Source organism: Dysidea avara, chromosome 3, assembly GCF_963678975.1.
Source record: "Dysidea avara chromosome 3, odDysAvar1.4, whole genome shotgun sequence".
Lineage (NCBI taxonomy): Eukaryota > Metazoa > Porifera > Demospongiae > Dictyoceratida > Dysideidae > Dysidea > Dysidea avara.
In genome coordinates this window covers 3,322,511-3,610,868 of record NC_089274.1, presented here as the reverse complement: position 1 = coordinate 3,610,868, position 288,358 = coordinate 3,322,511, and the positions used below count along the sequence as shown (strand labels likewise).

At 37.5% G+C, this 288,358-nt stretch overlaps 16 protein-coding genes and 4 long non-coding RNA genes across 79 annotated transcripts; 17 read left to right on the top strand and 3 right to left on the bottom strand.

Moving 5' to 3' along the window:
* The first annotated feature begins 5,619 nt into the window (after positions 1–5,619).
* On the top strand, positions 5,620–10,574 carry LOC136251659 (uncharacterized). The gene is made up of 5 exons (XM_066044109.1): positions 5,620–7,736; positions 7,794–7,925; positions 7,983–8,030; positions 10,071–10,145; positions 10,196–10,574. Exons 1-5 carry the CDS (start codon positions 5,967–5,969, stop codon positions 10,385–10,387), a joined length of 2,217 nt encoding a protein of 738 aa, XP_065900181.1. The 5' UTR covers positions 5,620–5,966; the 3' UTR covers positions 10,388–10,574.
* Positions 10,575–30,133: 19,559 nt separating this feature from the next.
* On the top strand, positions 30,134–54,310 carry LOC136251679 (protocadherin Fat 4-like). The gene is made up of 6 exons (XM_066044125.1): positions 30,134–30,338; positions 34,321–51,958; positions 52,312–52,668; positions 52,720–52,832; positions 53,777–53,844; positions 54,034–54,310. Exons 1-6 carry the CDS (start codon positions 30,134–30,136, stop codon positions 54,175–54,177), a joined length of 18,525 nt encoding a protein of 6,174 aa, XP_065900197.1. The 3' UTR covers positions 54,178–54,310.
* A 6,428-nt stretch (positions 54,311–60,738) lies between these two features.
* Positions 60,739–69,081, top strand: LOC136248931 (uncharacterized). 6 transcript variants are annotated; one of them, XR_010697931.1, is made up of 6 exons: positions 60,739–60,912; positions 63,250–63,334; positions 64,807–65,060; positions 68,036–68,129; positions 68,759–68,817; positions 68,864–69,081. It is a non-coding gene; the product is annotated as an uncharacterized lncRNA (long non-coding RNA). The 6 variants fall into 6 exon arrangements; XR_010697927.1 differs by having other exon boundaries at positions 68,036–68,124; positions 68,759–69,080; XR_010697926.1 differs by having other exon boundaries at positions 68,759–69,080.
* Positions 69,082–77,520: 8,439 nt separating this feature from the next.
* Positions 77,521–120,896, bottom strand: LOC136248929 (uncharacterized). 12 transcript variants are annotated; one of them, XM_066040801.1, is made up of 6 exons: positions 120,746–120,896; positions 120,650–120,684; positions 120,489–120,586; positions 113,996–114,032; positions 113,843–113,921; positions 113,432–113,787 (listed from the first exon to the last, which is right to left on the bottom strand). In XM_066040801.1, the coding sequence occupies exons 3-6, from the start codon at positions 120,545–120,547 to the stop codon at positions 113,603–113,605; spliced, it is 360 nt and encodes a 119-aa protein (XP_065896873.1). In that variant the 5' UTR covers positions 120,548–120,586; positions 120,650–120,684; positions 120,746–120,896; the 3' UTR covers positions 113,432–113,602. The 12 variants fall into 12 exon arrangements, 1 of the variants encoding a protein (XP_065896873.1); XR_010697923.1 differs by lacking the exons at positions 113,432–113,787; positions 113,843–113,921; positions 113,996–114,032 and adding exons at positions 77,521–77,793; positions 81,643–81,780 and having other exon boundaries at positions 120,650–120,896; XR_010697919.1 differs by lacking the exons at positions 113,432–113,787; positions 113,843–113,921; positions 113,996–114,032 and adding exons at positions 77,521–77,793; positions 81,658–81,780 and having other exon boundaries at positions 120,650–120,896.
* Positions 86,834–90,487, top strand: LOC136251658 (uncharacterized). The gene is made up of 6 exons (XM_066044108.1): positions 86,834–89,521; positions 89,568–89,815; positions 89,875–90,006; positions 90,059–90,100; positions 90,157–90,192; positions 90,238–90,487. Exons 1-6 carry the CDS (start codon positions 87,622–87,624, stop codon positions 90,298–90,300), a joined length of 2,421 nt encoding a protein of 806 aa, XP_065900180.1. The 5' UTR covers positions 86,834–87,621; the 3' UTR covers positions 90,301–90,487.
* Positions 94,487–102,897, top strand: LOC136248926 (uncharacterized). Of its 8 annotated transcripts, none has more exons than XM_066040790.1 (8): positions 94,488–94,937; positions 95,137–95,567; positions 96,724–96,829; positions 96,994–97,031; positions 98,245–98,772; positions 98,833–98,860; positions 100,863–101,101; positions 102,103–102,897. In XM_066040790.1, the coding sequence occupies exons 5-8, from the start codon at positions 98,248–98,250 to the stop codon at positions 102,538–102,540; spliced, it is 1,230 nt and encodes a 409-aa protein (XP_065896862.1). In that variant the 5' UTR covers positions 94,488–94,937; positions 95,137–95,567; positions 96,724–96,829; positions 96,994–97,031; positions 98,245–98,247; the 3' UTR covers positions 102,541–102,897. The 8 variants fall into 8 exon arrangements, with proteins under 8 accessions (XP_065896864.1, XP_065896863.1, XP_065896862.1 ...); XM_066040789.1 differs by having other exon boundaries at positions 96,712–96,829; XM_066040792.1 differs by lacking the exon at positions 96,994–97,031 and having other exon boundaries at positions 94,487–94,937.
* Positions 102,883–111,969, top strand: LOC136248923 (dentin sialophosphoprotein-like). 2 transcript variants are annotated; one of them, XM_066040783.1, is made up of 10 exons: positions 102,883–103,008; positions 104,979–105,036; positions 107,064–109,057; positions 109,168–109,468; positions 109,522–109,700; positions 109,749–109,841; positions 110,918–110,995; positions 111,541–111,645; positions 111,704–111,730; positions 111,783–111,969. In XM_066040783.1, the coding sequence occupies exons 2-10, from the start codon at positions 104,982–104,984 to the stop codon at positions 111,819–111,821; spliced, it is 2,871 nt and encodes a 956-aa protein (XP_065896855.1). In that variant the 5' UTR covers positions 102,883–103,008; positions 104,979–104,981; the 3' UTR covers positions 111,822–111,969. The 2 variants fall into 2 exon arrangements, with proteins under 2 accessions (XP_065896855.1, XP_065896856.1); XM_066040784.1 differs by lacking the exon at positions 110,918–110,995.
* Positions 120,897–125,061: 4,165 nt separating the features above from the next.
* On the top strand, positions 125,062–134,899 carry LOC136248922 (uncharacterized). The gene is made up of 9 exons (XM_066040782.1): positions 125,062–128,695; positions 129,680–130,177; positions 131,563–131,655; positions 131,715–131,750; positions 131,867–132,313; positions 133,312–133,494; positions 133,943–134,035; positions 134,094–134,129; positions 134,254–134,899. Exons 1-9 carry the CDS (start codon positions 125,459–125,461, stop codon positions 134,623–134,625), a joined length of 4,995 nt encoding a protein of 1,664 aa, XP_065896854.1. The 5' UTR covers positions 125,062–125,458; the 3' UTR covers positions 134,626–134,899.
* Positions 129,421–141,367, bottom strand: LOC136248933 (uncharacterized). 5 transcript variants are annotated; one of them, XR_010697944.1, is made up of 4 exons: positions 139,145–141,342; positions 138,966–139,062; positions 133,331–133,488; positions 129,421–130,164 (listed from the first exon to the last, which is right to left on the bottom strand). It is a non-coding gene; the product is annotated as an uncharacterized lncRNA (long non-coding RNA). The 5 variants fall into 5 exon arrangements; XR_010697943.1 differs by having other exon boundaries at positions 133,331–133,465; positions 139,145–141,340; XR_010697941.1 differs by lacking the exons at positions 129,421–130,164; positions 133,331–133,488 and adding an exon at positions 137,652–137,752 and having other exon boundaries at positions 139,145–140,712; positions 140,827–141,367.
* On the top strand, positions 141,001–151,674 carry LOC136248932 (uncharacterized). 8 transcript variants are annotated; one of them, XR_010697933.1, is made up of 10 exons: positions 141,002–141,065; positions 141,143–141,362; positions 144,349–144,539; positions 144,892–144,935; positions 148,073–148,165; positions 148,221–148,380; positions 149,514–149,700; positions 150,385–150,470; positions 151,390–151,440; positions 151,491–151,674. It is a non-coding gene; the product is annotated as an uncharacterized lncRNA (long non-coding RNA). The 8 variants fall into 8 exon arrangements; XR_010697938.1 differs by having other exon boundaries at positions 150,385–150,477; XR_010697935.1 differs by having other exon boundaries at positions 141,001–141,065; positions 141,237–141,362; positions 149,514–150,470.
* On the bottom strand, positions 151,074–173,340 carry LOC136248935 (uncharacterized). 3 transcript variants are annotated; one of them, XR_010697947.1, is made up of 6 exons: positions 172,672–173,340; positions 172,255–172,579; positions 159,097–159,360; positions 158,854–159,052; positions 153,321–158,807; positions 151,074–151,562 (listed from the first exon to the last, which is right to left on the bottom strand). It is a non-coding gene; the product is annotated as an uncharacterized lncRNA (long non-coding RNA). The 3 variants fall into 3 exon arrangements; XR_010697946.1 differs by having other exon boundaries at positions 172,255–173,339; XR_010697945.1 differs by lacking the exon at positions 172,255–172,579 and having other exon boundaries at positions 172,672–173,339.
* On the top strand, positions 159,680–168,699 carry LOC136251566 (uncharacterized). Its single transcript, XM_066044035.1, has 5 exons — positions 159,680–166,078; positions 166,139–166,273; positions 166,328–166,378; positions 168,114–168,185; positions 168,236–168,699. The coding sequence occupies exons 1-5, from the start codon at positions 159,680–159,682 to the stop codon at positions 168,440–168,442; spliced, it is 6,864 nt and encodes a 2,287-aa protein (XP_065900107.1). The 3' UTR covers positions 168,443–168,699.
* On the top strand, positions 172,754–181,731 carry LOC136248924 (uncharacterized). Of its 4 annotated transcripts, XM_066040785.1 has the most exons (7): positions 172,754–174,084; positions 174,457–174,627; positions 175,717–175,990; positions 179,034–179,558; positions 179,610–179,634; positions 179,994–180,268; positions 181,035–181,731. In XM_066040785.1, the coding sequence occupies exons 4-7, from the start codon at positions 179,037–179,039 to the stop codon at positions 181,452–181,454; spliced, it is 1,242 nt and encodes a 413-aa protein (XP_065896857.1). In that variant the 5' UTR covers positions 172,754–174,084; positions 174,457–174,627; positions 175,717–175,990; positions 179,034–179,036; the 3' UTR covers positions 181,455–181,731. The 4 variants fall into 4 exon arrangements, with proteins under 4 accessions (XP_065896857.1, XP_065896859.1, XP_065896858.1 ...); XM_066040787.1 differs by lacking the exon at positions 174,457–174,627 and having other exon boundaries at positions 172,754–173,193; XM_066040786.1 differs by lacking the exon at positions 174,457–174,627.
* A 4,606-nt stretch (positions 181,732–186,337) lies between these two features.
* On the top strand, positions 186,338–191,967 carry LOC136248927 (uncharacterized). 3 transcript variants are annotated; one of them, XM_066040798.1, is made up of 8 exons: positions 186,338–187,304; positions 187,430–187,721; positions 187,775–187,954; positions 188,004–188,096; positions 190,636–190,713; positions 191,522–191,626; positions 191,685–191,711; positions 191,762–191,967. In XM_066040798.1, the coding sequence occupies exons 3-8, from the start codon at positions 187,952–187,954 to the stop codon at positions 191,798–191,800; spliced, it is 345 nt and encodes a 114-aa protein (XP_065896870.1). In that variant the 5' UTR covers positions 186,338–187,304; positions 187,430–187,721; positions 187,775–187,951; the 3' UTR covers positions 191,801–191,967. The 3 variants fall into 2 exon arrangements, 2 of the variants coding, with proteins under 2 accessions (XP_065896870.1, XP_065896871.1); XM_066040799.1 differs by lacking the exon at positions 190,636–190,713.
* Positions 191,968–194,154: 2,187 nt separating this feature from the next.
* Positions 194,155–215,240, top strand: LOC136248919 (uncharacterized). 10 transcript variants are annotated; one of them, XM_066040774.1, is made up of 10 exons: positions 198,573–201,490; positions 201,544–203,306; positions 203,358–204,318; positions 207,313–207,659; positions 207,719–207,837; positions 207,889–207,977; positions 208,035–208,100; positions 208,509–208,576; positions 209,482–209,600; positions 215,111–215,240. In XM_066040774.1, the coding sequence occupies exons 1-3, from the start codon at positions 201,423–201,425 to the stop codon at positions 203,630–203,632; spliced, it is 2,106 nt and encodes a 701-aa protein (XP_065896846.1). In that variant the 5' UTR covers positions 198,573–201,422; the 3' UTR covers positions 203,633–204,318; positions 207,313–207,659; positions 207,719–207,837; positions 207,889–207,977; positions 208,035–208,100; positions 208,509–208,576; positions 209,482–209,600; positions 215,111–215,240. The 10 variants fall into 10 exon arrangements, 8 of the variants coding, with proteins under 8 accessions (XP_065896846.1, XP_065896850.1, XP_065896848.1 ...); XM_066040778.1 differs by having other exon boundaries at positions 207,313–207,837; positions 208,509–208,556; positions 209,525–209,600; XM_066040776.1 differs by having other exon boundaries at positions 207,313–207,837; positions 209,525–209,600.
* Positions 215,241–230,106: 14,866 nt separating this feature from the next.
* Positions 230,107–231,783, top strand: LOC136251678 (protein starmaker-like). Its single transcript, XM_066044124.1, has 6 exons — positions 230,107–230,155; positions 230,638–230,669; positions 230,707–231,174; positions 231,471–231,563; positions 231,618–231,656; positions 231,745–231,783. The coding sequence occupies exons 1-6, from the start codon at positions 230,107–230,109 to the stop codon at positions 231,781–231,783; spliced, it is 720 nt and encodes a 239-aa protein (XP_065900196.1).
* LOC136248753 (uncharacterized) lies at positions 231,774–232,855 on the top strand. The gene is made up of 2 exons (XM_066040547.1): positions 231,774–232,096; positions 232,571–232,855. The coding sequence occupies exons 1-2, from the start codon at positions 231,845–231,847 to the stop codon at positions 232,688–232,690; spliced, it is 372 nt and encodes a 123-aa protein (XP_065896619.1). The 5' UTR covers positions 231,774–231,844; the 3' UTR covers positions 232,691–232,855.
* Positions 232,856–237,010: 4,155 nt separating this feature from the next.
* On the top strand, positions 237,011–248,455 carry LOC136248918 (TNF receptor-associated factor 2-like). Of its 3 annotated transcripts, none has more exons than XM_066040769.1 (6): positions 237,011–237,734; positions 239,444–239,599; positions 246,298–246,590; positions 246,880–247,131; positions 247,381–247,698; positions 247,845–248,455. In XM_066040769.1, the coding sequence occupies exons 3-6, from the start codon at positions 246,390–246,392 to the stop codon at positions 247,956–247,958; spliced, it is 885 nt and encodes a 294-aa protein (XP_065896841.1). In that variant the 5' UTR covers positions 237,011–237,734; positions 239,444–239,599; positions 246,298–246,389; the 3' UTR covers positions 247,959–248,455. The 3 variants fall into 3 exon arrangements, with proteins under 3 accessions (XP_065896841.1, XP_065896842.1, XP_065896843.1); XM_066040770.1 differs by having other exon boundaries at positions 239,444–239,608; XM_066040771.1 differs by lacking the exons at positions 237,011–237,734; positions 239,444–239,599 and adding an exon at positions 241,870–244,781.
* Positions 248,456–250,416: 1,961 nt separating this feature from the next.
* On the top strand, positions 250,417–257,456 carry LOC136248916 (uncharacterized). Of its 7 annotated transcripts, XM_066040764.1 has the most exons (8): positions 250,431–250,799; positions 250,846–251,011; positions 251,074–251,104; positions 252,477–252,574; positions 254,721–255,210; positions 255,267–255,285; positions 255,961–256,166; positions 256,704–257,453. In XM_066040764.1, the coding sequence occupies exons 5-8, from the start codon at positions 254,722–254,724 to the stop codon at positions 256,989–256,991; spliced, it is 1,002 nt and encodes a 333-aa protein (XP_065896836.1). In that variant the 5' UTR covers positions 250,431–250,799; positions 250,846–251,011; positions 251,074–251,104; positions 252,477–252,574; position 254,721; the 3' UTR covers positions 256,992–257,453. The 7 variants fall into 7 exon arrangements, with proteins under 7 accessions (XP_065896840.1, XP_065896836.1, XP_065896834.1 ...); XM_066040768.1 differs by lacking the exon at positions 251,074–251,104 and having other exon boundaries at positions 250,417–250,799; positions 255,961–256,162; positions 256,704–256,844; XM_066040762.1 differs by lacking the exon at positions 251,074–251,104 and having other exon boundaries at positions 250,432–250,799.
* A 966-nt stretch (positions 257,457–258,422) lies between these two features.
* Positions 258,423–267,677, top strand: LOC136248915 (uncharacterized). Its single transcript, XM_066040761.1, has 9 exons — positions 258,423–258,564; positions 263,980–265,561; positions 265,617–265,709; positions 265,821–266,261; positions 266,430–266,531; positions 266,625–266,720; positions 266,775–266,867; positions 266,924–266,977; positions 267,036–267,677. Exons 2-9 carry the CDS (start codon positions 264,002–264,004, stop codon positions 267,099–267,101), a joined length of 2,505 nt encoding a protein of 834 aa, XP_065896833.1. The 5' UTR covers positions 258,423–258,564; positions 263,980–264,001; the 3' UTR covers positions 267,102–267,677.
* Positions 267,678–288,358: the final 20,681 nt, after the last annotated feature.

Genomic DNA, 288,358 nt, shown 5'->3' with positions numbered 1-288,358 from the left:
TTGATGATGACAATCACAATCGCAATCAAGTTGACGATGATGATCACAATCAAGTTGATGATGATGAAGATCACAACCGCAATCAAGTTGATGATGATGAAGACCATAACCGCAATCAAGTTGATCATGAAGAAGATCACAACCACAATCAAGTTGATGATGATGAAGATCATAACCGCAATCAAGTTGATCATGAAGATCATAACCGCAATCAAGTTGATCATGAAGATCACAACCACAATCAAGTTGATGATGAAGATCATAACCGCAATCAAGTTGATCATGAAGATCACAACCACAATCAAGTTGATCATGATGAAGATCACAACCTCAATCAAGTTGATGTTGATCATAACCACAATCAAGTTGATAATGATGGTGATCACAACCACAATCAAGTCAATGACAACCGCAATCATCACAATGGAGATAACTATGATGATGGCCACAATCTTCATGACAATCATGACCATGGTGATGATGATAACAATCAAAATGATCATGATGAAGATGATAATGCTGGTAACCAAAATCATCATGATGGCTATCACCATGAAGATAATGAAGGCGATCTTGATCATGATGATGACAAACCATATAACAGACATCTTGTTAAACTTCTACTGTACGGCATGTACCTTATAGGTTTTACACTGACGTTACTGTTACTTTCTATCATCATTTGTTTCCTCCTGCTACAAAACACTGGCTGTTACTGTCAAGTATCAACACCTGAATCAGGTATGTTACAAAATGCTGGATGCCACTGTCAAGTATCAATATTTTCTTTTGGATCCATGCATAAAGATGACTATTCTGCCACTTTTGAATTAATGTATGGTTTAACCAACTTCAGAAACAGTACCAACAACAGCAATAATGTGCCCTCAACCAACCACACAGCCTTGACTAACTATAGTGATGGTGCACCCTCAACCAACTACAGCAATGTCATGCCTTCTGCCAATTACGGTGACAATGTAGCTTTAACCAACTATAATGGTGCTGGCACACTGGTACCCTTAACAAATGTGACAAAACCATTACTAAAAGGTGATTACCAAAACAACACTAACCAAACAAAGGATTTTGCAAATGCTGAAACTCTGAATAACGTTGAGGCTTTAAGTAGCACTTATGAATATGTTCAGTTACAATTGAATATCATTTCTGAAACCCGCTATTTTACTTCAGGCCACCAATACCATCCTGTAATCATGAAGAGATCACTTTTGAGACACCCTCAAGTATCTGATACAGCCAATGACATTTGTCAAAAGCATGTGAATACATCAGAAAGGAAACTGAATAATGGCCCATTACTACTGTTCTGTGTGCAAACTATAGTATTGTATGATGGCTGGTATATACACACATTGCAGTGTACTGTGTTGGTCAAGTCACTTGAACACAAGTCCACAATTGCTGTCACAGTGCCATGTGTATCACAAGCATATCAACTAGTGGAGAGTCAGACATATGGCATGTTAGGTAACATCTCTTGTCAGAAAATATTTTCAGAAGTGCCATTCAACTACAGCACAAAGGAGTTAAGTACCAATGACGGTGATTTCAACGATACCAGTTTGGTATTAGTTGACACAGTAACTGCTATTACACGAGGTACACTTGCATATAGCAATATGTCACAATGCAGCAAGAGATATGGAGCACCATCTAGTGGTAAAGATGTAAAAGCGATTGGTACTAAATTGAAGTCAAAAAATGTCATAAAATACTGGAAATTAGAAGGTGGTTGTGTAACTGCTATTATTCTTTTAGTAAACAATGAAGAATGGCTTAATACAAGCTTTCGGAATATGCACATGTTATATTATACAGAGTTTGAACTAATGACATCACAAATTCCAAGTTTTGCTCAGCTGCAATACAATGTCTCTATAACAACAGATATCTCCTCTGGTTTATGGGAAAACAATAGCAATGTTTGTCTTGAAGATGCCACTATAACTCTATCTACCTGTGAAAATGTGAATACATCCATAGAGATGTCTCAGCCGTTTCTCAATATGAGTGCATCTTTACAGGTAAATCCATCACCTCATACCCATTCAATACTTTATATAAAAGAGAAATGTATTTGGGTTGATGCTCAGCAAAATGTTCCTGTCATTTACACAAGATTAGTAAGTTTACAGAATTTAGTCAAGATAGTTTCGATCACAGAAGTTAATCCACAAGATTATCAAACCGTTATCATTTTGATATGTCACTACAGCAAGCTTCCACAGTCCTCACCAATAATGAATTATAGCGAGTCTGGAAGTACAATGACCAGTAATATAATTATTTCTGGTTTCAATTCTTCTTGGTGTTATGGCAAGGCAGAGAATGTAATGGAGATTGTCCTTCCTATTTTCAATAATTGTGATCCTGACATAATCTTCAGTCTTCAGGTTAACATCACACAAAGGAATACACAAGACAAGTTGCAAGTAACGCTACCACAAACATTCGGAGTACACAACAATGATAACTGGTCCAAACTTGAGCATGCACCAACTATAAATATTCTGTGGTGCATCCATATCAATGACAGTGCATACTACAACTTAAGTCGAGTAAATGTATCAATCGTAACTATCTACTGTGGTAAACTCAGGGTGTGTAACAACACATGGCAATCTAGTATACAATTACATAGTCAGTTTAGTGGCAGCCTATCAAAACAGAAGTGGAGCACAGTGAAACAGAAGACTACATGTTCTGAAGTAGCACCTTTCACTTGGAAAAAGGAGCAGAGAGAGTTGTTAACAGATTATTGTGTTATTCGCAGTGAACCAGAAGGGTACAATAGTAGTGCATTTAATTTGTCTACTCAGATTACAGTAAGTCTTGAATGTCAGTTTTTGCAGAGCTGTTTTCAGTGTGTTACTTTTCTTAGTACCACTGCAACTGTTACAACAGTTTTACCTTGTCGTCCAATGTCACATCATTTGGATTGCAAAGTACCGCATTATCAAGAACAAAACTGTAGTGTAATTGTTGATTTCAATGGTAGTTCTTGGACAGAAATGATGACAGATGACATGCATTATCAGAAAGATATACTAGACTACAAGTTAGGTGTTTGCTTGATTTTAATAGTAGAGAGTTATGATGTAAACTGGAAGAACAACAGTATGTTACAGTCACACCATTATTCTCTGCAGCATTCAGTTATAACTATACCCATTAACAACTACAATATGTCAATATTGGATAGTGTGATTACTAACAGTACAGCAATACTGCAGTGCTGGTTATGTACATCATTAAGGCTGCAACCTCAGGATCAATTCTTACAAAATATTTCACTGTTAGTATTCCAATACGATGACAGGTTTGGCATGTTTCTTGATAACTGCATATTCAACAAGTCACTGTCATCTTGTGTGGAGTTGGCCATAGATCACATAGTTTGGTGTGAACGTTTTCACAACTGCAAATTAAATTTTACTTTTGTAGTTTTTAGTTATGACAGCCATACAAATAAGATAAGAGAAATCACAAGACGTTTTAGTATAATGGAAATGCTACCAGACAATTCTGCTACAACAATGTGTAGCCAATACTGTTTAGTTGTCACCAAGTCTAAGGAAAAGAGAAATACACAAGAGAGTTTTCAGTCGCAACCAACGATTAGTTCTTCCTTAGCACTTGCATGTTGGAATAGTTTGGATGAAGATTCAATGTTTTGTATGACATATAATACTACAATCATGATCAGTTGCAAAGCAACATTGGATTGCTACATATGGACATCATCAAAACTGCAATGGCAAACAATCATCTACCCTATCTACTGTGATAACCTCAGCATGTGTAACAGCACATGGCAATCTAGTATACAATTACATAATTATCAGTTTAGTGGCAGTCTATCAAAACACAAGTGCAACACAGTGAAACAGAAGACTACATGTTCTGAAGTAACACCCTTCACTGGGCAAGAGAAACGAAGAGAGTTGTTATTATTTCTAACAAATTATTATGTTATTAGCAGTGAACCAGAAGGTAGTACATTTAATTTGTCTACTCAGATTATGGTAAATCTTGAATGTCACTTTTTGAAAAGCTGTTTTCAGCGTGTTACTTTTTTAAACACCACTGCAACAGTTTTACCTTGTTATGCGATGTCACATCATTTGGATTGTAAAGTGCCATGTTATCAAGAACAAAACTGTAGCATAATTGTTGATTTCAATGGCAGTTCTTGGACAGAAACGACAATAGAAGATTATTGGAAAGATATATTATACTACAAGTTAAATGACAGTTCAGGTGTTTGTTTGATTATAATAATAGAGAGCTACAATGTAAACTGGAAGAACAACAGTGTGTTACAGTCACATCATAATCCTCCACAGCAGTCAGTTACAACTAGACCCATTAACAACAACAATACATCAATATTGGATAGTGTGATTACTAGCAGTATAGCAATACTGCAGCACTGGTTATGTACATCATTAAGGCCCCAACCTCAGGATCAATTCTCACAAAATATCTCATTGTTAGTATTCCATTATGATGATAGACTTGGCATGTTTCTTGATAACTGCATATTCAACAAATCACTAGACCACATCATTTGGTGTGGATGTTTTCACAACTGCAGATTAGTTTTAAGCTATGACAGCCAAACAAACAATTTTTCTATTTCACAATCAATTTGCGAGATAAAAGAAATCACAAGACATTTTAGTAATACGGAAATGCTACCAGACAATTCTGCTACAATATGTAATCAATACTGTTTAGTTGTCACCGAGTCTAAGGAAAAGAGAAATGCACAAGAGAGTTTTCAGTCACAACTAATGATTAGTTATTCCTTAGCACTTGTATGTTGGAATAGTTTGGATGAAGATTTAATGCTTTGTATGACATCTAATAGTACAGTTATGATCATTTGCAAAGCAACATTGGATTGCTACCCATGGACATCATCAAAACTGCAATGGAAAACAATCGTCTACCCTATCTACTGTGGTGGTAACCTCTGCACATGTAACAACACAAGACAATCTAGTTTACAATTATACAATGATCAGTTTAGTGGCAGTCTATCAAAACACAAGTGCAGCACAGTGAAACTGACTACATGTTCTGAAGTAACACCCTTCACTGGGCAAAAGAAGCAAAGAGAGTTGTTATTTCTAACAAATTATTGTGTTATTAGCAGTGAACCAGAAGGGTACAATAGTAGTGCATTTAATTTGTCTACTCAGATTATGGTAAGTCTTGAATGCCACAATTTACAAAGTTATTTTCAGCGTGTTATTTTTCTTAACACTGCTGTAACAGTTTTACCCTGTCGTCCAATGTCACATCATTTGGATTGTATTGTACTGTACTATCAAGAACAAAGCTATAGTGTAATTGTTGATTTCAACGGGAGTTCTTGGACAGAAATGATGACAGATCATATGCATTATTGCAAAGATATACTATATTACAAGTTAAATGATAGTTCAGGTGTTTGCTTGATTTTAATAATAGAGAGTTATAATGTAAGTTGGACTCACAGTATGTTACAGTCACACCAACATTGTCACCAGGATCCTCCACAGCATTTGGTCACAACTAGACCCATTAACAACTACAATATGTCATTGGATAGTGTGACTACTAACAGTATAGCAATACTGCAGTGCTGGTTATGTACATCATTAAGGCTGCAACTTCAGGATAAGCTCTCACAAAATATTTCACTGTTAGTATTCCAATATGATGACAGGCTTGGCAGGTTTCTTAACAACTGCAGATTCAACCACCTACTACCATCTGATGTCTTAGACCATAGTATTTGGTATAAATGCTTTTACAGCTGGAAATTTATTTTTGTAGATTATAGTTATGACAGCATTTCTGACAGTGCATTGAAGTTAACATGTTCAAAAGCAGCATTGCAAACCAGGCAGTTCCTATCTGATGAGGTCAGTGGTTGTGTTATACCAGTAGAGATGTACACAGACAACATATCTGAATTATCTTTGCAATGTAGGAAGAATTTCGTTGCCTTTCCTAAACGGATAACAATATTTGTGATGATTCAGAAAATCATACACTTTAATATTAGTCTTAAATGGCAAGATGCTTTAGTAGATTACGTCACATCACCAGCACAGATATTCACCTTCAGTTACACACATTTCACAGACAGTACAGTAATATCAGCTGCATGTAAAGAAGCATTTCAATCATGCATCTTATTACTTAGTCCAAAGAGTATAATCCTTTGCACATTGTTGAAGGACCATGTTAGGATACCGTCAAGTAATATAAGTGCTCGAACTCTGTGTTATCACTGCTATAGTAATGGATTGTATTTTGATAATGTAAGAGAATGTGTCCATGATAGGGACAATTGTTGCTCTATACAAGATAATTTTTGGTGTGTTATTTTTGAAAACAGCTTTTGGCCTGCAATAATATTGCAACAATTGGATTGCAGGTTGACATATTATCAACATCACATAGTTAGTAAGGAATACAAAATCAAGATCAATTTCAATGGTAATTCTCAGACAGAACCAACAATAGACACGCTGCTGCAGTGCTGCATCACAATTTTGAGCAATGGACATAATTTAGCCAAACACTTTATACTATTAATTTTTCATTATCATGACTCTCCTCGTATGTGGATACTCAATGAGTTTAATTGTGTGAATACAGCGTCTTATTTTGACGAGATGTTTAATTCTAAGCTCATTGATAACCAAGACAAGACTTTGTTAGGAGATTATGTACACGTTGAAGGAATGTACTCTGAAGTAAGGATACATATTACTGCAAACAATCTATTGCAAACCTGGGCCAAGCTACAGTTCATTTGCTTACTTATTATCGTACTAGGAAGACAGCTCAGCTTCCACACTAGCCACTTGAAAGAATTTTTCAGGGTAAGATCTCAATGCATTTGTAGAGATCCATACAGAATTTGTGTGATACTTACATACACCATCATTGAAGACCGTCTCATTGCTGAGATGCACTCCAACATTAACATATTTGATTTACACTCCATTCTTATAAACTATGCATTTCACTGTATGACAGATATTTTCAATCAAAACTATAGCAAATTTGAAGTCTTTTCTGAACAGTCCTCTATTCTATATCACAAGCATTACTTCATAGTAAGAAATAAATCAAGATGGTTAATGGATAGTTCGTTTGTTCCACCACTTGACATGTACAGACACCACATATTATATACTCCTATCAAAATGACATTGTATCATCAAGTAACAATAGATGGAAATATCAATGGGTCATTAGACTCATTACATGCAATGGTGTGTAAGAACTTTTGTTTGCAAGAGTTCAGCATACTACTCAGCGGCCAGGGCAGGAGTTATACTATTTTGAATGATAACACAAGTGACAACAACAGAACCAAGGTAGCAAGAGATCAAGAAGGTTGCAACTATTGGTGCTTATTACAGAGTTTCTGTTCACTGTCTATGGGTGTGATACACTTATGGGAAGATGAGGATTTTGGTTTTCAGCATAGCTTATGCATGAAGATGCTTCTTCATGTAGAAGTTATAAAGCAATGTAGATTATCTACTAGATCACAACCAGTTTACCACCATCCATCAGAAGAAAACAATGTTGTTGAACGAGGGATTCGTTTAAGGGTCTTAGAATTTGCATATGAAAATTCACCATCATCGTCAAATTCACCAGCACTATCAGTTCATCCAACACATTATGCAGTGAATGTGGTGAGTATCAATAAACTAAGTGTACCTTATTGCATTATATCCTGTTGTTATTTGCAGCTATCAGTTCAAGAAGTAAATACAGAAGAGGATGGTGCCAGTTTTGTATCACTGCCTACTAACTGTTACTATTTGATTTCACCAGTACCTTTTGTTGCCTTGTATGGACCAGGTGGTAGTTACAATGATGAAGTAAGCAATTAACACATAGTCACACAGTTATTACATTTAATGTTTTTGGCATTGCAGTATCAAAATAACGAATCAGTGGATACGAGTTACCCTTTTCCAGAACAGGTATGGTGAAATATCTTGTTGATCACTCCATAATTTTCTAATCCGGGCACATGCCCACTACCAGCTAGCTGTAGGAGGGGCTAAAAGCAAGTATTATTATTATTATGAAAAAATAATACGTAGTGTGGAATGTCTGTCCATTGCCAAATGAACATGATTTTATTTTCTTCAAACTTTGTCATAACTACTTTTTGGCCAAGTAGTCAGACTATAACATGCTTACATTGTTACATTGTTAGGGTCCGCAATCTTAAAATCAACTTTTTACAAATTGATCCCCCTGGGTGGCATCCTATTGCCAGATCTACCATAAAACCCAAGGCATGATTGTTGTCTTCACAGAAATATCACTTTTAGTATCTCACAAGAAACAAGATTTATCATTTTAAATTTTGTGCTCCACACAAAGGACTGGCTACTTAGACAGATCATACAGAGTTATTGTAGTTAAAAAGTACAAACAGTAATAAGCAAATGATTTGCTGGGTGCCTGGCATGGACAGAGGGTTGCTTTAAAAAAACAAAACAAACCAAAAAAAAACAGACAAAGAAATACGAATTTTTGATTTCAAACTGTTCTACCACCCAGGGTAAGAGAAACCAACTCTTCCTCATTGTGTTTTGATATGATTGGATGCATATGCTGTTAGTTTGGGGTTTATCACCATCTGGGTGATGAACATCAAAATTTTCTGCGACATTAAAGAATCATATCACATTTTCTAGCCTTTCCAGTACTTCTGCAGTCACTACAGTCATAAATTATTGACTACAGCTATAGAACTATGGTAAAAGATGTCCCTGGATGTTTGGTACTACCAGCAGTTGTCAATTATTATTTCATCCACAGCTTCTATGCATTGTTCTAAACTCTGCACCACACAGCAGGCAGCTAAATTGTCCAAATTTGACTTCAACCCTCATGCTCCACACCAGCTTTACTAGATCAGTGTGGCAGGAAAGGACCATTGAGAGAATCCCATGGAGTGACGCACAAAAATTTTGATGCTCTTCACACAAATTGTTAGAAGTCTCAGATCTTTCCAGGCTAACAGAATAGATAGACTATGCATCCAACCTTATCACATCACTATGAGGAAGACTTGGCTTTTCTTATCTTGGCTGGTAAGGCAGCTTGAATTTGAAAATCGTGTTTTATTTACTGATTTTTACATCAATATAACATATCAATCTCTGGTTTCATGGTAGATCTAGCAATGGGATACTATACAATGAACATCCCACAGTGGTAGGGTATGTATATGTGACTGAATTTGACAAAACAAGGCTTCGACGCACAAAGCTTTGTTAGGAGATATGGCGATTTTAAGGAATCATTGTGTAATAACTTCCCAGTGTCTACAGCTGTGCAAACAAAATTTGCACCAATTGTTCATCTGTTCACTAGCTATCACTGAGTGGGTGTATACATTTCTGATACCCAAAATTTGCCCTGTTTTGAGCAGCTTTTTTCGAGCGGGTAATAATATCACAGATGGTAGTAATTGGGTGGGAGGGTGGGGGTGGACGGTGGTCTTAATATACGGGTATAAAATGGAGTAAGAAGACGATTGGAATCCAGAGGCCAAGTTTGGGCTCTCCATGGCCCTCCATGGCCCTCCATGGCCCTCAAATTACTCCAAATTGACTGAGAACACTATTGGCGAGCCCTCTGTGAAGTCCCAGCTCACTACACACCATTATCACAAAGCCATGGCCATTTAATGGTGCCAATCTCACACTCGTGGCTTTGACAGGGTCGGAAGAAAGCTGCTACAGAAACCAGACTTGTCAGTGCTGAAGGAAGTACAGTGTGAAATATGATAGTGTATTAGACCAGCAATCCATTTCTGGTAAAATCGTAAGTTTGATTTTGTGTGTGTGGAAGCCTTGTTATGTGAAATCCGGTCACATATGTTGATTTTTTGGATTGCAGAACCTAACAATGTACAGACACAAAATTATCTATGAGCAGCTACTTAAAACACATTTTTTTACCCATACATAGCATCAATCAAATTAATCATTTGAACATTACAGGTGGTGGATTCATGTACTAGCAGCTTAGCAACACACAATGAATGTAACATGTACACTACGGAGCAGCAGCAACTGGTTAGTAGTGTTATACGTTGTAGTAATGTGATCAGTACTGACAATCACAGGATGAAATGGAGTCTGATGAGGGAGAGGAACAGTTTGTGTTATCTACACCTGTGCAAGAATCTACGCCTGATGAAATGGAGTCTGATGGGGGAGAGGAACAGTTTGTGTTATCTACACCTGTGCAAGAATCTACGCCTGTGCAGGAATCTACGCCTGTGCAGGAATCTACGCCTGTGCAGGAATCTAAATAAGTAGTTATTTTTGTATAAGGATTTTATATATATTTTTAATTTACTTATTAACCTAAAATTCTACAAGACCCCAGCCCTTTTCTATATAGTTTATATCTTATATTTATGGGACAATCCTTTGTATGTACATTTTGTATGGAATATGTTAGTTGTATTGTAATTAGATGCATTTATTTCCACATGTAATTTCAGCACTAATATGTGACCAACTAATCACAGGTTTGTACAATCCACACAAAAACAGCCAAGCTGTGAAAAAAGGTGTGGCCTTTAAAAGCTTGGGTGAAAAAAGTTGTGAAATCAAAGGTGGCGGCCAACAAATGGCTGCAATGATGTTAATACTAATAAATTTTAATAATGGCTGTGCATTGTTAAAATTTATTAGTATTAACATCATTGCAGCCATATGATGGCCGCCACCTTTGATTTCACAACTTTTTTCACCCAGGCTTTTAAAGGCCACACATTTTTTCACAGCTTGGCTGTTTTTGTGTAGATATCACTTCCTTTTGTAATTGTAAGTTCCAAAGCCAGCCTATGGCTGACCTTGATAATTCATTTTAACTTTTTTTCCCTTTTCTACAGGAATCACTGAAGACTGCGTGGCTGAAATTAGATGAATTTTGAAGGTGCATATACCCAATGATGGCTGGGTAGATCCAACTCAAACTAAGAATGGGAGATTCCCTACCCTGAGGAAGCTTCTGCTGCAGAAATGGTTAATTATACCATTCAAGCACTTTAAAGCTACGGATACATGTTATTTAGATTTTTTATTATTCCCAGGGTTACCAGCACCTCTTGCTAACATCACAGAACTATATGACACTATGACACTACTCCTTCTGAAGAGAGACAAGGAGAGCAAGTCTTCTGTAAAATACAGCACTGAGCAGCATAACCCATACCACCCCTTAATATTGAGAATACAAGTGGCGTAACATAACCCATCTCAATTTCGTTGTTCATACTTCTGTTGCTTCTCACGTTCAAAAGTCGATAAACTATGGTGAGGATACTTGGGTAGCTACCACGATATGAAGATGCAATAGCCTAACTTTGACATTAAAAAACGCCTTCAGATGTTTGCTTACCTCCCCAGAATCCTGAAGCATAAATGTCTAAACAAGCTCCATCCTCATTATTAGCTGTTGCGTATCGAAACTGGGTGTCACCTGTAAAGGATGCATGAAAACGGTGTTTTCTGGTCCCGTAAAATGAGCCGCCCACACTGGCTGTACTTGGCCGCACAACACGGCTGCTTTCATAAGTTTTGTAGAATGTTCTAGATTTTCCATTGGTAGATCTATGAAAGATCTATGAAATTATGAACTTGATTATTGAGTAGATTTTACCTACAATTTTCATTTATAAACTAGAAATAAAGTGAGGTGATCAGCCATGATAGCAGTGGCTCAATGGTTAAGGATTTGGGTGTTCAGTATGGAGGTCCCTGGTTCGAATGCTGGTAAGTAACTTTTTTCCCGACATTTTTAATGCATTTTTTTTACCCCACGGTGACTGCTCTATAGAGTATTTCGACTCCTCAACTTAAAGTTGTTTGGTTTTTGCCTTGTAACTCTGTAGCTGTCAATGTGATTTCTTTTACAGTTATTTGGTTTTGCCTTGTAACTCTGTAGCTGTCAATGCGATTTCTTTTAAACCACAAAAGGTTTGAGCTATGATGGTTAACCTACATGCACACTGATTTTTAAGTTATTCCCATAAGTGGTTTATCTTGTAGGCGTGACAACAAGTTGTCTTTTTTAAATGCAAATAATCATCCATAGCTCTATGAATTTTAATCAGATTTGCGCCAAACTTGGTACGTGATTTTGCCGCAATACGTTCTTAAAGTGCACCAAAGCTCAAGACAATTGAGCTACACATTTTTGTTTTATAATGGTTTTTGTAAAGTGTGCGAAAAGAAAAATCTAAGCCCCCCAAGCCCCCTAAACAAAGAAAAAAAAACCAAGAAATTAAGCCAAATTTTGAAGGCTCATATTTCACGATTGCGTTATGCAATCTTGCTCAAATGTGGTATGTAGGGTCCTGAAGGTGGAGGGTATTTGCAGTATAAAAATGGTTCCAATTCGAGAAGGGAGCATGGAGCTACGTATGCGTGAAAACTGCATTTTGTTTCTTCCTGTAAATATACTCACAGTGTGGCGCGCCAGCTTTCTTGGCTGCACGACACATTACCATGTGTCTTGATTCTAGGTTTCCAATAAAACACATTGAAGATACAATGGGTAAATGCATAATGCCAAGAGTTCATATTATTAATACCTAGAAGACAATATTGCTTCTCAATTCACTGCTGTGTAGTTAAAGTTAGGGTTTTCCTGCCCAAACTATATCACGCAAAAAACAAGATTCACTTTTCCTTCTTGACAACTTGGCAGTATTGGTTAGGCATAATTAAACCTAAACATGCCTCATGGGAGCAACCAGAAAAAGCTTCTAGAAGGTTTCTATGGAATTACTGTAAACGGGGAAAGTTCCATGGTTTTCGTGGTTTCAAAACAAACTGCCGAGGGGTAGGTAACAAGCCAAATCGTCTATGAAATTTCAAAATTTGAAATATGAGTGTCCATATTTCATCTTTCAAGAACATTTTAATTCATGTCTCTCCATAAAATTCAGTAATTCCAAAATAAAAATCCATAAATTCAAATTACAAAATCCGTAACTTTAGATTTTCATAAAATTCTGTAAACTCTTGTTACATCTGTTCAATCGTCTACACCTGTGGTTTTGCTTGACGAGAATGGCCTACTAAGTAAAGAGATACTGTCTTCTTCTATTTAACCCACTACATGCTATCTTCCACTCCATCAGTGCTGCAACTAGCTGTGGCAGAAAGGTCCACTACTAATTCTGGCTGGAAGATGTACACTCAATGGCTTCAAGTTATACAACAGGACAGCCCTTTGAGTCTTCACTGGCAGAGGCATTACACCTTTTGGATTGGAATAAACCAGACAGCTTTCTTTTCCAACTTTCTTCTCCAATGAAGCAGAGTGCAGGGAATCTCCATCCCACCTTGTTCTATATCCGCGCAGCTGCAATGTCTACGATTTCCGGTTACAGTGCACTTAATCACTCCACCATTTTGAATGAATACTGAACATGGTCTTGATATGGTTCGAGGTACGTGGCCAACAATTTGTCTTTGTTTCACAACACTTATGGTATATCTGTCATGTATGTTTTCAGGCTCCCTCTCACATTGCAGCTCCTCTCCTATTACTGGCTCCCATATCAAGCAATATACATAGTAACCATGCACAGAGATATCAATTGTCAGTGAGAAAGAACTTGATGCAGCCATCACTGTTAGGAGTAAGAGCAGTTTATACACAAGAAACAGCTAGTCTGGCAGTGCCCAACTTTTTGTGGCAATAGCATGTGTGCTGGAGCATGCGTTTTATTCTAATCTAGTGTTGTAGCAGTTTTGATACCATATAAACACCTATGAAATTTATTCCAGTTGATAACAGCGAATAGTCTTCGCAAACCGCAACCGCAAAACTTTCCCTATTTCAAGTAAATTTAATTGTTAACACTATGGGCTTAATTTTTTCACTGTTATGTCCAAGATGTGCCTTTTCACCTACTACAACAGCTGCAAGGCGTGCATCATGAACTAAACTATGTCCTCCACTACTGTATAAATAGCCATAGTGGGTGACCAGTCACCCAAGCCAACACAAGTTTATCCACACCATTCATTTTATAAGGAGGCCTGAAAGAATTTGATTATGGGAGGTAGGGTCTAATAGTGTAAATACATTTTTACAATAACACAAAAGTCTGAGATATTCTGTTTAGCACCCGTCTGTTTTCTAGAGTAGTGTTGCACCGATATTGGGATCAGTTATCAGAAAAACCATATATTGGCTGTATTACCAGCATCATAATGGCAAACAGCAGCAGATACAGATATATGGATTTATTTAGAACTATAGCTCATGTGCACCAAATGATGCATTGAGTTGCAATCTCCAGTAGTACAATGTTTTCACTGCTTAAATCTACTGTCAGTTAATTTATAGCATAAACAAACTAACTTGGTCTTTTATAATCACGTTGCTAGTAAATTAAGTATTATATCAGATTGGCTATGTTTATCAGCTTGGAAATAATATTATCTAATACTGGTTATCGGAATATCCGCAAAATCTCATACACTATGAGTGATTTCAACTTATTTCGTCTTATACTAAACTATAGATGGACTTTACCAAATACCTTAATGGGTAGGCTTCCTTGTACAATGTAGTATCTGTAATGTGGGTGTGGTCCACCAGCCATTACTTGAAACTCATATTCTTCATCTTTATACTACTTTGGCACCATAAGCAATAACTTGTTGCCATCATATTCCATTCAAGCTGCACCTTTGAATTGTTTTCATAAACTTGTTCTTCACTGACACTGTTGCAATGCCATAGCAATAGACACTGGCAACAACTTGTCAATTTTCTTGTCAACACTTCACTACCTAGCTATCACTGCTTTCCACTGTGATCCAAGTCTACTAGGAAGCAGCAATAAGGTATGAGCTTCAACTTCTTCAGCTCTTCAACAAAAACAAGTTCTACATTTATTTTAACAATATAATCCAATTCCACAATGACTCCACCTATTCAGCCATATAAAACACCCCCATTATATCTAAGTTGGTTAGAGACCACACTGGCAGATTTTCATTTTACAAATCTTGGCTTCGCCTCAGTTTTTAAAATACGCAAAGATCCTAATGCTAGGTCTTAAATGTATGTACAAGGAATTATATCAATAGGGATTAAAAGTCCACTAGTATATCTGCAGCTTCCTCACCATTTCACTATTTTTTATATGTATATGTCAAAAATACATAATCATTTTCTTGTACTTGTTTGTTTCTATTTTGTAATATAATTATGACTGGTGAACCAGTGCATGGTGCCAGACATAATGTTTTGCTTTCATCTGAACACATGTCCCAACTATCGATTACGTGAAGTCGCCATTAGCTTATTACACAGAGTTACAAATAAAGAAGCATTTCTACAATCAATCCAGTTACTACATAAAATACGGACATTTTTCACTACAAATGCAGGGAAGCCATCATGTATCAACACCTCGGGCTGTCAGAAAACACAAAGGAGGACCATTGTACATACTGTGGTATGCCAAAAGGTACCTATCATGCTAAAGTGAAGTTTAACAGCGAAAAAATCAAGCCTGTATCCTTAGCTGTTATAGAGTTATGCTTGTTGCTTCGGCCCAACAGGTGTCGTGTATATAGCATGTATCATGGACTTACCTTTGTCCTCCATTTCTTTTCACTGATAGTGGAAGGTCTTGATTCACATTAGTGTGTAATGACTTCCCTTTGCTGGCTAGCAGAATGTGAATCATCCGTATTTTCCATAGTGATTGCAGAGGCACTTCTCATACTATTCTTCATTTGTAACACTTGTGTACTGGGCTGAATATACAGGAAGCTGAAAATGAAGTGTACTGGCCACTTCACTTTTCAGTACCGAAGGTTGGGAAATACTAACTTAATTTTATGATACACTAGCATTGGTACCTGCCCTATGTGCAGGACCATTTCACATTTTCACCAACATGGAGTTAACTAAACAGCAGAATTTCATGTAAGCTAAACCAATAATTATCAAGACATGTACAACTTATGCGGTGCTATCCAACGTTGTAAGTGGGTCAGTACTGTTGACCCATTTGACCCACTGACCCAAATAGTAATCCGGATGGGACCCGGTTTAATTAAAATAGAGGCGTGCCCCAAGACTAGATTAAAAGTCCACAAGTTCCACTAGTCAGCCCTACATTTTTTTACACTATAGAAAGGAGATTGTCTGCAAGAAGTGGGTAGCTATGTATTCTCAAGTAGGTGTGGCTCCACGTACGTATTATCATGTGGGTGTGGCTCCACGTAAGTTTACATGCCAAGTAGTAACACAGATCTGGTGATGCCATGCATGCCCACAGAGCACAGCTGATACAATTCCGATAAGTGGGCATGGCTCTACATGCCCACACAAACAGCAAAACATATTCTTGAATGGTGGGTGTGGCTCCATGTAAGTTTCTTGAGTGTTTACAACTGCATTTCCACCAATACAATCGAGCTTGTTAACTTATCATCACATGTGATCTCATCCGGGTCAGACCCAGATATTCAGTGAAGTGGATAAGACCCACTTGACCTGGACAAAATGTGACCCAAATGACTTGGATAATCCGGATGACCCGGCCCACTTACAATGCTGGTGCTATCCTATCATGCAGGCACTGTAATACATGGTCAACAGTGTTTAAAGCACTTGTAGCTATACTGCAAGCAAAGGTTTGAGCAAAATTAACTTAATACACAGGTACACACGTCCTGGCTATAATTTAGGCATTAACATCACAAAGAATTGGAGTTACAAAGAGAAGGCACTTAGTGTGCACGGGACAAACAAATAGACAAACCGATTGGCTTGCCCATGCCTGCATATTCATGGTACCTGCCCTATGTGCACATTTTCACATTAACCACAATAACATGAACCAGTGCTTTAGGAATGAAGCATTAAAGATCATGTCCTAAGCTGAGTAGCATGCATGGTGATATCATGAACCTTATTTCATCATCATGTAAGCCTGATGGTTAAAGTGATGTGAACATGGAGTTAACTAAACAGCAGAATTGCATGTAAGCTAAACCAATAATTATCAAGATATGTGCAAATTATGTGGTGCTATCCTATCATGTAGGTACTGTACTAACATGGTCAACAGTATTTACAGCAGTTGTAGCTATACTGCAAGCAGTAAAATTAACTTAATACACAGGTACACACTTCATCACATCACAAAGAATTGGAGTTACAAAGAGAAGGCACTCGTACATGCACCTAATTGGCCTGCTCTATGCCTATCAAATGTGCTACTGTATAGAGTAACTCACCTAAAATCGGACGGGCTCCAAAATCGGACGTAATTACTCGAGCTACAACAGGAATTTTTGAACAACTCATATGTCTTTAGATAGTTCAAGGCTGTGGGACTTTGGGCACCAAGTATCAGCTTTCTTGACTTCTTTGTTTGGTGGCAGCAGCCCTGCAAAGTCATTTCCGATTAATACGTATAATCGGAAAAAACAGTCGATTCACGGACACTCACCGTCTACATATCAGACTAGCATTCAATCAACAGTTTTCTACCTTAAAGTAGTAGAGTAACTCATCTACTTTCTAAATATCCCTGGTTTATTAAATCAAATCCTTTAAATCACGAATTACAAATCAAATAAAATGAGACGTCACTGGAGTAATAATCGCACCATAAATTTAAGTATACGGAAACTTGATTAAGTATACGTTGTTTGAGATACGTATACGGAAAATGTTCACCGTATACTTTTACAAACACCGTGTACTTCCGTATACTTAAATTCATAGTGCGATTATTACTCCAGTGACGTCTCATTTTATTTGATTTGTAATTCGTGATTAAAAGGATTTGATTTAATAAACCAGAGATATTTAGAAAGTAGATGAGTTACTCTACTACTTTAAGGTAGAAAACTGTTGATTGAATGCAAGTCTGATATGTAGACGGTGAGTGTCCGTGAATCGACTGTTTTTTCCGATTATACGTATTAATCGGAAATGACTTTGCAGGGCTGCTGCCACCAGACAAAGAAGCCGAGAAAGCTGATACTTGGTGCCCAAAGTCCCACAGCCTTGAACTATCTAAAGACATATGAGTTGTTCAAAAATTCCTGTTGTAGCTCGAGTAATTGCGTCCGATTTTGGAGTCCATCCGATATTAGGTGAGTTCCTCTACTTTACCAACAGTCCATATGCAGTGTAGCAATACCTGTATGCCATGAACTTATATGAGAAAAAAAAGTGAGTTAGAAAAGGTATGCACTAAAAAGGTATACAAAACGAAAAAAAAGTTTTGTCACTGGCGGGATTTGAACCCACACCCTACATAGCAGTAGCCGCAACAACTTCAGGGAGGTGCTTTACCAGCTGAGCTGTTTATAGTGTGGTTAGCAATGGAATGCAGCTGAAGTTTTCTCTACAACATGCGTGTTGTAGCGGACGAAGGAACGCACGTAGAAGCTTGCAATAAACTTTGAGATGTAGCCAGATGGTGAGCGTTTCATTTTGTGTGCAAATCGTGTCAATACGTGCACAGAATTCCAAGTAATTGTCGTCAATAGCTGGTCAATAGCTGACATATGAAAAAGTATGTCACGAAAAGGTGGCACTGAGAAGAAAAAAAAAGTTGACATGGGCTGGAATCGAACCCTGGATCTTTGGGGTTAACAGTTCCATGCGCTAACACTTTGGCTGTTTGTTCGTGGTTTGACAGGAATATAGCTCAAGTTTTCCTCTACACCAATGCCTTCAATGCTCTGTAGAGAGCGAACAAAAGCATGTAGCAATTTGTAACAACAAACTTGGAGTTGCTAGATAATGAGCGCTTAATTTCGTTAAAGTCCTGTGTCGATATGTACTTTGGTTGCTGAGTTAGCGGTGTTACAAGGAAAGAATGCAGACAGACAGACAGCTTTATATATATAGATCTGACACCATTCTTTCTTTTGATGCAGCATGTGCAGGTTACTTTATTGCTAGCTATATATATATAGGCACAGAAAAAAAATAGTTCCAACCAATGGCTTGGTACACCTTGATTGCAAGGCTATGCTAATTGTCTTTCATCCCCACTTTCTACCATACCAACTCAGATTCATTATTGCTGTCATTCATCACATGCATTCATATTTTGATACAAATAAGGCCACATAAACTTAATTATTAGTTTCTCATCCTCCTGTACTCTAAATACCAGTGTGGGAGGGCGGATGTTTATTTCAAAGGTCCACTGAAATGGAAAATTTCACTTGCCATTTTATTGAATAAATAGGTTGTTTGTATCATGCAATGCATAAAAGCACCGTTTTAATGATTCAATTATGTTGTTGTACCGAGATAATAAGCCACAAAGTCTAGTTACGTCACGTTGTGACGCAAGACAAAGAACTGGAAGCACTGTTATTACACACTTTGCAATGGGAAAGGTAGATAAAAAATGAAAGTCTAACGTGCAGGTGGCAATACCAAGCTCTCCTTTTCAACTCCGTAGTGTTCCAAGATTACTTGAATGTTCTGCTGGAAAACAATAGCGGAGTTGTCCTGTAGTTGCTCGCCGGGCAGTTGCCTGTAGCAGCTCAGCCTGTGTGTTTTCGCACTATCGAAGCTCACGCTTCATTATGCTTCACTGAAGTAAGATTTGTTTACAAAGCTGGGTTAGCAGTACCATGAAACAAACAATGGTATTAATTATATTACACTTTCCTGAGTCGCTTCTCTGCCTGGCTGGTTGCAGTACAAGTTCTTACCATGTTTTGAGTTGTTACGTTCGATACGACGTGAAACTAAATCGAATCTAGCTGTACATGGACGCTTCTGTAGCTTCAATGGTACCTCACGCATACTAAAGTTTCTTTGTCTGATGCGTTATGATTGACAAACCACAATACACTAAAATGTGTTGTATCTACTAAATCACATGCACCAACCTATCCCACTAGTAGCAAGGATTGATACTAGCCAAAGTGTAATTTACCATTTCTGTGGACCTTTAACTAACTTATATAGCTGAATTAGCTAGCTAAAAATGACTCAGAATGCAGTTTTCTTAGACTGCTCTATCAGGTACCAACTTTAAAGGTGCTGGATGGATGCACTAAGCCACCATGGTGCAAAAAAATCCTAAGATAAATGGCAATGTGGGCAGGGATGAGAAGCTAATAATTAAGTTTATGTGGCCTAAGGGTGGCTATTATTTTGTAGCATAGGAAACATTTCTAGAAACTCAACATCACCAAATGTACATGTACTAGCTTTTGGGAGACTTTAACTAACTGTATGCTTGTGTTTAGAGTATATTCATCAATGAAAAACAACTGCATGCAAACTCCAAATTTTGTGGATCAGAAACAAGTAATCAAGTTTGCCTGGCCTTTGTGCAATACTGTACGGCTTAAGTGCAATGTTGTATATGTAATATCTTAGAGTAACTAATCTTACACGTGTTCACACAATGAAAATACACAAGAAGTACAATCACATGATACAATATAATTACGTATTAATGCTTACAGAGTTGTATGCATGAGTCTAGTATGTTATGTACTATTACACTTGCCCCTCTCAGATAAAGCTTGTCCACAAGCGATTACATCATGGGCGGTATCTGTCTGGTGGTCAGTGATATCTTTGGGGGTAGCGCGGTGTTGACTCCAGAGAAACTTCGGCTGGTGGTAAAATCAAATGTTCAATTGCTGGTGGAGACCAGTCATTCTTAACACCATCATCCCTCTGAGTGGTGGTGTCCAATGTGCCTGGATCACAACGGTGTCGCAGTATATTAGTGTGTACAACCTTAGTTCGCTTGGCATCACAAATCTCTACATTAACAGGACTTTTTAATGACTTGATAACCCATCCCCCCTCCCATCGAGGCTCCAACTTGCCAGCTGTTGGTACCGGTAGCCATACAGGTTCCCCTTGTTTAAATGATGATGAACTAGTGTACTGGTCATATGAGGACTTTTGGTTAGCAGCTGCTTAATTGTGCTATGTTGGCATGAACAAAATCCTGTAATTCGGCTAATTTAGCCTGGATTACAGCAGGGTAAGAAAGAGAATTATAGGCAAGCTGGGTAGCCCCTTGCAGTGCTGGCAGATCTCTACCATACAAGAGCAAGTATAGAGAAACTCCTGTACTGCTGTGACATGCTGTCCAGTAGGCATAGACCTGGGGTAAGTAGGTTTCCCAGTCACTTTGTGAAGTAACATAAGCCCTTAATAGTTGTAGTAACGTCCTATTGAAGCATTCTACCATACCATCGCCCTGTGGGTGGTATGGGGTGGTACGGGACTTATGGATACCAAATGCCTGGAGGACCTGTGTGAGAATAGTGTTCTTGAAATTGTGCCCTTGGTCAGAATGAATTATTTGTGGTGGACCATACGTGCAGAAAAACTTTATTAGTGCTGTTACAATGCGGTTTGCTGTTGGGTCAGGTAGAGGAACAGCATCAACCCACTTTGTAAAATAATTCTGCAGCACAAGTAAATATTGGTAGAAAGGGGAACTTGCAATATGTCTACAGCAACCATTTGCCAAGGTTGACCAATTGGGATGTTTTGAAGTGGGGCGCGTGGTGGCATGCTAAGTTTAGACTGCTGACAAGTAGTGCAGCTTCTACAGTATTGCTCAACATCCCGTGCCATGTTGACCCAGTAGGCATTCTTGTGCAACTTCTCTAAGGTTTTGTCCACCCCTTGATGGCCTGCCGTAGGCACATCATGACTCAACCTTAATGCTTCTTGCTGGAGGGAAGGAGGAAGGACAGGTACAGTGACAACTGGCTCCAGTGGTCCAGGTGAGTATTTGCAGCACAAGGTATCACTATCTGCAACAAGCAATTGCTTCCAGAGTTGCTTGAATCTGCGTAGTGGAGGCTGGCTCCATCTCTTGTCAGATGGTACATTGGGAGACTGCAAAATAGTATGGCGTACATGGGATATGGTGGGATCCTGCAATTGAGCCTGTAGCAACTCTGGGAATGGTAAGAAAACAGTTAAAGCACATGGAATTGATGGCAATCGTGACAGTGCATCAGCATTGGTATTAGCAGAGCCCTTACGATACACAATCTTAAAAGTATATTCTTGCATGGCCAAGGCCCAACGAAATAACATGCCCTCCATCTTTTGCTCAGCTAACCATTGTAGGGGAGCATGGTCTGTGTAAAGCCGAAACGACTTACCCAGAAGATAGTGGTGGAATTGTTTCAGGCCAAAAACAATGGCAAGGCATTCCCGCTGTATCACGCTGTAATTACGTTCGGACGATGTAAGAGAACGGCTAACATAAGCTATAACATGACCATTTTGCTCTAATATTGCACCTAGTCCCACTGCAGTGGCATCAGTTTGTAGGACAAATTCATCAGCAGTAGAGTCAAAACAAGGATATGCAAGAACAGAGGCCTGTACTAAATGAGCTTTCAAAGCTTAATTGGAAGGCCTCATCACATTTGGAATCCCATGAAAATGGCACGTTTTTTGAATTAGGAAGTGAAGTGGTGCAGCAATATTAGAAAAATTAAGGATGTATCGTCTGTAGTACAATGCCAGGCCTAGAAACTGACGAACCTCGGTTGTATTAGTTGGAACTGGCCAATCAGTGACGTCTTGGATCTTGCTGGGGTCAGCAGACATACCCTGAGCTGAAAACACATGTCCCAAATAGCGTACACTGGACAACTCAATGTGGCATTTAGTACCCCTAAGTGTTAGCCCTGCATCTCTAATACGTTGAAACACCACCCTTAGATGTTGTGCATGTGACTCTACACTGTCTGAATGCACTAAAATGTCATCCAAGTAAATAGTAACGAATGGCAAACCTTGTAAAGTCTTGTCCATTAGGCGCTGGAAGGAGCTTGGAGCTCCGGTTAACCCAAAGGGCATCCTGCAAAATTCATACAATCCCATAACGGGACCAGGACAAAAAGCAGTTCTGTTGGATTTTCTGGCAATTGCCAGAATCCACTGTGCAAGTCAAGTGTAGAGAATATAATGGACTCAGCAAGCCTGTCTTGCACTTCGTCTGGCAGTGGTAGTGGATACGAATCTTTGGTAGTACGCTTGTTGAGTTCTCTGTAGTTGACGCATATTCTAAGCTGGCTGGTCTTTTTGGGTACAAAAACTGCAGGGGCCATCCAAGGGCTTTTTATGTGTAATAACACCCTGGTCAAGCATTGTCTCCAGCTGTTGCATTACCTCTGTCTGGTAGTGTGCAGGAACACGTCTAGGTGGAACTCTTACTGGGTTACCTGATGTATGAATGTAGTGATATGCATCATTGGTTTTGCCAGGGGTAGTGCAAAATACAGCCTTGAACTCTTTTACGATAGTTGTGGGTTGCCACATTCAGGCGTGTCAAATTCTGCTGGACCCTTATAGTCAGGAATAGCACACTCATCTACCACATCAGTCTCCAGTTCACCTTGGGATTGAATCATGCACAAATGGGCCTGGTTTAAATGTACATCCTCAAAAATAGGAATAACTTAAGCCAGAGCAACAAGTAAAATCTATGCAAGTAAAATCCAGAACCAGCCCATTTTGTTGCAGGAAGTCAATCCCTAGGATCACTGGTGTAACTAGGCTATCTACAACCACAAAATCATGCATAACATTAAACTCACCCAGCTTAACGTGTGTTCTTATATGCCTAAGAATAGGCAGCTGGTCTCCAGAAGCTGTGACAAGCCGCAATGATCTGGCACATTGGACACCAACTACATCTTTCATACCAGTTAGGGTACTAGATTGCACTAGTGACACAGAAGATGCAGAATCCAGCATGACATCTACTGCTTTACCGCCGAGTTCTCCCTTTACTGTTGTAGCTTGACTCCTTACTACTGCTACAGTTACAGTCATTACATTAGTTAAATCCGTGATAGGGCTTAAGGACGGGGGCGACTGTTGCCCTGAGCAGGTGTCCCCTGTTCGTTTCCCTGGTACCAACAATTTCTTGCCAAGTGGCCTGGCTGACCACGAGAGAAACATAAATGACTTTGAACTGGATGACTACTTTGAGCTAGACAATTACGTTGCACATGACCAATTTGGCCACAGATGAAACAACGTAGCCTCCTTTGTTGCTGATAGCCACTCTGCCATGTTGATAGGGAAGTCACTTGCTCTGTCAGCAGGGCAACTTGGTCTCTCAGCTCCTGTATTCCTGTGTGCTCCTTGGACTCCTCTTTAACTGCCGAGACTGACTGTGAATCAATAGTCATCGCGTAACTGCCGCTTCAATCGTCTTCACTTCTCCAGAAGCCCTCAGCTGCTTCATTATAGGTTCCGGCAAACCAGCAACAAACTGGCAGAGCAGTAAGGGATCCTTCGCTTCCTTATTCATTCCTGGGATTGCCATGTCTAGAAGTTTCTTCAGGTCGTGGACGAACACAGAAATCGCTTCGCCTGATCGCAGTTTACTTCGATGAAACTCTTCTAACGATGCAAAACCCATCGGCATTATAGTGTTCTGCATTTCCTTCTTGGTAGTCTCGTAATCCTTCTGCTGCTCTGTAGTGAGCTCAAGCCAAATAGCGAGTGCTTCCACTTCCAGCAATGTTGGTAGCTTAATCGCCTGGTCTTCCGCCTTCCATCCATTTGCTGCAGAACATATTTCAAATCTCTGGAACCAATCCTTGGCGTCTTCACTCGAAAAGGGCTTCGGTAAACTGATGTGCCATTCAGCCATCCTCTGCTACCAGTGTAATATCTTAGAGCAACTAATCTTACACGTGTTCACACAATAAAAATACACAAGAATTACAATCACGTGATACAATATAATTACGTATTAATGTTTACAGAATTGCATACATGAGTCTAGTGTGCTATGTACTATTACATATATTATAGATGAGGCTGTTCCATAGACTCTGCTAAGTTATTTATAGCACTATGACTGTATGGCTTCTCGTGTGGAAGATTTTTCTGCGCATGCAGCTAAATAGGATGTTAGAGATACTTGGCCAAAAAGTACGGGAGGCAAAACTTATTTCTGAAAATAGTGTCCCTAATTCTGATGCCCTGCTAGAAATATGACATAACTAACTTCATGCAGCAAAGTGTATACACCCTGAGAATTAATGTATCAGATAATAGTGGCATTAATGCAAGATCTATACTTGTTACAATTGTTGTGCTTGTCATCCCCAGCAATACTAACCCTCCTGCATTTCAAAACCTCCCCACTAGGGACCTGTTAGAAGACTTAAAGCCTATGAATGCAGGGAGTCAGAAACATGTACCGTACGCAAGGAAATTTTGACGTCAGAAAAAATTGACGAATCAATTTAATTCGTCAAATGTTTATAAGTGCCTTTAAAAGTACAGGTTTTGTCTACAATTTCTTGATTTTCATCAACATTTTATTCGTCAAATCTGCTGAAGTGTGAATTCGTCAAATTTTTCTTACGTCAAAATTTCCTTGTATACAGTAGCTGAAACGTGAAGAATGCAGAAAATAATCCCAGACCTAGTGGTGTGACTTGTACCAGTAAACACCATGGGAATAACTATATAATCTATGTAAGCACGTACTCCAATAATAATAATTAATCCTCTGGATAGTGCCAACATCCATAGATAATATATACCTTACAGGTATAGCTATATATTATCTGTGCAACATCACACATCTGATCATGCACATGATATAAAAGCACGTGTATTAAAGTTGAAGACACAATAAACACAGTCCACTCACATTATTGGCTATCCATCAGTAGAGTGGTCCCCGTGAGATACTGTTTAGAAACGTATTGACACTGGCCTTGCCTCACCGGCACCTTGCAGAACTCATGATCAATTCTCCGCCGGCAGTTGAGTGAGTTAACTGAGTCGTAACAACGAGTGACTGTGACGGTGTCAGATGATCATTGCTTTTCATATTTGGAAATGCCATTAGCAAGCTGGAACAGCTTTGATTTAAGAAAGCGTTCCGTTTCGTGGTTAGACTTCCATAGTTTAGACCCCACCCGCTTTTGTCCTCATGGTGATCACGTGATTTTCCGAGCCCACGCCTTCTCGTTAGACCCGTGCTGAGCTGCAGATCGTTATAGTGTACACAAATGAAAAGAGCTCGAATCCAGTCAGAATGTGGCGAATAACTATTCTAGCGACATGTTGGATCTTGAGTGAGTAGCTATATAATTTTACAATTGCTTTTTGGTGGCGCTCTTTGTTGAAGTGTTGATTGTTAATTAATTAATTGATTGATATGGTTGATTGGTAATTACACTCGCAGCATTCAGACTAGCCGTTCTTCAATGCTGGAGTGTTACACATACAACATACAAAAATACAACAATGACCACAAGTACATATACACATAAGGCCACTCCAAGTCATACCTTAGTTTCTGCATGGTCACTCCCAAGCCTACAAATGGATGCGGGCGGGCGGATGATCAGGACTTCAGGACTATAGACTCTACTGTGACAATATACTGTATGGTATTATTATTTGCTCAATTTAGCAAATTCATGTTGATTTTGTTTTTAGTCAAACTTAACCAACAACGTAAGTAGTTGTGCTTCGGCAAAAAATGCACTAGGAAAGTTGTTGATGGATCATGGCTAGCTATACACTGATGTATAGCATTTAAGTATATTTATTTATTTATTTAGAATATACTATAGGAAATGTTTTGCTCATGTAGCTACTTATGCTTTCCAAGTGAAATAAATGTCTCATTAGCTATGTCAGGAAAGTATTACTATGACTTATAGCTAAGTTGTTCAAATGATCATGATCCAAAATGAAATTTAACTTTCTATTTTCACATCAGAAATTCTTCATTCAAATGTGAAGTCTTAGCCCACTAGCTATGTGTTTCTAGCCTTCTATTCAGTAACCTTGAGAAAAGTAACTGTCAAAGTTTTGAGTCATTGAGTGCTCCAGACTAGTGTTTTTTAGTGATCATCTGGGAATGTTTAAACTATAAGGGTTTCTACTTGCCAATCTAATTTTAGTTATGGAAAAGTTTAAGTTTAAGCTCACCGAATATTGCCGGCTTTCCATACCCCTGTAGTGTTCAGTGATAAGGAATTTGAAGTTACTAGACTAATCATTAGAGGGCTACATTTGAATTATAAAGTTAAAGTTATGGCCCATCTGCATGGACTAGTAGTTAATGCTACTGAAATTACTTTGGTTACAGAAGCATTAGTAACAGTTATAATCTGAACAGCTATATAATCAAGGACAAAACTAGCTATAGTTAGAAACATTTTATTAGTGTGGCATATATACCTAATATTAGAGTTAAGAGTAGTGTGACTGCTCTATTGGAATCCCTGACTGCTCTATTAGAGTATATCGATCTTTTGCAGTAAAAAATAAGTGTCTTGCTGGGTCACGTGCACTTAAGCACCTGTAATATTAATAATAGTCCTCATAAACTAGGGTTCCAGGTTTACCATGCGGGCGGGTGACCAGAAACTAAGGTTTGACTTGGTGTGGCCTAATATAACACATGATATAGAAGAAACAAATAAAAAATAATAATCAGCAAAAAAATAAAGCATCTATAGAAGGAAGAAATTATACAAAAATTAAATCAAATTTTGTGGTAATTTACAGTTTTGGGGTATTGTTTTCTTTGTGTATTTGTTCTACTGTTATATGCATTAATGTGATAGTACAGCAAAACAAAACCACAAATGAAGAAAACAATACACAAAACTGCAAATTGTCATAAACACTTCAAAAAAGTTCCACCAAAAGCTATTGACACCGATTGTCAGTGTCAGTAAGTATCACTAAAAGCTATAAGTTGACACTGACCAAGACTCAAGCTGTGTGACGGGAAGTTTTTGGTAAGTTTGAGGTGAGCTAGGGTTGGAGGAAGCAAAGCGACCATCCCAGTGAAACCAGGCCTACCTTAGCTCACCTCGACCTTACTTACCTTCATACAGACAGTGAAAGACATTTTATGCTTAACAGGCAAACTTCAGTGTTAGGGTTAGGGTTGGGTTTAGCTTAGTTTCATCTTAAATATAGCATTCTTTTCAAGTCACTAGAGAAAAGAAGAGAAGTTGGTAGCTGGTACCGGTAGTTGAAACAGTTAGCATGGTAGACTAGAGCATATGTAGTGGGTCAGGGGTCTGCTTTTGGTGCAAATCACATTTTTATCTAAGTTTTTGCTGGTCAATGTCAATAGTAGGCTCAATAGTCTTAGAAAAGTGCATACTGACACTGACGATTGGTGTCAATATCCTCAGTCGAGAAACATAGCTGAAACAGCAAAAGTTATCCTACTAGCTACAACTATAATACAAGTAAAACTAGGGCTTGGGAAAGGGGAATCAGTGTTTTCATACTGCAAAGCCCATGGCCAGTATGCTAATCATTAGTATAATTTGGGCATTGTCAATCACTTCTCACCAACAATTAGCACCTGATGCAGACCACCCTGATAGTTATACCTAATCTTGTAATTCTATTTTTTTCCTGGGCATACCAGCAGTGCTGACTGCCCAGTAATCAAATTAAAATAATACATGCTATTGTTTGGAACAGTGTCATGAACCCCTCCAGTAATAGTATTTTAAAAAGATTGTTAATTTAAAAATGAAGTAGGGATCTATGCAATAAAAAGTAGTAAAACAAGAGATGAATGATGGTATTACAGCATAGCTCGATGGGAAAGTCGCTACTTTAGCACTGAACAAAATAATTGTTATAGTTAATGTGCCAAAGTAGGGACTTTCCCATCGAACATGCATCATTCATCTCTTGTTTCACTACTTTTTATTGCATAGATTCCTACTTCATTTTTATACTAGTTTGTGTTGTAGCATAGCTAGCTACAATGTAACTTGTGACACTTCAATTAGAATATCTTACATGACTGTTGTATTAGAGAATATCTCAAGTCAGCCAAAGGGTGTGCAGCTAACTAGACCAATAAGAGCTGGGGTGAGGTCATCTTGTTTACTGATAAGTAAATAGCTAGATTGTTAAGAGGTAGACTACAAGTGGTCTCTGTACTCTATCGCTATTAGTCCACCTATATAGATCTTTATTTGATGGGTGTGGTCACGAACCTATCGCAAACGGGATCCCAATAGAGGAGTTACAGGCAGATATCTAGCTATTATCTCTTCTATAGTAGCACCAGGACTGAAGCGCTTCTGAAATGCAGTGTTGAAATAATTCTGTGGCGCCTAAATATGATGCTGAAGAAAGTGTTGATACGATTAACGCCTCGATATGGATTCGTTGGATGAAGAAAGACAAGCAGCCTGATTGAAGATAAAAGAAAAGACAAGGTGCAGAGGGCCTGCACTCGTTGGAATGCCAAAAGGCACATCCCACTGGTGAGTTTGTTATTGTGGCGTAAAATGGTGGCTGTGCGCTGCTTCGTTTGGCCTCTAGCCTTGCGAATGTGGTCATGCAGGCAGGCATGTAGTGATCGAGGCAGACTAAAATTCGAGTTTTGGCAATTTAAAATTTTTTTCTATATCTGGCCTCCTGTAAGTGTTTTGTTGCTGTATTGTATATTATATGGACTAGTACTATTCCGTAAAGGTGATTTTCGTGGCGTAAAATGTCAATTTTTAAAGGCAGAATTTTTGGCGGAGCATGAAATTTTCAAGAGGATCCTATCTTAAACAGTACTATTGTACCATTTGATACCACTCAGTGTCTTGCTGGGTTCAAGACCTTGACCAGTGCGAAATGCATAATACTTGTAAGGTCGCTCCAACTAACAACACTAATCATCCTGAATAGTAGAATACAAGTAATACAAAGGACAAAGGAACAGTAAAAAGACCGCTATGGTTACGACTTCTTGAATGGCTAAATGAATTACTAAAGGTTTACTATACAAGTGTTATGTTGACTGATAACAAAGTAGATAATGTATGGTCACAAAAATGTACAGTTATGTACAGCTGAAATATAGCCATCGTGACAATTACTCTACAACATAATTTTGTACAACTGGAGGATAATTACAATGTACTATTATTCATGCATGTAACTACAGGAAATTACTAGTATATGTCAACACATCATTACCCCCTTCCCTCCAAGCCCTGAAATGCTTAGGAGGATGTCTGTCCCTAGGAGGGCTTCAACAGGAGGTCAACCTAAGCGCCTTATGTGCAGAACAGGAGGTTGTGATGGCAGAGTGTCAACATTGTTGTGCTGTGCTGTTGGTTTTATCTCTTCAATTCTCTGTACTGACTCTGTTTATGATGTGAATGGGATAAAAGGAGACCCTGAGTCAGTTGACTGGAAACTGTCTGTCAAAGAAGGTACTTGAGTGTTATAAGTCTGTTCCGAATGTGGTCAGCGTGTCTTTTCCACAAGGACATGTCATCTAATTGAGTCTGAATCATGTAAGTAAGAAGTCCAAATTCAAGTGGTAGTGAGTGTTTGTCAGAAGTGCTTGAAGTTTCTCAGATTAGTGTCCTACCTGTGTCTGTAGTTCAAGTGTACACTCATGCTGATCCTGCACTCAGTTGTTCATTACATTAGTAGTTGGCCTCTGAAAGTTCTTGAAGTTTAAGAAAGTTGCATTTTATGGAGTGAACAGTACATCACTTTTAACACAAATGATACATTTGGTGATTTACAAGTAACAGGTGAACTCGAGACCAGGTTTCACTGTACATAAATTCAGCCATTTAGACAAGTATCCAGCGTGAATGAGTACTTTTTTCCACCTGCAGCCAAAGTTACTCAGACTTCTGATGATGTAAGCTGCAAGTGACAAGGGAGTTATTTGGTTTATACACTTTGTCAACGATCCTGCCATATATACTTGGGCTACACAACACACTACCGTGTGTCTTGATATGCATGAGATAATGTGGTAGTTACCTTACACAGCTGCTACTTAATAACAACAGAAAATCTAGTTTGGTCTCAGTGAATTGACTGCATAGGTCTAAAACCAGTTGGTTAATCAGTGTGTGGTGGATCTGGAACTATACATACTGACTTGATCTTATTCATTTCATTAACTTCCACAGTATATATCATTAGTATTCTAGACTCTTATCAACTTCATCAGCAGTGTATCAGGGTTTTTGATGAGTATTTCAACTCTGAGCCAAACTGGCCCATCCCAGACATCTATTGCTCCACCAGTAGTATACCACTGGGCCAATCAGCTTATGTTTGATGTGTATTAGTCACAAAGCTGAACTAGTGCTGAGAAAATTGGAGCAGAAGTCACGAAGTACGTAGGCCATTTTGTGTTTCACACTGGGCCAATGTAGCATCATATTGCCGTATCAAATACCTAGCAGCATATGGTATTTTAGTCCCACATAACAGTACACCTCAGCGCTAATATATATCATCCACTTAGAATAAGACAAACGCTAGTTACTCATATTACAGCTTTAGACTTGTACTCCATTTTACCAGTTAATTTAAACTGCTTATCACATGTGTTCATTTGAGGAGAGATTTCCCTAAAATGCAGCACGTAATAATTGTCAGCCTGGTCGCACTTGCTCTTAAAAGCCAAAGACTTCAAGTCATGGTTCAACCATAGATATTAGAGACTATATATATATGTGCACTTTTGTAGCATAGACAGTCAATAATTGTTTATGTGTTGCCATGAATGTTTTTGTGTGTCACCATATTTTTTTGTGTGGGTTGGCAACTGGCTAGAGAGGCAAAAAACTGTGATGGTAGGGCAAATGTCCAACCCTTGCCATTAACTAGCTTTATCTATATGGCTACTCACAGCCTACTGTACAATGGCGGATCCCCCACCCCCTCAGTGGAAGAGCTGTACCTCCTTTGATAGAAATACTATACACCTTGTCAGACCAAAATCAATTTATATAACTCATGACAGCTGTGTATTATCATCATTTATTGCAAACTCACTTGAACCAAAGTGAAAATAGCTGTCAAACTGTTATCCAGCACCTCCAAACATACTAAGCGCCTCTAAAAATAATTATCATGTTGGTTGTTAAGACTTTTAAACAGCTTTTAAGACTTCACAACCATCTGCAAAGGACATAATGACAAATATCAACGTACTAAAGGAGTGATTATTGCTGCTAAAAATACAGCAACTAACAAGAGAATCCCAACCACATACAACTTAAGCTATTTGTGCCCCTCCCCTTGCCAGCTCCTGGATCCACCCCTGCTGCATATGCTGCTGATTGCTCCATTAGGGGAATCAGAGTAAGACAACTAATGGTACTTATAATATTGTCCTGCCCCAGCCCCCCTGTAGACTATAGTTGCATTAGGATTGAGCCTTAGCTAACCACCACTTTCACTGTAAATAAATTTTCTGTTTCCCATCCTATACCTGCATGCGGGTGGTCCATCCATTTCATTATGAGATTAGCAGCTTTTAAAGCCTGCACGTTGACTACTTTTAGTTTTGGCTTCATCAAGTTTGAAATTTTATTTGTTTGATTTCAGCCAAAAAAGTGGTGATTGAGGCTCTTGTCTCATGCATGCATTGCTGTACTCTGACACCCTTTGTGATCTGATTGTCCAGAAATGGTTAATGACTATGTATTTAGATTGTGTATCCAAGGTATTACTACAACTGCTTTATATGCACTATGAGGCCTGGGAAATGTGAGACTCTAGCACCATACTAATATCTCGATGGTAAGATAATTGTCAGAGCATAGTTCAGGGTGAAAATAATCAGCATAGTTATATCAGTAAAGAGTTTGGAGGTTCTATTGAAGCCTGTTCTAAAAGAAATTAGACTCTTGATTTTTGTCATCCAGCTTGATTGTTTAATCATCTGATGTCTTGCTGTTTACCTCCATCTCCCTTCAATTCTGATTACCTTTTCTTTTTTCTATAGAAAATCTGCACACCTTATTATCCAGTTACAACAGTTGATCTAAATGTGACATAAATAAGAACACCTGCATAATTAAGGAAACTGATGAGGATGGTATTTCCTTGCAGTGACATAACACACAACACTTGCTAAATTATATGTAGTATGACACTTACATGTAGCAGTTGACTAAGTGAGATGTTAATTTAGTAAGATCACTGCTGGTAAGCATTGCATCCCAATCAGTGCTTGTACAATGAATCTAAACAATTGCTTAAAATATTACAAATACTGTATAAATGAATGCTGGTGTCATGCACAGGTATACCTTTTCAAAAGTCACTGTAGAGCAAAAAACATCACCAACCAATTGGAGTTAATTTTGAATGCATCAAGGGTGAATGTAGAACACAGCTGAATGATTAAGGTTCAAATTAAAACTGTGATTACTTGTATCAGCATTCATTCTTGGCTGCTTCAGATATTAGCTGTTTCGGTTTCCAGTTACATTTAATTTTCCTGTTTTACAGCCAAGGTATGGTGTTCTTTCAACTTTGGTAATTATAGTTGGTTGTATTAACATTGATTCTTGCCGCTCCATGCAGATATCAGCTCTTTATGTTACCACAGTTTTTTTTTTTACTTTCATGAAGTCTTTTCTACAGCTAAATTGTTTTTACATTTATACTTGTAGTTTCCTGGACATCCATTTTTACAGTGAATGGTGTTTCAAGTTTTCTCTAATAGAACACATATTTTGAGAAATTCCAATCGAATGCACATAGAATGTTCTAGAGCAATCTCCATTGGTAGATATATGAAATTATAAACCTTTACTAGATAAGTCGATTTTAGCTATATTAAAATAGAAATAAAGTGAGGTGAGCAGCTATGATTGCAATGGCTCAGTGGTTACTTTTTGTTCTCATCCCTGGTTCGAACTCTGGCAGGTATTTTTCATGCATTTTGTTACCCAGCAGTGACTGTTCTATTAGAGTATTTCAGCCCCACAATTTACTGTTATTTGGTTTTACTTTGTACATAACTCGTATAGCTGTTACTTCTTTGTTTTTTGATTCACAAAAGGTACTGCTATGATGGCTAGCCTGTTATACTCCAAATTTCCATAAGTTGTTTACCCCAAAAGTTCAATCTTTTTGTGCAAATAAATGATCATGGCGCCATGGATATTTAATATGAAATGGATGAAATAATAGTCAATCTCAATCCTGCTTCCATGGTAATGATAAATAGTATCAAAAAGTTTTTGCATAATAAATCAGATGTGTTTATACTGTGTTGTCAAGCAGTTCACTATGAAGTTGCTGTATTATTAGCATTGCATGTGTGTGCATGCCTATTACCTGCTAATCATGTCATTATAGACTTAAGCACTATCAGCTATTAGTATTTGTATGTATATTTGGTTGTGTAAAAGGCAATATTCCTTACAGGTAACATTGCATCAGGGCAATCACCACCTAGCTTTTCTGAAAATTTTTACTCCATAAGGCTCCCACAGTTTGGTGAGCCAAGTCAGTATAATATGATAACATGTACTGATCCTGACAATGCTGGTGCTGTTAGCTATCGTTTCATGGGAATGACACCTACTGGAATGTTTACTATTAATGAGAACACTGGTGTTATATCACGTACTCAAAACATTTCGTCTACAAATACATTCGTTTATGATATTCAATGTTCAGATTTTGAAAACTTGATTACTACTAGTGTAGTAGCAATAACCATTTATATGCCTAATCTAAATCCACCTAGCTTCTCTATGTCCACATACGAGTTTTCTATCAATGAAGGTCTATCAGCATCTCCTGTGGGTATGGTAAGTGCCATTGATCCTGATGGAAATAATGTGACCTATATGTTAGAAGGAGTAGACGCAGCTTTCTTTAGAATTTCCTCCTCTAGTGGTCTAATCTTGTCTATAATACCATTTGATAGAGAGACAAGAGACAGCTACACACTTACTGTATTAGCCTATGACACTGTAGTAGAGATGGATAGGAGGTCATCAACTGCCACCGTAAATGTGGTAATAGGTGATGTAAATGACAATCGACCTGTGTTTAGCAGTAGTAGTGTGTCAACAGTTATAATCAATCAAAATTTACCACCAAATGGTATTGTTACAGTAGTGTCTTGTAATGATGCAGATATTGGTGCCAATGCTCATGTGACATATGCTTTATTGGTAGACAGCAATGGAATGTTTTCAATAAGTGCAACAACAGGCAACATAACATTCACAAATGGTTTGTTATCACCAGGTGCAGAATTCCTCATAGTAGTTCAATGCACAGATGGAGTAGGTAGAGAGGTCCGATCTCTGACCATTGCAGTTGAAGAAGAAAACCAACATGACCCTATGCTTGAACATAGCACATTCCTCATGGTGAGCATTGATGAAACAGTACCTACAGGGTACAGGGTGATTGACATTAATGCAACAGATGAGGATGAAGGAGAACCCGGAAGAATAATTTATAGATTGGAAAGAAATTTTAATGTGTTTGGTATCAACTCAATGAATGGTGTAGTGGAAGTTAGTGCTCCATTAGATTATGAGAGTGATGGTGGTATGATGTATATACTACAAGTAGTTGCTGCTAATCCTCAACTCCCTGGAAGTGTAAACCGATCAGTTTCTGCAATTGTACAAGTGACTGTAAATAATATTAACGATCATCCACCACAGTTTCCAGGAGATTACATGATGTCAGTACAAGAAACTTATGTCAGTGAAGAGAACAATATGACTATTATACCACCACCACACAACTTTATGAATATCAGTTGCACTGACAGAGATATTGGGACACAAGCCATTACATATTCCTTAGACAGTAATGTGTTTGTAATTGATCCAATTCTTGGAAACATTTCTGCAATTCAAAATCTAGACTTTGAAACTACCACATCATATTCACTACAGGCTTACTGTTATGATAACAGCTTACCAAATGGGAACAACTTGACTGGAACAACACTAATTGAGATAACCATTCTGCCAGTAAATGAACACAGACCTGAGGTAGAACTTCAAGTAACTTTTGTGAGCATTGATGAAACTACACCAATTTCTACAATTATTGTATCATTTGATCCTAACACTCAAGGACTTTTGAATTACATGGCAACAGATGCAGATAGTGGTGCTGATGGAGATATATTTTATTTTATAGGTGAAGACACTGAACCCGGTTTGTTTTCAGTTGATCAAGAGAGGGGAATCTATCGACTTGCATCGTCTTTGGATGCTGACAATGCAGAGACTGCAATCAGCTTCACTAGGCTTCATGTAGTAGTATGTGACTCTCAAGCTGTTCAGAGGGACTGTGACATAGTAGTAGTGAGGATAATCATTAGTGTGGTAAATGAACATGTCCCAATGTTTACTGAGGACCCATATACCTTTTTGGTAAATGAGAGTGTGTCTACTTCCACTATTGTACCAGTGTTCAACACACTTTGCATTGATGGGGATGAAATGGTAAGACATGGTAGAACTACAGTCACAGTTAGATCTGGAGGAAACAATGTATTTAGTGTGGATGAAAATGGCAACTTCTTCTTACTGTTTCCACTAGATTATGAGAATAATATTAATTATGGTTATGAGCTGGAGTGCACAGATGGAGAATTCACTAACACTACAATGGTGAACATTACAGTATTACCTGTAAATGATAATGTTCCACGGTTTATAGGTAGTCCATTTGCTTTTAACGTATCTGTATCCACTCCAGTACTCAGTCGCATAGGCCAAGTTACTGCTTTTGATGGTGATATTGGTGAGGGCAGTCTGCTGACATACACTTTACAGACAAATGGATATTTTAGTATTGCTCAAGATGGGTACATCACTCTTTTAACAGAACTTGATAATCCTGTTTCCCCTACACCTCCACCTAATTTCTTACTGAGGACTGACTTGACAGATGGAGTGACAAATCTTATGACAAATGTAAGCATAATTCTTACTGATGGCAACTACATAACACCAGTGTTTGGTCAATATCTGTTTATCAATACTGTTGATGAATTGGCAGAAATGGGAACACCTATTCAAGTACTTACTTGTCATGATAATGAAACTGGTGTAAATGGTAAAATTAAGTACCGGATATCTCTAGGCAATACTGAAAGGCTGTTTGACATTGATGCTGACAGTGGTTCTTTGACTGTGGCTGGTAGCCTGGTATTGCCTGAAAATGAGGACACCATTGATCATATTATAACAATACAATGTCGTGATTGTGGTGTCCCTGTTTTATCTGCAACTACGCAACTAATAGTACGTGTTGAAGCTAACATGCAACTGCCAAATGTCTCTAACCAAACTGCATTTGTACTAGAAAATGCAGAGCTAAATGACGAAGTTGTTTGTATTAATACAGATAGTAATAATAACCAGCTGACATTTGAAATAACAAGTGGGAATGATGAGATGAAATTTGTAGTTACTTCCGCTGGTTGTATTATTGTTAGTGACCTACTTGACAGAGAAACTACAAGTGAGTATCATTTACAAGTTCAACTATCAGATGTTTCTAATACTGGTAGTGTGTTTTCAAATATAAGAATATTTGTCAGGGATGTTAATGACAATGATCCTCAGTGTTCATTTATATCTGAAATATTAAGAGTTGAAGAGCAACAACCAGTAAATAGTGAACTAATCACTCTCAATTGCTCTGACATTGATTCTCAAAATAATGCGATACTAAGATACACACTGGACGAGAGCACATTCAACGTAACATCTAGTGGTCAGCTAATTCTCAATGAACCTCTAAACTTCATGCAGCAGAGTGTATACAGCCTGAGAATTAACGTATCAGATAATGGTGGCATTAATGCAAGATCCATACTTGTTACAATCGTTGTGCTTGTCATCCCCAGCAATACTAACCCTCCAATATTTCAAAACCTCCCAGCTTCAATTGATATCAATGAAACAACACCTGCACAAGAAGTCATATATACAGTGCAGGCTACTGATCTTGAAGGTGGTCGGGTGACCTTCAGAATAACAGATGGAGACAATGGTCTGTTCTTGATGGTTCCCAACACTGGTGCCATTATATTGCTCAGGAGATTAGATTTCCATACAGCTCCGTCTCATGTGATAACCATTATTGCATCAGATACAGAACTAGAAAGTGACCCAGCTAATTTGACCATCAATGTTCTTGACATCAATGGATTTTCCCCTTCATGTAGTCAGCAAAGGTACTTCGTAAATGTAGCTGAGAGCATATCACCTGGCACTCTTCTTGATGTACTGTCATGCTCTGGCAATAATCAGGAAGAGAATGGGGAACTGACGTACTCTATCTCAACAAACAATTTTTTTGCAGTAACAAGTGATGGATTTCTATCAGTACTTACTAGCCTTGACTATGAGACTCAACAGCAATATGAACTGACAGTAAATATTTCAGATAATGGAACCTCACCAAAATCAGTATCAGCAATCTTGATCATCTCTGTTTTACCTGTAAATGAGTATGATCCAGTGTTTAGCCAAACAGAGTATCAAGTGTGTATAAATGAGAGCTTAACTATTGGCAGTGTTGTAATACAGGTGTTTGCCACTGATATGGACCTTTCAAGTCACAGAGATGGACAAATCAGGTATACTCTTACTGATGGTGATAACATTCCATTTAGAATTGATAGTAATGGGGTGATTAGGTTAACTGGTACTTTAGACAGTGAGTCTGAGCAAAATTCCACATTTATCATTTCTGTTGTAGCAACTGATGGTGGAACTCCACCACGTTCCATTAGTGGAACAGCGAACATTACAGTAAAAGATGTTAATGACAATACCCCATCATTTGCTCAAGGACTTTACATTGCTAGTATCAGCAGTTCTCTGGCTACTGGTGAAGTGGTTTTACCACCACTAAACTGCACTGACCAAGACAGTGGATTGAATGGAAATGTATCATATCGCCTCTTCGATGACACCATTGCTTTGTTTTCTATCAACAAATCCTCTGGTATTGTTAGAGTAAGGGAGATGTTGCCTGAAGTCTCTCAAGTGTTTGGATTTGATGTAGTATGTGCAGACATGGGATCACCACTGTTATCAGCCACAGTCAATATTTCTATTGTAGTCACAATTCCAGGAAGTGTAGTAGTGTTTTCACCACCAATCTACCATGTAAGCATTCTAGAAAATGCAATATTTACTGAAGTGGAAAGAGTCAGTGCATCATCTAGTGCTGGTAACGTTACTTACAGCCTACTAAACTATCAGGATACATTTGCAATTGATGTTAACACTGGAACCATCACACTATTATCATCGTTAGACTTTGAAATGGTTGAGAGATATACAATCAGCGTACGAGCCACTTCTGGTACTCAACTTGCTGATGCCTTAGTTCAAGTAGATGTAGTAAACATAAATGATGAAACACCAGTTTTTGTTGAAAGGATGTTCACTGTTCAAATCTTAGAGAATACAATTAATCTTAGTAATCCTGTCACAGTGAATTGCACTGACAATGACTCAGGAGCATTTGGAGAAGTACGGTACTCTGTGAACAACAATAACTTCGCAGTTACTGACAATGGGAATTTAAGAGCTCTGAATTCTTTAGATTATGAAATGGTTGAAGCTCTAATATTAACTGTGACTTGTATGGATGGTGGTAACCCAGCAAAAAGTGATAGCATAGCCATTGTTGTAACTGTCTTACCAGTAAATGAGCACCCACCAGAATTCTCTCCAGCTACAGCATCTGTTAGTATAAATGAGAATGTTGGGATTGCTACATTAATATACACTGCCAATGCTACTGATAGAGACTCCCAACCACATAAGAATGTGCGCTATTCAATAGTTGGTGGAAATGAGGCTAATATTTTCTCCATTGATAGTGAAACTGGATTGGTGTTCACAATTGGTCAACTTGATTATGAACAGCAGATTTTTGACAACAGCATTGTACTCACCATACAAGCAAGTGATGAAGATGTTAATGTCATGCCTTCATTTACACCAATGTCCTCTACACTAATTCTAACCATTATAGTGTTGGATGTTAATGATAATGAACCAAGGTTTACAGAAAGTATTTATTCTAATTCCTTCACATCACCAGTAGCTGCTAACACACCATTATTAATGGTCAGTTGTAGTGATGCTGACAGTGACAGCAATGGGGCAGTAACATACTTAATTAACCCAGAAAATGGCTTATTTCAAATTTCTGATCTAGGAACTATTATGAATACAGCAGAAATTAATTTGTTGTCAGGAATGGCATACATGTTAAATGTACAGTGCAGTGATGGTATCTTTATGGATACCAGTCGAACAATTATTACAGTCTTGGTTGACATGGTTGGTCCTGTGTTCAATGACAGTAACTACATGTTCAGACTGTCAGAGAGTTCCAGTATAGGATATCAAGTTGGAAGGGTATTTGCTTACAACTTTGATCCCCTTAATCAAGATTCAATTGAATACTCTAGCAACAACACTAACTTTGTCGTAGATAGAACTACTGGTGTAATCACACTTGTTACTACACTAGATTATGAAACACTCAGTCCACAGACTGATTTTACTATTACAGTATATGCAACTGACAGTGCAGGACTGACCACCTCTGAAATTGTGATAATAATATTAGATAACTTGAATGAACATGGCCCAGTAATTGATGCTTCCAACCGTGTAGTAGCAATTTTAGAAAATGAGCAGATAGGAACTATGATATCTAGTGTAACTTGCCAAGATTCAGATGATGCTGCTGACAATTTATTACCAACTTTGTCTGTGGTGACTGATCTAGCTAACACACCAATTGGTTTCACATTTCAATACCCAGCAAACCTTGAGCTAGTCACCAATACCCAACTAGACTATGAAATGGAAACACAGTATTTAATTATGTTACAATGTCAAGACTCTGGAGGGCTTATTTCGATGGCTACTATAAGAGTAGTGATAGAACCATTTAATGATAATCCTCCAATATTTAGCCAGGCACAATATACTACCAGTTTGTTTGAAAACCCTAGTATTGGATCTCCAGTATTTACAATTACTGCTAGCGATAGTGATCTTGGCAATTACAATCAAATTCAATACAGCATCACTGGTGGAAATACAGGGGATGTGTTCTCTATTGATTCCACCTCTGGTTCGATCACAGTATCTGGACTGATTGATTTTGAGACTTTAGCAAGTTATGAATTACTTATTCAAGCAACCAACATAATTCCTGCAGGAGATCAGTCAGGATCACAGCCTCTCTCTGCCACAGCACAACTTCGCATTGAAATATATGATTTAAATGACAATCGTCCATCACTAGATCCTTTACTTGTGATCAGGAGCATAGTTGAAAACACCCCAATCCCAATAACAGTTCAGCACTTTCAGTGTACAGATAGAGATTCTGGTCAAAATAGTGAAGTTGCTCTCTTGGTCACAACTGGTAATGCTGTATTCTACTTTAATGATGATGGAAATTTGTTATTCAATGGAACTTCAACCATTGGTACTTATTCTGCTTTGGTAACATGTTCAGACATGGGAATGCCTCAGCAATCAAGTATAGCACAAGTGAGACTAATAATTCTTTCTGAAAATCAACACCCTCCTATACTGCCTGTTTCACAATATAATATCACCATTTCAGAAGACCAACCCATTGGAGAATGTTTCTACTACATAGTAGCTACTGATGCAGATGGAAATGAGACTGCAGATGGTCAAATACGATACACAATAACTCCACAAAATATTTTAATGGATGTAATCTCCATTGATCCTATCACAGGTTGCCTATTTTTAGTCACTACTGTGGACATTCAAACGGTAACAATATATTCTTATACAGTCACTGCCACTGATGGTGGTTCTCCTTCACAAAGTAATTCAGCAGCTCTTCATTTAACTATCAACACAGCAGGTAATTCTCTACCTCAGTTCACGCAAGATCACTATGTGACAGCAGTCTCAGAAACATTTGGATTTGACCAAGTAATATTTACAGAAATCTCATGTACTGATCCTGACCCATTTGATACCATACAGTATATTATTCTACCTAGTGGAAGCCATGAATTGTTCTTTATACACCCTACCACTGGTTACCTATCTATTGCTAATGGAAGGACACTTGACTTTGAGGTAACTGATACACACACACTACTGGTAGCCTGTATGGACACTCAAAATGCTTCAGCAACTGCTGACCTTACTGTCCGTGTTAATCCGGTTAATGAAGACACTCCTGGGTTGTCAACTACAATAACTACAGTACCAGAGACTGCTTATATTGGTTTCTTAGTGACTATTCTTTCTGCAAGAGATCACGACTCTGGTCCAGATGGTGAAGTTCGCTATGATATTGCTGATAATACTAATGTATTTGCACTAGATCCAATGACAGGAAGAGTTATACTGTCATCATCACTTGATTATGAAAGTGGTCCTAGGAGTTACAACTTAACAGTGACTGCAGCTGATTTATCAGAAACAGCTCCTAGAACAGGAACAGCTTTACTAATAGTTTCTGTTGAAGACATAAATGACAATGCTCCTAGTTTTGCTAATGACATGTATAAACGAAACCTCTCAGCAAGTTCATTTTTAAATGCTGTGGTCATATCCATTAACTGTACAGACAATGATGCTGATCAAAATGGAGGAATAACTTATCACATTCTTCCCAACCCACCTTCTACTGATCTATTCTCAATTGACACTAATAATGGAATGATAACAGTTTCTGCAAACTTGGAAAATAGACAAGTTGATAATGCAACATTCTTTATTACTTGTCGTGATAATGTCCACCCTGTTCTGTCAGACACAACACTAGTTGCTATTTGTATTCAAGAACAAAATCAACATTCTCCAGTGTTTGCTAATAATAGCTATACAATGAGTATTCCAGAGACTCGCCAACTGCTACAACCATTGCTAACAGTTACAGCAACTGATAATGACACCGGTCCATTTGGACGAATAACTTACTCAATAGAATCAGATCCTGACCAAATATTTTTCATAAACTCTACAACTGGAACAATCATGCTACTAAAGCAACTGAACTATGAAAGTCAAGTAAGACATAGTTTTACTGTTGTTGCTACTGATGGTTTACCAGATAGCATAAACCGTAGGTCGGCCTCTGCTATGGTCACAATTAATGTAGGTAGTGTCAATGAATATACACCCAGGTGTCCTAGGCCAATATATATTGGTATAATAGCCAACCAGTTCAATGGCGAAATTTTGAATTTTTCATGTGTGGACAGAGATATTGGCTTAGATGGTACACTGACTTATACCATTACTGGAGGAAGCCACTCAAGCAATTTTAGCATTCAAGGATCAACTCTTACCCTGGAAGCACCAATAGCACCTGATGATGCAGAAGAGAGGTATAGTCTAAATATTACCATTTCAGACATGGGAGATCCTCCACTACAAGTAGTTGTGGATGTGGAAATATTGTACTCATTCGAGAATTTAGTGCCACCGATATTTGTTGGTACCCCCTACATGTGTAACATATTAGAATGTGCTAATATTGGTACTGTGGTATGTAATGTTATGGCTACAGATACAGATCGTGGCATACAAAGAGAAGTCACCTATTCACTCACTGGAACAAGCAGTTCATTTTTCAGAATCAATCCAACCAATGGGATTATTTATCTAGCATCAACATTAGATAGAGAAACATTAGAGACACTATCATTTCAAGTAATAGCAAGTGACCAAGATCCTAACAACCCAATGAATACATCAACCCTAGTTATTATTGAGGTTTTGGATTGCAATGATAACTGTCCTATTTGTTCACTAGACTTTTATGAATTTCTCATCTATAGCAACTCATTAGATAACTCTCCAGTTGGCCATATTACCTGTTCTGATGTTGATGTAGGAAACAATGGCATTCTACAATACACTATCACAGAACCACCCAGCACATTTAGTATCACAAACAATGGTGGTTTGATTCTACAAAGAAGAAGTGACCTTAACCCATCAAATTCCATCTTGATAGAGATTCTTGTTAGTGACAGAGGTAATCCAAATTGTTTTGTTTCAATATTAGCAAGTGTTCGTGTTGTGTTTGGCAATGCAATGAGCCCTCGGTTCAATAATTTGCCATATACTGCTAGTGTTCATGAAGATACTCAGTTGTTAGATGCCATATTTCAGCTTCAAGCATCTGATGGAGATAGCAGTGATCTGACATACGAATTGGTCTGTGATATTTCAAATACATTCTATGTTAATCCTAACACAGGAGAAGTTGTACTGGTAAGGCCATTAGACTATGAGACTCGACAGTTATATGCAATTGATGTTGCAGTGATGGACAGTGGTAGTTATGATGGTACCAATATTCTCACTGCAAATACTACAGTACAAGTTAATATCCAAAATTTAAATGATAACACTCCGACCTTTGACTCTGGTGTATATGGTACCATTATACCACGATCACAACCAGTCAGTAGCAGAATCATTAATGGTACATGTAATGACAATGATCTTGGAACATTTGGTGATGTCACTGTGACATGGGATGGTGGTAGTTCTCCATTTGAACTAGTAGTTGCTAGCGGTAACTTTTCAATTAGAGTAATGCGCTCACTTGCTCCTGGAAGTCACACAATTAACTTGACATGTACTGATTGTGGCAATGTAAGTTCCTCAGCTATGCTATTTATTTCAGTGCGTGCTCCACCAGATCCTCAGTTTACAAACACTAGGTATGAATGGCTATTACAAGAAAGTGCAAACATTTCGGCAGCTTATACTAACATTATGGCTACATCTCCTGATAACAAATATCCAATGGTTTACTGCTTTGTTGATGATTCAGAACACTTTTCTATAAATTCAGCCACTGGCGTGGTGTCTCTAACACAAACATTGGATTATGAGACACAAGCTCAGTTTGGCTTGATTGTGAGAGCAACTGATGCAGTAAATCGATTTACTGATGTTCTGCTACTAGTACGAGTACTGGATGTTAATGATCAACTCCCACTAGTTCCACCATCAGCTATTCTGTCCATCAACCACAGCCACCCTGTAGGTGCCCCATTTGCCTTTTTAACATGCTCTGACAGAGATGTTATAGATGCTGATGCACACTTTAATTTTACCTTTGGTCCACCTAGTCAAATTTTCTTTGTAGATGATGTTGGTGTAGTGTATTTGGTTGGGCAACTTGACTTAACACCAGTTTATACCTTGCCAGTGATATGCTTTGATGTCAACTCTCCAGAGATGAGATCACTTGGTGTTGTCACTATGAATGTGATATTCAACAACCTCTATCAACCTTCGTTTGAGTTTCAAAATTATCATACCAGTATCTCTGACAGGGCATCCATTGGGGATGTAGTAATACAGGTGACAGCAACTGATAGAGATGTTGGCATGTTTGGTCAAGTTTCGTACTCAATACTTGATGGAAACTACAACAATCACTTCTTTATAAATAGTTCATCTGGAGAAATTAAAATACTGCTTGATTTAGACCACGAGCAAACAAGCACGTTTAATCTGACTATAGCTGCTATTGATGGTGGCCTCACAACCTCAGATAATTTACGTCAAACTGGCACAGCTCTTGTACAAGTGTTTGTTTCAGACTACAACGACAATCCACCCACATTTGATCAATCCCTCTATCACCTTAATATAACCACAGCAACACTCAGGAACACATTAATAGGAAATGTAGTTTGCAGTAACTATGATGAAGGGAGAAATATGGAAATATCTTATTCCCTTAGGCCAGAGGATATCTACTATTTCTCTATCAGTGGTACAGGGGGAGTATTTCTAGTAGATGAACATTCCTTCCCAGCCCCATACACTTTGACTGTAGTGTGTACTGACAACGGCTCACCTCAGTTATCGTCCACTACAATTTTGTCAATTATTGTAAGACTGGAAGACCCTACAGCACCAGTTTTTAATCAAAGTGTTGTGGAAATCGCAGTGAATGAAAACATTACATTGTTCACCTTAATGACATCATTATCAGCCACTTCAATTGACTCTACACTTAAAGTAAGATACCACATTTCATCAGGAAACACTGATAACACATTTGGCATTGATGGAGTAACTGGAGAGCTGTATAATATTCGGCTACTTGATGCAGAATTGGTCAGTGAGTACAGCATCACAGTGGAAGCTAGTTATACTGAATATCTGACAGCTGTGTCATATGCATTGGTAACTGTAAGGGTGACAGATATCAATGACAATGCTCCTTACTTTGTTCCCAGTCCATTATACAGTACAATGATTTCCGAAGCTATTGGCATGCAAGAAGTGCTGATAGTTAGTTGCACAGACTACGACACCATTACTGACATTACATATTCAATTGCTGATGGAAACTCTGACCAGACATTTGAAATTAATACTTCAGGAGTAGTATTTTCCACTGGTGGCTTTGACTATGAATTAACATCTTTATACACATTTACAATAACTTGCAATGATGGAGGTATAACACCTCGAACTGCTATAGCACAAGCAATCATTGCCATCATACCAGAGAATGAGCATGTTCCTAATTTCTCTGTAACCAAATATAACCTGACTGTATCTGAGAATGCTGAGTTAGGTACATCAGTGGGTGATGTGTCTGCAACTGATAGTGATCAAGGCCCACATGGTCATGTCACATATCAGCTTGTAACAACTCCTCCATTTATTGCATTTTTTATTCATCCAATTACTGGGATTGTTCAAGTGTCTGGCACTCTGGACTATGAGAGTATTCGCATTTATGAAATGAGTGCAATTGCAACAGATAGTTATGTAGAGAGTTCAGTACCTCTCTGTGTGACCATACTGGATGTCAATGACAATGCTCCTGAAATATCACCGCAAATTTCCATCAGAGAAATTGAGCACAATACAACAGCTAACACTGTTGTAAGCCATTTTGATTGTTCAGATGCTGACACTGCTAGCTCACAAGATATGCTTACCATGAACATAACAAGTGGTAATAACATGGGATGGTTTACGTTAACAGGTGATGGTGACATAGTTTGGATAAATACTGTGAACATTGCTTCTGTTATCATAACCACAATAGAAATTCACTGTTATGATGGAAGTAGGATAAGTGAACCAGCACACTTCACTTCTGTTGTCTACCCTGCTGGGAGGTCCATACCTCGATTTATGCCCTCTCATACTTATTTGTTTGCAATTGATGAACACTCCACAATTGACACTAGCGTAGGCACAATCATGACAGACTCCACTGTGCATTTTTCAATACTAAATCCAATCAACAACCTTCAATTTGATATAGATTCAGCCACAGGTGAAATACAAGTAAGATTAGACATTGATTATGAGTCTCAACAGTCATACAATTTTGTGGTTATTGCTAATAACACTGCAGACTCCAGTTCTAATGCAGCTGCTGTGAGGGTAGTTGTTAATGATGTCAATGACAATCCACCCATGTTTTCACAAGACATATATTCCATTTCTCTGCCAGAAAATTTACCAATTCCATCATATGTGTCAACTATTGTTTGTACTGACAGCGATGCAGATGATGATATTGAAATTACAGCAATAGTTCAGGGAAACACTAATAATCCATTTACAATTTCTGGAGATGGTATTTTGTCAGTAGTATTACCTCTGGATTTTGAAACCATGGCAACATATAATCTACAACTACTTTGTTCTGATGGCACAAGAAATGATATAGCTACAGTGAGTGTCACTGTTACATCTGTCAATGAGCATCCTCCAGTGTTCATCAATACACCATACATGAGCACAGTAATGGAAAGTAACATGACTGGAAGGCACATCATCACAGTAACAGCTAATGATGCTGACAGAGGTAATGGTGCTAATGTTATGTATAGCATAGTCAACAGTGTTGCTGCTGGTAAGTTTGAAATTGATACAATCAGTGGAGCAATAAGAAATAGCCAACCATTACTAGTAGCTGATCTGACTCACTATGCTTTAGAGGTGCTGGCTACAGATGGGGGATCACCCAATACATTTACTTCTACTACATTAGTTGTAGTAGAAGTGACTGACACTAATGAACGTCCAATGTTAATACTTGGAACAACTGAAATAATTGCTTCCACTGCAACTCCACCACAAACTGTCCTGCTAACCTTCCAGTGTATTGATAATGATATTGGTCAAAATTCTCGTCTACAATTAAGTCATCGAATTACTCCTACTCTTGGAATTGATGTGCGTACACTTACATCAGATGCTGGAATAGTTATTGGCCAACTGTATGTGAACATGACCCTACAGTTTGGTGACTACATGTTGACTATTACCTGTTCTGATGGTGGTAACCCACCATTACCTCAATCAAATAATGTCAATTTGAGAGTTCTTAATGCAAATACTGAAGGGCCCAAGTTTCTAAATAGCTCCTACGTTGTATTTATATATGAAAATGTAACCATCAATACATTTCTGATAAATGTTTATGCCACTGATCTTAATGGAGTGCAATATGAACTTGTGGATGGAAATGATGAAGATATTTTTTACATTATTCCAACTAATGGAAGTATTTTTATTCAGAGAGCTGTTGATGCAGACTCTGGTCCATCATCTTATAATTTAACCATTCTGGTTACTGACCTGGCCCCTGCACTACCACTAACTGCTACCACTATAGTTAATGTACTAGTATTAAACATCAATGACCACAATCCTGAAATTAATCCATCTGAATCTGCACTTATACATGTTCCAGAAACGATTTCAGTTGGCACATGGATCAAACAATATTCCTGCAGTGACATAGATGGTCATATGACCAGCTTAGGAATAGCACAGGATGGTAACATTGGTATGGCATTCAATATTATTGCTGATTCAGAAAGTGACATATTTTCTGTTACACAGCGAACAACTTTAGATTATGAGAGGGAGACTGCATATACACTAACTATCTTGTGCACTGATGAAGCTAGTGCTATTTCTCCCAGTCGTACAGCATCAGCAACATTAATTATTGTTGTATATCCTATTAACATTTATGCACCTGAATTCACTAATGAGACATACAAATTTTATATTTCAGAAAGAAGCCTCCCAGGTACGTCTGTTGGAACTGTTTCAGCAACTGACACTGACAATAGGACAATGTCTGCAATCAGATATTCCCTCATCTCATCTTTACCAATCCTAGATGCATTTACTATTAGCTCTTCAACAGGAAACATCATCACCACAGCAGCCTTTAATGACAGTGTATCAAACTATAATGTCACAGTAGAGGCATCTGATGGAGACTTAGTGGCAGTGACAGGACCTCGTTCAACCAGAATTTTAGCAATGGTGTGTGTATCTGGTATAAATGATAACAGGCCAGTATGTTTAGACCAAACTATTAGGGTAATACTAAATCAAACTACATTTTCAGTAAATACTGGTGTAACAAATATCACTTGTAGTGACCAAGACAGTGGCCAAGATGGCTTGCTAACATACTCATTCATCTCCACCTACATTAATGGATTTGCCATCAGAACAGTCAATGACATGATTGGTGAAGTGTTAGTATTTGGAACAGTAGAGCCTCGTGTATACATTCTAGTGGTGAATGTGTCAGATAGGGGAACCCCCACACAGAGTGAAGTTGTCCATGTCATCATTAACATTCAAAGAGCTCCGGATAATAGGTTACGGTTTTCTGACCCATTCTTTAGTATGAATGTCAGTGAGAAAACTGTAACATCAACAGTCATATTCTGTGGATCTAACTTTATGAGTAGGCTAGTGAACGTAGATGGCACGATAGAGTACTCTATGGTGGTTAGCCCAGAAATTCAGTCTTTGTTTAGTATTAACATATTTACTGGTGACATAACTCTTCTTCAACCATTAGATTATGAGACAACTAGTGTTTATGTGATCAGCATAGATGCAGAAGATGACAGTGGAACACAAGCACATGCCAGTCTCACCATTATGGTTATCAACTATAATGATGAGATTCCAGAGTTCAATATGAATGAGTATTATGTCAATGTCACCGAAAACCAAAACAGTGGCACATTAGTGTTGCAAATTGTAGCAACAGATGTTGACTTTGGTCCGGTATCATACCACTTGTCAACTGATTCCACTGAGTTCACCATTGACCAAAGTACTGGTCGTATAACAACACTAAGGCCACTGGATAAAGAACTCACACCATTTACTCTAACCATACAGATCAATGCTACTGACAATGGCAACCCACAACTATTTTCCATTGCCAATGTATTTATTACAGTCCTTGACTTAAATGACAATGCTCCTGTCTTCAACCAAACAGAATACCTGGTCAATATCACAAATTTATCTTCAGCTGGTCGCCTTGTTGCACTCAGTGCCTACGATCTTGACTCCAGTTCTGAATTAAGATATTCTATAGATGATGACAGTGGTTTGTTTTTAATAGATCCAGTCTCTGGTGTTCTCCAGTTGAGAGCAGCTGTGCCGCCAAGCCATCAGCAGTTTTATGCTTTTACAGCATTTGTGACTGATGGTTTGAATGCAACAAATACAAGTGTTCTAGTCCAAGTGTTTAGTGTTACAGCAATAGAACTTAACTTTCCAGAAATGCTCACTGCAGAAAGATATTCATACAACATAACTGAGTTCCTAGTTAACAATGGATTTAGTGTTTCAATGGATGCACGGTACACAATTCTGTCTGGTAACACAGGTGATAATTTCCAAATTACAGCTGGAATTGTAACTAATAGAAATGAACTAGATCGTGAAACAGTTGATAGGTATGAAATAATAGTAGTGGTTAATTCCACCGAAAGTCAATTCAATGTAGCATTAATCGTCACCATCAGTGACATCAATGACAATGAACCAATATTCAGTCAGTTACTATATGAATTTAGCATTGTAGAAAGTCATTATATCTCACCAAATACACTTGGACAAATCCAAGCCACAGATAGAGATGCAGGAATCAACAGCAGAATATCATTTCAGATTGTAAGTGATGAAGAAGTGCCATTCATTATAAGAGCTACAATAGCTGGAAATGAGGTAGACTTTAGTGCCATTGGTGGCATTGACAGAGAAAATATTGCAGACTACAATCTGACCATTATAGCCAAAGACTTTGCTCCTATAAATACTTTAACAAGCACAGCATTCATCCTAGTAGATGTAGTAGATGTGAATGACAATGCACCCAAATTTTCCCCCATTGCTCCACCGACTGCAGTTGCAGAGACACCTCCTGGTAGTACAATTTTAATCGTAACTGCCACTGACAGTGATGAAGGAAGAAATGGAGAGATTGCTTTCCTTATAAATGCTACAAATAATGGAAATGATGTCACTGATAATTACCACCTGGAAAATGTTACAAATGGAGTAGTTCGTCTGATAACAAACAGGACAGTTGGCCTGAACAGTGATGGGACTGAGTTTAAAATCACAGCTGTAGATGGTGGTCCGGTTGGTCACTACCCCACCAGTGTAACTGTTCAAACTATCACATTTTCTCTTACAGTGGGAAACTCTAATCCTCAATTTACATCTCCAGTTTATACTGGACAAGTATTACAGTGGAGTGAGCCTGATCCTGATGGTGTGGTATTGCAGATAGTTGCATTTGACAATGACTTTGGCAACAGGGGACAAATTAAATATCAACTCTTGGGAGAAGCAAGTCAAGTCTCATCTGCAAACCATCCATTTATCATAGACCCAGACACAGGATACATTTATCGTGGTAGAAGAATTTCAGATCCACTATCAACAAGATATGAGTTCTATGTTGAAGCATTGGACAATGCCCCAGGACAACCAGGAAGGGATACTGCATTTGTCATTATTGATGTGTTCAGTAGCAGCAATGTCCTGAATGTGTACACCTGCAAAACAGCTGAATTTGTACAAAACAACAATGAACAATTTAGACAAGGAGTAGAATTTTTGATCAAGAAGCAAAGTGACAGAGGTTCATTGTTTGTACAAGATATATTTGATGTATTCAGTGAGCAACAAGAAGATGACATGTAAGTTATACCAGACAGTAAGTCTATTACACAATAATTAACCTGGACAACAAATTTCATTTGGATTATATACACACCTTAAACTGAGACCCTGCAGGTATTTGTTTCCCATGTAGGCTATAGTTGTGCTCAGAATTATATTTGTGCATGATGCTTAAACTATTCAGTGCAGTTTGTTACAACAATGAGTTACCTATCCATGCATCCTTTATATTGGTACTAAACCTATAGTTCTTGAGGCATTGTAACCATTGACAACAATAACATGATCAATATATGTACAAGGTGATTAAATGTAGTAACATACATGAAAAGACGTACCAACTGTTAATTTTTTTAAATTTTGCTTGCAGGATAATGGCAGTGGTAAGAGTTTACATGATAAGGCAAAACAATTTCTATCCAAACTGGACTAGTGAACTCTATACATCAGACACAGTAGCAAGAACATTACCAAAAATGTTTTATAAAGGAGAAGTTTTGAAAAATTTCTTGAATACATCAAAATTTGATAATACAAATACAAGGCTAGTTGAAGAGCTGTGTATTGTAGATGTCAGACTAATGAGTGTATCTGATGAAAATCCCACTACATGGCCAGAATCAACAATTGGAATAGCTGTAATTACTGTGTGTGCATTTTTACTACTTTTATTCTTGATATGCTGGATCTGTGTGTGCTGTTTGAGAAAGGCGGAGAATAAAGAAGAGTAGGTTGCTCCACATATTTTGTCTTGTATTTATGTATTAATTACATGTAGCCCTAACATACTCAGAGTAACAGATGACACATTCTTCCCACAAGAATTTCCATTTGGACAAAGAACAGTTTGGCTTAACCCCACTATGGATGATGGTGATGAATACACTGACGGTTGGGTGACACTTATGGGTAGCCACCTACCCTACTGTTTTCATAGCTTATTTTATACATATAATAGAAATATTAATTATGCTTAAATAAATTGTGGGTGGGGCTACATAGTATACTGATCCACTCAGCTGAAAATTGCATTTCTACTACGTACCTTTGGTTGTTATTTGTCACCATGATGAATCATTACCTGCTAGCAGTTTTTTCTTCAAAGTCACAGGTATAAATGAAAGATCCTGTATTATGCATTGAAAGTCAGTAAAATTTTTTGCAATATACTTTATCATTATATGGTATCTAATTCAGTCATTTATTGGTTGTATCAAGAGTTCATGAACTCTTGGTTGTATGATTTAGTTAAGTTTGTTTTTTTGATGCACAAGATCTTTCATTGTACTTGTGGCTAATAAATAAAAGGCAGCCTACAGTTGTTATTGTGACACAAATTATAGACAAAGATTGTCGAAAATTGACTACTTTTGAGCACAATTTGTGCCATAATAGTAAATTGTAAGCTGCCTTTTATTTGCTTTATTTATCAGCAACAAGTACAATGAAAGGTCCTGTGCATCAAAAAAAGCCAGCTTAACTAAATCATATAACCAATAAATAACTGAATTAGATACCATATAATATGACATGATAAAGTATATTGCAAAAACCTTTTATTGACTTTAATGCATGGGATCTTTCATTATACCTGTGACTTTGAAGAAAAAAGTACTGATTTATTATTGTGACACAAATAACAACCAAAGGTAGTAGAAATGCAGTTTTTGGTTTAGTGGATCAGTACTATGTAGCCCCACCTACAATTCATTTATGTGTAATTAACATTTCTACTATATTTCCTTACAATATCTACATATAAAATAATTCAAGTATAGTAGGGTAGGTGGCTACCTTAATGCATATTGTTTTTTATCATTTTTACATTTGTATAGATGATCCAGAGAGTAGAATGCCATATAAACATTATGATGAAAATGAAATGACAACCAGTTTTATGAATGTAAGAAACTTACCATAGAGTCTATTGGTTCATGTAAAGTATGTTCCTTTGCTGCTGCTGCTGCTGCTGCTGCTGCTGCTGCTGCTGCTGCTGCTGCTGCTGTTGCTATGTGCATATAAGTGTGGAAATAACCTAAAATACATGTTGGAAGTGTGTACAAAATTACAAGATGTATATATTGCCATACAGGATAAACAATCAGATTACAACAATGAAAATGTTTCATATCCATCTAATTCTGATGTATCCGTGGTTACCTCAGAGGAAAGGCAATCTCAAATAAAATGGAACATGGAGACTATGCAAGAAGGTGAAAATATTTTGAAGAAATAAGAGGAAGAGGAATGAGTCAAACAGAATACACATGCACAATAAAATTATATACTCGTTACACATAATTTTAATAACCGTAGTGTAAGAACACGTATAGTTGTATTTGCCAGTATGTTGCACTATTGTACAATCATCCTTGACATGGTAATGAATGTACGTTCACCATTACTTGTGTATTGGCCTCAGTCATAGTGCCTAGAAGTTTATTAAGCTACTGCAAACATGGCTGCAGTTACTAACTTTGTCCACATAAACTTAATTACATAGTCTCTCACCCCTGCCAGCATCGTAATTTTTCTTACAACATCATGGATTTTGTGTACTTCAGCCATTCATTACCCTTTAAAGTGGCTATAGCTATCTAGTTCAGCTATGTAATGAAATGAAACTCTTCTTTCCCACATTGAGTATAGGAGGATGAGAAACTAATACAGAATTAAGCTCATGTGACCTTAAGTAATACAGCTATGCAATTATATTAAATACTTTAAATATAAAGCATGCAGTGCTGGCTGCTGGCTGTAAAAAGCTGTTATATGGTGTAAACTGTGTTGATTTGACTTAAATAACATCAGGAGTTATACATATATGACAAACTGACATTGTAAAACTTGCCAATTCTATTTTCTGATTAGCAGACTTCTGGACAAAACAGCAACATAAAAATTATTGTTAGTTTTGTGGTACTTCATGCAGGGAAATCAAGGAATACAACCTTAACGATCATATAATTTGATAAAGGTTCACAAGACCATTCAAAATCACTTCAGTTCCTTGGTCTCCAGCTTTCAAGTAGTAGTTTGAAGACTACAATTTTGCATGCATGCATTTGTATATTGAAATTTTCAGCCAGGGGCTTATTAAAGGGAGTTCCAGAAACCTCCTTTGAAATAATTAGCTTTTGGACTTGCAGCAAGAACACCAGACTATCTTTGTTTGGCAGCACAAATAAACAGAATCAATGGGAACAGAGAAAAGCAGTATAGTTACTATATAGTAGGAAATTTACATTGATTCCTCAAATGTAGTAAGGAAGAACAAGGATATGTGCATTGAAAAATTTCAGCAAAAGATCAAGATACTCTAATAAAACAGTTAGATGTAGAGCAGTCAAAACTATGCTAATAGAACATTCATAATGGAACGCAATTTTCAAAAATGGTATTTATAAATTTACTGCAAAACTACAGTAACTTGAAAGTAAGTTAAAGAATAGTTTAGCGGCTATATCTTGAGGTTTTCATTTCAACTGGAGAATCAGAAATGTAATTGAATCACTACCATACCTGGCCAGCTGTTCAAGACAAATCCCAGGTGGTCTCCAGATTTGGTAGTAGCTATGCGGGTCTGGGGCACAGCTCCCACATTAATGATTTTGTGGATAAACTAATTTCAATACATTATGCATGCACATGCTTGGTTCCATTTAAGTCCTAAACGTCTATATTCACACATCTCCACTAATTTATTCACATGCATATCACTGGGTTTAGTATATAGTAATATGCCCTTGTGCAAGGAAGTGATCCTTGAGAGAAACATACATACACTAACAACAGACATAGGATTGAGTGAAATTTTATTTGGTCCCTATAAATATGCACCATTGATAGTTCTGTTTTATACTAGAAGCAGACCGTGAAACAAAGTGATTTCTGTTAAACCACATATAGATTACCAAAAATGATATTCCATTGAGAGTAGTCAAATTCTAGTAGACTATTCAGCTTATTAGTTGATTTATTATTGTTTAAGTGCCAATCTGTCATATGATAGTATAAAACTAGTTCAACAAGTTGTTGCATGATGACACCTGCAGACAACTGAAGTCAGACTAGTTAAGGTACACTGTACTTATTTGGTCAATAGTTACAGATTAATCATCATCACATGTGCATACTGTACAATTTTGTTAATGTATTTTGTGAACTTTTGGGAGCTTTAAATCAGTGCTTCAATTATATTCTAAAAATGCATGATGAAATAGTTACCATGAAGATCTATTATCCAAGCTTTTCAGTGACCAGCACTGAAGGCCTGACAGCAACTTGTGCTGCAGCCTTTGGAAATACCCAACTTAACTAAATTGGAGACTTACAGACATGTACACTTATAATTAGATTTAGCTGAAACAGAAAATGGACCAAAGACAGGAAAATATCCCTAACCCCAGGATTTTAACTGCAAGGCCACCCAATGAACACATAGTGTACTCACATGTATATTCACCCATCTATCTCACCATAGGATTTTATGCAACCAACAACATGGATTTTGTCAATCAAGATCGTGTGAGTCCCAGCTCATACTGACAGTTAACGACTTTGCTGAAACACTTAATAGAGGAGAACAGTCTGATGTGGTATTTTTGTATTTCTCTAAAGCATTTGATAGAATGTCCCATCACCACCTATTTCACAAGCTTCATCACTATGGTATTCATGGAGATGTACTAGACTGGATAAAGAACTTTACTTTGAATAGATCTCAACATGTAATAATTGATGGTCAAAAAGGTGATGTCTCTAGCGTCTCATCTGGCATTCCTCAGGGGACGGTACTTGCTCCACTACTGTCTTTGTTTTATTAATGACTTGCCTAATAGAATCACATCCAAAATAAAATAATATGCAGATGATGTACTGTTGTATACAACTATTCACTCACAAGATGACTGCCACAGACTACAGCAAGACTTCGACTAGGCACCGGCCTATTATGCCCGAAATTTTACCTATTATGCTTTTGAGCATTGCTCAAAAATTAAGCCTATTATGCTCAAAATTATGCTTTCAAAATCAAAATTATGCTCTAGAACTGACTGTTTTATTAGAATATATCAGCCTTTCCTGACTGCTCTATTATAGTAAGTGACTGTTCTATTAGAGTATCTCGATCTTATTTCTGCAAAGTGTGAATAACCAACAAAGAAACGGTTTAATAAGTTGTATTACGTGTTTTTGATTATAAAATGCACTAATAATACTATTGGCAGTGAATATTTACTTTCTTTCAGGCGCGCGTATTGCGCATTTAATTAATTTTTCAAACATCGTCCCTATTATGCTGGCATTATGCTTGATGCTTTTGGCCACCTATTATGCTTTAAATTATGCCGGCATAATCGGCCGGTGCCTAACTTCGACACTTTAGAACAGTGGGCACTAGATTGGAAAATGTCATTTAATCTACAAAAATGCGAATTTCTCAGTAATAGCTCAATACACTCTGCAAAACCAAACTATAAAGGAAGTAACTCATGCCAAATATTTAGGGGTGACTATTGATAAGAATTTATCCTGGTTAGAGCATATCAAACAAATAACTAAGAAAGCCAATAATGTAAAATGCTTTTTACAACGTAATATAAACAGGTGTCCCCCCCAAACCAAAAGTAATTGTTACAAGGCTCTTGTTAAACCTATATTAGAATACGCAAGCACTGTCTGGTCATCCCACATGCAGAGAGATATTGATACCATCGAAAATGTTCAAAGGCGTGCAGCAAAATTTGTAACTAACAATTATTCCTGGTATGCAAGTGTGACTGAAATGTTATCCAACCTGAGCTGGCCCACGTTAACCAGATGTAGAAATGAACAAAAGGCTATAATGTTATATAAGATCATAAACTGCCAAGTTGACATAAATGCTGACAATCTTCTTATTCCTAACCCTGCATGACATCTACCACACCAGAGGACACAATAAAAGATTTATGATACCGATGACAAGGATTGACTCATACAAATTTTCTTTTTTTCTGTCCGCTATTAAAATTTGGAATTCCTTACCCCAAAATGTGATTAATTTGACCAATTCAAGCACAACCTAGCTGGTCTAGACACTATTTAAGTAATTAATTAGTAATTATTTATGATTGTAATTGTACTATTGTTTCTTTTGTGCACCACACTCTTCTTATAATAATAATAATGTCTAATCAAGTGCCACACTCAGTCTCCTCTGGATCTCCTATGCATCTATATATAGGCCTGTATGAGTGTTTGTAAAGTGTCAAATATGTGTGAAGTAGTAGATACAAGTTAAATTTACATGTCATTTAAGTGCATGCAATGAGACAAGAGTGATATAAAACCTTTGTAGCCACCAGATGACCATGTAGTCTTTTTTAAAAATGTATATAGCCACCTGCTTGAAATGGCAAAAACTTTTGGTCCAAAAAAAAAACAAAAAATAACCACCTGCAGAATAGACAGTTTTTGTGCTTTATATGTTCTTCAGGGAAGACAACATCTGTTTTATTTAGCTGTACCCTATCAAGTGATACAAAATGTCTCCTGTTGTTGTATACAGTTGAAATAGGCTGGATCCAGGGTTTGGCAAAAGGGGAGGGTGAGGGTAGTAGGTACAGCTCCTCAGGAGCTGAAGCTATTTCATATGTTTCAGGACTGAAATTTTTATGTAGAGCAGCTTTAATCATACTGCTTTCTAAGTGAGCTTCATTGATCAAGAGTTGTATAGGGATGAGTGACAGTTATGAACAGTTCAGCTATATAGGCTGGAACAATGAATCTCAACCACCCTCCAGCTGCTAGTGGTTTCATGCAGTAGATACCAATTCTGCAAATCTTCAAGGATGAGCATATAGCTGCTGTTCTGCTTAGTTATCATGTTCTCAGATTTCAAGACTAAGCTGAATAATTCTAATAGCAGATCATTACTATCAAGAAGGCAGCACATATTTCTGTCACATAGAATTGTAAAACCATTGATATATATACAGGAAGAATTCACCAAGAATAAGCCAGATAAATTTGAGGGTAGTACTGGGGAGTATTTCAATTGATAATGAAATAGGAAGAGACTCCATTCAGTGTCAGCAAAAATTAAAATTTTCCAAAAATAATGTTTTCTAAGTTTGGCCTAAAGATTACTAGGGAAGTCTGCTTCATTTTTTATAAACAAATATTCAGTAATAATGATCGATCTTGTGTTTGATTTTGTTTATGCAATTGGTCAGACACTTATTCTTTGCAACTGCACTTTTATTTCAACTAGGTGCAAGTGATGTATACGCTAGAATATTATGTGCCATTCTAATCTACTGGATACTGACTGTCTAATTAACCTCTAGCTATATATGTCCAGAAAACAAAAGTAATGTGCACATGCAATCATTATTTGTTTATAACTATATAAAGTTGATTTGTTATGCAAATAATTATTATAGTCTTTGCCCAGGCTTTTTAATGCTGCACCATTTTTTCACAGCTTGGCTGTTTTTGTGTGGATTATTATAGTCTGTATCATTGTACTCTTCTTGCAGCTAATCTTATCAATGTTGTGTAAAAAAAACAACAACATGTTACTGACATCAAGTGTATAATTATAATGGCCTCCCCAATGCTGATGTTGTTAAATGAAAATTAAACTCCTTAGTTGATTATTAAAAACTATGATTAATATACTCTAATAGAGCAGTCAATTTCCTATTTTGACAGTTAGGAAGTACCACACTGATAAAGCAGTCATATAACTTTAATTTGGAGGAGTACACATGACGGTTTGATTTTCACTGCTCAAAAGTATAAAATATCAAAGTACGAATAATGCATGCATGGGCTTATTATTATTAACACTTTACAGTGACCAGCACTGAAGGTCTGACAGCAACATTTGCTGCAGCCTTAGTTTCAAGGCCTTAACATGACTTGACTTAGTGACTGATTTAATATTATAAGTACATGATGCCTTCAAGTGCAGAGTACAATCAATTTTAGCATAGATCCTTTAACACCTGACTGTTATGATGACTGCTTTATTAGAGTACCTTGATCTTTATCAGGAGCTAAAGCCATTCTGAAATGAAAGAGAGAGAGGAATCATTATGCTAAAATAGAAAAAAAGATATAAACATGCAAGTCCTTGGGAAACGTGCAACCAAAACAGGTCCAGGTATAGAAATATTGTGGGCATGGCATAAAGACAAAAAAAACAACAACAACCAAAACATCACATAAGCGACCACTTTTTATCATTACTAAAGCTTTGCAGTGGCCAGCACTGCAACATGTGCTGCAGCCTTTGGATTACCAAACAAACTGGAACTGTAGACTTAAGGAGGATTAAGACTTGATCTAGCTAACAATAAGGTGAAACAGAAAAGGGCCACTGAAAGAAAGGAAAAAACCCCTCCTACTCCGGCCAGGATTGGTTCAAACTGCAGGCCACCCAATGTCTATATATTTATTGGACAACCATCCCTCTAGGGACTTGCAAGGAGGCTAACAGTAAGCCTGTGAAGCAGGGAGTCAGAAACCTGTAACTGATGTGTAGTCGCCGGAGTGCCACACTCAGTCTGCTCCAGGAGGGATGGATTTTCTCAGCTACACATTTTAAAATTATGCTGACATCAAATGCTACAAACAATCCTTAGCACTTGTTTGCTTTTAAGCTTGAGTTCCATCCAGGAGAATTAATCTTAGAACCGACGATTTTGACTCGAGCGATTTTTTAAAAAAAAGAAAAATTGAGCGATCTCGTGAGCGATCTACTGATCTATGAGTATCCGTATATGCTCCCGTACATGTACGTATAGTAGCGTGTTTCTGCGTAGGATGTGGTAACAATATGTCGCCCGGCCGATTCTGGCGCAAGCTAATCCGTCTGAAGTTTTGTCATCTTAGACCTGGCGAAGATCCTTAACAATCTTCAGAAGTTTCATTTTGTACTCGAAATTCTACAGACAGGACTGCGCCGTCCGGCATACAGGTAAATAATTACTAGCTGATGATAGCTACTGATCTAGAACGCATTGAGACACGATTATGTTGTTAGTTATCAAGCAACTTTGTTTTTTTGCCAATTGATGTCTGGTATTCTCATGTGTCGTGATTTGCCAAAATGATATTGGGCGTGTCCTCGATTTCATTGTGGTTTTCAGTTTGGTGGCAGAATCATTTCAATATGGAAGTTGATCAGGATGTAATATTACCAGACACATCTAGGAATCGGATATTTATTACTCCTGCCCTCACAGTACAGTACTGGATTCCAGGGGTATGTCACTCAGTGAAATGTTGTCCATCAAAGTGCTGAAATTTGAAATATGACATTTGTGCCTAATATTTTGGATATTTTCTGCATAATGTAGTACAGCAGTTTTCGTGGCTTCTAAATTATGGACGTGTCACTGATTAAGTGGCCAAACAAAAATGCATGCTTGTTTAAACAACAATCGTTTTGGCAACACAGTAAAGCAGTTAATACTGTTTCTCTACTTGTGTTGTTTCATGGTCTTCTTGCCTGAGTACATTCAGTTGAAAATCTGTCCTTGACCTTGATTGGCCAGTAGCTTACTTGAAGGCTCCCCTTGTGAAGATGATAACTTGGCAACTGATTTTGAGTGACTTGTGAAAGTGACATTGTTTGAACAATGCCACAGTGATCTGTATCATGATCAGGTTGTAGATTGATGAATAAACTTTCCACATGACAAGAATCTACAGAGTTCACAAACTTCAAGGATATCTTTTCCTTAAAACATTACACAAGTTACACCCCTGTGTTTAAACCATAGTGTGGTGAGGGAATGTTGCAATTGGTGATAGTTGTAAACCATTTTGTATTTGTGATGTCAGCATTCTGAAAATCTAGGCATGAAGATTTTATCTGTGGAGCTACAGTTGAGCTAGTGGGACATTGTCCTCTTGCTAACATTTAGGCATTGCCATGAGAACTGCATGTGAATATCGAGAGCAACTTAGCTAGTTTATTGCATTGGCATGCATGCATGTGCAATGGTGTAAGTGAATTGTTACTGAAAATTGTACTCCTGTTTAAAGTTTGTGTGCTGCTAATTGCTTTTTGAAACTTGCCGATAATGGATAACTATAGTTGCAAGTCTCCTTGAGTGTCATCACAAATAGTTACTTTTGGTCTGTAATGGTAATGGAACCTTGTGCACTGTATGCATGATTATAGCTAGTAACTAGGCAATGAAAATCTGCTCAATAATACCATCTTTTTCCCAGATCCTACAGGCCACTGCAGAAAATCAACATCATGGTGTAAATGGATCTGCAAAAAGGGGTCTTGTAGCCTTTCTTTATCATACTAGTCAATCTGTTTTTTTTTTTGTTTTTTTTGTATCTATGTATTTTTCTTTCGTTATTTGGTTGTGGCCAAAGGACAATGAAAAAATACAGGCTGGACTGTAATTGTACTATCTCCTCATGTTTTCATCCTATCATGGTATCTAGCTTCAAGTTACACCAATTAAGCAATACGTGATTTGCTAGGAGTATATTTCAAGCTGGTCCTATGCACAAGTCAAGTCATGGGTTGCCAAGTATGGAGTCACATGTAATTCCAGTATGCCATTGTACTGTAATAATGGGGTAATGTTGACAGTCATGTGGTGTGCATTAAATAGACACCCTACTGTGCATATGCACTGTATGGTATGCAAGTTTTGACAGAAAGTGTGTTTAGAGATTACATAGAAAATGAGGCAAAACCAAGTACTCCATGTATATGGTCAGATTTAGGAATGATTTTAGTATCACAAGTGTCACCATTGTTTCACTCATGGTGATTATTAAATTTAACTGTGATAAGTGTAAATGAAAATTTTGCATGCAACACTGCAAGGGATTCTCTAAAATTCGGAGATGTGATGTCATGACATCATGATGTTTACAAAATTGGTTACATATAGGGAACCAATTTTCACTTCTAAAGTTAGGGTTTGAGTTCAGTAAATCAGTAAATCAGTAAATCCAATTAGGTTTTTTTTTTAAGTTAAAGGCATCAGATCTCTGTCACTACAATTACTGTAGTGGAATTTGTGATGTAGGAAATACTGTAGAGTGACAATATGGAAATGATCATGATTGCCCACATCTAAGACAACTGACTTGGTCCATGCTCTAAGTATAACTTTTGCATGTTACAATAGATAATAGTGAACACTTGGGAACTAAATTTTTAGACCATTCTGAAGTAAAACTGTGGAGCTTTGTGTACACTGTAGCTTTGTGTACACTGTAGCTTTGTGTCTGCTTTATTTATGTGTGCTGTGTGCTAAGATGTGAATTCTCTTGTTAGATCTTTGAAGTTTCTTTTTGGAGAGTTCAGGATTGTAGATTTCAGGAGCTGCTACTAAATCATTCTGGGTGTTTTCACAATACCAGTAAGTGCTTCTTATCTAGCAATGTATAAATAGTGTAATACAGTGATTTGCATAATGCAATTTTGATATTAAAGATCTATGGTGTGGCTTCTAAGACGTACTTTATTAACAGTGGGTGTTGTTTGTCTGCCAAATGTATTAATGTGAGTAAAACACAGAACAAAGATTGGGAAAACTTACCTTTAAATTTTACCATAATTAGCTGCTCAAAGCTGTATCAAACACAATCATGGCAGTGAATAAGCACAAAATGTACTCGAGCCATTATAAGCTCTGTGTTTAAAACAATACTTGAATCTAGTACTTTTTGTGCTTAACTAACCCTTAAACCCACATAGGCCAGAAAACTAGCCCAAATACGCGTGCCTTGCACAAAGTACTGTAACTTTTGAGGCATCCATTCCATGGCTACGTAATTTATGTCATTCTACTTGTGATGTAACAAGGATTAAAATGATATCAAGGGTTTTTCTGTAACACTAAACAGTGAGGCCAAAACTAGCCATGTAAATAACTTTTTGGTAAGAAAACACACAAACCCTTTACATACCTTTTATAAAACGATCCATAACTCTGGTGGTTGTTCCTATCAACTTGCAACAAGTTCTGTTCATTTTGCTATAAAATGTTCTGTCATGACTCACATGAGTAAACCCATAATCAAAATTAAAGACATAGCAAAAATTTTGAAACATGGAGATGTGACTTGATGTTGTTCATCGCTTCATAACAAGTGGACTGCTGTAGTTAACCTTCTCCAAGTATCCCAGCAAACACTTGAACAATGTTGTTTTAGGCTATAGGAATAAAGTTACCCCACCTAACGTCACCACGCATGCCCATATTTTGTAAACACGTATTTCCCAAAAATTCCTTGCAGGTTTAAGGGTAAAAAGTGTTTGTTACAATTGTGAACATTCCAGGATACAAGCTTCTAGACGTTGTGAGGAGAACTCCGTTACTTGGCATTTGTATTAAGATTAATTGGTGGGATAATTTTCACGTCTGCACCTCAGTGCAACAGGTAGTGACGGGTGGTGATGGGTAGGCTTGAGGTCATCGTATACTGCATATCATCACATATAGCTAGCATGGCTGGTTGCTGCAAAGAGAATTTGAGTAGCATTGTTTATTATTGTAGGGGTTGGGATTATGGTTACCCTTGTTTGCAACACTAATAACAAAACTTTGTTATCACTCTGTGTTTTATTAAAGAATGCTTTTTAAGTACACTCTTTATAATCATGTTCAGAGGCTTGTGCAAGACCTTTGTTGTGCTCAACCGTGACCTACATTGGTTTAAGGTTTGTATGTGTCAGTTCATGTGCAAGTCAGTTTTCTATTCCATTCCATTAGTCTTTATAAATCACTCTGATATAAACATGATTCATGTCTTGGTGTGGTAGGGATGTAGTTTACATCCTTTGCTTTGTCCTTATGTGTTTCTTCAATCTGTTGTTGTTTTTTACCAGTAACTGGAACACTGAAGATACTTCATGTAAACCAATACCAGTGACAACACAGTGTTGGAATGCCTGCCAAGTCATTTTGTTTTGGTTTCCTTAACTGGAGAGCTTTATGAGTAGCCACAATCTACTTAGTGCTAAAATGTGCTGTGTCATGGTTTGCTTTTGGAGGGACATGGTTGACTAGTTTACTAGGAAATTCATTCATTTATTAACTGCTGTTCCAGGAATTTGAAGCCATATTTGTCACCTTGTGATCAGTGAGTGTGCGTTGTGTTGTGTGCGTTGTGGTGTGTGTGTGTGTGTGTGTGTGTGTGTGTGTGTGTGTGCGTGCGTGCGTGCGTGCGTGCGTGCGTGCGTGCGTGCGTGCGTGCGTGCGTGCGTGCGTGTGGTGTTTTGCGTCATGTGGCCAGATCCACTGCTTTACATCAATTCTCATGGTAATAAAACATGTCTAACTTGCCTGAAGCACATCAGTTATGAGCTGGTATACATATCACAAGGACTATGTAGCAGTCTAAAAAAAGCAATTTCTTACCAACTGCTTTGTAGCTTGTACTTGTTCTGTTTTTCTACAGAATTGATCCATTATGAATAGACTGTATGTACAAATTGTTTTACAACAAAAGTATGCGTAGATAAACACATGACTTTTCAGCTATACAGCCATGTAACTAATCACTCTGGGACTACTTGACAAGGTAAGGTAGTCTTACAAAAAGGTTGCTGCTAAAGAAGAAGAGAAGTCCACTGTAATAGTTTCTATTGCTATTAGTTTTCTCTGTTATATGTTGAACATGTCTCTGTCTGTGGACTAGCCATATTGTAATGGTCCCATCATCAAATATGATGTCTGTTAAGTACTTCATGTTATTTGTGTTGTATAACAATCTAGTGATACCTAGTATTAGCAGTATATGTTACACCCTACTATTTTCTGGGTACAGTACTAGGCCAGGTATATTAATGGTATACACTATATATTGCTGCATGAGAAAGATAACCAATTGTTTGTAGCAATAGACATCTTTTGCTGGCGGTTTTCTGATTTAGGGCTGGGATGAAGTTTCGAATGTTTTGTGGGTTTGAAGGTTAAGTAAACTTCGAATTTTAAAACTATCCTTTGAAGCTTTGTAATGCACTCATGAATTATAAATAAATATCATTATCTTTATTGCAGCTGCTTATTCATCTTGCGTGATCGATGTTTGTCTCTGCCATTGATCTTCTTGTACCACAACCACTTTTAAACTATTGCAATTTAGCTTGCTACCGTAGTTGTAGCCTTAAAACACCTTATAAAGTGATAGCAAGAGTTAATAATAAGAGAGGAGAGTGTCTAACGCTGTATAGGCCTGTAATAGATGATTGCGCAGAAGTTAAATGGCTTCCTTTCCACGTAACGTACAGGCTTCTAGTATTTGTTCGTTTCCTTACCGCAATTAGTTTAGCCGCACCGTGATGAATCCTCGAGAATATTCGAAGACTGAACTAAAGACTGAGCTGTATGTACAGGGAACAGTGCTCCTTCAATTGAAGAATGCTCAAAGGTAGGGTAACATGGCGACGCAGTGAAAATTCGAAGCGATACTCCGCCTTTGGTTCAGTGTTTATTGGTTTCTCAGACGTTCTCCCCCAGAGTTATCTTCGAGGACACTTCTTTACGCAACAGAGTGATGCTCTTCGTGGTGAACTTAAACATCGAGTTGAACGCACGCCCTTGTGTCTGAAATAGCCTTTGTGGTTAAATGTGAAAATATACTAGCCAGTCTGTCGTTATGCGGAAAAGAAGCCGTTTAACTTCTGCGCAATTTGTTGCAGGACTATACGGCGTTAGACACTCTCCTCTCTTATTATTAACTCTTGGTGATAGATAATACATGGAAAACATCAGTAGTTGGTGTTTGCCTATGCATGATTGCAGTATAGCAGACACGACCATTTGCAATCGTGTCATTCAGCATTGCTGTTATGCATTTTCCAAATGCTTACAAACTTATTTAGACTACAACTCGTTATTGTACCTTGAGTTGACAGCTGCTTGTAAATAGGAAATGTATGGCTAATTACTAGAAACAAGCCCTCTACACCTCCCTACATGGCGGGACCTCAGCGTGGCCCATGCGTTGCCAATGTTACAGGCGCTGCTATGTATCGTGCTATGTATCGTGCTATGTATCGAAGTACCGAGTGGACTACAACTCATTGTTGCTGTTGTTGTGCCTCGACAGCTGCTTGTAAGCAAGTAATGTAGTGTTGATTAGTACAAACAAGCCCATTACACCTCCCTCTAATTCAGTACGGCTGTTACTAGCCATTTAAATGCCCATGCGTTGCCAATGTTACAGGCGCGTAATTATCGTGTTTCGTATCGCCTCAGAGTGTGGTCTCTATTGGACATGACCGTGGCTCTACGAGATTTAGAGGCCACGTTTTCAGCCAATCAAATTTCAGTATCAAACTTGTTGTAGTCTAAATAAGATTAGAAAGATAAAACTTAAGAAGGATATGCATAAATGCAAGAAAACCTGTAACTTGAAAGCTAACATCGAAGCTTTGAATGTTCAAACATTTTATTAGCGAATGTTCGAAGGTAAAGTTCACTATTAGTCCCAGGATTTATGCATTTGGTCAAAATCTCCTTTTTGTCATAATATAGTATCCAAAGAGATGTAGAATTATGTAGTTGTTCATGTCTTGCAAATCAGCAGTAAATATATGCTGGAGGCTATTTAATTGTTTTGTAGAAATTTGGATCTCACACAGTACATAATTTTGTAAGGGACTCTATCTTCAATATTGTCTGACCCTTTTTTCCCAAGGTACTTCACTATTGTTTATACTTACTTTACTGTCTGTAATGAGCAGTGTTTTCAACAAGTATGTGTGTAGAATTCTCATAACAACTTTATTCCTTAGATTATAAAGTCATAAACTTTACTTGTGGGTTTTAATTATTAAAATATTCATATTAGAAACATTCTAATCCTCAATTCTAGTGTTCATTTATGGCATCGAACCATATCTGGTGTACTGTGAATCAATTTTATTATTTGGGAATCGTTTTGTCAATCACAACCACCGTGACTCTTGAGTTGTCCTACTTTACTCTTTGGACTGTGTGTAGTGTCATGTGTGCTTACATGTAGTGTACTGTGTGTACATGTGTAATATAATGTGGTGATGGTCTTGTATTACTATCTCTACATATAACTTACTATTTGTATTCCTATAGTAGTGTCACATTCATGCTGGCTACCAATGATGATGATCTGATGAAATGATATGAGAGGATCATCTATGTTGAGGAGCAAGGTGTCATAGGTGAGGTATGTTTTCTGTGTCAACTTTACTGTAAAAGTTGTACTCTAGTGTCATTATAAGATGCTGTGCTAATGGTAAGGGAAACATTTTGTCAACAAACTTAACTACAGAAAAAAAGGAATATGGTGTGATAAAAGTATTTTATCAGTTTTGCCTTTCGTATTCTGTCTCATTATAATTGTTACATATCATCTGATGCTATATTGTATCCCTTTTCCATGGGGTGCGCTAATGGCTTCAAAATACATGCCACTGACAGTCTTATCATGTATTACCAAGCTGTAGCTACTGTATATGAAATTAGTGCACTGCACCAGTACAGAAAAACATGCATACATCCAAAGAAATGATCCCATGAAATAATATTGTTGTAACCAGGACATTTTAACGTCTGAAAGAGAAAAACGTTTTGGCAAAGTCTTGTGGTACCAAATAAAAGGGGTTTCACCATATACTTGGAAGTTCCCATCAAGAATTTAAGGTGACCTAAAAAATTACTTTAAGATGCAGCAGTGTTGTGTGTCAATTGAGTGCCATCCACAATGTTTGCAGTGATGATGACTGAGTGTACTGTGTGTGCAGTGTATTGTGTCGTGCATTGTCTACTATTACACTGCTGTGTCATTTTGTACAGGTTTCCAGTGTTGATTGTTTACTACTTGTATGGCTGCCTACTGTGTTAATGTACTGTTGGTATGATATGGTTTTGTCCACAATTAATGTACATGTTATTTTGTAGTTCAAAGTAGTGGAGGAATATCAGACATGTTTTCAACAAAGTGATGAGTGCCAGGTATTCACAGCGTAGCAGTGGAGAGGAGCATCAACATGACTGTGTTACTATTTAGCATTTTTGTTGTTGTTTTGTATGATATTTTATGCGTTTGGACTACACATGTTATATAATAACACAAAACTCAGGGAGCGTTATTTAAGGAAGCCATAAATTTTTTTCGAATCCGTACAAGTTTTGTGTGGTAAAAAACTGGTCAACTTTTCTAAACGAAGACTACCAGGTAGAAAGAACGTCGTAAGTGACATGGATTCAAAAGGTGAGTTCTGTACTAAGTGTTGCGAAAAGGTCGTGGGAAGAATCTCACTTTGTTTTTGGCTATTGAATTTCATCCACTTATTTGTACAGACACGTATTCTAAATGGTAATTGCAACGGAGATTGTGTATGTCATGTATTTTACCATGTGGTTACATACGGGCGTACGATCATATTTTTTGGCGTCGACCAATTATAACATAAGTTGGATTTATTTCATTGGGCAGGTAGCCCAGTTTTTGAACGCAAGTACAAGCTGCATGGCTGGAGGTACCATGTGCGCTTATAGGAGGGTATACACAGTACGGGGGATTTTCCCTCATGTATTCCCTCTGGAAGCCGTGTAAAGGCCATAATCAAAATCATATCACGCGAAGTAGTCTCGTGCCCAGCCGGGCTCGCACAAATGCGCAGTGTTTGCACATTAGCGCGAGCCGGCTGGGCACGAGGCGCTCCCGGACTGTGGGCGCGCGCCTGATTTGTGCCAAGTGAACGAAATGGCTATATGTTAAATTTAAAAAGCAGCCTGTATGTGAGAAATGAAGGCTGTTAGTTGTGAGGTGGTTTATTCGTGCCAGCTTGATAAACGGGTTACCATAGATAGCTTGTTCACAAACTTGAAAGGGGCGTGTCCCGTACGCGAACGAACGTATTAAAAATATAAAAAAACTGCCTAGAGTCCCGGCACAGTGACCGGAAATTTTGCTGCTAGTCACGGCGCAGTCACCCAGAATTCACACACTAGTTGTATGAAGGTAAGTTTTTGTTGAGTTCGAGGCGAGCTATTACAGGGTTAGTCTCGCGTGGCCAGACCGCTTTTCCCCGTATATTGGGTGGGGACCGCTTTTTCCTTCCCCACCCAATATACGGGAAAAAGCGGTAGGCCACGCGAGAAGGATTGGCACGAGTCTAGTATTCCCCGAGTATTCGACTTTAGGGCACGCACCTAGTATGCCCCGAGCTGCCGAGCATTCAACTTTGGGGGACTTTGTTTTTGAAAGTATAAAATTGTAATAACAACACACAAGTAGCGACAGTAAACAAAACTAAGTAAAATCAGTTCTAAATGTAACTCCACCCTAACTAGATCCATTGGAGTGACCGGATGATGACCAGGCACCACGGATACATGCAATATCAGAACGTAGCAAAGAAAAGGAAAGACAGCCACGGAACCAGCCTAGAGTAAGCGAGTAATTATCCCCCCACTTATCAGTTGGACGAAAGAGAAGCCAGACATTTGTAAAAGATAGTGGCTTCATGAGCCAGACCTCCAGTAGCAGAAAAAACCAAGGGAGAGAATGAGGCGTGTTCAACTTCTCGGATATGTTGGCCATAAGCATGCTGCTTGATGTTCTCATGCTTTTTATAGGCAGCAGACAATGATGAGCACTTATTTGAGGCAGCATAAGGATTGAAAACTCTGACATCGACAAAGCATTTCTCTGATTGACCACCCCAAAAACCATTCATCGCAACATCCAGACGAGCGCCATCTTGAGTATTTGAAATAGCGAGGGGGTACTCATCTGGATTTGAGACAGGTTGTAGTTCAGGTTCAACCATGACCTGAGAGCAAACGTCAGTCAATAGAGAAGCTGTAAGGTCCCTGATATCATTGTGTCTCAAAGTAGGAAGTCCACCCTAGCACGTGCTCTACGGAGAAGGAGGAACCACAAGCACAAAGGGAAGGAGCCATAAGAGGAGACCAATTATAATGCAATGCAAGGGCATCTTGAAAGGCAGATTTGTGCAACGAAAATCCGTACTCTAGCAGAGGAAGGGCAATTAACCAACTAGAGGCCCCCTTAACTGAAGCAAAGTCAATAGCAGACTGCAATGATGGCTCAAAATTCTCACACAAAGACAAAGCAGAATATCCCTCAGCCTTTGACTTGTGAATCAAAGATTTCCTGTTCAATTGGGAGGAAGAAACCTCAGCAAAGGAAAGAGATAGAGTACAAATAAAGTCGCAAAGGGGCTCACAAATGTTGCGGGAGGCAGCAAACTCACTGTCACAGATAGAGGATGGTTCGGGTAAGCCAAGCACCCCATAGAGCAGAAAGGCAGAAAAGCTTACATATTGAGTCAGATGGAGGTGAGCGATCAGTGATCGTAGGAATGAAAACCTGGCAGATGATGTTGTCAAGTGGTTGAAGACAGGAGGAATTGCCAGGGACAGTACGATAAAGAAATAGCCACCAACTAGAAAGTCCATGTGTGAAGGCACAATAGGCAGCATGTGGTTGAGCTTCAGTAATCTTAGACAACAGTTTTACTTCTTCAGTCCAAATTTGAACCTTCTCAGAGACAGAATTTTGAATGTAGGATGAAGTGCCTATCGCAGCACCAAGGTAAGGACGTCTATCACTGGTCACATTTACCCCAGAACCAGCAAAAAGTTGTTTGGCATCAGGAAGCAGATTCTCCTTAGTAACTAGCCAGGTCTTTAAAGCATTGACAAAATAGCCATAAAATGGACCAACTGAGCAAAGATGTTGCCACCACTGATACAACTTCCAAGCTTACCACAAATGCAAGCATCATCGGCATACCAGATTCGTTTAATGTCCCCTGGAAATCGCTTTAAGAGTGGGATTGTAGCAAGAGCATTATACATAGGCATGGCCAAAGGGTCACCCTGGGTGGTACCTTCTTCTGACATTAAAACATGACCAGAAATAAACAAACAAGCAGGAGAACGGTGAGTATTGATAAGGAGTGTGGCAAAAGGTGGGCATAACTGACGAATGTTGTGAAGGGCCACAACTTTAGGGGACACGTCTAGTAGTATGCCCCAAGCATTCGACTTTAGGGGATGCGTCTTGTACTTTAGAGTTAGGGTAAGGGTTAGATTTGGTTTCTTCTTTACTGGTGTTATTTATATAGGCTTCTTCGTGAATGACATATATAAGGTACAAACTAAGGGAGTAGGGTAGTTGGCACTGCAGTGATACAGTGCTGGGCTAGAGTATGGGACGTCCTGGGTTCGAGCCTCGCCTTAGCCTATCTTTATTTTTTCAATTTTCTTAGGTTTTTTTTTTCATGTGATTGCCGTGACTGTAAGCACAGCCAAACAAAAAACTGGTGTAGGTAATTATTAATCTGACCTACTGAGCTATTTTAAGAAATATGGTTTTTGTGGCCAGAAATGATAAACATACCTAAAACTAGCTAGTTGTTTTCCTTTTTTTGCCTAGCTAATTGTTTTGCTTTGTTAAAAATAGGTGTGATAAGCACCTTCGGCACTTAGGTGCTTCTGGCAGCGCATATCACAATTAATTAATTATTCATGGATGACGAAATGTGCTAAATTATAGTATTTATCACTTATCTAGCTGAATTAATAGTCTTAGCATCTAAATTGATCAACTGTCTATTTAGTTGCATGGGTGCCTGCTGCCAGGTTTTTGAAGCAGCACATCAACTTGTTTCAATTGTGTGGGGCATTCTCTGCCCTTACACAAAAGAAAAGAAGGGGGTCTGGGCACAAAACTGGTGTTAAAATGTGTTGTAAGAAGAAATTTGTTGCCATTTATAATAGGGAAGGCATTAACAAAGTAAATATAACCAGGGGCGTATCTAGCCCAAACGTGATGCCCGGGCAAGCCCATTTACCTGTACACCTAGTCCAGTGAACAACCTGTGTGGGTTCATACGTGCATTCATCAAATTCCTGTTTTCAAGTGCATGGCATGGCTAACTACAGTTATTAACTCTTATCCGTATGCATATTGAATAGCTCATCAGTCTACAATCACACCGTACTAATCTCTAGCTACGATGCATGTATCGATTGTGAGACTGCAGCACGAGTCACATGCCACACAAAAGGATACTTCCAACTCATAATGAACAATACTACTGAACTGATAGATTTCTTGTACTTGTGTGGATCACAAAACCATCATGACACAGATTCATCTACATACTCAGTGGGGGCATCCATTCCCTGCAACCACCCGCCAATTCAACCACACACCCTGCTGGGTGGTCCAACAAAGTATCGTCAACAGTTCTCTCACGTTATTCCCTTGACATTCCTTCCTCATAGTTGTATCACACTAAATCCGGGCACTGATTATTCAGCATTAGACCTCTACCTGTTGAAATCAAGTAGCCAAACAGCTAGTCGTCTTGAGTATTTTTCACTTCATGCAGTCTATATACAGGCAATCTCCAAACTATCATCACTTCGATAAGACTACAAATTGGCACTACTTATTTTGGGCAGCACGTCTCTGTTTTTTCAGATTTAAATATAGTAACCCGTAATCTATGGAGCTATTATCAGAAGTCAGACTCTTAATTAAACACTCTGTGCTTATTTTCCATGCAAGAATTGGCTGCAAGCGTTCACTACAGTCAATGGTACCCTAGTGGGTAGAATTGTAATTAATAAATGGTGAACAGTGTATTTTCATGCATAGCTGCCATGCCAGAAAATTTTCTGATGCCCAGGCAAGGTGAGCTGATGCTCAGGCAAATGCCAGGGTATGCTTGGGTGTAGATACATCACTGAGTATACCTAGGAACTTAGGCATTCACTTCCTTTTCGTGGCAAGGATAATTATTATTTTTGTGGTTTCAGCATAGATTATAGAGGGCTGTGAGACCTTCTATAATTTATTGACTATCATACAGCCATAGATATTATATACTACAAAATATAATTATCTATGGTGTTCCTTCATCACAATTTGATGCCAAGTCGGCCCAAATGGTTAGCTATTTTGAAGGCACATCTGTATTGTCACATAAAATTTTTTGAGAAGGTCTCTGTATACAGTTGGCTTTAAAAGGGCACTAATTTCGTGATGCCTGTTTGTGACTTTAACTCAATTAAAACTTGTAAAACACAAAAATATTCAGAGATTCCTGAGCTTGATCTCGTCACATTTCATAGTACATCAGAGCCCTAACCACTTTTAGACATAGTTAAATGCAAGAGTGTAGGAACAATTTCCAGAGTGTTGGGGTCAATAACCAATCAACTGCAAACTGATCAACACCCACTACGCTACATAACTCCCTTCACTCTCTGTTTAAACTTCTGACTGCATTTCTGTGTATATAGCTTTGGCTGATTTTTCAACCTACTGGAGTAACTTGGCCCCAAAAGTGTGGGGGCCATGCCCCCCTGGTAACTTAAATACAAGGGCTGAACAACTATAGGTTTACTAGCTAAAGCTGAACCTTTGGAATCATGAGAATTGGTTCCTTAGGTAGTAGAGGGCACATTAGTGCCCTCTATTAGCTATCTATGGAACTATAATAATAAATATATAGTGCATGGGCATGACTAAAGCATAATGAAATTAGTGTAAACCACTGGGTCAGACTATCAGTACATTTTTTACATTGTGTTCAAGTAAACTATATCTGCACAAAAACAGCCAAGCTGTGAAAAAAGATGCAGCCTTAAAAGCCTGGGTGAAAAAAGTTGTGAAATCAAAGGTGGCGGCCAACAAATGGCTGCATGATGTTAATACCTTAAGGTGACTAAATTTAATGAATTTGTATATTGGCGAAATTAGCGCATACAAAATTTAGCGATTTTATGAATTTGTGAATTGATGTAATTAATTAACCATACAGTTTGCAGGTTTAGCACATGTACTAAATTTAGTGAAAAAACCACCAAATTTGCTAAATCTAGTATATCACTAAATCTAGTCACCTTAAGGTAACTAATAAATTTTAACAATGCACACTGCCATTAGTATAATTTATTAGCATTAACATCATTGCATTAAAATTTATTAGCATTAACATCATTGCAGCCATTTGTTGGCTGCCACCTTTGATTTCACAACTTTTTTCACCCAGGCTTTTTAAGGCCATGTCTTTTTTCATAGCTTGGCTGTTTTTGTGTGGATATCACTTCTTTTTGTAATTGCAAGTTCCAAAGCCAGCCTATGTGGTAGGCCTTGATGTAGTTTACAGAAGTATCCAGAAATTTCCTATGATCATGATAATGAAAATTTTCTCAATAACAACAATGACTTTTCAGGATAATCGATTATTCATGATTATCGCACATCACTACACAGAACTACATGACAACTCCTCCTGAAGAGACAAGGAAAGCAAGTCTTCTGTAAAATACAGCAGCAGCATGACCCATACCACCCCTTAATGTTGAAAATACAAGTGGAGTAAAAGAACTCCCTAATAAGTTGTTCATACGTCGTTGTTTCTCACATTCAAAGTGTTGCAGATAAAGTGAGGATTAGACTTGTGTACCATGATACGAAGGTGCATTTGGATTAAACACTTTGACATCAAAAAATGCCTTCTGATGTTTACCTTCCCTGAATCCTGAAGCAGAAACGTCTACATGAGCTCCATCCTCACCTGTAAGAGGCTGCAATGGATACATGAAACGGTGTTTTCTGGTTCCATAAAACGAGTATGTTGGCCCGCCTGTACTTGGCTGTACAACAGGCAATTTTTGCAGTACTCTAATAGAACATAATTTTTTTCTGAGCACTTCAATATAACGCATGTAGAATGTTCTAGAATAGTTATCATTCTAGTGTACTAAACTAGAACTTTCATTCAAAAAGGTAGAAATTGAGTGAGGTGAGCAACTGACAGCAGTGGCAGAGTGGTAAGGGCTTGGGTATATAGGTGTGGAGGTCTCTGGTTCAAACCCTGGAGAAATTTTTTTTGTGCATCTTTTTTTTACTTCTCAGTGACTGTTCTATTAGAGTATCTCGATCGCACTTTTTTCACATGCTTGGTTTTACTTTATGTCTCCTTAGCTAATACTCTCAGTACTTTCAAACCACAAAAGGTTTGCACTACGATAGTAGCTTCATGTACAGACTGATTTTCAAGTTATTCCATCAAGTGGATTAACAACAAATTGCTTTGAAAGTTTCTAAATCGTGCATAATCCCATTATTCTTAGTTTGATCTGTATGAAAATTGGACTGTAAAAGTGCTGCATTGTGCTCTTACTGCCCTCCAAATTTGAAGTCAATCGACTACAGCATGCACTATTTATTACAATTTTTCTAAAGTGTGCGAAAAGAAAATTTGGCCACATGACACACCATCGTGTATCCTGATGATGTAATATTACTAAACTGGTGATGTAACAAAAAAAATGGTGGGCAAAGTTTCTTAAACCCTATATATCACTGCGAAAGGATCACAACCAGGTTCATCAATATAGGCCAGGGAAATGAGGATGGGATTGTTATGCAGTGGCTATTGACACTGTCTGTTAGTGTCAGTAAGTGCCACCACAAGCTACACTAATTGGAACATTAGGTGAGTTCCAGCCAAGCTAGGGTTGGAGGGTGCAAAGGCCAACCTAGGATTTGGAGCTAGGCATTCACAAAGTATAACAAAAAGGAGATTCTTCAGCATGGCTGCCTCCACCAAAGGCACAAATCTTGATCACTGCCACAACACAGACATCATCAGTGTACCACAACCTAGAAGAACAATTACTACAGCATACATATACAGCACAGAGGGATCTCTGGCTTTGCCCTCCTTGGGTTGGATAACTTCTCTAGACATGAGAAGTAAGGTTGGAGATCTATAAGTGTTGATCATTGTAGCAAGGGGAAGGCATACTTGTCTGATATTAGCAAAGCAACCAAACACTAATTTCAAACCATAGGCAATATACCCCTGTGGAATAGAAATTTCCCCATATTTCAGACTTGTACAAGAACAGTGACCCTAGGCTGGATTTGCACCTCAACAAAAGTTACTGCTACTACAACTTTACCTAATTGTGTTGTGCATGACGTGTAATAAAGTACACCTGCCCACAACTTCTTTGGCAGACTTTAGTGACAAAGTTGTCTGGCCAAACTAGAAGCACATACACTCAGCAGTAGCACTGCACAATTCATACCATGAAATTGTGTAGTTTGGCATACAGGGGGTCAGTTTTTCAACTCATTTTTGTACCATTTATGCAAAAAGAGCCTCAAAACTTGCTGTAAAAATACATTTCTCTTGAAGGCTGTTTTGTCGAAACAACTGTGTGAAGTTTTGAAGGGGCATATGAAGTGTGAAACAACCTATAACTAGTAGTTTCCATTCCATGGTGGCATATTATTATTATATGCTTGAGATTTGTTCTCGAACGCTTTTTATGAGTGCCAAATTTCAAGGCAGTTGGGTAATGCATTTGTGTTTCCAGCAGTTTTAAAAGTTAGCAAAACAGAAGAAAACAGAAAATGAGTCAATATTTCAGAGCTCATATTTTGGGATGATTAGGTTCAAATTTAGATGTGAACTTACTGTTTGAATAAATTTTAAAAGAGCTAAAGGGTATTAGCTATACGTTTAGCCGTTCACTAAGACTATTATCTTACTTGTATTAATTAGTGCTGAATATCCATCAATTGCATAGTTACACCAGTAGTTATCAAGACATTGGAGTACACACCCATATACAACATGTATATTTGAAGGTTCTTATTCCTTTGTTTCATTGCAGTTAAGAAAACTTCCTTACTCAGGTATCTAGTGAACCTTAGTTTCTGTTGTTTTTATGAGACTTCCTCATCACATAAATGATCAGATGGTATTCCCAATTGATCTAGCAAACAATTCCAGTGTCAAACTGTAGCCTGTCCTTCACCAGACCTAAAGAATTTATTAACACACAATTGTGCTAACAACTTATATGTAACATCCTAGTACACGGAAAAATTAGGAATTTCAAGTTCAATTAGTGATCAAAGAAATAAAAGTAGTGAAACAAGGAAGGTCACTTACACCCGAAAATATACTAGTGGACATTTTCCCTACACTATATATCTGAAAAATGTCCACTAGTACATCTTCAAGTGTGGCAACCTCCCTTGGTTCACTACTTTTTATTTCTATGATCCATAATTGAACTATTAGAATTCCTAATTTTTCCTTGTACTTGTAGTAACACTATTACGACTGGTGACCTGCAAATGAAAGAAACTGTTTTGTCTGAGCCAACTACGTATAAAGTACTGAAATACTGAAGTACCTATTTTCAGCTGTGTTCAGCCTGTTACACAGCATTACAAACAAAGAACAGTAAGAGAAGGCACCTCTGCAATCAATCCAGTCACTTTGAATCAACACCTTGAGCTGTCAATGAAGAGAAGTGGTAAGATAATGATCCATGCATTGTACGTACTGCGGCATGCCAAAGGCATCCGTCAGGCTGAATTGACATCAAACAGTGAAGTCTGTAGCTTTAGCCATCATTGAATTACATTTATCTGAAGGTATTTGTCAGTTAATCAGTAGAAAACAAGTACACAAAAAATTAGGAATTTTCAACTAGAGTAGGGACCATAGTACATCAATAAAAAGTACTGAAACAAGCTGGAGTAGTGCCTGATATTCAATCACAGTGAAACAATAAGATGTGTTATATCCCTAGCTACTGTGCATTTCCATTATGGTATCTTGAGCACAGTAGGGATATAACACTTCTTATTGTTTTACTGTGATTTAATATCGTGCAGTATTCCAGCTTGTTTCAGTACTTTTTTATTGACATGCTATGGTCCCTACTCTAGTTGAAAATTCCTATTTTTTTTGTGTACTTGTTTGTTAACTTTTTTGTAAAATAGAATTATTGTGACTGGTGAATCCACGCATACCGCATCAAAAGAATGAAATGGCGCTGCGTGTCCCAGCAATCAATTATCGTCTGAATAGTGAAGTATCCTTTACGCTTCGTTTTCAGCTATGTTCAACCCGTTACAAAGTATTATGAATCAAGAACTGTTCGAAAAACACCTCTGCAATCAAAGTAGCCACTATGAAAAATACAGACAATTTCCATTATGAAGGGAAGCCATCACATACCACTGCCAAATGTACACCTCTCGCTGTCTGCTAGACCTGTGTCAAATATGCCAGCATAATAAAAAGCATAATGGGTTGGAGTGCTATACCAGAATAATGCTGGCATATTAGGTGGATATTTCAAACTATAGAGCTTAATTTCATGAAAATAGATCGATATTTCCTAATAGAGCAGTCAGTGGAAACTGCAATAGAACACTCAAATGCAGCATTGTACTTAGATCGATACTCTCTAATAGAACAGTAACTTTGTAGTAACATGCTCTAATAGAGCATTCACTGATTACAATGTTCCAATATAATTTTAAGAAATGTTGCTAACCTAGCAGCATAATGCAAGCATAATGGGAACACTGGAGAGCATAATAGGTGAAAATTTTGTTGAAAACATTTTGGAGCATATTGACTCAGGCCTACTGTCAGCAAAGATGAATGGGACACAAAGGAGGACACTGGTAAGTTCATGAAGAATGCATTGTACGTACTGCAGTATGCCAAAAGGCACGTGTCTGGCTGAAGCAACATCGAGCAGTGAAAAAAATCAAGCCTGTAGCCTTAGCCCAAAATTACGTTTAATAATTAAAAAAAAAATTTCATAGCAACTTGTGAAAACGTTTCGGATTGATCTGAAGGCTTGTTTGGGCTTAGTTTAACCTAACCATTAACTGATACTGCTTTATCATCATCAGGGAAAAGTGAGGCTGGATTTTGGGTGATGGTTTTTCATGGGCCACGCCCAAACCTTTGTGGTCCCCACTATACAGTACAATAGTACTGTATGATTCCATTAAAATTAAAATTTCGTAGCAACCTATTGGAAGCATTTTATGTCATACTGAAGGCACTTGGTTATACCTCACCAATACTACCAAGGTACCATGAAGGTATTGTGTGGCTGGTTTATGGCCAATATGTTTATTTGTGAGAAAGTGCAAACCTTTATTATACAGTGCTACTGTACTGTATCATCAGAACGAAAATTTTTTGTCTAGTCAAAAGTTCATGGTACTAATCACAAGTGGACTCCACCACAAATCTGACCACATAGTAATAAAATTTACACTTTTTTGTATAATAGTTTAACTGTGGTAAGGTTGTGAAAAGTTAATCATATGTTTCTGGTCTCACCAACACCCCAAAATTGACCAGGTGACTTTTTAATTTCTATTTTTGTTACGTTTGATATACATGGAATATGGAATTACAGCGACAAACATGGTTGAGTTAAAAAGTTAGCACATCGTTATACAAGAAAAGAGTGTCTATAAGACATAAACTTTTCACAACCATTGTATGGTAATTATTCATTCAGTAAACAAAAAATGACCAGACAAACATATAATTAACTTTTTATGGCCTAAGCAGGTGTATTACTACAACCAGTGGTCATTAAGACAATCATTGTATAGTTTAGTTGTGTATTTGAGACTTGGCATGATTACTTCACATACAACTAAAACGATAGTTTAATGCAAAAGTGTGAAATAAAATGAAAATTACATATTAATGATAGTGAAGAAAACAAACCCATTTTCCTCATCCTTTTCTATTTTATTTGTGTAATGTAGCCCAACTACAAGAAGTAAGCATGCTACACTGTATAGCAATAGGAGCCATAGTAAGGTGATTTTAATGCACATAGCTCTGTGCTGTCTACCAAATAAGACAAATTTTATAGTGGAATTCTGCAATTTGAGAGTTCACATACCAAACTGGAGTGAATTCACTTCAGGAATGCCTGATAGGCAACGCATACAAATTTGAGTGTAACTGCTCCATGTAGAAACTGTACAGCGCTCACTACAAAACCATTTGGCAAAGGAATTTGAGTATTAATTTTTGTATCAGGTATTCTAACAAAGAAGTCACGTACTCTATAAAAAAGTACAATCAACTGTTTTCTATTGGAGACAATTGCATAGTCAGTAGTGAAGATTTAACATTTTAAACAGACCCAATAACCATTTGGCTTGCAGCTGTATTCATCCTTTTTTGTTGTAAACACTGTCCAATTCTTTGTCTACTCCAATGATCATTCAGCTATAGGATTTCTTAATTTCAATTGTGAGCACTACACTTAATCATGAGAAAAAGCCATTAACTACTTTAACTATAGAATGAACCTTAAATCACACTCTGGACATGGAGACAGAGAATTTGTAATAAGTAGTAGCACTGTGGTCTGTTTGAGACAAGTCTTCTTCATAATTATTCCATTTCACAAAAACTATAGAATGTTACCACACCATTGTTATAGACAATACCATAATATGGATATTAACCTTGATGATTGTGGAATCTAATAGTATGCATTACTAGTCTACTCTGTTAATGTAGTTACTATTGGCAAAGGGAAAAACTGCGGGTGGTCGACATGAAGTTATTAATTAATCTATCGTTGTTGAGTTAAAATACACATGGTCCACTTTGGATACAGATGGAATGAAACAAGTCATTTTACCATGCATTAAGGTATAGGCACAGATTCTACTTGTACTTGAAGTGTCATTAAAATAATAAGCTTTGGTGTGCATTGAATGCTTCATGGAATATAGTTGCATAGTGGTTGACAATTGATCACTAAAGTCATTATAGTTTAAAGAATTGTGAGGAAAATTCAACATATACAACAAATACCTTAATCCCCACTACCTTTTACTAGTATTCCATTAATGATGGTAGTGAAAACAAGCCTGTTTTCCGTATCCTTTTCTGTTGTCAGTAGCTTTTTTTATTTGCATGGTTAGAGGATACTTCATTGAATATTCCTTTACACTATAAGCAAATACAATGTGATGAAAATAATTATGGTAGTACAACATACTGATGTGGCATATCAAGACACACGGTAACTGGTGTATAATGCATCCCAATTGTAAGAAGCATGTTACACACTCTGGCCAATGTGTGTTACTATCAGGAGCCACTGTAAGGTAATTTTAATGCATACATATAGCTCTGTTTGGCAATTCAAAATAGGACAAGTTTAATAGCAGAATTCTGCACCAGTTTGAATGTTCACATGTTAAATTTTAGAGACTTTATCCCAAGTTAACATTGACTTCCATTTTTGGCTGCCACCTTTGATTCCCCAACCATTTTAATCCTGGCCTTTTAAGACTGCACTTGTTTGGGGTGGATCTCTTATATTTCAAGCTCTATATCTGGTAGCTTTGTTCATTTGGTTGTTTCGTCACCTTTTTTTTGTTTTTTTACAAACCTAACTCAAGTCTCTTGCATTCCTCTCCCCCTACAGTGTACTCACATCCACTTATGTATGTAATTTATACTCAAGATTTTAAAGGCAAGGATTTTTGTGGTTGTTACTTGAAGACAACTTGTTTTCTACATAAATTGCCCTTAATTTCATCTTTGTTTCCAAGCATGAAATTTTTATAGCAACTAGGGTTTTTTTTAGAGACCAGCGATGTATTTTGAGTGACATCTGGTGCTTAATAGAATACAAATTGTGGCAGAGTGTAATCAGTGTAACAGACTGAAGTACGCATGGAAAACCATTATGCATGTATTGTTACTGAAGTTATGCTAAGAGTGTTCTGCTATATGGTGGTTATGGTGATGAGTGCATGGATTAATGCTAATAAGTTTGAAGATACATACAGCAGCACCAAGGGAAAGAATAAAAATAACTATCAATAAGAACTTCAATTATAGTCTGGGGAATATATAAATTTGTATTGTGTATCAAATAGCTTCTTTTGGGGTGTCAATAAGTTTACACATGGAGCAAAGAAATTGGTTGAAACCATTTGCATTTTATTGCTCTGACTGTCTTTATATAAGTGATTTTTGTGCATATGACATGTAACATAGTGACACCTCACTTACATGGTATGTATTCTGTAATCTAAAGATGTCAAAGATGAAACCAAGTTGGGTAAGGATAACAAAGCTGATGATGAGGTGCCTGCATTAAGAAAACACCAACGTAGAAGTGTCTCTTCTTTCAATGGCGTTGAGGAGTATTATAATAGCATTATCACTAACAATGTATTAATCTACAATAAGATTGAGGAAAAGGCTCCCGTCTTGAATGATCACATCAAATTCTACACTCTGGATATAGTCCAGAAAGATGTCCAAAAAAGCACAGAAAGCTACTTTGAGACATACAAAGGACCAATGGAAGTAAAAGCTGCTGGCAAGCTTGCTTTAATGTCGCAACAAAAGGATAAAACCAGTGCCAGTCCAACTCGTAAGAGTGGTTTTGCAGGAAGAGGTAATCCTGGAGATGGAAATAGCAGTGATGACAGTGATGATAATGATCATAACAACAGTGGTGACAGCAGTGGCGGTGGTGGTGACGGCGACAGAGGTGGTGGTGGTGATGGTGACAGAGGTGGTGGTGGTGACGGCGACAGAGGTGGTGGTGGTGATGGTGACAGAGGTGGTCACCGACATGGTGACATCAACAACAAAGGGGATAATCACTGTGCTTTAATTACATTCTTCAGTTTGCTTACTGTCATGGTGGTTGAAAGTGTAGTAATTGGATGGGTCTTGCTACAGATTGGCAGCAACATCAACAGTGGCTACCATGGCAGGTTGAACTCTGTACTTTGTAATAGAACAGGAACAATGTGGAATCTTGAAAGCAGCTTCAATGATACGTTGATTATTTTCCCAGAGTTGTTTCACCAGTATGCTACTACTAGTACAACATTCGGTATTTGGCAACATGAGGCTTATGTAGCTATAGATGGACACGCTGATTCATGCAAGGCATGCAGCCTTACAGTGAACAAAAATATTTTGTTCAGTACGACAGATTTGCCTGAAATGGACATCACATTTAAAAACATCACCACAAGCGCTTTAGTTGAATGCCTTCCGAAATATCAGATTTTGCACAACCATAGCAGTTCACTAAGAATACTACAGGAGACACAACGGTCTTATATTATGGTCAAGTTGCACATGCAACAGTTACATGTACTAGTATTTAACTGTCAAGAAGCTCGAATTCTGAAGACTGCAATACATATTCAGCTCATCAAAATTGAATATGTACCTTGTATACCTCAGAAACACATGTCAACACAACACTTCCAATTAATGCTACCACAGCTTACCACCACTGTATCATGGAACATGACCAGCAACTGCCAAGCACAGGATAGGGATAGCAGTATGATTTACAAGTGCCAAGCAAAACATCATGCATCTGCTAATTTTACATCAGACCTGTTGTATTTATATAGCCTGACTACAGAACAGAACTACAGAAATGCTAGCTTTGACTACAGTAGTACACTGGAGGTGTACACAAATAATGCAACTGGGGAATCCCCACATGAAGGTGACAGGAGCAATTTCACCCAATTAGAAGTTCGTGCAGAAATTCAACAGAGTGAAATGTCGTCAAACATATCTAATTCATGTTGGTTGCTGCAATCAAACAATTATAGTACGGATTACAACACGCAGAATAATAACACTAAGCTAAGCATGTATTCAGCAAATTTACAACATCATACAGCAAGTTTTACTGGCGCAAATACAACAACCTGGAGATCCAGTCAAATGTCGCATACAACTGGTGGCATTACTAAGAAACAAATTTATGCAGTAATATCAAAAAGGAGGTTGAACAATAGTACACTAGTTTCTATTTGTCAACTAATTGTAGTATTTACTGACAACTGGTATGCCTATAGACCGCGATGCATTGTTAGGATAAAGCCACTTGAACTGTCTACCACTACCTGTAAGCTATCAACTCTGAATGGATACCAGCAGGAAACATTAAAGATAGATTATGAACAACCCTTGCAGCCTCATAGCAGGTTGCATCAGACAATGTTGCCAATACAGTTATTGTACAACAGCACAAAGAAGTCAAAATTCAGCTGCTGTGATACGATAGTCAATGCAGTTTCTACCAACCACAATGATGTATCTGTTGCCAACTACACAATTACTAACAATATTTCTCAAAGTACATGGATGCATGGGAACACAGAAAGAACCACTCAAAGATCTGCTGAACACGAGGTACAACATGATCAGAAGACAACGACAACCAATGTCACTGCAGAGTCTGCACATGAAAGAGTTATAAATCAGAACTTAACCTATGTAGAGAGTTTTACAGCTGAATTGGTAGAGTTCCATTACCTGCAGCCTGAAGGATTATCTGAAATACTTAACTACCAGGAGTTCTGTAAATTACATTACTTAATGCCTTCAACACTGTTTAAATGCAATTGTGATATGAATTTATCAACTTGGCAACTGGAAAGCTTACCTCACCCAGAGCTACCAGTTTATTCAACAAAAGCACTTGCAAACTTGATGCTGTGGCACAGCCTAGATTTCCACACTAAGTTAGAATATAACAACAATAGTATTGATTGCATGCTGGAAGATGATGGTGCAATCACCCTGCTAGCTACTGAGTCCACTTTAACAAACACAACTATATGTTTACAGTCAATATCTCACAGACAATTGCGTAAACGAACAGCATTTGAAACAAGCAAAGTACTCTGTTGGTTTAATGTCCAGTTTAATTACATGAGGTTGGTAGTATGTTTGCAGCATATGGACAAGGTGTCACTGGTCAGAGAAGATACTGTTTGGCATTTCTGTAAGGTTAACATGCTGTATTGCTACCAGTATTTTGTTCCACCACTACCCACACAAAGTTACAATGAATATTCCTGCATCATAACGTTATGTCAGAATGCTACACCAGGTGACTTACACATGCTTCAGTGTATTTGCGTTAATGGTGCTGCTTATCAAAATCTTGTCTTTAATACGACAGCTTCTACCAACTATAAAGACGTATCTGTTGCCAACTGCACAATTACTAACAATATTTCTCAAAGTACATGGCTGCATGGGAACAAAGAAAGAACCACTCAGAGATATGCTAAACATGAGGCACAACATGCAATGAAAGCCATTGTCAATGCAGAGTCTGCACATGAAAGTGTTACAAATATGAACTTAAATTGCAAAGATGGTTTTACAAATGAATTAGTAGACTCCCATAGCTTACAAGTACAGCTTTTCGCAATTCCTAATTATTGGGGTTTTTCTGAGTTACATTACCTAATGCCTTCAACACTGTTTGAATGCAATAGTGATATGAATTTGTCGACTTTACAAATGGAAAGCCCACCTCACCTGGAGCTATTAGCATATTTGACAAAAGTAATTGTAAACTTGACACTGTGGCACAACATAGATAACCCAACTGAACTAGAACATCACAACAGGGTTTATTTTGTGCTGGAAGATAATGGTGCAGTTGATAACATCACTGTGCTAGCTACAGATATACCTGAATCCACTTTAACAAACACAACTATATGTTTACAGTCAATATCTCACAGAAAATTGTATGAGCGAACAACATTAGAAACAAGCGAATCGTTCTGGTGGTTTAATGTCCAGGTTAATTATACGAGGTTGATATGTTTGCAGTATTCATCACCAGCCAGAGAAAAAATTGTTTGGAATTTCTGTAATGTTAACATCTGGTATTGCTACCAGTGTTGTGTCTCACTACCCACACAGAGTTACAATGAACATTTGTGTACCATAACATTTTTTCATCAGAATACAACACGAGGTGAGATCCCTGACCCCAACCTGTTCTTCATTAATGGTGCTACTTATCAACTTGTCTGTAAATATAGAGAGATGGATGCAATTGGAGGTTTGATTAATGCTAGCTGTTACAGAGAATGTTCTGATAATTTTGATCCAATTTGCAGTCACTATTGCAAAGCTGCTTTGAAAACTAATGCTAAAATTGACATACATGAAAAGTTGCAGATAAGAAATATATCATGGGGATTATACAACTGTATTCCAGTACTTGTACACTCAATTCAGTTCAGTTCAGTTGGAGTGAGATGCAACAATACGACAATCAATTGTTGCTGTAAATATTGTTTATGTCACACTATGCTTAGTGACTGCAGAGGATTAGTAGTTGAATGGAATTTGTGTATTGAGACACCAAACACTGTCATGCTACAAGTAATTTTGACCCACTGCTGTAAGCATTCAGCCATCAACACATCTTTCTTAAGCAGTTTAGTAAATTTACCAGTGCTACAATGTGATTTAACGCATTATCAGTATTGTGCAACTATCAATGGTGACTACTCAATGACAATACTACAAACTCAGGACCATGCCAACTATAGCAAACCAGTTGAAAAACTGAAGACTCCAATCACACATTGTATATTCAATAATGCAATGTTGTCTAGGATGGCTTCACAGTCATGGTTAGTCCAACACCAGTCTAACAGATTTGTGGTGAATAGCTTATATTCTTGTAATACCAGAGTATTAAGATGTGGTGATCTATGCGAATGCAAGCTGCAAACTCAATCTTGGAAAAGCATCTGCTTTATTAACTGTGATGAAGCACCTGTTAAACTTAACTTTACTACAACAGTCCTTAACTACTGTAGCACAGTATTTCAACTTAACAAGACTGCATTATTATGAATAAGGTTTGTGTTGCAGTTACCATCTCTCCAGTCATTTAATGGGAAGCAACTTATCTTGAATAAATTATGCTGTTGTATTTGGAACAAAGAATTTATCACTGAAGTCTCCAACTATTTCATGCCACCGGATAATAAGTGTATAATAGTGCAGAAGTCAACATGTTTAGTAAGCAAGGAAGAAGAATCACTTATGAGACCAAATCAAGACCAGTCATTCCCGTGTAACCATTCCAAAGAGCTAATTATGTGGTCAGGTGGTACAGATAGTGTACTTGCTTCACTACTGCTGCAAAGGAATAACAGCATTATCATTATGTCTTCTGTACTACCTTCAGATAATATTTGGATAAAACCTCTAAATCATAACTTTTGCTTAATGGTTATGTCAATTGATAAATGTTTTGATTACAGTACGTCTTCATTTTACAATTATGACCCTTTGAGGTGTGTGTGTAGCCTAGTTTATCCTTGTTTCGTAGTGACTGATGGATACCCTACAGTTAAAACTGACTCTGCTGCATTTCTTTATGTTGTACTATATTCAATTGTTGATCACATCATCCTTGAAGAGCAAGATGCTTTATTAATACACAAGAGTACCTACACATTTGCACCAGTACAGCATCACGCTATTTGCTATCAACATTTGGTGAAGATAAAGAGAACAGTGACAGGTCTTAATGCCACTGAACTTGAGATTTCATCACCATGCAATACAAAGAACACAGTTGTGTACGTCATTGCTGATAATGCCTATTGTTCTGTGAATTCATTGATGAAGATGGTAGTAAGTGTTACGGATTACGTTAAGATGTTATCAATGAGGGAACACGTCACAAACAAACTTTACACATGTCTGTTACATCATGACTGTCCTTGGTATGTATTGTGTATGACTAGACTTGACACCACAGCCATCTATAGCACAACTGATACTGTAGCATACAAGGAGTATACTAATATTCCAAACACCACTGAAGTAGTTAGACAGACCGTGAGTAGTCCAGTAGACCATCAACATCATGGAGTAACTAGTGAATGTGGCTATGTTTATATAATAGCTGATGACAAAATGATTTTGTGGATAAGACTATTGCGAGTCAATAAGAGATATTGTACTACTAGTACACTTTTATTAAAAGGAGATTGTGGGTTAAATGGACAGCACATATTGCCACACTACAGTAATCCCCCACATGATTTAGTACTTATACTGATATTCAGTGAGATATGTATCAGTTTAACACCAGTATGTAACATGATTACTGACTTTGTAGTACAAGAATTTGTTGGTTGTCAAAATGAGACTTGGTTAAAAGATGAGACACATATTGTGAAAAAAGAACAAATTAAACCTTTTTCTGAAGTGTTTTTTTCGTGGGCGAAGATATATAGTATTGATGCAAAACATCAATCAAAACACTGTGACAAGTTACAATATTGGGGTTTGTTTAATGGGAAAAGCAGTAGACAGACATTGGAAGATGCACATAGATGTTGTTTATTCAGATGTATTCCTGGTCACTATCATAAAGATGCCAATACATCATTCAACATTCCTGTAGTGACATATACCATTGCACCACCATCAGTAGATACATCACCAAACTGCCATACTTTCATTGTTCTTCCTTTGACAAACATATTATTTCCACTTTGGTCCAACTGGAACAACAGTAGCAGCAGTTCGGAATTCTTTTTTACAGCATTCAGAAATCAACTTAACAAGGTTGAATGTACTGATGCAGTAAGAAAGAAGAATGGAGAATCAGTATTTATGACTGAAAATCAAAAATGTTTTGCACCCAACAAAACAGTTGCAGATGATCAAGCACTTTTAAAGATAACCAATTGCTCAGTGCATTCAACAGTAAGCATACCAGCTACTTTGCTGCAAGTGTTTGGCATACGAGTTGGCTGGTCCCCTAAAGTAGACAATACTACACAGCTGCTACTATGTTTGCTACTGATTGTCAGTGTAGTAGTGATTGGTGGGATGTACATGTTAAGGACTAAAGGTAAGACTGTTCAATAAAATAGGTTATTATGTATAATAATATACAGTAGCTACTACCAAAGTGGTACAAAGAGATGGATTTGAAATATCAAGTGAGCGTCAGCCAGTCGCAAGGGGAATTCAGAAAAAACTCTATCCATTTGAAGATAGTGGTGTTATTTATGATATTGAACGAGGTCCTGGTAAAGGTAATCCTTCATCACTAGACTTTGCTCAAGAAAGTCCACCATCATTATCCAACTCAACCTCTTCATCTAATAGTACAGTCAGCAGTTCAGACTCTGGAATCGTAGTGGTAAGTATTGATCAATATCATTATAGCTCAGTATAGCATATTCTTTTACAATTCCCCAGGATGCAGTTGAGGAACATGATAGTAAAAAAGATTGGACTGGTCCTTCATCACCACCTCCTGTCCGTCGCAGTACAGATTCAGTGATAGCATTCATGCACTTTAATGGAACAGGTGGCAGTTGTGATACTGAAGTAAGCAACTAACCCAATATTTACATATTGTCATCATTAATAATTTGTGTAGAGAATAATTGAAGAAGAAGTGAATGATTGCCCAGTGCAGCAGGTACAGTCATATACAGTCCATAGCTAAATGTATGTGAATAACTCCTTCCTGTGAAGGTGATGGGATCACACAGTAGCACATGTACATCAGTGGTTAGTAACAATGTCATTTGTTTTAGTTATGCTATTCATATACAGGATAGTAGAGATGGGACACATGAAGAGGACAATGAATACATTCCTGTACAATCCACTCGTTAACTTTTACTTCATGACACACGAACATTTGCACATGAAATAAGTAGAGCACATTACAAAGCCATTTTGGAGCTGCAGTTGCATTATTTCTATTACTACTAGTAGTTTGAGCATTGTAGTGTATAGTTGTTTTAGCACATGATCTAGGTTATGTAATTCTTGTAAAATCCACGCGTCCGCCATATTGGTGCACATACGTAATACCAATGCGAGCGAATCAATAGAATCATCAAGATGTTGAAGTAAGATATCTAAGCAATCTTTGTACGCTGAAAGGAAGCAAAGGATCTATAGAGAAATTCTCGAGTGGGATTGACTCGTTTTCCAAGCCTAGTGAAGGGGAACCTGATTTAATTTTGCCAGTCCGTGCCAGTCAATGGAAGCTATCATATCTTGTTCTTCAGACTAGTTTTATTACTATGGCACAGTTTAAAGCCAGGAAAGGCTACAACCAATTAGAAATAATCACAAAGAAACACCAGCAATAATGTATATATAAGTTCTCCTAATAGTTATCTGCAGTCCGGGCAATACCACTTGAATCTTAAGGTTCGATCATTTGATATGGAACCATTCAGGACAACTCAAATCATTGCATAGTTCCTGCCTCAATCAGCATGCAACATGGGTACAATGGTTGATTTACTGTAACTCACTCGACCACAAGTAAAAGCAATTCATTTATCATCTACAATTCTCCTTGTGCTCACTACTTCGACCTATCCAACCACACACAAATTGATTGTAGCCTTTCCTGGCTTTAAACTGTGTCATAGTAATAAAATTAGTCTGAAGAACAAGATATGACAGCTTCCATTGACTGGTGCAGACTGGCAAAATTTAATCTCGCTTCCCTTCACTAGGATTGGCAAACTGCAATCTTCTCCAAACCTACAGCGTACGAAGATTGCTCAGGTATCTTGCTTCAACACCGCACGTCTTCTACTGATTCTATTGATTTGTTCACATTGGCATTACGTATGTGTGCCAATATGGCGGATGCATGGGTTTTACAAGAATTACGTAACCTAGATCATGTGCTGAAACAACTCTATATATACAGCATTTTTTTTTGTTTATAACTGATACAATGAATTAGAGAGTTCATAACATATTTTTGGAGAAAGTTCCAATACTATTCCGATACAATACAATAAATGTAGTGTGATTAATAGATGTTGGCTACTATATTCTTGGCAATACCAAAAACAAGGAACTTGGAAGTACAAGTGTTCTTAGCATGTAAAACAGCAGTTTTTAGATTACATGTGCAGATTACGATCCATAGTTACATCACGATAATATAAGTACAGTGGAACCTCAATTATTCGAACTAATTGGGGGGGAAGGGTGTTCGGATAATCAAAAGTATGTAAGATTAAACATCCATACATTTATATACTGAGCTTTGCTCAACTACTCTAATAAAGCATACACTTTTTGACAAAAATACCCTATTTGAGCTGATTTGGTGTTTGGATAATTGAGAGTTCGGTTAATCGGTGTTTGGATAATCGAGGTTCCACTGTAATGCATGTATCATATCACCATGATGATATATAACATATTGTAATTATTTTGGCATCACTAGAATAAAGTATAGCAAAGGTCCACAAATTTCTTCATATGTATGAGATTTAGCTAGTTGTACTTATCAAACAGTACGGTAGTACTGTTTAAGTAGGGATCACCCAAAAGTGACATGCACCGCCAATATTTCTGCCTTTAAAAATCATCCTAGAGAAATATTACAAGACAAAAATCACCTTTGCAGAATAATACAGCATTGAAAACAAGAAAACACTTACCGGTGACCGGATAAAGATTTTTTTTAATTTTCCAAAACTCAAAATTCACTGCCTGACCACATTCACAAGCCTAGAGGCCAAATAAAGCAGCGCATGGCCACCATTGTATGCCACAATAACAAACTCACCGGTGGGATGTGCCTTTTGGAGTTCCGACGAGTGTAGACCCTCTGCGCCTTGTCTTTTCTTTTATCTTCAATCAGGCTGCTTGTCTTCTTCATCCACAAAACCATACCGAGGTGTTAGTTTTCCGTATCAACACTTTCTTTCAGCAGCATATATAAATGCCACATAATTATTTCAGAGCTGGATTTTGGAAGCGCTTCAATCCCAGCGCTACTATAAGAGATATACTAGTTAGATATCTGCAACTTTGCGATTGGTATCCTGTTCGCAATAGGTTTGCAACCATGCGCCAATCAATTAAAGATCTAGATGGACTAATATCGATAGAGTATGGAGACCACACCTTCTTAACAATCCAGCTGTTTACTTAACAGTAAACAATCACTCCTTATTCATAGATTATTGAGAGAATCTATGTCTTATTGGCCTAGCTAGCTGCACACCCCTTGGCTGAATCGAGATATATACTCTAATACAACAGTCACAAGTTACATTGTAGCTAGTGGTGCTACAACAAAAACTAAACAAACCAGTATTTTAAATTAAATTAAAAGTGAAGTTAGGATCTGTGCAATAAAATGTAGTGAAACAAGTTATGAATGATATTATAGCATAGCTCAGTGGTAAAGTCCCTTCTTTGCATGCACATTATCTATAACAAGTATTTTGCTCAATGCCAAAGTAGGGACTTCCCACTGAGCTATGCTATCATCTTTCATCTCTTGATCCACTGCTTTGTATTGCACAGATCCCTACTTCATTTTTAAACTAATAATTTTTTTTTTAAATGCTATATGTAACACTATAGCCTTTACGTAGCAGTGACTTTTCACTTTCATCATCAGGTAGGAAAAAGGATCTGTATTGCCTTTTTGTAATAGTGTCCAGAGGTAGATCTAGGATTTGGCTTCTGAAAAGTAATCTAGTGACTAGATACAAACAAGGCATCCTAGGGCATGGCCTGAGAATGTAGAAGCACTGAGGTTGGATTTTAGACTAATTTTAGTTAACAATCACAAATAAATCCATTGCTTTTAAATCCATGAAATAAAAACTAACTGTAGGAAAGTTATGACTAAGCCATAGCTGTAATTGCTCTATTAAAGTAGTTACTTGACTGCTCTATTAGAGTATCTCGATCATTTTAATGTAGTGGTAGGTGGAAAGTAGAGTTTTTATTATTCTTTTATTAAATGCTATCCCACTAGGGACCTGTGAGAAGGCTAAAGCCTGTGAATACAGGGAGTCAGAAACATGTAACTGAAATGTTGAAGAATGCAGAAAATGTCCCAGACGGTCCAGACCCAGTGGTGACTTGATCCCCTGCAACACGCAGTCTAGGCATGCGCCAGAGGAGCCACAACAGCCGGGATCTGAGATCTCTGCATTTGTTGCTGAAGGTTTAATAGTTACATATGGATGCTAGTTCAATGCACTTGCATGCATGCATGCTCTTGAAACACAGTGGTAGTTATAATAGTGATGCATGTCATTAATAAATGAAGTTAACCTGCCAGAGCTGAATTCTCTATTGAAACCTCAGAAACCCACCTGAATCTGCCACTTGAGTCCTCCAGATTTTGGTGATTCTACTGCTCCTGATTGGTGCTAAATTGCAAGAAAGGCCGGCTCATTCTGTGCTCAACAAGCCTTTCTTACAGCATACCTAATGCCAACCTGAAACTGCAGAGTATATAACAAAATCGCTATACTGCGTTATAGCACAATCATGCAGTACAGGCAAGGCTGAAGATGTTTCAAGTAGAAGTGATAAAGATCTAGAGCCTGGCAGTTTTCAGGGTTTATTAATAAGCATTATTAATATAACTTACATGAGTAGCTCTTCATGGGTCATCATCAGTCGGCGACCATCATTCGTTTGTTGCTGCATAGTGGTAGTACTGTGCTGTGTAGACACCTGCTATGACCAGCATTTCTGTCTGTCTGTTTCATGTGTGAGGGTACGGTTCAGTCACTTTAACAACCTGGCTCACGTGTATACTGTAACCGAGACTGTAACTCTCCCGTCACGCAAGTACGCCAACCGATCATCCTCCCAGACGCGGGCCCAGACGACTGCTAACTCCTCCACTAAGATGCTGAGTATGCACTGATTGGCATCCACGTGATGCATGAAGTTGCATAAATCAGATTGTTGCAATCGATGCACCACATGACCACAACAAGGCTTTGTGCTACTATGGTATGTTTCCGTTTCAATTTTAAGAAAAGGATGTAGCATTTAGATATTTGAGTATGGATGTAGACTCAGTTCCTAGCTCTGTTCTAGACTCGGTTCTAGATGGCATCTACTGGCACAAAGTGGCGTGAGATAATAAGCTACGTACTAGACTGTATGGTATCTATGGCTGCACCAGACTAACACATAATATTTTTTAATATCTATGACCATAGGGGGCGTATATAATCATCTATGCTAAACGAACCCAGAGGCGTTTTCATCTCCTTGACGACCAACAACAGGCACATAATCTTCAATCACGTGCGATAGATACGTGCTAATTCTTGCCAAACCGCTCGTCCCGTCAGCTCCAATTTCAAATTTTGATTTTGTGGCGCTGTGAAGCAGGTGACCAGTTATTGAGTCAGAAGCCGATACTTTAGCCATAGATAGTAGAAGGCGCGATCCATGCTTCAGCACTCTGTGGCAAGAGCAGTCAGTAGTCTACAATGCTTGACGTTATGGTACGTGTTCTACCCCGCTTTGTTCTGTCTCCTTGTTGAATTGTCGCTCTGTATGGCGGACCTTGCGAGCGACTAAATTACTGGTAGATATTATTACTGAGAAATTGTGACTTTGTGTATAGCATCATAGATAATAGACACCGGTAGGGGTGTCTATTATCTATGATAACATAGATCCTTTATACCCCTATGTTTATAGGATGCCGAATGACAGAGGATCCTGTTACGATTGATACTAGCTATAATGGAGGGGAGACCATGAGGCGCTAGTGGCAGTTGTGGTGACAGTAACCTCTAAACTTTGAAGTGTCAGGATTTATTTCAGTAAACAGATTTGTTTTGGGGAATTTCCCAGCCATGAAAGTGACGATTGAATTACTATTACGTAATGATGACGAGTCATATGACTGAAGCGATGACACGTGTTCTACATTTGCAGGGGTATGCCTGCTTTATCAGCCCTCGTCCTTGCAATCATGGTGTTAAGAAAATATCTATGCTGTGCTGCAAACTGCAGAGAAGTTTTCTTGGATGTTTTTGTGTACAACCCAGGCAACAAGTCTGTATTTTTCTTCTACTGGTATCAACACACTGAGAGTACAGTAGCTACTTTGTGGCATATGAAAGGAGGTACAGAAACTTGTGTGTTTGCATGGTTATGTACCTATCGATATTACACCCCACCTTGAGTAGTAAGTAGATAAGAATTTGCAGAAGATTTGTCTCATGCAACAAGCATAGGCATATTGTGAGATATGGTGGTTTGTGCATGAAGTTGTCTCCTAGGATTTGGGAATTTGTGCAAATGCCCACCTCTGCTCCAAGTGTGGTGAGATGTAAGATAGGTATATTCAGTGTGACCTGCATTTCTGTACAAGCGATTCCCTTGTTGAGTGTATTGCTGCTTATGGTATTACTTGTACGTTAATATACCACATAATTTTATTAACGTACGAGTAATACCAAAAGTGGTGATACAGTCAACAAGGGAAGCACTTGTACAGAAATGCAGACACTAAACAGTGAAACTATTGATTGCTATTCATCAAAAACCAGGTTTCATGGGAAGCCACATTGTGATATTTAGCATTAAGAAGCTATTACTTAGTGATTTCTAGGTCCTCAGGAACGAATTGAGTTGTTATCCGATTGTAACAGCACTGCAGTGGGCTCGCAGTATTTCCGTAGCAAAACTAATCGCCATTATCCTTGAAAGATATGATAACTAACCAGCCTCTAGTCAGTTTTCCCACAAAGTCTCCATGACAGGACCTAGATAATATAACCACTTGTTGATACTGCCCTAAAAAATTAGTACTAATTGGCTGACAGCTGCTATTTTTGATGAATAATAACATTAAGCAGTAGCACTAAACGCATATTGCAGGGACTTAATTTTGCATATTGCAGGGACTTAATTTTGCATATTGCAGGGACTTAATTTTACGCTTGACTATCTTCCACAGTAAATTATTAACACTCACTTTGTATGATTCCTCCGCTATTATCACGTGGCTATACAACGCTTTGAAGTTAACAACCTTCTCACTAATACCTGCTCAAGTTTCGTGCTAATATTGCACTAATATTGCACCATCCATTATCGCGAATCGAAAAATAATAACCTATTATTAAGCGCCTAACCCGTAACCTTAAGTTACCTGAAGAATATCTTGAAACAAACAGGGAAACAGTACTAACTTGATGTCTACATATATATATATATATTTTTTATTTTATTTTTGTCAAAACTGTCCATAAAATCTACCACAAGAATCACCATTAGGACTCTGCTCATGAAGATGACCACAAGGTGACTGATCTTGGGTAATTTGCTGAAAGGGATGATGTTTAACAGCTAGTGCCACTGTGTAGATCGACGACATAAGAAGGTACCATGCATATAATATAGTGTTGGTGTTCATTAATTAGAGTGGTATTATAACGGGTGTGCGAATCAAGTTTGTGGGTGTTTGGATCTGTTTGTGTGGCGCTGTAAAGTTTGTTGTGACTATATTCATAAACAGTTTTCCTTATACTGATTAACCATATATAGGTGAGCGAGTTTTCCTTATACTGATTAACCAAATATAGGTGAGCGACGTCTTGTGCTTAATTTTATTATAATTCCTTTAATATGATGTCTATCTCTGTGATATAATATTTAAACAAGGTAAGACATGTAACAAACCATCTGTCTCTTTGTTTGGTAACATTAGCATCATTAAGGACATAAACTGGCTTCTTGTATGCAATTGTGGTGAAAATTTGGCCATTAATGCCTGACCTTACCAATATCTTCATGTCAACAATGGCTTGTATTTTATCTGTGTAGCCCAGTACTGTCAATGATGTGTCCCAAAAAATTGATGTTTGTTTTGACATTTTTGTTTGTTCATGGTAGCTCCTGAGGCTTGAAGGGCTATTATAAGGTGACTATCATGCTCTTCTTGTGTACTACCGTAAACTAGAACATCACCCATTATACACACAACTATCTCCATTCCTTCTAGTGTCTGGGACATTTTCTGCTGAAAATGTTTGAGGGCAGAAGTAATGCCCAGGGTAGGCATAGATGACCTAAAGAGGTTGTAAAAATGGCAGTTACCTCACAATATCTAGTTTAAAGGATATTTTTTAATATTCAGTTGAGCTACGCTAAAGCAAACACCGTTACATTGTAGACCAGCACTTACTCTATCCACATTCTGATTTGTATGGCCATTAGATGTTAAACAGTGACGCTGTAGAGCTGATTGTAAGAGCATGCGAAAATACTTTTTACGTCAATTTACGTAAAGCTTGTTGCACACTTTGGCAAAGTAAAATGTATAATCTATTCTTTAGCAGCATAAGTAGGGTGCAATCAACACAACTTCAGGCTGAATGGGATTTTGAAGTCCTTTTGGTCACCCCGAAGGGACCTAAAACCTACTGTAACTTTGACAGGCAGTACAAAAAAATTTTTTTTTCTCTCAACATGTATATGCAGCCCTGCTACAAATACCAATCGCTATTTACACTAGAGGTCTCCCTCACTAGTATACAAAAAAAACTGACACGGAAACACTTTAGCATACCATACTAAAACCACAAATGACGTATACCACCAAAGTTTCGTGCGAAGCACCCGAATCTCCATGAACAAAGGTTAAAACTACTCTACTTACTTTAGTGAATGTCTTCTTTAATGGTACTCACATAACAGAAACAAATTTCTAGTTACAAGGAAATGGGCCTTAGTATGTGCAACTGCCATATGGTATTATATGAATGGTTTATTGACATGAAATTGTGTTGCTTGTAGAGTATGGCATCTAAAAAGAAGACACATTTGGACCCTAATCAGATAATAGAGTCAAGCCCTCATTTTCTTCAATATATGATTCAGTTGGTTGAACACATGCTTCAAGACAGTGAAATTCTAAAGCGTACAGACTGCAAAAACATCAGAAGCTACCGACACTTAAAAAGCAGTTTGCAGAGGCTACTAAACTTACTTTACAAAGCAGAGTCAGTGTCCTTGATTACATGTTCAGATACAGAGCGATACTTGGCACAGTTGAAGTCTCTACAAGCTGAATTCTTTGCCATCGGTGGTGATACTAGTGGGGTGTGTGCAGAAGCTATATCTATTCTTGATGTACTAAAAGCTTATGTTGTATCCAAGAAGGATGGGACAAAACCTGGAACTGCACAAAGGAAACTTATTGAGACATCAGCGGATGAAAAATATAAGCAATTTCATGACTTCAGTCATGCTCAGTTTCCTCAGTCTGAATTGTTGGCTTACCCTCTAGGAGGTGGACACAGCAAAATACCTAACGATGATCAGGTAAATGTGGCCACTTCTGTATATCCAAAAGTTAAGTTCATGTCTCTTTTATATATGTAGAACAATGATGCCAGTATTAATCCTACCGGTTAGTAAACATTTTAATCAACATACGGTGAAACCTTACCTTAGTATGTCACTAGGGCTGTGTGATAATGAAGGTACCTATTCATAACTGTGCTGTTTCAGTACGTTGGTACTGTGTAGTAGGGATCATGCAAGTTTGGGCTTTCTTTCCCTTCAATATCACCCAAAAACAACGCCAGTTGTAGTAGCTACAGTGTATGTATCTTGGACTTACATATGCCTTTGTCTTCTTTTGTGTCCCATTTCTTTTTCCGTTACCTCAAAGGTGTTGATTAGTGGTAACATGCAGAGGCTTCATTGCAGTACAAGCTGGTTGCTACAAGAATCATCCATTTTCCATAGTGATTGGATTGATCGCATAGGCACTACTCGTACTGTTCTTTGTAATGCTGTATAGAGGTTATCTATACCTGAAAACAAAGCAGAAAACTATTCACAATTAACAGTTGGGGTGCGTGTCAAATAGCAATTTCAGTAGTGACTAGATTGATTGCAGAGGCACTTCTTGCACTGTTCTTTATTTATAATGGGTGCTATATTTGTCTCTCACCCACTTGTTTATGTGCTGTATTTTTTTCATATAGTACTCACAGCAGTGCTTTAACTAATTACTATTTAAGTAGACTTGCCAGCAGCCCATGTTACTTTTTAGCTTTCTACTCAGTCCAAGCAGGCCAATTTTATTTCCTATATGTAAAAGGCGGCTGACACAAATGATGCAATGATGGCAAGCACAGCACACTGGCAATTTAGTCTTCCCAAGTAAGATAGCGAATAAAGTGGACTGTTATTGCCATTCTTGCCAAGTTGTATTTTAGTGACCTTCAATTACTAAAATTTGTGTCACTTATTGTCTTGCATTAAATTTCAGTCACTTACTACAGTGGAACCCGTGTTACGGTCACCTGGATTAAGCGGTCACCTTTGCATAACGGCCATGGTCACGAGGTCCCAAATATTTTCCCATACAAAATTTTGTATGCATTGTGGTCTGCATTAAACGGTCACCTGTCTAATGTGTATAACGGCCAACCACGAATTCTCCTATGAATCACTGTATACATAACTCCATCCTTCCTATAGCAGTCGCTTCCTTTTATGGTGGCTTGTTCACCACGGCACCGTTTCAATTAATGCGCAATTATCACACTTCTGCCTTTCAATGAATGCTATACAGACTATCAGGCTTCATTGCTTAAACGTATTCAATAGCTATAACCAACATTCATAACAAACTCACCTTGCCCTTTCTGTATAAAGACTAGTAAAATAATACTCTATTGCGGTTGGCGCGAGCCTCTTAGTAATAATTACTCATTTATAACAGTCATAGCCACTAAAATGCTGCAGACCACCTTATGCAGGTTTTCTCTATAACAGCCACCTGTATATAAAGGCCAGATATATCTGGTCCCAAGGTGACCATTATAGACAGGTTCCACTGTATATGGTATTCATAACTGTATTACATCTTCTGCATTACTGTTCTGTGTTTTGCAGCACTGTTGTTACTGTACAGAAAATACAGCACGCTTTGGTAGATCAATTATCACACAGCCATAGGCATCACTGTAAACTGTGGCATATCTTTTAGACCATTCTTGTACTTTTTGTATACAATTTCCTTCCAAGTGAAGCCCCTTGTTAGAGAAATGTTTGACCCAAGAGTGACTAGGTAGGTTTCACTGTTCATGTGCCTGTTATTCTGTAGAATTGTAAAACTCTCGTGAGGACATATAGTAGTAAGTCATATCAATGCTGTGCTATGTATTGGACGAATGTTGAGTTGACCATACTGTTCCAATATGACATAATGAATCGCTATAAAAAATTATTTGCAATGCCAGTATATTATTGAATTTAGAAATACATGGAATACAGTATAATACCTGATTCTGTGTTTAACTGTTTTTGTGAAGCATATACAGTGATAGAATGTGAACTAGGGGACTGCATTTATTGTGTAACATGTACATGTTTCCATAAGATCATTTTATTTCCAGGCAATGAACCACTGGCAGAGAATCTTGCCAAGAGCGACCAGCCACCTGATGACGGTGATGTCCCCCCAAGTGGTGAAGCTGCCATACAGGAGAGTAATAATAGTCCAGTTAACCCTCCCCATTATCAAGGTGTTCTTGATGGGTTTGCTAGTGGTGGAAATACACGGTTCACCAGTCTGCAGCTTTCCCCATATTTGTATGGTGAAGGGACCAAGGAACAGCTTCTACCTGTCAAACAGGTAATGGGTAGTAATTGATTAGGTTTATGATCAGAATACCTTACTATCATACAGTACGCTAGTGCTGTATAGTAGTTTGGGTTTTCTTGCCCTTCAATGCCGCTCAAAAAACAACCTCACTTTTCCTTTTTTTTTAATTAACGGTATTGGCTAAATGTAACCAAGCCCAATATAATACTTTCAGTGAGGCCCCAAATCTTTCCAGCAAGTTTGGAATTTTAAAATTTTTCTATTTAACTGAATTTTCTACTGACTAACTGATGCTTTCAGCCAAGCATAACTCAACTATGCTTAATATTACGGGCTTCGCTGTTTGACATTGCTTTGGTCCGAGATGTGCCTTTTTGTCGACTGCAACTGCTACAGTGCATGCATCATGGACTTACCTTTGTTCTCCTTTTGTCGTATTTCTTTCTGCACTGCCTCATTTGTGGTAGTCAAATATAAGGGGAAACAAAAAGCAAGGAAATAAGTGCAGCTATATACTAGAGGACATTTAATCTCTACTTATACTTGTAATACATGACTATACAGTGGCAGTGTAATGCTTTTGTGGCATATGGTATTTCTATAATTTTAATAGCAGCATTTATGCAGGCACCATTCATTTTAAGACAGAGCCCTACTAAACAAGTATAAGTGATTATATACATAAATAAAAGATGAAACAACGGAGGTCATCTATACTTGTAGTGGACATTTAAATATATAATTTTCCATGTGCTGCTAGTGCACACTTGCTGTGGATGATGTTGCCAGATGGCCTTTGCGTGATCAAGTGCAAAGACGGCTGGGACAAGACTAGCACTTTGGGTCCCCACACCATCACTGTGTAGCTTTCTGTGGGGTGCTGGTTTCCCCTCTTCCAGAAGAGCTTGCCTGTGTGTGTATCAAGCTGGTGTGTATGCATGTACGTAGTGTGTACGCATATGTGCTTATGCTCAAGTTGTATATGGTATGTTTAGGACATAATGAAATTATTAATTATTGTGTACTTTTAGCAATGTAACTTTGAAGAAACGGTGGCTGATCCAGTGGTTGATCCAGTGGAAGCAATAGATCATCCAACAGCTCAGAACTCTGCGCAGTTGTGTTCTCAAACTAATAGTAATGGCGGACTTGCTACCTGTGAAATAGTTTCCCCAACTACTACAACTTATACGACCACCATCACAGTACATGCAAAGGACAGTATCAAGGATGTGAAAAAAGAAACAGAATTGGATTCTTTCACTAGTGAATGTGGGGGCCTTGCTGAGGCTCGAAGAAAGTCACCAGTTCCAATTGGGCCATTGCATTCTCCAGTTGGTACAATTACTGTTTGCCCAATACCAGTGTCTGGTGGTCCTCAGAATGTGGTTACTGCTAGCACACAGCAGGCAGCCACTGTTTGGAATTATGAAGAACTGTCACTAGATCCTAGAAATACCAGGTTGTAATGTGCAACAATTTGCACAAATGGTAGGCACCATAAAATAGCAACCCAGGACTGTTTTAACACAGAAGTTGTGGGATCAGCAAAATATATCTGGAAGCATCAAGGGATGTCAACCAGGCTTGTTTTTTAACTTGAATTGCTGACATTTTGTACATGTATGCATGTTTTACATACTAGCTACTGTGTGTGTGTCAAACGTGTTCTCTTTATATACAGTAGAATAAAAATGTTGCTATGCTGGTAGTGAAAATCTGATGTGTAATTTCTTGCATGACTGTTCTGTATTTTAATTCCAAAGTCTTATTGATTTAACAAATTATGTAAATATTCTCAATTGATTTAACAATATTGTTTTAGAGTTGGGTGTGTCCTCAGTAGTGTTTGTAAGGGAGACTGCTTCAGTATAAAAATACTGCTTTTCTGTAGTGGGGTTCTGTCGGATGATCTGGTCACTTTTGTGCTCACAGCGGTAAGTTGTATGGTGTAACTCGTAAACAATAGTGGGGAAACGACATTTCTGTCGAGTCATAGCCCACAGGGCGTGGGCCATACCACCGCATACCGAGTGTTTGAAAGCCTGGGTAATACCCGACACAGTATGCCACGTTGCATCACATGTTATAGTTATTACTGTAAATGTGGATTATACTAAGCTTCTGGGTCGCACTATTGGTGTTTCTCCAACTATTGCTCGATTGGTAGCTTCTGCTAACATGAAGCAACAAATTTTACAATTCATCGATAAGTGTTCTGTTTGGGGAGAATATAAGATATGGATCTTTAAAAAACTTTGTGTCTTCTGTTCTACATTTTCATTTAGCTGTTGAGAGGCTTACTGTGTCTATTACTTCAGCACAGTCATCAATATTGAAATTCGTGAAAAGTTGGTTGAACCTCCCCAGAAATTGCACTCCTGGAACTGTTTTCCACCCGGATGTGTTGGATCTCCCTTTTTTACCACACCTGAAGCAATCAGCTAAGCTTTCATACATTCTGGCTATTGAACGGTCAGTTGATCCACTGATTATAGAGCTGTGACATTCTATTTTAGCTAACAGATCCGATGTCTCTTCCACTGTCCTTGACTGTTTATCTGCTGCTAAGGCTTCAGTTTCCAACATTCACTCTGCAACTTTCAAGAACTATGCACACCACAACTTACGTTCTGCTCACGTTAGATATTGGAAATCAAAACTGGAACCATTAACTGTTCAAAATAATTTTTGAGATATTGTAACTCTGGAGCAAGCTTGCCCTCTGTGGAAGAGATTGACGTATGGCCTCCCTGAAAAACAGCTGTCCTTCCTGCTACGTGCTGGTTGTGACACTCTACCGACCCCTATGAACCTGGCCAGATGGAACATCATTATGTCAAGCTCCTCAACCCACAACAAACCATAATTATTTTGACTGGCTGTCCTGCTGCTCTAGATCAAGGCAGGTATACCTGGAGACATGATTCAGTTTTACAGGTCCTTGTTTATGGGCTCCAATAGCATTTACCTGAAACATTCAAACTTTACGCTTACCTTCCAGGTTATCTTGCTAGTTCCAGCCCCCCTAGTACCATCCCAACCAATCTTTCCTCTACCCTCAGCAGGCTTGACTTGGTATTGGTTTCTAATGATTCCATTTGTTTGTTTGAATTGACAGTACCAACTAATACCCAGCAACATCTTCTTGCTGCTAGAGATAGAAAAGAAGATCGATATAGCTCCTTGCAATATGACCTTCAGCTTTCTGGGTTAACTGTCAACTTTGTTCCCATTGAAATTGGTTGTTTAGGTCACCTTTTGTCAGAAACAATTGCTCAAGTGGCTACTGCTTGTGAAGTGCCAAAGAAAACTGTAAGATCCTTGTTTGAGCAGGCAGCTCGCATTGCTGTGTCCTGCTCTTACAGAATTTTTAATTCTAGAGCCTCCCCGGACTGGGATCTTTTAGACCACCTTAGGTAAACTTTAAGTATTGGTGTATTGTAATTTAATTTTAGTTAATGTAAGTCTTGCCAGGGCTCCTGTACTGATCCATCAGCACATGGTACCCCTGTGTCTAGGCCCCTGTATGCTTGTAATGTATATTTTGTCTTAATCATTAAGACCTTTATTCTCTCCGGGGTAGTGTAGCCGGCCGCCAGCTCCTTCGCAAATTTTTTTTGAAGGAGCGGGTGGTGCCAGACTAGTTGTTATTTATTTACTAGCACTGGTACCTGCAGGATTTTATTGCCCTGATTACACATATTTCAGTATAGTTAGCTATACATGTAGCCACATTCTTCAAACCACTTTTATCTGCATATGTGGGGGGATTAAGTAACATTGCATTGTTGTGTCAAAAAGTATTAGCGTTGGTCAATTTTAGTGATATTGTATTGTTCTGAGCATGACAAATTGATATTAAACATAAATACTATTTATGATGTGTGTACTTAATATTTTACAGAGGATGAGTATCACAGAGGCATCAAATATAGAAGATACTGTTAAGGATGCTGTCTGCAGTGAGTTACTGAGGATAATGATGAGGGGTGTAAATTTCAAGGGCTAGAAAATGATTCAAAAGCTTACTGTATAGCTGGAAATTTTTGAGGGATGAAACTTTTGTGAATTTTGTGAGTAAGGCCATGCCAAGTCAAACCTTAGTTTCTGGTCACCCGCCCACATGAAAAACCTGGAATCCTATAGTATGTACACATTAAGCTGAATCCTCAAAAACATTTAATAACTCATGGATGCAATTGCACACAATCTTGAAGTTTGGTTCATTTGTAGTACTGCTTGACTTGTTAAAAATATTTCATTTTGTTCAAATGTTTGACATAATATTTACGGCCAATAAAAATTTTCACAATACATTTCCTATGGAGAAGCCACATAAGTACAGTGTCCATTACAGCCCTTTCCCAAACTTGTAATGGAGTCAAACTATACGTGTCTGTTGTTGACACCTTTGCTGTCACCACTAATTATCTAGTTGGCTGAAATGTTAACTCTGTTGAGAAAAAATCCACTTTTAATTTTTAGCTGTTTTGCTCAACTTGTACATACTATAGTTTATGAGGACTATTATTACTATTATAGGCACTTAAGTGCATGTCATGACCCAGTAAAAACCAAGGACACCGCAAAAGATCAAGGTACTCTAATAGAACAGTTAGGTATTCTAATAGAGCACTCACACTAACCTTAACTCTATTACTGAGAGCAGTCAGGTATAAATGCTTCACTACTAAAATGTTTCTGACTTTAGTTTTGTCTTTGATTTTATAGCTATTATCTGTTACCATTAATCAAAGAGGCTTCAGTAAACACTACCCTAATAGCATCGGATAGGCCATAACTTTAACTTTCCTAACAATTAAAATGTGGCCTTCTAATGATTAATCTTCAGTGGATCTAAACTTTGACTTCCTTATCACTGAACACTGGTAACACTGACTGGAAAACCAGTAACAATCGGTGAGTTCAAACTTCAACTTTTCCACGACTACATAGTTGTGTGGTCATATAGATTGGCAAGTGGCAAAACCCTTAGGTAAAGCATCAACATGATCACTGAAAAACACAATAGCCTGGAGCACTGCAATGACTCAGAACTTTGACAGTTACTTTTCTCAAGGTTTACTAAATAGAAGGCTGGAAACATGTAGTGGGCTAAGACTTCACATTTAAATGAAGTGTTTCTGGTGTGTAAATAGTTTCATTTCATTTTGGTTCATTTGAACAACTTAGCTAATAAATAATACTTTCCTGACATAGCTAATCAGACATTTCACTTGGAAAGCAAAAGTAGCTACATGAGCAGACCTTTCCTGTAGTGCTTAGCTATACATTGTTGTGCTCGGTTGTTTAAAAGCAGTGTAGTCAGCCATCAACAATTTTTATAGTGCATTTAAACATAAGCATAATTACTTATGCTAAGAATGTTGGTTTTAATACACAAAGATCAACATGAATCAGCTAAATTGAGTAAGTAATCTTACTGAATATTACTAAACAGTGTGTCATTATAGTATACAGGAGTCATGATAGTCTTGAAGTCTTGATCATCCGCCCACCCACATCTTTCTGTTGGCTAGGGAGTGACCAGGTATGACTTGGAGTGGCCTAATAATAGCTTCGTCAAAATATAATTGTGAAATGTTTCAGGTTTACACATAGCTATTACCTTATTAAATCCGTTTTCTAGACTTTCATGAATAAAAAATGCTAAATCGGATTTTGCACAGTTTCGCAAAAGTTTCAACCCTCAAAAATTTCCCGCTACACGGTATTTATCGTTCTAATTTTTTTGTGTTTGTATTGTATGTGTGAATTTATTCAGTTGTGAGTCAAATCTATGAAACATTTTTGGCATAACTGAATTAAAATTCTAACATAAATTATACCACCACCAAATAAACAGTCCCTATAGTATGTAGTTTGTAATGGTCATATAATTATTGTTGTGCTTGTGTCCAATAATACTTACATGGGTTGGGAGCTAAGAGTTGTATTTCATTAGCCATGTATATTCCTGTTACTTCAGAATCCAAAAACGTTAATGAGAGGGAAAGAGTACCATTTACTGAAAAAAAGAGCATTGACGTCACATATAGTAATGACATCATTTCATATTCAAGCAGTCCAGACTTGGATCCAAACTACACTACACTGAAAGTAGTATCACACACCATAACAAAGGGTACTCCTGTGAATAATTATGATGGTCTTCCACTGGTAGAAAATCAATCAGTATGTAGAAGAACATATGGAGATCACCACCATGTGAAAAGTTCTTCCATGGGAACATCTTCAGATGAAAATAACGGCACAGATATGAAAGATTTTTCCATGGAAACATATTCAGATGAAAGTAACGACATAGGTGCGAAAGTTTCTACTTCCATGGGAACAACTTCAAATGAAAGTAACGGCACAGGTATGAAAAGATATTCCATGAAAACATTTTCAGATGAAAGTAATGACACAGGTGCGAAAGGTTCTTCCATACAAATGTCTTCAGATGAAAATAACGATGCAGGTGTGAAAGGTTCTACTTCCATGGAAACATCTTCAGATAAATGTAGTGACACAAGTGTGAAAAGTTCCTTTTCCATGCAAACATCTTCAGATGAAAGTAGTGACGCAGGTGCGAAAGGTTCTTCCATGCAAACATCTTCAGATGACGGTAGTGACACAGGTGCGAAAAGTTCTTCTTCCATGCAAACATCTTCAGATGAAAGTAGTGACACAGGTGCGAAATGTTCTTCCATGCAGACATCTTCAGATGAAAGTAGTGACACAGGTGCGAAAAGTTCCTCATCCATGCAAACATCTTCAGATGAAAGTAGTGACACAGGTGCGAAAAGTTCATCTTCTATGCAAATATCTTCAGATGAAAGTAGTGACACAGGTGCGAATAGTTCATCTTTCATGGAAACATCTTCAGATGAAAGTAGTGACACAGGTGCGAAAAGTTCTTCTTCCATGCAGACATCTTCAGCTGAAAGTAATGACACAGGTGAGAAAGGTTCTACTTGCATGCAAACATCTTCAGATGAAAGTAGTGACACAGGTGGGAAATGTTTTTCTTTCATGCAAACATCTTCTGATGACACAGGTATGAAAGGTTCTACTTCCATGGGAACATCTTCAGATGAAAGTAACGGCACAGGTATGAAAGGTTTTTCCATGCAAACATCTTCAGATGAAAGTAATAACACATGCGCAAAAGGTTCTACTTCCTTGCAAACATCTTCAGATGAAAGTAGCAACACAGGTGGGAAATGTTCTTCTTTCATGCAAACATCTTCAGATGAAAATAGTGCAAAAAGTTCTTCCATGGAATGGCCACCACCAGCATTGCATACAAAAAAAATTCCAAAAACAAAACATATTAGATCTTTAAAGACACCATTTTTAAGCAGGAATTTCCCTGCTAAGCATGTACCAGCAAATGAGACTATGGATAAATCAGTAGAGTGGCCGCCACCTATGAACAGTAATAGCACATTACCAAAAAAGCTTTTGCCATCATATTCTGAAGCAACTACACGAAAGTCATGTAAACTTAAAGCACCTAAAAAAGTACCAAAGAATACAACTGGTAAAGGACGTGCTGGAAAAGGAATAACTCTTTCAGTAAAATGGCTGTCATGCACAAGCAGAGGAGTATTTACTGATGGGAAACCTCTGACAAGCAGCCACAGTCCACGTCAAAACTTGAAAGGGGATATTCAGCAACTGCCACCTAAGTCTAGACCAAAACGAAAGAATTCATTAGGCGGGAAGCAGCAGTTTAAAAGACGAAAGAGTTCATTAAGCAACAAGCAACGGTTTAAACTCTGGAAAGATATAATAAAATGGAAAGATATAGCTTCTTGCAGGAAAAGACCACTACCTTTGAAATACAAAAAATCAAAGCCACCATTCAAGAAAAGGAAAAAGAGGAGTCTTTCTTTCTTGGCCTATAAGCAACCTTCACACAGGGCACACACTACCACAAGGCCACCACATTATGGCAGCACTGTAACTATTGCAGTAAGTCTTTAAAGTGTTTGTAGCTAGCTATGTGATATGACATTGTGTACTATGCAATGTGTAATGTTATTTGTTATAATCATTATCATATATGGATTTTCTTACTTCAGGGTCAAGCCAATAGTTGTAGTGACAGTGCTCAGGACAGTGGGTCTAAGAGTGATAGTGATGATGAAGACAGTGACAGTCAAGAGAGCAATGATGAAAACACCAGTGATCACCATAGTGGTGGCCAAAGTGCAGCTGCAAGTAGTGGGGGAGATGATGATGGCAACAACAACAGAGATGACAATAATAGATGTCCAAGTGGGGGCAGTGGAGGTGATGGGGGTGGCAATGGTGATGACGACGACGATGATGATGATGGCAATGATAAAGATGATGATGATGGCAAGGCAGAAAAAGATAATGGTAAATGATAGCAATTCAGAGATCCATGTGCACTACAAATTTGTGATATATAGAAACAAGCAGTGATGGAGATGATTCTGTAATCCCCATATGTGCCTGTGATTTGTGTTCTGATTCTGCGTCTGTTGTGGTCACCAGTTTACCATCATCAGTGAATGCTTCACTACATCCTACTGCTCTAAATACAGTATTCACTGAGGAGGATTTAAGGAGGACTTTTAGACCTATAATGGTATTTTATACTGTATTGGTTCAGTGCTGTCACTGTTGTGTTATGCAGGTTGTACCGTTGCATCTTGTGATGGACTCTCCAGTGATGACAAATTATGTTAGGTGTGGTGAAATGTCATCTATGGTTACTGGCACACAGCAGGTATGTATGTACTTTTTAAATTTGTAATTTTGAACATTATCTAAATCGTGTTTCATAATTGGTTGTGTGTGCATGCATCAAGAGTACATAACTCATATACTGGTGTGGCAGTTGTGTAGTGTATGTATGTAGAGTGGCTATATGTTGGAAGGCAGTGTTATCGCTCTTTATACAGAAGATATTCGTATATTTCAAAAGCAGTTTATAGGGCCTGTTTTCCTGGGTTTGTATATTTCTATTTTACTACCAAACTTAATTCTTTTGGTTCCATCTTGTGTTACTGGTAATGTGAAATAATATTTCCTAGGTGTTTTAAAACCCAAAAGCAACCTCTTTGGAAAAACAATCCAAATCACACATTAGAAGTTTCGAGACAAACGGTTTTAAAGAATTCAAGTCAGCATAACTTGCCAAGTATAGCAAGCACACGTATGAAATTTACACAAGAGATGCATAAATTTGTTCCCTTTCAGACCACTTCCAGTACTTGTAGTTGCTTGTAGAGTTTCATGCCAAATAACATAGAAAATCTGAGCAGTTGGATGAGCGAAGTAGTATCATGAGTGCTCACAAAGGGGTGGGGGTGGCAGGGTGGGCAAGAGATAAACTTCAAAATGGAGGCAAACCACGACTGAAGTCCAGACACAAGATTACAGGGCTGCGTTGGCTACTTAGTGGCTGATATGCAGCAAAATCAACAGAAAAATGTTTGGCCAACAATATCAGCCATCCACCAGTAACCACTGATTCTTGCAAAGCTAGCCCTTCACAAGGCCAGAAACCACAAATTGAGCTCTCCACACCACCCAGAAAAGATTTCTGTTAAAACTAGCTTCAAGTAGTTTGAGTAGTACTGAGGGTCAAAACTAGTAATACAATGGTGTAGCTAACTAGCTATCCACTGGTGGTGTTAGTTTGATTTTGTCTGATGTGCAATTTGGATCAGTTAGTAGTAAAATCTGGTCACGTATTTATGATAGTTGAGTCACATTTAAAGCTACACTATTCCTTATTTAGACATTCAGTACACTACGGCTGTGCCTTATTACAAGTTATGATGTAACTGTGTGCAATAGGTGATGTGTACTCCATCACAACCATGCCATCAAGGTTGTAGAGGAGAGTCGGCTGTCTCAGAAATTATATTTAACCAGGTGAGTTGATTTTCCATTAGTGAAAGGGCTTGGAAACCACTACAAAACATGTGACCAAACAATTGATTTAATTTATTTAGTGACACTTGCTTAACATAATGTACAACGCATATGTCTTGTCAGTGGACCTGAACTGTCCATATCCAATTATCTTTCATGTATGTGACACATGAGCTCAATCTCCATTGAAGATGGAATTAGGATACATGGCAAAGACATGTCAAAGACTCTATGAGATAATACAAAATTATTTATCAAAAAGATTTCACATTGAAGAATTACTTTAATAGTCTTTTTTACAAACATTTACCCTTGCATTTCAATATTCAATGTTTTACATGGGAATGACTCTATCTTTATATGACTTATGACTTGAGAATAAATACTGAGAATACCTGTGTGGCTAAAAAAATTTTGTAGGGAATATTTTTGGAGGGTACATAAATCCAGAATTTCTATCCTCAGTAACAGTGGGCTCAATGAATAATTTCTTTGTTCCTATAAACTTCACAAAATTTAAAATTAATGTCTATGAAACCCTGTAGAACCTTCCAGGTGATAACTGTTCATCAACTCTACCACAAGATTTAAATTCAAGTGGAGGTGGACAATACATCGAGCAATTTTATGTGGAAGATGGTCCTCTGCAGGTATGTATGTATGTAGTAGCGGTACAATAAATGAGAATTTAAATGTGTCATATTTCAGGAACAAGAAAGTGTAGAAGCTCTGCAGGTAATATGTGATATATTATGCATGCTAGCTTGTAAATGTGAATTCCACGCAGGGTCTCACCTACTGGGACAGATGGTCAAGCCAGATATAACTTTCTTACAGAATTGTATTTGCTAGCAGTAACTGTGCGTGTGTAATTACCCAACTTTATTGTACAATGCAAATATATTAAGATGCAATATTTGTTGTTTACTAACATAACATAATCTCTTACCACAGTCATACTGACTGTAGCCTTACCAAACAACCTGATTAAGGATAATACACTTCAAGGCGTGCATAAGTACACTTATAGCGTGTGACTTAAAGTTTTCTTGTGAGATTTTTTAACCTGGCTGATTTTAGATGTGACAGAAGTGTGGGGGGTGTAGAAGGTGGGATGTATATAAATTTTACTATCGTGATACTAATATATTAATATAATATAATATTCATATTGTGATAGCTGTACATGTTAGATTACATGCATGATATTAATGCAAAAATGGCTGGCACAAAGTTTGTCAACAGTAGTCTTACCTCTTCTGCACTGGATGTCACCCACCAATACAGCTAAGCACACATCCTTCAGATGTAATACTGTAAACGTGCAATCAGCTTATACACACTAAAATGTGTGTACTAACTGACTAACTAACTTGTAATTCAATCTTAACACATCTATCTGACACAATATTGTGATATATATTGTATCATGATATCATTTTAATGTGACAGTTGGTTTTACTTGGTGATTTACACCCCTAGTAGGAGCAAGAATTCATTTTTTATATATTATGAACTCTTGGTAGGAGGGAATATGGATCTAACACAATTATTTACTGCCCACAATGGCCGGCAATGGTTCAGAGCAACCAGTACCTAAAATCCAACACGTACCTTCTTAAATCTGACAAGTACAATTCTTACATATATCACTGATACACATGCAATATACTCTAATATAACATGCAAACACATGGCATATCAGTTCATGTTAACTTTAGGCCACCAGAGTGTGATACAATAAACAACAGTAAGATTAGGATGAGAACTAACAAGAGATGAGCATGACAGATGAAATGTGTATCCCTAGTGTGATAAACAACAACCTTGTGAAGTTCAACAAGCCTTGGTTGAATGCAGAAGGAAAATCACAAACCAAATCACACCAAAATTTACCAATATAATTATTTACTGAATTGTAACTACATACACATAGAACATCAGTGCACTATTTAGTATTATTCAGTTATCATGTATCAGTGGAGTCCGTTATCCACTACACTACTCCATCAGTTCAAAATTGGGGTGCTGTTCATTTCTATGCCACTTGATAGTCAATCCAACGTGACACTCCATTTCACTACTGGTACTGTCTTGTCCTTAGGCACTAGTTGAAACTTGGGGAATCACGGTATGCTGCTGCTGTTGCTGATTCATCAGTGCAGGTAGGAGTTACAGCACCATTTCTACGAGAGAATGCACTTTGCCATCTAGTAGCATCATTCTCTCTCTTCTAAGCCTATTTTTTTAAAAACATTACCGAATAGCAACAGTTTTCCCAACTTGTACATAACTACGTACTTTGTAACTTCATCAAACTGGCCTCCATCATCATTTCTTCTAATTGTAACTTCCCTTCCTGCTGGCAACTGCTCTTGTTTTTGCAATATTTAAATGTTACAAATCTATTTAACTCATATAGTAAGCTATGCGGGGTACTATTATTAATTATTGAATTGTAACTACACACATATAGAACATCAGTACACTATTTAGTATCATTCAGTTATCATGTGTCACTGGAGTCTGTTATCCGCTACACTACTGCTGAGTGTCCATCAGTTCAAAATTGGGGTGCTGTTAATTACTATGCCACTTGATGGTCAATCAAACATGATACTCCATTTCACTACCGATACTGCCTTGTCCTTGGGCACTAGTTGAAACTTGGGGTATCATGGTGTACTGCTGCTGATTTGCTGGTGCAGGTAGGAGTTGCAGCACCATTTCTACAAGGGAATTCACTTTACCATCTAGTAGCATCATTCTTTCTTCCAGCCTCTCTTCTAAGCCTATCACAAAAACATTACTGAATGGCAACAGTGTACTCAACTTGTACGTAGCTACTTTTTAATTTCCGAATCAACCTTGCCTCCGTCGTTTTCATCTCAGTCCTTCTCAACGATGCTAGTCTTGATGACATCAGCTAGCACACAAGCACATCCTGTCAACACATGCTTGGTTGTGGTGGTACAAAAATGCCATCAATGTTATCCACACCTCTCTGATGGTGCTTGTGTAAACAGGCGTGAAGAAACTGGCAAGTAGGAAACACCACTAACATTTAAAGATCAAAGCTTGCTATGCATGCCATGTTCTAAGAGTGATTCAACACCTTAGCTGAATTTCATTGAAGAGGTTTGCAAGTAAATTTACAACAGACCTCCTCTCCCCCATCAAAGGGTGTGGGTGCACCTGAACTTTACCAGTTACTGACCAATGAATCTGGGACCCTTCTAGATCGTAGCTCTAATACCTTAGCTCTAATACCTTAGCATGTACACAAAATGCAATGTTCAAATCCACACACCATCTGCTATATACCAACATCACACTAATCACTCCCATACCAATATTCCTGCTAACAAGGAAATATTGGAACTTGTCAAGTACAGAGGTAGGATCAGACTAAAGCACTCCAGCGAGGACAAATACAGAATAACTTTATGAATACACTATGGTAACATAAACAGCAACACCACAGGAATCCCAGACACACTGTAACATGTATAATGTTAAAAGGATTACTGCTGTACATCTGGTAGTGGACATGTTTCAACACTTCTCAGTAACACTTGGATGGCATTTAATCTACACAGGCTAGCAATGTGAAGAAATCCTCTTCACTCATTTTACAGCAAAAATAATAAGAGTTGTGAGATGAAATATAGCACTCACATTTGTATATTTGCCTATGGCCCATGTTCTCATAGAAATCTCACAGCAGTGCTGACAGACAACCAGTCAACCACCTTTTAGTATGTGTTGTTAAAATTCTGCAGTCAACCAAGCTCACTTTCAAGGTGAAATGATGCAAAGGCTTTCATAAACAGATACCAAGCCACAGCCGGGAGTCTACACGATTGGGTCCAGACAACATAAGGCAATATCAGTATCTAATTTAGACCCCAGCAGTTGTTGTACCATCCAAACTGAAACCCTCATTCAATCAGGTACATAATATTTAAGAATATTTTAAAACCCACAATTAAAACAAGAAGCCTACTGTTCTTCTAAATTATACATTTTCTTGCTAAAATAATCCTTCAATGCAAAAAATAGTAATCTTGCTCTGAAAGTTTCTGCTATAGAAAGGCTCCACTAATCAAAATAGAAATACACTTGTAACATGAGACACATCTCAAATACACTAGTACAAACAGGTATGTATGAAAACTTGTATATTTACTCTCAATGAAATACAATACATTACCATAGATGGCAGCCTCACAATGCTGGATGTTAACAGGAAGTGACTTAACTGATGATGGTGAAGGAGAGGAGACATATAGGGTCCGCAGGTCAGAGGAAACTAATATCATAGTTTACTAGAAATAATTGTCTATTTATTTTACTGAAGTGTTTTAGTGTGTGTGTGCACGTGCGTATGTGTGCGTGCGTACACGTGTGTGTGTTTGTGTGCATGCTATGTCAATTACAGTGTCTACACACACTACACTCTAACATGGTATCACTACTAACATGGTATCACTACTAACACGGTATCACTACTAACACGGTATCACTACTAACACAGGAGACAGATGTCACAACCTATTCATCCACCTAACTAGCCACAAAGTTAACAATATTAACTTCACTGAACAGCAAATAAACACACTTGCCCAAAATTTAATCATCAACATAATTATTCCAAGCATAATGTCACCAAATAACAATCAATTCACTAAATATTTCTTTGAACCCACTACAAGCATGATAGGGAATTACAATTAACAAATTCCAATAATCTCTAACGCATATGTGTTCTATTAATCAATACTAACAAGTTGGTAACATGAGATATAATGTTGCCACGACAATTCGTAAACACTGCTTATAAAGAGACGGCTCAACTATTCAGGAAAAGTCTGGAGCAGCAAATCACATAAAGACATTGCCACAATAACTCATTATAGGCTACAGACACATGGCAAAGTTTATGTAATTCTTCCTCAGGATGAGGCCATGAACGCGAGTACTCAACAGTACAGTGGAATTTACTTGCAGATTTGGGGCCATACTGAAGTCTCGAGTGTCCTCATTTCAGGGAATATCTGTATACCAATACAAATGGAACCATGGACAAGTGTCCTGATTATCAAGGTGTCCATGTTTCATGGTGTGGTTCCACTGTGCTAAGTAACTGAATTCTACTCATTGAGACCAAATACATATACCTAAAGTAGCCTATGAATGTACTTGCCTCATGCCTGTGTCAAGAACAGAATTGAGTTAGCCAATTCCAGTGAAATACATTTCAAGTTGACATTGTATATAACACCTTATCAAAACAGCACAAATCTATAGGGAATTACGATATTCACACTACATGTAAAGCTATACAAGAGGTTTAAAGTGTGTAAACTTTAGCTGCACTAACCACACAAAGTTGGGACTACAACTTGTGTCCTTAAATGCCAGTTAAAGGGTACAGAACTTACATCACAAGTACACCTGTTTATTAAAATAAAAAACTGCACAACTTTTTTTTATAGTGCACAGGAGGCTTCGATTTAAGGATGTAGCTAACACACAAATAAACAAAGTAAAAATTATTTACCACACAAAATGTGTTCCTACAACTTGACTTGACACACTTGGGCAGTGATAGCTACTTAGATAATTCAGTGGCGGCAGATCCTGGCTTTACTATAAATTATCACATAAATATTATGTTAATATTGAAGGCATTTTCTGAAGAAAATCACAAGCTAATGTGGAAGCTACAATGCTACCTACTTACTAACCCATGGCCAGTCATCTCTCTCTAACTGTGTAAATGGTTTGTACAAGATGATATGATAATTTATGGTTGGCCAATGAAATTAAAACAAACTGTATCTCAACTTTTATGGAATAATGTACAGTTAGTCCATAATGGTACAGTACCTAAACACAACCTGAAATCATAAAATGAACACATCTTCAGCAGAGATATAATATTAGCACTCCAGTGAGTTGTATAACGCAACCAAGGATACCTTTAAAAATTTGTTGGGATATATATATATATATATATATAACACGCCCTGAAAATAACCCCCTGAAAATAACCCAATACTTAAAGACATATCCTGGAGAGCGTTGGACTGTGAAATCACCCATAACAATTGTGGGGTTTCACGTAACAAAAGACCCCCAATTTGATGCTAAACTTTGCATTACATTCCACAAAACACTCCATACGAATTATTCCAGGTGTAAAAGTGCTCAGCTATCATAAATGCACTGATTTGGTAGTGCTTATAAAATTCGAATTTTAGTAATCCTAACTTATTCAAGCACTTTGAAAATGAAGAATGTGGTCAAGACTCCTATATAACTAGCAATAGACTCTTTCCAAAAGTACGTCATTGCTATGGCAACACCTTTCCGCCATTTTGAATGAGGCCACGGTAAATAATCTCGATTGCGCTCCATTGAAATCTGGTGTTAGCAGCAGCTTGAACAGAGCCGTATTGTTGAGGAACAACCCATCAATACCTTTGGGGTGGCAAAATTAGTGTTTCTGGTTAAAGGCAGCTGGTTATCATGGCTGAACAAGGCACGAGACATCAACAGCAGTCAACAACAGTAATGGCTTTGTCAGAGGTGTTGTCAGCCCATACAATCAAGTTTGCATGATCAGCTGCCACTACAGTCACTATCATCAGTACAAGAGTCAGTGAGGAGTATTAATGGTTAATATAATTCACTTGGGTCTTCAGCTTATACTGTTTCAGCTAGTTACTGATATACAAGTAGCTACCATAGCATAGATAGTCTATGGTATACTATCTATGACCATAGTAATGTGGTTATTGAACATATAGTCAAAATGCAAAATTTTAATTAACACTCATTTCAGAAGTATTATAAGGGGTGTGCAACAACAGTTTCAGAATCAACAAACTTTGGTTTCTTATTATACAGTACTTTTAACAATTGTTTTTTTTTGTTTTTTTATTATTATTATTGATTAGCTAATCACATAGTGGTTTAATTTGCCATACATTAGTCCCAATAGTAGGAGTGCAATTAATCCCAAATCGCACGGCCTTGTTTCTGTAATTGCACTGTAAAGTAGCCAATAAAATAGCAGAATAACAGAAGCCTTTTAAGTGCAACAAGAAAGTGATATAATGAATAGCCAATCAAATAAGCTGACAATAGAAGCCTTTTAAGTGCAACATATGTAGACATTTTGAGTAGCCAATCAGAATTGCTGACACGTGAAGCCTTTTAAGTGCAACAACAAATGATGTAATACAAAGAAGGATGATGCAATCACCTGGTAGAAGTTAATGGCCACATAGAACTGGATAGATGTGTACTACAAACCACGAAGCGTGGTCACTATGTGATTAGTAGGCAATCACACGCATTTTCGTGCAATTATGGAATAATTGTACTCGTAACAGCCAAAATTGCACTCGGCTTCGCCTCGTGCAATTTTGACTGTTACTCGTACAATTATTCCCTAATTGCACTCAAATGTGTGTGATTACCTATACAAAACCCATTGGGTAAATCGCTAATGTACAAAAACAAAATTTTAGTGTCTGCATTTTGCAAACGGTTCTTGAAAGTAAGTAAGTCTATATTGTCAAGATCTTCCATATCTAAATTGTTCCAGTCTGGTATTGATCTTGGTAAGAAAGAGTTACTATATCGATTTGTTCTGGCATACAACTGTAATAGCTTTTTATCTGCTTTACCAGTTAGGCACTGGAGCCAAAGCCTGTACGGGGTGTTTACCATGAGACGGGAACCTAGATGAAAATTGTTGACTAATGTGAAACGGGACAAATACTTAGAAGGGGTTTTAAAAAATCTATCCCTAGCCTGACTTTGATCTGCAGGCCACTCGGATACTGGCCAAGCACCACACTCCACTGGACAATTGTTGAAGCGGAAGTACAACCTATTACAATGGTACCAATCACCTAAAAAATGTTTGCCAGTACTCCCATTTGTATATACACACATTTAAACTCTCAACAAATTAGGATACCCCTCTACTAAGGATACCTTTCCATGGTCCCATTTGTATTCTATTCAGTTCATTCCAAGGTGTTCATGCGATCACACCTAGTGCTTCATATGAAAAGAATTGCGGCCAATGAGATCCAAGTATTCTCACTGCATAGTACAACATTCACATGTGACTGCTAGATACATGTCCGATTAAAATGTGTGCTATACAACTATCAAATACTACACTTTACAAATCTGCTATAAGTATATAACGCTGGTCATACTGACTCATGCAAGCTCCCTGATTATCAACAGTATGTCATATTATCAAAGAATATAATACCAGTGGAGTGTATTCTCATCAAAATGTTTTTAAGGTCTATATGGTACTGTATCAAGGATGACATCACTGGATATCTCTTTGGATTAAACTTAACGTTGAGTAACATAATTATATGGTTAGAATTTGTGCAATGCAGGTATCCATTCTGAGAGAGAAAAGATATCTAAACTGTTCAGTCTAATCGGACTTTATGTCTGTAGCACTAGTAACTGAGTCTAGTTAGTCAGCCACCACTGTACTGGAAGATACATACTAACGTATGAAACTTTCACAAATATACATTACTGTATGTATAACGATGTCACATAAGGTGATCATGCCACATTATATAAGCTACGTACATGGAAAAGTGATTACCAGTTCTGTATGTGTTCTTACAAATGCACAGTTAACCACTGCACACTAGTTACAATGCCTTAGTTACTCAGTTAACAAGCCATATTATCTGAAATGATGTACCCACTATACTGTTTGCTGAGGCAGCAGTTTCACCTCAAATGATGTTGTCTTTGTCTCAGAAATTCAGTTTACAGCACAACTCAGCATCTGTCTTATCAGGAGCTCCGGACTTTGTGAGCTCCCGGTCTCCGTCCCTATCCTTTAATAGCCGGGTGCACTGAATTGATCTGCCAGATTGGAACTTCACAAAATGTAGTATCTACGGTCTGTACATTCCACTCCTTGTCCTTACTCACAATGATTGTCACGAGTAACAACTTATGCTCACAACAAAGCCATGGAGAGTGGAAATTTGACTGAAATTATACTTGCGAGAATCATGGCCATCGTCTTAAATTTCGTCAGAAGCATCTGTGGTTTCCTTTTCCTACTTCTTTTCTTTAAAATACACGAAACAACTTCACTGCAAAGACTGAATACGCCGGAGAATACGCCATGCGCATGGCATAGTAGCCCCATTCAAAATGGCGGCCGAAAAGTGGGCGTGGTTTTGGAAAGAGTCTATTACGGAGCATTTAAAATAACTACAACCACGCGTGAGTTTATTCTGTCTCACAAGGCGCTGTCACGCACTCAGAGGAAGCACTTGTAACCCAAAGCGGACATAGTGCCGAAATCTTCTAAAATACAATTTTACAAACACGTAAACACAGAGAACAATATGAGCAAAGATTCGCAGCATACACACACTATGTGACAAATCAAATGCGCTGAAACAAAAGGGATACTAACCCGTCAAAATCGCCTTCTTCTGCCATACTTCTAGTCTGGCGGCGTCCGCCCCTTCGCATAGAGTAAGGGTCTGGTACACTTAGTATCACCGGATTGTCCTGGGAGGAATATGATTTGAATGTAATGACGTAACGAAAATGGTCATAACGGAAGTGCCTCACCCAAAACTGTGGCAGTGATATTGAACTTTCTTTGCCTTTTAATACACAGGCGAAAGTGGATTGGTCTACTTTTATAGAGTACACATGTCTCCCTACCTAGGAAATCAGAGCGTAACCCAGGTTTTTCGCGTATCAAACAAGGCGAAAAGCCCTTCCCGAAATAACTCGTTGTTCTTTATTAGCTAACTCCTTCTGTTTCTTTCAGTACTGTTAGGGCATTGGTTGCACCACTTTTTGGTAATCCGGTACAGACCCTTACTCTATGCGAAGGGGCGGGCGCCGCCAGACTACCATACTTCCGTGTCACCATAGGTCACCCACAGGTTTCTTGTACTGCGGCGTGCGCTATGTAAACTAACCGGATGCAGTAATCAGTATAAAAGACGGTGAATAGCGCGAACAGACAAAATCTTCAGTCGAAGTATAGCTAATACAGTTACTCCACGTTTCATCATCGAGATGACTGCTGTTCTCAGACCGAGTGCCGTGTCTATGCCTGAGCTGGGCAGTCAGCTGAAAAGCACCTCCCTTGCTCCTGCAAGAAGAGCTGTCAGCAAGCGTAAAATGCCAGTCGGTAAGGGACTTATCGACTGGATACGCCTTTGCAGGAGCAAGGGTACAGACCTTACTGGCGTTGGTGGTGTACGAATCACCGTGACCCCAGAGCAGTTGGCCCAGCACAACAAAGAAGAAGATTGCATGGTGAGTGGGTCACCCTTCCCTGCAGGTACAGTGCTACTAAGGAAGACACTTCCACCTGCTGCAAATGCAGAGCAGCTTTCCACAATGGGTGGTTCTTTTGTAAGTGCAGAATGGGCTCTCTCAATGAAGCAAACAATCTCAGTATATCAAAGAATGCTATTTATCTGCAGAGGGTATACATCTAATGATGACTGTCAAAATCTACTTCACAATAATAGGCAGTGTGAAACCAAACTGTGTTATTCTTGTAGAAGAAAACAGCAGTCCTTGTTATTCAGGGAAAACTTGGAATTGATGCAATGTATATTAAGGAAATGGCTTAGCAATTTAGGAAGTTCTGCATTAATAAATACAAATAGGAGCCCTATTAGTATGCATTTTTACTCACAGAATAGATATGAATTGAAACGTGCAATTGACAGAATGCCTCACACTATCAACACAACACAATGGGTATTATTTCATGGCATAAAAATGACTTCTAACATACAGTTCTCAGATAAGTGCTGTTTTCTTCCTACCGGATGCATCAAGGCCTTAGTACCCCCAGAAAATGATGATAAATTTGATGGTGATGTTGGTGTGCAAGATGGATTTAAAGTCGTAAGTTTGACAAGTACTATAGACAGGAGAGAAATGTACTATCCAAGTTCTTTGTGTACATATAACACAAGAGAATATGTTACAGATTTGAACCCTCCATCTGTCAAAGCACAACAGGAGTTACTGCTTGTAAAATTGATAAATGTGTTCTCAATAGATTGTAATGCTGGCAATGATGTGGCCGAACAAATACTGTCACAGAAGAAGGAACAAGAAATGTTCTTTATTTGTGAAGAATATCCACTAAAAGAGAAATTGCTTTACTTGATATTTACTAGTAGATGGAAGTCTACAACACAACCACCTTCTTTGATTGCCGCATGGGTGTGTTGTCCATTATCTATTAAAGTTTTAATTTCAGTGGAATGGTCATTGTGCATTAGCAAGGAAAGAATAACATGCATTGTGATATGTGATTGGATGCCACTGATCAAAGGCAAACCACCATATAGAAAACTTTGCTCAGCAATGATTGCAGAGATGCTACAGTCTACTGCTAGTAGCTTCATGAACTTACTATTCAAGTGCCAAATAACTTTTCTCTCCAACAGGGAACATATGTTGTTTCTCCTTTCTCACAATTGGAATTGTGATTTTACAGATTTGCCAGTGTTTACTATGATAGAGAAAATATGGTTTCTCAGCCTGTCAAGTCTGCCACAAAATAACGTAGCACTATGGAAAGTTTTTTTAGTGCAACATGAACAACAAATACTAATGAGAAAATCAACCTTAGTACGGAATGAAGATCAAATATTATTTTTCAGCAAGGAACATGCAGCAAACTTGAAGCTTCCTTCTCTATACAGGAATTGTACAACAACAGTAGGAAATTTTCTTTTTGTGCAGGGCAACCAAGCCCTCTCGCTATTTCTCAAAAACCAAAATGATACAAACAAAAAATGCTCATTAGTGAGCACTTCACTGTTGTTAGTTAGGACAACATCCACAGCAAACAAGAGATATCCATTAGAGAATGGACAACAAAAATTGTTACTTACCATTATGCCTTGTAGTAACATCTGCACAATGGAAACCACCAAAAGAAAAGAACAGCATTTTGGTAATGCGAATATCGCAATGGAGTCTATTTCAAAGCAGTGGTCACAAACTACACTAGAAAGAAGGAATACAAATTTCAGGGCAGAAAGCAGATGCTTTTCCACATTTAAGAATTTCACATGTGAACAAGAATTGTCATTAAATAAAGGAAGACCAGGTTTTGATAAGAAATTGCAAAAGCCATCACTAATCATTAGAGTACCTGCAGCAAAACATGAGTCACTTTCAGGTAATAAACGACAACTTCAGCAAGGTAAAACTATAGTGAAATGGAAAGATAAGAACAGTGCAAAAACACATGTGTGTTTGTATTTATTAAACAAGTGGCACAAGCTTACGTTTTTCAGTCAGGAGAACAATATTGAGAACATTCCATTGTTACAAAGGAGAAAACAATCCCTTCACAGTGTCTCAAAAGCATGTTTTAATTATAAATATATTAACAAAGACAAGAGGTCAGAGCTTGGAAATTTTTGCAAGCATAATCAATGGCACCATGGGTGGAATTGTACAAGTGTTTGTGGTAGACTAACTGTCATTGTTGATTTGTGGGAAAGGAATGCGTACCAGTTGTGTAGCAGGGATTATGCAGCAAGCTTCAAGTGCCTTTTCATAGTAGAACGATTCGGACAAAGTTTAGTAATGAGGACACTACTTTTTGCACTGTGCAGCATTAGAAATGCTTCATTGTTTTTCTGTGATACAGAAAAACAATATCGTTTGTTAAACAAATCCCTGTTGGCAGAGAGTGATAAACAGCAACCCACATGTAATTGCAGGATATGTGTGCAAACAACAAAGCCCATTTCAATAGAAATATTACTTTTGTCACTGAGTAGAAGCAAACAGAGTGGAATAATGATATCTCAAATGGAGTGGCGAAACAAGGAATGCAGAAGAAGAGAAATAATAGAGAGAAAGACTCATCACTTTAGAAAAATTTCAACAGATAGCAAATGGTTACCTAAAAAGGGAAACCTGACAAGTAAACAAGAATTGTTAACATATGAAGGAAGACTGAGTTTAGCAAGTAAAACACAAGCATTTGCACCAATCTTTGCACAGTCAGCAGCAAATCAAGTGCACCGTTTTTGTAGTAAACAGCAGCTTTGCCAGTGGAAATGTTTGGTGAAATGGACAGATAAGACCAATGTGAACAGAGGACCATTGAAAATACCATTTACCAGCTGGAAGAAACAAAAGGTTAGAGTTATTTTGTTGAAAATCAGTGAACAATCCTATAAGCCACACTTTTTTTATAAAAGCATTGTCGTATCAAAGTTTCTATACAGGTACATTTATGGGTATAATCAATGGAACAAGTGCTTGATTTGGCATTCCAGTGAACAGTTTGTCCTTGCTGAAATAAGGTTATCGTTAAAGCAAGTTGCACTGTGTAGTCGAGAACCTACAGTTAACGTGATGCCCCCTTTTATGATAGAATCAATCAGTCAGTGTGCAATAGCTGGAAACCAACTTATCACACAGATCAAGCAATATCTTTCACTGCTCCTTAAATTTGGAAATGATACACAGAGACTGTGTTCTTTGTTGAACAGAATACTTTTGTCAAACAGAACAGAATCTACAGAAATGGGAAAAGATCAACCAGAAAATAGACAACTAGAGCTGTCACCTACCAGCATGCTTACAAGTGAGGACAACACAGATGGAATTGTACATCTTGAACAGCAGTATATGCATAAAACAGACTGTTTAATGAACCAATTACATCTACTATCTCAATGGCCTAGCAAGGAAAAGACAACCAAAGGAATGCAAAATAAAAGGCCTTCTAAGCACAAAATTCTGACAGGTAACAGATTCCTGCTTAAAAAGAAAAATCTTGCAAGTAAACAAGAATTGTCATTACCTAAACAGGGGTCAGGTTTGGAGAAGAACTTACAATATGTATCACCAAACATTGCAGTCCCTACAACAATGCACAAGTTTCATTCAGGAATTAAATGTTTTCAAAAATTGAAAATTATAGTGAAATGGAAGGATAAGAATGGTAACAAGAAATTCATTCATAGTATTTTAAAGTCACTTTTAAATTGTATTGATGACTATAATCAATGGAATTTTTGTTGGAATTGCAAATTTGGCAAACAAACTATCCTTGTTGAAACCAGGTTGCTGGTAGAAAAGTACCAAATTATACAGTGTAGCATAGAAGGCTTGAGTCCTCTTTTTGCAAAAGAAGTATTAAGACAATTTAAAGTAACAAAAACAGCAGAACCTATACACGGCAGCCAAAAAAATTTCCCTATAGAAAGACAGTGTTGTATATTCTGCAAACTCTACTTTCCCAATGGTACAATATCCAGAGCAATCGAAAGACATTTTTTACAGAATGGGCAAGCAAAGTTGCCTCTTAATAATATACTTCTTAGTGAAGGCCATAAACGAAAGCATGCTGAAGGCAAGAAACAGCAGTTCATGTGTAAGTGCAGAAAATGTACACAGGTAATACCTTACAAACTACATTCAAAGAAGAATAGACCAACTAAAGAAAGACTAACTTTTAGTTTCAAAGAAATTTCAACAGGTAGCAAACCTTTAGCTGAAAGTAAAAATCTTGAGAGTGTACAAGAACTGTCAGGTTTGTTGGAGAAATTACAAATGTCATCACTATCTAATGCAGTCCCTGCAGTAAGGTATGAGTGTCACTCACGTAGTAAGCGACAGCTACAACAAGGTAAGACTGTAGTGAAATGGAGAGATAAGAATTGCAATAAGCAATCCCTTCGTAAGTCAATTTTTTGTTACACTGACAGATATAATCAATGGTGTTTTGATTGGAATTGCACTTATGAATGTGGCAAACAAATTGTCCTTTTTGAAATGAGGGTAGATGAGTACCAAAGTGTACTGTGTAGCAGAGACCATGAGGTGGACTTGAGGCCTCCTTTTATGAAAGAAACTCTCAAACAGTTTATGGCAGCAGCAAGGATGCTTCTTTTTGTGCAGATCAGTACAAAGCTTTTCTTCAATGGTACAAAGCAGCAAAGTTCTTTGCTGTGTAAACTTCACTTGTCCGATGGTATAGTGCTCATAACAATGAAAATATGTTTATTGAATGAGCAATCAAAGTTGCCACTTCCCAGTTTAGCTCTTAGTGAGGGCTGCAAAGAAGAACATGCTGAGGACAAGAAACAGCAGCCTATGTGTAATTGCACAGGAAAAAAGCCAGCTTTAGTGGATAAGTTACATATAGTATTCATCAAAAGAAAAGAGAATATAACAATGAAGTCTGATTTAATGCAGTGGTCAAGTAAGGAAGGCACAAGGATACGAATACCAAATCATCAGTCTGGAGGAATTTCAACAGATCACAGATCATTACCCAAAAAGGGAAATCTTGCAAGCAACAAAAAAATGTTGCCACATGAAGAAAGACTGAGTTCAGCAAGTGTAACACAAGTACCAGTACCAGTCATTACATATCCAACAGCAAATCAAAGTTGTTACTGTAATAGTGAACAACAGCTTTACCTGAAGATAAGTATAGTCAAATGGAAAGATAAAGGGATTAGATTAAATTTATTGAAGAAGTGGTTAATGTTGCCATTGAAGAACAAGGTTTTATTTTTTAGTAACAGTAAGCAATCTTTACATAGAAATTCAAAGTCACACTTCTATTATGGTGAAAGCATGGAGTCTAAGTTGTTTAGTAGGTGTATTTACTGGTGTAATTACCAGTGCTTTTGCTGGAATTTCACATGTAAAACTGACAAACAAACTGTTTTTGCTGAGATGGAGTTGTGGGTAGAGAGAGAGTCCCAAATTATGCTGTGTACTAGAGTACTTGCAAAAAATTGGAGAAGTCTTTCCATAAAAGAAGTATTTATACAATGTATAAAGTTGTCCACTGAGGACAGACAAAAGTTGCCACTTATTAAAGTAAAGGTACTTCCGAATGAAGACTGTACAGAAGATGCCATGGGTCAGAAACAACAGCCTTTGATAAGCAGACTGTATCCATTATCTTTTTTCATGCAATGGTCAAGGAAGAAAAACAGAATTAGTGAAAGAAAAACTAGAAGGACTTTTAATTCTAGGGGAATTTCACCAGAAAACAGTTATTTCTTACTCAAAGAGAAAAATATTGTAATTGAAGAAGAGTCATCACCATATGCACACATAAAAGAGCTAGGTTTACAGAAGGAATTACAGTGCTTTTTACTAACCATTGTAATCCCTACAATGATCAGCAAGCTTAGTTCAGAGTGGGGTAAACAACAGGTAAAATGGGAAGACAAGAATAGTACAGAAGATCATTTGCATTTATTAAGCAAGCTGGGGTTACTCTATGTGAGTCAAAAGAACAAGATTCTATTGTTGGATATAATCAGGAAATTCCCATACAGTGCCTCAAAGTCGTTCTTTAATAACAATGGTAACATTAACAAAATTTGGAAATCCCAGCCACTCATTTACAGTTGCATCCAAAGGTGTTTTGATTGGAGGCATGCAAATAACTTCAGCAGAAAAATTACCATTATAGAACTATGGTTATTCAAATACCAAATTATGCTGTCTAGCATGAAACATGAAACAAGTTTTAGACATCTTGGCATGAATACAATATATGCAGCAGTGAGAAAAACCCTATTAGTACTCTTTAGAAGTTGCACGAGTAAGGAGTTTAGAAGTGGCACTTCTATGGAAAAATCATACAGAAAAACTGCAACCAGAGGAACGCTTCCTTGTGGCAACCAATTGTCTTTACTATTAAATAGAGAACCAAATTTCACAGTAGATAGCCCTGCTTCACTGCGATTCAACAGAACAGAAAATGTACCAGAAGAACATCACACAAAAAACAAACAAAAATATTCCATGGCTATTACCATATCTACCAATGAAAACTGCAAAACCAACAGTAAGAAAAAGCGACGACAGCTTATACGCCATTATAATAAGAAGCATGCAATAGCAGAAGTCAATTTCTCTTTGATGAATGAGCAAGCAAGTAAGAACAAACCAGAAAAAAAAATTTCACTGAAACGTTTAAGGAAAGGAAAAGTAACAAAAAGAAGGGATGCTGCATTGATTAAAGGAGATACTCTTCAAATTTCAAAACACAGCAAATGTATAACCAAAGAGAATATATCAACAGGCAATCAAGGATTACCACCAGGACAAGGTTCCAGATTTAGAACAGAAAAGCTACCACCTCCCAGTACAGACACTGATAAGCATCTGTCTGATAAACTACAGTTTAAGCTATGGGAAAGTATTGTGAAATGGAAAGATAAATATAGTACCGGGAAAAGGCTGTCTTCTGTCTGTGATCTACTTACTGCACTGTTCACTGAAGTTTCTTCAGCAAGTGGTGACCAATCATCACCACACCGTGCTGCAAACCCACTTAATAGGTGTGCTTGGTGTAGACAGTGGCACGTTAGTTGCTACAGAAATAACCATGCAAAATGTGACATTGTTATTGTTGAAAGGAGTTCATGGATATGTGCAAAAAGAACTCTCCTTAAATTGCAGTCTAATTCACATGTCAACAGCTTCTTTTATTTATTACTACAGCCAATTGTAACCACCCTTTGTAATGGGACTAGAGGGTATATCAGAATATACATGCATCTTCCTTCAAATTTCATTTTCCACATTCTGTTGCAACTTACACAATATGGTGATTTCACTGAAATCAATATGATGGTGAGTTGATTCATTATAATGCTGTATGCTTTGTTGTTTAAATGATAAAATTAAAATGCACAACCTTAAGCATTACATTATACCTATATACTTCATCCATTGATATTGTAAATATTTCACCTCTATTTTTAGTAACTAATTTGGCTGTTTGGGCCAACGTTCCTATCACCTACCCACATACCATTTCATCCTACTACATTGGTTGGTTGGTAATCATTACTAAATAATAAATATTTCAGTAATAAAGATCAATAGAACAGTCAGCCACTTGAATATAACACCCAGTTTTTTAATAATACAACAATCAAAACTATTATTTATTTGAATGGGAAATAGAGCTGAGCGATAGTACAACTATCACTATTCACGATTGATAGTATCTTTTATATCACGATAGCGATAGTATCATGATATTACTACTAGTTATCAAAGAAACACCTTGTATCTGCTTTTCTAACACTATATTGGTAAAAATTGTTATGTAAACAGTTGTTGTGCATGCTTTCACAATTACCTTAACTTTAACAATATCATGTTTACTTCTTTTTTGACTAAACACAGATATGTGTAATTTATCACAATAGTATGATAGCATACTATCATAATCACAATTGTTACTCACTATCACGATAATCGATAGATCACAACTATCGCCCAGCTCTAATGGAAAGTCTTTTTTTAAGTTCAAAGCCATCCTAATTGGTTATTTGTACCTTTATTTCTTGAAAAGTGCTTAGTTGTTATGCTACACTTATGTTAAGCTGACTATTTTTGAAACATGCATTGCAGCTACATGTAGTTATGGTGAACACTGAATAGTACATTGTTAATGTTGAAGGCTTACTGAAATAATGAAATTTTAATAATAATATCTGCCCACCTTTACTAGCTGATTGCTTTTAGGTGATGGGAAACAAGCAACCAATAAATGTTCATTTCAGTAGCGAAAACCTAACAATTCCTTTTATAAATATTACTGTATAGGGTCAAGCTAATAGTGTTTGTGAAGGTGATAGTGACAGTGAAAGTGAAGATAGTGCCAAACACATGAGCAAAGATCAAGACAACACTGATGATGATTATGATAGTGGCAGTCACTGTGTGATGGGTGCAAGCAGTGGAGGCAATGGACGTCGTGATGATGATGATGATGACCATTATGATGGACGTCGTGATGATGATGATGAGAAGAAGAAGAAAAGAGAGGAGGAGGAAGAAGAGGAGGAGGAGGAAGAAGAAGAGGGGGAGGAAGAAGAAGAGGGGGAGGAAGAAGTTGAGGAGGAGGAGAACAACAGTGATATTCATAATATTTACAACCAAATTAATTCTGATATCTTTAGTGAAGATGACAGTAATGAGTTTGAAGTTCCAATCAGTGCTACCAGTTCATCCCATTCTTCTTCTCTACTACACTTAAGCCATGAATCATCTGTGTTTAGTGTTGCATTATCGTCAATGGTTACTGGTATCTGTGAACACAGGGTAAGTGTAAAGTCAAAAAGCCAAAGTAGTAGTAAATGTACAGCATAAACTTATTGCCATCCACTAAGACAACACCCAATTTTCCTAGATACATATAACATAATAGATAGAGTGATTAAAGCATTTTGTAAGATCCTTTTAAACACAGAGTATCATAAGATGATTCAAAGTGGTGTATATAGTATAGCAGCACAATGTAAAAATCGTGCACTTTTTCATAAAAGCATGTAACTTTCCACGTAAGTAGTACTCCTCATGACATAAATTTTTTGATATAGTGTCATTGCAGGTTTGACCTTTGCCGACTTTTATGGCCATTTTTGCCCAGAAATTTGATCACTTTTGTCTTTATCTCCCTGAGGCATTAATTAACGTGCTAAAACATGGTACCAATATAAAGATCTTTTTGAACGAAACAACTTGGTTTTTATTTGAAGTTAATAGGTTATTTTATTTTAAAGTTATGATCATATACATTACCCATGAAGTTTGAGACAATTTACCTATCCACAGGTAATTTACACCCCAAGGGCAGGTAAAGTCAGAGAATTTCGGAGATGATAAAAAAATCATAACTTCAAAACAGAATTACCTATTAACTTCAAATAAAAACCAAGTTGTTTCATTCAACAAGACCTTTACTTTACATGTTTTAGCATGTCAATAATGCCTCAGGGAGATAAAGACAAAAACGATCAAATTTCTGGACAAAAATGGCCATAAAGGTCACCAAAGGTCAAATCTGCGATGGCACTATATCAAAAAATATATGTCATGAGGAATACTATTTATGTGGAAAGTTTCATGGTTTTATGAAAAAGTGCACGATTTGGCTAATTTTGGGGGCTATGCCGCTATACTAATATGTGTGTTCAACATTAAAAATTACAAAGGTCAGTGGTATATTTATATGTAGCACATCACCACAGATTCTTTTTAAATGTGTTACTTGACCTTTTGCTGCCTTTAGCAACAAAAATCATTGACATGATTACTCTAGTAATCTTGCAGCACTGGTAGCTGCAGTGGTACAAAAGATTTAGCCACATTCTTGATACTTATTGTGTCTTAACTGAAAGCTAGCCAATAGCTACAGCATTAGCTAATAGCAATAAGCCATACAGTTAATACTTGGAAACTTTGCTAGCTGTGTAACAAAATTTGTTCAAGAAATTTTCACATAATTTTGCATATAAATACTATGTATTTTACAGTGAAAAAAGCATATTACAGTAGATTCTTGAGAAAGTTCATAAATGCTAGTGTTTAAATAGCTTTTAAAGATACTTGTTTGCACTAATCTTTGTTCAAAGCTAAATGGTACAAATATACATAGTAGTAAATAACTGTGTATCGTTTCATTTAAAGTTTGTAATATCATGCAGAGTCTTCCACATGAATTAAGTAAATCAACTGAATTACAACTGTCAAGTACTGAACTTGGAAGTGAACAATTTCTTGTTGATGCACCTTTGCAGGTATGGTAGAAAATAATTAAGTAGCAGCTGGGTAATTCATGTTGTATTACATATTTCAGGAACAAGAGCAGTTTAGTGTTTATGAGTCAGAGCAGGTAACAAAATGAGATCAATAGCTACATATAATCTGTAGTACTGTACTGCATTGGTGTTACCGTTCTACTGTGTCTGTATCACTAACAGGTTGTGTTTTGTTTTATATCTACTGCAGAACCAGGTTAATGAAAATTGTCAAGATTGCAACAATACTGGCTATAGAAATGGTGAAACTTCCAGAGAAGATCTTGACAATAATGATGATGAGGACACTGGTAATAACAACTGTGTGATGGAAGAAGTCATTGTGCATAATAACAATGGACACCACAATGACAGTGATGACGATGATGATAATAATAATGAAAATAACGAAGATAATTATGATAATGAGGAGGAGAACAATAGTAACATTCACCATATTTACAACTGCCCACAGCAAATTACTGCAAGCAATTCTGATATATTTAGTGAAAATGACAGCTATGAGTCTGAAGTTCCAATAAGTGCTGTCAGTTCATCCCATTATTCTTCTCTATTACACTTAAGCCATGTATCATCTGTGATTAGTGTTGTATGTGGAGAATCATCGTCAATGGTTACTGGTATTTGTGAATATGGGGTAAGTGTAAAAGTGAAATAGCCAAAGTAGCAGTAAATGCACAACATTAACTTATTGCCATCCTCTATGAAATAGTATGCCAATTTCCTAGATTAAAATTTTTCCTTCATAATATCATTTTAAAGTACAAAATATAAGATGTTTCAAAGGGGTGTTCAGTATTTTTAGAATTATGAAGGTTGGTGCTATGTTTCTAGTACATCACCACAGATTCATTTAAGGCCAAAGCTATTGACACTGATCATCAGTACCATCTAAAGCTATTGACACCGACCCGGCAACAAAAATTAGACAAAAAATGTAGGAAAAAAAAGAAAAGCCAAAATTGCTCTAAAGCAGATCCCTGACCCTTGGCCGCTAGTCCACTGTGCTAACCATTCAAATACCAGTGCTAGCTAGCTATATACCAATCTCTTTTCTTTTCTACCTTGTTGAAAAGGATGCTATATTTCAGAAGACTGGTGAAGAAGAAATCAAGGCTGAGCCTAACCCTAACCCTAAAGTTTGCTTGTTATGCATAATGATGTGTTTCACTGTCTGTATAAAGGTAAGTTTTGGTGAGTTCAAGGCAAACTACGGTTGGCCCGGCTTTGCCAGGATGGTCACTTCACTCCCTCCAACCCTAGCTCATCTCTAACGTGATGACTAGGTAATGTTATGGTGATGTGCAATTGAGGTCACTGTTAGCACGAGGTGATATTTTGGAGATGTTGATGTGAGGTCACCGTGAGGACAAGGTGATGTTTCAGAGATGTACATGTTAGGTATACAGCGATGACAAACTCACCAAAACTTACTTTCATACAACTAGTGTGTTTGATGCTAAAGTTGCTTGGTTGGTGTCAGTAGCTTTTGGTGGCACTTATTGACACCAACAATTGGTGTTAATAACCATGCACTGCATTCATTAAAAGTGATGCTGTGTTACTTGACCCTTTGCAATGTAAATTTGCAGATGCATTAAAAGTTTTATAATATTAAATGATTATGCATTACAGATTGTACACACTCACTCACGGCAATGCTGTGGAATTACAGAGCTTTGTAGAGGACAACCAGTTGTTCCAGGAATGCTATTTATACGCATAATTTTAGCAGAGATGTCATTCAATCAACTGGTTGTGTCAAGAATTTCACTCCCTCGAAGCAATCCTAGAGGGATTTTGTTTATTGAGCTGCAGGTGAGTCAATACATTAATGATATAATACATGCATGCCTCAGTTATGCACTTTGAAATATTGTGAATCTGTGCGTACACTGTGTCTGCTGCATGGCAAGAAATGTTTAAGAACTTTTTAATATCTGAAAATATTTTAGAAAAAAACTTTTTGAGGATTACTGAAGAATATAAGGGTAACAACAGAATATGGTGTGCTTGTTGTAAAAGTGCACTTAATTATACTCATAATTAAAAGCATCTGGGATTCATAACTTCTATACTTGTCACTTGTCAGTATAAACTAGATCCTTTGTACTTAGCATGCCTAAGGGATATCATAAATGCTAGTATTTAAATAGTTTTTAGGTCCTTTTACTGTTGATAGATGAGTGTCTGTACTAACCTTGTATTCAAAGCTAAAATGTGTACTGTTGTGTATCATTTTATAAGAGTTTGTAATACCATGCAGAATCTTCTTCATGAATGGAGTCAATCAACTGAATTACAGCTGTCAAGTACTGAACTTGGAAATGAACAATTTTTGGTTGATGCACCTTTGCAGGTATGGTAGAAAGTAATTAATAGCAGCTGAATAATTCATGTTGTATTACATACTTCAGGAACAAGAGCAGTTTAGTGTTTATGAGTCAGAGCAGGTAACAAAACAAGATCAATAGCTGCATATAATGTGTAGTATTGTATTGTATTGGCGTTACTTAAACTGTTGTACTGTATCTGTATATTGCTAACAGGTTGTGTTTTGTTTTATATGTACTGCAGAACCAGAATTGTCAAGTTTGCAATACTGGCTGTAGAGATAGCAGAGATCACACTAGTTTCAATAACTGTGTGATGGAAGAAAGCAGTGAGGGTAACAACAGACACCATGATAATGATGATGACAATGAAGATAATGGTGATGATGATGACAATGAAAATAACGAAAACAGTGATGATGAGGAGGAGGAAGGAGAAGAGGGGGAAAGCAACAGTGGCAATTCTGGCTACTTTGGTGAAGATGACACCTATGAGTCAGTAGTCCCAATTAGTGCTACTAGCTCATCTAATTCTTCATATGCCACAAATGTTGTACTAGGAGAAACCTCATCCATGGTTACTGGTGTGCATCCCATACAAGTGGATGAAGATTAAGCATAGAACTTTGTTTACTTCAATATAAATTGTTAGATAATATGTTAAACTACATGGAACCTTTGAGTAAGCTTATATATGTTTTGTATACTTTTATCCCTTATTTCTAGCTACACATATATATTTTGAACATAATTTGCACAACTAGAAGCTTCTTTGCACATTATTATGCTATTTGCATTAATTTGTATAATGTTAAGTAAGCTATCCTGGACATTTCTTTGTTGTACGCCCATATGCTTGTTCAATAAATAAATAAAACTGGTGTTTGCATAGCTGAGGCATGAAAAGGTAACAAGTATGCAATGTACTTGTTCTGACTGTCAAATAAGGTAGATTTTTGTATGCAACAGTATATACCAGAATTGGGGCTGAAACAGATATCTGGATAGTATTTCAATATCCAGATAGTAATTTGAAACTATCAGGATAGTTGCTAATAATTTAAAGCAATTTTATGATGATTTTCTTTGATACAAAGCCTTTACACTGATTTATTATACCAGAATCCCAACCAGTGTACAAATACTATGCTTGCTTCTTGTACAAATAATGTACAAACCAGTGTACAAATAATGTAGGATATCTGGAAAGATTTAGTTCAGGATATCCAGATAGTAAAAATTGCTATCCGTTTCAGCTCTAACCAGTATAAACACTGTAAGGTTAATTCAGGTCCTTCATGAAGGCATAGTTTATAAATAAAAGGTCATGCAGTAGGCTACAACAGCAGTTCATAATGCGTGTTAAATGGCTATAGCAGCTATATATATATATATATAATACAGCTAGTTGATAATATTATTGATGACTGTGCTCTATAATAGTACCTTATAATGTGTGATTTCCACATTGAGTCTATTATTTACCTATACTGTACAATTTACAAGCATATATATATATAGACAAATATTAATATTAAGAATTACTATAGGATTTATATATATATATTGATTTAAATACTTGATATGAATTAGATCATAGATAATACACGTAATAAAGGATTGGCAATGCGCATAGTAACTGTTAGACAATCCTCATTACGGTCACGTGTTTGGTTACATAAACTGTGTACGCCTATTGTCAGATACCCCATATTGCTAAGCAGATGGCATGGTTCGTCTTTCTAGGTGCCATTGTTTCATTGGAAAATAGAGCAGAATTACAGATTAACAGTATTAGAATTGCTACTGTAAAGCAGTACCGCAGCAAACTACTTGTTGCCTGCGAAAAGGTAAAATTTACGTCATTTGTTAAGCAGTTTTCTTCCAACTTGTTGACAGCACTGCAAACCGTACTATGCATTCTAATACCAGCAACTGTTACTAAAATTAAGGAGCGAATTTGGACGAATTATGTTGGTGCCAGGGCTAAACGTTTGCCACCATTATGGAATGACTTTCTAATGAAGATACATTGTGAACATTTCAACAATGAGTCACTGTTTATGGAACTTGTTAATGAATGCATATTTCAGCATCTTTTATGTACAACTTTCAAGGATAGAGGAGAGCCAAGTATCTAAGAGCCTGATGTTACCTTCAATGAAGAAGAAGAAAATACTATCCGGTATGAATGTGGGTACATAGGCATGAAGTTACACCAAAAGTATAGTATATGAAGATTGAGGGAGAAAAAGCAGCCAGATTTGTGGATGTTTGGACAGAATGCAAGTAGATGACCAGACTCCAGAACTGCCATCATTTTAAAATTACACTACCCAATGGATCAAACAAGTTAATAGAGGAGGACTATTCGAAGTCAATGATGATACTTATCACTTGTTTCGTGAGATAGAAATTGCTATGCAATACAAGCTAACGCAGCATATTAAGGAATCCAGCATCATGTCATTTGCAGAATCAGCTGAAGGGAAGGCCAAAATAATTGACTTGGTGTGTCAAAACATCAAGGTGCAATGTGCATGGGACATCATAAGCTGTACTATAATAAATGATGACAACAACAGTTAGGTGATAGTGTTGATAATTGTGGGGAAGTTGATTGAACTGGTGATGTTGGCACAGTTATTGGTGATGGAATTAGAGGAAGAGGAGATAACAATGATGAAATAGATGTAACAGATATTGATCCTGGTGATGAGAATGGTGACTGAATTGATGTTTTTGCCTCAGATGTTGGTGGTGAAATAGGAGACATAGGCAGTATTAGTGCATGGTAAAGAAGGAGTCAGAAGGGGTGTCGAATTAGATGTTGGCATAGATATCTGCATGGGACAGAGCTGTTGGTGCCTGCAGAGTCATTGAATTTAATGAAATTACTGTAGCTAACTAAACATCAGGATTATAGTTGATACGTATATACATCAACACAATAGTGTACATGCATTATTATATACTGTATATATTGTTGCTTAATTATTATAATTATATTGAAATGTTGCATCATTGTATATACTATTATGCTGTAAGTATAACTGCACGATGCATATAGGCCATACACATTAGCTAATATTCTTGAACAGCCATGCATGCAGATTCATCATTTAAAGCATATATGCAAACATAATTGCCTCAATGGAACATTTTATGCATGTAATGTTATAACGACAAAAGGACGTATAACAAATTTTTGGATGAGAGGGCTGGCTAAGAAGGTAATTAGTTGATAGAATTTGCACAGTGCATGCAGCATTTGCAAAGACTTTGCATGCTGTACCTGTGGGGAGGATATATAGCTACACCATAGAAAATTTTAAAAAACACATTGAAATGCTTTGTTTGAACTTTGAACAAATGACTACTCTATTAGAGTGTTACAATTTTACAAAGTGGAAGCCCCTCTGCATGAATGAGGGAGCTCTAGCAGCACAGTTAGCCCCACGCCTATAATACAAAATAGCTAGCATACCAATTTGTATATAATATAGCTATAGTTATACATGCATGCATGTAGCTATGTACAATGTATACACTCAGTATACACTATAGCTGTATCTGCAGCTATATATATATATGGCTATATTAATATACATGTACATTTTTCTTTTTGCTTGGATGCCCTGGTGCTCTGTGCTTTCCTTCTAGCCGCTTCTTTTCACTGTTCTTGTACCTCCTTCCAATGCATACCTTCCTGTATCCCATTATTACGCCAGTGTCTATAGTATCTAGCGGATTGTGTGCATGTGCATAACATTATGGTAACAATAAACTCTCTTTTACTGGATGCCACCATTATGTCACTATATGCATGGCCACGTCAAACTCCAAAACCCAGCACAGTGAAACAGGCTAAAACTGAGCTATAGAAAATAATTCCATCTACAAAAAATAAAGCACAACACCTAATAGGTGATTACAAGTACTGTATCTACATAAATATTATTTTCGGCAACCAACTTTTGTTTGGTTGTGAAAACTCCAAAACTGAGAATACTCACTAGCTACCTAAAGAACTTTCCTATCGGACTGGGTCGAAAATATCCGTGCGTTTAGCCATTTACTGCTGTAGACTAAACTACTCTAATAGTATAAGCAAATAGCAAGGGTATTTTAAAGGACTCTTCTGAATTTTGTGAGCTGAACATATACATAGAAGTAACAAATTCAATTCCTACTATAGTTAGTATTGAATTAATTTACACTTCAGATCACCTTGATTAATTATGTGCTTTTCATTGCAATGGTTTCTACTAGCTTGTAAAACTCCTAATTTTGCCTTATAGTAATGTCATCTTGGTAATGTACATAGGTAACTATGACCTAATTGTGTAGCTTTACAGATTACTAGTTTGTAAAGAAATTGAAAATTTACTGTAATGGCTTGTTAATACAGATCTGAGCTATCACAATAGGCTAATAGTAATACCACTATACTATCACTATCATGATTGATTTGATATTGCACTATCAATGCTATCGCCCAATCCTACAGTTATCAGAGCTTGAAAAATAATGGAATAAGAATCACAAGAGTTTAAACAAGCTTTTAGTGTATGCTGAACAAGCCAGGGAAAGGAACCCTTGGTAAATTCAGCACTACAAAAGATTAAAGCATCTTACCCTAGATCTCTTCAGGTTATGGGGGCTAGAGTACCTCCACTATTATTTTAGCTCATAGATATTAAAGTCCTCCAATTTGTAAGATCAAAATACTCTAATAGAGCAGTCATTTACTCCAATAAAACTTCAAATGTATTTTCAAAAAGCTCCTTAGGGTTATGCCCCAAAAACTACAGCAAGGTTTGCATGCTGAGTGTCTTTCTGCTCACTGTATAAATTGTATCAACTAGTTACCACTCTTCCCAACTCCATCATTTGAAATTTTAATTTTTTGCTTACAAAACAGTTCATTCAACTTATGCATCATATATGACTCACACAGAACTCATCTCCATGCAGTATCAGGATGCATCATACCAATATACTCCATGGCTAGGATATTAATGCAATCTCTTCAGGTTCATATACCAAGTAACTGTAAGGGGATATGGCCCATAGTGGTAAAACATACAATTTCATTACTCACGTCACAAACCACACATACTTAATATACTTACCTGGACATCTTCTGATTTCTGGTTTTAATGATCAGCAAGCTTTCTTAATACCGTGGACATAGCTGCAGTCACTTCTCTAATCCTTCAATATTGTTCTTGTGAAGTTCCTTTCCAGTGATGTGGAAGCTTGACCAATGTACAAAGTGTGAATACTTGTGCAAGTATCTCATACACTACATTGACCTCTGTATAGGGCTTGTCTGGTACTCTCCATAAAGACAATACTCTTGCCATTCCTATTAATTCTTTAGCCTTCACTTGACCTCATCCTGAATCACGTGAACTCAAAACTATAAGGCCACTCCAAATAAATTCTGTTTCCTGTCATCTGCTTACTGTCAGCTCTATTACATTATTCCATTATTTTCTGGTTGTCCTTGCACAACGTACAAGCTCAGTAAAAGCCATCTTGTAACAGTGTCAGCTCACATGTCAGCAGTGCATGCTATCAAGTTGGCACAGATTCATGTTTGTGTTATCATTGCAACTAAAAAAAGGAAGGTACAAGCTTAAGCATGCTTTTATGCAGCTTTTTATGGTTGTGTCAGGCAAATAATGGCTTGAAAAGCTGCCAATCTTATAATGGAAACGGAACACCCACCTGCTTGCAAATATTCCTGAGACAGAGAATTTATTTGGAATGGCCTAATGCTGGTGATACTCAACTTCACTTGTCTCTGCTTAGTCTGCTTACCTGATTATGATATTGGGAATTATGATCAAGGCAAAATACTGGGAACTCTGCAGATGCAAATTCAAGTGTAGCTTACTTTTGCTGATAATCCCTGATCATAATTTTTGCTTAGTGGAGTGCTCTGCAAATGTTGGTCTACCCAAAATTCCACTAACCTTGTGCAATCAGGTCAGTTTTATTAATAGAGTTGGGCACAAAATGGATCCAGTAAAGCTAGCACTTTTGTTTAGCGTTATCCCCATGCAGATTTTGGGCCGGATTCTCAGTACTGCACAGCAGCTGTAGAAAAGCTTGTTGATTGGCAATCATCTTAGGCCACTGTTCGGCAATTTTCTGTTTCTCATCAGAAATTTCCAAATATAGAGAGCAGGCAGGTGGGTTGTTACCAATATCCCCACTACTTGCCACAATAATATAGACTTAATTTCATACCTTTATACTCCCAGGGTCTCTGCATAATGGGCAATTTGCTAACTTATAGCTAACTCAACATACGTAGTTAGTTTGGCAACTATCCTCTTTAGATGTAGCTACATAATAGTTGTCCTTCATCACATGATCAGTTCCACTCAAGGATCAACTTCTTACTTGCAAACTGCATTGCACCAATCTTTCACATTCTTCTTGCTACAATGCACAAGGTAGCTACTGTATGAGTGGTATAGCAATCTTGACAACAGAACGGCACATCCTCAATATTTTGGTTAATCAGATGAAATAATGGTTAAATCTTTTGTAATGGGGAAATACAGTAAAAATATATGTGGGTGCTGATGAAAAACAGAAAATCATTAAATAGTGGCCTTGCGTGGTTCTTGCCAATCAACAGGTCTTTAATTCAGAACTGAAGTGCAGAGCATATAGCTATACAATCCTGGAGGAATGCAGAACAAATCACAGACCGTGAGACACAATGGATTAAAGGTGGTAGCTAGCTACCCACCAAGAGTCTATCCACAGGTGTGGCTACGGGTTCATTAATACTTACACGATGCATGTAGTTCTTCATCAACCATGGATTGCTGGTATAACTAAATCGATAAGGTATCAAGTGTAGCCGGACTGTAGCTCTCCCCTATCTGAAGTACGCCAAGTGGTCCACTGCTGACTGTGCACCAGTAATATGAGATCGGCATTTATTATTATTTTATAAGATCGGCATTCACGTGATGAGCTGTTCGAAGTGTGAGTCATGTCTCCACAAGTGCTGTGTCACGAATCTCGAAGGTATGCGCGTTTAAGCATAGATAATATGTCTTTATTTACTCGGTAAACTATCTGGCTGCATATCTCTCTGTTTCCAGCTTAGGTGTGTGATAAACAAAGGAATTTCTGATCTCAACTGCGCGTGCGGGGGTGATGTAATTGCCCTCTCTTTTTTTTTTTTTGTCTCTTCAGCTCTTTTAACAATGAATACTGGATCACATGTGAATTGATGTTGACAAATGCTCATCGATCAGTCGGTTTCTTGAGCACTTTGACGTGGATTTTACCCGCTAGGAATAATTAACAAGTTGCAGACAGGTACGTAAATAGAGGGCATTGATATATTTTGTGAGTTGAGTGTGGTCACAACAAAATGATAATGCCAATATACGTTAAAAACGTTCTATAATATCGCACCACTGGTATTCCATTAGTCTAATGTGTGTTAATTAGAACAGTCAATGCCGGAAAATTGCCTATATGTAGGAGAAATACCATAAATATAGTGTTTTGCCCATGTCACAGAATTTGTATCAGTCTATGGTTACTAGATGGTAAAAAAATGTCCGTGATGTTAATATGCTGTGCATTGTAATGTGTTGAAACTGAAACGTTGGGAGGTGGTAGGTAGTTAAATGGCCACATCATGTCATTGAGATAAGGTTTGCATGTTTGTTAGTTGCAAGTGAATTCTTTATTTTGGGTGTGGCTTCTTTGTGTGGTTGGATATAGTTTACATTGTAAGTCCCTAAAGTATTGTGGTTTGTTGACTTAAGTGTGTACATCTAGGCAGACTTCTTGCTTGTTATGAAATAATCTAACTAAAATTAATCAGCTTGTATATCACTTTTAAATGGGGTCCAGTCAGAATACTATGGGGGATTCAAAGTTGTTTTGGAATGTTGGGGGGTGTTTTGTCTTGGTGGTTTATAGGATTATGAGAAAGGATCACTGTGAGCATGCGAAACATGAGGTTTCTACTGGCAAATAGACTGGCCTGTACATGGATTTTCCAGTATAGCTCACAGTACAGTATCCCAAAAGCAATACTAAGTACAACAAAGATCTTGTAGAAGCCTTTGAACGTAATTATGAAGCATGCTTGAGCTGATATCAAGCCCTGCACTTAAATTAGTCTGCGAACTTGTCACTACCTCCGGACAGATGGCTGGTGTTACCTACAGAACAGCTCAGTATCAAGAGAGAGAAACATTACTCTATCATTATGGGCTGGTTAAGGTGTCGCTTGTCATTTGCACTGCTATTTGTATTCAGGGCAGCTGTTCTTCCAGAGCAGTTAATGGGGAAGATGTCTCCCTTGCAAATTGAGGCTGGTTTTAGGGTGATATTTTTGGCTAGAAAAGCCCCAGTTCTTTATGATCCCTAATATACCGTACTGTATGTTAGGACGATTTTAACTTTGTTTACAGCACTAACATATGCAGAAAATCAGGGGAGTGGGATCACTTCTCGGATCCTTTCAGCATACTCACATTTCTTACTTGCTTCATGCTTTTGATAAACAGCAGACAGGGAACAGGTTCTATTGCTGGATGCATTGGGATAAAACAGCCTGACATCAAAAAAGGCATCGTCCTGCTGTTGAGCCCAAAACCATGTGCCTTCAAATCAGCCCTAACACAATCCTCATCATTAGTACAACGATAAACAATAAGTAGAGATCTCCCCACTCAAAGGCTGCAAAAGTGGCTCCACACAGACACTGGGGCATACTTCAGCGTGGAGCCGAGCAGTGAGATCACATACCTCATTATATTGAACCACCTGTAGAACAAATCATATAATGATCTACCAAAAAGCATTTTCCTTAATGACACATGGTATATTGGGCAAAGCCCACCATACCTGAGACAAAGAGCATCTCTAAATTCTCCTGTATTTTAATAAAAACCATGAGAGTTAACTGGAAAAGCAAGGAGAGTGAGCCCTTCTTCTTGGCAGTTTCTACACAATGATGTAAATTTGAAGAGTAAAGAAGTTTAACAGCCTGTAACTGTTGGGAACAGTTGAGTTGATGAATCTGTCTATGAAAATTAGTTGTAATTAAACAATCGAATGTAGCATTCAGATACTGAGGGACAATGCCAATTTCAAGAAACCTTGGAAGGCACTATCACTAGCCGAAGACCCATTCGCCTCAGACAAATAGGGCAGGCCTGTACTGGTGGTTTACCTGTCAAAAATGTTGAACAATTGCATCCTCCAACAGCTGGTGTAGGCATTAGATGTTTGGTACTGTTTGGAGAATGTAATTCCAGTGACCATGGTTTAAGGCAGCATAAGCAGAGTGGAGATAGGTACTTGTGATAGATCACAAACTTACCAATTCATCAGCCCATAACTGGACTTTGCTCACAATATACTGTTCAGCAAAAGTTTCTGTGCCCAAAACAGCCCCATGATGATGTTTTCCTTCTCCACATACTCATATATGCTCATGGCAAGCAGATCCCCCTGAATGTTATGACACTTACCCTTCTGTAGAAATAGTCATACGAAAGTTAGTATGGTACATGTTAGCAGTATAAACTGGACGCAATATACGAACATTATGGAGAGTGCCTTATGGTTAACTATGTTGAAAGCATTAGTTGCATCCACTAAAAGTACTCCATCCACTAAAAGTACTCCATCTGTCTCCTGTTCATGAAAAATACCTCTCATGGCATGAATGGCAGTTTCACAGTTTGAAAAGTCAGTGTTTAGTGGCATAGAATAATGCATTGAATCACAGAGTAATAAGCTGAAAGGCAAAAGGAATGAATTTCTCCAACTATAAATCACAAGAGTTCCACTCAAGTATTCAACACTATTGAAAGTTGAACGGAATTTGATAGGAAGGATTAAATGAGTCTTTACTAAACTTGTGCCTCTTACAAGTGTTGCACGTGTTGTTATTATTGCACTATCCATTTTGTGGGTGATATACACTACACCGGCGTAATAAGAGTGAATGGTCTGTGTTTATAATATAGCAATTATCTACATAAATGACTTCACAATTTTGTGTGTAAATTTTAGGGATTAGATGATTTCATTGTTTAGCACACATTATGCTTATTGCCACTGATAGTGATACACACAAAAAAACTGATGTCATTAGCCAGCATAACTATTTTGAAATTTCCATGTTTGTGTGTATGTGTACAGTAGTGTAGCCACTACTGTAGTGGTTGTGTACATCATTGGGAACCGGGAAAGCAAATGCCAACTGAATGTCTCACATGTGTGTGTATGCGTGTGTGTGATCTAACCATAACCATAGTGGTTCTGATATTCACAGGATAATTTCTGGTGATCATAAAGACTGTAAGAGATTCACAGAAAAGCCCTGGGGTTTTCAAATGTGTGATTCTACTTATTGGATGAGTCCTTGTCAAAACTATAAATCTGTTTAGCTAGTATCAGCAATGCTTGATGTTGTTGGACAATTGTAATATGTAGTCATCTTTGGAAAGCAGCATTCAGCAGCTGGTAAGGTATATACACTGTAATCAGTGGTGCTAGTTGTATATCTATAGAAGAATTATGTTTTTGTGGCTGAACTACACCAGAGAAATGTTTGTCTCGCTTGCATGTCACTTGTATTCCCTCAAAGTTATGTGTAATATGTAACTCATTGTTTTCTTCTGGGAGTAATATGTAAACTGTAGCACATTACATTGCTTGGAGTAACAAGTAATGAAGTACAATAATATCGATAGTTAGATAATCGTATCACAGTGATCCATTATCGTGAGCATGAATCAGACATGCTTATCTCAAAATAGTCTTACAATTGAAACCTAGTATTGTCAATTATATATTGTAATTATTTTCTGATTAGCTCACAAGATTTGCTGTTATTTCTGAAGAGTTGTTGAACACAAGGTTTGCTATGCAGTATGTATTTTGATATGGTATAGGACAAATAAAATTACGATGTACTACTAAATTATCATTTGGATGATAAACTGTCGTATCGTGATACAAGCAAGTATCATGATAATCGATATAATTGCTAAATTATTATTGCACATCACTAGCAACAAGTAGTAACAACAAGTAGTAACAACAAGTAGTAACAACAAGTAGTAACAACAAGTAGTAACAACAAGTAGTAACAACAAGTAGTAACAACAAGTAGTAACAACAAGTAGTAACAACAAGTAGTAACAACAAGTAGTAACAACAAGTAGTAACAACAAGTAGTAACAACAAGTAGTAGCAACAAGTAGTAACAATGCCATCTCTACTACTTTATTTCAGCAACTTGTATGAAAAAGCTTATGAATAGTTTTCTTTGAAGTTTGGAGAGTTTCTACACTGATATGGAAGTTTGCCAATATTTCGTTGACCAATAAATATAGTGGTTATAGAATTTCTGATAATAACCTGCTGTATAATAAAGTCACCTGTGTAGACTGGCTATTGTAGTAATCCCTTAAGCTACCTGCTAAATGCAGCTATGCTGCTTACTACAGCTATGCAGCCACCTGCTTAATATAAGGTCAGGAAGTTTGGTGAAAAGGCAACTGGAAAAGACAGGTTTTGTTGTACTGATATTTTGTGGTAGTGGATTGCAATTGAACCTGTTAATCAGGACACTTGAAAATGAGGACAACCTGCATAATCTGGACACTTGGTAATGGTCTCAAAGTATCTCTTAACATGTAAACTAACCTGGAAAATTAGGTCCCAAGGTGTGGTTTCACTGTCTGAACAAAATAGTTTACAAGTATTAAGGATTGTGGAATGTGGGATTCAAGCCTGTGCATGCAATATAATGGTTTGCTGTTGAAAACCTAGCAGTGCAAAGCCCATTTGCTGGTGTGATGGAAATCATATAGTATTTAAGATTATGGTATAGTCATGGGTAATCATTTTAAATTTTGAATGCCATTCAATACTTTGTGAGAAGGCCTAGGGTTTACCCTAGCATTAAATTCTCAGGCCAAAACTTGTCATGTAAGTAGCCTTCCAGCAAAGAAACTTGCAAACCCTTTATAAAATGATCCATAACTCGATGGTGGTTGCTCCTATTAACTTGAAAGAAATGTCGCTCACTTCTCCATTAAATTTCCTCCATCAGGCCATATATGACTCCTGTGATTAAACCACAATAGAAACTAAACGTGTGGCAATAAGATCAATTTACAGAATCATGCATTGCCATCCTTCAACGCTTCATAACAAGTAGTTGCAGTGTTCGTTTAAACTTCTCTAGGTAGCCCAGCGAGCAGACTTTCGACTAATGTTTAGTTTTAGGCGGTAGGAGTAACATTCCCCTAAAGTTCTATGTGGGTTTAAGTAAACATGAAGCCCTTCATATATTTATTGTTTTGTGTAGCTACAGTGTAGCTACAGTGTAGTTTGAGGCAGCTGAAACAAGGGAATCACAGGTTAGCCAACCTGTACATTGTGCATGCTCCAGCTGTCACTACCATGTTTTCTACTGCCAAATGTAGCAAAAGCTGTAAGCTCTATGGACATTGCTGGGGCATGGTGATACTGTATATTAAATCCACACAAAAACAGCCAAGCTGTGAAAAAATGGTGATTATTTATAATCTACTTATAGTATGAACAAGTTGAGGCTGGATCCTAAAAAAACGGCTAAAAATGAAAAGTGGATTTTTTCTCAAGAGAATTAGCATTTTAGCCAACCAGATGATCAGTGGTGAATGTGGTTGCAAATTGGCCAGTGGCCAACTGTACTCTGGTGGTGACAGTAAAACGCTTTTTTAGTGATATCAATAAACACCTGGATTATTCACTTACTCAAGAGGAGTTTGAAAATCTTTGTTTTGTTGCAGTATATGGAAGTTATGTGGGTGTTTGTTTACGTCACATCGAAATGATAGCTCGCGATCAATCTTTCTTCACTAATTTTGCCTTTGTATGTAGTGAAGAAAGGTGATAGAAGGACAAAATGTACTCAGTAATCAATTCCCTTACTCATGGTAAACAGGATGGTACAAATTTCAACTTGTGTCATTCTGCTCGTAAGTTACAACCATTTTAGTAAGTGCCTATATTTTATTTTCCCTATACTTGCTGTACAAATCAATTTTTCTGCTGTTGCTACTTTGAAGGGCTGTAACTCCCAAAGTTTTTGGCATATGAGACTGAAACTTTGCCAGAGCATACATTTGGCTGTAGTATGTATGCGTTGAGCTGAATCCTCAAAAACATTTAATAACTCATGGATGCAATTACACTTAAAATTTGGCTCATTTGTAGCACTGCTTGACCCACTAATACGAGGAAGCCATAAAAGTACACCCTATGTTTCCCTGAACTTGTAATGGAGCCAAACCACACATGTATGTTGATAACACTTGGATTTTTTAATAATAAATTTAGGCTTGCACGATTGTGTTGGGTTTTTGCAGAACCAGTCACAAATTTATTAGGTCCTGTGGAGGCATTTTTGGCATTTTTCTTCCCAGTGACAGAGATACAAGCCTGTTTTGCTTGAGGAAACTACAAAAAGTGCAATAAAATGTCTTCACAAATAGTAAATTGAAAGCACTTCCACAGGACCTAGATAATTTAGTTGTTTGGTTACTTGTGCTGAAATTATAAGGATTCAGTGATCTGTTAGTCTGGTTATTGGTTTGCAAAACATTGCTCTATTGTAGACCACACACCCAAGAACAGTTGTTGTTCTGTAGTAAAAACAAACAAGCACAATTAGTTGTATTGCTAACACAACACAGTTGTTGAAATTATTTATCCCTGCTTTGGTGAAAGCAGATTTTGTGATTTGTCTTGCCCACGCATTTTAAAATATACCGTAACCTTAAACTGAAATATCTGTTAACAAGTCAACTGCTATACTGTCAGCTGTTGTATATCAGATTTATCATTCATTTTTGTTGTTTCAGAATGTGGCATTGAAGTTGGCTACTGCAAATATTTTTTTCTCAGTGTTTTACTATATGTGTTTATATGCTTTGCTCAGTTTAAATGATGGTAGTATATTGTGTCATTATGAAACTTGTTTCCCTTTTTCCAATCTGTAGCTATGCATATAGCAGTGATACATCAACCACTGCAGTAGAGTTCACAAGACCACTACGAAAACTTAAGATTGAGATGCTGAAAAATTCATAAAGGTACAGATATATTGGGCATTGGTAGTTATTTGGTACAATCTTTATTTCTATATAGAATGGAGCACCTGTCTTCCTGCTTAGCAACACATTCCACCAATAACAGTGTCTTTTTGGTAGTCCTGGTTGTTGGGGGTGTACCATGTAACTTCATGTGATGAAATTTAATTCCTGCATTGTCATGTTTTAAAAAGGAAGTGGTTTTGGAAGCCAAGTAGGTATGTAAGTAAGTGTATATGTGATGAATATTGTATTTGTGTGTGAGTGTGTGTGTGTGCATGTTTAAACGTGTGTGCGCTATGCAGCATGTGTGTAATATTCCACAGTGTGTATTTATGTATGGTACTCTAAAGAGTATTGTAAACATTATTAACATAACCAGATAGTGGTGAGGCATTACTAAGGTATTTAATGTATGAACTTTAAGTGAAGTTTACAAGTGGATTATAAGAAATACAAGAAAGATGGTACAATAATAATAGTCATTGTTTTCTGCACCCCTGTTTACTCTGAAGAACATTTAAACTACAACATACAATGGACATGACTAAAACACGGAACGGACTGGGAAAACGGACTGGAAGGAACTCCCCTGAAAACGTTGTTTTTGCCATAGAAACTCACTAAATCACTGCTACAAAGAATATAACACGTAACAACAGCCTTAAATAAACCTCTAAACGTGTGCTTGAACCACCATTACTACCCTGAGATAATTTACAAAGCGCCAGTCTGCCAGTTTGAGCGCCTGTGACAGCGAAGTTGTCGGTTAGCTACAGTTTAAGCAAACAAAGTATCACAGACTGTATTTGTAGTAGCCAGTTTCTTGCCAGCTGATTAAATACAACGTGGCCGCCACGAAGCCTACCTGTCACGAGCTGTCACCTGTAAAACTGAAGATCAGCCATCAAACTAATTGCAGCAATTAACCAGACCATGAATTCCAAGTAACATAGTGTCTTAACACTTGTGTCTTGTCTTGTTTACACATGCGAAACGAAAGTGCGCTTTTAATTAAACACAAAATGAATTTAATTTCAGACTATCTTTAAGTGCAGGGCTTAATATCGGCTTGAGCAAACTTCGACATCGTGTTCAGAGCAGTTCAGAGGTTTGTTTCAGGTAGTTGTTGCGTGTTATATTCTTTCTAGCACCTATACAGTGAATTTCTATGGCCAAAAAACGTTTTCAGGCAAGTTCTTTCCAGTCCGTTTGCTAGTCCGTTTTCCCAGTCCGTTCCGTGTTTTAGTCATGTCCACATACAATATAGCAGGACAAATACTTATGTGTGTCAGTGTGTGTGTGTCAGGTTATCATGTACTCACAGCTGTTTCTTGCCTTCCTTTTACAGGCATGATAATTCATGTTTAACTTACATGGCTTCATGATGTAAACATGATGCACCTGGCAGGCTTCCCAGTATAAACAATGAAGCATCTTTTTAACTTGCTGTACAGGAAAGTAGAAGATAATGTTCATGCTAAGACACCTTAATGGAACTTCTTAAGTGGTTACACAACAAAATAATTATGGTTCTGGTTAGTGTAAATGACAAAAGTTTGGTATGACTATATTGGGGAGCTAAGTAGAGTTTGTCAAAGTGTTTTTTACCATTTATATTGTATGTGTAGAAAATTTGATCCACCTAATTATTTTGTATGCTGCTGGTTAACTAAATTTAGTTTTCCCAAGCTTTGTAATTTGCTGTAAGATGCTGTTCAATCGTATGTAGTAACTGCGTTGTGTTGGGATAGCTGAAAGATTTTGGGGATACATATACCATTGACACACTACAGTGCTTGATTGATATTGAGGGGTTGGTATTGTTTAGTTTGGAAGTATGCTTGTTGATACATGACCGTATTCCTCCGAGACATCTGAAAAATTAGCACACACTTTTGAAACATAGTCGTGCAATAATCAGTTATAATGAACCCAGCGGGACCATCAACTGAAGCTGTCTTGATGGTTTACTGAAGTAGAGTCTGAATTGTGAGTAGTGATTTGTGGCTGCCCATAAGTCTTTGCAGTAAAAATTATCTTCTTAAGTGTGATTGTCACAAAACATTTGTAAAGAAGCCCTTTTCTTGTCTTGAGATACCCATATGGTTTCTATTGTATTCACTTTGAATTTGCTGCTAATGTCTTCCAATTGGTATTTGTGTGGATGTACTTATTGTCGTACATGGTAACCTTACTAATGTGTCTGTCATTACGTGAAGGTGTAGGACAAAGCTGTGATGTGATGGATAAGTGTGATTGGTGGTTCCATTCTAGCAGTATATGGAGAAGTCAACTGAATTTGAAAGTGACGTGTGTGTGTGTGTGTGTGTGTGTGTGTGTGTGTGTGTGTGTGTGTGTGTGTGTGTGTGTGTGTGTGTGTGCGTGCGTGCGTGTGTACATGTGTGTGTAGTGTGCGTTGTGTGTACTTGTGTGTGTACATGCGTATGTAGCATGTTGTATGTGTGTGAAGAAGACTACCAGAGATATAGGCATTTTGTAGCCATTTGTTGCTATACATCACCACATACTTATGTTGTTAGTTCCCTAACTGATTAATTTTATGAACTCTTGATAAATGCTGTGTTCCAACTGGTAGGGGCAGAGGCCTGATGTTGTATACAGTAAAAGATGTTTTGTTTCAACAAAAATAAATTTGTAGTGGATCTACAGGGATATGCCCACAGTAATCACCAGTGGTCAAGACCACCTACCATTCACCAACCACTACAAATTCACTTCTAAACTATGCAAATTATGGCCCTGCATGTTCTATGCTAAATTTTCTGGACATTCTTGTAGCCACCACTATTCTAAACCTGAACACATCCAGATTAAACCTGCCAAGTTATAATGGTGAAGCAACCTTACAAAGTTAAGTAACCTTACAAGTTATACAAGCTAGGAAGTTATTGCCACATTAATTTGTGCTAACCAGTTGAGTTTTTGTATGGGAATTTGATCACCTGATAATGTTACATATATGGATAATTGTATGGGTGCATTAAAATGGTATTGATTAGTGGTAGCCCACTGACTACAGTGTTTAGTGTATTGTGATAATGTTTAACATTTAGTGCCAAGTGTGTAGTACTATTTGTAAACTATTTAACACCATCTTGTACTCATTAATGTTAGTTATGTTCTGTAATTAACAAGTCTTGTTAACAAAGCATGTGGTCTGCATACCAGTTTAGTGTAGTAGCTATGTGATATTATCCTTGTAGATCGAGGTTCTGCAATAGATCTTCTGTTGTATGGATCAAATTGTGTTGAAGGTGAATTGTAGTTGTATTGTTTGACTCTTTATTTTTTGGTCTATTCACAGCAGCAGCAGCAAGGGTACTGTAGTTCCATCAAGGGTGAACCAGATGAAGAAAATGTGACAAATATCATATAACTATTAGCAAAGAAAATTACAACTGATGAGTAACTGGTGTGTATCTACTTGACTGTTCAGAGCACGGATAATTGTTGCACAACATATATATTATCCGTGGTTTAGAGGGTTACTGTATTGCGTGGGCATAAATAAAGGCCATTGCATGGTTGCTCGCGTACGCAGTGGATACTGGAGAAGCCTGGTTGATCTCGTGTGTTCTAAAAAATTTTCAGTCGTTAAGAGGAGAAACTACTTGCATACTGTTGTTGAGTGAACACTCTTTGCTAGGGTTACATCGATGTCGCAAGGTCTCGAACAAGGTACGTTCGACTCGTTATATTGCTATATAGCTGATGTTTAAATTCGGTAGACTGCTATAGGATCATTATAACGATCAATCTTTCGTCATGTAGGCAATAGTGGTAATTCTGTCGACTCAATTCAACTCATTTAAATTTATCGAAACGCAAGCTAGACGAGTGGGATTATATAATATTCCCTGGATGTGCAGGCAAGATGGATATGACGGTGCGGTGGCAGGAACGCTCACACTGGAGCACCAAAAGTGCAGAAACGTAGTTTCCACAAGTCACAGCAAAAATTAAATTTGAATTGTTTCGTGGGATAGACACCGCGCTTTAGTGCGGGTCGAAAAATTGGACGCGCGTTAGGCCTAGGTACTTCCCCTAATTACATAGTAGTATTTCCCCAATATAATACCCTAATGCGAGAAGGGAAATTTAGACTACGAACTTTCAGATAGCTACCCGTTGGCAATGCTACGTTATAACCTGTGTACACGTCGTTGGCACCCCAGCAAAAGCCATTTCTAGATAATTAGTCTATGTCAATCGCTTTAGCTGTAATGAATGCCTATCGTTTGAAGTGCTGTATTATAAGGCTAACATTTATTAATTCCTTGTTTCCTGTCCCCAAAAGAACATTCAACTAGCGCGGACGGGTGGTTATTAAAATTTTATTATTTTTAAAAATCATCAAAACACTGCAAAAATAAGCATCAGATAGCCAGCTGGCTGCCTCAGTGAAGAGAAATGAACCATCTGTAGGGTAAAACAACCTGCAAAATGGTTGGCTTTGCTCGTGAAACTCCAATAAACAATATGCTAACTTCATAGACAAACGCTGGATGCACACAAATTTCCATATTTCTAATTATTTATAAATGCCAATTACAATAATAATTACCAATGCGAGTGACGAAACTGGACGCAGGACGCAGGCAGGTAACAGGAAACAAGGTATTAACAAATGTTGGCCTAATGCTCCCTGTTGGTGTTGCTGGTGATTTGTAGGTTCTGAAGGCTGTTACTTGTGTCCTTTATTGGTTTTACTTCTATATAGCATTTCAGGATCATGCCAATAAATGGCGTAACAACCCACGACACATCGTAGATACCTCAGATTCCAAGAACAGTGAATAACAATTTTAATGAGCTACAACAGGAAATTTAAGTATATTAATGTTCTAATGGCATTCTGACCTCTTGACGCCCATTAATCCTCACTACATTAGTATTACACTGAAACAAAAGTATACTAGCTAGCTCTACAGGTTGACAGTTTGTGAACAGTGTTTCTGATTAAGCACAACAATGTCTGTTTTTGTGGCAAGCTTCTCACTACTGAACATTGCCATTGTGATGGCACCATGCATGCACATAGTTAATGAAATTGATTAATTCATTATGTTGATATGACAATTCAAAATTTAGGAAATGGTAGTATTTTTAACATAATAATGTATCTTCTTTTTACCTTGCTGTGTCCAAATAGATCTCCTTATGGACTCTAGTTGTGGTCACATGAGACTGAGGTCTATGTTTTTAATTGTATTCATTGCATGCTTCCTTAGCTAGTTGGTTCTCTCTTTATGCCCATGTAACAACACACTTTGGATAAATGTTGACCTAACCCATGGAGACATTAGAATGACCACTAAGAGAGTTGTCAACAACATTACCATAGCAACACAAGCTTTTAACCCACCCTATGAAAGAAAGTAGCACATACTAATTGCATTACTCACTATTACCCCACCAAGACAGCAATCAACACTGACTGTTACCATAGAAATAGGAATATATACACCAACACTTATAAGTTGGTTGGTTATTATAGTATGAATAATTTTCTTTTGATGTTGACACAGTTAATAAGGTTATTAATACACTCATTTAGAGACCTCATATTGGTAAAAACCACCAACCCTACCCACACTTACAAGTGTACATTTCTTTCACAAAGAGTACAAAGTTACTTGAGTAAAACTGCAGGTTAATGTCACAGTTATGTTCACTAATTTATGGTAAGCAAACTACTACATAGGATGAAGTCAACCAAGTTAGTAGAGTAAAATTATAGGCTAATGTTCCACTGACATTAATAGATGGCAAGTTTCCACAGGCACTTTCTTCGTACCAGAAAGTGACTGTTCTGTTGCTAGAACATGTGTTAGTCCCTACACTGACATTACCACATGGTACCCCTCCATAGGATACCTTTGGACCATCAAGTACTACTTTGTCTACATTAATAGTGTTTAATATATCAGAGGTTATTATTTCCTGCAATTTTTCCACTTTCCTTTTGTATGTACGCAGGGGCGTAGCCAGGATTTTTTGAAGGGGGGTTCCAAGAGCAGTATAGAGTTACCAGAAGCAGGAGTCTGGGGGTACAGCCCCCAGCCACTGAGAGACTTTCAATATTTTAATGAATCAAAACTCAGCAAATTGCTATATTTTATGCAAAAAAATACATTAATTATAAAGCATATAAGTGCCTTTGGGATGAAGCTAGTACTAGATAAAGCTACCTAATGGAAACAAACAGCACAACACATAGAGACACATTATAGTAATTTGTAAGTGATAGTTATCCCACTGGTATAGGAACCATGAATCCACTGATATAAATAGAATGACTTACAATCAAAACATTATAATTAACTACAAAATATAGATTCATTTTGCATAACAAATTATTGGAGTTCTATATCTTTATACGCTGTATAAGGTCATGCTCAGTTTTGCATTTAATGTTAGAATGTATGATAAGCTTCACTAATTCCTTAACATATGGATATGGATGTTCACATGCATATTTTATTAGAGTATACATGACTGTTCTATTAGAGTATATACCTGACTGCTCTACTAGAGTATATCGATCTTTAAACAAGTTTTGAAGAGGGCTCATGTAACTTGTTACCTCTGTAAATCCTTTGATGAATGCAAGCTTTATCAAATGTTGTGCTGTGCCATACATTATATTACTCACTCATTTTGTCCTGCCACACTAAATGGTATGTTAGGGTCCTGCATGCAAGGATCACTCAGGTTAACATACTATGTAACTTCTTTAGGGACCTTTCTCATGTTTGATACCACCCCGGTTAGTTTTTTACTTATCCTCTTGATAAAAGAGATATGGTTGTCCACCTGAGGACTCAAACAGTTTCACTTGAGAATTAACATGTTGAAGTCTGTAGTGTTCTTGACCACTCTGTACAGCAAAAAACGACCCCATGTGATACACCATCGTATCAACAAGTGCTTGTGTGCTATGATCTCCAAGTAATCCCAGTTGCTATAACCTCTCCTCCTCATCATTACCTATTGGCTGTGCTTGTTTTCTCATCCCTTTCCCCATAGCAGACAAGCATTTCATTTTAGCATCCAAAGTTGCTTGAAACTTCAAAAACTTCTTATCTTCAAAAAAGTTAATAGCAAACCCATCAAATCGTGCAGCTTTTTGCAGTGAACAACATAGGCTTAATGGAGGACATTTTGACATCGAACTTTGGCTTGGTTACTTTGGCGGAGCCGTTAATGTGACCAAACTGTGCTCTTGGGTAGTTGACCTACTAAAAACTATCTAACATACACTTCATATTTTGATAAGGAAATAATATAATCAGCTACAGTTACAATTCTTTTTAAAATTGAAGGGGTCAGCGGCAAAAGGGGACAAGTGCCATTTTAAAAATAAGGTGACCATGTGGTGGGCATTAAATAGCATTTTGTTGTGATTTTTCAAAGAAATAAATTTGAGACTGCCTTGAACTTTTAAATTCTGTTGTTTACTTAGTAACAACATTGTTAAATGATCCATTTCATTTTTAAGTGATGAAAAAATCTAAAATGGCACATGTCCCCTTTTTCCGCTGACCCCTTCAATTGCTAGAAGTGACAACCTCCACTAACAAATTGTTCCATAAAATGATGGCTGAAGGGAAAATGAATTATGGTAAATTACATTCATTCTAGTTGAACATTGAATGGATGGCCCCAATGTTGTATTGTCCATAACTACGAAATTGTTCAGTGTTTCATTATCACTTTCACTTCAGTTCTTCACTGCTTAAGCATTGGCCATCCTGGTTATACCTGAGACTCATAAATATATAGAAAAATTGTTCATTACAAATCTTACAGCTCTTCTTTGAATCATTTCTAGTTTCAGAATATAGATGAAGACCATACAGGTTAGGCATATTCAGGAATAGATTTTATCCCAGGAGACTGGACAAATACACATACTGATAAACACATGCCCTTGCATATACTCTCCTCAAAAATGTGGCCATCGCAACAAAACTTTATATAATTTGTGCCATTTTCTTATTGTGGCCGTCGGGCTTGGGCATATTAGGATACATGTCATGTGGCCAATGCATTTGGGCACACAACAGACAAGTGTGTATTTACAGAAACCAAGAAAACATTAGTTTCATTTTTCACACCATCATACCAAGTAATGGCCGGTTGGCCATTACAATAGCCTCTTTTCTGTGAAAAATCCCTTGGGGTGAGACATCTTCTATTCCAAAATTGAGCTAAATCAGTCCAGTGGTTTTTGAGATACGCGCCTTCAAAGTTCATCTTATTTTCTTTGTATTTTTCTTCTGCCATTAATTTTCTTTTCAAAAATCAAATATCACCATAACTCACAAAGCCTTATTGGATACTTTTCACATTTGGAGGATGTAAAAGGCATATATAGCACAGTTATCTTCCAATTTGTGTATAGATTAGTGGAAGTAGAGCAAAGTTACAAGCAATTTTCCAAAATTGCAAGTGTGATTTTTTGTCATGCCTGCAGGGTAAACTACTTGAAGAAACAACTTAAGAATCAGTATGCAGATAGCATAGCACAGACCTTTTGTGATTTGAAAAAACTAAGGAGATACTGTAATTTGCTTTTTTTTTCGTTGTAAAATAATTTGTGTATGAAAATTTCTTACACAAAACTTTTTACGCAAGATCAAACTACTCTAATAGAGCAGTCATTCACGTAAATCATACAAAAATACTTTACATGAAACTTTTTTGCACGAAAATAAAGCTAATTATGGTATAAAACAAAAATCAAACATGTGAAACAAGCTCAATCAAGATACTCTAATAGAACAGTCACAAAAGTAAAAAAAGTGCACAAAAAACATTTTAAAAATTGTTCAGAAATTGAACCAGGACTTCCACACTTATATGCCTAAACCCTTTATCACTCTGCCACTGCTGTCAGTTGCTCACATCATTTAATTTCTACCTCATCAATGAGATCTCTAGTTTACCATAATTGTTCTATGCACGTTTACATTACTGAAGGTTTGTACCTTGATAGTTAGTTACCTGACACATGCAAGAAAATTGAACTAGTTTGCATAAGTGGTTTAGCTGGTAGGCATGACAACATATTGCAGCAAGGCTAACTGCTCTATTGGAGTATCTTAATCGCACGACTCTTATGTATGTTTGGTAAGCCAAAAAAAGTAGTACTCTAAATAGAGTGCACATTTTTTTCTCAGCACTTCTAATACAACACACATGTACCTAGCGCATTTCGAGATCCTTTGTATAAATGCAATGCTCAGCAATCAATATGATAGAAAATTTCAAAATAGTATAATGTCTTAAAATCTAGTTCTTTTGTTTACGTTGAAGTGTTTGCTGACTGTTATAGATTGCTTGTATGGTAAGTAACAGAAGCAGCATAGTTCTTAAGCCATCACCTTTGATATCTCATAACTTTTTCAACCACACCTTTTTTTCACAGCTTTCCAGCTTGGTGTGGATTTGAAAGTTACAGCCATAAGCTGTCTTTACCTGTCTTTTTACTTCTACTGGCAGAGCAAAACATTAAATGGGTAATTTTCTGTTTATATTTTCAGCTTTTGCATGTATTTCCCCACCATTACAGATTTAAACATTATTTGTCTGAATAAAAATATTGAAACCATACAGGTCAGTTTTCAAGCTAGTTACCTCATGAACTGTAGAGTACCAAGAAATGCTTATTGGATTGTCAGATTCGTACAGCAAGCCTTCCAACATTATAGCTAATGTTTACAGAATTATACAAGCAACACAGACAACTTGAGTACCACCGTGTTTGTCAATGGAGACTGTAGATCGGAAATGCACCAGAAGCTATTGTGGCATGTATTTAGATAGTGGTAATGACCCACCTGCTTGCACTCCACATCTGGAATTTTCTGACGAAAAAATAAAACCAAATGGTGGCCTAATGTTTACAATTTGTTATGTTAGGTAGAAATTAAGGGAAGCGGATAACTGACAGCAGTGGCACAGTATGCTTAGGGTGTTCAAAATGTGCAGTATAATCAGACCTATAATGCTGGACACTGTAAAGCAGTAAATAATCTTTTCAAGGTTTTTCATTCTGAGTGATTGTTCTATTAGAGTATCTCAATTGTGCTTGTTAGATTTTTTCAAAGTACAAGAGATCTGAGTCATGACTGTTAACCTATCTACAGACCAACCTTTAATTTATATTTTTATTAGTGGTTTATAGTGTGACACAAAATCACATTTGTGACTGGATTTAGCAAAATCAACTATATGGGTGCAAGAGCCAAAGCTGAGATAACACCAGCATGAAGTTGCTGCACCATCAGGCCAGGCTAACAATTTCCACATCAAACTCACCTTCCAACTTATCGGGTCTGTTTTTGGTAGACTGTTTTCTGGCAGCCTGCATAACCATGCCAGATGTCTGTACTGGTCTCTGAACACCAGGGACGTGCTGTAGAGGTTCAAACACTCCGGACAGATGAGTAGAGAGCTGAATGTGTGATGTATGTCTGTTTTGTTAGATTTCAGCCTATTTCCTGCCTCTGATGGGCTGTTTTGTGGTCTGGTGCCTTCAATTACATCCTCATCCATTTTGTAGTCTATCTCTTGCTCACCCCGCCACTTTTTGAGGACTCGTGATACAGCAACACTGGTGAAAAACGTATCTAAATGACGGGAAACTTTGCAGGGATTACCTTGGCCACTAGATGCTCTTATAGTTGATTTGATTTATAGTTTAATGTCATGGTAGTCAGCAATAGCCGTCTTCCTTACCAGAGCACACACACATATACAGCACACCAATACACACAATACAAAACACATACAAAACTAAATAGCTCTTAAAGGATATTATGAATTGCTCCATTTTTGGTGAAAAATCCATACATGTAGCTGCCAAGGATGGTGAGTAACAATGCTTTAAAATATTAAAATACCTTTTTCTGTGAATTAACAATGCACCCATACAGGGGATTTTTCAAAATCCAGTCACATACAACCATCACTCTTCCACTATAACTCTCAACCTTCTTGGAATCTCTCATAAACATCCAGTACATATTTGCTGGTCCTCAGGAAGCTCAGATCGAGTAACAATTCCACTTTGTCAACATCCTCTCTGGATCACGTCTGACCATATCCATTGAATTTTGTATAGTAATTTTCAAATATCAAATATCATTCAAAACATTCATGGCAATCTATACACAAATTTGAAGATAAATGCACTGTAATATTAATGTATTGTATTTGTTTTTACTGTCAGAAACCTCCATATGGAGTATATAATATAATTATCATACTACAATTACATTATAATTACTTAGCTAAAATTAATAAATATGTTGCTTTTTGCTTCTGCTGTGTAAATTGAATGACATTTTTGTAAATTTGAGTATACAAAAATTATGTTGGAAAATTCCAGGTACATATCTGGGATCGATTATAGGCGTGCAGTTTAGGTAAATTAACAGAGTCTGACTATCATCAGCGTAACTAGAAAATAAGTTATTGAATCTTATGTATTATGTTATAAATGTAGGTTCCAAGTTTCTCAATGAAGAGCCAGATGCTAAAAGCAGTTCATTTGTCAATGGTGCAATTTATGAAAAGTGCTCCATCATTTCCATTGAATCCAAAGGTGCTCAATTAATTGACAACTGGCCAAAAGTAGATGAATCCATGAGAGTGACTGTTGAACCGCACGCCCCACAGCCTGCAAGCCTGACTGCAAGAAATGTGTATACAATAAAGGAGGACCAAAAGGCTGGTGCTGAGAAAGAAAGAGAGTTGATGAGGAAAACCAATGGTACATACAAGCATGCTTCAGTGGTATCACCAGGAGGAAACAGTGGTGGAGGTCAAGGTGATAGAGATAGTCCTGGTGGTGACGATGACCGTAATGATGATAATGGTGGCTTTGGTGAAGATGGCAGAGGTGACAAACCTAAAGACAAACATGATGGTGATTGTAATCATGGTCATGGTCACTATAATGGAGATGATCACACTGGTAGCCTCATTCGTCACAATGACAGACATCATGAAAATGATGATAACAATGAAGGCGACCACAATCATGATGATGACAACCCAAACAAGGATGGTGATGATGACAACCCCAACGAAGAAAATGATGGCAATCCAAATGGCATTGGTAATAACAAAGCTGCTCTTCTCATTAAACAACCAAAATCTTTGAACCTCATTCTAATAGGAATCATTCTAATAGGAATGATCATTGCAATCATTTACTGCTACCCCTTGTTACAAAATGCTAGATGCTACTGCCAAGCAACAATTGGTGGATCAAATACGCCTTTACTATCCATGTATGAAGACAACTATGTTACCACTTTTGAAGCACCAAATAGGTTAACCAACTACAGCAGTGGTACACCTTCAACCCGCAACTACACTGCTGGTGCACCCTCAACCAACTACATCGATGGGACACCCACAACCAAGTACACAGATAGTATACCATCAACCAAATACAGTGACAGTATACTTTCGACCAACTACACCTATGATATATCCTTACCCAACTACACTGATGGTGCACTCTCAACCAACTACATGGACAGTATACCCTCGACCAACTACATGGATGGTATACCCTCAACCAACTACACACCCTCAACCAACTACACGGATGGTATACCCTCAACCAACTACATGGATGGCATACCCTCAACCAACTACACGGATACTATACCCACAGCCAACTACCCGGACGGTATACCGTCAACCAACTACATGGACGGTATACCCTTAACCAACTACACCGATGGTGGTATACTCTCAACCAACTACACGGACGGTCTACCCTCAACCAACTACATGGATGGTATACCCTCAGCCAAATTCACGGATGGCATACCCTCAATCAACTACACAAATGGTATACTCAAAACCAACTACACCAATGGCACATTCACAACCAGCTACACTGATGGCACACCCACAGCTAACTACATGGATAGTATGTCCTCAACCAACTACGCTGATGGTGCACCCTCAGCCAACTACACCAATGGCATGCCCACAGCCAACTACACAGATAGTATATCCACAACCAACTACATGGATAGTATACATGCAACCAACTACACCAATGGTACACTCTCAAAAAATGTGACACAGGCATTACCAAATGATGATGATAATAGCAATGTCAACCAATCAACTAGCGCTGATGCTCAAAACAGTGTCAAGGCTTTGAGTAATGCGTATCAACATATTCAGCTACAATTGAACAAAACAATTATTTTTTCTGGAACCTCGCTAACAGAATATTTGAGTCAGATGAAACAAGTTAGCAGAACAAACACTCAGCATACTGGTGTTAATCAAAAGGGAAAGAGGTCTTTAAAATATGTGCATGCACAGAAAAGGATTGCTTTAGACTATTACCATCCTGTAATCATAAATACATCAACTTCAACAATTCAAAGACATCGACACATTTCTGATACAGCATATGACGTTTCTCGAAGGCATGTGGGTACATTAGAAAGGAAGTTGAACAATGCCCCATTACTACTGTTCTGTGTGCAAATTATGACATTTTATGATGGCTGGTATATAGATACGATACAGTGTACTATATGGGTCGAGCTCAAGTTCACAACGGCTGTGTCATGCACATCATATCTAGTCAATAGTCAAGCCTTACAGCCATATGGTATTGTAGGTAACATCTCTTGTCAGAAAATAGTTCAAGAAATACTAATCGATAACAGCACAATTGAGATAAGCATAAATGCTAGTGACTACAATATTTTCAGCTTGGCTTTTAGCAAACATCACACCAACAATGACACAGTAACTGCTACTGCACAAGGTACAGAATGCAGCAAGAAATATGGAGCACAATCTAGTGATGGAACAGTGAAAGCAATTGCTACTGAATTAATAAAGCTACCAAACATTATGTACTACTGGAAATTAGAAGGTGGTGATTGTGCAGCTGCTTTGATATCTTCAGTAATATTCTATGAAATACAATTTGAAAATGACAAGTGGCTTGCAGGCTTACCTATATATTGGAATATGCATACATTATATGACCCAAAATTTGAATTATTGCCAGTATTGCATCATCACTTGATGACATCACAGATGCAAAGCTTGGCTCAGCTGCAACACAATGCATCTATGACAACAGACATCTCCATCAACTCTTGGAAAAATAATAGCAATGTTGGTCTTGAAGATACCATTATAATTCTACCACTGTGTGAAAATATTAATACATCTGTAAACATCTTTCAGTCTGTAGGAGCACTTTCGCAGTTAACCCCACCACTTCAATCCCGATCAACACTTTATTATGTGAAAGAAGAATATACTGGGCTTGATGTTCAACTTAACGTTACTGTCATTTCCACAAGATTACCAAGTTTTCAGAATTTCGTCAAAATAGCCTTAATCACAGACATCAATATTCATACTTTGATTTCTGACTATTGCAAGCCTCTACAGCCCTTATCACCTACAAGGAATTATACTGGGCTAGGAAATGCAACAATCAGTAACACATCTAACTTAAATTTTCTCTGGTGTAAAATTGCTAATGGAAAGGAGAATCTTTTAGAGAATGGAACATGTGTACTTTCAAGTTTTACTATATCAACTGATCATGATCCTGACATGATCTTCAGTCACAACTGCAAGGTTAACATCACACAGAGAAATACACAAGAAAGGTTGCAAGTGACACATACATCTGGAGTTTACATAAAACAAAGTATCAACCTGAATAATAATTGGTCCAAGCATGTATCAACTATCACTATTGCTGATTTAAATATTCAGTGGCATGCTCATATCAATGACAGTAGATACAACAACATGAGTCAAGAAAATTTATCTATTGGCAATATGGAAATGCTCCCTGAAAATTCTGTTACAATATGTAATCAATACTGTTTAGTTGCTACCAAGTCTAAGGGAAAAGGAAATGTCAAGAACAGCTTTCAATCACAACAGACAATGAACTATTCAATAACAATTGCACAACAGAGCAGTTTAATGCATTCCAATAGTGTAATAATCAACTGTAAAATAGTACTGGATTATTATCCACGGACACCATCAAAGTTGCCAACAGATATCTTCCCTACCTATTGTGACAAATTTAAATTCAGCACATGTAACAACACAAGGCAATCTAGTATACAATTTCATGTTAGTGGCAGTCTATCAAAACACAAGTGCAGTGTAGTGAACCAGAAGACTACATGTTCTGAAGTAGCACTGCAAAGACATCTGTTATTAACAAAATTTAATTATTGCAGTAAACCTGAAGGGCATAATAGAATTATACTTAATTTGTCTGTTCAGACCATTTTAAATCATTTTTTGCAAAATTATGACACTTTTCTTAACACCACTGCAACAGTTACAACAATTTTACCTTGTTGTGTAATGTCAGATCATTCAGAATGCAGCATACTTTACTATCAAGAACAGGATTGTAGTGTAATTGTCGATTTCGACAGCAACTCTTGGACAGAACTGACAACAGAAGACGTGCATTATTGGAAAGATCTACTATGCTACAAGTTTCAGGACAGCATATGCTTTAGTGATTTAATTGTCAAAAATCATTTGATCTTAATAATAGAGAACTACAATGTAAACTGGAAGAATAACAGTAAGTTACAGTCACATCACCACCGTCACCATATTCCTCCACAGCATTTTATTAAAACTAGACCTTTTAACAACTATAATACGTCACCAGTGAATGGTGTGACTACTAGTAGTGAAGCAATACTGCAGCGCTGGTTATGCACATCACTAAGGCTACAACCTCAGTATAAACTCCAACAAAACATTCCCCCAATAGTACTCCGATATGATGACACAGTTAGCACATCTCTTGGATTCAACAAAACATCTAGTGTGCAGTTGACCTTAGACTATACTGTTTGCTGCGGATGCTGTTACAACTGGAAATTTGTTTTTGCAGATGATAGTTATGACAGCCTCTCTGACAGCACAGTGAAGTGGAAGTTAACATGTTCAAAAGTAATACTGCAAACCAGGAAGTTTCTATCTGATGATTTCAGTCGTTATGTTACACCAGTAGAGATGTACACAGACAGCATACTTGAGTTATTTTTGCAACGTAGGAAGAATTTCATTGTTTCTCCTAAATGCATGACAACATTTGTGATGAACCAGAAAACCATACACTATAGTATCAAATGGAAAGATGCTTTGGCAGATTACAACATCAAATCACCAGCACAGATTTTCACCTTCAATTACAGATATTCTACAGACAATACAGTGACATCAGCTGCATGTAAAGAAGCATTTCAATCATGCATCTTATTACTTAATCCAAAGAGTATAATAATTCATATTAGTAGTTCACTGTTGAAGAAGCTCATTGGGACACCATCATGTACTGTAAGTGGTCGAACTCCATGTTATTACCGCTATAATAATGGATTGCATTTTAATGACGTAAGAAAATGTTACAGTGATAGGGACAATTGTTGTTTTATACAAGATTATTTTTGGTGTGTTACTTCTGAAAACACCTCTTGTCCTGCAGTAATATTGCAACAACTAGATTGCAGGTTGACATATTATCAACATCACATAGTTAGTAAGGAATACAATGTCAAGATTAATTTCAATAATAATTCTTGGACAGAAACAACGACAACAGTAGACATGCAGTACTGCATCACAACATTGTGCAGTGGACATTGTGATTTAACCAAACATTGTATGCTATTAAATTTTCACTATCACGACCCTCCTCATAAGTTGTTATCTCTGTGGATTCTCGATGAGTTGAATGTTGGGAATGCAACATCTCATTTTGATGAGGTGTTTAATTCTAAGCTCATTGATAACCAAGATGAGAATTCATATGCACACATTGAAGGAACATACTCTGGTTTGAGGAAATATATTGTTTACATTATAGCAAATAATCGATTGTCACAGAGGCAAACCTTGGTGAAGCTACTCCAATGTACTTTCCATACAATCCATGATGAATCATTCAGAGTAGTACCCCAATGCAATTGTAAAGAAACATACAGAATTTGTATTGTAGTTACATACACCATCAGTGAAGACACTCTCACAGTTGACATGTACTCTAACATAGTCAAACCTCACTCCATTCTAATATACTACGCATCTTCAAATGGTCGATTTGTTCATTCCAAGATGACTGCTTTCAACTGGAAGAGTTACAGTAAATTTAACATCTTTTCTGAAGAATCCTCTATTCTACCTTACAAGCATTACTTTTTTGACATAGTAAGATCAAGATGGTTAATGGATAATTTGTTCGTTCCACCACTTGACAGACACCACATATTGCTTACTCTTATCATACATCATCAAGTTACAGTAGTTAGTACTAATGGGTCATTAGACTCATTACATGCAATGGTGTGGAAGAACTTTTGTTTGCAAGAGTTCAGCATACTAGCCAGTAGTCAGGGTAGTGAGTATACTATTTTGGATGATGTTAGAAGTGACAGCAATGAAACTGACATATCAAGAGATCAAGAAGTGTGCTATTATTTGTGCTCATTTCTGAGTTTCTGTTTGCTGTCTATGGGTGTGATTCATTTATGGAGGTTTTTAGCTTTCAGGATGCATAGCTTATGCATGAAGTTGCTTCTGTGCATAGGAGTTGTAAAGCAATGTAGATTATCTGCTAGACCACAATCAGTTTCAACTGCAAATCACCATTCATCAGAAGAAAATAATGACGTTGAACGAGGGACTCACAAAAAACACCATTTACCAAAACAAAACAATGATGTTGAACAAGGGCCCCCCAAAAGAGTCTTAGAATTTTCACATGAAAATCCACCATTATTGTCAAATGCACCGGTAGTGTCTGTCAATCCAATACATTATGCAGTCAATGTGGTGAGTATTAATAAACTACTAAGTATACCTTAGCGCATTATATCCTGTTGTTATTTACAGCTAATACCATTTCAAGAAGTAAATACAGAAGAGGATGGTGCCAGTTTTGTATCACTGCCTACTAACTGTTACTATTTGAATTCACCCAAGCCTTTTGTTTACTTGTATGGACCAGGTGGCAGTTACAACGATGAAGTAAGCAAGTAACAGATAGTCACACAGTTATTAATTTTAACATTTTTGGCTTAGCAGTATCAGAAGAACAAAACAGTGGATACAAGTTACCCTTTTCCAGAACAGGTATGGTGAAATATTTTGTTGATCACTCCATAATTTTCTAAACCGGGCACATGCCCACTACCAGCTAGCTGTATAGGAGTGGCTGAAAGTAAATTTTATTGTTCTGGAAAAATATAAATATAGTGTGGAATGTCTGTCCATTGCCAAATGAACATGATTTTTTTCCTTCTAAGGAACTAAGGTTGTATAAACAGTCTGTTGTTAGTAGTTTCTTCAAACTGTGTCATAGCTACTTTTTGGCCAAGTAGCCAGGCTATAATATAACATGCTTACATTGTTAGGGTCCACAACCTGAAAAATCAACTTTTTACAAATTGATCCTCCTGGGATGTTCATTTTAGTATCCCACTGCCAGATCTACCATGAAACCAGAATTGTTGTCTTCACAGAAATATCACTTTTAATATCTCATTAGAGGCAAGATTTATTTTTTAAATTTCATGCTCTACACGAAAGACCGGGCTACTTAGCCAGATCATATCCAGAGTTGTTGTTGTTAAAAATACGCACAGTAACAAGCAAATGATTTGCTGTGTACCCAGCATGGGCACAGGGTTGCTTTCTTAGAAAAAACAAAGAAATACGAATTTTTGATTTCAAACTTCTCTACCACCCAGGGCAAGAGAAACCAACTCTTCCTCATAGTGTTTTGATATGATTGGATGCATAACTTCTCACCATTTGGGTGACGAGTGTCAAAATTTTCTGCAACATTAAAGAATTATGTCACATTTTTCTAGCCTTTCCAGTGCTTCTGTAGCCACAACACATAGACTAGAACTACAGCAAAAGATGTCCCTGGACATTTAGTACCAGCGATTGTCAATTATTCTTTCATCTACAGCTTCCGCGTGTTGTTCTAAGCTCTGCACCACGTGGGAGGCAGCTAAATTATCCAAATTTGACTTCACCTCTCGTGCTCCACAGCAACATCAAATCTTTTCTAGATCATCCTACAGCACCATCATGTTGCAAAATATCTGCAAACAAACCAAAAAAGCATAAAATCTTTCATTTTCAATTTGAGCTAGGTGGAGCTACTGGTGAGCTTGCTGGTGAGCTTGCTGGTGTACTACATCTTATGAAATCACAGAAACACCAACTGCTACTACTACCAAATGTTTTGGACCATCATTTATCATTAAATTAGGTGACCAGTGTGGCATAAGAAGTGCTGGAAAGGATTTAGGGACCATTGAAAGAATCTCATGGAATGACACACAAAAAGTTTGATACTCTTGATCATTTACAGACTAACAGCATAGACAGACTATGCATCCAACCTTCCTTAACACATGATTCACATCACTACGAGGAAGAGTTCGCTTTTTTCTTGTCTTGGCTGGTAGGGCAGCTTAAATTCAAAAAAATTGTGTTTTGTTTCTTAATTTTTAAAAGAAAGCAACCCAGTGGTAGGAACCCAATGAATCATTTGCTTATTACTGTGTGTACCTTTAACTGCAATAACTACTAGATATTAGGTAGCAAGTTTCATCCAGTCCTTGTATAGAGCATGAAATTTTAAATATAAATGTTGCAACTCAAGGGATACTAAAATCAATATTTCTGTGAACACAACAAACTCCGATTCATGGTGGGATACTACACAATGAACATCCCACAATGGTAGGGGGATCGATTTGTAAAAGTTGATTTTTGGATTGCGGACCCTAACAATGTACAGACATAACATTTTTACCCATACATAAATTATTTAAACATTTGAACATTACAGGTGGTGGATTCATACACTAGCAGCTTAGCAACACACAATGAATGTAACATGTACACTATGGAGCAGCAACTGGTTAGTAGTGTTATATGTTGTAGTAAGGTGATCAGTACTGACAATCATAGGATGAAATGGAATCTAATGAGGGAGAGGAACAGTTCGTCTTATCTACACCCGTGCAGGAATCTACGCCTGATGAAATGGAGTCTGACGAGGGAGAGGAACAGTTCGTCTTATCTACATCCGTGCAGGAATCTATGCCTGATGAAATGGAGTCTGATAAGGGAGAGGAACAGTTTGTCTTATCTACATCTGTGCAGGAATCTACATAAGTAGCTTTTTTTGTATAAGGATACTATTTAATGTACTTATTAACATATTCTCTACAAGACTCCTTTTCTAGTTGTCTATGTGTTGTATTTATGAGACAATCCCTTTGTATGTACATTTTGTATGTACATTTTGTATGTATATTTTGTATGGAACTTGTTAGTACTATTTCTATTGTAATTAGATGTATTCATTTCCACATGATGATTTTTATAGTTCTTTATTACTGATCAGGTCATTGTTGATGGTGGTCCTTCAACTCACACATATACAGTGGTAATTTCAGCACTAATGTGTGACCAACTGAACAAAAACATAACATGTTTGTATAATTCTAGGTTTCATTGAAAACTCAATGGGTAAATGCATAATACATAGAAGACAATATCATATCGCTATTCAGTACTGTGTAGTTGAGATCGTGAAGGTTTGGGTTTTTCTGTCCAAATGTATTACCCAAAAAACAAGACTCACTTTTCCTTTACGACAACTTGGCAGTATTGGTTAGGCTTAAATGTGCCTCGGAACTCAAAAAGCTTTTATGGAATTTAAAAAAAATGTTTTTAGGCTTAATTTTTTTCAGTGTTAGGCCCAAGATATGCCTTTTCACCTACTGCCACAGTTGCAATACATGCGCCTTTCATTACTTTCTCCACTACTGTATAAATAGCCTGTAGCAGGTGACCAATTACCCAAGCCAACACAAGTTTAACCACACTATTCATTTTATAAGGAGGCCTAAAAGAATTTGATTATGGGAGGTAGTCTAGAGTCTAATGATGTTGTAAATAGGTTTGTTACAATAACAAAGGTCCAGAGATATAATAAAAAATTATGTTTAGCACCCATCTGTTTTCTCGAGTAGTGTTGCACTGATAATGGGATCAGCCATCAGAAAATATAATTATTGGCTGTATCATAGTAGGGACCACAATGGAGCGGGTGTGGCCAATGAAAAACATCACCCAAAAACCAGCCTCACTTTTCCCTAACGACGATGAGGCAGTATTGGTTAGGTAAAACTAAAACCCAAACAAGCCTTCAGATTGACCCAAAAGGTTTTCAACAAGTTGCTACAGAAAAATTTTTTTTAAAATTATTAAACGGAATTTTCTACTGACTGACTGCCTGATGCCTTCAGACAAGTGTAACTCGATAACAGCTAAGGCTGCAGGCTTGATTTTTTCACTGTTCAATGTTGTCGCTTCGGCCCGAGAGGTGCCTTTTGGCATACCGCAGTACGTACAATGCATTCTTTCATGGGCTTACCAGTGTCCTCCTTTGTGTCCCATTCATCTTTGCTGACAGCGAAAGGTGTCGATTTGGTGGTAGCACATGATGGCTTCCCTTTGTAATGGAAATCATTCGTATTTTTCATTGTGGCTACTTGGTGTTTTTCAAAAAGTTCTTGCTGTGTAATGAGTTGAACATAGCTGACAATGAAGTGTAATGGAATGGATACTTCACTTTTCAGATGATAATTGATAGCTGGGGTGCATGGCACTATTTCTTTCTTTTGATGTGGTATGCGTGGGTTCACCAGTCATCAAAAAGTTAACAAACAAGTACACAAAAATTTTTTGGAACTTTTACTAGAGTAGAGACCATAACACATTGAAAAAAGTACTGAAACAAGCTGGAACAGTGCACGATGTTAAATCACAGTAAAACAATGATAAGAAGTGTTATATCCCTACTGTGCATCATGACGGGAAACAGCAGCAGATACAGATATATGCATTTATTTGGAACTATAGCTCCTAAAATAAGTATCAAGCCCTGTTGGGCGCCCCTTCCTACACTTTTTGTACAGGATCCATTTAGCTCACGTGAGATACTTTAGTACTTGCATAACATCATTACACATTCATATGGTCTTGTCCTACCCCACCCTACTCCAGTAGTACAATGTTGTTATTAGGGCTGAAACAAATAACACTTGGAGAGTACTCATTAAGGATTTGGTACTCGGATAGTAAAATTGGTACTCGAGTACTCGTTAAGATCAGCTCACATGATGTATTGGTCATCTGGGAGTGACACAATGAAGGCTGTAGAGTTTTGATTAGCATATTTTTTTGTCAGGGACACTAACATTAGTACTTTAATACAGTGTGTGTATCATTGTTATTTCTTGAAAAGCTGTAAACTCTTTAAGGTCATGTCAAATGGGTATGACTACAAGTAGCTAGTATTCGTGAGTACTCAATCGCTAACTCTAGAGAGTACTCGATCGTTTCAGCCCTAGACTTGTTATTACTGCTTAACTTTTATTATAGCATAAACAAGCTAAATCGGTCTTTTATAATCACTTTACTAGTAAACTCTACTATATTGGATTGGCTATGTTTATCGGCTTGAAAAATATTATCCAATATTGAATATTGATAAAATCTCATATCAGTGCAATACTATAATCTAGAGTGGCTTCAGCTTGTTTTGTCTTGTACAAAACTATAGATGGACTTTACCAAATACCTTAATGGGTAAGCTTCCTTGTAGAATGGCTATTTTGCATTATCTGTAATGTGGGTGTGGCTGCCAGCCATATTACTCCAAACTCATAAACTCTGTTTGGTCTTCATACTGCTTTGGCACCATAATCAACATTCTGTGACAACTTGTTGCCATCGTAATCTACTCAAGCTGCACCTTCGAACTGTTTTTATAGACTTGTTATTTACTGACACTGTTGTGATGCCATAGCAATAGGCACTGGCAACAACTTTTCAATTTACTTGTTACACTACTTATCTTCACTACCCTATCACTGCTTTCCCACTGTGATCCAAGTCTATTAAGAAGCAGTGATAAGGTGTGAGCTTCAACTTCTTCAGCTGTTCAACAAAAACAAGTTCTGTACTTATTTTAACAATGTGTGACATATAATCCAATTCCATGACTCCACCTACGTATATGCCCATATAAAACACCACCATTATCTTAGCCGGTTAGAGACCACAACCTTGGATCTTCATTTTAAAAATCTTGACACCACCTCAGATTTTATGATCCCCATGCTAGGTCTTTCATGCAATTCCAAGAAAAAATTAAGAATTTTAAGTTTGATTAGGGATCACATATAAGAATAAAAAGTAGTGAAACAAGAAAGATCACTTACACCTGTAGATATCACTGTGACTAGTGGACATTTAATCCCTACTTCATGACTGAAGTAGGGATTAAATGTCTACTAGTATATCTGCAGGTGTAGATGACCTCCCTTGTGTCACTAATTTTTATGCCTATGATCCTTACAATTAAACTTTTATTTTTCCTTGCACTTGTTTGTTTACTTTTTGTAACACAATTATGGCTTGTTGAACCTGTACATACTGCATCAAACGGCACCAGACTTATAAATGTTTTGTCTGATCCCATGCCCCAACTATCAATTACATGAAGCCATTACGCTTTGTTTTCAGCTATGCTCAGCCTGTTACACAAAGTTAGCCAATTATAGATAAGGCTGTTCCATAGACACTACTAAGTTATACACAGTACTATGACTATATGGCTTCTCATATGGAGAATTTTTCTTTGTATGTAGGATGAAGTTATATAGTGTGGGAGGCAAAACTTACTTATGAAAATAGTGCCCCCAGTTCTGACATCCCTGCTAGAATTACGTGCACATGACTTGCTTCCAATATGTTGTACAAGCCTTATCTACATTGACATCACAACATAAAAATGGCAGTGATAGTGTGGGCACTTTGTACAGGGTTGTATTGGGAGAGACAGTGTTTTGCTATCTATGTACAGCAGCAATATAATGGGCAACCAGCAAGGTGAAGCATACATACGTACTTACTTACTTATGCGTAGTTTCGTATCCATATCAAAACTTTGGTCTGGTTTTTGCCTCTGGTGGGATTATTTCACATCGCCACATCACGCTAACTAGCCTCTTAACTTCATTATCCAATGATCCCACATAGTGAAAACCGTAAACAATGTTCATTTTGGTTACTATGAACGAAACAGTGATGGCTATTCCGTCAATTATGACATCAATGCACCAATAGAAGCTCTGTATAAGCATTGTTGAACTTGATGATGCAATACCCATTACCCATAAACAAATAATTATGAGAAATCAACTGACACCCCCAATAAACTGAAATTAATCTGTTCCTCTGCTTGGACCCACGGCAGCAACATCACACATGTATTAAAATTGAAGACAAGTCAACGTGACGCAATTACTAATTTGCCACAGTCCACTCACACTCAGCTGAATAATCCATCTATAAAGTGCTCCCTAGCTGAAATACCATTGAACTTAATTCTTGACAAGCACTATTTAGAAACGTATCATTTAGTATATGAGAGGAATCCGAGGCCTTGTAGAACTCAATTCTCCGGCAGCTGAGTGAGACAACAAGTTTTCCGGCATCCGACTGCTGTGACTGTGAGAGGCGTTACCGGCATGCAGTTGGTTAAATATACTCGATACTGCAGCTTCTCCAGTCAATGTCATATCGGCTGGCATTAGTTCTCTGACCTATAACATACTCCATCTATGTCAACAGCTCAGTGCACGGCTGGCAAGCGATAATGCTGACTCACAGCTCGAGTTACAGAGTTCAGGTGATGCAACCCGATAAGTACTGAATGTGCTTCATCATCACTTAGTCTACGTAAAACCAAAACATGAAACTCCTCTCCAATTCAGGATATAGCTAGTAAGAAATCTGGATCTGGATAACGTACGGCCAGGCATGACTGAGGTGCAGGGGCCTAATTCATGGCAAGTTCCGCTAGATCTAGAATATGGAAACTGCAAAATCCGAGGCAGAATCCTGCTACAATTAATTCGAAGTACAATATTCGTTTAACCTTAACAGTAGTGATCAATGCAGGTAATATGTAGCTGCCTGAGCAGTGCCACTAGTTACGTGCGAGTGCGAGGGTGTTTCTGTGCCAGGAATTGCCCAAAAATTGTTATGAAAACAAATTCTGATAGGCTCGTTTTTTGGCTCCAAATTCGGACTGTTTACGCCGAGGTTAGTGTCGCTTCCTGGAGAGGCAGCGAGTGGTGAGCAGTCGAATCTGTATTAAATGTGAAACTGATATTACCCGGATGCCGTCCTACAGTACAGAGCGAGGGACAGGTGGTATGCCGTGCCGTGTTTTGATATCTTAATTTTCAAACTGCTATAACCGTTATCACCACTTGAGTTTACGGGAGAAAATCTATATACTTTGGCATGTACCTGATGCACTGTGATGGCATCATAGCCTTACGAGTGAGACCATTTTTTTTGTGGACATTTGGAGTTCAAAATAGAAATCACTTTCATTACGTAATGATGGAGCACGTGATGAAGTACGTGCAGTAACAAAGGTGAATTTCATTTGGTTTATCGGCCTTCATCGTTGTAATCACGGTGTTGTGAGCGTATTTATGCTGTTCTGCCTATTACACAGAGGCTTTCTTGGATGTTCTTGTAAAAAAGAAAAACTGGAGTATGATTGGTGTATGCAAAGCACACCAATGGTGGACTTGATGTATCTGTGCTAAAATCAACAGGATGTTGATATTTTAATTCATGATATTTAGAGTGCCTTCTAATATTGTTGCCAATACACACCTGTGGAAAGTGGGATGCTTTTTTTTATGACAATACATGGAAAGGAGGTAGAGAACCTGTATAATCATTAGATGTATGATTGTTACAATTGTGATAGTTGACTGTTGTAGATGTGCTTGGACTGTGACAGCCAATAGGTGTTTTCCATTTATTTTCCAATTTTTAAGTTGTGTTGCTAATGGCTGGCTGTTTTATCTCTGGGAATTAGGTGCCTAATAGTGTGCAAATCATTTTAGCCAAATCCTTGTACAGTGTAACCTGACACTTGTCCTTATTAATGAGGTGTCCTAATAGCAAGGATATAAATATGCATGTATAAATTGAGACCATGAACAAGTGGCCTGATTGTCACGGTGTCCACTATTAGGATGTACTTTTTGAAGAGTTTCACTGTAGTAGTGTTTCATTCTCCGGTCTAGGTATTGTATTTGTCATGCCTACCTTGCAAGTTGAAGTTGTTGATGTTTATACTAGTGAGACTAATGCCTATCTACCTAGTCCATTTATCAGAAATATCCAGTGCTCGGGAAGCATTAAACTCAGGGTGTCTGTGCCAGCCCTTACTCCGCGTAGCAAAATGGTTCTTAACAGTAAGTATGGACATTCATGTTGGTTAATTGGGAAGTGATGGGTAGAGTGTGTTATAATAATATTGTGTAACAACGTACAATACATGTACTCATAGTGAGTGTGCCATACTCAAGACCTGTGTTTCCTTTACCGGCCACTGCCAAAGATGTATATTGTGAAGCTATTTTATATGCTGAAAACTTGTCAAGGATATTTCAGTGGATCCAGGATTAATGCTTTCACTAATTGGAACTAATATTTAGTTCTTTAAAAGTTTTGGTCTCAAAGTTTGCTAGGTATGGTACAGATACGGTAGTGCCAACTGGTGGTCTGTAGTAGTCCTAGGTGTACCTTTGGTGTAAAGCTATAGGGATAGGGGAGAGTATTGATCTTACCCATCAAGCATGATTATTGCCATACGTGGAACTAGCTAGTCTCGCTTACAATTGGCCAAACCACTTTACATTTTCATTGGGTTAGTGGAACATGGAATGACAGGAACAAACAGTCTGGCCACGTGAGGCCAGCATTAAGATCTGATGACAGAGTTTGTGGATTACCTTGGAGTGATAATGTTCATGAGTTCGTAAAAAAGTGAAATAGCAAATCTTGCAATACTAAATTGGCAAGACTCGTTGTACTTGTTTCGGCCTCATACACAATGGTAGCTATACCACTAAATTCTACCTGTGTAATATAATATATGTCAATTGTTCTTTATAACTGATAAGCAACATTTTTGATCAATAATGATTGGTATGATATTATTTTTAGTGAAAATTTTGGTACCAGGGACCAACATAATGTTTCATGGAAATGTCAGTCAACCAAAACCAAAACTTCTAAACTCAACAGGGACTAATAAAAACAGCCCAGGGAACAAAAATTTTCAGTGAAAATGTTATACCAGTTAATTATGAGGCTTAAAAATTTGATAATACCCTCACTACTCTTGGTTTGGTGTTGGGCAAATTGTACTGACTACTAATACAGGTGAATGCAAACAGACTATAGCATTTTTTGCAAACCCTTTTTTGCTAAGGACTAAAACTTCCATAATACAAATATGTTGGTCCTAACATAATCGATCTTGTTTGTGTATTTTTTAGCTACCTTGGAAAGAGAAGAACCTTATATGGTCAACAGAACTATGTGTCTATTATTACAGCTATTGACCAGAATGCTTTAAGTTGGTGTTGATGCTTTTTTTTTTTTTGTGTAAAAGGATGAGAAATCCTCCAGTCACAAACAGTAGGGTCAAGCTAGAGACATAATCATTATCACCAATGTTTTGTGAAGTCACAAAGAGGATGAGACACTACTGTGCTGCTGAAGTCAAGTATTACTGAAGCATTGCTGCAAGATGGCTAGCTGTTGGTTCATGTAAGTGGATTTATAATAATTTTTTAAAAACAGTAATTCAGTTGATGCACAACTAAGTATTCAATAGGTCATCCAGAGTATTTTCAAAAACAAACTTTGATAAATGTGTGTCTGTATAGCAGAATTATTAGGATCCTATGCTTATAAGCTGTATACAATCATTTTCTCCAAGATGTTATAGCACTACTTGATTAAAAGATCCAATGGTTCTGTTCCATGTTTTTTACCTGATGTGTCCTTCAGTCAACAAATTCTACACAAGCACTCCATAGCCTCCAATATTTCATTTCCTTTTTGGCTATTAAACTTTGTTGACTGACAACAACTTTCATGTGGTCTAATAGGGTTTAGGCTATTATGGCCAACCTTAAAATCAGCTTCATTTTTCCTTCATAACAGCTTGGCAGTATTGGTTAGGTGCAATCAAGCCTGAAAATGTCTGCAGAGTAATCTCAAATCCTTCCAACAAGTTTCTGTGGAATTACAAAAAAAATTGAACTTTCTGCTGACTGACTGCCTCCAGCCTAGCATATGATTACCTTCATTTCTTCACTGTTCAACATTGTTTTGGTCCAAGATGTGTCTTTTTTGCCAACTGCAGCAGCTGCAAAATGGACTTAACTTTGTGTCCCATTTCTTTCTCTGCTACCACTAAAGCCTTTATACTACATAGGTGCGCTGTAAGGCATGATGCTTTCATTGCGGCTGGCTAGCATGAGAATCATCTATAATTATTCTCTGTAGTGACTGGATTGATTGCAGTAGTGCTTCTTGTACTGTTCTTTATTTGTGTTGCTGTATAACAGATAGAATAACCTGAAAACAAAGTGGAATTTCCACTTCACTTTTCAGTAATTGATAGCCGGGGCATTTACTGTGGTGGCTGGATTGATTGCAGAGGCACTTCTCGTGCTGTTCTTCGTGTGGAACAAAGCTGTCACAGCAGAATGGCTTCCGGTAGTTGATAGTTGGAGTGCTCATTAAGTCGTTCAGTTGATATTTTTATAATACTCTGGCTGGTGCCATTCTTTTCTTTGATACAGTATGCGTTGGTTCACCAGTCATTATGTTAACAAGTGTAAGGAATTTTATATTTGAGTAGGGATCATAAAAACAAAGCAATGAAACAGCAGCTTTTTTAATACTACATTAAACCTTCGCTATTGACATGCTCCCGCACAGTGGGTAGAAATATGCATCCATGCATTGCCCAAGCAATTGTTTTACAGATCATTCATCTTAGAATATGGTTTAGTTACTCTAAACATAGCAACTAGTCTAATGTGTATAACCTAAAACCCACAATGAAATGCTCCTTGTCACTCAAACGAGTCAAAGCATTTCATATCTTTGAACTGGTTAGGCATCAAAGCCATGGGTAAACCACATTCCCAAGATATACCCGGGTAATATCTAGGTGAATGTACGTGTTAAACCCCAAGCGGCACCTTTGAACGCCCATGCTAAAGTGGTATATGGGAATTAAATGTCCACTAGTACAGCTGCAAGTGAAGATGACCTCCCTTGTTTCATTGCTTTTTATTTCCATGATCCCTTCTGAAATATTAAATTTCTAATTACTTGTGTATAATTATCATTAATATACGTGGTGTGCATTATTTAGAGTAACAGTGTGAATAAGCAGTGAGTTTGTTTATATAAATCGTGCGCTTTAGACGCTATAAAGATATTTGGACTTCACCTTGTTTTGTTCTGACAATATTCATAAACAGATTTCCTCATTACTAACCAAGCCATAGGTAAGTGGTGCGTGTATAATGTTATTACACATAACCACCTTTGATGTCTTTGTGATATAATATTTAAACAAGCTAAAGACACGTAACTAATCGTTTGTCATTTGTTTAGCAATGTTATGTCATTAAGAACACAAGAGAAGGAAGTATTAATTGTGTGTTAGATCTTTTATCCACCATTTTCTTTTGTGTGTTTGTAGCAAAAAATAATTTGGTATATATAATTAATTAAGTGACATGTTTTGCTGTCATGCCTCCTCTGTGTACTTGTACTCGGTCATGCATCTCAATCTATTCAGTGTTGATGCCTTATTACAGTACTCTATATTCTGAGTTAGTAATGGCTTTCTTTACATTATAGTACAACAAATAGTCAATTTGGACACTTGAGGATATGTGAATAATCCAGACACTTAGTTATGGTCCCAAAAGTATATCCCTTAGTTTGTACGTAAACTACCATATTTATCTGTATAAAACCTTGGATGTTTATTTCATGTATAGCATGTGACTCCAGCGTTTAAATGCTGAGACGAAGCTTAGAATGTTTTGTAGGTTCAAAGGCCAAGTATACTTCAAGGATTTGTAATACACTCATACGTACATAGTCTACAAAAAAAATTACACATAAACATTGTTTGTTTATTGCAGCTGCTTATTCATCTTGTGCAATCAATGTTCGTCTGTTTGCGATTGATCTTCGTGTGCCACGCCCACTTCCAATCCATTGCAGCTTAGTTTTTTAGCCTTAAAACGCCTTATAAAGTGATAAATAATGCAGGAAACATCTTTTTAGCCATTAGTTGGTGTTTGCCTATATTGCAGTATAGCAGAGATGCCCATTTGCATTTGATTGATTGTGTCATTCAGAACTGCTGCTATGAGTTTTACAAATGCTTACAAACTTATTAGAAAGATAAAATATGCAAGAAAACCTGTAACTTGAAAGCTAACACCGAAGCTTTGAATGTTCGAACATTTTATTAGGGAACATTCACCTGATATTTAAATGGACCTAGGTGTGTATTCTATGAATAAAGTGTTTGACATGTACTTGAGCTTGGCTTTAGTATAGATATGTATATGGTACCCTGGAAAACCAACTTAGGTTGGCCCCAAGTATATTTTCTCACCATACTGGTATCAGTATTGGGCACCGTGTGTGGGCGTGTATTCACTTCAGACTGTTACAATGTATCACCTCTTCTACTATAGTAGTTGACTTACTGAGAAAATACTACTAAAAATACTTATGTTTGAAGTAATCTTATTTGTCTCTCTTTCAGAGTATGGCATCTAAAGAGTGGAAAACCTTGGACCCAAATCAGTTAGCGGATATGAGCCCTCGTTTTCTTCAGGACATGATTTTACTGGTGAAATGTATGATTCAAGGTTGTGAATTTCTTAAGGGCGCAAAGTGTAGAAATATTAGGAGCTACAAACAATTGAAAACCAGTTTGCAAAAGCTACTAAACCTGTTACACCAAGTAAACACCTTGGATACATATCCAGCTGTGAAGAAGTACTTAGCACATTTGGAGTCTCTACAAGCTGAATTCTCTGTTATTAATAATGACACTAGTGGACTGTGCACAGAAGCAACAACAATTCTTGAGTTTCTAAGGTCTTATGTTGTATCCAGGAAGGAAGTGACAAAATCTGGAGTGGCACACCCAAAAACATTTAACTCTTTAGGCGAGGAAGATTATAAACAGTTTTATAACTTCGTCCATGCTCGTATTCCGCCATATATGATTTTTGCTTATCCAGTAAGAGATGGACGTGGCGATAAACCAGATAAGAATGGCAAGGTAAATAGGTTCAGTTCTTTTGTTAGAATATTAATTTGGGCTTCTTTGTAGAATAAAGGCACCAAGGCACTTTCTGGTGAGTGTGGACATGTTTTACTGTATTGTGTGGTTGTTGTTCTGTTGAGTTGTAAAGTTCTTTTGGGGGGAGCTTATGCTTACGTGTCCATTTGATAAAGATTTATATAGTTATCTTTTTGAAACATAGCTATAAAAAACTTAAAATTCCACAAAATCGTGTGTCCTTATATACATATATATAGCAGGCTCAATCATGTTACACTTACTGAATGCCTCATGAATGCATCCCCAAAAAGTTGATTGAATTATCTTTTTACCAGAACTTGAAAATATTTTTCTCGTGTAGTATAGCTATACAGAAATGGACTAGCTGTACTTCAGCAGTACCACAGATACATGTAATATTTTTATTTCCAGGTAATAAATCACATTCCAATAACAACCCACCACCAATAGCTGATGACCTTGCTGCTGCTACAATGAAGAATGAACAGCCACCTGATGATGACCTTCCTCCAAGTGGTGAAGCTGTACAACAGGTCACTAATCCAGAGAACCCTCCCCTTTATTATGATGCTCTTGCTGGATTAACTAGTGGTGGAAGTATGCTAAGTACTACCCAACCCCAGGGGATTCATGTATCATACATGAATGGTGAAGAATCTAGGAAACAGCTCCCAGCTGTTGAGCAGGTACTGCTCACACACACGCACGTACACACACACACACATATATATACTTGCACAAAACGCACAGTCAACATGCTCCACTAACCATTGAATACCACTGAAGTGAAGCCATCCACTGGATGATGCTCCCCACTATTGGTAGTGGATCAAACCTTCCTCCCTGGACATGTCGTTTGATACGTGTCTGGCAATGTCCTGTCTCCTTTGAAATTCACAATGGCAATACACTGTGCAGAAAGTGCAGTATTCTGCACCCTCTTCAGTCCTTCCTGGCACACGTATCTCTTACCAAGAACTCCACTTTATGATCAATTGCCTTTGACCAGGTCTAAACATGCCAGTACAAATGTCACCATCAGCCTCCTCAAGGGTTCTAACATTCCAGCACCCTACCTGAAGGTAATTGGAACTGCCAGGGAGCTTTGCTTGCCTCTGACTTCTAGTGCGAAGTTGATTACACACACCAAGGGCTTGCAACACCACTGTAGTGTGACTGGTGCACTTCACTAGGCCTCTGATTGAACTCCATAATAGAAACCAAATGACAACAGTACCAGTCGTGTTAGCCAATAACACAAGTATTATTGCCCATCAGGCACTGTGAGGAAGTATAACTTGGATTTTCATGCACATGTACACTTGCACAATACAATATGTACACACTGCCACACAACAGATACGTGTACCCACACACACATTACACACACACGTGTACATACACTACACACAAAATGCACATGTGTAGTAATTCCTTTGTGTCTATTTTTAGCAAAGCACTGTCTACTCTGGAGGAACAGAATTAGTTAAGTCAGTGGAGGCTACTGACCAGCCAACAGCTGAAAACTCAGCACAGTTGTTTTCTCCAAGCCACAGTGGACTTATTCATAGTGAACCAATTTCCCCTGCCATTAACAGCATCACGGTAGCAACTAAAGAAGCTATCAAGGACATACAGAAGCAGACAGAGTTGGGCTCGTTTTCTAGTGAATGTGGGGAACTTATCGGTAGTAGACCAAGCAACTCCCTGGTCCCACCTGAACCACTGTGTCCTCCAGTTGGTACTGTTACTGTTACCCCAATACCGGCATCTGATAAACCCAAGAATGTGGTTAATGGTAGTACAGAGCAGGCAGCTACTGTTTTGAGCACTGAAGTACTGCAACTAGATCCACCAGACACCAGGTCATAACTCAGAGAATACATGTTACCCGATTGAACATACTCAGAATTGTTCAAAGACAGAGATGGAGGAGGCATCGACTTTCTTTAAGACTTAAATATCGTTAGCGTAAACACATATTTGGACTGTACTTGTAATATTTAAGCAGGGAGTCCACTCAGCTTACGCTGATTTTCAGTGGACCCAGAATCAATGACTTTTGATCAAATCATGTCGGTAGTTAGTTTTTTTAAAATTTATTTCTAATTTCGTAAAATAAATGTCATAAATTGGGCATGTGTTTAAACCGTGACTGAATTCGGCTTTTCAAGCAGCTTTTTGGTGACTGATTGTTTGCATTGATTGGTAAGTTCCTTGGTAAGGAAGTGTAAACAATGCCGTTGGGAACACGGGGCCGAATGTGAATATCGCTGAATGTGTGGGCCGTATATACAGTATACTCTATATAGGTCTAAATTGTGTCTGAGGGCAGGCTTAATGCCAATGCCCTCGAATAGCTCTGTTCTTAATAGTCGCTGGTGTTGACAGCCTATGTTGGGGGTGGTGGTAAGGGCATTTCATCTAGCCCGGGGGAAAAAATGGAACTACTATATAATATTAATACCAAACAAACACATGTATTAAATCAGTGTATTACATCATGGACTGTAGCATAGAAAGCATGCACGTTTTGACTGCACTGAAGTGTATCATGCGTTTATGATACGAGGAATCCTCGATCGGTAGTGAGACTCAGACCGAGGGATCCGACACTTTGGAAAGAGCGTACGAGATTTCCAGATTTCTACTGTGATTTCTGATTTGCAGATTGATTTCTGCTGATTTCCGCCCACGCGAGTTATAGTTTACGGATAATCTCCAATTTACAGAGAAACACGGAGGTTGAGGCTTGATTTCTGATTTTTACTGCAGGGAGCGTACAAGATTTCACAAAGTGTCGGACCCCTCGACTCAGATATAGTTCATAAGTTTGGCAGAAGGTATTCTTCGTAACTAAGCCCCGATACACTTATTTTGGTGAAGATTCCACTATAAGACGTGGTGAAAGTAGGAGCTACATTGGTGGTACGAAAATGCGCGTTAATTCGAATTTGCTTGCTAGGCAAATTTCAATAGCACCCCAGCACGCTTCTATCCCGCAATTTAGCTTAGGTTCTATGCTCTAAAACTATGGTTTTCTCTTGGGTGGGGCACTGCACGCTTCTACGGTCTCTTTGCTATTACAAGTTGCCAGGATAGACGGAGTATCATGCCAATAACCTGTGTAGTACAATGGTTAAAACTGATTTTCGATCTTGAGCTGTTCTCTCATCAAAAATTATCACTTTCACAACCTTATTCCATCCATTTTCAGTGTACTAATTGCATGGTCTAATTAAGTCCATTGACGTTTTGCAGTTGTAGCTATTGGAGCAACACACCTCTGTATGTCAAGCTTATGACACTCCATAGTCCATACAAATGTGCACAAAAGTCAACACTTGGGTAGTTTGGTACACAGACTCTTTCTGCAAGGGGTGGGCGATGTATTTGAAATGATGTTGGAATGCCTAGCTAATACTCTTTGAAAGAATTGAAATTTTGATGCCTGGTGATCCCATAACTTTTATTGTTTGAAATGTTCACCCAGCTATGGAGATTTTCAGGTTGGTTGTCTGCAATAACGTAGTTACATGTGCAGTAAATAGCCGTGTTTACTCTTCAAAGAATTCAAATTCCCTGTTCAATGCCATTGGCTATTTATTCCACATTGGCATCAACATAGTTGCAGACAACCAACCAGAAGACCTCTGCAATTGTCACATGTGAATATTTGGTACTGTTTGAGCAGCTAGTTCTCTGTACTAAATGGACATTGGAATTTGCAAGGGTAGTACTTCCACACTGCCAGCTGATACACTTGCAACCAAGTTTGATCATCATGATTTTGCCTTGATCACTTGATTTCACCCTTGTAAGAACCTTGATTCTTGATTGTCAAAGGTAAAACCTAGAAATTATCATTTCACCAAAAGTTAGCTTTCAAAGGTGCTTGATAGCCTCTTTTGTGGACGTCTTGATCGTTTCAGAGGTCACCTCTATGATAAGGCCACCCCATTATAGTGACCCAAAAAAATAAATTTAATAGACCCTGTCAAGTAGGTTCCAATCCAAATATAGTTACCATATAGCCTAAATCTTTTTGAGGGGTAATATCTGAGGTTGAGCAGTGTTAAAATAAAGTTTTTACTGTTACCCCCAAAGCCTTGAAATCAGTGGAAAAATTTTCCCTCTCAAAATATTTAGGCTATATATGTATATGTACCATATGACAGGAAAAATTGATGAAATAAAAAGCTGACAAATTTTGATGAGTCAATTAAATTCATCAACTTTTAATTCATGAAATATCCATACACACTTGTAAAAGTACATGTTTAGATCTAGCACGAACTATATGCAGTTAACAAACAGACCTCTAGTGTAAGTATACTACTATGTGCACTTAACAGGCAATATGCACTTAATAACTAAACGCCCTTAATAATTGGAATTCTATGCAGTACCGTACAACATGAAATTTTGATTGAAAGGAAAATTTGATGACTCCACACTTAATGTTGATGAAAATTAAGAAATTATTAAGTGCTTCCGCATACATCTTCAACATGTGAAATTACAAATTTTCTTTGGGGAACATACCCCAGACTACTGAACTTTCACTTCTGTTTGTTGTAATAATATATGAACTCCTGGTTTGAGCTATTCAATAGAGTAGTCTTTAGTCTCCAAGTTTTAATTATCTCACATGAGTAAACATCATGTTATAAGTGAAATTGCAAAGCCTATTGCATGCCAATTATCAGCATGAGGTATCTATTATTGGCACCCTGTAGTTCAGTGATTAACCTATTATCAGCAGACTGTGCAACTTTGTGAGTAATTACCTCTCTGGTGCCTCGTTGGTTCTTTGTGAAATTTTTATGGGACATACATTCCTTGAATAACTCCGTATCATGGAAGTTTTACAAAGATGAGGCCTGGTTAGATGTAGATGTCTACTGGTTTCCAATGCAAAATTATTTTTATTGAACACCATGGTTAGCCAGCATAGCTTGTAGAGTGCTTTAGCAACAATAATTACCAAACGAAAATAATTGCAAGAAATTTTTAGAAGGTATATGGGTAGCCTCTATATGCTCCGTAGTCTGTATACTTTACAAGTGCTGCCAATAATTGGTACCTGCAAGTTATGCTACAGTGTATGTTAACTAAAACTTAACTGGGGATTTTACTAACCTAATAAAAGCTCAGCCTGACAACTTCTCAAAACTTGCAACTAAAAATTAAAAGTACCATTACTGAAACTGTAGCTAAAACTTTTTTTTTTAAAGACATCTGCATACAGCTTTACTAAAATTATAACTAAAAACAATAATATTTATGATGCATCACTAAAAACAATTTATGATGCGTCACCACTATAATTAAAACTAAAAGTTTTAGGCTATAACTAACCAAATCTAAATAATTTGTACATAGCTATAACTAACATTACTAAACAGCACTATTATTGGGCATGGAAAAAATTAGAATCTTATCATAATAATATTGTACATGATGTGAGCACTTAATATTTTACAGAGCCTGGATGAATATCATGGAGACATCACATACAGAAAATACTGGTAAGGATTCTGATGGATATTTTTGCAGTGACTTGCCGAGGACAATGATGCATGAGGGGTATATATATATATATATATATATATTGACCTTGTAATACTGTGTATGAAATGAGATAGGAAATTTTTCAAAAACTTTTTTTTTGTTACAGTAGTACTGTTAATAGGGCTCCCCCTAAAGTGACTGGCACCACTAAACTTACCATGTCTAAATATCATCATAGAAAAATAATCATATGTGATGGACATCACTTTCATAGAATAGTTTTACTCCATTCAACATCAAGTACAACGTTAAAAACAAGAAAACACATATAGGCGGCCAGATATTGATTGTTTTTAAATTGCCAAAACTCAAAATTTCAGCCTGCTTGATCACAGTCACAAGGAAGACAAATGAAGCAGTGCATGACTACCATTTTATGCCACAACAACAAACTCATAGGTGGGATGTGCCTTTTGTGGACAAATATCTGCATTCTGTGCTTTGCCATTCCTTTTATCTTCAATTAGACGGTGGTCTTCTTCATGCCAGGAAGTTTTCTGCTTCAACACTTTCTTTGAAGGAGTATAGTATCCCTGATAGCATAGATAATGTAGACTTCAAAGTCTGTTATTTATGCTGGTAGTACCTAAGCTGTGCTTATAAAATGATTGCAACTGGCTAGACCCCTTTAAATGATTAAAACATACCACCACACTTCTAATAAATTGGTGAGGCTATGCCCCTGCTCCAAAGAAAACAAGGCATTGATTTAAATCTACTGCATAGCTGAGTAGCTAGATTGAGTCTCTAATACAGCAGTCACAGCTAACAGTATATCTTGATAATAACAAATAAAATTTAAAAACTAGCAATTTAAAAATGAAGTAGAGGTTTAGCAACAATGCTGTTTTGATTGAACTGCAAATTTCAAGGTGGGGAAATTTTACCAATCCTCGAAATTTGCAAAATAAAATTCCCCTTGAAAAAAATCCTGCTATGTGGTATTGGTCAGCTAAATATGAAAACTTTTTTTTGATGATTTGAATTAAAATTCTATTGGTAATTATTCCACTACCAAATGACAGCCCATACAGTACCAGGAGATATTGTTCACAAATTATGTTGTTGTGCATGTGTGCATTCAACAGTACTTGCATGGGTTGGGAGCTAAGCATTAGCCATGGATATTTCTGTTATTTTAGAATCCAAAAATGTTAATGAGAAGGAATTCCACTGTGCAGTACCATTTACTGAAAAGAACATCATCATCACATTTGGTAACGACATCATTTCATATTCAAACAGTCCAGATTTGGATCCAAACTATACTACACTGAAAGTAGTATCACACACCATAACAAAGAGTACTCCTGTGAATAATCATGATGGTCTTCCACTGGTAGAAAATCAACAGATTATTAGTCAGTGTGTAGAAAAACCCATAGAAATCTCTACCATTGACACAGGGGTAAAAGATTCTTGTACCATGGAAGCATCTTCAGATGAAAATGACGACACAAGTGTGAAAGGCTTTTCTTCCATGGAAACATCTTTAGATGAAGATGCAGTGGTGTCTATGTCAGTACGATGGCCACCACCAACATTACCTACAAAAAAGTTTCTAAAGGTGGAGCATAGATCACTAAAGAAACAAATGCCATTTGTAAATCATTAGAGTGGCCACCACCTATCAACAATGATAGCAAGTTGCCAAAAAAGCTTCTGCCAAGATCATATTCTCATGCAGCTGCACGAAGGCCATGTAAACTTACAACATTTAGCAAAGTACCAAAGAGAGCAACTGGTAAAGAAGGTGCTGGAAAAGGAAGGACTCTTCCAGTAAAATGGCTGTCATGCACTAGCAGAGGAATATTTGCTGATGGAAAACCTCTGACAAGCAACTACCAACTGCAACGAAACTCAAAAAAGGAAATTCAGCAACTGCCACCCTCTGATGCTGAGTCTAGACCCAAACAAAAGAGTTTGTTAAGCAGCAAGCAACAGTTTAAATTTTGGAAAGAGATAATAAAATGGAAATATAAAGCTTCTTGCAGGGAAAGGCCACTACTTTTGAAAAACAAAAAATCAAAACCACCATTCAAGAAAAGGAGAAAGAGAACTCTTTCTTTCTTGGCCTATAACCAACCTTCACACAGGGCACACACTACCACAAGGCCACCACATTACGGCAGCACTGCAACTATGGTAGTAAGTGTTTCTGTCTAAAGTGCTTGTAGCTGTGTGATGTGACATTGGCTCAGGTTGTACTATGCAATGTGTAAATGTTGTTATATTATATCATCTTCATTATATATGGATTTTCTTACTTTCAGGGTCAAGCCAATAGTCATAGTGACAGTGCTCAGGACAGTGGGTCTAAGAGTGACAGTGACGATGAAGACAGTGATAGTCAAGAGAGCAATGACAAGAACACCAATGATCACCATAGTGGTGGCCAAAGTGCAGCTGCAAGTAGTGGGGGAGATGATGACGGCAACAACAACAGAGATGACAATAATAGATGTCCAAGTGGAGGTGATGGGGGTGGTAATGGTGATGACGATGATGATGATGATGGCAATGATAAAGATGGTGATGATGATGGCAAGGCAGAAAAATACAATGGTAAATGATAGTAGTTCAGAGACCCATGTGCATTACAAATTTGTGATATATAGAAACAAGCAGTGATGGAGATGATTCTGTAATCCCCATATGTGCCTGTGACTTGTGTTCTGATTCTTCTTCTGTTGTGGTTGTCAGTCTACCATCATCAGTGAATGCTTCACCACATCCTACTGCTCTAAATACAGTATTCACTGAGGAGGATTTAAGGAGGATTTTTTAGGCCTTTTATGGTATTTTTGTACTGTATTGGTTCAGTGTTGTCACTGTTGTGTTATGCAGGTTGTACCATCGCTTCTTGTGGTGGACTCTCCAGTGATGACTAATCATGTTAGGTGTGGTGAAACATCATCTATGGTTACTGGCACACAGCAGGTATTATGCACTGTTTAAAATAATTTTGAACATTATCTAAATCCCGTTTCATAATTGGTTGTGTGTGCATGTATCAAGAGTGCGTAACTCGTATACTGATGAGTCAGTATAGTATGTGTTATGTAGTGTGTGTGCGCGTGTGTTAGTCTATCGAGTCTACCCAGCTGTTCAAATAGGGACCTAGTGGCCTGGTGCCAACTGGGCAAGCAGCCCACCCAACTGTAATATCAATGGGTACCTGGTGTAAGCTGGGGAAGCAAATGCTCAACTGTCCATGTCTCATATAGCAGTTGAAGGTCCAGGTGGGACTTCGGGTGCCCACCAGACTTGGGGTCAAATACATGAGTATTTGTATTTAATTGCAATTAAATACAAATTTTGAATATTTGTATTTGTAGTTTAGAAACTGGATGTCTTTTTATTTGTAATTAAATACTTTCCTAATGTATTTAAATACTTACAATTACTTAAATACCTTTACCAAAATAGGATTGTAAAATTAACTGAATCTTTGATCATAAGTGTACCAAAATAGAATCGTAAAATTAACTGAATATCAGGAGTCAGAGCCCCCAACTAAGAAAATAACATTTTCAATGATTAGATCATAGATGAGACAGTATCTTCCAACACTATTATTGCTTCCAATGACATCACTTCAGTTCAATGGTCGAAGAATATATATTAATTTTACTGTCACCATGCTTACCACAAGAGAACGATCCACTTACATTTTGGAAACTAAATGTTCCCTGTTGGCTAAACTAGCAACCTAAATTGTGTGTGTGCCAGCTTTGTATGCACCCACTTTTTAGCATTGCACAGAAAATATTTTAATCCAATAGATGCAGGCTATTGGATAAAAGATTGATGTTTATTAGATGTAATCAATAGCACACAATACACCTACACCCCCCATACATACATAGAGCTACCATGTTGCCTTACAGCTTAATAACGGCAGTTATAGTAACAACAATATTATGTGTATAGATTAGAAGATAACATGTGTACAGTGTAGATAGACAATTAAGTAGTTGACACTAAGTATTTGAAATTGTAATTAAATACTTTTAGAAAGTATTTGTATTTAGATACTGTCCTGACAAAAGTATTTGCAATTGTATTTGTATTTTGAAAATTTCTAACATTTGTATTTGTAATTGAATACTATGCACTGTATTTGACCCCAAGTCTGGTGCCCACACCTTCACCTGTGAGACATGGTACAGCCTCCTGCAGGTTAATAGTCCTGCCCCAAGAGAGCATGCTTGCACTGACTCGTATCACCTGAGTAGCGCACAGGTGCCCCAGTGCTGGCCGCTGGACAGCGTGACCACGTAGCAGCAGCTGAACGCTTTGCTTTTGTGCATGTGCATGCGTGCGTGTGTGTGAGTGGTTATATGTTGGGAGGCAATCTTATCACTCTTTATACAGAAGATATTTGTACTATGTGCAAAAGCAATTTATAGGGCCTGTTTGCCAGGATCTGTATATTTCTATTATACTACAAAACTAAATTCTTTTAGTTCCATCTTTTGTTACTGGTAATGTGAAATAATATTGCATAAAATCCCCTAAGTGAATTAAAACCCAAAAGCAACCTCTAAATGTGACTGGGCCTGTGATAATAGGACATGTGGGCACATGATTTCTGCCTACTTTTTCAAACTTTCATCGTACATAACTTTTTGTACCATTATGCTATGGCAATGCACTTATCAGTTCTTAGTAACCGTTTTAATTGGTATTATGATGCAAGATACAGAATGTAAATATTCTCTTCCAATACTGACATATGACTTGTAGAGTGACTGGGTGTAGTTTGTGCCCACATGCCCTATTTTTGCAGGCCCAGTCACAAATTGTGGAAAAAAATACATTAGAGTTTCGAGATAAACGGTTTTAAAGAATTCAAGTCAGTATAACTTGCCAAGGATAGCAAGCACGCGTATGAAATTTACACAAGAGATGCATCAATCTATTACCTTTCAGACCACTTCTAGTACTGGTAGATGCTTGTAGAGTTTCCTGCCAAAATCTGAGTAGTTGGATGGGCGAAGTAGTATCAAGAGTGCTCACAAACAGGTAGGGGGTGGGCAAGAGATAGGGTTCAAAATGGAGGCGGACCATGATTGAAGTCCAGACATGAGATTACAAGGCTGTGTTGGCTTCTTAGTGGCTGATATGTAACAAAATACACAGGAAAAATGTTATCAGGCCATCCACCAGTAAACCACTGATTCTTGCCAAGCCAGGCCCTTCATAAGGCCATCATTTGAGCTCTCCACACCACCAAGAAAAGATGTCTATTAAAATCAGTTTTGAGTAGTACTGAGGGTCAAAACTAGTAGTACAATAGTGGTGGTGTCAGTTTGATTTTTCCTGATGTGCAATTTGGATCGGTTGTGTAAATTCTGGTCACATGTTTATAGTAGTTGAGTCACATTTAAAACTACACTATTGTTTGTTTAGACATTCAATACACTACTGCCTGTGCCTTATTACAATTAAGTTGTATTGTAACTGTATGTAATAGGTGATGTGTTCTCCATCACAACCATGCCATCAAGGTTGCAGAGGAGAGTCAGTTGTCTCAGAAATTATATTTAACCAGGTGAGTTGATGTAGTGAATTCTCCATTAGTGAGAGGGCTTGGAAACTGGTACAAAACATGTGACCAAACAATTGATTTAAGTTATTTGGTGATGCTTGCTTTACATTTTCCAATGTACAGTGCATGCATCATGTCAGCGGACCTTATCCAAGTATCTTTCATGTATCAGTTTTCTTGCACGAAGGTCTACAGAAACACTTGCAAAGTTTGATACGACATAGCATATTATGTAGACAAAGTGTGATGCATGAGCTTGCTCTCCATTGAAAATGGAGCACTGCTCAGGATACATGGTAAAGACATATCAAAGACTCTATGAGATAACTAATACAAAAAAAAGGGAATGTGAAAGTATAGGAATACCTGAAATCAGTGTTGTTCTCAAATCTGCTAACAAATTATTCAATCACATATGCTATTGCTGTTTTCTGTCAAGTGTCAGTATTCCATGCCACCAAATCCTTGTGGTCTGGGCATGGTTATCAGTGTACATGTACAAAATTCTCATTTATTCACTATTCACACTGAAGAATTACTCTAATAGAGTGTACACTTTTAAGGTATATACTCAAACATGCCCTTGCATTTCAATAATCAATGCTATGGAAATGACTCTAAATTTCTATGTACCTACTGACTTGAGAATAAATACTGAGGATAGCGTGTGGCTAACAATATTTTAGGCCATATTTTTGGAGGGTATATAAATCCACAAATTCTATCCTCAGTAACAGTGGGCTCAATGAATAATTTCTTTGTCCCTATATACTTCACAAAATTTATAATTAATGTCTATGAAATCATATAGAACCCCCCAGGTGATAACTGTTCATCAACTCTACCACAAGATTCAAATTCAAGTGGACGTCAACAGTACATTGAGCAGTTTTATGTGAAAGATGGTCCTCTACAGGTATGCATGTATGCAGTAGTGGTACAATAAATGAGAATTTAAATGTGTCATATTTCAGGAACAAGAAAGTACGGAAGCTCCGCAGGTAATATATGTGATATATTATGCATGATTGTTAATGTGAATTCCACGCAGGGTCTCACCTACTGGGACAGTTGGCCAAGCCAGATATAACTTTCTTACAGAATTTTATTTGTTAGCAGTAACTGTACGTGTGTAGATTACCTAACTTCGTTGTACAATGCAAATATATTAAGACGCAATATCTGTTGTTTACTAACATAACATAATCTCTTACCACGGTCATACTGACTATAGCTTTACCAAACAACCTGATTAAGGATAATACAATCTACTACATACTTCAAGGCGTGCATAAGTACACTTATAGCGTGCGACTTAAAACCTGGCTGATTTTAGATGTGACAGAAGTGTGGGGGCGTAGAAGGTGGGATGTATATAAAATTTACTATCATGATACCAATATAATTCTAATAAAATATTCATATTGTGATGGCTGTATGTGTTAGATTACATGTATGATATTAATGCAAAAATGGTTGGCACAAAGTTTGTCAACAGTACTAGTAGTGTTACCTCTTCTGTACTGGATGTCACCCACCCATGCAACTAAGCACACATGTCTTTCAGATGTAATACTGTAAATGTGCAATCAGCTTATACACACTAAAATGTGTGTACTAACTGACTAACTTGTAATTCAATTTCAACACGTTATCTATCTGACACAATATTGTGATATATATTGTATCGTGATATCATTTTAATGTGATAGTTAGTTTTGTTTGGTGATTTACACACATAGGAGCAAGAGTTCATTTTTAATATATTATGAACTCTTGGTAGGAGGGAATGGGTCTGACAATTATTTACTGCCCACAATGGTTGGCAGTGGTTCAAAGCAACCAGTACCTAAAATCCGACAAACCGACCAGTACAATTCTTACATATATCACTGATGTACAATGTCATGCAATATACTCTAATATAACATGCAAACACACAGCATATCAGTTCATGTTAACTTTAGGCCACCAGGGTGTGTTACAATAAACAACAGTAAGATTAGGATGAGAACTAACAAGAGATGAACATGACATGAAATGTGTATCCCTAGTGTGACAAACAACAACCTTGTGAAGTACAACAAGCCTTGGTTGAATGCAGAAGGAATTCTGGATCCAGGTTGTGTGGCACTTGCAAGTTGTCTGGGTATCAAGTCACCTATTAGCTTAATACATTTTGGAAACATATATAGTAAAAACCAATTGAATTTTAAAATCTTACCAACATAGAACATATTGTGCCAGTTTCTAATCGGTGTCCTCCAGGGCAGCTCCAGGAACTTTGGTGACAGGTTTCCAAATTTTCTGTTGTATGCACACTCAAATCTAGGGAGTCTGAGGGCATGCTCCCCCAGAAAAGTATGTATTCTGAATTTGAATCTGGTCATAATTTTCATTAAAAAGCTGACATTAAATATAATTGATAAAGGCTGCTGGAACAAGCTAAAGAGTTAATAGGTGGAACAATATAATGTGAAGTGTGAAGCATACAACAGACATGGATGCCATTTTGGGGGTCTGGGGGAATTCCCCCAGGAAAACTTTAAACACTCTGAGATACAATTTTAGACTATTTTTACTGTGTAAACTGTAACTTGTAATACAAATTGTGACTGTTCTATTAGGGTAGTTGATTGCTCTATTAGAGTATTTGATCTGAATCTTTGATACCAAGAGCTCATCTTGTTGATACCTTATGCAAAATCAATTTTAATTGCCTGAATATACTTGACCAGTCTCTGGAAACCTCAGAAATCCCCCTGGATCTGCAAACCACACGACGATTGTGTGAGCTATCACTTGGCCATATTAGTAAGGTTGAAGCTTAACAACACTCTAAGTGAAGCAGTCACTATGATCAAGTAGTCCATTGCAGGGAGGTGGTCTTATTAATGAGGTCATAAAACTGCATGTAGTTATGTTTGGGATGGTTACCATAACTAAATAGTTTTATTATTGAGGTACCACTACATGAGATTTCACTGTATATTACACAGCACATGGTTCTAGAGGTGACAGGTTTCTGAAAACCAGTCAGCTTAATAGAAATCAGAAAATATAGATAAGATCGAAATACTCTAATAACAGAGGATATAGCTACATGTTTTATTATTTGAACAAAAAATAATCGATATAAGTGGATTAGCAGCATGCCTGAAAATTTTTGATGGCAAATGACTACCGTAAATTCCATACAAAAGTACGGGTAGCAAATTCAGCTCAGGCTATAACTCACCATCTGAACTATGGATGGGGCTCCTCCTTCCAATTACTTTCATTATGATATATAGATATCACTCAGTCCTTGCATAGATAATCTATGGTTCTTGCAACTGGTCTATTTTCTGCGATTCATAGGTCACACCAACAACTTGTTTTCTCCTTCACCACCATTAAGTGACTGCTATTAAACCCGCCATAATGTATGGACATTACTAAGGACTTCTTTGCCCGCCCCCTGCATACCTCGTATGGCGAGTATCCGGAGAATATCTGGGATTCAGCTTGTTTTAGTGAACGATTGAGGATTCCCACCATAGTATCAGAGTAATGGCTTGTAGAGAACACATTCCTTACCATCGGAATCAGCTACATCGATTTCTTTTGTGATGAAGTTGGACCTCGAGTTGGACTGTTCTCCGTGACGCGCATGCGTATCAAGCTCGTACCTTGTCACTGGCTCGGATGTGCTTAGATTTTATTTTCGAACACTATAAAACTGGCAATGGTAGGTTTCTTTTGTAATTATGTAGCACATGTAAGAAAGGAATGGCGTGCATTAATTAGAACAGTTATACTAGTACTTTAAGAAGTGGTATTATACCACCCCCAATAGCTGTCCAGTTAGCTGTTCAACATGAGAATGAACGTTCTTTAGTTTTTTTGTTGTTTTTTTTTTGGGGGGGGGGGGGGGGGGGGTACATGTACATTATTCCTACTTTTTTATCATCAGTGCGTGATAATTGATAACTCACTACTGGCCTATGTTAGCAGAAACAGAGTTAGATTGAGTAGTTGCCATGATATCCTGCAATGACATTTTTATGACGTCACTAAGCAAAATGGCAGTGTGGGTACTTTGTACAAGGTATCATTGGGCGAGGTGTTTGTAAATTTGAAAAAGAGCTAAGGGAAGGCATATAGTAATACAGATGTGCCTCTTTGTGTACACAAAGAATTTTGGTCTGCTTTTCTCATTAGGATGCGTTTTGCATCATCACAATACATGTGCTAATTCTTACCTTTATTATCTCGTAATTCCATTGTGTACTATAAACAATATTCATTTCCAATACTGTGTGCCAAAGTCTCTTAAGCCCCCACACTAACACGGCAATTTTGTCAAGTATGACATTAAATTTTGTCATTGTAAATATTATCCATGCTGACTATTGTAGCATTCTTTTATTCACTAAACAACTTTGGACAAGTTACTATACTAACTAACGTAAACATGTACAGTAATTACCAGGTTATAATCATAGAGATTGATGCTGTCTTCTGTCATGTTTATTTATGTACCTGTCCCTGTATGTCAGTATCAACATATTTCATGCAAAATAAAGCACTCATCCAGGATTTTATTATGAGCCTCTGCATGCTTCCATTCGTCCTCAACAGTGTGTTGAATGCCATGGCGTAGAGAACACTTGATTGACATTCCATTGCAAACTACAGGCCAAACTGTACTAGTACGAGTATAGTGTCTGACTCATGTATATTTACAAGAGTTTTGGTTAGTTTTTGAGTTTGAATCTCATGAGTTGCATGTATTTTTCTACCTATGTAACCATACCTTTTTGTGTGTACTTCTGGTCTTATCATACATGTTTTTTTTTTGTTCAAAAGGAAGTACTCATCATCTGCTACATTAAAGACTTTATTGAAAATGTCTGTTTGTTTCTCTTTGACATTTACAGAGTTGTGTTGCTATAATAAACCTTGAATTGTTTTCTTTATTAACCACAAGATACTGTAAGCTACTATTTGCCCACGTGGGTGAAGATCAAACGAATAATAGTGCTATTATTTCCATACGGCACTGAAAGGAAAATGCAGCTTTGTTGATCATGTACATAACATTTTAAATTGCCAGAAGTAGCCAAAACGTTGCAGTCTGTTTGTTTTATGACCAAACTTGTAGTATATAGACACTTACTGATTGTCTGATGGTTAAAAACCAATGCAGTTTGAATCTACAAAATGAACCCTCCAAACAAGGATGACCAGAAAGTACTTTAAACCAGTTAAAGCACCGCCATGCTTGTGCAATAGCACTCTGGAGTGGTATTGAGTCAAATATATTTGCCTCGTGCTGTATTGGTCTCTTGCCCACGTCCTTGAGCTTTTTTTTCCAGTTGAAGCTGTACAAGTTGCTTTACATCGCACATGAACTCTTAGGAAAGTATTTATGATACATATCAGGGCAGGCATGAGCAGTCTATGAAATGCATGTTTGTTCTGTGTGTTGTACTACAGTATCTTTTCATGGGTTCAATTTTTAACTTATTTCTTTTCTATATTATAGAAGTAGTCAGATGTTGTGCTAGTTATTTCAGAAAAGTAACTAATTTCTATTTACTCATAACTTAGTTACAGTTACTATTGTTGTAAAGGTAACTTAGTTACTTTCATATGCTTCTTAAAGCTTCTGTAACACGTTTTCATGATTATTATGCTCAGATATGCTTTAGCAAGGGAAAATGAGAATGTTACGTATGTGGCCTTCCTGAAAATAATAATTCTGTGGCCATTTCAGCCCAGTTTCAACTATTGTTCTGTCTGTTGCTCAAGCTGAATCATGAAGAACAGCACAGAATGTGTCTACTTAATGTGCTTGCTGTAAAAATGTTGGCTTTTAAAGTATGATTACTAGTTATTGTGTAACTATTGTAACTAGTTGGTGCCTTGTTGGTTCTTTGTGAAATTTTTGCGGGATATATGGTCTCTGTTTCACAGGAGTTTTATGAAGATGAGGCCAGCCATTTTTTGGAGATATTAAGGTTAGACACAAAAGCATACTAGTGTCCAATACAAAATTATTTCTATACAACTTCATGGTTAGCCAGCATAGACTATAGAATGCTGTAGGGACAATAATTACTGAATAAAAATGATCATAAGAAATACTTTAACGTGTTACTAGGTAGCTTCTATATATACCATAGTCTATATACTTTATAAATGCCGATAATTAGTAGCTGCTGATAATTGGTGACTTGGCTAATTGTTTACTTTTTAATATCATCATTAAAAGAAAGAATGGCTAATGTTTTTATCTGAATGTTTGCCTCCCAGTTATTAAAGTGGAGTGGCCATTGTGCTATGCTTTCAGCTATGTTCAGCCCATTACAACTTCATCCCCATTTTATACTATGTGATAACACATGATAGGACAACATGTTATTGAAAGAGTACTTGTGTATCAGTCTGAAGTGATTGTAGGGTATTGTAAACAACTGCAACTATTGCAGTATATTTTGTGGTAGCAAATCTAAGGGTGATGTTTTACTATTATCCTCCCTGTATTTCCTGATAGTATGTATTATGATATTCCTTTTTAAGGTGTTGATTGCCCCCTGGGCGCGTCAGAAATTGTCGTCTGCCCAGTAACAATAAACAAATAAATAAGCAAGCCAGTGCGTGGGTGTGCGCGTGCGTTCGTGTGTGAGCAAGCTTTGAATAAAGGTACAATATTACATGGAGCCAAAGCTACAAGACAACATACCATATTTAGCTTGTTTCTTATTTTTGTACAGTCCCAATTATATACTGTTATGAATACCAATTTCTAGAGACATGTGATGTATATGACTGTGCTCATATTCTGATGATTTCTACTTATATAGCCCATGTCAATTGGTATACAACAACTTTTATAATGTCATCTTATTGTACATACATCTATAGGTATTTGTCATATGATATGCTACTGTAGTAGTATATTGTAATGTATGTGTATGTCTGTGTGTTATATGTCTATGGGAGTAAGGTGATAAAAGTTCATTTGTCTATTGGATGCACACAGGTGCATACTACATGTGCTGGTATAGCAAAGGGTGTCAATTAATTAGAGAGGTTTCACTGTAATAGCATTTTTTTAGATTTAGTGTATTACTAGGTGTGATTGTAGTGTGTGGGGAGCTGTTTGTGTGCTAGCTATCACAGGTTTGCCTGGGCTCCTGGGTGTCAACAACAGTAATGTCTTATAGTGATGTGCAGTAATATCGATAGTGTAATAATCGTATCGCAGTGGTTCATTATCGTGATATGATAATAGCTTGTGATTATCGTGAGCACCAATATTATACATTCTTACCTCGCCAGAATTACTCAAACAATTAAAGTATTCCATTTGTTTATTCAATTATGTATTCTAATTGTTTTCTGAGATTGAACTTTGCTGTATTTTGGCATGACATATATGCATTTGGGTATACAGGATGTGCCTTTACCCGTACTCATAGAAAATAAGTTAAAATTAGTGCTACATTATGCATCTTATCATTTGGATTTACTATCGTGATAACTATCGTATCGTGATGCAATTATCGTGATTAATCGATATAGTTGCCAACTTACTATCGCACATCACTAATGTCTTACAATGTGACCTGAGTCTACCGTACATACCTTTTGCCAATCAAATTCCAATATCGTTTCTCTGTGGTTGACATACGCCTGTTATGGCTATAGTGTTAATGTTCAGGTTGTAATAGCACACCTAATAACACACAACTAGTTTTTGTTATGAAACTATTTAACAGTGGCATATGCTTCTTGTATCCAGGACACAACCTTTGATAAACAAAGTCATGCAACTGTCAGGCAATGATATTAATAGGTGTGTGTGTGCGTGCGTGTGTGTGTGTGTGTAATTGTCGTATATAGGACATGTACAAAGTATCTGGCCAAGCATACTTACTTTATAGATTTTGTGTGTTGTTTATAGCAAGGTGTCTGTGAATATGTTTGGTGATGCTTGGCGAACCCATACATTGTCCAACTCAAAGCACTGTGCTATCATGTTTCTCTTTTGAAACAGATATGGTGTATTGGTGTTTTCAAAACTGTGACATTCACTTGGCAGAAGGATTAGCATACAATGGTCACTTTTGTATTTTGATTTTGTACATGATATATATAGCAAGGTCAGTACATGGAATAAAGGAGGCTGGTCTGGACAAAGTCATTATTCATGATCACGTAGCAGCATTTAACTTTATTCACACATAAATGTGATGCCCTATAGATGCACTGTTTTGATAAGTACAAGTGACTATCACTTACATGATCTCAACATGTGTTTGGTGTTGGTCCAATAGGGAATAATATTTGTGGACGTGAATCTAATTTCCTGAGAATATAGTATTTTTATCACATAATTAAATGTTTTAGTGTGAGTGTTGGTGGTGTCATCTAGTAAGATGACCATTAGGGGTGCATAATTAAATTTCTGTCTTTAGAACAGAGTGTCCCTCAGACTAATGTTCTATCATTGCAGTAATCTTCTTAGTACGTCCAAGGTGGTATGTGGTTGGTGATCGGCATGGCATTGAAAAGCAATTACCCATTGTATGCCACAATGCCCAGATCCGTAATAATCATTGTGTACAATAGGGTAGTTACAGAGCACTGAACAGTAAGTACACACTAGATGTGTAGGCTTAGCTATCACATGTATAATATACTCAGTGGGAGCCTTACTAATCAGGCTTTACTCAAATGATGTGAATGTGCAATGGCGGATCCAGGATGAGGCATTTGGGGCAAATGCCCCCCCTCGTTTTGTGGAGGAGCTAGCTCGGCATAGTTACTTCTGATTAAAATACTAAACTTTGTCAGGCCAAGATCAGTTTTGCTATAAAACTCACGAAAATATGCACATTTTAGTAGCATTTATTGCAATTTCACCTGAAATGAAAGCAAACCAGTCAAACAAGTTGTGAAATTGTTACCCAGCACCTTCATACGTACTAAGCGTCTCTAAAAATAATTATCGTGTTCTGTTGTATAAGGCATTCGAAGCTTTTTGAATGCTTCATAACCATCTGCAAAGGCTAAAATGGCAAATTCAACAGTGAGACACTAAAGAGGTGATTATTTGCTGCTTCAAAAATACAGTAACTAACAAGAGAATCTGCTCTCCCCAACCGCCTACAACTTAGCCTGTTTGTACCCCTCCCCTTGCCAGCTCCTGGATCCGCCCCTGATGTGTGTAGATTGTTTAACATTTCTTGGAAACTTGATAGGGGAAAAAATATTTATAAATGATAGATATCATGTATCATTGTTTGAGTATTAGTTTTCCAGTCAGGAAATAATCTATTCTCAAGTTTCTAGTTGTAGACTATGTACTATGTTTTCCTTTATGATCCTAATTGCTTCTTGTAACAGACAGCATGACTAACTAAGACCACACCTTGTAGCAAGTGTTGTTGAGATCAAATCACTTATCACTTTGATATGCTACAACATGTACTGTAGAAGTATGATATCCTGTTTTTGCCTCTAGCTATAGTTACCATTGTAATGTGTAATCTCTAGTGTAGTGTAGTAGATTAGTAAACATTGTGAAGTGTTTCTGTTTTGTCATGGCAATTGTGCCATGTGCCATAAGTACAAGCTTACATGTCATCTTCAAGGTGATGATACCCTTTATATGCTCTTTGCTACACATTGGATACTTTCAAACCAATGCTGTAGGTTTTCCTTTAGAAGTAAAAATACATGGACTTGTACACGTAATGTGTTGAGCATACAAAGTCAAGTTAGTTGATCATGACCAAACCGGTACCCGGTGCTTATACAGTAGATCACTTATGCATATTTTGTCATTTTTAAAATCTAAATCAGCTCACTGAATTATCTTCTGCCATATAGTTAACCGCAAAGTAACTTATTTTTGTAAAATTTATATCTTTTACAGATCATATATTATTTCATGGTTATACATTGTCATGTTATAGTCAACTAACGGATTATAAGCTTACCAAGTACTATCGCTCTACGTGAATGAATAACGGAGATACAGCATGAAACATACAAGCGGTGAAAAACACAATTGGCGTCAGTTTTATCAAAGATTATACAGTCTACCAAGGCGTTCTTCAGCTTAACATGTTCTGCACAATGGTGCTCAGGGCTGCATTATCATTGCAAAACGATAAGTACAACGGCCAAAACAAATCAGTCTAAAAAGTTTTTTAAACATTGCGAGTGTCCAAGAAAACCAGTCAAAAATCAACCTACGGGTGTAAAATTTTTGTATTTTTTTGCATGCGGCCCTACACCCACATTCATTAGGCTGTTACCTGTTGTTTTGCCACACCTCCAGTTCAGTATACTGGAAAAAAACTGACGCCAAACACAAGACAGCTCTTCTACATGCCTTTGCTAACCCCAATGGAAGGAAGTGTGGTCAAAGCTAACCTCAATGCAATAATCTATGGTCGATGCGGTAAAAGTTATGTAAGCTTGCTGCGAATCAGCTGTAGGTCAGTAGCCATAAGATCAGTAGTTGTAGCCATGCGTGTGGAAATTCATTCATCAAAATGCTATTGATCCTATATAACTGTAGTACTTGTGCACTACATCATCCGAAATTGTAGCATAAGGCTATTGATCCTATACAATTTTGACACTTGGGTCCTGCATCACCTATAAAATGGTGCAATAATAAAATACAATATCAGAACAAAACAATAAATATGGGTAGCAAGAAGAACAAGAAGAAACATCGAAATGATCATTGTCATGTCTACAAGACAAAGAAAAAGTAAGTATGCTATCATGTTACAGTGTATCCAATATCACTTACAATCCGTACAGGTTCCAGCATGGTGGGTCTTGGCAAATAGAGCAACCTCAGCAAATAGAGCAACCTCAGCAAATAGAGCAACCTCAGCAAATAGAGCAACCTCAGCAAATAGAGCAACCTCAGCAAATAGAGCAAACTAACAGCACATTATGCCACTCTACTTTGGCATCTGACAGTCGTATCATAAACCTAGGACAATTAAACAAATACTTGAACAGAGTCTCAGCACATGCTGCTACATGTGCAGCATATCAAAATGAATCTACATTTGCAAATGATATGATGGTACTTGTAGAACAAGCTCGCTATGGATTGGCATCAATAATTGCTTACCAGTGTTGTGGCTGTGGCCAAAGAATTTCATTCTGCACATCACCAAAGGTCACTTCACCAGAAGAAAAAAAATACTGGAGTTGTAATCTAGCAGCCATGTGGGGACAAATGGCTACTGGAGGAGGCTTCAACAAGCTGGAGGAGTCCATGAGTATGCTAGGAGTACCTGTAATGTCAAGAAGGGTATTTGTTAATACTGAACGTATAATAGAAAAATGGTGGTGGAAGCTACTGGAGGAATCAATGCAAGCTGCTGGTAAAGCTGAACGTGAGCTTGCAATACAGGAGAACAGATACCACCATGGTGTGCCAGCAATATCAGTTATAGTTGATGCTGGATGGAGCAAACGGACACATAAGCATTCATACAATGCTCTTTGTGGGGTAGGGGTGATTTTTGGTTTAAAAACCAAAAAGATTTTGTACATAGGTGTGCATAACAAATTTTGTGCAGCTTGTGTCCAGTATAGTAGTAAATCAGAGCATACCTGCTTTAAAAACTGGAATGGTTCCTCATCCTCAATGGAAACAGATATTATTCTGAATGGATTTATGGTTGCAGAGGAGCAACATGGTGTACGGTACATCAGCTTTGTTGGAGATGGTGACAGCTCCGTGTACCCAACACTAGTGGCAGGTGTCCCTGGGTGGGGATATGCAATTGAAAAGCAGGAGTGTGCTAATCATGCACTAAAATGTTTCCAGGGTCATTTAGAGCAGCTAGTCAAAGACAAACCACAATATAAGGGCAGAAACAAACTAACAGCAAACATGAGGTTAAGACTTACCAGGGATGCTTGCTACGCAATCATCATGAGGAGTAAAGAGGATGATAAAGTTAAGGCAGCAATACTCCTTCAGGAAGACATACTAAATTGCCCAATGCACTGTTTTGGTATTCACCATAAGTGCAGACCTGAATACTGCAAAGTAGTAAGATCTAAATATAACGCAACTAAATCTCCTACCTCAACTGATTACTCTACTTCAACTGATTCCTCCACTTCAACCGATTGCTCCACTTCAGTTGATTACTCCACTTCAACTGATTGCTCCACTTCAACCGATTGCTCCACTTCAGTTGATTGCTCCACTTTAATCGATTGCTCCACTTCAACCAATTGCTCCACTTCAGTTGATTGTTCCACTTCAACTGACTGCTCAACCTCAACCGATTGCTCTACTTCAATCCATTGCTCCACTTCAACCGATTGTTACATTCCAGGGTCCAGCTCAGAGGTGGACTGTGAATCAGATGTCCACAATATAGAAGCTGAATTCATAGGTTCTTTTCTTGAAGATGAACAGCAAGCTTGGACAGATGCCACTTCTGAAGACACTGATGAACCTTGTGGTCCTGCTTATCCAGTTGATGAGCAAATGCTCTGTGACATCAGAGCTATTGCAAGTCGCCTAGCAAGCAAAGCACAACAGTTATTGGGTGAGCAACAATAGTCATGATGAAAACTAATTACATTAAAATAATCAACAGGTAATTTTACCACTAACCTGGCAGAGAGCTACATGAATGTGCGAGCAAAATTTGATGGTGGCAAACAAGTTAATAGGTGTCAAAGTGGGTCATGGCAAGCCAGATGTGCTGGGGCAGCACTTCGAATAAATGAAGGTTCAAATTGGGGCTCAGAAACTTGGAGCAAGGTGGTGTCTACTCCTAGTAAAACATTTAGAGCAGCTGGTGAATGTAAAACTAAAAAACTCAATAAAGATCGGAAGAGAAAATCAACTGACACTGCCAAAATTAATTAAAAGGAAAAAAGCAAAGAGGGAGAACCTATCAGCTTCACAACACAGCAGAGAATATTACTCACGTTATGATGGGGGAAGCAATGCAACTGACATTGTAACTGATGTTTTTGACAACCAGCTCTTTGAGTTAATGAAATAATATTATTTGGCCAACATAAACGTAACTGAATCAGCAAGAGAAAGTGTAACAATGATGACATCTGCACAAGGTCAAAATGATCATTCCCTTCAGGTGTGGTTATCAGAAAGACGAATGAGAATAACTGCTTCCAATGTTGGCAAAATTGCCAAGAGGAGAGACACCACTAAAGTAAGACCCCTAATAAAGGAAATGCTATACAGCAAATTTGAGGGCAGCACTGCTACCAGATGGGGACTACTGCAAGAAGAGGCAACCAATACTCAGTACTTAAAGGAAAAGCACCGTACCACTCCAGATTTGTCCACATCTCTATCTGGATTAATCATAAGTCCAGACAACCCATGGTTGGCTGCTAGCCCAGATGGATTAGTATATGATCCAACAGAGACCTCCCCATATGGCATTGTTGAGTACAAAAATCCATACTCTGTAAGGAACAAAACATTACATGAAGCAGCTACAACCAAGAAGGGGTTTTGCTTAAAAACTTGAAGAGGAAACAAATGTTTTGGCACTAAATAAAAAGCATGATTACTTTTATCAGGTACAGTGTGTCATGTATTGTAGTCGAAGACAGTGGTGTGGTATTGTGATACGAGCACTGGATTTGCACATTGATAGGATACATTATGATCCTGAGTTTTGGATAACAACAATCTTACCTAAGCTAAAATCATTTTACTTTAAGGCTGTTTTACCTGAATTGGCATCACCACTAGGAGCCACTAAAATACGGGAGCCTTCAGATTCATTTCAGGAACAATGTGAACTAACATTTGCCAATTTATGATGTACACAACAATTTATATGTGTGTGTGTGTACTTACCTTTTGTGTTCTTTATCAATATGTTATTCTTTCACAATCATCTGTTAGCAAGTTTTATTGTGCTCGACTGACCCGCGACTGACTTCTAATATTTTAGTACAGTACACTCCATGGCATGATCCATCCAGTAGAGTAATCTGTCCAGTTGAATAACCTGTAGTGACTAGATCTTTTTTCACCATCACTCTTTGTTTCAGCAGTGGTTTCAACCATGCTGCATTACACGCATAAGATCTTAATTTGTTTTCCTGTTTGAAACACATCACACATTTTTGTAGCTTTTGTAAGGTTTCAGTTTTAAAGGGCTTCCATAAACCACTACTTCCAGGTAACTGCCACCTTAAAGTGTGAGTGAAGCAAAACATTGAAATATACCTTCTGGTGTTAACATTGAAATATACCTTCTGGTGTTAACATTAACACCAGAAGGTATATTTCAATGTTTTGCTTCACTCTTCACCCAATGAATCTTATTCATCTGTATATTAAGGCTTCCTTTCAAGGAGGCCACCTGCGTGCTAAGTGTACATCTGTTGTGGTTTATGAATACATAGGATGTTGAGCAGTTGCATGGCTTGTGTGAACTGTTTTATTATCTACCATCCTAAAGAGTCGTGATGAGCAAGCTATTAATTTACTGTACTTTAACATTCTTGCTAAAATATATTTCATATAACACAACTCCATTCTAGCAAACCCTATGCCTGAACTCTACACAGAACTTATAATTTGTCCATTGCTCAGAAATTCCATTAGGTGAGCTTACATTGTGGCCTTGGCTTATTAAGTCTCTAAAACCAGTATCATACAGTATGATAGTACTGCATAGTAGGGACCACAAAGGGGTAGGCGTAGCCCACAAAATAACATCACCCAAAAACCAGCCTCAATTTTTCCTGACAATGAGAAGGCAGTCTTGAGTAGGTAAAACTAAGCCCAAATAAGCTTTCAGATTGACCCGAAATGTTTTCAACAAGTTGCTAAGGAATTTTTTAAAATTATTTAACGTAATTTTCTACTGACCGACTGATGCCTTTAGACAAGTGTAACTTGATAACAGCTAAAGCTATGGGCTAAATTTTTTCACTGTTCAGCGTCATTTTGGCACGAGAGGTGCTTTTTGGCATACTGCAGTACGTACAATGCCTTCTTCATGGACTTATCAGTGTCCTCCTTTGCGTCCCATTCATCTTTGACAGAGAAAAGTGTTGATGTTGGGGTAGTACGTGATGGCTTCCCCTTGTAATGGAAATCGTCTGTATTTTTCATAGTGGCTATTTTGATTGCAGAGGTGCTTTCGAACAGTTCTTGATTCGTACTGCTGTATAACGGGTTGAACATAGCTGACAACAAAGTGTAATGGATATAGATGGAGCATGTGGCACCATTTCAGATGCGGTATTCGTGGGTTCACCAGTCATAATAATTATTTACAAAGAAGTTAGTACACAAAAAAATTAGAATTTTCTAGGGACCATAGCACATTGATAAAAAGTACTGAAACAAGTTGGAGTAGTGCATGATATTAAATCACAGTAAAACAATAAGAAGTGTTATATCCCTACTGTGCATTAATAATCCATTATGGTATATTGAGCACTGTAGGGATATAACACTTCTTATTACTTTACTGTGATCTAATACCATGGACTATAATAACAATGGCATTGGGGCCATTATTCTTGACTTACATGAATGGTTTTACAGATCACAGATGGGGTGTTATTACAATATGCTGGTGACACAACATTGATATGTAGATCCTTCTGTTGCGGCGGCATCTATGAATACACAGTTGCACCTGATACACAACTGGATTACTGACAGTAAGATGAATTTAAATCTAGCAAAGTCCAGTGTAATGTGGTTTAAAGCTGGTTCTAAAAAGTTGTCTAAACATCCAAGTATCTCAGTAAAAATAGTACCACACTGAAATCTATGGATAAACGGAAGTATTTAGGTGTTACCTTTGATCATAAGTTATCATGAATTCATCATGTGTAAGTCTAATCAATAGTCAAGCATTGCCTAAACTTGGATCTGTTGAAGTTACTGCTAGACTCCTTATCTGTATTACGCCCTCCCAGTGTAGGGCCCTCACTTATCAATCTGTATATAGGCTGGAATGTATGCAGAACAGAGCAGTATGTATATGCAAACAGCTGTCCACGTATCACAATATTACTCTGAGCTCAATTGGTTGCCATTTAGGAAACTCATTCAGGTTCAGGCTTGCCATTTAATGTATCGCCAGCATCACCAGTCCAAATGTATCTTATTGTCACCTCCAATTCAATTTGGTCATTGTCACTCTCAGTACAACACCATAGTAAAAGACTATTTTGCTAACCTTGAGAGAATTCACCATACTTTTGCCAAGAATTTCTCCCTTCTAGAGCTTCTCAATGGTGGAATAATATACCACCATCTTTCCATTATCTGATCAAGGACCTCCACTATCAGAAGGTTACCATTTTAATAATATGTGACCTGGATTAGGTGATTGCATAGAGTTTAAACAATAAATCAAATCAAATGAACTACTCCAACTTGTTTCAGTACTTTTTATTGATGTGCTATGGTCCCTACTCTAGTTGAAAATTCCAAAAAAAATTTTTGTGTATTTGTTCAGTATACCTGTAGTGTTCTAACTACATACGTAGCTAGGCTGTTACTGTATGGAAATTAACATTTAAATGTTTTATTTACAGACGGTGTATCAAACAAATGAAATGAGCAATCCTGAGACATGAACACATTCTTCATCTTGTAGTTGTACTGATGGGAGAGAGACATGAACATCATTCTCGAAAGTCCTACTGCTACCACTTCATGCCTAAGATGGACTGTGATCTACAACAAATTATGTCTACCAGAGAAGTTGGTTGTCTGAGGAATTTCTACAACAATTGTGTGAATGATGTAAGATAATGGATAATTGGATTGAATAACATCAATTTCATCTTTGGTGAAACACTAAAAGTTTTAATCTACCTTCATGATAATGGATATGTTCATGGGGAAATTGATGATTTGACAATCTATTATTTTATAGCAAGTATGTAGCATTATGATTAAGATGAAGTGTCAGCACAAGCTACTATACTATCGATGTAGTTCAAAGTTTTGACTCTGCTGGTACTGTACCAGGACTTGGTATAAAAGAGCCTACTGACCAGATGATCAAGTTTGCCTCCATCCTGCCACTAGGAACGCCAAGATATCGGGCTCCTGAGGTGATGTTGTGTTTTAGTGTTGTAGTTGGTTGATATGTGTATTATCTACAGGTATACATGCAAATCATCCTATCAGGACCTTATGAAATACTGTACAAATTGTAGTAGATATGTGGTCATTTGGATGTCCTTAAAGAGAGGTACATAGATGGATATAGTTTACATGTTCACTTAGTTAAGGTTCCCCTTTCACACAGGAAGCTTTACTACTGCTATCAAGAAGTCATCATTGTCCTAAAGAATTGTGAGAAAAGACAACAAAGGTTCTTTAACTGACATTTCATACACACATACTGTACAAAAGAGTTTGAAAAACACAAAACCATTTTAGATGAAGAGACTCTAGTTAAGAGATGTCTACAAGTGAACAGTGCAGAAAGACCTACTGCTAAAGAGACTCTAACAGTGTTCAAACAGGCAGCCAGAGCAAGCTAACAAGAGAACCCTCAAATGTCAGACACATATATAGTCCCTTTAAGTTAAAATTCTAATGAAGAAGAAATAATTGTCAACCTAGTTTTTTTTGTTTTTTGTTTTTTAAGCTCTTCTCTGGTTTTCTCTGTCCAAAACATTTTCCAATACCCTTACATTGTATCCATAGGTTTTGATAGATATTAAGCGTATGATACTCAGTTCACATATCCAATAGACCCTTACACTTTTTATTGTAGCGTTCACCTACCAGTGGAGCCTGAACGTGATAGATATGCCTATGACCAGTTAGTGTTATTATATGACGGTAATTTTTATAGATGTAACATGTTCCTTATTTAAAATCTGACTTTTTTGTTGATTATTTTCAATTTCATGTTATACTTTTCTCTATACGGAGACTCCATTAAGAAACAGCTTGCCAAAAACGTCACATATATATATATTTAGACTTGAAGTATGTACATGGCTTGCTTGCACTAGACAAGTTCTACCATCTGTAAGGTGTGTAGCCGCAGGAATGCATTGCCATTGATGTGGTCTGCATGAGTTCACTAATCACCTGTGAGACATGGTACAGACTCCTGCAGTTTACTAGTCCTGACCCAGGAAATTTGCCTGTGCTGACTCGCAGCACCTAATTAGTACATGGGTGTCCCAGTGCTGGTTCATTGGCACAGCAGCCAAAGGCTTTGCTTTGTTCGTGTGGTAGCTAGGGTGCGTGGGTGTTGTACATGCATACCTGTGTGATCAAAACTGCGTTGATGTTCAAAGGATAATTTTCATTTGTTCGTAAATGGATTTCATGGAATTGGGTTCTATTTTAAAAACTGTAAATTTCCTTAGCACCAGAACTGTAAATTTCCTTAGCTGGAGGTTGCTAAACAAAACCGAATTCATTCAGCAACTGGCTATATATATACGTTAGTGTTGTTTTAGTAAAGAGTTTTAGTTTTAGTTGTAGTCATAGCTAGTTTCTTAGTTTTAGTTTTAGTTATGGTATTTCTTCTTAATTCATTTTAGTTATAGATTTAGTTATGGTTATATTGTCTTTGTTGTTTTAGTTTTTGTTATAGTTTTAGTTATCTTTATTGATTCTTTTTAGTTATAGTTTTAGTTAACTAATACATATTTGCCTTACTAAAAGTACTTTTAGTTTTAGTTATAGTTAACTAAAATAACACTAATATACGTATAGGTATGTACTTTCAGTGTTCTAAGGGTTGGTGTCTTATACACTATCTCTCCTACAAAGTTTCTTGACAACTGGAATAGTGCAAATCTACTGGTTGACAAAGTGCTACTACTGTCTACTGATATCATATCTTAAAGTAAGATATTGTTTTATCACTTGTAAATTACGAAATGCTTTTAAAACAAGCATGTGTCCTGTAAGGAAATGATTTTTAAGAAAACAAAAAATTTTTGTCTTAATTTTATGACTAGGAGATACACTTGTTTATAAACCTCACACAAACCTGGTGGATTGAAAGAAGAATTAAAAACATGTGCTAGGTAGTGATGTTTAAATTTAAACAAAGTAGAGTAGAGTCTACCTGGCTTCTTAGTTTGGGTGGGTGTATACATATTTCTATCTAGTTGGTCATGTGAGCAACCTGGTTTGTGATTAGGTCCCAGTTTTTTCTCTCTCCTTATTTGAACACACTGCTTCCTGTAGTACAGTAAACCTTACTTATCAGCCGCCTCTTTATTAAGACCACCTGGCCACCTCAAGTAGGCCTTACTAAAATATACTTCATGACCTCATTTATAAGACCCTGTTATTATTATTGAGACCTTTGATGCGAAGTTTAACTGTACCATTCCTCACTTGCGTATAGCCTTTGAGGTACAAAAGTTTTGCCAATTGTAGTCATCACATCTGTGATGTGTGTGTATGCTTGCAAATGTGTATAGTATTTGTATGTCTGTCTAGTATTTGTATGTCCGTCTGTGTGTGTCTGTGCATAAACTGCCCAAGAAACTGCCTTATTAATGGTTAAGTCATGTACATGGTAATAATGATTGCCACCTTACATTTTATACCATATAGCAGGTAATTTTCGAAAAAGGTTTTTTCCCCCAGATATTTCAAAGATGCTCTTCTCTTATTCCCTGGACTTGCCGTTCTTTCAACCTAACTTGCCTTCACGTGATCAAACGTATTGGTGTAGACATGTCATCACTCGTGTTTTAGCTCCTCGGTGTTAGTGATTGCAATGGTTAAACAGTAAGCAGCCATTGTTGGGTTTTGATGCCATCTGCTGCAATTCTAGCATAGGCATGATCAAGCCAGTGGCTTATTAAAATTTGCTCCACTCGAGATTACCCCTGTCTTCTTTCTGGTGCATAGGGATGGGGACTATTCCATCAGTAAGTCAGTTGTTGGCAACCATGCATGCGTATCTTTCTTAATTTGTGACACAAATTTCCACCTGCACTTCAAAATATAGATTTAAAACCTTTGAAATTCAGATTTTGTCTCTTCTGCAAAATTAAAATAACCGGTTTTAAAGTACTTGCATGGGCAAAGATCAAATGTATAAGAGTGCTATTATTTTCATATAGCACTGAAAGGAAAATACAGCACTGCATACGGAAAATACAGCACTGTTGATCACATGCATAGCATTTTAAATCTCCAGAAGTGTCTATATAGTACAAGTTTGTTATAAGACAAGCAGATATCATGTCTTGTCTGATGGCTGAAAACCAATGCGGTTTTAATGAACACTTTGAACAAAGACAACCAGGAAGTGCACTCCCACGCTTGTGCAATATGAAAAAAATAATGCTCTGGCATGGTCTCAAGTCAACTACAACACTCGGCTTCACCCCATGCTGTATTAGTCTCTAGCCCACGCACTTATGCTATTTTTTTCCATATTGTACTCACAGTGATGCTTCAACTAGTATATACGGTATTCTTAATGTATATACAGTATTCTTAAAACCTCAATATTGCTTGAGACCATCAAAAGAAATTTTAAAGCTATGTGGAGGAAGCAATAGTTCATTATAGTAATGCTACCGTGTTGGTACTGCAGTGAAATCTGGCCACTGTATAATAAGGTCACCTGTCTAAACTGGCCATCGTCGGTCATTTGTGCATTTGTGTACAAAGTGACCTGTTCCTGCTTAATACTGTTAGCTCAAGAAGTTTTGCCCCGAAAGTGACTGGAATAGAGAAGTAATGTTTTGTCTGAAAATTGTTTGAGGAAGCTCGATGCTTTTGATATGATTTGATATGCAAACAAATTACAAAATATCTGAAATAGATTGTAATGAAACTATCCTCCTTAGCGAATTCAGTAATGTGTAATGGTTTCTATGAATATTCTGATATTTGATCTATTGGTGTACAAGTGCTGTTAAGAAGTTGTGCAATAACTCTTTTTGTTGCTTAGTAATCCACTGTAATTGTGTCAAGTATTGAAAGTACGTGTAGCTTTATATTATAGTTCATAAAAAGGAAATTTCACTTGAAACCAACTGAGTCTTTTGAAAGTGTGTGTAAGTAAGTCAGCAATGTAATGCAAAGTAATGTCTCAAAGAAGTAAACAGATATCATGAAGCCTTTCATACAGCAGACCAATCTTTTGTTCCTTGTAATGACTGCATCGTTTGTTTAGCCACAAAAGTTATAAATGCAAACAATTTTAATAAAGGTATTGTACTGAGTGGAATGAGGTATACTGTATGTTATTTTGTGTGTGTGTGTGTGTGTGTGTGTGTGTGTGTGTGTGTGTGTGTGTGTGTGTGTGTGTGTGTGTGTGTGTGTGTGTGTGTGTGTGTGTGTGTGTGTGTGTGTGTGTGTGTGTGTGTGTGTGTGTGTGTGTGTGTGTGTGTGTGTTGTACATATGTGTGCAGTGTGTATCTTCGTAGAGCATGCAGTGTGAATATAGTTGTTGAAACTCTGATATTCTGACAGCTGACACTTGTAGTTTATGTGGCTTATAATGGTTAACCACAGTCAACCACTACATACATGAATAATAGCATGCCAAGCAGCTGTTGAATACCAATGATGGTTGAGTACCAGTGATGTTGTGTATCATCACTGTTGTGGGGTAGCCAGTAGAGATGGTAAATGAAATATGAATATTGATGTCTGGAACCATCTCAAATGTGGGGTAGTTAGAAAAGGTGGACATGGTCATATGTGTGCACAGACATCAGTGGACATTTTCTTAATACACTTTTACTTTTTATAACAGTTAATTTTTATACCTAACGTATTATACATTATGTTGTGTAACAACTGCTATTACTCTTCTTACTGTGGTTTGCAAACATAGTAAAATATCTTTAATCTAAACCCATAGTATTCCAAAATACCTCTATAATCTGACACCAGTACAGTAAAACCTGTCTGTTATGGTCACCTTTGAGCCTGACCTCCTTAAGCAGATGGCTGGTTATATGCAAATGACACGTTTGGGAAGTATTACAACGGTCAGTTTAGACAGGTGACCGAGTGGCCTGATTATACAGGCTTTACTGTACTATTGGCTGCATCAATGAGGCTTTCTCTATGTCAATTATCCGACATCCTCACTATTTTTTATCACCAATGAACATCAGGTTATAGAGGTTTCAGTGAACTAATAGTAAATGCACGTGTGCTCATTTTGTACAACATTTGCTTGCTCCATAATGAACACCAACACAATAGACATTAGTTTTACTTTGTGTTGTCGTTTGTCAAGCTATTGGTTTTAGTGTATATCTACATGAGCAAGCCATTCATAATCTATAGAGATGTCTATATACCCAACTTTTTTTTTCTTAATTCCTATTACTGTTACCAATAGGAGAGTTTTGCTTTCATCCACATTAATTTATAGCTTTCAGTAAAACTACGTGAGAGACAGACCTACACATTATTGTTATGGCTTCCAGCTACTACTTGTACCAAGAGTTCATAATAGAGAGGCCTCTCTATTATGAACTCCTGCTTGCACAAATTTTAAAAAGATTATGCAGCCATCCATCCATCCAAATTTGGACACGTGACTGGGAAGCCATCACAACCATGGTGAGTTTCAAAGCCATCCGACACTGATTAGTTATTGGTCCCAGCCACGGTGAGTTTCTAAACCATCCAACACCGATTAGTTATTGATATCAGCCATTATGTATGGCAGAATCTCTGCATCGTCACCCAAGAATCATTCAGCCACTACTTAACAGCATATTAAGCGTTATGTTTCATTAGCACACTTTCTCAGCTGATCAAATTGTCACTGTACAATTCCTTGTGCTGTTTGTCTAATCTAACAATCATGATCAGCTCATAAGATGGAGTATGTATTGAAAATATTCTGAAGAGTGATTTGTACATGGAAGACCTATCTTAATCCATGCAGCCATACAAGATAGGAAATAGGAACTTGACTTCCTGCATTCCATGCTGGCTGTTATTGTATCATCATCATCTGCTTAGCCTAAGCAGATAATTTAAGGAACTTAGATTTAAATTGTATGGATGCTCAGTATAACCACAATATAGTAATGGTGTTAAGTGTATTGTGACAAAGGTATATAGCATTGGAGTATTAGGGTATATCATACAGTACGATAGTAACTGTATAGTAGGGATGACAAAGGAGTAGGCGTGGCCCACGAAATAAAATCTCCCAGAAACCAGCCTCAATTTTCCCTGACGACGATAAGGCAGTATTGGTTAGGTAAATCTAAGCCCAAGAAAGCCTTCAGATCGATCCGAAATGCTTTCAACAAGTTGCTACAGAATTTTTTTTTTTAATTATTCAACGGAATTTTCTACTGACTGACTGACTGACTGACTGACTGACTGACTGACTGACTGACTGACTGACTGACTGACTGACTGACTGACTGACTGACTGACTGACTGACTGACTGACTGACTGACTGATGTTTTCAGACAAGCGTACCTTGATAACGGCTGCAGCTAGGGGCTTGATTTTTTCACTGTTCGACGTTGCTTCGGCCTGAGATGTGCCTTTTGGCATGCCACAGTGCGTACCATGCATTCTTCATGGACTTACCGTTGTCCTCCTTTATGTCCCATTCATCTTTGCTGACAGCGAAAAGTTTCGATTTGGTGGTAGCATGTGATGGCTTCCCTTCGTAATGAAAATCATCCGTATTTTTCATAGTGGCTACTTCAATTGCAGAGGTGTTTTTAAAACAGTTTTTGATTCGTACTGCTGTGTAATGGGTTGAACATAGCCAACAACGAAGTGTAATGGATACTTCACTTTTCAGATGATATAACTGGGGCGCATGGCACCTACCCTTTTGGTATGCATGGGTTGCAGAGATACTTTTCAAACAACTCTTGATTGTGTAACGGGTTGAACATAGCTGACAACGAAGCGTAATGGATACTTCACTTTTCAGATGATATAGCTGGGGCACGCGGCGCCATTTCAAATGTAGTATGTGTCACCAATCAATAATATTATTTACAAAAAAAGTAAACAAACAAGTATTTCAAAAAATTTGGAATTTATAACTAGGGTAGGGACCATAGCACATCGATAAAAGTACTGAAACAAGTTGGAGTAGTGCACGATAGTAAAACAAATTGAAGTGTTATATCCCTACTGTGCGTTTCCATTATGGTATCTTGGAGCACAGTAGGGACAAAACACTTCTTATTGTTTTACTGTGAATTAATATCATGCACTACTCCAGCTTGTTTCAGTACTTTTTATTGATGTGCTATGGTCCCTACTCTAGTTATAAATTCCAAATTCTTGTATTATATAGCATTAAACAGTAATTTGTTCTTTGTAGTAGAATATAATCAGTCTATGTGTCAAGTGTTATTTTGTGTGCCTTTATGTTATAGAGGTAGCTACTGGGAATCACTGTTCTGCAGATCGGAAGTCCAAAGATCCACCCTCCATAAACTGATGAACATGTAAATAGAAACTAATGCATATTATCTTCAATATAGTATGAATCTCAGTATATTATAATATTTTGTGTGCGTGATGTACCATATAGCCTAAATATTTCGAGGGGGGAAAATTTTCGCTGATTTCATGGTTTTGGAGGTTATCAACGAAAATTTTAGCCTTGCAATACCTCCATATAGTCTAGCTAATACATTTGGGAGTGTTTGCAAATCCGCGAAAAAAAATTTTTAGCAACATTGTTCAACCTTGCCCCTCGAAATATTTAGGTATTGAACGTCTGTAGACCAATTAGTTGAGAAGCCATATATATATATATATATATTATGTATGTAAGCGATTGAGTAAAGCGATACTACATTCAACAAGTTGTTGTCAAAATACTATACACGTTAATATTGTCGGTGTGGCAGCCTGCATGGAGTAGTGAAATAGCAAGGGTGAGCTGTATAACCATTTTAATATGCTGTAACGTTTCAGGGTTACGTCTCAGAATCCTGTTGAAGATATGTTATGCAAAATGGTAGTACGTAGTATATCTCGGGTTATTACAGTATAAGCTATTATGTATGTCAGTAGGCTAGCTAATAATTTTTTAATACGACGATTAGTCTACGTATATAGCTTTAAATCCTACTCGTCAAAACTGAACGAGCGAGTAGATTCTATAATTGCATGGACCGTGCAGATCACGGGCGGTTCAATAAAGGGCATGTTCCATATGTAAGTAACGCCAGACACTGCACCAGCTGCAAGTTATAAACGTCAATGTATTAATCTATGTGTAGCGTCTGGCTTCCCTCCTATCGGCTAAGTGGGGTGATGAATACTCTGTAGTCCTGGGTTGGCTTCGATGTTGTCTTGGCTTTTCTCTGCTCCTCTCGGCTATTCAGTGCGTTCGAGGTGCACGTTCATCCATTGGTGCTTACACTAGGGCTCCACCACCAATGGATTTAGTGCAAATGGAGTCCCACTTGTCAGAGTAACATGCTGGCTGTGTTACTCTGTTTTTCTTGTCTTTTACAGTTGTCCAGCACGTGCCTTTCTTTGTGCTGGGAGTGGTAGGCAAGGGCAGTCCATCAAGCCCAGGAAAATAAATTAAAAAAAAAAAAAATCTAAGTGTAAAGCGATTGTGCGCGTGTCTAAACGTGTTTAATTTAACGCGCGTTACGTAGCTACTGAGTCTCGTGCACAGATTTATTTGGTGTTTCCCCAACTTACACAGCTGTTGTACTGCAGTAATATACGGTTTTCCCTTAGTCTTCCCCCTATTTAATATGGTTGAGGAATTTATTCATTAAGGGAGGTTGCAACATATAAGCCTTCAGTTGACGAACTTTTTGCAGCTTGCGTCGGGAGTTTCCAGACCCTTAGTGTGTCTTGCATGGCCACAACGCGATTTAGACAGAGCGACCTGAGCGTTAAATTGTTTAGTGAACTTTTAAAATCGTTTCGTGGACTGCCAACGCGGCAACGAGCAATACTTTTGGGCACATAAATAGTAGAGGGCGCGATACTACTAGCTATCTATGATACTAATTCTAGTAGTCCAAAGCCATTAGGATTTGGGTTAAGCTTTATCTTCATAAGCTAGATCATTTGTTTAGGTCACTCAAAGAAAATTCATTGTTTCCCATTTCCCGCTTGCATACAAATTCTCTTCCGCATGGTCTTATTGTAAACCGAGCTGTGAACTGAACATTTTATTCATTATTTATCACGTGAATGTACACAGGCATTATTTATTTCTAGCAATAACCTTATTCAGAGTCATAATCTAGTAGCTTTTACTGTAGTTCATGTCCTTAGTTTAGCCCTTATAGCTGGTTGTGTAGGCCATGAATTTAAAAATTAGCTATAATGAACCGCCTGCCCACACGCATTTTTGAGATCAATGAATTGGGAAACAACAAATTTTCTTGGAGTGGCCTTATATTGCATCATGATACTGAGAGCCATTCAGTGGTAGATCCAAAGGGCACGTGCCTTCTCCCAAAAAGCAATAGCTATACAAGATCGAAATACTCTAATAGAGCAGTCAGTCAAATACTCTACACAGTAAAAAATCGGTAGTGAATACTGTGGCAAATGTATTTCCACTTCTAGCAATGTTAATTCTCAACAGCAGGCTCTTGTATTACTATAGTGTTGAGAGTAGGAGACCTTTATTTTGAAGTTCAACCTGCCAATTGTGTGTCTCAGAACGGTGTTAGAATCGTATCTGCAATCAATCCAGTCACCACAGAAAATACGGACGATTCCCATTTATACAAATGTTCTGTAGAGAAGCCATGCATCGCATTACAGCAAATCGACACCTTGGGTTTAGTGTGTCAGCAAAACTAAGAAATGGGACACAAAGGAGGACAAAGGTAAGTCCATGATTCAAGGTGGAATATCATTGTTAGTCCAAAATGTGCTCTTTGCCACTTGTCCTTTAATCATATTCTATCTGGATGCTCCACTGCTCTAGATCAGGAGAAATACACAAGGCATCATGGCTCTGTTATTCATGTCTTTGTTAACAGGCTTAAAAGAGATCAACCATCTTACAAGCTTTATGCTGATCTCCCTGGCTATCATGCAGGGGCTAGTCCATTAAGTACTAATTCCATCTAACCTCTCTTCATCTCTCAGAAGACCAGATTTGGTATTGGTTTCTAATGATGCCATCATTTGTTTGAACTGTCAGTTGTTACCAACACTAAGCACCATCTGTCAGCTGACAGCAGAAAACTAGATCATCATAGCTCATTATTATTATTGGACCTGGCCTGTATGCACAGCTTGTGAGATTGGTTGCTTAGGGTACTTTACACCTGCGACACTGACCAACGTATCTTGTACATGCAAATTACCATCCAGAGCTATATTGTTTGATCAAGCTGCCAGAATTGCAATATCCTGCTCGTACAGAAACTTTAATGCGCGTTCCTCAGAACTGTGGGATCTGACAGATCTGTTAAACTAATTAATTTAACTAATAATTAATGTGTGTGTGTGTTTTCTTTCTCTTGTGTGTGTGTGTTTGCCTTGCTAGTGCCCCAGGTGCTTTAAAGCTCCTTTATACCCCTGCATCTAGACCCCTTATTTATTTATTTCCTGTCTTAAACCATAAGATGTATAAAACTATAAATCAATCTTGCATTTAAAATTCAGGGAGCTCCACAAATTATTGTTTTTGCCAGTAATTGCAGGACTCTGTAGACTATATAATTAGCTACAATACCATAGCGGACTAATTTTTTTGGAAACCACTTTGGACTTAGAAAAATTGTTCATGTTTTAAGTTAAAGTGCCAAAGTGTGCCCAAAAAAATACAATAAAAAAAAAAAACCAGAACATGTATATGGACAATTCAGCATTAAAAAGGGAATCATTAACTCTATTATGTACAAAATTGAGCTGAGACCTGAGAAAGCAGCTAAAAAAGAAAAGTGCATTTTTCAAGAGAAATAGCATTTCAGCCAACCAGATAATTTATGGCGTCATTGAGCAGACGTGTTCAGTTTGGGTACATCAGTTTTCTCTGGACTAATGTGATGTTGTGTGGGTACCCACTAATGCTAACCATACTAAATGTCTAGAAAAACTTCATTTCAATTATATTATTTAGATATTCTCTAACTAAATGACACAAGTTTCATACTAATATGCAAATTTATAAAATATTGTATAAGTCAGCTCCAGTGTGTATCCATAATATGTTGGGTATGGCTTCAGTGTACATGTCACAGAAACGTTCATTGATTGTTGTACCACAGATAAACACTAATTATGGGAAGTGTAGCTTGCACTATTGTGGAACTATATACATTGTAGAATGCATGGTACAACATTTACTCAATTTCAAAATAGCTATTTAAGAACATTTTGGTAATGTTATAAATAATTATTGTATTTGTGTGTTTTTCATTTATTAAATAATGTGCAGCCTCATGCAGTTTGAGGATAAATGCAACATTACATACATTACACTTACAGTAACTAAGCTACGTATGTATTACTTAAAGAGTTAATGTTGTTACTATGATGTTAATTTGCTGAGACAATTAATCATTTCAACTGCTGTTTAAAGATGGATAATAATGGTTGTTGGATAAGTTCTTGAGGTAGTGAGTTCCATAGCCTGATTGTTCTTGGAAAAGGGTATTGTTGGGCATGGGTTGTTCGAGCATAGATGTGACGGAATCTTTGATTGTGACCTCTGGTGAATGAGTTAACAGGAGTAAGGTCAGTAGGATGAGAGATTTCGATCAGGTTATTAACAATCTTATAGAATAGCATGATACTAGAAACTTCTCTTTTATGTTCAAGACTGGGGGTGTTAAGATCCGAAAGCATGTTAGTTAAGCTACTGAAGTGGAAATAATCACCTGTTATAAACTTGCACACTGTCTTTGCACTCATTTAAGTTGTTCAATATCTTAACGGGTATGAGGTGACTGGCATACTCAGTCATACCAAGGTGTTATAACATTTTAGCTTGAGATGAAATGGACAGGATTCAGATTTATTTGTAAGAATGCTTTCACTGATTGAGCCTTAGAGGCAATGTTATTGATATGGGTACTCCGTGATAAATTGCTTGCAATTGTTACCCCAAAATACTTTGTTGATGACACTTCTTTGATGGAGATGCTATTCAAAGTATGGAAATGATAGGATTGCGTAGCTGAAGAACAGCTTGCTACCTCCCTGTTAAAATAACATAAGTTCACTGAGAAAAAGTCACACTTTATGGCTTTCCTATGGAGAAAATTTGGATTGGCCATAAATATTGTACTATTGCCATTAAAAGTGGAGTTCACTCATAAGGTAGTCTGGCTTTGAGATACTCTAATATAGCTGTCATATATTTCAAACAATGGGCCATTATTTACATCATCACTTCTTAACCGAAATTGGCAATGAAGTAAATATAAACTGAACCCAAATTTGCTAACCTAACCCCAAGGTTTGTCTGCTAAGTGCATTGAGTATATTTTGCTACCTGTATATGAAGAAAAGTGAGTTCTAGGGTTGGTCTGTAGATAGGCACTTTGTGTTTTCCAACCCAGCTTAAACCACCAAACACTTTTACATAACTGTGTGTGTGCGTGCGTGCGTGCGTGTGTGTGTGTGTGTGTGTGTGTGTGTGTGTGTGTGTGTGTGTGTGTGTGTGTGTGTTACACTTTGTTCTTCATTGCAATGTATGGGAAGCTTTTTGTAGTAAGAAGTAAGTTTTTGCATGACTGTAAATACTAAATGCTATCCCCTACTAGGGACTTGTGAGGAGGTTACAGCCTGTACAGTAGTCAAAACGATTATAGAGAAAAACAAAAAACAAATGATCATTCTAGGAGTTCAGAAATAATGTGGGCAGAGCAGGATCAGTAGAGAATGGCAGGCTACATTTCTTGAGTACAGTGGCTTTAGGTGAACCACACCTTCAAAGTGCTAAAGCTTTAGCCTCAGCCATATTAGGTGTACATTAAAAATTCCTTTGTATCCCAAAATATAAATGCATAATATATTAAGTATGGTAGTACTTAATAAGTAAGGATCAGTAAGAAATCACATGACTTCATAAATTTTTGCACTTTAAAAAACAGCCTTGCAATGAGTGATATCCACAATGATGTTTTTTGACATTGCGATTACAAAATTTGATGTCATAATTGACTAAATGGCTGTGTTAGTGTGGGGAATTTAGAGACTTTGGCATAGAGTATTCAAAATGAATGTTCTCTGTAGTTTTTTATACATGAAACCATGCGATAATAAAGGTAAGAAGTATAGTACACGCACTGTGACAGTGCAAAACATGCTTCAACAAGGAAAGCAGACCAAAAATTTTTAATTTGCACACAAATAAGCTTATTTGTATTGCATTATATACTATAAGCCTCATCTTTGCCCTTATTTGAATTTACAAATGCTATCATAGGGAAACACTATCTTGCCCAATACCTCCATATACAAAGTCCCCACACTACGGCGGCCATTTTGTTTTGTGACATCACAGATAATACATGCAACATCAAGAAACCTGGAACGCATTAGTACAGCTGTAACGATGCTGTACCTTGGTTAAACATAATGAAAAGTCGACTTTTTGATGTACAGTGAATTTAAAAATTTTGAAATTCACCTGCATTTCATCTGCCTGCTATAAGAACTGGTAGCACTAGCTAGGTGTACGACTCCAGAAATTTCAGGCTGCCAAGATAATGATGGTAGATTCACGAATTTGTTGTTTCGATTACATTTTGTCCACTGCACCATGCCATTCACTTACGTCATTCTTGGCCTTCTTCCCAAAAGATAATTGATAGTTGTGGCACGTTTATCTGCACACGTGATTTTTGCACACTAACATGTCAACCATAGTAAAACGAGAGTGTACGTGTGTAGCATTCAATGAGTCATTGTCTTAACATTGTGTAATTGTTTTAGCTATAGTTTGACCAATTTAGTTGTTTGCGAGGTAGTTCTAATCATGCCTCTGACAGGAGCAAAGAAAAAATGTTACAACAAAAAGTATTATGCTGAAAACAAAGGGAAGATAGAGGAGAAAAAATATCAAGAAAAGTTGGAAAATAGCCATGTAGACAGTACAGCATGAAGCTGCGAAACTTACATGAAGGACCCAGAGAAGAGTCGTGCTAACAGTGCAGCATGGAGTCGGGAAAGTTACGTGAACTGATCCAAAAAAAATGTTTGGGGAGACCATGACCTCTATTCTAGTGTTGAAATTCTTATGAAATGTTGTGATCGTGTAATACAGCTAGACATAAAAAGTGAACAAACTAGCTATTTAAAAAAATAAAAAATTTGAAAGGAAGTAGGGATCGATATAGTTAATACACATGCTAAAAAAGGTAAGGAAACAAGCTACAGCTGAAATGAGAATGCAAAAAGTAAGGAATAAGTCCAACAAGATTAGTAGGCTACTTGCTAAAATGAGACACATTTTAATGCCTACTTTTGGCTCTAACATCTTGAAATAGGACTAGCTATATCAAATTAGCCAAAAGTAGGCATTAAAATGTGTCTGATTTTAGCAAGTAGCTATCTAATCTTGTTTCCTTACTTTTTGTTTCGTGGATCATTCTCATTTCAGCTGTAGCTTGTTTCCTTAGTTTTTATAACATGTGCATTATATCGATCCCTACTTCCTTTAAATTTTTTATTTTTTTAATAGCTAGTATTACTGCAAAACTGTAAATGTTCATCTTGTGTTAAATCTTAATAGTTTTTAAAAAAATTTCTTTTATCCATTCCATCATGAGATAACTATGTAACATCCATGCCAAAAACTTTTGTCTACACTCCAGAGAAAGCCTAACTGGTAGCAAACCCAGAGGGGACACAGGGAGCAAATCCTCCACCCCCCTCCTCCAAACCACAGAAATACAACCTCATATAAGATGAATATAAAATATTTCAATAGAAGCACAACTGATTATATGGTAATAATTATACAGTACAGTAGTACTGTATAGTAAGGATCATGGAGGTTTGGGCTTTCTTGCCCAAAACTATCACCCAAACACCAGACTCACTTTTCCTTCATGACAACTTGGAAATACTGATTGCATGGTTAAGCATAGTCAAGCCCATAAATGTCTTCAGAGTGACCCCAAACCCTTCCAACAAGTTCTGTGAAAATTTTTTATTCCGACTGATGCCTCCAGCTTGACTATGGTTAAGGCTATGTACGGACTTGGTTTCTTCACTATTCAACTTTGCTTCAGCCCAAGACACACCTTTCACCAACCTCTCGTTACTCTGTCTTGGGACCATCTTGGGACCATTATGCAAATTTTGTCTATCATATGACTATTAAAAAGTTTGTTCCAAGACAGAGTAAGATTGGATAAATATGGAGTTAGTATCAGTTAGCATCAGTGTTTATTATGCTCAAATTTTTACCTATTACACTTTTGAGCAGCACTCAAAAACAACCCTATTATGTTATGTTTTGAAAATTAAGATTGTGCTCGAGATCTGACTGTTTTATTAGAGTGTATCTGTGCCTTCTGACTGTTGTATTAGAATAAGTGGCTGATCTATTAGAGTTATTTAGGTGTTTTTCAATATGAAATGCATTAATAACTTGCTTGCTTTTTTTTTTGGCATATTTAAAATATTTTTATTATATAAGCTCTGTTAGAGTAAACTCAACTGCTCGGCTTGTGTCCCATCTGAAGATTATTCCTTGTACTCACTGTTATGCTGCTAAACTTAATGTGTCAAGTTATTGCTGAATTCTTAGAAATCTAGGGTTTCCTGAAACCCGTGAAAATTCTCTCTCCGTCCCTTGGGGAGAGGAAGTGTTCCCTCTCCCTGACAAACTCCTACCCCCCTTAATGTTTAAATTTAAGTCTCAGATACACCAACAACCTCTGGAAATGTGTGTGAGTTACAGTGTGTCTGTATTCTGTCTGTGCATTACAAACATTACCACCCAACAATCTGAGATCATAATTACTTCTGGCATTCTCAGGTACCTGAAAATACACCTACAGAAGCAATCTGAGAGAGAGTGTCAAATCCCAGAGAAAAGCCTGGTGTCCCTGCTATTTTATTGTTTACAAATTTCCAAGGGACATAATTTTCATGGTGGATTTCACAGTTGATTGGCTTTCCGGGAATTTTTATCCTCGAAAATTTAATGATTATCAGGGTTAGCTCTATGCTTTCTAATAGATAATCTCAGTGATCCTTGTATATAAAACTGCGAAAATCTTGAAATTTGTCAATTCGTGAAAATGATGTACCTTGAAAATTTGTACCTATACGATGTTATCATCCCATGTTTATAGTCTTAATATTATAAGTATGTACATTTTATTTTGTCATGATACTTCACTCATAGCACAAGTTTAATGATGAATGGTCAGATTTTGTTCCTCTTGTTCTGTTGCTCCACATGTAGTGTAGCTTCTTGAAACAAAGAAATCGTGCAGTTAGTATACTCTTTACTGTGGCTATATGCTGTGCACAGTAGTGTGTTGTGTGGCCAAGAAAGTTTGCACCACAATGAGAGTATATGATATAGGAAAAAAGAATAGGCTATTTTTATGCATCTGTAGCTTTGTGCTTCCTTCTCCAAATGGAATGATTTTCCTGCTGCAAATTCCCTCCACCTTCAGCACCCCACATACAAAATTTGAGCAAGATCATTTGATGCATTTGAGAAATGCGAACTCTTAAAATTTAGCTTCATTTCTTTTGTTTGTTGTTTTCTTCATTAATTTTCAAGAACACTTTTTTGCAGACTACAAAAATCACAAATGACCAGCTTGATCATTTTGAAGTTGGCATGCATTAAGGACATATTCACCTATCAGCAAAGTTTGGTGCAAATCTGATAATTATTCACAGTGTTTTGAATGATTATTTGTATTAAAAAGACCAGTTTTTGTTGCGCCTACAGTATGGAAGCAAGGATACCTCTTTACAAGAGCATAACTAAATGTACACTGTTGTACAAATTTGCTGGTGTACACTGGTGTACAAGTTCTGGCCAAATTCGATTGTGACAATTAATTAATACTCATGAGATTATTACCACACGTTGGATTTTTGCACTCTTTCATTATTTCAAGTTGTGAAATGATAGTTTAAGCTAGTGCCACAAGCATTTCAGTATGTTTTCAACAACTACATTACAGATACCACTTTACAATAAAGCTTACCCCTCTAGTTATTTGCTGCAAGTAGTGTTGTATCTGTGACAAGCTAAATGTGGTATTTCTGTCATTTTGTAGTATAAATAGTGTCTGGTTCATATAATCTTAAAGGAATGCTTAAATGGCTGTTTGTCAATGCCTGTTTTACTCTGATTGTAGACCTATGTGGCCATAGCTTAATATTAATATGGTGGAGGATGTTACCAGTCATTACCACTTAACCTAAATGTGTGCATTACATATACTATTGGAGTTGTTTTGGGGTAAATATGGTGACTAAGATTGCATATAAATTCTTAATATGTGCATGAAATTTAGTGATTTGGCTTTGTACTGAAGCTACAAAGGTCAAATTGCAATATAAGAAGACTGCCATGAAATTATGCACTTGATTTGTGGTGTACCTAAAGGTTGATCTAAGATCAAAAAATAATGGAGAAAGACATTACTACATTGGTACTTAATCAGGGTATACACTATACAGATGTAGCAATCATTACACTGTTAAAGCGGACAAACATGGTTTGTAATTGTGTGTACTTGTTTATTTTGCTACATATACTGTTGCAGTGCCATATTTTCAATTGGCAAGTCTGTACAGGAATTTCTTTACACTGTATACATTTTGAGTCATAATTTTTTCAGATTTTGCAAAGTGGAATGTTCCTTTACAAACCTGGAATGTAAAGAGTGAAAATATGCAATTATTTAAAATGGTCTGAAATTGCTACTAGAGTAGTACTGTTTAATAGTGTTGCCCCTAAAGTGGAACCCTAATGTGACAGGTGCCACTAAAAATGCTGTGTCTCTAAAAACCGGCATGTGCAATCAATATCAGTTTTATGGAATAGTCTTACTCCATTCAACAGCGTTAAAAGCAAGAAAACACAGATGGCTGGATATTGAATAATTGCCAAAAACTCAAATTTTGGTCTGTCAGCCTGTCATCCTGACCACAACCATCGCAAGGCTAGAGGCCAAACAAAACAGTATGCGACCACCATTTATACCACAACAACAAACTCACAGGTGAGATGCGTCTTTTGTGGCTCCGGCGAATGTCTGCCTTATGCGCTTTGCCATTCCTTTTATCATCAATTAAATGGTCATCTACTTCTTCATGCCAGGAAACCATACCAAAGCATTAATTTAGTTTCTGTATTTAAATGCCATGAAACTATTTGATACACTTAACGGACTGTAGTATCCCTGGTAGTCACAGTTATGCCTATACAATTACAATGGGCCATGCCCCCTTAAATGATCAGAACACACCATCACACTTCCAATAATCAGTCACACTTCTCAATGATCTAACTTCATAGAAAACAAGGCATTGTACCTACTGCATAGCTGAGTGGCAAGATTGAGGCACTCTAATACAGCAGTCACATACTAGCTTATATATTTTCCTTACACTTGTTAATTGTACCTAGTACATCTGGTATCCTTTCTTACTTTGATGCAGTGTATAGAAGTTAGCTAGTTTTGCTTGACAAATGCACACAAGTAAGCAAAGTAGCCATTTCGTGTGGTTTGCAGTCATTACACTGCCTGTTACACAACCCTACGTATAAAGAAAACAATTACTACAATCCATCCCCTTGCTGTGATATTTGGAGGCATGGTGTTAAATGTATGGACAATTCTTAAAATTTACTCCTTTTTAATGAACACACAAAGCCATTGATGCCTACAAATTGACACTCTGCACTTGTTGTGTTAAGGCGACTGCTTTATTAGGGTAACTTGATCACACTTTATAGCACAAATTAAAACTGAGTGACAACCAAGAGTTAAGGGATGTGGTCATGGTACTCATTTCTGCGACAAAGCCAATCTCACTATACAGGTACAGCTATTCATTCCCTTTCATAAACAATTTACTGACGTCACTTACGGAAAAGTGTTGATACAAAAAAATTAATGCCTTGGTAAACATTTTTTTATGAAGAAGGTGGTGAGAACGAATAATTGTAGACAGAGAGTGATATTTGTCAGAACCTAAAAAGGGAAAATGCTACAAGTTAGTTCATTATTGTGGCAAAGTATTGCTATGTAATGCTCTCTAGCCTTTCAACTGCTTGTGGTAAAGTAAAATATTATTGCTTTTTGTCAACGATGTTTTGTTATAAAAATTCAATATAAAGTACAAAAAGAAGAGAAATTCACACAAAAACAGCCAAGCTGTGAAAAAGTGGTGCGGCATTAAAAAGCCTGGGTAAAAAAGTTGTGGAATCAAAAGGTGGCGGCCAAGAAAATGATGCAGCCATTTCTTGGCTGCCACCTTTGATTTCACAACTTTTTCACCCAGGCTTTTAAAGGCAGCACCACTTTTGGCTGACTTTGAGGTTTGTTTTACTCACGTTTCTTCTTTTCTATGTAGATACAATGATGATTATTGAAGACAGACTTATAAATGTATTTCATTGCATGATTTAATTCAATATTTGATAATATTATTGTAATACTCTAATAGAGTGCACATTTTGGGGGGACTTCTAATAGAACATACATAGAATGTTCTAGAACAATCTAGTACTTCTATTGGTAGATCTATGAAGTTACAAATGTTTGATTATAAGCAGATTTCAACTAGAAATTTCATTTATAAAGCAGAAATTAAGCAAGGTAATCAGCCAAGGTAGCAGTGGTTCAGTGGTTAAGGATGCAGGTATTAGGTATGGAGGTCCCTGGTTCAAACTCTAGTAAGTTTTTTTCAACATTTTTTGCACACCTTTTTACCCCGTGGTGACTGCTCTATTAGAGTATCTCAATCCCACGATTTTACACTTGCTTGGTTTTTGCTTTATAACTTTGTTGCTGTAACTCTATTGCTATTCAAACTTTCAAAAAGCACTGCTATGATGATCAGCCTATCTACACACCAATTTTCAAGTTATTTCTATACTCTGTAGCCATGACAAAAGTTTGATATTTTTTTACGTGAATAAATGCTCATAACTCCTTGAATATTCCTCAGATTCACAACAAACTTACTACATGAATCCACAGTTACATGCTCTTCATTTGTGCCAAATATCCAGGCAATCGAGTTACACATTTGCATTTTATAGCAATTTTTGCGAAGTGTGCGAAAAGAAATCAAAGCCCCATAGCCCCCCCCCCCCCCCCCCCGTATGGCATAGGAATAAAAAAATAAAAAAAATTAAAATGAGATTTTGAATGTCCATATCTTGCAAATGGCTGTTACAAATTTAATCAAATTTAATCAAATTTGATGTGTGGCATACCCTACCTGGGGGACAGCTATAATGCAAAAGTGGTGTGCTTTGGAGAAGGGGCCATGGAGCTTTGCACGCATGAAGAAGCTGTTTTCTTTCTTCCTGTCAATATACTCACGGTGTGGTCGCCGGCTTCCTTGGCCGCATGAAACACTACTGTGTGTCTTAAACTCACAGTGTGGTTGCCGGCTTTATCACACTTCTATTCTTTCAAACTAGCATAAATGACTCTTTATTTTTAAAAATCCACCCCAGAAAGGGAAGAAAGTATCTTGCACATTGTGTATAAATCAAAGAGCTGTTTGTCTATCTTTATTTTTTCTTTGTCAGGTCTATTTGGCAGCCAAAGTACATATTGACATGGTACTTCAGCAAAATTAAGCACTCATTATCTGACAACTACAAGATCATTGTTGTTTTGCTGTGTGTTTTCGTTTGTTCTCTACAGCGTGTTGAAGACAGGAGTGTCAAGCTTGAATAAGAAGCAGCAGCCCATGTGCAATTGCAGGAAATGTAAACAATCAATGAAGCCAGCATTAGTAGATAAACTACATATTGTAGCATTGAGGAGAAGAAAAGAGAATACAGCAATGAAGTCTGATTTAATGCAGTGGTCAAGTAAAGCAGGCACAAGGATACATGTACCAGATCATCAGTCTGGAGGAAATTCAGCAGATCACAGATCGTTACCCCAAAAGGAAAATCTAATAAGTAACAAAAAAAGACTAGGTTCAACAAATGAAGCACAAGTACCAATACCAGTCATTTCATATCCAACAGCAAAACAAAGCTGTTACTGTGATAATGAACAACAGCTTTACCTGAAGATAAGTATAGTCAAACTGAAAGATGAGATTAGTTTAAAATTCAAGAAGAGGCTAATTTTGCTATTAAAGAACAAAGTTTCATTTTTGCGTAGCACTAAACAATCTTTACATAGAAATTCAAAATCACACTTCTATCATGGTGAAAGCAGGGAGTCTAAGTTGTTTAGTAAATGTATTTACTGCCAATGCTTTCACTGGAATTTCACAAGTAAAGCTGGGAGGCATGCAAATAACCTTAGCAGAAAAAATATTGTTATAGAACTAAGGTTGTTCAGGAATAAATACCAATTTGTGTTGTCTTGCATGAAACATGAAACAAGTTTTAAACATCTTGCCATGAGCAGGATATATGTAACAGCGAGGAAAACCCTCTTTAGAAGTTACACAAGTAAGGAGTTTAAAAGTGGCACTGCTATGGAAAAATCATTCAGAAAAACCAAAGGATCGCGTCCTTGTGGCAACCAATTGCGTTTACTATTAAACAGAAAACCCAATTTCACAGTAGGTAACCCTTCCTCATTGAGCAAAATGCTATGGTTTAACAGTACAGAAAATGTACCAGAAGAACGTCACACAAAAAACAAACAAAAATATTCCATGGGTACCACCATATCTACTAATGAAAACTGCAAAACCAATAGTAAGAAAAAACAGCAGCTTATGCGCTATAATCATAATAAGAAGTGTGTGATAATAGAAGTGAAATACTTTTTGATGAATAAACAAACATGTAAATACAAGGAAATCAAACTGGAAAGGATTTTTTCACTACAATGTTTAAGAAAAGGAAAAGCAATGAAAGGTAGAGAAGCTGCATTGGTTAAAGGAAATACTCTTCAAATTTCAAAACAAAGTAAATGTTTAACCAAAAAGAATATATCGACAAGTAATCATGGATTACCACCAAGACAAAGTCCTGGGATTAGAACAAAAAAGTTATCACCTCCCAGTACAGACACTGTGGCAGGATATCTGTCTGATAAACTACAGTTTAAACTGTGGGAAAGTATTATGAATTGCAAAAATGAATATATTACTGAAAAAAGGCCACTATTTACTGAAGTTACCTCAAAAAGCAACAATCTATCACCTCACAATAATCAATCATCTCACATTGCTGCAAACCAACTTAATAGATGTATTTGGTGTCGGCAGTGGCTTGTTAGTTTCCACAGAAATGGCCATGCGAAACATGACATTGTTGTTGTTGAAAGGAGTTCGTGGATGTATGTGAAGAGAGCTCCCCCACAGCGTAATTCACATGGTGATAGCTTCTTTTATTGTGCATACCAAATGCCACTACTACAGCTAATTGTAACTACCCCCTGTAGTGGAATTAGAGGGTATGTCAGAGTCCTGATCAAGCATATACATCTTACTTCAAATTTCATTTTCTATATTCTGTTGAAACTAATAGAATATCTTGATGATTTCGCTGAAATCGATATGATGGTGAATTATATTATGCTGTATACTTTGTTGTTGAATGTGTATAAATTGAACATCCTTTACTGCACAGCTAGTTATATTTACTGCATTGTTATATTTACTTCTTTAATACTTCATTTATTAAAACTGTTAAATTAATATAATATTTTTAGTTGCTAGTGGTCCAAGGATGATGTAATATATTGTAAAGGAAAGTAGCATATCCCAGCTACTACTAATCTGTGCTGTTGTGTTGTGTACCTTTAATCAATTGCCCCAGGTTTCTTCCAAAATGACACCAGTGTTGAACAAGTATGTAATGTTATTACTTACTTCTTTTATGCTTTAGGGTCAAATTAAGAGAAAAAAAGGTGATAGTGACAGTGAAAGTGAAAATGATGCCAAACACAAGAGTAAAGATCAAGGCAACATTGATGAAGATTATTTTGGTAGTGGCAGTCACTGTGTGATGAGTGCAAGCAGTGGAGGCAATAACAACGGACGTCGTGATGATGATGATGATGACAATGATGACCATTATGATGATGAGGAAGAGGAAGAAGAAGAAGAGGAGGAGGAGGAAGAAGAAGAGGAGGACAACAGTGATATTCACAATATTTACAACTGCTCACAGCAAATTACCACTAGCAATTCTAGTATATTTAGTGAAAATGACAGCTATGAGTCTGAAGTTCCAATTAGTGCTGTCAGCTCATCCCATTCTTCTTCTCTATTACATTTAAGCCACGTGTCATCTGTGATCAGTGTTGTATATGGAGAATCATCGTCATTGGTTACTGGTATCTGTGAACATGGGGTAAGTGTAAAAGCCAAACAACAGAAGTAGTAGTAAATGCACAACATTAACTTGTCGCCGTCCACTAAGAAATAGGCAACAACCCTAAATTCATAATAGAGTGATTAAAACTTTTCCTAATATCATTTAAAACACAAAGTATGAGATGAAAGTTCAACATTTCTAGAATTACAAAGGTCAGTGGTACATATTTATAGCACATCACCACAGATTCTTTTGAAGTGGTGCTTGTACTAATCTTGTGTTAGTAGTGAATCTGTGTATCATTTTGTTTAAAAGTTTGTAATACCATGCAGAATTTTCTTCATGAATGGAGTCAATCAACTGAATTACAATCATCCAGTATTGAACATGAAAGTGAACAATTTCTTGTTGACGCACCTTTGCAGGTATGGTAGAAGTAATTAATAGCAGCTGGGTAATGCACGTTGTATTACGTACAGCAGGAACAAGAGCAGTTTGGTATTTATGAGTCGGAGCAGGTAACAAAACAAGACCAATAGCTGCATATAATCTGTAGTACTGTACTGCATTGGTGTTACCATTCTACTGTGTCTGTATCACTAACAGGTTGTGTTTTGTTTTATATCTACTGCAGAACCAGGTTAATGAAGTTTGCAATGCTGGCTGTAGAGATAGCAGAGATCATACTAGTTTCAACAACTGTGTTATGGAAGAAAGTAGTGAGGGTAATAACAACAAACACCATCATCATTATGATGACAATGAAAATAACGACGACAGTGATGATGAGGAGGAGGAAGGAGAGGAGGGGGAAAACAACAGTGGTAATTCTGGTTTCTTTAACACCTATGAGTTGGAAGTCCCAATTAGTGTTACCAGCTCATCTAATTCTTCATCTGCCATAAATTTCGTACTAGGAGAAACATCATCCATGGTTACTGGTGTGCATGAGCACAGGGTAAGTGTCAGGGTGGTAGAGTAGGCCAAGGAGTGAGGGGGTCTAAGTTGACAATGAAATTTACATAGCGAAAAAACAAATATGGTTGTTGTTCGTGGGGATCTGGAGGCTTTCCCCAGGAAACTTTTCATATTTTAGAAGCACTGACAGCATATTTTAGACTGTTTTACTATGTTTTGCAAATAAATATAGCTAAGCTGCTTACAGCTTTTTCTTTAAAGAAATGTAAAGATGACTGTTCTATTAGAGTAGTTTACTGCTCTAGTATCTAAATCTTTTGTTGCAAGCATCGTACCATAAAAGTAATACCCCCCATGTTAAGTGTGATAATCAACACTATGACATAAACAATGCATTACATCTACTACCTACCAATTATCTTAAGAGTACATTTCCATATCAAAAATGGGTATACTAGATGTGGTGTTAAAATATTGTTGGGTAATTTATATTTCTTAAATATGTATATATCAGGAGCAAGAGCAATTAAGTGATGATGAAACAATGCAGTTAACAGATCGGCAAACACAAAGTGAAGAACACAATGGTGAGAGATTATTAGTAGATGGTCCAATACAAGTGGATGAAGACTAAGCATGGAACTTCGTTTACTAAGGATGGAACTTTGTTTACTAATTGTAAATTATTAGGTAATAATGTAAAACTGCATGAAACTTTTGAGTAAGCTATTATAATATTATGTTTTGTATACTTTTGTCCCTGATTTTTACCTCTGTGTGTAATATTTGAACAACTATAGTAGCCCCTTTGCACATTGGTATGCTATTTGAATTACCATGATTTGAAAATAATTTTTGTATGCAAAACTTGTATGAAAATTTCTTACACAAAAATTTTTACATAAGATCAAACTACTCTAATAGAGCAGTCATTCACGTAAATCATACAAAAATATTTTTACATGGAAATTTTTATCACAAAGCTTTTTGCATGAAAATGAAGCGAAATACGGTAATTTCAAGTTGTATTGCTTGTATTAGGCCAGGAAAACTTGATTAATTGTTTCTCATCCCTGCCCGCATCCCTTTTTATCCCACTGCCTCTAATTTCATTATTGCAGTTATCAATCATGTGCACACATATTTTGATGCTAAGAAGACTGACTATCATTTTACAGTACAGAAAATGTCACTTGCACCTCAGAAACGGTGGCAAAATGTCAGTACTAGAGTACTAGTCTTAAAAAGGCTTTAGCTATCCTTTATAGTAACAGACAGCTTATTTTCTTTAAAAATGAATAAGGAAAAATGACCTCCCGCCCACATGGGATCTGAATTTTAGTTTGCCTTACTATATGATTTCACACTTTACTTGATGTACAGTATGTAAGGAAATTCTACGTAAGAAAAAATTGACAAATCAGTTCAATCGTCAAATTTAAATTCGTCAAATGCCCATTAGCACCTTAAAAGTAAATGTTTTATCTACAATTTCTTGATTTTCATCAACATTTATTTTGTCAAATCTGATCAAGTGTGAATTCATCAAATTTTTATTCCATCAAAATTTCTTTACCAGCATACAGTACTATCCTGGACATTCTTTGTTGTACAGTAGTATGTTTTTTCAATAAATAAATAAAAGCTGGTGTTTGCAAAGCTGAGTAAATGCAATATACTCATTCTGGTTGCAAAATAAGGTAGATCTTATTTTACCTACACTATACAACTTCAAAAATAAAGATAAGCATACAGGCAAAATAATTACAATAGTAATTATACATTTAAATACTTGATTTGAATTAGACTCATTTGTTATTTCATAACAAGCTAGATTGTAGTTGGAAAAAATTAAAACTGCTATGTGGTCTTGGATGATGGCAGTGGTAACTTTTTTCAAAGTGGGTGTACAAATCAAACAGGATATCAATTTCATTGTTGTACATCATAGTTTTATTCGTCCACTTTTCAGGATCCAAAAGATTAGTTACACTAACAGTGGGGTACGTGTTTGTTACATAACGGGCTGAGATTTCAGGGTAGACTGCCAGGGTGCCCAGACTGTATACAAAATAAGTAGAAACTTTAGTATTGTAAGTAGATATAGTTGTATATAATTAAATTGTAATTGTACATGTAGTTAAGCACTGTAGTTGTAATTACTGTATGTGCACTCAGGCTACTGGCAGCTTGCCCACAGACTTGCTGCAGCCTTTAAACTAAAAAAAAAAAATATATTCAAGTTGGGGACAAATGAATACTGTAATGCTAAATTCTTGGTATGGAGAGAAGCATGTGAGATAGTACAGGGTTCTGTTGGCTGTGGGTTGTATGTTAGAATTAACATGAATGTTCCACTTCAGGTCCGACTGGATCATGAAACCCAAATACTTGCAGTTGAAAAACTTGAAAAAAGGGAGAAGTATTCATAAGTGCTAGAAATGGTACAGAGCTTGCTTAGTGTTATACTCATTCTGTAACATTATTTATCTTTCATTCGCCACATTGAGGCCCATTCCAAAAAGGTTTTTATGTAGGGTAGCATCTTCTTTGCATTTAATATTGCATCATTTTAATTTTCTAGCAAGACAAAAAGTATCAAGCAAAATATATTGCAGGCATATATAGGCCGAATTTTTTCTACTATAAGTAAAAATGGCTTGTTGCAATTTGTACTATAACTAAAGAATTATAAAATACAACTGTTGTGACGATTGCAAAAGTTTTAACTCTGACTAAGGTTAAGTTATCATGAGGGTGTATTTATACGGTGCAAAATGTGTTTAATAAAATTAAACATTAATTTTATGCAACAGTTGTAGCTTTAATGCTTAACATAACATAATTGGAACTGCAGCCATTTAAAGTAAACTTTGTTATTCTCCTTTGAATCTGTTCAATAAGTGTAATATTCTTGATAAGGTTATCATTGAATACTATGCAGGGGCGTACGTAGGAATTTTGAAAAGGGGTTTCCACTACAGTTAAGTGACTGTTATATTAGAGTAGTTTATATTACCTGACTGCTCTATTAGAGTATCTTAATCTTTTCACCGAAATCATAATTCAGAACAATGTTATAAGTGTTGCTATCATGTGAGAAACTATTGTATAACCAAGATAATAGTTTAAAATGTGTCCTGTTCCATGACAGATTCCATATTCTGGAAACCTGAAGTTTCAATTTCTTAATGTTTCAAGTAGTGTATAAAATCCAAAGGGGTTTCCTGAAACCCCCCTCCGTATGCCCCTGGACTATGTAACTTGTGATCTCATCAAAGACATGTAATGTTCTCTTGGCTTTCACTGTTTGGTAGCTACTGTGACAGAGCTACCTCAACATTTTGCAGGCTTTAGGAATTAGCTATATTTTTGTAGTGCTGGTCCCAAGACAAGTCTGATGATATTATAATGCTGAAGTCCTTATGTATATACTGTTTGTTACAATCTCTGCATCAGCTGTTCTATATATTTGGTCATGACCTTTGCATTATGTACACTCTTCTTAGGATTAAAACATATCCCATCTACTTCACAACGTTGTCGCTGAATCTAAATCATTTTGAAGGGAAGTAATGTCATGGAGGTTGCAAACAGTATTATAAATTTTGGTGTTATAATTTAGTTACAGATAGTAACTAAATCATTCCGGCATGTAAATAATAATAATAAGTAAGGGCTCAAAAACACTCCCTCAGGGACCCAGATAGGACCTGCAAGGGAGTAGACAATGACTGGTTAATATGAACATGCTGGATTCTCATTCTACCAGATACCACTTTCACACTTATTTGACTTGGCCCTTGGATACCACAACTGTCTATATATATAATTCATTATGGTGCTGTCGAATGCTTTTTGTATATCTAAGTAAATCAAATCAACTTGCTTGTCAGATTGTTGTAAGTATAGTCTAAACATACCATATAATAGTTGTTGGAGGGTTGATCTGCCCTCGTTGAGTACACTACCAAATTGTTTTAGAAACAGAGTTGATTATTTTACGACACACAAGTTTTTCAAGGACTCTTCATGTATTGCATAAGAGTGATTTGGGCCTGTAGTTGTTGACTAAGTTCTTTTCTTCAGACTTAACACAGGAATGATAATATGGACTGCCCATTTCAGATGGTATTACACATTTTACAAGGCACTTTGTAAACAATTGATCACGAACCTCCTTAATTAGACAGCTCAGTATTAAGTCATAATTAAATTAATGCTTCATTGTTCTTAGGTGCATGTTTCTTGTTCTTGTTAGAGCTTTACAGCGACCAGCACTGAAGGTCCGATAGCAACATGTGCTGCAGCCTTTGGATTACCTAACCTAACATATACAGGAACTAGTGACTTTAATGTTACTTAACCTACAGTAGCTAACAATAAGGTGAAACAGAAAATGGGACAAAGAAAGGAAAACCCCATGCAGGATTCGAACTGCAGGCCACCTAATGTCTAGTCAAGCGCCATGCACACTCAGTATCCTCCAGGAGGGATGGATTTTTTTCCTTTATTAGTGACCAGCATGAAGGTCTGACAGTAACATGTCTCCTGCAGTGCCCTGCATGAGTAATGTATAATAGGAAATTTTGACTAAAGGAAAATTTGGCAAATCCACTCTCGACAAATTAAATATTGATGAAAACCCGAAATCATAGATCTAAACACAGGGCGCTTGTGGACGTTTTATACTAAAATTTCCTGTCATTACTCCTGTGTACTGCTGTTTTGTGTGCTCCGGCTAGGGAGAACAATTGCTTTGGGCACAAGTAAACATATTTTCTTGCCACTCAGCTGGCCAGCTTACTCACAATACTGATCTGATTCTCAGACATGATATGCATTTAGCTATAGACAAAGATTTACATTTGAGTGTGACTGTGATCTCACACTTTACTTTCCCCAGACTTTTCCCTGTTGCAAAATCAAAACAAACTTGTGTCGGATCAGCATTTTCTGAATGTGAGCTCACAAGTTTTAGCACAGGTCTTGTCTATAGCTAGCAGTAGTAACTATAGTACTGATACAGGTACAGGTTTAGCTTTGTTATTCCTTACATTCAATAGGTAGCTACAGCCGTTTTTCACTGAAGTCGAGCTTGAAGTATCAGAGTATTGAAGCGGCAGCCCTGCGAGTCTGGCTCCGCTTTGCTATGGTTAAATGAAAGCATAAAAAGGAGTCGTAGAAATAGTGAAGAGAGCAGACCCGATTACCTCTAGTTACAAGGAAGATTTCAGTACAGAATAGAATACTCTTCATTGTGCCACCCCCTTCAGTGATCGGGACTCAGTCACGTGAAGTGATCAACACTACAGGGGGCGCCCATCAACGAAGGCGGATTGGGGCGTAGTAAACTGTATGCATGAATTCGCGACTAATGACCGGAACTAACTACACATGCAAACTTATCAGACTGCAACTCAGTGTATACAAACAGCCTGCACGCGGATCTGTAAACTGTTCACTGCCTAGGCTCACAGCTCCGCGCCCTGTCCTGAACCAGAGATTTGCTGAAAGCAGTGATGTCACGTTGCCAAGGCTGATCAGTGCGTGAGCAGAACAAGTTATAGCTACCAAACCCTTGACCTGATCAAACTCAAATGTTCAAGCTTAGCCGCTACACTGATGCAGGCGGAAGCTACCACGATGAAACTGATCTTATGAGTAAATGGCCATGGGTAAGTTATGCACAATGGACATTAAACAATTCCAGGTGCATATCTGTAGCTGTCGGTGTTAATTTGGTTAATTTTTTAAAAGGCTTTTAATGCAGCAAGTCTGCATTAGTGTATTATGTATGGTCTGTGTCATTGGCACCATGCAGGTAGCTGTACATACACATTGCACTGACATGGTTTATGGGTTGGGACATTGTTGCGTCGCATGGCAACAAGACATAGTATAAGGCTTGGCATCTCAATGTCTGGAAAAGTGTTTCACACACAGCTGTGACCAGAATTTCCTAGCTATAAAGGTGTAAAATAAATTCAGTATAAACACTAGTTGGCTGTCAGACTACCTTGCTTTAATTTACGTATACCAGCCAAGATGTCCCTGACATTTTGTGTGGGTTGCATTTGCAATGATCAATTTCTAATTATTTTACACTTGTTGAAGGTACATGTTACACTGCACGTGTTTCTTTGTGAATTATACATTTTTTTGCACGCATGCATTTTACTGTATCTTTATAGGCAAGAGTAGATAATGGAGAGATTATCTACTCTTGCTATAGGTATATACATTACTTGCATGTCTATTTCTTCTTGCTTGCTTCTTGCCTCATGCTAGATATCTTATGGCAATGTTGATCTTGCTGCCACTACTGAACTTATAGTGTATAATTTTATTATTGCACAGTACCATTGGTCGTCAGTGAGTTGTGATAACCAATGAAAATTTTGGAGCAATCTTGGAATACCTTGCAAGTGGTGACATTAGTTAATTTTGTCTGAGTATTGACCGCAGAGTTTTTCTGCTGCAATTTAGATGGTTCTCTGCATGTATCATAAGTTACTACCCACACCTAGGCAGGTAGTTGGGAGTAGGGATACCTGGGCGATAAGTTCAAAATAGTGTAATAAAGTTGGATTGCTTATGAGTTGTATGTATGTATATATGGCCATTCTGTTACAAGAGTATGCATGAATAATCTATAACATTAATTCATCCATATTCCGGGATACCTTTATAGAATATACATATGTGACTGAATTTGACAAAACCCGGCTTCGTCGCACAAAGCTTCATTAGGAGATATGGCGATTTTACGTAATCATTGTGTAATAACTTCCCAGTGCCTACAGCTGTGTAAACAAAATTTGTATCAATTATTCATCTATTCACTAGCTATCACTGTGTGAGTGTATAAGCTTCTGATACCCAAAATATGTCCTGTTTAGGCAGCTTTTTTTCGAGCGGGTAATAATATCATAGGTGGTAGTAATAGGGGCGGTGGGTGGGGAGTGGCGGGTGGGCTTAATATAGGAATATAAAATGAAGCAAGACAAATGGAATCCTGAGTCAAAATTTGGGCCCTCCATGGCCCTTAAATCACTCCAAATTGATTGAGAACACTATTGGTGAGCTCTCTGTGAAGTCCCAGCTCACTACACACTATTAAAACAAGGCCATGGCCATTTAATGGCGCCATTCTTCCACTCGTGGCTTTGACAGGGTCAGAGGAAAGCTGCTGCAAAAACCAGACTTTCCTGTCCTGAAGGAAATACAGAGTGGAATATGATAGTGTATTAGACCAGCAATCCATTTCTGGTAAAAACGTTAAGTTTTATTTTGTGTGTGTGGAAGCTGGGTTATGTGAAATCCGGTCACATATGTATATTATGATGCTTTATCTTTTGCATTTAATTTTCATGTGAATTCATAGCACTATATATTAAGAGAAATGTATGGGTCGACTGATGGCCCGGTGGACTTAAGTGACATGATTGCTAAAAAGTACACTTGATGCTGGGATGTACTTCTACAGAATGATCACTGCTTATGTACCATGCAGGTGCAGTTTAAAGCATGGGGATAAAAGGTTATAAAAGTTAGTGTCTTTGGTATGTGTATATGAAGCATTGGTATAATATCATGGAAAAACTTATACATATTTGACAAATGTGGATGCATCTGGAAATTTAGACCAGTTTTGCTTTTTGAAAAAATTGGATTTTAAAGAAGTTCAAATTTAGTTTTGTAATAAGTTTGCATTCTGAGGCTTTATTAATTAATAGTAAAACGGATAAGCAAAAAAAATTGTTTACCTTTTGATAAAAGCACCAAACTTGATACAACATTTGCTTAATTCATACTATTTTCATATTAGATATGGTGTCATTAAAATTACCAATCATATCATGCTCAAAGAACCTGATAAGTGAAATCAATAGAAATTGCATTTAGGAAGCCAGAAAAGTACTCCATAGGAAATATACTGAAACTTTGCATCTGCATAGATGAGCAAGGGATAGTCATATCCAAAAGCCGATCAAAGGAGGTGTCCATCCAGGTCATTAACTTGCCATGTTATAAAAAGCATTGAGGGTAATGGTATATGAAGCCATAGATGTGCAATGTACTATTTCTATTGGATTGTGCCTGTACTTTTAACACAAAAATATTTGTTTCTTGAAAAACAGTTATTTTACCACAGTTTGAAGATTTTTGATTCTACCTGTAAATTTGAAATACTTCCATGTGAATTAAGCAAAATGAATATTTTGAAAGTACTTGTATGGTTTCCTGACCAGCTAGAAATGGGCTAGTTTAAAAGTTTCAAAATGTGCCCTAAGGCAATGAGTTTGACGTGGCAACATATCTAAAATGATTTACCTTACTCAACTTCCACTTTAGTGCTTTTATCACAAAGTGAACGATTTTATCAAAATTTGTTGCTTAGCCGCTCTACTATAATACATCTGATAGCAAATTTTGTATTATAAAGTAAACATTTGATCTATATGCAGTAGTCAATGAGACATAATATACCTGTCACACCTGTACACACCTTATTAAAAACAGACTTATGCACTATCTATCCAGATAAATTTTGGAATGTGCGTAGTGCATTAAATAAGTGAATTTTGTTAAGGATTGATGCACTCACAAATGTAAATTCTTCAATTATACCAAGAGTTCATAATAATATTATGAACTCTTAATTATACCAATAAAATTAATGTATTAGTACAGTATTTGCTGTGAAATCAGAGAACTTTTTAATGAGTTCTACATTTAAGATCCATCCAATAATTGCACATAAAAGTTGTTAGTCCATGATGATTTACTGACCAAGACTGATTTAGACTCAGTATAATAGCAGCAGTGTATGTCTTTGCTGTCCTTCTGTTAAAGTTATGTACAATTCTGTATATTATACAGTATGATAGTAACTGTATAGTAGGGACCACAAAGGAGTAGGCATGGACCACGAAATAATATCACCCAAAAGCCATGCAGCCTCAATTTTCCCTTATGACGATGAGGCAGTATTGGTGAGGTAAGACTAAACCCAAACAAGCTTTCAGATCGACCCGAAATGCTTTCAACAAGTTGCTACAGAATTTAAATTTTTTTTTAGTTGACAATAAGTAAGTAAGTAACTGACTGATTGACTGGCTGACTGATGCCTTCAGACAAGCGTAACTCGATAACGGCTAAGGCTACAGGCTTGATTTTTTCACTGTTCGATGTTGCAGGTGCCTTTTGGCATACCGCAGTACGTACAATGCATTCTTCATGGACTTACCAGTGTCCTCCTTTGTGTCCCATTCATCTTTGCTGACAGGGAAAGGTGTCGATTTGGTGCAAGCACGTGATGGCTTCCCTTCGAAATGGAAATCGTCCGTATTTTTCATAGTGGCTATTTTGATTGCAAAGATGCTTTTCAAACAGTTCTTGATTCATATTGTTGTATAACAGGTTGAACATAGCCGACAGCAAAGTGTAATGGATACTTCACTTTTCAGACGATAATTGATATAGCTGGGACGCGTGGTGCTATTTCAGATACGGTATGTGTGGGTTCACCAGTCATAATAGAATTATTTACAAAAAAAGTTAACAAACAAGCACATGAAGAAATTTGGAATTTTCAACTAGAGTAGGGACCATAGCACATTGATAAAAAGTACTGAAACAAGTTGGAGTAGTCCATGATATTAAATCACAGTAAAACAATAAGAAGTGTTATATCCCTACTGTGCATTTCCGTTAAGGTATCTTGAGCACAGTAGGGATATAACACTTCATATTGTTTTACTGTGATTTAATATCATGCAACTTGTTTCAGTCCTTTTTATCGATGTGCTATGGTCACTACTCCAGTGTGCGAAATAACTTTTCAGACATGTCCTGACGTACTGTCAGGGCATTGCAAAACTTGAGTGGACATTAAGCAATTTGACTGGACATTTTAACTTCTATTGTTTCTCCTTTCCTATGTTTCTACCACTTGTATGTTTGTATCAAACACTGGGGCCACCAATGTACTGTACAGCTGATTACTTGTCAACCACTCACTGATACTGATAGTACAGCATTTTAAAGGTAGCTACTGGCCACATGAAAGGGCTTCTATGCAATAAATTGGGCCTTTGTAGGAAAGGAACCATAAGGACTTCAGTCAGGGCTTGCCTTGGAATGATATAGCTATGTGGTCAAACATTGCTTATGCTGGCAGCTGCCATGGCTTAGAATATATAATGGCTCTATCCCTAATATAAATAGATGCACTGATGTCTTGTTCATTCTAGCTTAAAAACTGGTTGTATAGGTGATCATGGATACCACAAGTAAAAGCTACTAACTGTAATCAGGTTATAAATACATTTTACTACTGCAGTACAGGTGACTGAGACAAGTAGGCTGGCACAACATAGTAAACTGTTAACCTCAGAGTACATCTTGGGCATACCCTTGTGGTCAGTACAAACCAAAAGCAAATAACTTAATTACATGTCAATACCATCATGTCTGGCCTCCCTCCTAGCCCAATGCTAACACTATAAACTTTGAAAGGACATTATTTCCGGACAAATTCAATGATGACCTGACACCTAGTGTAATTGACCGGAAATTGTCCGGTGTCCGGACGTTATTTCGCACACTGCTACTCTAGTTGAAAATTCCAAATTTTTTCGTGTACTTGTTATATATATGATGGCAGTAGACTTGTGTTTGGCCTGATTGCTTTCTCTTTTATGGGTGGGTGTGGGTGAGAAATATATGTTTGAACGTATGTATTGTGGTTTCCAGTTTTGGGGATTTTGGTTGGTGTTCAGCTGCAAGTAAGACTTGTTTGTTGGTGAGAACATACATACATGCATGGTATATGCACAATTTACAGAAGCCAGTACACATGATTTTTGCTAATAAACCTCTCTGTTCTGCTGCAAAATATCATCAAAAAGCTGATCAATAGAATCAGGTGGTTTCCAGAAACCAGTCAGCAATTTAAATGAAAAATCAATGTCCTCTAATAGAACAGTTAATGATGAAATCTGAAGCCAGAATTCTTGGTCTAGGGCTATAAGTTAACAACTAAATAGATCACTTGTTGCACAATCTACAATGAATAAATAGCTTTGATTTATCATGAAATTATTCAAAATTGCTCCTCCCACACTTTCAAGTGTATAAGTGCCTCTAAAAATAATTATCTCATTAGCTCTTTTATTGACTTCCTGTAGCTATGACCTGCATAAGTAAGACAGCCACTTTTCTTTGGATATGGATACCAGTCAGTAAATCCTCTAGAATCACCCCTGAATAGAATCCTCATACGTGCAGTAACCTCCATATTTTTTTTTTTAAAAAAAGGAATGACTTTCATTGTTATTCTTACTTTGCTGCTTTACAATTTTTTTTTTACGACATGTATTATCACTGTTCATTTCTGCACCCAATGACAAAATATGTGATCTGCGTACAGCAGTACTGTATAATAGGAATCATAAGGTTTCACTTTCTAAAATATTACTCCAAAACCAGCCTTACAATACCTGGCAGTATTGGTATAATCATTCCCAAAGTACTTTCACTATATGACCTGAAACATTTCCTACGGTCTTTTTTATTTAGTAGCATTTTCTACTTACTGACTACTTAGCTACTTACGTACTAATGCTTTCAAACAATTATAACTGAAATAACAGTTTGGACTATGGGCTTGCTTTTGCACTGTTAGATGTCACTTTAGCCCAAAGTACGTGTATATGTACAATTTTCACATCATGGACTTACCCTTGTCCCACTTTGTGTCCCACTTCTTTTCACTGACGGTGCAAGGTGTTGATTTGCAGCAGTGGATTAGTGGCTTTGGTATGTAAGAATAAAATGAAAATTGTTTGTAATGTTCACACCACACCTCCAACAGTTAAAGTAAGAAGATCAGTTGTAGACTGCATGCATGGCTTTACATATCATTCTCCATGCATAGGGCTGTGTAACAGTTGAAACTAAACTATGTGAAATGGCTACATTGTTTATTGGTACAATTATAGCCTTATAGGTCTGGCACCATGCATGCTGTGTTATATTGTACAGAAGTTAAAATTCCTTCTGCTTGTAAGTAATGAATTGTATTACAAAACAGTCAACAAGTGTAGCAAAATTCAGGATCGTTACAATAAAACAGGAGATTGTCTCCTGAAGTGCAAATTTAATCTCTATACCATGTTGTTAATCATATCTACTATGGTTGGAGTAGATTTGCAATTTATGTGAAGATCTTCCTTTGTTTAAGCACTAATAGTCCCACTAGCCAGCTTGTACACTAATGTTTCGTCATACTTGTATCTTATACAAGGCCTGGGCTCTTTCAGTTGGAATGCCTTGCTATCATTGATTATAGTTTCCTGAAAATGTAAGCTAGGTAAATATGCACTTTTGAAAGATACTTTTCCATTCATTTATACGTACAATAGTGAATATTTTCTTCAAAAAGCAAATCATATGTCACCCAATATAATACTAGTTAGTGAACAAATGGGTACTATAATCATCACAGAATGAGTAAAAACAACATCATTAATAATTAAGAAAAGATGACGGTGCTATTTATATTTAAATGATTTCTGATTCTGTCAACCATATAACTGTAGCAGGTTAGATAAACTATCCATATATGGAAAAATCAGGAAGTACAATTATAGTAGGAGCTATATTTGGAATGGGGGGGCTATAATTGGAGCTGTTTAAAGAACTGAACAGGCCTGAAAGTGCGTAAGTATATGGTTTGCATAGTCGTTTTGTGTTATTTGGGGGCATGAAACCTCAGTCGACCTTTTAAACTGCTTAATTGGCCTACTTAACAAACCACGGGTCAAATATTTGTCACGCAATTGTTATATCATATATAGCAACAAAGTGATATAATCAACATTTTTAAACAGCCATATACATTGTTACTTCAAATGGAGAGTATGAATCCTGATTCATATAATTTTGGTGAACTGATAATGTAATACTGATTGTTATGTGGTATGCATGTACATGAGTACATACATTGATACTGCTGTACACACAAGCTACAAATGCACATACAAATACACACATGCATGTACATATACATACGTACATACATACACTACATGCACACATACCAGGATGTATGACACAAAACCACTGTTGAAAAAAGAATTTTGTTTAACTTGTGTACTTTAAAATTGTCAAAACTAATGCCTAAACAACCTTGAAACTCCTTCACACACACACACACACACACACACACACACACACACACACACACACACACACACACACACACACACACACACACACACACACACACACACACACACACGCACACGCACGCACGCACACACACACACATTTGTACTACACATACACACGTTATGCACATGCACACAATGCACACAAACACAGTCACACATGCATACATGCATATCAACACATAGTCATGCACACACATATTTACATACATATACACAGGTGCAGTCAGTCTGGAGGAGGGTGGGTTGCACCAGTTTCCAGAAACCATGCGGCTTTTTAAAACTGAAAAATGGAATAGCTCTAATAGAACAATCTGACTAATCTAAAGCCAAAACTACTTCAAAAATTGCAACATGAATTACTCTGCAAAATTGCTTCTCCAGCACCTTCAAGTGTGTTAAGCAGCTCTAAAAAATAATTGTTGTTTTAGTGATTTCAACCTTAAAACTGTTTTGCAAAAACTTCAAATAATTTTGGAAAGGCTTAGCTGGAGTGGTAAAATTCAACTTTGAAACAATGATGTGGGGTGATACCATGCCTCCTCCCTTTTCAAATATCTGCCTAGCTGTCAAAATGGTGTGGCAAAGTAGTTGTTTTTACACTTTGGAGTTGGAGCAAATTTACCACATGCAACATCATACATACATACACACATACTAAATACATATACCAGTACAAACATACATACACACAATACAAACATAATTATACATACACACATTTAGTACAAAGTACCAGTATTACTTTACCATTAAACTTATCTGTATATAATATTTTGATCTTATAAGTTATCCCTCCAAAATGCCACTTATATATGGTATTTGAGCAGGTTAATTACATAAACAAAATATGGGAGTAAACAGGATGTCACATGACTGATCGTGCCACACACAAAATGCACATGTACAAACATGTGTACATCACACCATTCATGCAATGGACCACACAAATGCGTACATGTGAAGTTTACTGCATATAAATATTATTTTTCTTCTGCTATAGATATGCTCTAACCATTAGCCTCCAACTGAAATAAGGACCAAAACAAGCTATAGTTGTTCAGTTGGGCTACATCATAGCGCAAAGCATACAACATGCCTGGGATTAAGGCAGACTTTGTTAATCCACTGGAACCCCATCACATATGTGGCATATGCAAACTTGTTATGAAATCACCAATACAAACTAACTGTGGGCATATGTTTTGTAATGACTGTTTAAAGCAAGTTGTGAGCAATGGAAAAGTGATACCAGTACTCTGGTTGTGTCCAATAGATAAAAAGGAGATAACTCAGGTAGGCATAGAACACTAGCTGTACATGAATGTTATAACTTTCAGACTAACACAGTTTATGTTTGCTAACAGACTATATAGCATACAGTACAAATTATTAAACGTGACTTATTATTTACTAATGTTATATGTATACATGCGACAGCTTATTATACGTACGTTGTTCATTACTTCTTGTGTCTACAATGTTTCACACGCATGCATAAATTTAGAATATTTTTTTTGTCTCTTATATGCATTGTTGATTACTGTATACAGACTCATTCTGACATGTTGTTTTTGTCATGCAGATATTCTTTGATAAAGCATGTGACAGAGAGATACAGAGGCTAGAGGTCAGGTGTCCCTATGCCAGGTGTAGTGGCTGTCCGTGGACTGGTACACTGCGTAAGAAACACCGGCATTACATTTCTTGTAACTATCGTGATAAGAAATGTTCAAAGTGTGGTAGTTACATGACTCAATTAAAGAAACATGAGTGTCCCGTGATAATGACAAAGTGCTGCTATGGTATTTACCCTTTCTTTCAAGTTCAGAATGAGGTGAATAATGAAGTATTTTTTATGCTGAAACTTTACATTATCTGTAGTGTATATGTACTTTGTATTGTTGCATGTATATGTAATATAATAAAGCCATTGAAGGAAAGTTTTATGAAATCAATTTAGCAAATCAACCCTATTGTACATGCAGACCTGCTTTTCCTTACCTTGCTGAACATTCCCACTATATTATATCAATACTGTTTTGAAGAGACACTTGTGTATAACTTTATTATTTATATCATGTAGCAAGCCGATGATTTCCTTGGTGAAAAGAAGGTTTTACCTGCTAAAGGTGTTGACATTGACCAATATCTACCATGCAAGCTTCCTCCGAAGCATTACATTAGCCACAACAAGGTTGTTCATGCTTGTCATCCTCCACCTCATCACACTGCAGTACTGCCACTACATGCACCGGCTCCATTAGTATCAGATGCCAAAGATGCTCTTAAGAGCATGCAGAGACCATTGTGTGTGTTGCCATTTTACAATGAAATGGGTACACCAGCCTTATCAACTCAGAAAAATGCAACTGTAGATGCTAGACTTCCATCTAACCAAGTAGTAAGTTAAATTAGCCATGATATTAGATTTGTTAGGAACAGTACTCATGTTTTTGGAAAGAATGTATACACAACAGTAATTGTGTGTTTCATTTATATTTGTTCAGATCTTCAGTTTGTGCGTACTTAAAATTAATATTATTTTAGATCTGCAAACATTTTGAAGAAACACATACAGCTACTGTACGACTGAGTGAAGCTGCTGCTACTGTAGCTCAGAATAATGCAGAGGATTTATCATTTGCACAAGCAAATTCTTGAATTATTGTGGGAGATACAGTATCCATGGTGTGACAGTTGGACCAATGAATCTCATCACCTCACCACATCATAATACATACATGACTATGAATTAACAGTGGAAATTGATACTATTCATCTATGTAGATATATATACAAGTACACAAAAAATTGGAATTTTCAACTAGAGTAGGGACCATAACACATCAATAAAAAGTACTGAAACAAGTTGGAATAGTGCATGATATTAAATCACAGTAAAACAATAAGAAGTGTTATATCCCTACCATGCTCATGATACCATAATGGAAATGCACAGTAGGGATATAACACTACTTGGTGATTTAATATCATGCACTACTCCGATTTAATATCATGCACTACTCCTGCTTGTTTCAGTACTTTTTATTGATGTGCTATGGTCCCTACTCTAGTTGAAAATTCCAAAAAAAAATTCTGTGTATTTGTTTGTTGACATTTTTGTACAATAAGATTATTATGACTGGCCATGGTGAACCTATGCACATATCACATATCGCATCAATACTGAAATGGCACCTCATGCCTCAGCTATCAATTATCATCTGAAAAGTAAAGTATCCATTGCGCTTCATTTTCAGCTATATGTTCAATCCGTTACACAGCATTATGAAACAAGAACTGTTCGAAAAACACCTCTGCAATCAAAGTAGCCGCTATGAAAAATCTGGATGATTTTCGTTACTAAAGGAAGCCATCACGTGTTACTGTCAAATCGACACCTTTTGCTGTCAGCAAAGATGAATGGGACACAAAGGAGGACACTAGTAAGTCCATGAAGAATGCATTGTACATACTGCAGTATTACTCAGGTGGGTTTGGACAAACATAGGTACACATACACATGTTTTTTATGGAAACATTTCAGCACACCCACGGTCATGATTATAGTAATATGAATGGGCAATAACTATAACCTATTTTATTGTAATAACGGCCAAGATAATATACTAGAAGAATGACCTTGTAGCTAGCCTGCTCTCTAATATCACAATAGACTTGGAATTATATGTCTGATTATGGATATGGCACACTCCATGATGAATATTTAAGAAACTGTACTATGCTCTTGGGCTTCTAACAAACTGGGTGCTCAGGTCTATTTTCTATTGTGACATGATTTCACACATAGTTACTTTCAAGTGTCTCATTTCTTTTTGTAAATATGCTCTATGGCTTCATCAGGGAGCAGCTGCTCTTCCACAAGGTGCTTATTGATCAGAAATTATAAGCGCCTGCTCTGAATTTTCAGAGCAGATGTTTAGAAATTCGAATTCCAATCAATTAATAAGCGCCGTGCAGAGAAAAAGTGGGTCTGTCCACACAAGCTACACTCTTAGCCATTCTAGGAACCACAATGCATGAAACCAATCATTGATTAATGAGTAAAAAAACAACAAAAACTAGCCCTCGGACATGTGACCAAACAGGACCACAAAGCCGGATACACAAAAAACAGTAAATAAATGCCAACAGTTAATTAAGGGTATAATTGATTCTACCCCCACTCATTGCATGATCAAGCTAAGAAAATTCTCTCAGAAGAAGAGGCAGTGTCATCAAACATCTTGGCAAAGCTGTCGATAAGGTGGCTTCTCTTCAGGACCGTCTTGAGGGTTTGGGGAACCCTCAAGTTGAACTCCATCTTCTCCGAAGTTGTCTGGGTGTTTGTAAACTTAATCATCTCTTGCGTACTATTTCCCCAAATTGTTACAGAGCCTACATAGACCTACAAAAACACCGCATGGACCGCCAGCATACACACAGCAAAACCCCCGGACAGGGGCCTTAAGAAGAACCCCTGCAGACTACTGACCAAACTGCCGGGAGTGGGAGCATGAAACAGAGTTCAACTCCCACAAAGGACTACCAGGCAACAGGCTAAATAGGTGTAAAAATGTCCGGGCATTGTGGTGCCACAGACAAACAGAGAGTTGCTCTAGCAGGTTTAGCTGCTTTTTGTCTTTTATAAATTAAATTAGGTTTAACTTCTAGCTAGAGATCAGGGAGGATGGGAGTGCCATTAGGGCCGGAATAAAAAAAAAAAAGACTTGGAAGCCAGTGTTGTGGTCCCAGGACAATGCGAGGACAATGAGAGTTAGGAGATTCTTCACATAGGCTGGCTGGTAGTGGGCAAGTACTGTAACTTCTAGTAGCTTGATACACCTATAATAACAGGTCTAGACACCCAGAAGTCTTTACCATTTACCACAGCCACAACATAAACTATGCATGCAAAACATGCCACACAAGCCTGTTTTTCATGCCTTGTGATGTAATAGTCTCGCCTGGCCAGACTGCTATTTCAGCGCAGGGGCTTATCGATTAGAGATTATAAGCGCCCGCACTGAAAAGGGTCTGGTTGACGAAGGTGCTGACAGCTGAGGACGACTTGCCTATACGAACTGGACCAGACCCTTTTCAGTGCGGGCGCTTATAATCTCTAATCGATAAGCCCCTGCGCTGAAATAGCGGTCTGGCCACGCGAGACTAGTGATGTAACGCTTACCTCATCACCAGTACCTAGTCTCGCGTAGCCAGACCACTACTTTTCTTTTGTGTGGGCGTTGGTCTGGCTACGCGAGACTAATCAGTTACCATGGAATGGTTCCTTAACTTTATTCTCGAGTATGTCAACAATGCAGATCTAGAACAAAACTCTCGAAGTTGTGCTCAGGTGGCCAAGATCGAGCGGCCAAGATGGTAGTACCGGCACACTCCAATGTCTAGTCTCGTGTAGTGGTCTGGCTACGCGAGACTATCCAATGTCTTGCATTAAAACGCGCGCACGAAGATTTGAATTTTTGCGGTTTATTGGACGTGGTAAGGTTTAATTTGTTCGATTTTAATCGTTATCTTGTATTGTTAGGATCATTCTGTTGGCCTGTGGTTCCGTTCGAGTACCTTATGATCATGATTAGAAGTCATGCAATGATGCCAAAGTGGAAGCAACAGTTATCTAGGCATGCCAAGTGGCTTACTCCACAGACAGAGTCGACAGAGTAGACTTGGACGAAGAGAATCGCTAAAAAATGGTATGACAAGATTTTTATGATTTACATTGATTGATACCATCATTGAAACAATTTATTTTTAGCAACATTGCTCAACCTCGAAATATTTGTTTTGTAAGTGTTATTTTGTGTGTGTTTTGTTTAGTGGTTGTATGTGTTTTGTATTAGGACAGTACCTTGTACAGGCTTGCCTTTTGTACCGTTCCTTCCCTTGTGGTAAATTGATAATAAATAAATAATATTTGCCCCTCGAAATATTTAGGCTATACGGTACAACATGACTATTTTGCATTTTTTTTTAACCAGGTATGTCTTTACCAGCAAACTAATGTTCTCATTGCCATTTGGTTAGCAGCCTCCTCTTTGGTGGTGTATTAAATAAAAAGCACAGTACAGTAAAAGCTCATTATTATAGGCCACCTTAATGGCTTAACCCCCTTAAACCCACATAGGCCAGAAAACTGGCCCAAATATGCATGCCTCGCACAAAGCACTGTAAACTTTTGAAGTATCCATCCTATGGCTATGCAATTTATGTCATTCTACTTGGGATGTAACAAGGATTAAAATGACACCAAGGGTTTTTTCCTAATGCTAAACAGTAAGGCCAAAACTAGTCGTGTAAATAACTTTTGGTAAGGAAACACACAAACCCTTTACATACCTCGATAAAATGATCCAAAACTTGATGGTGGTTGCTCCTGTCAACTTACAACTAGTTCCTTTTGTTTTGCCATTAAATTTTCTATCAGGCCATATAAGATTAAACCCACAATTGAAATTAAGACGTGGCAAGCATTTTGAAACACAAAGATGCGACTCACTGTTGATCATAACAAGTAAGCTGCTGTAGTTACAGTGTTAATTTAACCATCTCCAAGTAGCCCAGTGAACAGACTTTTGATCAATGTGTAGTTTTAGGCTATAAGAATTAAATTGTTAGCCCATGTGTGTGTTGCATATTCTGCTTCTGCCTGTACAACCGAGTATAACTGTCAAATATACGTGCCTTTATACAACAACACAGTATACATATAAGGGCATGTTTACAGGAATGTGCATAGTGTTTTATGACTGTCACATGATTGTCCGCCTACGCAGATGTGGTCACTATCAATATACTACAGTGTGCCCATATTATGTAAACACGCACTCCCCAAAAGTTCTTCATGGGTGTAAGGGTTAAGGTACCAAAAAAAATATGGTCCCAATAATGAGGTGACCTAAATTTAAAAACTTGGTTGTATAGTAGAACCTCTCCATACAGATAGGCCAGAATTTTAGACATATATTTGCTGTAACATGGAGGTTTTCCCTCTTTCTGGGGTATATGGAGCCAGATCTATTAGGACCAAAATCTTTCTCTTATTATGGAGGTTTTTCTATTGTGTCCTTAATTTGGGTAGAGAGGTTCCACTATTGATTGAAATGCCTGTGAATACCAGCTGTTTGAGTGTTACATTTGTAATTGTAATTCTTTTGATAGGCAAGAGTCACAGAAGCACAATGGCTCCTATACACAACCAGGAGACCTGGTCATTGTTTCTACTGGCCTAGAAGTTGACAACGCTGCCAAGTGGCCTGGTAAGTATAGTACAAAATGTTTTAGCAAAGGTAGTATCTAGTCAAACTTAAATGTGTGGCATCATACAATCATTGTTAGGAAGCTGGTGTGTGCCATCCAGGACTGTATACTATATAGGATACTTAGGCTGAAGTAAATGTTGAGACACTCAATACTTAGTTAATGAATCATATATTCGTTGTCACTGCACTCCAAACAGAAGCCATGTGCAGAAAATGTCTACAGAGACTGTATAAATAAAAGTGAAAGCATTTTGCTACATTGAATATGAAAGTAGAAGGCTAGAATTAGTATGAACGTAAAGGCTAGGATTGTGCTTTCATGTAAGCCCTTCATTAGTGCTGAACTGGAAAACTTTGTGATATAAGTTATGTTTGGCTATTGATATAGTCTTATTGGAACTACAAAGTTAAGTGGTTGAGTTTGTGACAGTGTTTAGTCATGTGCTTATGGCATGCACTTATATAGAAAAAGGGTGTGTGCATTTAGTCATGTGCTTATGGTATACGCTTATATAGAAAAGGGTGTGCGTTGTTTACTTTCTCTGTTGATAAACAGTGTGGAAACGTTTGTTTAGTAAAAGCTCTTTGATTTCTGTCAAGCTTTCCCTATGAAGCTGTGTAAGTATCTCTTGTGTGTAATTGTGTGATATTGACAGTATATCAACATTTTAGTTTTGGGGGATTGTTTCAGGGAGTTAGTGTGATTCTAATAAATTCGGTCAGATACACATGAAGGCCAGCTGTTTGACCTAAGAATAGAACTAGGTCTTAGTGTTTTGTAGCAGTATCATTAAAGGAATATAGATAAGCAAGTTTAGCGAAGGTAGATCGTTCTAGGATGATTGGTTCTGTGCTCATCCTATTTAATGCTTGCCCAGCTATGGTGTATTCATCACCGTGACGTGTCATGCAGAGCTGTTGCAAGATAAAGAAAGTATAATTATTATAGTTTATATATTGTTTGTACAATCTGAAAAATATAAGTTTGCTTATTCTGCAATTCCGTTATTCCGTATTCCGCGTTTTACTAACTCCATATATATAATACTATGGGCCTTGTTGTTTATAATTCTGTTGTGCTAATTATATTTCAGACTCAATCTTGCATATCAATGGTGTTAGGCCTACATGGTTTCCTAGAGTTACAGTTATAGTTGAGCTGGATCCTTTCAAAATGAAAAGTGGATTTTTTTCTCAAGAGAATTAACATTTCAGCCAACTAGATGATTAAAGGTGACAGTAAAAGCATCGACAACAGACACATGTGGTTTGGCTCCATTACAAGTTCAAGAGAGGGCTATAATAGACACTATACTTTATGGCTTCCCCATAGGAGATCCATGGTGAAAACATTAGATTGACTGTAAATGCATTTGAACGAAAAGATTTTTAACAGATCAAGCAGTGCTACAGTTGAGCTAATTTTTAAGAGTTGTGTGTAATTGCATCCATGAGATTGTTTTTTAGGATCCAGCTCAATGCATACATACCAGTTATTAATCCTTTTTTTGGCAAGATGCATGCAGTTAGTTGGTGGTTTCACACATCAAACTTTTTGTTGGGTAACTGTTTTTAGGCCTTTTGTTTTGGCCAAGGTTACCGTGAGTTATGGTTGGAAAATGATGTAGGGTAGCAATTTCTTATCTCCTCTATTGTATGTGCTACTGGTGTGCTACATCGTATAATGCATAGCTTGATAGGTCTGAATGAAATGTTATCTTGGTTCTGTGTGGTTAAGCCACCTATTCAGCTCGAAAAGCAAAATAGTTAGGCCATCATTTGATAAAGGCTTATGCAGTTATTTTAAACTCACAGATGGGCTTGTGGAGTGAAGTCTTCCTGGTTTTTAATTTAAATTAATTTTGTGTATGGTGGTTTGTATTGCGTGGTTCACATTTAATAGTAATAAACAAAACGTTCTGATTTATTTAAATGTAAAAACTCCATTCCACCATTCCAGTAGTCCATTCCACTGTTTATACACTCCCAAGTTTCTGTATTGTTTGAGCCACCAACTGTGAACAGGCCAAATAAGTTTTTAACTTAGAAGAAGATTTGATGATGTGGCCACATGTTTTTTTTCGTATGTGTTATTTTGTTTTGTGTGCTGTAATAATTTGTTGCTTAACTTGTTCCACAACAGTATGGCATGTAGAAAGAAAACAAACTTTGACCGAAATAGGATAGTAGATGCAGTTCCTGATGTTCTGCAAGATAGGATTCAATCCCTTTTTCGAAAGTTGGAAGATCGTGAGAGTAGCAACTGTAAAAGTATTGGAAGCTGTAAACAATTGAAGAATGGATTGAAGACACTACTAAATCTTCTACGCAAAGTACAAACTTTGCGTACGTCTTCAGATGTAGAGAAGTATTTAGCAAATTTAAGGTGTCTTAGAGTAGAATTTCTTGCCATTAACAATGACACTGGAATGACTGGATGGACGAGTGAAGAAGCCATAGGAATCCTTGATGAATTAAGAGCTTATGCTGGGTCCAGGAAGGATGTGACACATTCACAACAAAAAGTTTATGAAACATCAGCAAGCAACAATGAACCCAATTTTGGCACTACTTATTCTCCTTCATCCTCTCTGACATCCACAATAGTAGACGGGTACAGTAATAATGGCTGGGTAAGTATGAGTATTCTTATATGACTGGTCTTATATGTAATGTCTATTTCTTGTAGCAGGATGGTTTGAATGATGGTGAGTAGTGATTGTGGTTTACATGCTGTGAAACCTGTCCAATTGTGTCCCCAAATGTATCATTATGTAAAAATTAGGGCTGAAATGATCATAGTTTTTTAGTATTCGAGTACTCTCGAATACTAGCTACTTGTAGTCATACCCATTTGACATGTTTTATACTGACTTTAAGCAATTTACAGCTTTTTCAAGTAACAACGATGATACATACACTGTATTAAAGTACTAATGTTAGTGTTTTTGACAAGAAATTATGCCAATCAAACTTCATTGTGTCACTACTTGATGGCAAGTGCATCATGTGAGCTGGGTCACGTGATCTTAACAAGTACTCAAGTATTTGCAATACTTGTTTCAGCCCTAGTAAAAATGATGCATGGCTGTATGTGCTTCACTACAGCCATTCACTAGAGTCTTGCGTATGAGTTTCAGTGTATATTCAATAGTACATTACATCATCTGCTAAGTACAGTGGAACCTCAGAGTTATCCAAACTTGAAATTTGGATAACTCTACTGGAGTCTACTGGAGTTTTTGAGTTGTCTGAACTAGGTGGTCTCCTTAGGTTTGGACAAATGGTGTTCTACTGTACATTTTGTGTGTTAGCTAACTACTAAAGGCTACAATTCTACAGATAGTTTTCAGTGTGTAACGTGAGGTCATTTTATTTCCCAGAAAATGAGTCAGATCCCAATAATAGTCGACCACCGGCTGATGATCTTGTTCCAGCAGTCAAGAATGCACAGTCACCTGATAATGATGATCCACCTGATGGTGGGCCTGTAGAAGAGAGCACTGATACAAATAACCCACCCCAGAATGCTGCTCTTGTTATGCCAGATAATAATGGAATCATTAACCAGGTGATTCACCCTTTGTATGTATGTGTGTATGTTATCAAATTTCCACTTGTGAAAGTATATTTCTATAAGAATTAGGGAATTTACTCTCTTACTAGCATTTTGGCCTGGTTTCTAAGGTGTATGTGCATGTACCATGTCAACATTATTATGAATTCTCCACACCATCACCCATGAGGCTTGATACAATCTGACTGGTCCTGCCCCTGGGAGGATTTTCCTTTGCTGATTTTTAGTGCCTCACCTTCACCCCTGCTGGAGTATATAAACATTATCATAGCAAAATGCCATCTCTCCCAACACCTCTCTGTACAAAATCCCCTGCCATTTTTATGTTGTGACGTCAATATGGATGAGATCCATTGCAAATGTAATGTATTGGTTGTACGTCTCACACCAATATAGCTAGTATGATGTATACAGGTGGCCCGGTGTTTTGCTAGATGAATGCTTTTCTTTCCTGTAGTGTGTATGGGTGCATGTGAGTCAGTGAGTGTATTATGTATTGGCATGTTATTAATAACAATTACTAATTCCTTCTGTTTTCTCTATTTATAGCAGAATGTTGTTATTGATGATCCATTGATCATAAGTGAAGACATTCAAGATTTACAGGAGAGGATAGGATTAGTTTCTTTTCTTCCTTATGAATGTGGAGAACATGTGGCTTATCAAAGACCAAGCAACTCAACAGAACTGTTAAATCCATGGACCAGCCAAGTTACTACTAACCCTGTACCAGTGTCTGGTGATCCCAACAATCTTGATCTAATTGATACACAACAAGCAGAAATGGTTTTAAGCACTGAAAAACATTCATTATTACCTCCAAACATCAGATTATAAGAACGTCTAGTGAAACATGCTCACTACTGAAGGCTGTTCATGTAGCAGTAATGATGGTATCATTATGGGATGGATTGTCTGGTTGTCGCTTATGTATTAGTTGTATGCATGCATTTTAGTTTTAACTGAAACTTTGTGGTAGGTGTTACACATGCTGTACGGCATGTAGTTGAGTAAGTTTTAGCATACTCAGTTTAAGTGTAAATACCAGTTCCAGATACAAAGTTTTGAATAATAATTTGCGGTTGTATTTGAAATCTTATTGATATTCATGTTTGTTGTTTTAATTATTTACTTGCAAGTGTTTACTGTGAACGTTTAAAAGAGATTTTGTTGATGATGTTATGAACTTATATTTCTGATAAAACCAATAATAATAATAGTAATGTAGAGGCTAGGTGGTATGAAGAGTGAACTGAATAAGATAATTAGTTATGGAGAGTGTAAATAATGTATAGGAATTCATGTGATCGTGCATGGGTCTTTCAGGAAAATTATAATTATGAGTGCTGTAATATAAGAAATTTAGATTAAGTATATCATGTTGTAGATCACCTGATCACTATATATGGCTTCACTCAACAGTATGATGTTATTGTACATGTTCATTGTTCTGTTTTGTTTATGGTAAAACATTAAAAATTAATATCAGTTGAACTTTCTGATTTCTGATCTAGTTGCACTTGCAATAGTCAACTACAGTGGTCTTGCATGGCCAGACAACTTTTGACAGTGATAAAGGGAAAAGCAGTTGGTCTGCAGCTGGCCACCAGTGTTGGGAGTAATGCGTTACGTAATATAGCAAAATACGCTATAAAAACAGGTAATATAACTCAAGTTACTTTACTTACAAATGTAATGCGTTACCTAAGTAATATAGTTACAGTAATGAGTCTAATATTACGTAATATTATTACTACAAGTAATGAAGTTACTAATCTTGTTAGTAATCCACTGAGTAATGCCTAGCCACAACGAAGTATTGAAGCCTACTGAATGAAGCTTATTCACCAGCTTCTTACTTATAACCAAGATTTGCACATTGCCCAACAACAAAATCATGTCATGTGATAAGGTGGTAGTTTCACACATGACAGCTTAAGGCTGTGGACACAAAGTAATATAATATGTAATATTATTATAGTTACTTTATTTTATGGGTAATATGTAACTGTAACTAAATAGTTCTGTTGCAAGTAATATGTAACTAGTTAATTTTACAGAGTAACTTGCTCAACACTGCTGGCCACATGAGACTAAATAGCCTAATAGGTCACTGATTTTGCAGACAGGCTGTGAGATATCACTATCTAGAATTTACATGGACTTCAGTGTAGTTCCTGTATAATTGGAAATTCAAGAATGCACAAGGTGATAGAAATTATTTTGCTAAAACGACGGTAACCAATATTAAAAGTAGTTTTATGCGCGCGATTGATTGATTGCGCGCTTCTTTTAATCAGGAGGCAAGCGTTCAGGTTAACTATAAGTGTTTGCTTTAGGAGAAGTAAAACAGATCTTATATTACCTACCTTGAGTGTCGCGGTGGTACATCAGTGGGACAAAGAAGCAGGTATGTTGTGTACTTGAGTACTACGTGTCAGACCATAGGTCAGACAAAATGGTGGATACGAGAGTGGATAGGAACGATTGTTAAAAACATCGCGTTGATGCGATGGGAAAGGTTAAGGGAAAGTATATCTTGATATTTTAAGGCACAGAAGTAGGATCGGGGTAAGTTCAATTGCTTTGATACAATTTTTACTTAAAATGGTAATGGGAGTGGCTTAATAGCTACGTGACTTTTGGAGCGGGCGGCGCGATATATGATTGCATTACCTAAAAGAAATAACCGGAAATTACGGTACATGATATCATGGTGGAGTGTAGCCTCTCCACTGTGCTATGTATACGTATACACGGAATGCACGTTTGCCTGCTCGCAATCTACTGTATTCACCTGCACAGCGCTACAGATACCATGTTAGTGAACGCACCTTCGTTAACCATCATGAGTCGATAACAGACGTGCAACACGGTGCACACACTCGATCAAATCTCCATTTGTCACGTAGGTTCCGTGCTGCTGCAGCAGAGTCACGATCATAGTCAACGGCGAAAAGTTGATTTGCTATGTTTCCGCGATACCCAGCACTTTGAAAGGGACTGCACTTCTGAATGAAAGGGGCTTTTCTCATGTACTGGGCACACAATGACTGGATCAGCACTTTTTGAAGTGATGTGTGGGCTCAACCACATATGGGTGTGTTAGTTTCTGTTCTCATGTTTGTGGTCTATCAAGTTACAAATAACTGTGTGCTACCAAATGAGGCAAAGACTGATTGGGCATCACAGGAGTTACAATTACTATGACCATATGCATCTGTTCATTCACACCCAACACAAAAGACACTAATATGGCTTTAGCTATATACTGAGCTGGCAGCACTTGGGCTCAGGAACAAAACAACAAGGCAATGCAATATTATGATTAAATTATGATTAAAGTACCTGGTAAAGGCAGAGGCTGTATACCAGAAGGCCTAATATACAATTATGATGTAGTTACAGAACAATTATCAGGGGTTCCAATATCTCAGTTGTAAAAATTGCAAATGTGAGGTGCCTATCAATTATGAATACTTGTTAAGTTGATATCAGGGGAGCTGGTGGTCTTATGTTGCAGTTGCTGTGGATGAGAGGCGACTGTTGATTGGACTGATGAGGTTGAGGATAAAGAAGAGCGTTTGAAAACTAAATTTATCACTTCACTATGTAGTTGGCCATTGATGTAGATGCGATTGTTACTTGTTTGCGACTGTGACCAGCCCTTAACAGGGACCAGCATTCCTTTAGTAAGGTCGACTCAGTTTCTCTTTCCTGTAGTGATATGTCAGGTTTAAACCTGAGAAGATAAGGACCTTTCGTTTGCTAAAATTGCATTTACATCAATAGTACGCAGCAGCTTAATTAAGATGGACCATGGTCTAGGTTGATTTTGTTTGAATTTTCCAAGACGAAAACAGTCAATGATATTGTATCTGCACTTTAATACCACTGAAAGTCTCTAAAATAGCTTTAAGATAATTTTATTGTTGTTCATATCTAGATACTCTTGAGGGACATTCATCAATACCATACTAAATCTTGGGCTAAGGTTGATGTAATAGAGTACTATAACTAACTGAACAGCTATTATTATTACAAGTACAAAGAAAAATTTGGAATTTTTCAACTAGAGTAGGGACCATAGCACATCGATAAAAAGTACTGAAACAAGCTGGAGTAGTGCACGATATTAAATCACAGTAAAACAATAAGAAGTGTTATATCCCTACTGTGCTCAAGATACCATATATAATGGAAATGCACAGTAGGGATATAACACTTCTTATTGTTTTACTGTGATTTAATATCGTGCACTACTCCAGCTTGTTTCGGTACTTTTTATCGATGTGCTACGGTCCCTACTCTAGTTGAAAATTCCAAATTTTTCTTTGTACTTGTTTGTTAACTTTTTTTGTAAATAATTATTATGACTGGTGAACCCATGCATACCGCATCTGAAATGGTGCCGCGCACCCCAATTATTGTCTGAAGAGTGAAGTATCCATTACGCTTCGTTGTCAGCTATATTCAACCCGTTACGCAGCATTTTCGAATCAAGAACTGTTCGAAAAGTACCTCTGCACACCAAGACGCATTCCGAAAGAAAAACCCCACTTATATCAATTATTGTATGAAAGGTGAAGTATCCATTACGCTTCGTTGTTGGCTGTGTCTAACCCATTACACAGCAGTACGAATCAAGAACTGTTTGACAAGCACTTCTGCTATCAAAATAGCCGCTATGAAAAATACGGACGATTTCCATTACATGAAGGGAAGCCATCACGTGCTATCGCCAAATTGACACTTTTCGCTGTCAGCAAAGATGAATGGGACACAAAGGAGGACACTGGTAAGTCCATGAAGAATGCATTATACGTACTGCGGTATGCCAAAAGGCACCTGTGGGGACGAAGCGACGTTGAACAGTGAAAAAATCAAGCCCGTAGCCTTAGCTGTTATCGAGTTACGCTTGTCTGAAGGTATCAGTCAGTCAGTTACTTACTCAGTCAGTAGAAAATTCTGTTAAATAGATTATTTTAAAAATTCCGTAGCAACTTGTTGAAAGCATTTCGGGTCGATCTGAAAGCCTTTTGGGCTTAGTTTCACCTAACCAATACTACCTGATCGTCGCTAGAGGAAATTGAGGATGTTTTTTTGGGTGATATTATTTTGTGGGCCACGCCTACTCCTTTGTGGTCCCTACTATACACTACTGTAATTACTATAATTATTGCACATGTGTGAGCTCTTTAATTAGAATATGACTTGTGCCTGAATGTTAGTGCGCCGACATTGAACAGAGGAGGTTGGACACGATATAAGTGCTTCTGAAATTTATCACTGTTAATTGCATATTTCTAATGTGATGAGGCGTAAGTGATAGAAGAAATGTTTAGCAATATCCACACCACGTTACCTTGTGCTTCTTAAGGTTACGGTATAGTCACGGGCAATCATTCAAAATTTTGAATGCCTATCGATACTTTTTGAGAAGCCCATAAAACCAGTCTAGCAGCGTGAAAAGTTTTAAATGAAGGTGAAGCCCTTCATATTGAATGTTTTTATGTAGCTACAGTGTAGTTTGAGGCAGGTGGAACATTACAATTTGTTGTAGTAACACAAGTAAGCCAGCCCGTACATCACTCAGCTCCAGCTGTCACTACCATGTTTTTCCGCCGCCAAATACAGCAAAAGCTGTAGGCTCTATTGGCTTTTCTGGGGCATAGTGATACTGTATATTAAATTTATTAGGTCCTGTGGAAGCGTTTTTGGCGTGTTTCTCCCCAGTGACTCAGATACAAGCCTTCAAAGAGCTTGTTTCACTCGAAAAAGCTACTAAAAGTTCAATAAAACGTCTATACTACCAGTAACTTAAAAAATCGCTTCCACAGGACCTAGATATTTTAGTTGTTTAGCCACTTGTGTTGAAATTATAAGGATTCAGTAATCTGTTGGTCTGGTTTTTGGCGGCGCGTTTTTATAAAACATCGCTCTATTGTAGACCACACACCCAAGAACAGTCGTTGTTCTGTAGTAAAAACAAACAAGCACAATTAGTTGTATTGCTAACACAACACAGTTGTTGAAATTATTTATCCCTGCTTGGTTTAAAGCAGGTTTTGTAATTTGTTCCACCAATAGTTGCGTGGGCGGAACAAATTACAAAACCTGCTTTAAACCTAACAGGGATAAATAATTTCAACAACTGTGTTGTGTTAGTAATACAACTAATTGTGCTTGTTTGTTTTTACTACAGAACAACGACTGTTCTTGGGTGTGTGGTCTACAATAGAGCGATGTTTTATAAAAACGCGCCGCCAAAAACCAGACTAACAGATTACTGAATCCTTATAATTTCAACACAAGTGGCTAAACAACTAAAACATCTAGGTCCTGTGGAAGCGATTTTTTAAGTTACTGGTAGTATAGGCGTTTTATTGAACTTTTAGTAGTTTTTTCGGGTGAAACAAGCTCTTTGAAGGCTTGTATCCGACTCACTGGGGAGAAACATGCCAAAAACGCTTCCACAGGACCTAACAAATTTAATATACAGTATCACTATGCCCCAGAAAAGCCAATAGAACCTACAGCTTTTGCTGTATTTGGCGGCGGAAAAACATGGTAGTGACAGCTGGAGCTGAGCGATGTACGGGCTGGCTTACTTGTGTTACTACAACAAATTGTAGTGTTCCACCTGCCTCAAACTACACTGTAGCTACATAAAAACATTCAATATGAAGGGCTTCACCTTCATTTAAAACTTTTCACACTGCTAGACTGGTTTCATGGGCTTCTCAAAAAATATCGATAGGCATTCAAAATTTTGAATGATTGCCCGTGACTATACCGTAACCTTAAGATGAATTCTTATTGCAATGCAGGTGTGCGAGTTTCTAATTCTCTTTTCAATTCTCTGTGAGGCCAAGCTAGCGGCGTCTGCTCTTCTTTTTCAATACCCTGAGAGGCTTTGTTAGTGTGCACATTGCTTTCTTCGACAATTATTGTGCTTAAATACATGTACATAAGGCATCCCTATAGTATTACACATGGATTCCACCCAGCAAACTGAAACGCTTACACACATGATACCCATAGATGTCAAGAGCGATTTACGTGCCTGGAGTAGTGGGGTTGAATAACTTGAAGTGCACTCTCGAATGGTATTTGTGAAAACTTTCGTGAACGCTTGGTTAAACTTTCAATACAAAATGTATGCACTCACGTGTGCGTGTCCAACCTCCTCTGGACATTGAGATAGAAGCTGAATCAGGCTGAGATGATCCAGCCTGGTGTTGTACCCAGTCATTTGTCAGACTTTTGAAATGAGCTAAACAACCATTAACACTACAATAGTGCACACGATTGTTAATTGAAGATAGAGCTTTAATTGCTTTGTATAAATTGATTTTGAAAGAGTCCATCACAATATGAGCCATGCCCACTTATTGGGGATGCATGAAACTGTTTTTAGGTGGCCTACATGGAGCTACACTATTTCATCAGCAAAGTGTGGTGAAGCCACACCCACTTATAGGAAACATGTTTTTCTGTCCAGAGCCATGCCCACTGATTGTTAATCATGTACCTAAAATATAGCTCGCCAACTAATTTTAATAATCTTGGCTGCCACCTTCAATTTTTTAACTTCTTATTCTGCCTTTTTAAGGTCATACTGATTTTCACAGCTTGGCTATATTGGTATACATGCAACATACAGTTCAGTGACTTTTAAAATGAATTATGTATGTTGTACATTTGTTAGTTGTACATTTGTTAGTTGTAAGGTGCGTCCTCTCTTTATTTACTTCAGTATTTGCTATTCAGAAAGACTGTTTGCTTTAAACTTTCTTCATAGAAAATATTCTTTTTATTGTAGTGGCAAAAGATCCTTTTCACTAATGATCATCGAAGCTGACAATTATCTGATGGCAAAAAACAAAGAGATGACTATTTCAGCAGAACAAACATCAACCAACCAGCAACAAACACAGGCCTCAGTATACGGCAATGCTGAATCTCAGTCAAACCATGAACAGCCAATCACTAGCACACTGGAGCCTGAAAGTCCATGTAGAGATCACAGCAAGGAAGAACAAAGTCCATTATTTGCCAATGGTCAATGTACACAGAATACTCCACCATCTTCTAGTGGAAATCCTACAGGGTTTGCAGTAGAGAATAGTCAACAGCAACTACTGAATTGTGTTGTGGAAAATGCAGAAGAAAGCAGTGGGGAAAGAAAGCTGTTAGAAATCGAACACTTTCCTACATGTTCAGATACTATAACAATCTTCAGTTCAAAGATGAATTGTCACACTGGCTTACTGTCACCAACTCCAAGCTTACCTCCTACTAACAGTCCACCACCAACTGAAGGAAAGTCTTTAGCTCAAAGTCTACCCTCAACAGACAAAGGTGACAAAAGAGACCCACCAAATACCAACCTACTTAACTACAGGGTGGTGGCAGCAGGAAATATAGTCAATGAGGAATCTGTCAAAGCTTCAAACATGGATGATGAGAAGTGGTTGCAATCCAACCAAGCAGTGCATCTATTGGACAGTGAGGATGCTAACAAAATAAAGATTGCATACAAAGAAGAAAAACCTTGTTCAGAGACTGAACTGCCATGCCAACTACATACCGACTGTGAGGATGCAAAAGAAGAGAAAAGTTGTTTAGAAAACTACCCACAATTGGTCAGTGATAGGCTACTATCTTTGATGAACAGACAACTGACTTCACGGTTTGATGAAACCACCACAAAGAAAGGTGACAATACAGATTTAGTAGTGCAGAATCAAAATTCAGACAAGTCGCCATCTGCTAATGAAAAATATGTAGATAATCTAAAGCCTATCATAGGGTTTTCAGCACAATGCCCTTGTGAAAAGATCAGCGATGAAAACAGGCTGTTGCAGCATAAATCAAATTCTGTTACTGATAGAGAAATTACAACAGTACAGAGGCCATCTTTACTGGAAGAAGCAATTTTTTCACTGACATACCCACCATCCATAATGCTCAGTGTCAGCCGGGATAGTGTAACAGAAGGAAGATGTATTCTACGAGATGTTCACTTACTACCGTATACAGGGAATGGGTTTCTGTGCAGCAGGGAACATGCAACAACCTGGCATCCACCTGTTAAGACAAAACCGAAAACAAACTTTCAAACAATGAGAAAACATGGGTCAATATCTACAAGCCCCAAGGAGATTTCCAAGACTGTACCTCTTAGACATGCTGCAACAGATAAGACTTCTTATACTGGCACTAAGCAAGCTAAATGTATTGCTCTGATGTATCCCAGCAGCCCAACCGATTCACCCAACATGCATCCTTGGTATAGACAGTGGAAGATCACTTTTAATGTCAAACGGCAAATTATTATAGGAGAAAGAAGAATATCTACACGTGGAATATGTGTCATTGCCACACTTCACCAGCTCCTACAGGTAATTTCCTTTTAACCATCAGAATGATTTAACTGCACATAAATGTTCCTTCAAGGTCATACACAAGTCTTCATGTCTGACATCCAACTGTGTGACACTTCCGTTAGAAGTTGTTCATGATGATGATGTTGATGGTACAACTACGATGGTAAGTAGTTACTGTTGTGAGTACATCACATGATCATACATCACATGGTTATGACCACATTCACTTGACTGCTGTAAGTAACATCAGTGAATTTTTCTAATACCATGTTAGGACCGAGATGACCAAAGTCAGGATAGTGATGATAATGATTCTGACAGTGAGAGTGTCAATGAATCCCCAGGAGGAGATGGAAATCAACATGAAGACAAACGTAACAGTAGTGCTAGTGGTGCTGGTGGAAGTGGTACAGGTAGCGGCGGTGGAAATAACAATGGAGATAGAGATTCTGACAAGAATAATAGCAGAGACATCAATGATGATGACCAAGATGATGATGATGAGGAGAACGATGATAATCACCCTGAAGAAGTTGAAAGTGTTTGTAATGAACTGGATAGCAATGAATCCATTGTTGACATTACCAATGATGATGATTTCTTAAGCTCGGCTTGTGTCATACATCATCACATATCGCCACTGCCTGTCATATTGTCCCTTGGTAGATGTCAAAAAACTGTCTTCACTGAGAATGATTTGAAAAAATCTCCTAAAGTATGTAAATGCACACATTATATATTCATGTTTTATATACGTGTATGCTTGTATGTATAAAGTTAACATGCATACACACTACATGTGTCTGTATGTATGTACAAACAGTGCATATTTATATGTGTATATTATGTGTGAGGACTTGATGTACCCATTTTACTGTAACAGGCTAAACCGATACAACCTCACGTGGATACTATTGTAGTCCCTAATCACAGGATTAGTAGAACACAGTCATCAATGGTTACTGGTGCTATTCCTGGTACAAAGGTAATTATAAATAATGACCAAGTTTGTGTTTTTGTACACTTGCATTAATTCTCTCCCACGGTTTGTTATTAAGTTTGCACTTATACCTTACAGATGGCAGATTCTAATGCAGACTGTTGCTGCTCAAGTATTCAACAATGTAGCAGAGGACAACCAACTATCCCTGGGATTTTATTTACCAACTCTCAGGTGAGTCAGTATAAATCTTGTAATATCTCTACTACTATAAATCCTTTCATGTAGCAATACGGTATCCATTCTCAACAACCGGAAGTGTTAACATTGAGGGAAGAACAAGGAACTGAACAGTTTCATGTTGTTGGACCTGTGCTGCAGGTATGTACACATGTAATGGGGAGTACAGTACTCAGTAGTTAATAATTTACTTTCAGGAACAAAACAGTGAAGAAGTTATAGTGGTTCAAATGGATGGATTTCTGCAGCAGGTACCCCCAATATAAAAGTATGGACAATTATGTTTTGTGATAAAAAAATTACTTTCAGAACTACTTGGTGCCTACCAAGGAACCACAAGCAAAGAGTGAAAAACTACGAAGAGCTTCAGTTTGATGGTCAGGTTGAAGAGAAGGGATCAGAAGAAATATAGTTATTGCTTTTAATCAACTGAAGTTGATTTATAGTACTCTTGAAATTGTTTGTCTGTTTGTTGTAATGTGTAGCTAGCATACTGGCCTATCTTTGATTTTTGTACACTGTCCTAAGCACACACTAACTCCGACAACTAGCAGGTGTATAGTTTTTTTTAAATATAGTGGCTTGTGAGGGTACTAACTACTAATTCAAAATTTTTGCTAGTGACATATAATAGCTGCATAGTTCACACCTGGATAACAGAGTACAGTGGAACCTCGATTATCTGAGGGAAAGGGTGTTCACATAATTGAACGGTACATAAAATTGAACATCCATACATTTATGTACGGAGCTTTGCTCAACTACTCTAATAAAGCATACACTTGTTGACAAAATACCATAATTGAGCAGTCGATTTGGTGTTCGGATAATCGAGAGTTCAGTTAATCGAGGTTCCACTGTACCTTGTATCAAAGGTTGACTGGTGTAAATGCCTGGATGTAATGAAAAATATCCTGATACATATAATGTATGTTTGATAATGTCAATGTCACTGAGAATTTGATACTCTAATCTTTTAGTGTGTAACAACTATATTTGATATTCAGTTAGGTAATACTATCAAGACACACGATAGTGTGTCATGCAGCCCAAGAAGCCGGCGTGCCGCACCGTGGGTATATTGACAGGAAGAAAGAAAACGTCATTTTCACACTTTTGTATCTCAGTGATCCCTTATCTGATTGGAACCAAATTAGCTATAGAGCTGCCCGCCAGCAAGGGGAGTCTACATACCAAATTTGAAGGAAATCAATCCAGCCATTTCTGAGATACAAGCTGCCAAAGTTTCGATTTTTTTATTCGTGTTTTCACACTTGCAAAAATTGCTATAAAGAACTTTGGCAGCAGAGAACATATTGTTCTCTGCTTCCAGGGGAATGGGCTATGAAGCCAGTGTGTTTTACAAGCGATTGGCGAGTTTGTTGTCTGACAAATGGAATGACCCTTATGCCACAGTACTAGGATGGATTAGATGTAGATCGTCATTTTGTTTGCTGAGTTCAGCAATACAGTGCATTAAAGGAGTGCGATCTTCACAAGGTCATTACATCAAGTGCTCCTGTGGCCTTGGTGCAATCAGACACTCAGTTTTTGATTTAATTGTTTAACTGTTTATTTGTATGATTTTCTTTATATGTGACCAAATTTTACAGAACCGATCCAATCAGGCAAAATCAAACTAACACCACCAGGGGATAGCTGCACTATCATACTACAAGTTTTGACCCTCAGTACTACTCAAACTACACGAGGCTGGTTTTAACAGACGTCTTTTCTGGGTGGTGTGGAGTGCTCAAATGGCGGTTTCAGGCCTTGTGAAGGACCTGGCTTGGCAAGAATCAGTGGCTTACTGGTGGATAGCCTCATAATGTTGGCCAGACGTTTTCTCTGTTGATTTTGCTACATATCAGCCACCAAGGAGCCAGTACAGCCCTGTAATCTCGTGTCTGGACTCCAATTGTGGTCTGCCTCCATTTTGAGGTCTATCTCTTGCCCTCCCCGCCACCCTCCACCCCTTTGTGAGCACTCGTGATACTACTTCGCTCGTCCAACTGCTTAGATTTTCTATCTTATTTGGCGGGAAACTGTACAAGCAGCTACAAGTACTGGGAGTGGCCTGAAAGGTAACAGATTGATCTTTTGTGTAAATTTCATATGCGTGCTTGCTATCCTTGGAGAGTTAAGCTGGCTTCAATTCTTTAAAACCGTTTATCTCGAAACTTCTAATGTGCGATTTGGATCGTTTTTCCAAAATCCAGTCACATATATTAAAAAAAAAAGGCTATAAAAAGCAAACGCATACTCCGATCGCCTTGAAATTTGGCACACAGAAAGGGAGTCCAAAGGTGAATTCTAGCATCAAATTTGGTACAAATCCGATGAATGGTTCGGGAGTTATAACCGATTATTCGTGTAAAACAAAATCGATTTGCTGTCACGCCTACAGGGTAAACCGCTTCATGGAATGAGTTGAAAATTGCTATGTAGATGGAGTAACCATCGTAGGAGTGCCTTTTGGTGGTTTGAAAGGAATCAAGATAAAGACCATGGAGATATGACACAAAACCCAACCTGTGTCACAATTACGCGATCGATTTTTATGAATAAAAAAGTATTAGTTTTTACGCCTACTAGGCAAACCGCTTAGAGTAATGAACTGAAAATCGGTGTATAGCTGGAATAAGCTTCATAGAAAGTCCTTGCAGTAGTACAGAAGAATCGGATTACAAACCACTGAGTTATGATTCGAAAGCCAACTCCATGTAGCAAATGCGAGATCGAGATACTCTAATAGAACAGTCACTCTAATAGAACATTCAGTTAATTTATTTACTCCATTATAGAATTCTATTACATTACAAATTATTCTGTAGAGAGTTCAGCTGCAAATAGTTAATCTTATAGACAGTTCAGCAAGAAGCAAGTCACCCTATAGAGAGTTTAGCTACAAATATATTGCTGTAGTGATTCAGAACATTACAAGTCACACTGAAGAGAGTTCAGCTATAAACAAGTCATGCACCCTGTAGAGAGTTCAGCTACAAACAATTCACTCTGTAGAAGTTCTGCTACAAACAAGTCTTCATGCAGAGAGTTTAACAACCAAAATCCACCATGTAAAGACTAACAAGTTACTCTGTAGAGAGATCAGCTAGAAACAAGAGAGAGAGCTCAGCTAGAAAACATCACCTTGTAGAGAGTTCAGCTACAAACAAATCACATTGTAGAGAGATCAGATAGAAGAAGCCACCTTGTAGAGGGTTCAGCTGTGAAGTGATCACCCTAGAGAGAGTTCAGCTAGAAAAAAATCATCCTGTAGAGAGTTCAGCTAAAAAGAAACCATCTTGTAGAGAGATCAGCTAGAAACTAGTCACCTGTAGAGACATCAGCTACAAAGAAACTATCCTGTAGAGAGTTCAGCTACAAACAAATCACCCTGCAGAGAGTTTGGCTACAAAAAATCACCCTGTAGAGTATTCAGCTACAAACAAATCACCTTGTAGAGTGTACAACTAGACACAAGTCACCCAGTAGAGAGATCAGCTACAAGAAGTTACATTGTAGATAGAAGAAATCACCTTGCAGAGAGTTCAGCTACAAAGAAACCATCCTGTAGAGAGTTCAGCTACAAACAAATCACCCTGTAGAGAGTTCAGCTACAACCACATCACCCTGCATAGAGTTCGGCTACAAAGAAACCATCATGTAGAGAGTTCAGCTGCAAACAAATCACCCTGTAGAGAATTCAGTTACAAACAAATCGTCTTGTAGAGAGATCAGCTAGAAGAAGTCACCTTTAGAGAGTTCAGCTACAAAAAACCACGCTGTAGAGAGTTCAGCTGCAAACAAATCACCTTGTAGAGAGTTCAGCTATAAACAAGTCACCCTGTAGAGAGATCAGCTAGAAGAAGTTACCTTGTAGAGAGTTCAGCTACAAAGAAACCATCATGTAGAAAGTTCGACTACAAACAAGTCACCCTGTAGAGAGATCAGTTAGAAGAAGTTACCTTGTAGAGAATTCAGCTACAAAGAAACCATCATATAGAGAGTTCAGCTACAAAGAAACCATCATGTAGAGAGTTCAGCTACTAACAAATCACCCTGTAGAGAGATCAGCTACAAGCAAGTCACCCTGTAGAGATATCAGCTAGATACAAGTTACCTTATAGGGATCAGCTACAAACAAATCACCCTGTAGAAATATGTGTTGGAAACAAATCACCATGTAGAGAGTTCAGCTAGAAACAAGTCACTCTGAAAAGAGTTCAGCTACAAACAATGGGAGTTTCAGCTACAGTTCAGTTATGTATAAGAAGTCACCTTTTCATTGTTAAATATACAATTATTTTTGATCAGACAAAAAGCTGTTCTTCCTTTGTTCCACAATTCCAGCAGAAAAAAAGAAAAACAAGTTAGAAGGAAGCACCAAAGCCAGTTAATGGCTGGCTTTGTGGCTTACAATACAAAAAGAAGTGATATTTAAACCAAAACAGCCAAGCTGTAAAAAAAGAGTGCGGCCCCCAAAAAGGCCAGGATGAAAAAAGATGTGAAATCCAAGGTGGCGGCCAAGAAATGGCTAGGTTAATGGCAAAAATTTTAATTACGACAATTCAGGTGAATTTTCATTGCCTCCTCCACTAGGATTCGACACCAAATTCACCTGAATTGTCGTAATTAAATTTTTGCCATTAACCCACCATCACAGCCATTTCTTGGCCACCACCTTGGATTTCACATCTTTTTTTATCCTGGCCTTTTTGGGGGCCGCACTCTTTTTTTACAGCTTGGCTGTTTTTGGCTTAGATAGTATGTACACATTGAGCTGGATCCTCAAAAACATTTAATAACTAATGGATGCAATTACACACGATCTTGATATGTGACTCATTTTGTAGCACTGCTTGACCCACTAAAAATATTTCAAAATTCCCACCACAGATTTTCTATGAGGAAGCAATATAAGTGTAATATCCATTACATCCTTTTCCCGAACTTGTAATGGAGCAAAACCACACATGTCTGTTGTTGACACCTTTACTGTCACCACTAATCATCTGGTTGGCTGACATATTGATTCTCCTGAGAAAAAAAAATCCACTTTTCATTTTAAGTTGTTTTTCAAAATCCAGCTCCTATAAAATGAGGTAACCATAGGGAACCACAGATCTTTATGAAGACATAGTCCAAATACAATGTTAATATATGTGTCAGGTACATGGGTTTATCAGAGGTATAGGCACCTTGTTGCACTTGTCCATTGTACAGTGATCATGGAAATAATACTTGACTTGAGAGAATATCTATCAATGCTTTACAATATGTTCCAATAGAACAGTCACGTAACCACTAAGACTACAGTAATTAGGAGTTATTATTAGAATTACCCCATTAGCAACTGTAACTGCCATATGGTGGCATGGCATTGTAAAATCATACAAGGAATAAAATCTAGCTATGCTGCAAACTAGTGCTGGGTACTATAGGCTGATAAACAACATATCATACATAATGTTTTATGTCATGATACGACAGCTAGAAATTATACTGCAGTAAAGTGCACATAATCTAATTAGCACAATGCGAACTTGAACTTGTAGTGATGGTGACTCCCATTTCACCTTGTGTTGCACCCTGCATCCTGTCCATGTCAACAATGTGGTCATATTGTTGTGTATTCTGCTATACTTTCTTACCATTTGGAAGGATGCTAGCTTACCTCTGGCACTAGCTACCTAGATCTGTGTACAGCAGTTTAGGAGAAGCAGTAGGCCAGTGCCGAAAAAGACTAGTAGTTCAAAGAGCCACTGAGATTAATAGAGCCCCCGCCTCCCACCCTTCTGGAGCTCGCCTGATACAGACAACCTCGGTTTAAAAACTATCTAAAATGGTGGGAAACTTAGCTGTTGACTACTTCTGTGGATGATCTGGATGGTAAGAAATTGTTGTAAAACATGTGAAAATTTGGTATGCGTAGCTACCACCACTGGCCAGCTACAACACTCTGAATATTTAAAACCAACATTTCTCGATACTTTTAAATGGGCGATAAGAACGGTTTTCCCAGAGACAGTCACAAATGATATTCTAATTGAGCAGTCACTTAATTGTTGCTGAATTCTGCCCACCTGCATCTAAAACTGATTTTCAAAAGGGCCAGAAACTTGACAAGGTCTAGTAGCATCATATGCATTTTGTACAGCTTTTAAAATGTTGACTACATAATGGAAAGTTACAGTACTTAGTCTTCAGATTCACCAACAACTTAATTTACGATAACTTTGTCATCTTCATCCTGGAAGGCGGGCAAGATGGTGTTCAAAAATTGAAAAGGAACATGTTGGGATGAAATAGGCCACGTTATGGGCCATTCAGGGCTCAGAACTGGCTAAAATGAAAGGAAATTTATGCCACAGGTCATTGTCCAACACCACGGAGCTGTACAGCCACACACAGCCATCTCCTGGTTGGCCAGGGCCCCATCAAGACTCCAGACCACTCGTACGGCTTGCCACTGTGCTTTAAAAAAGCAGCCAGCAAAAGCAGACCACTTTACTGTGGTCGACTGTGACAGTGAAATTTGATAGTGCATTCATTAAGCTTTGTGTTTGTGTGAAAAAATCAAACTTCCTGTCTTGGGCGATAAGAACGGTTTTCGCAGATCCAGTCACATTTATGATTTACTGACTGTTCTATTATAGTAAATCATGTGTTTTTAAAATCTGTAAAAGCTGATGCAGGCATTTTCACCATGTATTTCTGAAATTTCACAATTTCAAATAGGATGCAGGTGGTGGACCAGAAATATAATTATCAATCGGAGTGGTCTTAACTATACAGTGGGTATTAGCATACTATAATGTGTACAATGGAGTACATTCTTGAGAAATTACCTGCTAAGCATGCATATTAAAATATTGGTATACGTATATCATGACATATCAAGACACACGGTAGTGTGTCATGTGGCCAAGAAAGTCAAAAGCCAGCGTATCAAACAATGTGTATATTGACAGGAAGAAAGAAAACGTGATTTTTCACACCTGCATTCCACGGTCCCTTCTCCAAAGCTCATCAATTTTGCAATATAGTTGTCTGCCAGGTAGGGTAGGTCACACAGCAAATTTGATTGAATTTGCTCCAGCCACTTGTGATATATGGGCGGCCAAACTTTTGATTTTTTTTCTTCGCTTTATTTTCTTTTTAAGGGGCCTACAGGGGCCTAGATTATTCTTTCCGCACACATTGCAAAATTGTTATGAAAAGCAAACTTGTACTTTGATTATCTTGAAATATGACACAGATAAACAGCATAATAAAGGTGAATTCACATACTAAGCTTGCAAGGAATCTGATAAGTATTTATGGTGCTTTGAATGGTTATTCACGTAAAAACCCTGTATTCACAGGCTTTATAGCCTTCTCACAGGTCCCTAGTGGGATAGCATTTAATAAATAATAAAAAAGATCAAACTTTTGTCACAGCTACAGGGTAAACCGCTAATGGGGAACAACTTGAAAGTTGGTATGTACATAGGTGTGTATCATAGTTGGCGTGTATCATAGCAGTGCCTTTTGATAGTTAGAAAACAAAGAAGAAACAGTAAAAGAGTTACAAAGCAAAATCAAACAACTGTAGAGAAACTCTAATAGAACAGTCGCCACTGGGAAAATGTACACAAAAATATCAAACAATAAAAAACTTATCACAGTTTGAATTACCAGTGACCTCCAAATTAAACACCCAAAATCCTTAACCACTGCTACCTCAGCTGTTCACTTCTACCTTATAAAGGACAATTCTAGCTAAAATATACTCAATAGTAAAACTTTGTAATTTCATACGTAAACCTATCAATGGAATTCAGATTGTTCTATTAGACCATTCTATCTAAAGTGCACTCTATTAAAGTATTACAATAACTAGTATTTTAAAACTTTAAAAATGAAGTAGGGATCTATGCAAATAAAACAAGAGATGAATGATGGTATTACAGCATAGCTTGGTGGGAAAGTCCCTACATTGGCACATTTTGTTTAATGCCAACTTTCCCACCAAGCTATGCTGTAATACCATCATTCATCTTGTATTTCATTACTTTTTATTGCATAGATCCCTACTTTATTTTTAAAATACTAGTTTGTTTAGTGTTTTTGTTGTAGCACAGCTAGCTACAGTGACTGTTCTACTAGAATATCATACATGACTGTTGTATTAGAGTAACTGCTCTATAGAGTCAACCAAGGGGTGTGCAGCTAGCTAGAGCAATAAGGGGTGAGATTATCTTGTGTTAAGTAAATAGCTAGATTGTTAAGAGGTCTGGCCTCCTCATTCTATCGCTATTAATCCACCTAGATATTTATTTGATGGGTGTGGTTGTGAACCTATCGCGAATGAGATCCCAATTGTGAAGTTGTAGATATTTAGCTAGTATACCTCTTGTAGTAGTGCCAGGACTGAAGTGCTTCTGAAATCCAGCTCTGAAATAATTCTGTGGTATCTAAATATGCTGCTGAAAGAAAGTGTTGATATGGAAAATTAACGTGCCTCAATATGGTTTCGATGTCTTGAAGAAGAAGACAACCAACCTGATTGAAGATAAAAGAAAAGACAAGGCGCAGACGGAGCACACTTGTTGGAACCCCAAAAGGCACATCCCACTGGTGAGTATTTGTTATTGTGGCGTAAAATATATGGTGGCTGTGCGCTGTTTTGTTTGGTCTCTAGGCTTGCGACAGTGGTCAGTGAGTGAGACAGACCAAATTTTGAGTTTTGGCGATTTTTAAAAAATTCTATATCTGGCTGCCTGAAAGCGTTTTCTTGTTTTTAATACTGTATCTCATGTTAGATGGATTAGTATTATTCCATCGAGGTGGTTTTTGTTGCACAAGATGTCTCAAGGATGATTTTTAAAGGTGGTTTGTTGGCGGCGCGCACCACTTTTGATGCAATCACTACTTACAGTACTACCATACTGTTTGATATTACCAAAAAGTCAATACAATTTTAACTTCAGTCTTCAATATAAGAAGAAATGTGGGTAAAAACCCAGCCTATAGCAGGCATTGGGGCCATATAGAGTACAAAAAGAAAATGAAACTCACACAAAAACAGCCCAAACATGGGTGAAAAAAGTTGTGAAATTATGGGTAGTTGCCAAGAAATGGCAACCACCTTTGATTTCACAATTGAAGGTTGCACCCTATTTCACAGCTTGGCTGCTTTTGTGTGGATATTCATATTGTGAATAAATTTTACCATATGACATGTGACATAAAAATCTATATTGCCCAGCACTACTACAGACAGTTTCGTGCATTTCACAGCAAGATATGCTAGTGCTAAAATGGACACACCCTGGGGGTCACGTTTCTGGGGGGGTAACTGAATCAGTGTGTAATTATGTGATTGCGGGTAAGTGATCGTTATTGGAATAGGCGAGTTAAATTGTTCTTCAAGTTGAAAACTATAATCTGTATACATTGATGGAGATCGGTCAAGCAATTGTTTTATCCTGGACGAGGCATGAGTCTAGCCTATAGCCAGTACATATACAACAATAAAAATCACAAAGAATATTTTGCAACCAGCTGTGAAATGGATTGCACTGTAAGTAAACTATATAGAATAATTCTATGTAGTGTAAGGCATCTTTGTAAACAGTTAGTTGGGATTCTGTTGTTTGTTTGGGCTGGTTTTTACTGAAGTTGAGATTACACCATGTGATAACTTTGTTGTGGTTATTATTATGTAAACAAAAACAAGTTCCTTATTTCATAGCGAGTATTTAGACAGATGGTTACTAAGTAGTTCAGTGTATAGCAAGGTTAATATGATGTAGTCAGTAGTCACCAGGAATCCAGCCGCCAATGGGATAAGCTATTAATTAAGTTATCTGAGATGATTTTCTAAAATACCGATTTTAACGTACTAATTAAAATTTTTTGGTAGTTTATTATTTTTTTATTATTATTATAAGGGTGTATACTGAAGGATGCACATGTAACACTGTAGACAAGCATTATCTGTGTAGAGTGATAATTTGTGGGACTTGTTCACTTCTGGGATACACCTATAGTATGTATGCGTTGAGCTAGATTCTCAAAAAATGTTGTTTACTCTGTAAATAAAAGTTAACATCATTGACCGTTACGAGAGGTAAAGGGGGGACAATGGGTCACGTACACCATGCGGCGTTACTATTTATAGCTATGCATGTGAGCACTTAACTCAAGGCAAAGACGAAAGTATTGGAGTCACAGATTCTGTCCAGCTCTATCAGTTGAATAGCAGCCCATCATGCCGAAAACACCCACCCACCCATGTGGACATACATGCATACACCCGGTAACCCAGGACTAACAGGGCACAGTGAAGCTGCTTGACCAGAATGATGCTCGCTACTTAATAGCTGTGGTGATGAGATCACGTCATTAATACAGAATGCTGTGGTCAGGCACTTCACTCAGCCACGTTCTGGGCTGTCCAATACTTTCTCAAATTAGGCCAACCATGCACCTGAGCTTGGGTAAGCTTTGCTAATACAATAAGATGTTAACATTTAATAACTCACAGATGCAATTACGCACAATCTTGGTAGGCTGAAATGGTATTCTCTTGAGAAAAAATCCACTTTTTGATCCAACTCAACTTGTACATACTATAGCAAGATCAAATGTTTTTTTGATAGTAGAAACTTGATTTTTATCCACAGCATCTTGTAGAGCACAAAAAATGCTGCAATTTGATATAAAGGTTTGCCACAAGTGCTTTTGGAATACAGTAACTGTTTAACAAACAAACAGGGAGGGATTCGGCAATTATGCCAGCATGATTAGGTATGTTTGGGAATTGGGGATATACTAGCATTTTGAAGTTATTATAAGGTAAAAATTGCAATTTACTTTAAAATACTGTAATAGAACAGTCACACAATTATACTACTCTAATAAAGCAGTCAGATAAAATCATGGACATTTCTACTGTGCACTATTGGTAGCCATGGCATAAAGCAAAAACAAGTGATGCATGTGTGGTTACATCACTCTGTATTATCAATTGTGTATAGCATTGCCAATAAAGCTACATCTTGCAATGATTCTATCCATGTGCAAAAACATTTTACCTACACGGCAAGCAACAAAACTCGTCTACCATACATTTTTTATGAAAGAACTTACGTTAGAGCTTAAGTATACCCCTTTCTGTTTTGATTACGAAAAACACTTAGCAGAAGAGCACCACCTTTACTATGCATTTACTGCCTATGCATGCACAAGTCACTTCTAATATGCAACTTACGGGACAAAAAAAATCAGTATTTTTTGCAGGATTTTGACATTCTTGATAGTTTTAAAGCTGAATATGACTACTTCATAAAAGCATCACAATTGTTGTTTATCTTCTGGTGAGTTTATCTTCTGGTGATTGCACTCACCATGCCATGAATATAAACATACTGTACCACCATTGTATTAATTTAGGACACATTATGTTATGTTTCTCTGTAGTCTTCAATTACACCATAAATTAATAAGAAAAGATGCCTATACATGTACATACAGTTAATAGATCATTTGTACAACCTCAGATGTCCCCCTATAATGTAAAATCATCAGTGAAACTGATTGACAAACATAGTTTATAGGATTCTCCTTACAATTCAGTAGCTGTATATCTCATCACACTCAACTCATTATATTGAATTGTTCTCCACTAAGAAGTGCATATTTTAAGCAAATCACAAGCCATGAATGCTTATATAGACAATAGAGAAATCTTACAAGGATTTGTAATAGTGATGTCATTCTATATATATATAGTCTGTGTTTATTAAGGCTGCACTGATCCACATTTTACAAACGATGCGATACCTAAGATTTATTGTCTATTTCTGATACAGGCTTTTTTAATAAACTGATATTACAGAAATAGCTGATATTTCTAGATATTAATGCACCTATCAATGTTATCCCCCACCTCCCCCCTCCCGGGCGTAGTGGGGGAAATGGTGGGGATTTGACTTTTTGAAAAATCAAATTCTCCACCCACTGGGGAACAACTAGTGGTCAAATCTCCATGTAGTATCGCTGGAATAAACTTTAGGAAACAGATCAATTCTTATAGCTCACAAGCTAAAGCAAACACCTAAAATTTCGAATGGTCAAATGCCCCACTAGTGGGGCAAAATTTCTGATCAAATCGGTGAAAATCCCCCACTAATCCCTTAGTAAGCCCGAGAGGGGGGTAGTGGGGCTTAACATTGATAGGTGCATAATACAAATGAAAGCACATGAGCACTATGGCTGCCTAATTATAAAATTCCTCTAGCTCCCAGAGGATTATTTTTAAAACCTTTTTCAATTTGTAAAAATAGAGACTACAAAAATAAGGCGCTAAAGTGAAAAAAAAAGAAAGAATTGTGACTTGAACTAACACTATTTCGCTACCTATGTACACTGTCTTGAAGGTCATCACTACACTGTAAACTGAATCACTTGGACAGATGCAAGGCTGTTTACATGGTATCTGGGTGATTCATAATTAAATACTTGTAAATATTAGTGGTGATATTATCAGTACTGCATGGTACATAGTAGAGCGGCTAAGTGAAAAAATCGCTCACTTCTTGATAAAAGTACCAAACTTGGTACAACATCTGCTTGATTCATACTATTTCATATTAGATACGGTGTCACTAAAATTACATGCTCAAAGAACCTGGCAAAGAAAACCAATAGAAAATGTAAGGGAAGCCATAAAGTGCTGCGTGGACAAGTGAGGGGTGATTATATCTGAAAGCTTATCAAGGGAGGTGTCCATCCAGGTCATTAGCTTGCTATGTTAAGAAGCCATAGATATACAATATATTGTTTCCATTGGATTGTGCCTGTACTTTTTGCACTAAAAAATTGGCTCCATTTATTCTACCACATTTTGAAAGATTTTCAGATTACACCTGAAATTTGAAACGTATTCATGTTATTTAAGCAAAAACGAATGCACTTGTGTGGTTTCCTGACCAGCTAGAAATGGGCTTATAACCTACCTAGCTTAAAGGATTCCAAACATGCCCTAAGGCAATGATTTTGATGTGGCACCATAAACTGATTTAGTATAAATTTGGTACTTTTATCACAAAGTGAACGATTTCATCAAAATTTGTTGCTTAGCCACTCTACTAACAGCTTACAAAGCTATAATTATCCACTCTTTCTTTTGTAAAATAGTTTCTTTTTACTTATGAGTGTTATCCAGTGGAAGGCTTGTCATACAGTATGTATAGAAGGGACACCACCCAAAAATTATATATGTACCCCCTCCATTTCAAAGAAATGCTTTCTTTAATTCTTTAATTATCACAAAAAAAATTTACGCAGTGAAAATTCCTTTATGGTACTATAAATACTAGTTTTCGTATCGTGCTTCAACATACATGGTCTATTGGAGACTTTGTTGCATGATAAATGACTTAACGTATGAAACGGAGCCATCAGGGAGAAGAACATTGTTGATAATGAAGTAAATAGTGTCCAGGAAGCCTTAGAACCCCTCAAAGTCTGTTAAGACATTACTTTATGAAAATTCTAATTGTACATTTAACACGATTTATTTCCGATGGTGCTCATTTCGTGTTCTACCTCCTCTGGGTTCAGTCTATAGCATGTAAAAATGAGGTGTAAATACGATCCCTTTGGCTAGAAGTTAATAATTCCTAAAGTAGGGATGTTTTCACTTATAGTTAATAGTATTTTGGATCTTCTCCTCTATTTCATTTTATATTGATATACCAGTTTGTGTACTTTTAGTTATAGCTAGGTATGCAACTTGTGATGCCCAGATTTACTCTTTAGGATGATAGTACTGCATATAGCTAGCAAAGAAGTAATAGCTAAGCCTGCGCTTGCTGAGTTGTCCTACATACATACAAACGTGCTATACACTTTTCCAAGAATCTTATAAACAGTGCTGAAAAGTAGTCGGTGAAAAGCCATGAATGAAAATAATTAAGAAAGTGTGAAAAATTGCAACTTGAGCAGTATTTGAATGCATGACCCCAGAGTTTTAAACAGTTACTTACTTAAATGTCTCAGCTGTAATGTTGCAGTTTGCTCTAGTTGACCTCTACTAGCATGCCGTGGGGTGTACTGATTGATTTGTTCTTTATCCATGCAGTAGTCAGCAGAGCTGTTCTTCCCCACCGGAGAACACAAATATATACCGTATAGTGGGTTTTTATAGCAAGGACTATTCCACAATATATTAGTAATAATGGAGGTTAATAGCTTAACTGTGGTTAGAACAAAAGAAACACGCACGCCTCCAGTCAATCACGCACGTGATGTAGAAGGCACCATTTGTTGGCTCGTGTGATCGAACTTCAACTCGTCGTGCGTAAAAGTGCGAGACGGAGAACATTGACATTTCATTTCTACCTCAAAACGGAATGATATCCTGATGACTAGTAGGGTATCGACTTCTACTGTTACCCCGCGAACCACAGTGATAACCGCCAGATTGTGACCATGAAGATCTTCAAGCAAGTTTCCAGCACTAGTTTGATCAATAGCACTTTAGCCGTGGCGGCACACACAGATCAACACAACTGATTCTATCAGTAAATCCTCCAGTATCGTCTCACCGGGTGAGTTATCACCTACCACCGGAAGTCCCCACAAACCAGTCAGGGCCGGTTACCCATTCAGCTACGTCGGTAGCACTCAAACATCAGCTACATCGGTAGCACTCAAACATCAGCTATGTCAGTAGCACTCAAACATCAGATACATCGGTAGCACTTAAACATCAGCTACATTGGTAGCACTCAAACACGAGCTACATCAGTAGCACTCAAAAGAGGTAAGTTGGTAGCATTCAAACATGAGCTATGTCAGTAGCACTCAAACATGAGCTACGAACATCAGTAGCACTCAATATCAGACATGAGCTATGTTGGTAGCACACAAACACGAGCAGTCAGTAACACTCAAACATTAGTTATATCAGTAGCACTGAGACATGAGCTATTCAAACATGAGCTATATCAGTAGCACTCAGACATGAGCTACGCCGGTAGCACTCAACAGAGATAAGTTGGTAACATGAGCTACTGCGCTCAGACATGAGCTATGTTGGTAGCACTCAAACATGAGCTACGTCAGTAGCATGCAAACACGAGCTATGATCATCAGTAGCACTCAATTTCAGACATGAACTATGTTTGGTAGCACTCAGACACGAGCTATATCAGTAGCACTCAAAAGAGGTAAGCTGGTAACATGAGCTACATCAGTAGCACTCAGACACGAGCTATGTTGGTAGCACTCAAACATGATCTATATATGTCGGGATAGTACTCAACACAGGCTATGTCAGTAGCACTCAAACATTAGCAATACCATTAGCATTATTCAGATATGATCATAAGCCATGTTGGCAGCACTCACACATGCTTGACGTCAGTACATGAGCTACTTCGCTAATACTCAAACATGAACTATGTTGGTAGCACTCAGACATGAGCTATATTGGTAGTACCCAGACAGGAGTTAAGTCAATAGCACACAGACGTGAGCTATATATGTCTGTAGCACTCAAATGAGGTAAGTTGGTAGCACTCAAACATGAACTACATCAGTAGTACCCAGACACGAGCTATGTTAGTAGCAGCCATACATAAGCAATGTCAGTAGCACTCAATTGGCAGCACTCAAACATGAGTGATGTCATACGTCAGTATAGCACACACACAAGCTACACCAGTAGCACTCGAACATGAGCTATGTCATTAGCACTCAAACATGACCTACATCGGTAAACGTGGGCTACATCTGCACTCAAACATGGGCTACACTGGTAGCTCTCAAACATGAACGATGCACAAACATAGTCATGAGCTACGTCGGTAGTACTTGTAACATGAGTTATGTCAGTAGCACCCAAACATGAGCTACATCAGTAGCACTGGTAACATGAGTTATGTCAATAGCACACAAACATGAGCTACATCAGTAGCATTTGTAATATGAGTAGCACCTGACGGCATCAACCACAAAAAAAATATATTAAAAAGTGACATGCAAGTTGGTGGCTAATAGTCACACATCAGCAATGTTGATCGGCAGCACCTGGTGCACTAAATAGAGCAACTATACATTGCAGTCACACATCAACTATACGTGTGTCTGACTACATCAATAATTATCACGGGACAAATACTCTGGCAACTCAGTACAGTCACACTTGAGCAATGTAGGTAACACCTGACTGCAGTAAATGTGACACTGCTGGTAGTGCTCTTCAGTCACATTTGCTTAGTACCTGGGTGCATCAATTCTAGTAAAATTACTATGTTGGTATCACAGTACAGTCACACATCAGCTACTTGACTATCAATCACAGTGAACGTGACCTCTTGTCATCACACATTTACACAACAGCTACATTGCATGCATCAGCTGTAGTTGAGGCGATTGCTACGTCAACAACACTGTAGAGTCATTATATTGCTAGCTTCTGACTACATCAGTGGTAAAAATAGAATTAAAAAATGACACAGCCATATATAGTACTGCTATACATTATTACCATACACTGTAGCCACAGCCACACATCAGCTATATTGTTAGCACAGAAACATGTCACAGCGGAGGTGGCAGAAACATCGGCAGCGCAGCCACACAACAGCTATATAATCGCCTAACTGCATCATGATCAGCTACAATGGACGGGACAGCTACACCAGTAGCACTGTGCAGTCACATACCAGGTATATTGTTACATCTGACTGCGTCAATTGTAGTAGATGTGACACCTGGCTATGTCATGATCCTACACCCACACATCAGATATTGCTAACACTTGACGCAATCATGTGCAGTGGAAGTGTCAGGAATTTCAACAGCACAGTTACATACTGAAAACACCTGATGCATTAGTTGCAGATGTAACAGCCATGCCAGGATAGGACTATTTTGATACTCCTGACTATCTCATGATTGCGGCTACATATCAGTTGTATTATTAGTACCTGCAACATTGACAGATCTTACAGATAGTAACTAGGGCTGAGCGATACTACCGTTTTAGCGATATATCGAGATATTTTGAAAGTATCGATATCGCGATATTTCGTTATTAACTATCGTGATACCATGCCTGTACATTACTGTCATTAAAAAGCCATTTGTTATGCAGTACTAGGCTCAAGAATCCTTGTAAGTCATAACCTGGTTACCCCTGCAGAGAGGTGTGAACACCATAACATAACTACAAAGCATGTGTTACAATAACTGTTACGAGGTTTACAGTGGCTAGTTTGATGTTACTTTTGAAGACTTCCTGCAGGAATACTGAGGAATACACTATGTAGTACCAGCTATGATTGACATATTTGACAGTATTGTGAAGTATTCAGTATCGATCATGATACTAAAACGGCAGTATCGCTCAGCCCTATTATAGATGCGTATCAGCTATACATGATAGCATTGATGGCAGTAGACATACGTAACAGCTACTCGGTTGATTATACAGTGGCATATCAGTTATTGCACTTAACTGAATGACAGGACAGCTACATTTGTAGCATTGTACAGTTACACATCAGCTAATCACTACCAATAAACGGCAGGACATGCAGCTGCTGCGGCCACAGTTTAAGCGCACTTCAGCTACACTGCACTGAGAGCTTATAACTACACCTGCTAAACGACAAACACAGCAGAGTCAGACATCAACTTGATCATTAGCACCCAGCTACATTATTTGCTCCAGCTAGATGTGGCAGCGATGTTCAGTAGCACATGTACAGTACACACATATCAGCTAAATCAATAGCTGATAATCAAGATTACCAGCTACTACTACAGCTCACTTGCTGGGAGCACCTTGACTAGAACTGCTAGCAATCAATCAAAAAAACAAAAAAAACATACTGGCATATTCGATATCCAATGAGTCAGGATGTGACAGATGAGCAGCACACTACAACAGCTATGGTGACCACCGAACAAAACAATTGAGTGAGGATAGATCTGGTAGCACTACTTCAGGCAACAAGACAAAGTCGTACTAAGCTATTTGATCATTACCACATGCCAGCTGTATCACACACTGGCTTATCGAAATCACATCAGGCATGTTTAACACAGGTGCCTACACTATGAATAGAGATATGAGATTGCTCTAAGCAGTATCAGATTAGTGACACATAGACACGTCAGATTGAGCTGCGCCTCAACTCTCTGGATATGGGGAACATATCAATTATGATTGTGTCAAGAGTGTACAAGTAAGTGAGCCAATATTACTCACTATGACTGCACTGTGAGCTGGGGACATAGTGCAGCTGCACATCAGCTAGGTCAGCACGTGACTACAATGCTAAAATCCAACAGGCCGTGCAGCCACTAAAACGCACTTACATACACACGTATATTATAGATTAACAAGTTACAGTTACCGCTACCGATACTGCCAACTTTGCAACATGCTAGCTGGTGACACACTTATAGCAGTTTTAGCATAATTCATAAGTCAAAACTATGACCATAAAACTTCAATCAAACAAAGGCCACGGTATTAGCTATACTGTAGTGTCACGCAGCTAAGTATAAATGAAACTGGTGTAGTCTGACAGCTGACTGCTTGCCAGATCAGGGCATGGCACTGATACAACATCACTCACTTAACGTTTTGAAATATGTTCCTTTCTATGTCGGCCAGTATCAACAACCATTAGCTGTTTGCAGCTCCTAACCGCGCTGCTGGCACGGTTCACATGGAGGTGGCCAGGTAGCCATGAACAGGCAGGCACACGTGCTAACGCTTAACAGGCCTATCAAAGGCGACAAGACCTCATCTGGGCGACAGGAAAACCAAGATGATCACTTTGGCAAGGTTTAAATTACCCCAACTAGCTACTTAATAAAACCCCTGCTACCCCACTATGGGCTTTCTTTGGGCTATTGAAATCTCGCCCAAATAGGCTCGAGTTAGCTGCAGGGGCCAAAAATCCTACATCGAGCCATACAGATTACAACAAAGGCTTGAAAATGCAATAGCAGCTACGTGCCTGTCACTGACCTGCGCTGAGAGGGGATCACGTGCACCGGATCACGTGATGAAACAACCTGACCACCTGCCAAAAAAAAAAATATATATATATATACACAATGTTGATACCACCAACATCTACTAAATGTAATTCGATGAATATTTAATACTGCCAACAACCACAATACGTGATTCGATAACTATGTGCTAAATTATATTTCACCATGTACTCGCATAGAATTTTGTTGGTAGTGAGGTTTTTAGCACCTGTAAAAGTGTTGAAACACTTGACAATAAACCAGGGTGTTTCTTTATGCATTATTATAACAGCTCAATCGGTTGCTCACAACATGTGTTTCTTCATTGAACATTACTGAGCAGGCCAAAACAGCCATCCTACTACCATGCCTGTATCCTGTTTTCAGTTGCTTGCACAAAATCATCATCCAAACAAGGAAACATGCCCAGTGCTTGAAATAAGCAGACAAAAATGCTAGGACATATATAGCACCTAAACTAAACTATTTTTGATCAGACATTTGTAAAACTTGTTCAGACATTTGTAAAACTTGTTCAGACATTTGTAAAACTTGTTCAGACATTGAATACTTTTACCATGAAAATTATTATATTAAGTCTGATATGGATTTGTCTGAGTAAATTTTATACCAATTTTGGTTGGACATGATGTCCGACCAAAATATAACATGTTCGGACAAATACCAATTTTGGTCGGAAAATGTCAGATGTCCAACCATTATTTCAAGCACTGCATGCCTATTCGATTGCTTTCCATCTAGTATGTGAACACAGTTCATATGAAGATTTAACTGGTCACCTCACGAGATTAAGTCTTGCACAGTTGCACGTAAATTAGTCCAACTACGTATACGGTACAAAAACTATATAACTACAGACAGAAAACATTTTAGCTCACATAGATCTTGCACATTCATTATAGTACACTAGTATGCTTTGAATGAATGAAGTTTTAAACAGGCCATTAGTAGGTGTATAGAGCAGCAGAAATAACTGTACACCATTGCCATATAATGTATAGTTCTCATTGCTAGAGGTAAATGATGCCTAAATGATAGAACATAGGCAACCCCCTTTGTTAATGGAAAAAGCAATGATATGGATACCACACACACTGTCAGAGTTATGTTCTTAGTGCATCTTCTCAACATGAAGAACCGCCTTTATCTCAACATGGAACTTCTTTTCATCCTGCAGATCTGTTATATTCTTCATTATTAGCCTCCCATTGCTATTGTGTATGTACATATGTACTTGTGTCTGCATTGCCACATACGGGATAAAGCAGCTGACTATCAACCTCCACTGATGTATAACACTTTCTTTATTATCAAATAATACTTCAATTTGACCATTTATGGTGGTCTGTTAATGGGTTAATAATAAAAGGTGGTTTCACACATGGTTTCAATATTACAATTGCTAATGCTGTACTTAACACACCCACATGCTCTTTGCAATAAACACTTCTTTTGTATAATCAAAGTACACACCTGATAATGGTCAGGTGTAATCAACCCAAACACGCAGCAACTATTAACACTTCTGACAAGTTTATTGGGCAAGCCTGGGTGAGCCCCACACTAGTGAGTCGATCAATGGTACATACCTACATCTCGTTTACAGACAATTACAAGAAAACACGGGATAATTTACAAATGCTTCCATATAAAGCTGGTATGTACATTCATAGCATGAACAGTAGCTGGCAAAGTTTACTGACGTTCCGTATTAGGCTGGTACGTCTTCATAACACGCAATAACCGGGCATTCCATATAAGGCTGGTACATACGTTCATAACATGAACAATAACCAGCACGATTTACTGACACTCCATATAAGGCTGGTATGTACATTTATAACATGAATAACCGGTGTGATTTACTAACACTCCATATAAGACTGGTACGTACGTTCATAGCACAAACAACAACTGGCGTGATTTACTGATGTTCCATATAAGGCTTTCTGGCATATTCCTTATTTTTCATGCATTGTCAAAAGCTGAATCGCTCCGTAGACGTTGCAGAGAAGTTAACAGATTGCTAATGGAAAGAGAAACACCAGAAAAAGCGGGCACGCAAGAAGGGAACACGACAGAGACAATAGACAAAAAGAACTGATGAATGCCAGAACAAGTGGAGCTACGAGACAACAGAACAACAGGCACAGGAGGATATTACTCAACAAAAGATACAGGATATATGTACAGCTCTACTTTAAACAGAGGAGTCAAGGTGAATCCCTGCCACTGAAGGTGCAGTTCAGCAGTGGAGAACAAAGTGAAGGAGAATGAGATGACAGCAGGAATGGGTCATGCACTGGAGGAATGGGTCCAATGGCTACTGTAGTTTACAAATGTATTGCTACTTTGTTGTCCGGACAGTCTGACTGAGGTGCAAGTTAACTTTTTTTATTCCACTAAGCAATAACTTGTCTAAGGGTATCTAGGTCATCTTATCATCATTTTGGTTTTTTTAAGAACTCAGCAATTGACCTAGTGTGTACTGAGAGTCACTTATATTTGACTAATTATTGTCTTGTTGTTTTGTTAAATATTTGTTTGTGTTTGTGTTA

Bases quoted from the DNA above. Each gene is read 5' to 3' on its own strand.
- LOC136251679 (XM_066044125.1), top strand. From the start codon at position 30,134: ATGTCTGTCCCTAGGAGGGCTTCAACAGGAGGTCAACCTAAGCGCCTT. The intron at 51,959-52,311 runs GTAAGTTATACC...TTTTGCTTGCAG, and splicing joins GAGCAACAAGAAGATGACAT to GATAATGGCAGTGGTAAGAG. The intron at 52,669-52,719 runs GTAGGTTGCTCC...AATTACATGTAG, and splicing joins AAGGCGGAGAATAAAGAAGA to CCCTAACATACTCAGAGTAA.
- LOC136251658 (XM_066044108.1), top strand. From the start codon at position 87,622: ATGCCACCGGATAATAAGTGTATAATAGTGCAGAAGTCAACATGTTTA. The intron at 89,522-89,567 runs GTAAGACTGTTC...AATAATATACAG, and splicing joins GTACATGTTAAGGACTAAAG to TAGCTACTACCAAAGTGGTA. The intron at 90,193-90,237 runs GTTAGTAACAAT...ATTCATATACAG, and splicing joins GTAGCACATGTACATCAGTG to GATAGTAGAGATGGGACACA.
- LOC136251566 (XM_066044035.1), top strand. From the start codon at position 159,680: ATGTATTATGTTATAAATGTAGGTTCCAAGTTTCTCAATGAAGAGCCA. The intron at 166,079-166,138 runs GTGAGTATTAAT...TGTTATTTACAG, and splicing joins TACATTATGCAGTCAATGTG to CTAATACCATTTCAAGAAGT. The intron at 166,379-168,113 runs GTATGGTGAAAT...TGAACATTACAG, and splicing joins GTTACCCTTTTCCAGAACAG to GTGGTGGATTCATACACTAG.
- LOC136248927 (XM_066040798.1), top strand. The intron at 190,714-191,521 runs GTGAGTTGATGT...GAAATCATATAG, and splicing joins CAGAAATTATATTTAACCAG to AACCCCCCAGGTGATAACTG. The intron at 191,712-191,761 runs GTAATATATGTG...AATTCCACGCAG, and splicing joins AAAGTACGGAAGCTCCGCAG to GGTCTCACCTACTGGGACAG.
- LOC136248918 (XM_066040769.1), top strand. From the start codon at position 246,390: ATGCCTGGGATTAAGGCAGACTTTGTTAATCCACTGGAACCCCATCAC. The intron at 246,591-246,879 runs GTAGGCATAGAA...TTTGTCATGCAG, and splicing joins ATAAAAAGGAGATAACTCAG to ATATTCTTTGATAAAGCATG. The intron at 247,132-247,380 runs GTGAATAATGAA...TATATCATGTAG, and splicing joins TCTTTCAAGTTCAGAATGAG to CAAGCCGATGATTTCCTTGG.
- LOC136248922 (XM_066040782.1), top strand. From the start codon at position 125,459: ATGTGTAAGTGCAGAAAATGTACACAGGTAATACCTTACAAACTACAT. The intron at 128,696-129,679 runs GTGAGTTGATTC...ATTACTGTATAG, and splicing joins TCACTGAAATCAATATGATG to GGTCAAGCTAATAGTGTTTG. The intron at 132,314-133,311 runs GTAAGTGTAAAA...TATGCATTACAG, and splicing joins CTGGTATTTGTGAATATGGG to ATTGTACACACTCACTCACG.
- LOC136248919 (XM_066040774.1), top strand. From the start codon at position 201,423: ATGGGTAGCAAGAAGAACAAGAAGAAACATCGAAATGATCATTGTCAT. The intron at 201,491-201,543 runs GTAAGTATGCTA...CAATCCGTACAG, and splicing joins GTCTACAAGACAAAGAAAAA to GTTCCAGCATGGTGGGTCTT. The intron at 203,307-203,357 runs GTGAGCAACAAT...AATAATCAACAG, and splicing joins CAAAGCACAACAGTTATTGG to GTAATTTTACCACTAACCTG.
- LOC136251678 (XM_066044124.1), top strand. From the start codon at position 230,107: ATGGCCATGCGAAACATGACATTGTTGTTGTTGAAAGGAGTTCGTGGA. The intron at 230,156-230,637 runs GTATGTGAAGAG...CAATTGCCCCAG, and splicing joins GTTGAAAGGAGTTCGTGGAT to GTTTCTTCCAAAATGACACC. The intron at 230,670-230,706 runs GTATGTAATGTT...TTTATGCTTTAG, and splicing joins ATGACACCAGTGTTGAACAA to GGTCAAATTAAGAGAAAAAA.
- LOC136251659 (XM_066044109.1), top strand. From the start codon at position 5,967: ATGTACACAGACAACATATCTGAATTATCTTTGCAATGTAGGAAGAAT. The intron at 7,737-7,793 runs GTGAGTATCAAT...TGTTATTTGCAG, and splicing joins CACATTATGCAGTGAATGTG to CTATCAGTTCAAGAAGTAAA. The intron at 7,926-7,982 runs GTAAGCAATTAA...TTGGCATTGCAG, and splicing joins GTGGTAGTTACAATGATGAA to TATCAAAATAACGAATCAGT.
- LOC136248929 (XM_066040801.1), bottom strand. From the start codon at position 120,547: ATGCGAAGGGGCGGACGCCGCCAGACTAGAAGTATGGCAGAAGAAGGC. The intron at 114,033-120,488 runs GTTAGTATCCCT...CCTACTTGCCAG, and splicing joins GAAGAAGGCGATTTTGACGG to TTTCTTCACGCCTGTTTACA. The intron at 113,788-113,842 runs GTAGCTACGTAC...TTTTTGTGATAG, and splicing joins GTTGATTCGGAAATTAAAAA to GCTTAGAAGAGAGGCTGGAA.
- LOC136248753 (XM_066040547.1), top strand. From the start codon at position 231,845: ATGGAAGAAAGTAGTGAGGGTAATAACAACAAACACCATCATCATTAT. The intron at 232,097-232,570 runs GTAAGTGTCAGG...TGTATATATCAG, and splicing joins CTGGTGTGCATGAGCACAGG to GAGCAAGAGCAATTAAGTGA.
- LOC136248915 (XM_066040761.1), top strand. From the start codon at position 264,002: ATGATCATCGAAGCTGACAATTATCTGATGGCAAAAAACAAAGAGATG. The intron at 265,710-265,820 runs GTAAGTAGTTAC...ATACCATGTTAG, and splicing joins TTGATGGTACAACTACGATG to GACCGAGATGACCAAAGTCA. The intron at 266,532-266,624 runs GTAATTATAAAT...TATACCTTACAG, and splicing joins GTGCTATTCCTGGTACAAAG to ATGGCAGATTCTAATGCAGA.
- LOC136248923 (XM_066040783.1), top strand. From the start codon at position 104,982: ATGAGTATCACAGAGGCATCAAATATAGAAGATACTGTTAAGGATGCT. The intron at 109,469-109,521 runs GTAAATGATAGC...TGTGATATATAG, and splicing joins CAAGGCAGAAAAAGATAATG to AAACAAGCAGTGATGGAGAT. The intron at 110,996-111,540 runs GTGAGTTGATTT...GAAACCCTGTAG, and splicing joins CAGAAATTATATTTAACCAG to AACCTTCCAGGTGATAACTG.
- LOC136248924 (XM_066040787.1), top strand. From the start codon at position 179,037: ATGGCATCTAAAGAGTGGAAAACCTTGGACCCAAATCAGTTAGCGGAT. The intron at 179,635-179,993 runs GTGAGTGTGGAC...TTTTATTTCCAG, and splicing joins AGGCACCAAGGCACTTTCTG to GTAATAAATCACATTCCAAT. The intron at 180,269-181,034 runs GTACTGCTCACA...GTCTATTTTTAG, and splicing joins AGCTCCCAGCTGTTGAGCAG to CAAAGCACTGTCTACTCTGG.
- LOC136248926 (XM_066040792.1), top strand. From the start codon at position 98,248: ATGGCATCTAAAAAGAAGACACATTTGGACCCTAATCAGATAATAGAG. The intron at 98,861-100,862 runs GTTAGTAAACAT...TTTTATTTCCAG, and splicing joins TGCCAGTATTAATCCTACCG to GCAATGAACCACTGGCAGAG. The intron at 101,102-102,102 runs GTAATGGGTAGT...GTGTACTTTTAG, and splicing joins AGCTTCTACCTGTCAAACAG to CAATGTAACTTTGAAGAAAC.
- LOC136248916 (XM_066040766.1), top strand. From the start codon at position 254,722: ATGGCATGTAGAAAGAAAACAAACTTTGACCGAAATAGGATAGTAGAT. The intron at 256,167-256,703 runs GTATGTGTGTAT...CTCTATTTATAG, and splicing joins AGGTGATTCACCCTTTGTAT to CAGAATGTTGTTATTGATGA.